The sequence below is a fragment of the Bufo gargarizans genome, chromosome 1 (genome assembly GCF_014858855.1).
Source record: "Bufo gargarizans isolate SCDJY-AF-19 chromosome 1, ASM1485885v1, whole genome shotgun sequence".
Lineage (NCBI taxonomy): Eukaryota > Metazoa > Chordata > Amphibia > Anura > Bufonidae > Bufo > Bufo gargarizans.
In genome coordinates this window covers 406403008-406691365 of record NC_058080.1, presented here as the reverse complement: position 1 = coordinate 406691365, position 288358 = coordinate 406403008, and the positions used below count along the sequence as shown (strand labels likewise).

At 44.5% G+C, this 288358-nt stretch overlaps 1 protein-coding gene across 1 annotated transcript; it reads right to left on the bottom strand.

Moving 5' to 3' along the window:
• Nucleotides 1–50852: 50852 nt before the first annotated feature.
• LOC122932060 (phospholipid phosphatase-related protein type 1) lies at nt 50853–244384 on the bottom strand. Its single transcript, XM_044286248.1, has 8 exons — nt 244215–244384; nt 193288–193388; nt 141518–141706; nt 125510–125642; nt 96758–97008; nt 79468–79644; nt 59378–59509; nt 50853–51243 (listed from the first exon to the last, which is right to left on the bottom strand). Exons 2-8 carry the CDS (start codon nt 193348–193350, stop codon nt 51211–51213), a joined length of 978 nt encoding a protein of 325 aa, XP_044142183.1. The 5' UTR covers nt 193351–193388; nt 244215–244384; the 3' UTR covers nt 50853–51210.
• Between the last annotated feature and the right edge of the window lie 43974 nt (nt 244385–288358).

Below are 288358 nucleotides of genomic sequence, written 5' to 3'. Positions count from 1 at the left end.
TGTCTTATCCATGTTAAGTTTAAGAAAGCGAGAGGCGAAGAAGGATGATATAGAAGATAGACATTGTGGGATTCTAGATAGTAAGGTGGTGATGTCTGGACCAGAGAGGTAGATTTGTGTGTCATCAGCGTAGGAGTGATACTGAAAGCCATAGGACTCTATGAGCTGTCCCAGGCCAAAAGTGTAGATAGAGAAGAGCAGGGGTCCTAGGACAGAGCCTTGCGGGACACCAACAGAGAGGGAATGAGACGAGGAGGTGGTGCGGGAGTGGGAGACGCTGAATGTCCGGTCTGTGAGGTATGATGTGATCCAGGAGAGGTCCAGGTCAGTGATGCCAAGAGATGAGAGCGTTTGCAACAGAAGGGAGTGGTCAACAGTGTCGAAGGCAGAGGACAGGTCAAGGAGAAGGAGGACAGAGTATTGTTTCTTGGTTTTGGCTGTGAGTAGGTCATTGGTGACTTTGGTAAGGGCAGTCTCGGTCGAGTGGTGGAGTCGGAAGCCAGATTGTAGGCGGTCAAAGAGGGAGCAGGAGGAGAGGTGGGAGGACAGTTCTGAATGGACATGTTGTTCAAGTAGCTTTGAGGCATACGGAAGAAGTGATATGGGGCGATAACTGGACAAGGAAGATGGGTCAAGTGAAGGTTTTTTGAGGATGGGTGTAATGGTAGCATGTTTAAAAGCAGAGGGGAAGACACCAGAGTTTAGTGATAGGTTGAAGAGATGAGTTAGGGCTGGGATAAACACTGCAGTGAGGTTAGGGATGAGGTGGGATGGGATCGGGTCAAGTGCACAGGTGGTCAGATGAGATTTGGAGAGTAGAGTGGAGAGTTTACCTTCTGTAATGGTAGAGAAGTGGGTTTTGGGAGAAGAGGACCGAGCAGTTGTGTAGAGGGTCTGTGGGGACTGTGTAGTAAAGCTTTCTCTGATGTGGACTATCTTTTGTTTGAAATATTTGGCAAAGTCCTCAGCTGAGAAGAGAGGAGAGGGTGGGGGCGCTGGGGGACGGAGAAGGGAATTAAAAGTGCTAAAAAGTTGTTTAGGGCTGTGGGACAGGGAAGATATGAGAGATGAGAAGTAAGTCTGTTTTGCATCAGCGAGTGAGGATTTGAATATGAGGAGGGATTGCTTGTATGCGGTGAAATGATCTTTAGAATGGGATTTCTTCCATTGCCGCTCAGCAGCCCTGGAAGCTTGTCTGAGTTTTTTGGTCAGGTTGGTGTGCCAGGGTTGTCTGTTGATTTTCCAGATTTTGTTGTGTGTGAGGGGGGCAACAGTGTCCAGAGCTGTACTTAATGTGGTGTTATATAGGGTGGTAGCAGCTTCTGGGTCTTGGAGGCAACAGATGGTAGAGAGTGGGAGTTACTGGGGTGAAAAAACCCTCTAATATTGTTAAAGGGTATATAAATTATTGGTATTTATGTAAATTTCAATAATTAATATTCATAAATAGGAGGAGCCGTCTATTGATGACTCCGCCTATTTACACCTTTATATGTCAACAATACAATGCTTTGACTATATTTTGCCTTACACTAATCTCTAAGCTAACTGCAAGCGCCTTACTGACACTATACTACGGCGGCGACTACTAAAAACACCATACAATGTATTATGAATAATAAAGAATATTTATTATACAATCCAATCATACAAGTCTTACAATACGTTATATCTATATATATTTATGGATCAATGGATATAAATATATATATATCTATAGACGTACACAACGTAGTAAATATACAGCACCACAAATATACAATCCTAAACTACACTACACGTTCCCAAAATACCACCCATAAGCTAACTATACAATACACACATACAAGTATATTAACAGCCCACCCACCTAGTTCTATACTATCCCTATGGGGTACAACAAGGGTCAACGGTGGTCTTACAGGGGAGTAAGCAAACCACAAACTGTAATAGGGGTGAACAGGGTAAATCAGGGATACCACAATATAGGGGTTTATCCCAGCAAGGGTAACAGGGATGGTAGGCACTGTAAGGGTGTCAAGGCAGGGACTAGGGTGGTAGGCACAGCAGGGCAGGGACTAGGGTAAGGGTATAGGGTAGCAATGGGTACAGGGGGTGAGGGTATACAACAGGGGAAGGTATGAGGGCAGGGTGGATAAGAGGGTGAGGCGATGGTGGTATATGGGGGTGTATAGGGTATAGGAGGGTATCGTTGGTGGTATAGGGGGGTGTATAGGGTATAGGAGGGTAAGGTAGATCGTTGGTGGTATAGGGGGGTGTATAGGGTATAGGAGGGTAAGGTAGATCGTAGTTATGGGGGGTGATACTTATTGTCTCCAGCTTGTTATCCAGTGGGGCTCGTTTCGTCCAGGGATGATCCTCTCTCCTGCTGGGTGGTCGTCCGGACTGCCTCAGCGTAGCGCTGCCGGACTATTTAAGTCCAGCAGCGCTCGCTCCCGAGGCAGCCCGTCCTGTGGCGCGCATGCGCGCCGCCGGCCCGAACACGTGGGCCGGCGCGGCGATATGATGTCACCGCGCCGGCCCGCGCCTCCCAGAGCGCGCTTCCAGGCGGAGGATTCCTTTGATCCTCCACCTGTAGTGCCTCTGCATACCCTGCGGTGCGATATTATCGCGCCGGAGGTATGCAGATAACAGAGGGAGGGATGTTTGTTTTCCTCTCTCTGTTATGTTAACTATCCCCAGCAGCTGGGGATAGTTAAATACCAAAATGCATCGGATCTCTATTGATCCTATGCCTTTTGAGGTCACCAGAGGCTGGACATGATTGTCCAGCCATCTGGTGACCTTCCTCATCCCCTGCAGGGATGCAGGAGGAGGGGGGGGGGGCACATTTTGTCTGATACTATATGTGTATGGATGCTTGGGGCACATCCATACACATATATATACATATATATCAATATAAATATACCTAGTGAGGGGGGGGGGATCACGTGTATATATGTATATTCATCGATGTTTGGGGCACATCCATGAATATACACCTACACACAGGGCACAAACATTACACGGAGATGTATGCCAAAAAGGGGCCTATATACATCTCCGTGCATATCTATAGATCCCACCTGGACGAGCCTATGGACAAGGGCTAATATATATGTATATATGTCAAGGCATATATATTTAAATGTGACACTTCCCTCAACAAATATACTGCACATCTGGGATTAGACAAGCATAATTGAGTGTCACATTTAGGCCACAAATAACGCTGTCATATAGAGTTAAAAAAAAAATATTTGAGTGCAATACCCTACATCAGGGTTTTTATTGGCGGTTAATTATTTTTAACAGACTCAACCACTTTTTACTTTGCTTTGTAAACGCTAACTATGAGGCAAAAATCTAATAAGGGACGCAGTCATGGTCGTGATGGTGGTGTTGGTGGAGCCTCTGGTGCAGGGAGAGGACGTGGCCGTTCTGCCACAGCTACACGTCCTACTGAACCTACTACCTCAGGTCCCAGTAGCCGCCAGAATCTACAGCGATATTTGGTCAGGCCTAATGCCGTTCTAAGGATGGTAAGGCCTGGGTGGCCGACAGTGGATCCAGCACGTTCACATTATCTCCCACCCAATCTTCTGCAGAAAGCGCACAGGTGGTGCCTGAAACCCATGCCCATCAGTCTGTCACATCACCCCCTTGCATATCGGGGAACCTGTCTGAGCCTCAAGTCATGCAGCAGTCTCTTATGCTGTTTGAAGACTCTGCTGGCAGGGTTTCCCAAGGGCATCCACCTAGCCCTTCCCCAGGGGTGGAATACATAGAATGCACTGACGCACACCCACTTATGTTTCCTGATGAGGACATGGGAATACCACCTCAGCACGTCTCTGATGATGACGAAACACAGGTGCCAACTGCTGCGTCTTTCTGCAGTGTGCAGACCGAAAAGGATCAGGGAGGAAGATTGGGCGGAAGACAATGCAGGAGAGGATGAGGTCCTAGACCCCACATGGAATGAAGGTCGTGCCACTGACTTTCAGAGTTCGGAGGAAGAGGCAGTGGTGAGACCGAGCCAACAGCGTAGCAAAAGTGGGAGCAGGGTGCAAAAGCAGAGCAGCCGTCGCCAAAACAGTTCGCCTGCTACTGGCCACCGTCAACAGGGACCGAGCACACCAAAGGCAGCTTCAAGGAGTTCCCTGGCATGGCACTTCTTCACACAATGTGCTGACGACCCGAGTGGTTTGCACGATGTGCCATCAGAGCCTAAAGCGAGGCATTAATGTTCTGAACCTTAGCAAAACCTGCATGACCAGGCATCTACATGCAAGACATGGGCTGCAGTGAAGTAAGCACCTTCAAAACCAAGAAAGGGCTCAGGCCCCTCCTGCTCCCTCTTCTGCTGCTGCCTCTGCCTCTTCCTCCGCCTCTGGAGGAACGTTGGCACCTGCCGCCCAGCAAACAGAGGATGTGCCACCAACAACACCACTTCCATCACCAAGCATCTCCACCATGTCACACGGAAGCGTTCAGCTCTCCGTCTCACAAACCTTTGCGAGAAAGCGTAAATTCCAACCTAGCCACCCTCGATCCCTGGCTCTGAATGCCAGCATTTCTAAACTGCTGGCCTTTGAAATGCTGTCATTTAGGCTGGTGGAGACGGACAGCTTCAAACAGCTCATGTCGCTTGCTGTCCCACAGTACGTCGTTCCCAGCCGCCACTACTTCTCCAGGAGAGCCGTGCCCTCCCTGCACAACCAAGTATCGGATAAAATCAAGTGTGCACTGCGCAACGCCATCTGTGACAAGGTTCACCTAACCACAGATACGTGGACCAGTAAGCACGGCCAGGGACGCTATATCTCCCTAACTGCACACTGGGTAAATGTAGTAGGAGCTGGGCCCCAGGCAGAGAGCTGTTTGGCGCACGTCCTTCCGACGCTAAGGATCACAGGGCATCATTCTTTGCCTCCTGTTGCCTCCTCTTCCTACTCGGCTTCCTCCTCCTCTTCTACCAACTCCTCATCCAGTCAGTGACAGACCTTCACCACCAACTTCAGCACAGCCAGGGGTAAACGTCAGCAGGCCGTTCTGAAACTGATGTGTTTGGGGGACAGGCCCCACACAGTGCAGGAGTTGTGGCGGGGTATAGAACAACAGACCGACGAGTGGTTGCTGCCAGTGGGCCTCAAGCCCGGCCTGGTGGTATTTGATAATGGTCGAAATCTCGTTGCAGCTCTGGGACTAGCCGGTTTGATGCACATCCCTTGCCTGGCGCATGTGCTGAATTTGGTGGTGCAGAAATTCATTCACAACTATCCCATGTCAGAGATGCTGCATAAAGTATGAGCCGTCTGTGCACGCTTCCGGCGTTCTCATCCTGCCCCCGCTCGGCTGTCTGCTCTACAGCGTAACTTCCCGCTCACCGCCTCATATGCAACGTGCCCACCAGGTAAAACTCCACCTTGCTCATGCTGGAGAGACTGTGTGAGCAGCAGCAGGATATAGTGGTGTTTCAGCTGCAGCACGCACGGGTGAATCGCACTGCGGAACAGCACCACTTCACCACCAATGACTGGGCCTCCATGCGAGACCTGTTGCGCAGTTTCGAGTACTCCACCAACATGGCCAGTGGCGATGACGCCATTATCAATGTTACAACACCACTTCTATTCCTCCTTGAGAAAACACTTAGGGCGATGATGGAAGAGGATGTGACCCAGGACGAGGAGGAGGAAGAGGGGTCAGCTCTAACACTTTCAGGCCAGTCTTTTAGAAGTGGCTCAGAAAGAGGATTTTTGCAACAGCAGAGGCGAGGTACAACTTTGGCCAGCCAGGGCCCACTACTGGAGGACGAGGAGGAGGAGGAGGAGGATGGGGACGGGGACGAAGCATGTTCACAGCGGGGTGGCATCCAACGCAGCTCGGGCCCATCACTGATGTGTGGCTGGGGGGATACGGAGGACGCAGACTATACGCCTCCCACAGAGGACAGCTTGTCCTTACCTCTGGGCAGCCTGGCACACATGAGCGACTACATGCTGCAGGAGCTGCAAAACAACAGCAGAGTTGCCCACATTTTAACATGTGCTTACTACTGGGTGGCCACCCTGCTGGATCCCCATTACAAAGACAATGTGCCGTCCTTAATTCCCTCACAGGAGCATGATCGGAAGATGCACGACTACAGGTGCACGCTGGTAGATGCGCTCCTGAGAGCATTCCCAACTGATGTCTGGGGACAAGTAGAAGCACAAGGCGAAGGCAGGGGAGGAGGAAGAGGTCGCCAATGCAGCTGTGTCAGCGCCAGCACCTCAGAAGGCAGGGTTAGCATGGCCGACATGTGGAAAAGCTTTGTCACCTCACCACAACAACCGGCCCTAACTGCTGATATGGACCGTGTTAGCAGGAGGTAGCATTTGAACAACATGGTGGAACAGTACCTGTGCACACCACTACACGTACTGACTGATGGTTCTGCCCCATTCAACTTCTGGTTCTCCAAATTGTCCACATGGCCAGAGCTTGCCCTGTATGCCTTGGAGGTGCTGGCCTGCCCTGCAGCCAGTGTACTCTCTGAACGTATATTTAGCACAGCAGGAGGCGTCATTACAGACAGACGCAGCTGCCTGTCCACAGCCAGCGTGGACAAGCTCACGTTCATTAAAATGAACCAGGCTTGCATCCCACAAGACTTGTCTGTACCTTGTGCAGAATAGCATTTATACCACCATCAAACATACAGTCTTGTACTCAAGTCAAGTGCAATCATTCTTTGTTTTCTTTTTTATTTGTCCCAATATTTTGGGGGCTTAAAAAATAAAAGAAAACATTGTTGGCCACCTCCTCCTCCTCCATTGCAGCCTCCACCTACAACACCACATTCACCGCCTCCTCAACATCCGACTCCATATTCACCTCCTTCTCTGAGTTGCAGGTTAATAATTTGTAATTTTTAGTTATTTTATTTCATTTAAAGTTATTTCCCTACCCACATTTGTTTGCAGAGCAGTTGCCATGCTCTTTAGCACATGTTACTCCCTTTTACATCCCTCTAGCCTTTTCAAGGACTATTTAAGAGCCATTTTAATAAAATAAAAAAGTGCCAATTTTAGTGCCCTAAATTGAAAATAATCTTATTTTTAATTTTCGGGTGACATTTTACCATTTTTGGCGTATACAAACCCCTGCTGTGCCTGGGTGTCAGGGGCCTAAATCTCTCAAAATCCTCTGTTCTATTGATGGGTGACAAGATCCCCCTTTTTCTGTGAATGAACCCCTGCTGTGCCTGGGTGACAGGGGCCTAAATCTCTCAAAATCCTCTGTTCTATTGCTTGGTGACAAGAACCCCCTTTTGCCGTGAATGAACCTCTGCTGTGCCTGGGTGACAGAGGCCTAAATCTCTCAAAATCCTCTGCTCTATTGCTGGGTGACATGAACCCCCTTTTTCCGTGAATAAACCCCTGCTGTGCCTGGGTGACAGGGGCCTAAATCTCTCAAAATCTTCTGTTCTATTGCTGGGTGACAAGATCCCCCTTTTGCCGTGAATAAACCCCTGCTGTGCTTGGGTGTCAGGGGCCTAAATCTCTCAAAATCCTCTGTTGTATTGCTGGGTGACAAGATCCCCCTTTTGCCGTGAATAAACCCCTGCTGTGCCTGGGTGACAGGGGCCTAAATCTCTCAAAATCCTCTGTTCTATTGCTGGGTGACCTGAACCCCCTTTTGCCGTGAATGAACCCCTGCTGTGCCTGTGTGACAGGGGCCTAAATCTCTCAAAATCTCTGTTCTATTGCTGGGTGACATGAACCCCCTTTTGCCGTGAATGAACCCCTGCTCTGCATTGCTGACAGGGAACAAAATTTTGTGAAAACATCTGTTACTGATCGTAAGATGCGCGACTACAAGTGCACGCTGATGATAGCATTCCCACCTGACAGCGGGGGCACAGCGGAAGCACAAGGTGAAGGCAGAGGAGGAGGAAGAGGTCGCCAACGCAGCTGGGGCACCACCAGCATCTTAGAAGGCAGGGTTAGCATGGCCCAAATGTGGAAAAGCTTTGTCAGCCTTGGAGGTGCTGACCTGCCCTGCAGCCAGTGTATAGTGTGAACGTGTGTTTAGCATGGCAGAGAGCATTATCACAGGCCGCAGCCAATGTGGACAAGCTTACGTTTATTAAAATGAACCAGGCATGGATCATACAGGACTTGTCCGTACCTTGTGCAGAATACACATTTATTCCAGCCTCAACCATCCATTCTTGTACTCAAGTGCACTTGTGCTTTGTTTTATTTTGTTATATGTCCCAATATTTTGGGGGATACCCCAATTTAAAAATAAAAAATAACACAAATCAGTGTTCCTCCTTAACCGCCGCTTCCACCTACACCGCCACGTCAACCTACACCGCCACATTCACCCATCCACCGTCTCCTAAACCTCCTACTCCTAGATCCAGATTGTTATTTTTAATTTTTCTGTATTTTATGTTTTTTAAGTCATTTCCCTATCCACATTTGTTTGCAGAACAGTTGTCATGCTCTTAAGAACATTTTGATGCCTTTTGCAGCCCTCTAGCCCTTTCCAGGACTATTTTAGAGCCGTTTTAGTGCCCAAAAGTTTGGGTCCCCATTGACTTCAATGGGGTTCGGGTTCGGGGTCAAGTTCGGGTCCCGAACCCAAACTTTTTTTTAAGATCGGCCGAACCTGCCGAACTCGAACATCCAGGTGTCCGCTCCACTCTAATTATAATTTTTTCCCTATATCTGGGCCTGATAACCACACAAGGTATTAAAGCGCAGATCACACAATTCACGGATTACATCGTTGACAGCAAAAACGTGTCTAGATTATAGAAAAAATAGTGTTTTCTGAATAAAAATTGTTTCCCTATATCTGGGCCTGACAACCACACAAGGTGATGAAGCGCAGATCACACAATTCACGGATCACACTGTTGACAGCAAGACTGTGGATGGATTTTGGGGAAAAAAAAATATTTTCTGTATTATAATTTATGCCCTATATCTGGACCTGACAACCACACAAGGTATTGAAATGCAGATCACACGATTCACGGATTACACCGTTTACAGCAAAAATGTGGATAGATTATGGGGAAAAAAATAGTGTTTTCTGTATTAAAATGTTTTCCCTATATATGAGCCTGACAACCACACAAGGTATTGAAATGCAGATCACACGATTCACGGATTACACCGTTTACAGCAAAAATGTGGATAGATTATGGGGAAAAAAATAGTGTTTTCTGTATTAAAATGTTTTCCCTATATATGAGCCTGACAACCACACAAGGTATTGAAGTGCAGATCACACAATTCACGGATTACAGCGTTTACAGCAAAAATGTGGATAGATTATGGGGAAAAAAAATAGTGTTTTCTGTATTAAAATGTTTTCCCTATATATGAGCCTGACAACCACACAAGGTATTGAAGTGCAGATCACACAATTCACGGATTACAGCGTTGACAGCAAAAATGTGGATAGATTATGGGGGGAAAAAAATGGTGTTTTCTGTATTATAATTTTTTCCCTATATATGAGCCTGACAACCACACAAGGTATTGAAGTGCAGATCACACAATTCACAGATTAGACCGTTGACAGCAAAAATGTGGATAGATTATGGGGAAAAAAAAAATTCACTAACATTTACTAATATAATTCCTATCTCTGCCCCGACACACAGAAGGTATTGATGCACAGATGTCACAAGTCACTGCAGACACCTTCTATATAGCAAAAAAATCGCTATTTCACAAAGTATAAAAAAAATTATCGAGTACTACTTTGCACAATTAAATTGCTGCCACCATACACGATATTCCTTAAAAGGACTTTTGGGTCTTTGAAACGTTATTCACTGGAATATATTGCGATCACAATCTCCCTACATTATCTGTCCCTTCCTAAGCGCAGCTCTCCCTGACTCGCAATGAGCCGAACGTGCAACATAGCACTCAATGGCGTGTTCCGGCCAGCCAATCACTGTAATGCCAGTAGCCAACATGGCTACTGGCATTACGGTGATGGTAGTACTTATCTTCATGTTTATTGGCTGCTTAGCAGCCGCAAAACGTGTGGGGAGGGTACTTGAGCATGGTGCTCGAGCACATGTGGTACTCGGCCAAGTACTGCCATGTGCCGAGCATAGCGATGCTCATCACTATTAGTAAGGCAAAAACAGGAGTGCGTCCAAAACAGAGATTACATGTTTTGGAAATATGTGCATGTCTTCTGTGTTTTGGACCCAATCCTACTTTTAGTTTCTAAATCATGATCAAATCCCAATGAAAAATACTGACTGTGTGGTCAAGGCCTTATGGATTCTCAGAAGTAGGGTAAAATAAACGGTGATGTCAACAAGGCCAAACAAGGACACTAGTGTCCTAGAGAGTGGTGAGGGTGGCACTAGCAAGAGGATTTAACATAGTTGCCCAGTCGCAGAGTGAGGAGGGTGGCAACAGCAAACAAAGTCAACACAGTGGCCCAGTCACTGAGTGGTGAGGGTGGCAACAGTGAGAGGAATCAACATAGTGGTCTAGTCACAGAGTGGTGTGGGTGGCAAGAGAATGAGGAGTCAACATAGTAACCCAGTCACAGAGTGGGGAAGGTGGCAACAGCATGAGGAGTCAACATAGTGGCCCAGTCACAGAGTGGGGAGGTGGGAGGCAACAGCACTGGCAGTAACAGCACAAGATAGTGGCAGTAGGAGAAGATGGCAGCAGAGACATCAGGTGTGTGGCATCAGGCAGGTGGCAGTATCAGAATAGTGGCTAAAGCACGTGGCCAGAAGGAACGGCCCATTTTTCTCAATGTTCTGGTGTGGCAGCACACTGTAGTCAGAACATCATTGCCAGAATGATCTAGTCTGTTGCATCAGGCACCGGTGTATGGAAATCCTGACTGATCCCTGCATGATTCATCTTCAGAAAGGTTAATCTCTATACATTTTGTGTTGAAAGGTGAGTTCTCTTTGGGTTAACTATGCCCCCCAACACACTACACTAAACACCTGCTCTGATGCCACACTACTGGCTGGGTAGGAAAGCTTGTCCAGGGCACACTCAGCCAGTTGCGGCCCAATTCAAGTTTGGCTGCCTAGTAGTCCAGGGGATCTTGGATCTGACAGGGTGTGCTCCAAGAATGCCACTATCTGCTGGTTCAGGTTCTGCTGCAGTGGAGGCTGAGCACAAGGTGGAGGATGAGAAGGCAGAGGAGGACAATGGCACTGGAATCACTGCATGAGAATACGGAGGCGGCATTGCCATCACCTGGCTAAGCTGCTAGTGTGTCTGGGCAGGAACCACATTTACCCAGTGTTGACCATAGTTACAGCTCCACACGTCGGTGCTGCCATGAACTGTACCAAACACTGACAGGCCCATGGACTGGCCCACCTTCTGCTGTATGCACATATGCAGGGCTGGTACATTATTTTTTTTAAAAGTAGTGACTCGGTGACAGTAAACAGAGGGTGGTTATTAATGGTACTTACTCAGATTGGGTCACTGTCACTAGTGGGGTACCACAGGAGTCAGTATTGGGCCTTCTCTTCCATATATTTATTAATGATCTTGTAGAAGGCTTGCACAGTAAAATATCATTTTTTGCAGATGACACTAAACTGCGTAAAGTAAATAACATGGAAGAGGATAGTATACTGCTACAGATGGATCTGGATAGATTGGTCTTGGGCAGACAAGTGACAGATGAGGTTTAACAGTGACAAATGTAAGGTTATGCACATGGGAAGGAATAGTGCAAGTTACCCATACATACTAAATGGTAAAACACTGGGCAACACTGACATGATAAAGGACGTTTAGTGAGCAGCAAATTAAGCTGCAAAAAACAGTGTCAGGCAGCTGCTGCCAATGCCAATAAGATAATGGGTTGCATCAAAAGGGCACACATGGAGTACTGTGTACAGTTCTGGGCTCCTGTGAACAAGATAGACATAGCTGAGCTAGAGAGGGTTCAGAGAAGGGCAACTAAAGTAATAACTAGAATGGGTGGACTACAGTACCCAGAAAGATTATCAAAATTAGGTTTATTCACTAAGACAACTAAGGGAGATCAATACAGAGAGCTGTCCCATCATCTATTTATTCTCTGGACTGTGACTGTGACGAGGGGACATCCTCTGCATCTGAAGGAAAGGAGGTTTGTACACAAACATAGTAGAGGATTCTTTACTGTAAGAGCAGTGAGACTATGGAACTCTCTACTGGAGGAGGTGGTGAATTCACTAAAAGGTTATAGTTACTAGAGATGTATTGTTTATCAGGGAGTTATTCTGATTGCCTGATTTGGGTCGGGAATTTTCCCCTAAAGTGAAGAAAATTATTCTATAATTTCCTGTGGAGGACCTAGATCCCTTTTTGAATATGGACACTACGCTTGCCTTGTTCCAGTCACTTGGCACTGTACTAGTCTCTAGAGCATATTTAAAATTTTTAAACGGGAACACCAATGACTGAACTGAGTTCTTTCAGAACTCTTGAGTGTACTCCATCTGGACCCAGAACTTTGTTCACATTAACCTTATTAAACTTAGCTTGGACCATATCTACAGTTAAGTATATTACTGGAACCCTGGCACTAGAGATGGTCGAATTTCTAAAAAATTTGGTTCGGACGATTCGGGGAATTTTCCGTAAATATTTGATTCGATCTAAATTTTTTCATGCCGAAACAAGTTAAAAAGCTATTTTCTGGCTGCAGAGAGCCAGTATAGTGATGTAGAACACTGTGCCTTGCAGTAACACGCATAGGGAGTCTGCTGTGGTAGTGAAACAATACTGTGAGTCAGTATGACACACAGATGACAGGAGTCGCTCTTAGAATCAATAAACACTTCACTTATTTGCGCAGTTATAGGGCCAAAACTGACCAAATAACTCAAGTGTTAACTGAGCCTTACTGGTCAATGTTAGCGTCAATAAGAAGCACACTCCTTTTACACCGTTGTCAGCTGATTCCACATAGATGTCTACAGAACCTGTTCTATTAAACACTTATACAAGTAGAGCACCCTGACAGAGTGGAAAGGGTGTCAGCAGTAAGTTTATGTTGACGTCACTGATTATTTGGCCCTTCCTCTGATCTGTCAGAACAATAACCCCCCCCCCCAAAAAAAAAAAAATTGATCCCATCTTTTGAGCATCTGCCTTCACTCGGTCAGCATTTGGTCAGTAGGAAGCAGCATGAGGAGACCACCGAGTGGCCCAGTGACATAGTGGTGAGGTGGCATCAGTATGAAGAGACCTCAGAGTGGCCCAGTAACATAGTGTTGAGGTAGCATCAGCATGAGGAGACAAAAGAGTGGTGAAGTGGCGGCAGCAGCATGAGGAGACCATAGAGTATTCATGTGGCAGCAGCATAAAGAGACCACAGAGTGGCCCAGTGACATAGCATTGAGGTTGCAGCAGCATGAGGAGACTAGAAAGTGTCCCAGTGACATAGTGTTGAGGTAGCAGCAGCATGAGGAGACCACAGAGTGTCCCAGTGACAGTGTAGAGGTGGCAGCAGCATGAAGAGACCACAGAGTAGTCATGTGGCAGCAGCATGAGGAGACCACAGAGTGGCCCATTGAATAGTGCTGAGGTAGTTGAGGTAGCAGCAGCATGATGAGACCACAGAGTGGCCTAGTGACATAGTGTTGAGGTGACAGCAGCATGAGGAGACCACAGAGTGGCCAAGTGACATAGTGTTGAGGTAGCAGCAACATGAGGAGACCACAGTGTTGCCCATTGACATAGTGTTGAGGTGGCAGCAGCATGAGGAGACCACAAAGTAGTAATGTGGCAGCAGCATGATGAGACCACAGAGTGGCCTAGTGACATAGTGTTGAGGTGAAAGCAGCATGAGGAGACCACAGAGTGGCCCAGTGACATAGTGTTGAGGTAGCAGCAACATGAGGAGACCACAGTGTTGCCCATTGACATAGTGTTGAGGTAGCAGTAGAAGCGGCAGCATGAGGAGACCACAGAGTGGTCCAGTGACATAGTGCTGAGGTGGCAGCAGCATGAGGAGACAACAGAGTAGTGATGTAGCAGCAGCATGAGGAGACCACAGAGAGGTGAAGTGGCAGCAGCATGAGGAGACCACAGAGTGGCCCATTGAATAGTGTTGAGGTAGTTGAGATAGCAGCAGCATGAGGAGACCACAGAGTGGCCTAGTGACATAGTGTTGAGGTGGTAGCAGCATGAGGAGACCACAGACTGGCCCAGTGACATCGTGTTAAGGTAGCAACAGCATGAGGAGACCAAAGTGTGGCCCATTGACATAGTGTTGAGGTGGCAGCAGCATGAGGAGACCACAGAGTAGTAATGTGGCGGCAGCATGAGGAGACTACAGAGTGGCCCATTGACATAATGTTGAGGTAGCAGTAGAAGCAGCAGCATGAAGAGACCACAAAGTGGTCCAGTGACATAGTGCTGAGGTGGCAGCAGCATGAGGAGATCAGAGTAGTGATGTGGCAGCAGCATTAGGAGACCACAGATAGGTAAAGTGGCAGCAGCATGAGGAAACCACAGAGTAGTGATATGGCAGCAGCATGAGGAGACCACAGAGTGGCTCCTTAACAGTGTTGAGGTAGCAGCAGCATGAGGAGACCACAGAGTGGCCCAGTGACATAGTGTTAAGGGGGCAGCAGCATGAGGAGACCACAGAGTGGCTCAGTAACATGGAAAAGGATTTAGGAAAACTAGAGGAATGGTCAAAAATCTGGCAACTAAAATTTAATGTGGATAAGTGCAAAATAATGCACCTGGGGCGTAAAAACCCAAGAGCAGAATATAAAATCAGTGATACAGTCCTAACCTCAGTATCTGAGGAAAGGGATTTAGGGGTCATTATTTCAGAAGACTTAAAGGTAGGCAGACAATGTCATAGAGCAGCAGGAAATGCTAGCAGAATGCTTCGGTGTATAGGGAGAGGCATTACTAGTAGAAAGAGGGAGGTGCTCATGCCGCTCTACATAGCACTAGTGAGACCTCATTTGGAGTATTGTGCTCAGTACTGGAGACCATATCTCCAGAAGGATATTGATACTTTGGAGAGAGTTCAGAGAAGAGCTACTAAACTGGTTCATGGATTGCAGGATAAAACTTACCAGGAAAGATTAAAGGACCTTTACATGTATAGCTTGGAAGAAAGACGAGACAGAGGGGATATGATAGAAACTTTTAAATACATAAAGGGAATCAACAAGGTAAAAGAGGAGAGAATATTTAAAAGAAGAAAAACGTCTACAAGAGGACATAGTTTTAAATTAGCGGGGCAAAGGTTTAAAAGTAATATCAGGAAGTATTACTTTACTGAGAGAGTAGTGGATGCATGGAATAGCCTTCCTGCATAAGTGGTAGCTGCAAATACAGTGAAGGAGTTTAAGCATGCATGGGATAGGCATAAGGCCATCCTTCATATAAGATATGGCCAGGGGCTATCCATAGTACTTAGTATATTGGGCAGACTAGATGGGCCAAATGGTTCTTATCTGCCGACACATTCTATGTTTCTATGTGTTGAGGTAGCAGCAGCATGAGGACACCACAGAGTGGCCCAGTGACAGAGTGGGGAGGTGGGGGCAATACCAGTACTAGCTGAAGATGGTGGCTGGCAGTAGGAGCACCTGGCAGCAGGTGTGGCATCAGACGGGTAGCAGCATCAAAATAGTAGTTGAAGAAGGTAGCCAGAAGAAACAGGTCTCTTTTGTCAAAGTGTTGGTGTGGCACCATGGATGATTTAGTCTGATGCATCAAGCACTCGTGTTCAAAATCCTGGCTCATCCACGCCTGATTCATCTTGACTAGTGTTGATCGAGCACCATAGTGCTCAGGCCGAACACATGAGGATGCTCGGGTGCTCTACCGAGCACCCGAGTATAATGGAAGTCAATGGGAGGATCCGAACATTAAACCAGGCACCCCCTGGGTGCCTGGCTCATAGTAAAAGTTCAAAAATTGATGGAAACACTTTATCTTAAGAAAATTAATATATATATATATATATATATATATATATATTTTATATATTTATATTTATTTGTGGTCGTGGCTACAGATGAGCAGTGAACGAGGACGAGAGGTTAACTACTTGCAACAATTAAGCAACCTGGTAGAACTGGCCCGAGTTGTGCCCGAAGCCATTTCCGTGGGTAGGCCTATAAGGGGGCCTACCCATAGGGGAACTAAAGAAGAAAGGGAGGGGAAAGAGTGGGGCACGGCAATCGCCCGCAATGGATGGGGGAGGCTCGTGAGAATTTATAAGCCTCTGCCCCCCAGAAAAATTACAGGCTGTGAACAGCCTTAACATTTGTGATCGTGGCTACAGATAGTGAACAAGGACATGAGGTTAACTACTTGAAACAATTAAGCAACCTGGTAGAACTGGCCTGAGTTGTGCCCAAAGCCATGTCCGTGGGTAGGCCTATAAGGGGCAAAAGACACAGTTAGGTTGAGTTCACATTTATTTCACATGATTACAAAACGAGATTACAGAAGGCATCAGAGACTTCCTTATGCGGATTAGGAATATATCTGGTGTAGCAGGATGATTGCTAGCGACCCATCTTGCGGATGATATGGCATGGGACATTGTGTTTGGAGGCAGCCGAGGCAGCACCTATGCGGAAAGAGTGTCCAGATATGGTTCTGGGATCATAGCCCAACCCTTTGGCCAGGATACGAATATGGGAGATGAACTGGGCAGTAGTGAGGTATTTTCCTTTGAACGGTAGTAGCGGTTCGTTCGCGGGGGAGAGAGCCAGCAGGGCCAACAGTTTATTAAGAACCTGGACCGGGCACCACTTATTGAAAGTTTCAAAGTATTTGATTTGAACAGGGGGCCCGGCTTGCGATGTTTTTGTTGATGGCAGATTTAATGCGTAATGATCGTGATTAAGGACTAGCTGGTTTCTGATTAAACCTTTCACTTTGGGTGAAACTACAGTGAATTCTCCTGGGCGTAGAAAACCATAGAAGCCCATATACATGGCAGCCTTAATGACCATGGAGGGAAGAAGGTCAAAAGGACTACCATCTAGTGAGTTTGAAAGTTTCCTGAACAGCTCCCCGGAGACGAGTTGCCTGCTGGGCGTGCTGCTCTGGCTGTTCTTGGGAATGCTTGATTACTGGAGAAGTGAAAACTGACTTACTGCCTGGGTCCCTCAGCATGGAATAATGTTGTACCCCTGCCAGATACAGTTTAATGGAGTTATAGGAGAGCTTGAGATGCTTATGACAATATGCTAAAAAAAAATTAAATACGTAGTCTTATCTGTGTTGATTCTTGAGTGAAGACAGGAAATTTTTTGGTAGATGTTCCAACCGGTCCTGTAATTCCTGGCCGTGTTGGTGGAAAGTGACCTATGCACGAGGAACTTAGCTGTGAAAATTAAATGTCCTAATCCATGCGGAGGGTGTGGTAATCCGGAGGAGATAGACCCATTAATTCTGCTTGTGGCATGATCTGTCCCACTTTAACTCAGACTATGTCCCTGAGTTAAAGTGGGACAATGCGTTGGCTGCGGCATTTTGAATGCCCTGGATATGCCTACATAAAATATGAAAATTGTGGTGTAAGGATAGCCATACTAACTTACGTGCAAAAGACATGATGCAAGATTTGGAGCGCCCTTTACTGAGGATATCCACCACTATTTGATTATCCGTGATGAACGCAACTGGGGAGTCTGCCCATTGATTACCCCAGACCTGAGCCGCTGCCACTATTGGATAGATTTCCAGTAGGGGAGATGACCTGAGGGACTCGGGTAATGAAGACATTTTGGTGGGCCACTGGGTGGCAAACCACTGCCTTTTATATATGGCTGCAAAACCTCTGGATGCTGCGGCATCTGAGAAGACCTAAGAAAACTATGGGGTGACGCAATTTGTCGGTATTGGTGTTCTGCCTTTGCTGAGTGCCAGCCGAAGGCCTGCTAAGAGCCACCAGTTGACCAACGAAAGGACAACAATCAGTAGTGTGGAGATTGACTGGCATGCGCTGCAAAATGCCAGCAGAAAAGTTCAATATCCAAACACGCCCAGTTGGTAAACCGATGGAACTGAGCTAGCGCTGCAGGTACTTTGGCTGAGAAGGAGCGATGGTAATCGTAAAAGGCAAACATTGGCACTTCAATAATTTGTCCCACATTTGTGCTTCAATAATTTGTCCCACATTTGCGCTTTACTAATTTTCCCCACATTTGCGCTTCAATAATTTTTACCACATTTGCGCTTTAACAGCTTTTCCAACATTTTTACTCGATCCCAATTTTTTTTTATCCATTTATCTCCCTTGGTCTCTCTTTCTCACACTCCCTCTCCAGCATGGAACCCTGATTCGTCGATAACCGTGATCAACATGGTAGGCTCAGAAAAGAACATCGAAAGTTGATAGAGAAGATATCCAAAAGGATGGTGGACGTCACGGGGCACCTCTGCATAGGTAACAGGAACATACATTTTAAAAAATCATCTGTTACATTCTCAAGTGACAATTTTCTAATTTTGACGGATAGAAACCCCTGCTCTGCATAGGTGACAGGGAATAAAATTTAAGAAATTCTTCTTTAATTGATACACGCCACATCCTTTCATTCAATGCTTAAACTTTAACTAGTTGTCCCACATTTGCGCTTGAATAACTTTTCCCACATTTGCGCTTCAGTAATTTGTCCTACATTTGTGCCTCAATAACTTTTTCCACATTTGAGCTTCAGTAATTTGTCCCACATTTGCGCCTCAATAACTTTTCCCATATTTCCGCTCCATCCAAAAAAAAAAAATATACATTTATCTGCCTTGGATGTGGTCTCTCTTTCTCACGCTCCCTCTCCGGCGTGGAACCTTGATTTGCCGATAACCATGATCAACATGGTAGGCTCAGAAAAGAACAAATCGAAAGTTGATAGAGAAAATATCCAAATAGTTGGTGGATGTCACTGGGGCACCTCTGCATAGGTGACAGGAACATAAATTTAAAAAAATCGTCTGTTACATTGTCAGGTGACATTTTTCAAATTTTGCTGGATAGAAACCCCTGCTCTGCATAGTTGACACGGAATAAAATGTAAGAAATTCCTAATTAATTGATGCACGCCACAGCCTTTCATTCAATACTTTTCAATACACATTTATGCTTTAATACTTTGTCCCATATTTCCACTGTATCATTTTTTATTTGAAACAATTAATCCTCCCTTGTATGTGGTCTCTCTTTCTCACGCTCCCTCTCCGGCATGGAACCGAAAAGAACATTGAAAGTTGATAGAGAAGATATCCAAATGGTTGGTGGACGTCACAGGGACGTGCGATCAGGCAGAAGTTAGCTAGAGTCAACAAAGAGGCCGCATTGCCTCTCCCTGCTAACGTTTACAAATCAAAAATACCACAGTGACATTCCCTATAATTTTGGAGATGCTGGCCTGCTCTGCTGCCAGTGTATTATCTGAACGTGTGTTTAGCACGGCTGGGGGGGGTTATCACAGGTTTTACTACTTTTTTTTTTGGGGTGTACCCTAATTTAAAAAAATAAAAATAAATTTAAAACCAAAAAGCAGTGTAGGCTTCTTCCTCCTCCTCCACTGCCGCTTCCACATACACCGCCCTCCTCAACCTCCTACTCCATATGGACCTCGTCCTCCTAGATCAAGATTATTATTTTTTATTTTTACATATTTTATGTTATTTAAAGTCATTTCCCTATCCACATTTGTTTGCCGAGCACTTGCTATGCTTTTAAAGGGAGTCTGTCAGCAGATTTACCCCTTTTTAACAGTTGCCATACCGCTGTAGCCGCAAAACAGATGATTAACACAGTACCTTTATATGCTTTGGTGGACTTTCAAATATGCCAAAAACGAACTTTGATGAGGGCTCGCAAGTGCCCAGGGCGGAGTCCACCGTATTGGAGCCCAGGCAGCTCTGCCTCTTCGGCTCTTATCCCCGCCCAGCCTCCTCCTCTGCTCGCCTATCTGTTGTCTCTCCCCCTCAGCGAGATCCCGCGCCGACGCGATGACTTGCTTGGTCGGGGCATGCGCACTGCCATGCCCATTGCTGACACGGCATCGCAGTAGCTTATGCGCATGCCCCGACCAAGCAAGTCATCGCGTCGGCGCGGGATCTCGCTGAGGGGGAGAGACAACAGATAGGCGAGCAGAGGAGGAGGCTGGGCGAGGATAAGAGCCGAAGAGGCAGAGCTGCCTGGGCTCCAACACGGTGGACTCCGCCCTGGGCACTTGCGAGCCCTCATCAAAGTTCATTTTTGGCATATTTAAAAGTCCACCAAAGCATATAAAGGTACTGTGTTAATCATCTGTTTTGCGGCTACAGCGGTATGGCAACTGTTAAAAAGGGGTAAATCTGCTGACAGACTCCCTTTAACCACATTTTGATGCCATTTGCAGCCCTCTAGTCCTTTCCATGACATTTTTACAGCAATTTTAGTGCTCAAAAGTTCGGGTCCCCATTAACTTCAATGGGGTTCGGGGTCAAGTTCGGATTCCGAACTCTAACTTTTTTGTGAAGTTTGGCTGAACCTGTCGAACCCGAACATCCAGGTGTCCGCTCAACTCTACTCATACGTCACCACGCACAGGATTTCGCCTTAGATCTTCAATCAAATGGCAGCTGGCAGCCCGTCACGAGCTAATGGAGGAAGTAAGTATGATTTTTTTTGTTTTTTACACTATTTCAGGTTAGATCGATTTGCTAACACGAAGCACAAGGAAATTCGGCTTCAATGCGAATCAAATTTATCCTAAAATTCGTATCGAATTCCACTTCGTGGGATTCAATTTGCTCATCTCTAATTAAGACATATTCCTTTTCCTATTTCTACACCCCAAAAAAAGAAATATAACAATCACAATTCACCGCAGAATGGCTAATGGGACATATATATATTTCCTTTTTGTACACCACTTACATGGCTATAGTACAATGTTACTTCACCGGTGAATGCCAATTCTGACATATAGTTTCTCCTTTATTTTCCTATTTCTGCTCCCTAAGGCTACATGCACACGACTGTATGTGTTTTGCTATACGTTCCGTATGGCATCCGTTTTTTTTGCAGATCCATTTTTTTTGCGGATTCATTGTAATAATGCCTTTCCTTGTCCGCAAATTAGAAAAAAATAGGACATGCACAATTTTTTTTGCGGGGCAACGGAGCGGACATACTGATGCGGACAGTACACGGTGTGCTGTCTTCAATTTTTGCTGACCCATTGAATTGAATGAGTCAGCATCCTATACACAAAAAAACGGAACGGAAACAAACGTTCGTGTGCATAAGGCCGAAAAAAGACATATAACAATTACAATTAATCGCAGAATGGGTGATGGGATGTACGTATATTCACTTTTTCTACACCACGTAAATGGCTGTAGTACAATGTTACTTTACCACTGAACGGCAATTATGATATACAGTACAGACCAGAAGTTTGGACACACCTTCTCATTCAAAGAGTTTTCTTTATTTTCATGACTATGAAAATTGTAGATTCACACTGAAGGTATCAAAACTATGACTTAACACATGTGGAATTATATACATAACAAAAAAGTGTGAAACAACAGAAAATATGTCATATTCTAGGTTCTTTAAAGTAGCCACCTTTTGGTTTGATTACTGCTTTGCACACTCTTGGCATTCTCTTGATAAGCTTCAAGAGGTAGTCACCTGAAATGGTCTTCCAACAGTCTTGAAGGAGTTCCCAGAGATGCTTAGCACTTGTTGGCCCTTTTGCCCTCACTCTGCGGTCCAGCTCACCCCAAACCATCTCGATTGGGTTCAGGTCCGGTGACTGTGGAGGCCAGGTCATCTGGCGCAGCACCCCATCACTCTCCTTCATGGTCAAATAGCCCTTACACAGCCTGGGGTCATTGTCCTGTTGAAAAATAAATGATGGTCCAACTAAACGCAAACCGGATGGAATAGCATGCCGCTGCAAGATGCTGTGGTAGCCATGCTGGTTCAGTATGCCTTCAATTTTGAATAAATCTCCAACAGTGTCACCAGCAAAGCACCCCCACATTATCACACCTCCTCCTCCATGCTTCACGGTGGGAACCAGGCATGTAGAGTCCATTTGTTCACCTTTTCTGCGTCGCACAAAGACAAGGTGGTTGGAACCAAAGATCTCAAATTTGGACTCATCAGACCAAAGCACAGATTTCCAGTGGTCTAATGTCCATTCCTTGTGTTCTTTAGCTTAAACAAGTCTCTTCTGCTTGTTGCCTGTCCTTAGCAGTGGTTTCTTAGCAGATATTCTACCATGAAGGCCTGATTCACACAGTCTCCTCTTAACAGTTGTTCTAGAGACGTGTCTGCTGCTAGAACTCTGTGTGGTATTGACCTGGTCTCTAATCTGAGCTGCTGTTAACCTGCGATTTCTGAGGCTGGTGACTAGGATGAACTTATCCTCCGCAGCAGAGGTGACTCTTGGTCTTCCTTTCCTGGGGCGGTCCGTATGTGAGCCAGTTTCTTTGTAGTGCTTGATGGTTTTTGTGCCTGCACTAGGGGACACTTTTAAAGTTTTCCCAATTTTTCGGACTGACTGACCTTCATTTCTTAAAGTAATGATGGCCACTCGTTTTTCTTTACTTAGCTGCTTTTTTCTTGCCATAATACAAATTCTAACAGTCTATTCAGTAGGACTATCAGCTGTGTATCCACCTGACTTCTCCACAACGCAACGGATGGTCCCAATCCCATTTATAAGGCAAGAAATCCCACTTATTAAACCTGACAGGGCACTCCTGTGAAGTGAAAACTATTTCAGGTGACTACCTCTTGAAGCTCACCAAGAGAATGCCAAGAGTGTTCAAAGCAGTAATCAAAACAAAAGGTGGCTACTTTGAATATCTACCTAGAATATGACATATTTACAGTTGTTTCACACTTTTTTGTTATGTATATAATTCCACATGTGTTAACTCATAGTTGTGATGCCTTCAGTGTGAATCTACAATTTTCATAGTCATGAAAATAAAGAAAACTCTTTGAATGAGAAGGTGTGTCCAAACTTTTGGTCTGTACTGTATATTTTCTCCTTTTTCTTCCTATTTCTACACCACAAAAAAAGAAACATAACAATCACAATTCACCGCAGGACAGATGATGGGACGTACGTATATTTTCTTTTTCTACACCACGTAAATGGCTGTAATACAATGTAACTTAACTGCTGAATGCCAATTATGACATTTATGTTCAATTTTTTTTTCCTATTTCTACACCACAAATAAAAAATATAACAATCACAATTCACCACAGAAAGGGGGATGGTACGTACATATATTTTCTTTTTCTACACCATGTAAATGGCTGTAGTACAATGTTACTTCATCCCTGAACTGCAATTATGACAATATATGTTCTTCTTTTTTTTTCTATTAATACACCCCCCCCAAAAAAAGTAAAACACTGTAAAATCAACACAGGACGGTTAACCACCTCAGCTCCCCTAGCTTAAACCCCCTTAATGACCAGACCACTTTTTACAATTCTGCACTACACTACTTTCACGGTTTATTGCTCGGTCATACAACTTACCACCCAAATGAATTTTACCTCCTTTTCTTCTCACTAATAGAGATTTCGTTTGGTGGTATTTTATTGCTGCTGACATTTTACTTTTGTTGATATTAATCAAAATTGACCGAAATTTTTGAAAAAAAACCATAATGTTTCACTTTCGATTGTAAAATTTTTAAATTAAAACTACATTTCTATATAAATTTTTCTCTAAATTTATTGTTCTACATGTCTTTGATAAAAAAAATGCAATAAGTGTATATTTATTGGTTTGGGTAAAAGTTATAGTGTTTACAAACTATGGTGCAAAAATGTGGATTTCCACATTTTTAAGCAGCTCTGACTTTCTGAGCACCTGTCATGTTTCCGGAGGTTCTACAATGCCCAGACAGTAGAAACACCTGACAAATGACCCCATTTCGGAAAGTAGACACCCTAAGGTATTCGCTGATGGGCATAGTGAGTTCATGGAAGTTTTTATTTTTTGTCACAAGTTAGCGTAAATTTTTTTTTTTTTTTTTTACAAAGTCTCATATTCCACTAACTTGTGACAATTTTTTTTTTTTACATGAACTAACCATACCCCTCACGGAATACCTAGGGGGGTCTTCTTTCCAAAATGGGGTCATATGTGGGGTATTTATACTGCCCTGGCATTTTAGGGGCCCTAAAGCGTGAGAAGTAGTTTGGAATCCAAATTTGTGAAAATGCCCTGTGAAATCCTGAAAGTACTCATTGGAAATTGGGCCCCTTTGTGCATTTTGCCTGCAAAAAAGTGTCACACATGTGGTATCACCATACTCATAAGAAGTAGGGCAATGTGTTTTGGGGTGTATTTTTACATATACCCATGCTGGGTGAGAGAAATATCTCTCTAAAAGACAACTTTTCCCATTTTTTTATACAAAGTTGTCATCAATCAGAGTTATTTCTCTCACCCAGCATGGGTATATGTAAAAAGACACCCCAAAACACATTGCCCTACTTCTCCCGAGTACGGCGATACCACATGTGTGACACTTTTTTGCAGCCAAGATGCGCAAAGGGGCCCAAATTCCAATGAGTACCTTTTAGGAGGGCATTTTTAGGCATTTGGATTTCAGACTTCTCACGCTTTAGGGCCCCTAAAATGCCAGGGCAGTATAAATACCACACATGTGACCCCATTTTGGAAAGAAGACACACCAAGGTATTCTGTGAGGGGCATGGCGAGTTCCTAGAATGTTTTATTTTTTTGGGCACAAGTTAGCGGAAAATGATTTTGTAAGAGAAAAAAAAAAGAAAAGAAAAATCATTTCCCCCTAACTTATGCCAAAAAAATAACAATTCTAGGAACTCACCATGCCCCTCACGGAATACCTTGGGGTGTCTTCTTTCCAAAATGGGGTCACTTGTGGGGTATTTATACTGCCCTGGCATTTTAGGGGCCCTAAAGCGTGAGAAGAAGTCTGGAATATAAATGTCTAAAAATGTTTAAGCATTTGGATTCCGTGAGGGGTATGGTGAGTTCATGTGAGATTTTATTTTTTGTCACAAGTTAGTGGAATATGAGACTTTGTAAGCAAAAAAAAAAAAAAATCAATTTCCGGTAACTTGTGCCCCACCAAAAAAATTCTTCTATGAACTCGCCATGCCCCTCAAAAGTGATCTTTTTATAGCGCCGCAGTGATTTTACTGTGTTTTTGCAGTGGTCAGAAAAAAAAATTCTGTCACTGCGGTGGGGCGGACTGAACGCAAGTGTGCACACAAGATCAGGCCTGATCTAGCGAACACAGCGTTTTTTGTAGACCCTATGTCCTATTCTTGTCCGCGATTGCTTTTCTATATAGTTCTGGCAATGTGCGGATCCACAAAATGCAGAAAGAACATTGCTGGTGTCCGTGTTTTGCAGATCCGCGGTGTCCATGTTTTGTGGATCCGCAAAACACATACGGACGTCTAAATGGAGCCTTACAGGGGGGTTATCAATGACAGAGGGGTGATCCGGGTGTCTATATGGGGTGATCACCCCCATCATTGATCACCCCCCTGTAAGGCTTCATTCAGACGTTTGTATGTGTTTTGCAGATCAGTGGATCAACGGATCCATGGATCCGCAAAACACATACGGACGTCTGAATGGAGCCTTACAGGGGGGTGATCAGGGAGTCTATATGGGGTGATCACACCCCTGTAAGGCTCCATTCAGACGTCCGTATGTGTTTTGCAGATCCGTGGATCCGTAAAACACATACGGACGTCTGAATGGAGCCTTACAGGGGGGTGATCAATGACAGGGGGGTGATCAGGGAGTCTATATGGGGTGATTAGGGGTGTAATAAGTGACAGGGGTGGGGGGTGTAGTGTAGTGGTGTTTGGTGCTACTTACAGAGCTACCTGTGTTCTCTGGTGGTCGATCCAAGCAAAAGGGACCACCAGAGGACCAGGTAGCAGGTATATCAGACGCTGTTAACAAAACAGCGTCTGATATACCTTTTAAGGGTTAATAAAAGCACATCCACAGCCTGCCAGCGAATGATCGCCGCTGGCAGGCTGTAGATGCACTCGTTTACCTGCCGTTTCCTGTGAATGCACGCTCCTGTGTGCGCGCATTCACAGGAAATCTCGCAAGATGGCGCGCCGGCACGTCGAAGAGGAACAAACCGGCTGCCTCCGGACCGCAATCCTGCGTTAGGCGGTCCGGAGGCGGTTAATAGGACGTACGTATCTATCCTATTAATGCACCCCGTAAATGGCTGTAGTACAACGTAACTACACCACTGAATGGCAAATATGACATATATTTTTATCCCCTAATAATAACTCCTCCCCCCAAAAAAGTTTAACAATGTAAAATCAACAAAGAACGGCTAATAGGACATACCGTACATATCTTTCCTATTAATACACCCGTAAACGGCTGTATAACAGAGCTTGCACCCCAATCACAAGCAAGGTTTTCTGGAATTAGTGGTGTATCATATAGTGCAAACACCCTAAAATCTATTTGGATCCCCAATAAGTGCAGCAAGGTAAAATCATTCCTATTGCACCCTGTTCTCCTTTTATAGCGTAGATGATGCCTCCCTATCCTTTCCTTACACCATGAGGCCTCATGCACACGGCCGTGTTCCTCCTGACAGCATGAGCGCACGGCGTCATTGATTGCTATGATGCCGTGTGCTTCATGCAGCCGCGCTCTCGGCCGCGGAACACGGCCGTGTGCCTGAGGCCTGACTAATCTTTCCCTGGACTTGTAAATAGTTTTTTCACCACAATGAAGTCTTTCATGGCACTGTCCTGAGCGCCTGCTGAGATCTCTCCCTGCACTAAGCTCACTGGAAAATTGCAGAATTCAAAATGTCAAACAAGATATCTGTGGATCACTCCAGCTGAATAATTTGGATCAGGTGCTCTTGGTCTCAGTGACCCACCTAGCCACAAGGAAATAATCAATATGTAAAAGATAGACCAGGCACTCAAAATATGTAGTCAAAAATAGAGATTAATTAAATGTCATTTATTTCAACTCTCTAAAATATCATTAATGAAGATAGCAGTATTAAAAATCACATAAATGGCAGCAATAATTCAGAAAATTACATAATTCATAAAAATAGCAGCATATTTATCTAAATGAAAACAGTAGATGTTAGAACAAGTGATGCAATTTACAGCAGCAATAATCACAATCCAAATTAATAAGCAGCCGCAATGTAATAAAGTGCAATAGCAGAATAGCACCCGCTCCAAAATCCAACCTATGGACGACCACAATCCATGCGTTAGGCAAGGTAAGGTGCAACAGTGCGATTTGGATGGCAAATCATCAAAGTCCAATCCCTATTTAACCGCAATCTGAATGTTGGAATTAAATCAGTACTTAATCCGATTGTTACTTTTCAGTAATTATACTGTCGATTTATTCTTATGCTATTCCGATCATTACTTTTCAGTAGTTATACTGTCGATTGTTCTTAGTTCCAAATAAGCGCATACATAAATGTTGCAAGTCCTTCAAGACAGGAAAGACTAAGTAACATAGTATGATAATATATCGTGGTGGCGTCCCACCTCTTGTTGTTACTATGTCTGTTTTACCTTAGTCTCGTTGATGTTCCCCCTGTTTCTGTCCGGGCTTGGTGGTTTGCAATGAACCGAGGATCAGCTGAATGCGCGCTGGTCTCAGCTGGTCATGCGCTTGTTTGAATCGTCTTGTTATCGGAACTTCTTTTCCAAAGATTGTCAGCAGGTGGCAAAAGTGGGGAAGGGGTCATTTGTAATATCCCTGAAACGCGTATGGGTTGTACCTTGCACCGGCATGCTGGTTAAAGAAGTCCCTCTGGATTCGAAGTAAAGGACCGTCACACCGGAGAACCGACAATCTTTGGAAAAGAAGTTCCGATAACAAGACGATTCAAACAAGCGCATGACCAGCTGAGACCAGCGCGCATTCAGCTGATCCTCGGTTCATTACGAACCACCAAGCCCGGACAGAAACAGGGGGAACATCAACGAGACTAAGGTAAAACAGACATAGTAACAACAAGAGGTGGGACGCCACCACGATATATCATCATACTATGTTACTTAGTCTTCCCTGTCTTGAAGGACTTGCAACATTTATGTATGCGCTTATTTGGAACTAAGAACAATCGACAGTATAACTACTGAAAAGTAATGATCGGAATAGCATAAGAATAAATCGACAGTATAATTACTGAAAAGTAACAATCGGATTAAGTACTGATTTAATTCCAACATTCAGATTGCGGTTATATAGGGATTGGACTTTGATGATTTGCCATCCAAATCGCACTGTTGCACCTTACCTTGCCTAACGCATGGATTGTGGTCGTCCATAGGTTGGATTTTGGAGCGGGTGCTATTCTGCTATTGCACTTTATTACATTGCGGCTGCTTAATAATTTGGATTGTGATTATTGCTGCTGTAAATTGCATCACTTGTTCTAACATCTACCGTTTTCATTTAGATAAATATGCTGCTATTTTTATGAATTATGTAATTTTCTGAATTATTGCTGCCATTTATGTGATTTTTAATACTGCTATCTTCATTAATGATATTTTAGAGAGTTGAAATAAATGACATTTAATTAATCTCTATTTTTGACTACATATTTTGAGTGCCTGGTCTATCTTTTACATATTGAGAATTCAAAATGTCTGAGGGTATTTATAGGGCTGTGTCATCACAGGGTTAGCTGGCTGCTGATTGGCTGCATGCATGGCATTGTGGGTGATCCCTTGTTCCCAGAGTTATTTGCTCCATGTCCTAATACATGCAGCAGGCATTCTCCTTACCACAAATCGTGAGGAAATTCGTGTTCGGTGCGAACTTCAATTTTCTCATCTCTACCTGGCACCGCTGATATCAGCTCCTTTCTCTTCCTTTGTACATACAGAGTTAAAAAAAATATTTTGTAACTCTGTCTTTATCTTATCTTCAGTGACCACCCCCCTTTTCCGTTATTTAGGGGACCCACCTGCTCTGATCCTGTTTTTTTTAGCATTTATACATATATTTAAATAATTTTTGGGATTTGTTGTGATCTCTTTTGCCACCTGCTGTTCATTTTGTATTTTTGCAGATTTTATCTCTTTTTTACAGATTTTATTAAGCCCTTACTTCAAAGCTACAGCTTACAATTCATATTTGTATTTTTAAATGCCTTTTTTTGTCATTTATTGCTCTTTTTACAAATGCTGTAAGTCATGGGGAAGGGGTTAATTTTAGCCGTTTATACTTGTTACCTACAGGAATAAATTTTGTAATGTAATTACTCAATGTGGATTTAAAGCAATCTCATTTGTACTCTGTATTATTATGTGACAGTATCTGCTCCCAGTCTGTGCCCTGAACTGCTGCCCCCAACCTGGGGAAAATGGCCTTCTTAAAATTCAGTGTTTTTGCTCTCCCTGACAGAATTAGCATTTAATAGTTCAGGTGTAATAATAGCACTCGATGACACGTGGTTCGGCTCAGTCTTAGTCAGGGCGAGCTGCAGCAGAAGGGACAGATAGTGTAGGGACAGGAATAGTTTTTTTTTTCAGGCAGAGTTTACTGTTGAAAGGTGTTAGGGTCCATTCACACGTCCGCAATTTCGTTCCACATTTTGCGGAACAGAATTGCGTACCCATTAATTTCTATGGGGCAGAACGATGTGCTGCCCGGATACGGAATTGCGGACCCGAAAAATATAGAACATGTTCTATTCTTGTCCGCAATTGCGACATTACCTGTGCTACATCTGCTGTATAACGTTTGCGCATCCTAAATATCTGTGACATTCAGTTAAATTTATTTGTGCATACAATTACAAAACCTGCGCTACTGTATGTGTGATATACTTGCAAGCATATATACCATTTAATATGCTCAAGGTGAGTAGTAAGGGACTGGGAAGTCGCCATGCTGCTGATGGTGCATGCAGAGGCCGTGGCCCTGGGCGCAGTAAATCTGTGCCTGCTGCCAGAGCACAAGAAATACACTTATTCACAATACCTAGCTTCATGTCCCAGTTTGCAGGGCGGCAGGACACCACTCTCGAAGTCACACCATTGTTACCAGGTGGTCAGTTTGTTTTGCAGCAGATATTGCTTCCAGTCGGTTAAGCACCACCCTGTCTTCCCTGGTCCTCCTTCCTCCCACCATGGAGAGTCTTGGCAAATAAGTGATCCCACACTCGGATATTCCGAGGAGCTCTTTTCAGTGCCATTACTTGATTTGGGCCTCTCGCCAAGCCCGATTGAAGAGGGACATAAAGAGATCTTGTGCACTGATTCCCAAACTCTTGAGCATCCACAGACAGATGAAGATGACGGTGGGGAATGGCAATTAGTGTTTCGCAAGGTGGATGATGATGATGAGGCACAGTTGCCAATAAGACAACCGCAATTAGTGTCTCAAGAGGTTCATGATGAGGATGAGACTTGTCAATAAGTGAGGTTCTTGTAAGGTCAACAAGACAGGAGGATGACCAGAGTGAGGAAGTGGAAGAGGAGGTGATGGACGATGAAATCACTGACCCAACCTGGGAAGATGGCAAGCCGAGCGAGGACAGCAGTACAGAGGGGGGGGGGGATCCGCAGCACCACAACAGGCTGGAAGAGGCAGTGGGGTGGCAAAAGGGAGAAGGTGGGCCACACCAAAGAGGCCCGCAACTGTTCCCTGAAGCACCCCCTTGTGGTAATCGCCCTTGCCAAGGGGTAAGTGTTCTGCAGTCTGGTGCTTTTTTGAGGAAAATGTGGATGATAAAACAATTTTCATTTGCAACCTGTGCATTACCAAAATGAGCAGGGGCGTAAACAGTAGCAACCTCACCATCACCAGCATGATCTGCCACATGGCATCAAAGCACCCTAATAGGTGGGCAGAACACATGGGTCCACTATCAGTGTCTGCGGGTCACACCACTGCCTCCTCTTCCCCTGTGTTATGTGCTGGCCAATCCCCTGTCCAAGACGCAGGCCCCAATGCCTCCCGCCCTGCACCTGGACCTTCACAAGCACCATCAGATAGCACATTCATTTCTGTGTCCCAGCGCAGCATCCAAATGTCCATACCCCAGGACTTTGAACGAAAGCGCAAATACTCAGCCACCCACCCACAGGCCATAGCACTAAATTCACACTTTTCTAAATTGCTTATGGACACTGAAGCTTTCCACAGCCTGATGGCAGCAGAGGTCCCTGCCACTATTTTTCACGGTGTGCCGTCCCCACCTTACACCACATGGACAAGTGCTTTTGGCCAGGGATGCTACATTTTCCTGACGGCACACTGGGTGAACGTTGTGGAGGCCGGGAGCGAGTCGTACCCTGGGATGGCACAGGTGCTACCTACGCCAAGGACTGCGGGACCTACTTCCATCAAGATTTCTGCCACCACCTACATTAGTGGCTGCAACCCCCCTTCTCCTTCTCCACCTCCTCCTCCACTTCCACCTCTGAATTATCATCTTATAGCACCAGTCAGCCATCAGTCAGTAGCTGGAAGCAGTGTAGCAACAGGCCGAGCTGAAACTAATTTGCTTAGGTGACAAACAGCACACCGCCACACTGTGGCAGGGTATAAGGGACCAGACTGAGCTGTGGCTCTTGCGACTCAACCTACAACGCTTTGCATGTGGAAGAGGTGGAAATGGGGGAAGGCAATACACAGGGTGATAGCTAGACCACCCTCACTTCGTCTTCTCAGCGCAAATTGGATTATGATGATGAGGAGCAAGAGACAGTTGCCTCCGCTACAGAAGGTAGTACCCATAGCATGTTTATTCCATCTGTTCAGAGGAGGAAGAGGATGAGGAGATTGAGAGTCTTGTCTGTTGGGACTCTGGCACACATGGCTGACTTTATGTTATGCTGCCTTTCTCGTGACCCTCGCGTTATGCGCATTTTGGCCAACACCTATTACTGGTTGTTCACCCTTCTCGACCCCCGCTACAAAGAAAACTTCTCATCTCTCATTCCTGTGGTGGAGAGGACTAGCAAAATAGTGCAATACCAGAAGGTCCTTGTGGAAAAACTCTGTGGCAGAGTACGTAGTTCCTTGGGCAACTGAGGAGGGGAGACGAGGGGAACACACAGCAGTTCCAACAGAGGCAGGGCAACACTCTCCAAGGCCTGGGAAAGTTTTATGACACCCCGCCAGCACCCTCACCCTGATGCGTGTCTTAGTGTCACAAGAAGAGAAAAGTTTTTGAAGATCGTGAAGCAGTATGTAGCAGCCTCCTTAGTGATCCCTCTGTGCCTTACAACTATTGGGTGTCCAAGCTGGACACGTGGCACGAACTGGCACTTTACACCTTGGAGGTGCTGGCCTGCCCTGCTGCCAGCGTTTTGTCAGAGGGGGTATTTAGTGCTGCTGGGGGCATAATAACTGATAAGCGCATCTGCCTTTTAACTGAAAATGCTGACAGGTTTACTCTTAGGCTACTTTCACACTAGCGCTTGATCGGATCCGTTCTGAACGGATCCGATCATATTAATGCAGACGGAGGCTCCGTTCAGTACGGATCCGTCTGCATTAATAACTTGATGTGCGCAAGATGCCTGAGCGGATCCGTTCAGACCTTCAATGTAAAGTCAATGGGGGACGGATCCGCTTGAAGATTGAGCCATATGGTGTCATCTTCAAGCGGATCCGTTCCCATTGACTTACATTGTAAGTCTGAACGGATCCGCTCGCCTCCGCACGGCCAGGCGGACAGCTGAACGCTGCAAGCAGCGTTCAGCTGTCCGCCTGGCCGTGCGGAGGCGAGCAGAGCGGAGGCTGAATGCCGCCAGACTGATGCAGTCTGAGCGGATCCGCTCCATTCAGACTGCATCAGGGCTGGACGGAGGCGTTCGGGTCCGCTCGTGAGCTCCTTCAAACGGAGCTCACGAGCGGACCGACGAACGCTAGTGTGAAAGTAGCCTTATCAAAATGAACAAGGCCTGGATTGCCCCTGACTTTTCTACTCCATCAGAGGAAAGCGGCTGAACATAAAGGCACTTTAAATGTGTTGTTTAATGTACTCAATACACTTTATTCCCATGCACCTCTTCCACCACAAAAATGGGTATATGGTTCAATCTTCCTTTTCTCATCCTCCACCTCCATCATATCAGCATGCTTATTAGGCTGCCCTCGCTCCTAATGTTTTAGAGGGTCAGCTCAGCAGCAGACCCTCATCCCTAATGTTTTAGAGGGTCACTAGCAGGCCATCGCCAATAATGTTTTAAATGGTCAGATCAGCAGCAGGCCCTCGCCCCTAATGTTTTAGAGGGTGACCGTCAGGCCCTTGCTCCTATTGTTTTTGAGGGTCACCAGCAGGCCATCAATCATACATTTTCCAAGGGTGTGTTTGATGCCCTCTTTTATGTGTAATAAAGGGTGTATTGGAGTGTCGGTTCATTGTAATTTTTGGCAGCCCTTTCACTTAGTGCATAGGCTTTATGAGTGTAGGAGTCCCACTACCTGAACAATTGTACCACAATGTGAATGAGGCCCTCCTTTATGTGTTATACAGGTTGCATCGGAGTGCCTCTTCCTTGTAATTTTTGGCAGCACTTGCACTTTATATACAAGTAAATATACAGGAAAGATTGTTTCCTAACAATTTTTCCTCTAACATCGATTTTATCTTTGGTTTTGTGCATATTATTGTCAGCCTGTAAAAGTGGCGTACTACTCGGACAACATCATAACCAGCAGCGACCTGGGAGTCCAAGATGCATCCAGACATCCTCCCCATGCTGTTTCCGAACCATTTCAGTGGTGTTTCCATAAATTTCTGACCTTTTCTTGTGAACCAGACATCCTCCCCTCTTTAGAGCAGGGGGTGCCTGGTTTAATGCTCTGGTTCTCCCATTGACTTCCATTGTGCTCTGGTTCTCTGTAGAGCACCCGAGCATCCCACAGTGTTCTACTCGAGCACCAGAGCATCCGAGCACATTTGTGCTCGATCAACACTACTTAGCAACCGTCAGTGAAAAACGCATTGCATCCGCACCTATTCACTTCTATGGGGTAGGGCAGTGTGAAAAATGCAGAATATAGAACATACTGTGTTTTTCACGAAACGCAGAACTCAAAAAGAATGCTCATGTACACAGACCCATTGAAATGAATGTGTCAGGATTTAGTGCGCCTGCTATGCGTTCACGTCATGCATTGCACCTGCACTGAAAACTCGCTCATGTGAAAGGGGCCTTAAGGTTTCCTGGGTGCATAAACCGAGAGAAATAAGGTGTTAACCTATGGCACCAAGCGTCACATCAAAGGTAAAAAATACCACGTGCATAATAGTAACTCACTTATGGTATGTAATGAGGGTCAACATCTATCCCCGCTGCTGAATAGTCGACTTCTGAGTGGGTATGACAGTTTACGTCCACCTTTTTAACACCTATAGCTGCTAGCAGCGCTGGAGTACAGAAGATTCCCTTTATTGCTACAAAAGTCAGCTAGTGCCTGCAGAGCAGAGAGTTATACTGCAGGCAGTGCTGGAAGTTACTGTGTAGTCTCTACCCCAGCCAGTATGCGTGCGTATTAATGCAGTGCTGCGGCGCTGGAGAAAAGATTGTATAATGTAGCGGCTCAACGCGTTTCAACAATAATGTATCATCAGGATCCCATAACATTAACAACGTAGCGGAGACTAAATGATGTGACCACACATGTGGTGCGGCATCCGGTGCTAGTATTGCCGTAAGCGTGCTCACCACAGGGCCAGCTAATAAAGCAGAATAACCACCCCTTGGTGGGGCAAGATGCGCGGCCGCTGTCAGTGAGAGCGGGACAAACCCCCTTAGGCTCCGCCCCCTCTAGTCAGCTCTCTAAAAGTATGTGATCTCGCCTAAGTAAGTATACCTCGGTGCACTTGGGACATCCAAGTGGCTTATAAAAGAGAGGAAAAAATTGGAATAGAGGAAAGGAATTAGAAGGTGGGATAAGACAAGGGCACCACTCCCTAAAGCAAACTGCTAAAGGGCTATTGAATTAATAGATGGCACTGGGATATTCCTTATCCATTCAAAGATAACAGAGAGATATCCAAGAAGGATGTGAAATACAGAACACAAAGACACAAAGATATACAAAAAGGATATGAAATACAGAGCACAAAGCATGTATATACAGTATGCTCTGACAGATGGTGCTACCAAGGCACCTTGCAGTCATCATGAGGGAACCATAAGCCATGGATCTCAGATGAAACAAGCATAGCTTATCTGTTCATTTAATCCCACAAGTTGCATAGTGTGAAGCCGAAAAATCCACTGTGCTTCTTTTTTAAGTAAAAATTTATCAAAGTCTCCCCCAACCCCACCCAGGGAAAGGTCGAACTTTTTCGATTTCCTGAAAGCACAACACTGTCGCATCATTGTCATGGCAGGTCTTGACATGTCGTACGTTAAGGGTCTCTCTTTCATTTCTAACATCCCCTAAATGTTCTCCTACCCTGCGTCTAAGTTCACGGACTGTCTTGCCAACGTACTTCACCCCACAAATACAGGCCAAGTCGATCACCCCTGTGGTTCTGCAGTTGATGAAGGAACGTATCACGTAGACTTTATCACTTGACATGCCCATGAAAGAATTACCCGTACCGATTGAATCACACGCTACACAGTTCCCCCACTTAAAAATGCCCGTCAAACCATGCGCTAACCAGGTACGGGGAATAGAGGATTCATAGAGGCTGTGTACCAGACGATAGTGGAGATTACGACCCCATCTAAATGTAATAGACGGAGCGAACCCAACAAGATGTCCATTGGATTGCTTGATAAAGACCAATCGGTCGAAACAACGCTGTAACCTGGCTGTCTGAGTGAATAAATCACCATTCTTTCACCAACTACTGGCGAGTGCTGCAGATTATTGGAGTATCTGGAAGAATTGGGACCCTCAGTCAGGATCCCTATCTGCGTTCACCACCCGGCTTGAAGCTCATATACCAGTCTGTACCCTATTCTTTGGGATTGTGGTGCTGTCAACCCTTGAGATTTTCTATATTGTGGAAACTAATCACTAGCTGTGTAAGACACTAAAACATAAACATAATAACACTTTATTCATTTTACAGGTAAAAAGGAGTGGCAACCTAGTACAGGCCTATACAAAAATACCCCCGACACCCAAAGCCCTGTCAGATAAAGCAGGTTCTCTTAGGTTTCCTGGGTGCATAAACCAAGAGAAATAAGGTGCTAACATATGGCACCAAGCGTCACATTAAAGGAATCTTCTTCCATTTGTAGTTCAGGCAGAACCCTGACCCCAGTCAATATCTTGAAAGTTAAAATCTCCACCAGCCTGTGCAGCCCACCCTATTTGGTTTTACAGTTGGACTTCTATCTCCTCTGTGATGTTAGGGAGTCTATAGATTACACCAAGTATTATTTTTTTCTGTGTTTATCTCCTTTTGCAATTCCACCGATAAGGTTTAAACTTCCTCACCCACAATTGCCTCTTTCAAACTCAACTTCATATCACTCCTCACATACAGGCACACGCCACTGCCTTTTCTATTGGCATGTCTTTCCTAAATAGTCTAAAACCCTGAATATTAACAGCCCAGTCATGAGAACAGTCCAGTCATCTCTCACCCACACCAAGTACATCTCCTGGGACTTGGACCCCCACTGATGTTATAATAATGTCCTACTGTATTCTAACAATCAATCAATATCTTTTCCAGGATAACCCCTTTAATTGCCAATGCCAAATATCATTTGATATGCCCTTAAGCATTGGCGCAACTATTATATAAGGACTAGAGTATAGATTAGAAACATAGAAAACAATACGGTCCATCTCGTATGCCCTCATTTCTTTTATATTTTTTTCCTAAAATACATACAAGTTTATTCCATTCATGTTTAACCCATAAGCAACCAGAGTCATAAATGTACTGGGCTGCAGGCAGTTACTTTAGGACCAGTGCCATACATGTACGGCACTCTGATCGGGCAGAAACTGTGCCCACTTGATCAGCAGCAGGGGCCCAGTTTTTAGTGAAAACACTGACTGAAAATGCTGACCGTGGCATGTATGGGATTACATACAGTACAGACCAAAAGTTTGGACACACCTTCTCATTCAAAGAGTTTTCTTTATTTTCATGACTATGAAAATTGTAGATTCACACTGAAGGCATCAAAACTATGAATTAACAGATGTGAAATTATATACATAACAAAAAAAGTGTGAAACAACTGAAAAAATGTCATATACTAGGTTCCTCAAAGTAGCCACCTTTTGCTTTGATTACTGCTTTGCACACTCTTGGCATTCTCTTGATGAGCTTCAAGAGGTAGTCACCTGAAATGGTTTTCACTTCACAGGTGTACCCTGTTAGGCTTAATAAGTGGAATTCTTGCCTTATAAATGGGGTTGGGACCATCAGTTGCGTTGTGGAGAAGTCAGGTGGATACACAGCTGATAGTCCTACTGAATAGACTGTTAGAATTTGTATTATGGCAAGAAAAAATCTGCTAAGTAAAGAAAAACGAGTGGCCATCATTACTTTAAGAAATGAAGGTCAGTCAGTCCGAAAAATTGGGAAAACTTTGAAAGTGTCCCCAAGTGCAGTCACAAAAACCATCAAGCGCTACAAAGAAACTGGCTCACATGCGGACCGCTCCAGGAAAGGAAGACCAAGAGTCACCTCTGCTGCGGAGGATAAGTTCATCCGAGTCACCAGCCTCAGAAATCGCAGGTTAACAGCAGCTCAGATTAGAGACCAGGTCAATGCCACACAGAGTTCTAGCAGCAGACACATCTCTAGAACAACTGTTAAGAGGAGACTGTGTGAATCAGGCCTTCATGGTAGAATATCTGCTAAGAAACCACTGCTAAGGACAGGCAACAAGCAGAAGAGACTTGTTTGGGCTAAAGAACACAAGGAATGGACATTAGACCAGTGGAAATCTGTGCTTTGGTCTGAGTCCAAATTTGAGATCTTTGGTTCCAACCACAGTGTCTTTGTGCGACGCAGAAAAGGTGAACGGATGGTGTGGGGGGGTGCTTTGCTGGTGACACTGTTGGGGATTTATTCAAAATTGAAGGCATACTGAACCAGCATGGCTACCACAGCATCTTGCAGCGGCATGCTATTCCATCCGGTTTGCGTTTAGTTGGACCATCATTTATTTTTCAACAGGACAATGACCCCAAACACACCTCCAGGCTGTGTAAGGGCTATTTGACCATGAAGGAGAGTCATGGGGTGCCCAATCGAGATGGTTTGGGGTGAGCTGGACTGCCGAGTGAAGGCAAAAGGGCCAACAAGTGCTAAGCATCTCTGTGAACTCCTTTAAGACTGTTGAAAGACCATTTCAGGTGACTACCTCTTGAAGCTCATCAAGAGAATGCCAAGAGTGTGCAAAGCAGTAATCAAAGCAAAAGGTACTTTGAAGAACCTAGAATATGACATATTTTCAGTTTCACACTTTTTTGTTATGTATATAATTCCACATGTGTAAAAAAAAAAAAAAATAGACATATCAGGTATTGCTTTTAGATATATCAGGTATGGCTTTTAGAAAATGGTGATGCAAAAACAAGATTTAAAAAAAAAATATGATTTTGGTGGTAAAATGTAATAGTTCTGACCAGCAGAATAAAAATAACATGTCATTTTTCTCTGTATGCCACAATAAAAAAAATAAAATCAAAAAGCAATAGGAGAGTTGCTGCTATTTCTTTATACTGCTTCACAAAAAGCAAAACAAAATGTGATTCAAAAGTCGTCTGTACCTCAAAATTGAATCGATGATGACAACTCATCCTGCAAAAATATAAGCCCTCACACAGCTCAGTTGAGAGAAAAATAAACACATGGTTGTTAGAAAATGGATGTACTGGTATCCCTGTTGAACCCTGGAGCTTACCCAAACATCGGTTTACTTCCCCATTTATGGCATCTCAGTATCCATTAGAACCCACCTAACAATTTAAAGGGCATGTGTGTCTCAGATACACATGATGGGCACAGCATACTGAGCTCAGAAATGCCATATCTGTAGAAAACTTGCAATTTTCATTTCAGTCTCATCCTCATTTATTTTTGCAAAACACCTGTGGGGTAACATTTTTCACTCCACCACTAAATAAATACCTTTTCTGATATAGGATCACTTCTCACAGATTCCATTTATTATTTTACTCTACAGCCTCAACAGTTGTTAACACAAGATGTGTAAATCCCCACATTGGGCCTCAAATGGGCATGGTGCTCATTTACTCCTGAGCCCAGTTGTATGTCAAGGCAAATGATTGGGGCCACATATATGGTGTGTATAAAACCAGGAAGCATGGTAAAATAATAAGAAGGCTTGATTTTCACAATGGCATACACTGGGCACAAGATATTGGGCACTGAAATAGCATATCTGTGGAAAAATGTCAATTTTTTTATTTTCCACTATCTGTGTGAATTAATTTTGTAAAACACCTATCGGATAAAATTGCTCACTACACTCATTAGTAAACTCTGTGAGGGTATGTGTTTTCTAAAATAGGGTAATTGGGGGTTTCTGTTTTATTTAACCTCAGAGCCTCTGTGGTCAGTGCTGTTTAAATCACCAAACTAGGCCTCCTTCCCTTCTGAGCCCTGTGGTGAACCCATATAGAACTTTATGACCACATTTGTGGTGTTGTCATATTCAAGAGAAAATGGGTAACAAATTTTAGGGTGATTTTCTTTTGTTACTAATTGGAAAAGTGAAAAATTTCCATTGTTATAGCAAAGGTTTTCTAAATTCTATGAAATGCTTGTTGGGTCAAGGTGCCCACTACACCCCTTTAAGCATTCTTTGGGGAGTGTAGTTTCAACAAGGGGGTCACTGTTGGGAGTTTCCACTGTAGGGGTACCTCAGAGTCTCTACAATTTCAGCATTGTGCCTGAAACTTATTCCCAAAAAATCTGTGCTTCAAAAGCCATATGGTGCTACATTCCTTCGAAGTCCTGCCGTGTGCCAAAAAATATTTTTTTGCCATATGCTCTATTCAGGAGAAAATGAGTAAAAAATTGTGGGCTGCATTTTCTCCTGCTACACCTTGTGAAAATGAAAAAAAAAATTGGACCTAAAGCAGTGTTCGCTATACCCCTTGAAAAATTCCATGGGGGTGTTATTTTTTTAAATGATGTAAATTTTTAGGGGTTTCTAGCATAGGGTTTCATCAGGGGGCCATTAACCCTTTCTGGCTTATAGGAAATGAAAAATCTGCAAAAAAAAAGTGAAATTTCACCTCCATTTTCCTTTAATTCCAGTGGAACACCTAAAGGGTTAACAAAGTTTGTAAAATCAATTTTGAATAATTTGAGGGGTGTAGTGGAATGGGTCATTTATGATGGGTGGTTGCTATTATGTAAGCCCCTAAAAGTGACTTTATAACTGAATTGATCTTTTTAAGCCTTCTAACGTCCAAAAAATGACCTTGGTCTTTCCAAGTATTCTCTCATTATAGTTACCGAACAAAGATGGTTCATTGGGTCTCTAATTTATTCTAATTCAATGGACTGATTTTATATAATCAGTTTGAAGGCTAAGAAGTGCTGGAAGAGTACCCTAAGCCACAACTTGTGGATCACCGGACATCATGGTTTGGAAAACCATACTGGGTATACAATTACCATTTATTGAACCCTGTCCTCCTGAATTTTTAAAATAATTTGAGATAAGAGAGATGGAGGAGGAAAGGCATATAGGTTCCTCAATGCGGTCCAAGCAAAGGAGAATGCATACATCAATGCTCCCCGAGATCATGTCCTTAACATAAATTTTGTGATCTGAGCAAAAGTTGCTGATGCAAACACGCCTACTTCTCTGGTGCTGAGTGTCTGAATAATCTTTAAAAACACATGTTGTTTGAGTGCTATGGTTGATAACATTTGTTTGTCCTGGACAAGGCATCTGGTACCTCATTGGAGTGTCTAGGAATGAGTTGTGCCCTCAATTCTAGATTTTAATCTAAAGCCCACCTTCATATCGCTAGAACTTCCCTGCTTCATTGATTTTGTGTCCTCTATCTTGTTCACATGTGCTACTGCCATTCTGTTGTCAATCTAAATGGTGAAGGGGTGATGGGGAAATTATTTTCTGTAACCTCAGCTTCACTTATGTGAATTCTAACAGAAAGTTATGGAGGTTCGGCTCCAAAACCTTCCATTTACCTCTGTCTGCTGTCTGTTGTGAAAAGGCTCCTCATGGTGATATTTGTTGTACTGTATCTTATCTTTTAGGACAAGGAATTGGTAAAGGAAATAAGTAATATATTTATCTTTTTTTTTTTTTTTTACTTTTGGGATTAGGTGAACCTCTGAGACTTTTTGTGTCGCAGTAGATTTCCCAACCAGAGTTGTGTCTGGGAGCACAATAAAGGTAAAGTTTAGAAAGCTGACTGCATCGCTACTAACTTCTCTATTAGGCTGGCTATTGTTTTCAGGGACACACTTTCTCTGAATGGCGCATGTTAGTCAGATGTCATAACGTACAACCATTTTTGAATTTCATAACCCCAATGGTGAAAGTTGTTATATCTATTGAGAATCCAATAATGTTTTAGGGAATAGTATAGATTTTTCTATGTTTACACAAAATCCTGATTCATATTGAAAAGTAAGAGATAATTTAAATGAACAATGTACACTGCTCAAAAAAATAAAGGGAACACTTAAAACACAATGTAACTCCAAGTCAATCACACTTCTGTGAAATCAAACTGTCCACTTAGAAAGCAACACTGAGTGAAAATCAATTTCACATGCTGTTGTGCAAATGAGATAGACAATAGGTGGAAATTATAGGCAATTAGCAAGACACCCCTAATAAAGGAGTGGTTCTGCAGGTGGTGACCACAGACCACTTCTCAGTTCCTATGCTTCCTGGCTGATGTTTTGGTCACTTTTGAATGCTGGCGGTGCTTTCACTCTAGTGGTAGCATGAGACGGAGTCTAGAACCCACACAAGTGGCTCAGGTAATGCAGCTTATCCAGGATGGCACATCAATGCGAGCTGTGGCAAGAAGGTTTGCTGTGTCTGTCAGCGTAGTGTCCAGAGCATGGAGGCGCTACCAGGAGACAGGCCAGTACATCAGGAGACGTGGAGGAGGCCGTAGGAGGGCAACAACCCAGCAGCAGGACCGCTACCTCCGCCTTTGTGCAAGGAGGAACAGGAGGAGCACTGCCAGAGCCCTGCAAAATGACCTCCAGCAGGCCACAAATGAGCATGTGTCTGCTCAAACGGTCAGAAACAGACTCCATGAGGGTGATATGAGGGCCCGACATCCACAGGTGGGGGTTGTGCTTACAGCCCAACACCGTGCAGGACGTTTGGCATTTGCCAGAGAACACCAAGATTGGCAAATTCGCCACTGGCGCCCTGTGCTCTTCACAGATGAAAGCAGGTTCACACTGAGCACATGACAGACGTGACAGAGTCTGGAGACGCCGTGGAGAACGTTCTGCTGCCTGCAACATCCTCCAGCATGACCGGTTTGGCATTGGGTCAGTAATGGTGTGGGGTGGCATTTCTTTGGCGGGCCGCACAGCCCTCCATGTGCTCGCCAGAGGTAGCCTGACTGCCATTAGGTACCGAGATGAGATGCTCAGACCCCTTGTGAGACCATATGCTGGTGCGGTTGGCCCTGGGTTCCTCCTAATCCAAGACAATGCTAGACCTCATGTGGCTGGAGTGTGTCAGCAGTTCCTGCAAGACGAAGGCATTGATGCTATGGACTGGCCCGCCCGTTCCCCAGACCTGAATCCAGTTGAGCACATCTGGGACATCTAGTCTCGCTCTATCCACCAACGTCACGTTGCACCACAGACTGTCCAGGAGTTGGCAGATGCTTTAGTCCAGGTCTGGGAGGAGATCCCTTAGGAGACCGTCCGTCACCTCATCAGGAGCATGCACAGGCGTTGTAGGGAGGTCATACAGGCACGTGGAGGCCACACACACTACTGAGCCTCATTTTGACTTGTTTTAAGGACATTACATCAAAGTTGGATCAGCCTGTAGTGTGTTTTTCCACTTTAATTTTTAGTGTGACTCCAAATCCAGACCTCCAAGGGTTGACTTCCATGGCTTGTGTGATTTTGTTGTCAGCACATTCAACTATGTAAAGAACAAAGTATTTCAGAAGAATATTTAATTAATTCAGATCTAGGATGTGTTATTTTTGTGTTCCCTTTATTTTTTTGAGCAGTGTATAACCTTCTCAAATGAGAGATTAGAACGTTCATTACCCACATAAAAGTGTAAGTGAAGTTTCCTAGTGAGAAGGTGGAGAGGATGAGATTAGTAATAGTGGCATAAACGGTGTGTGTGTGGGGGGGGGGGGCTTAATAATCGCAGGGGTTGTCCTTCTCAGCGCTTCCTGAGGACTTGCGTGAAAATCATTATGCAAACTGCAGTGCAGTGTGGTAGAAGGACGCAATTGGGTTTTGGTGCAACAAATCTACTTTTCTGAAGTTGGTCAACAGTTCATTCACACAAGCACTGTATACGGATGGAGTAGAGTTACCACTTCTGTTTTCTGAGATTTCTAAGTTGTGTTATCTAATCTAAGCAAACACCTTCAATTGCTCTTCAATGGCTTTTGTCTCAAGATAACACGATGAGTTAAGAAATTTGAGTTAAGAGCTGGAGTGCTAACCCTGCTACATGTTTGCAAGTAGCCCCCAAAATGAACTTGAAGACTGTCTCAGCAAGTTGGTGTATCACAAATGACATACAGTATCAGCAAGTTCTGAAATTGCTGAACCTGAAACTGTACTGGATAACATGCGTGAAGGAACTAAAAGAGTCTGTCAAAGCTAAACACATAAATTACTGGACTTGGTTGCTGACTATTATTTCCAACAGACATTTTGGCCCATTACTGTACTTTATGACGAGCGAAGCATGGTTTAATTTATCAGGTCATGTAAATTGCCAGAATACGAGGTACTGGTCTGCTAAAAATCCCCCCAAAACACCACTTCAGAACCAGAAAATTGGCATTTGGCGAACAGAGCCAGGAATACGAATAGTGGACACAGTTTTCTTCTTGAATTCCATAATTTACCTGGACATCTTTGAACAGTTTTACAACAAACTTACATCAGAAGAAAAAATGGCCTGCTTTTTCCAACAAGATGGGGCAACATGCCAAACCTCACCAAACTCACGGGCATGGGCATATGGAGGAGCAAACTGTGAGCAAAGGGTTATGGCCACCATGTTCCACAGAATTGTCAGCATGCAATTTTTACCTATGGGGAAATTTAAAAATGTGGAGAGTGTACGCTAGCAAACCACATACCCTGGATGAACTGAAGGAAAACATCACAAAAACTATCTGCAGCATCACTGTTGAAAAGCTGCAACCAGTATCAGTTAACATAATCTGACGTGCCCAAAGATGCATAGATGTGAACGGGACCACTTTCAGCATCTTTTGTGACTTTTGGGTAATAAATAAAAAACAATCCACTTGCTCGTTCATCTTGTCATACTATCACTGGAGGAGGGCTACTTTTCATGGGCACCCTGTATATAGGCACTTTCAACATTATCCAACTGTTCCAGACAAAAAGCCAATAATATTATTTATTATTCTAGTATGAAAGTATATAGTTTGCTCTGGGGGCTAAATATTTGTTGTCAGCACCTTGTTGAATCAATGCCACGTAGAATTAAGGCAGTTCTGAAGGCAAAAGGGGGTCCAACACCGTATTAGTATGGTGTTCCTAATAATTCTTTAGGTTAGTGTATATAGGGATTCTTTGCTTTAAGAGCAGTAAGTTTATGGAACAGTCTACCACAATATATTTTGATATCTGATTCATTGCACAAGTTCAAGAAAGTCCTTAATGCTTTTCTTGAAAATAATATGACAAGTAATAGGTAATACATTTTTGGAGATAGGATATTGATCCAGGGATCTATTCTGATTGCCAAATGAGGAGTTTAGGAATAGTGATGAGCCGCAGGGGCAATATTCAAATTTGTCATATATTTGCGAATTCAAGAATTTGTTATCTCCAGTCATTATTTTCTTGATTGCAATCTCGAATATTCGAAATTACGAATATATATCACTATATTGTAAATATTAGCAAATTCTCGAAGTGCCAATATTCGCGACAAAAATTTGCAATTCAAATATTCGTGATCAACATTATTTAGGAAGGAATTTTTGCCCTTACACGGATCAGTTGACAACCACCTCACTGGGAATATTGCCTTCTTCTGGATCAATACAGTTTTATTGGTTGGATTAGATGGACCTATGTCTTTTTTTTTTTCCAACCTAATCAATTATGCAAATATGTCATAGGAAAGGATTTCTTAATCCATCTGAGTGGGAAGAGCACATAATTGAGCTTGACAAAAATAACTTTTTCTTCTAATGAATTAAAATAGGTCAAAGTGTTTAAAATTGAACAGTTTATTGCTCAAAAAACGTTTAAAATTTCAACATCAACTTCAACTTACTGGTTTGGACCAGCATAAAATACAGACATTTTAAAACACGAAAGTGATATACCTTGGTAAGTACTGAAAACTGAACAAACTCAGCTGTATGTTACCAAAAAATAAAATATTCCCTATATAAGCATCATGACTGATCACTTTTATTTTTATTTTGCAATTTTTTTTTTCTAGAAATAGAACCATTGTACCAAAGTTACCAAAATTGTGGAAAATTCATGAAAGCTATTTAACAGGAAAACAGTCTTTGTTTCCCATAGACAACCAGTCACAGCTTTAATTTTTCAAGAGGACAATGAGAAATTAAAGCTGCACTGTGATTGGTTGCTATGAACAACAAAGAGAGTTTTCATGAATCTTCCCTATTGTCTTGTACCAGTCATCACACTTTTCTTACTTTTTAAATAATCAAATCCTTGTATATATCAGCCATGCTTGAACAGTGTTACAAGAAATCTTTAAAGTTCATTTGCAGTGAAAAGTTTTAGTGTGATATTTTACAGATATAAAGATTTCAAGAAATATACAAACAGCAAGCTTAATGTATTAAAATGTCAGCAGGAGAGGCTGGACACATCTAAGTAGACAAATAACTTGTCAATGCTTACTATAGAAGCACCAACAATGTGTTCACAGCCATTATGGTTCTAGCAATGGTTTCGTATTAACACCAATGACAGCAGATACCTTATAGCAATTAATTAAGAAAAATATTAAAAGATTTAGGCAAATGTTGAAAATGCGAAATATTTTATATTTAAAAACTCAACACACATAGACTGAGGGGTGAAATTATTCTTCCATTTCTTTCAATCGGAAAATAAAATTTTAATTACCATACATATTTGGCGAAGAAACTCAAATAACAGAACATATCTAGAGTAATACAGTAAGTGCTTAAATTATTACTAACCTTTCAGCAAACTTTCCATAAATAAATATTACAGGCGATCTTTGTAATACAGTATGTGTTATCAGGGCCAAATTTCTCTTTCTCCCTCTAGTAGCTTACTCTTCCTCTACTCTCCCCTCCATAATCTTCTATAGACAGATGTAAATTAATCCTTTAGTGGGCTGACAATCCATAGTGGTCTTTAAAGACTGAATTAGCAAACAATTCACAGTGAAAAGCCTGATAAGTGGAGAAAGAGGCATTTTTTCTAATAAAATATATTGTTTTGTTGTATAAGATATTATTGATATAAGTTTCTTGAAAGATTAGTGACTATTTATTCAAAATCCTTGACAGGTAAAGTTAAATAACTATCCTACTCTCTTGGGCACCTCCATAAAGTGAAATCCAGCCAATAATGAACTTTTAACATGCCACATCAGAAAACACATTGGTGGAGTCTATGGACAGGATTGATTTCCAGAACAAATAGTCTATAATATTCTATATAGTGATTGAACCCTTTGGAACCACACTTATATGCAGGTGATATATGTTGTATTCTTCTTATATGAGTGCAAAGGACAAATATATTAGAATTTTGGATTTTGAGAATGTATTTAAGTTTGAGAGGTTGACAATATCTGAGAATCATTGTCAAGTGTAAGAATTTAGGGTTAGTAGGAATTATACAGTAATAGAAAATGGAATAAAACTTGTTCTTGGAAGAAGTTCACAACAGTGAGCTTTTAAAAGGACAGTGTAGGATCCAAAGAGCTTGTAAGTCAGAGAACAGGATAGAGCTTTTCACAGTATACAAACATGCTTATATTGAATACAATTTGTCAGGAAAGAACTATGGTCCCAAAGTGTAAATATTACAGCGCAAATTTGACGGACTCTTTCTGGATCTGTGTTTTGGAATATGGTATATGAACTCTTAAATGAAACCCAGTTAGACCCTTGATTACATCTATTCCATAACTAAAAAGATTTGGAAGAAGTTGAAGTGAGGCTTAAGTCTCCATATGTAGTTCAAATGTTGATCAAAATATTTGGAGAAATTGGATATCAGAAGCTTCTACCTCAGTGGATGGGCAATTTTCATGAGAAAAATATGTCCAATGAGGAGAGAGATATTCTAGCAAGAGAGCATAAATATAAACCTCTGGCACAACATTCCAGGAAAAGCTCTAAGGATTTGAAAGGGCTTGGATTACAATATTAGGACAGATTTGCTAATCTTGTCAAAGGTTTAAATGCAAATTTCTAATATGATTCAAATGGTAATCTCTATCTTTTACAAACTAATGATAATTGTTGACTTATTTACACACATTAATAGAGGCTGTTTCATCAATAGAAAGAAGTATTTGTATCTGGTAGGTAAAAACACTTGAATGGACATACTGTACATATGTAAATAAATGTCGGCTATATTTTCCTCTAGTTGAGCTTTCATTTAAAAATTTTGAAGTCCTTTCAAATATGTACAGTATTTCTAGTGAATATGTGTTACTTAACTAATTCCTCTCAGATAATAGCAATCCTGCAGTTCTCCTACCTGCAATGAAGAAATCAAGATTAGGTTCTTCATAAATAAAACAATTGTATTACTACTGTATTAATAAAAGTGTTATATGGCCTAAACATATAGGCCCCAAGAATGGCATTTTGTATGCCAGACCAAGGGGTAATGTATTATAAGGATAATATTTGAAGTCATTTTTGGAGTTTCTACTGTTATTTAAGCCATTTCTTTAAACAAATATTGCCACTATTTGTTGCACACCATTTTTAAAATTTGTCACACGAATTACCTAGGGATTTTTCAGTCTAAAGTGATTCAGTTTTTATTCCAGTAGGGGGCTGGAGTACACTTGCAACTTTATTTGAAAGTTTATAAAAAGTCATAAATGATAAATATGGCTAAAATTGGAACTCCGCCCAAAAAACTACTACTGTATACCCCTATGTAAATGGCATGGCACAAACCACAAGAAAAATGTTACAAACGTTTCATAAATTTGAGCTACTCCACCAACAAAACAGCCCAAAATGCAAAGCCTTTCCTACATTACCTTTAGTAATCAGGCTTGCTTGCTGAAAATGCTGGAACTCTATGAAGAGGTTAATAATTTCTGATTCTGAACTATCTACTCCACTTGGAATAGATTTAATCTATAATATACAACAGTTTGCCATTAAAGCTATTTAAAATGTGAGTTGTCAGCATGGAAATCTTAGGACTAATGATGCATGATGAGAATAGCAGTAACATTTGTAACAAATTCCTCTCAGCAACCATGATACTGGCATCTAGGTATGTTTTTTTTCAGACCCCTCAAGCACCAAGGCTACCTCTGCACCACCACCTTCCCCCTTAGCTTCACACCTGAGAAAATTGCTAAACATACACACTGGGGGAGATTTTTTAAAACTGGTGTAAAGGAAACTGGCTTAGTTGCAACAGATAGCAACCAATCAGATTCTACCTTTCATTTTTTCACCTCTTCTTTGTAAAATGAAAGGTGGAATCTGATTGGTTGATTGGTTTACACCAATTTTGATAAATCTTCCCCAATGTGTTTTTTCAAACCTCTATGTAACTCTGAATGTCAATGTACAGTTCTATGTATATGGTTCATCTATGTAGTAAAATGTCAGCATGTACATGGCAATATGCTCATCATAAAGACTCAGCCCCCAATGGTAGATTATAAATTGGATGTTGTGGGAGGATGTCTGGGGCCTGAGGGGACCATTAATGTAAAAAGTGCCCATATGATAATCTGACACCGGCACTGTGGCAAGTAGAAACATAGAATGTGTCGGCAGATAAGAACCATTTGGCCCATCTAGTCTGCCCAATATACTGAAGTATTTAGGTACTGCACTCCCAGTGATGATCCATCAGAGGGGTTATGTCTGGCTCACTTAGGGTGCACAGTGTGACTGTAAAGAGTGGAGTTGCAGATCATTCATGGTGACTGCATTCCAGGGATCATATTGAGAAAATCACAGGGCCTGTGGTCTACTCTAAAGGATTTTCCAGGCTTCTAGTGTTGGTGAATTATCCTCAGGATAGGTTATCAATATCCAGTCAGTGAGGGAACCAACATTGGGCACCTCTACCGATCATATGTGCTCAGCAGCTGCTGGAAATAACACAAGGAACAGGGCAAGGTTGCACAACTCCTTTCAAAGCTTAGTGGCCATAACAGGTTACTGAGGCTCATTTCTTTTTTAAGTAAATGTGAGCTGAGCTGCAGTAACCCTAGAAGACCACTACACCTTGAACAGAGCTGTGCTTATGGCTTCTTTCAAAGTAGAAGTTCCAGTAATGATGGCTACAGGAAGAAGCTTTTTTGTGGAGGTGTCTGACCACCACCAATCGGATATTGAAGCCCTATCCTGAGCATAGATCATCAATATAGGGGGCTTGGAAAAACCCTTTAATGTGTCACTTCTCAAGGATCATATGTAAATTAAATTAAATAGTGTCCCTAGTAAAGTTATTGGATATTTAGGACTTTAAACTACTTTATACAGCGTGTTCAAGTTATACACCTTGTATGATATTAGCAGAGCAAGGTCAATTGCTATCAGTTTGACTGATAATGATATCATTTATATAATGTGTATATGTCAATGTCTATGCACACACATGTCTATGTATGTATTTTTCATTTTTATAAGACGTATAATTACAGACAATAAAAAGTCTGTGGAGTACTAAGGGTAACAAAATGTACCACATACAGGATCCAATTGTGCATATCAATACCATTACCACACATGTTGTATGCATTGAGGTCAATGAACTGTGCTGCAGCAAACACAGCCTACAAAACTGTTAAGGCTCTGTTCACATCTCCAGCCAGCTTACATTGATTTTTGATGGTCAAAACAGTGGCACATGCAACAGTCAGAAACCTGACAAACCTATTAAAGATCAATCAGGGAAAAATTAATGGAGCCTAATGAACCATACCAGATAAGGACATATGTGTCATATCTGTCATGGATCCTGTAAAAACAGCACTATATTACACAAGTGTGAACAGAACCTAAGACTTTCTTGGTGACTACCAAACTTTTTGCATTCAAGCTACTGACCTAAAGATATTTCCTGCAAGATCTAGATGACACTACAGATGTAATCACCTTTACTTTGACTGTCTTAATGTATAAATGCAACAAAAAACTATGGACAATAAGGCCAGTGCAATAAGGACTAATGACTCCTTCAAATTGCTTTGCACTTCCTAATAAATAATGGGAAAATGTGCCTGTATGAATAATTACAAATAACATATCAGTTGGTACTAGTCACTGCTGATAATAAGATTGATTATATAGTATATGGAACAAATGACCAAGATTTCAATCAAAAATTTACGTTCACACCTTCAAGTATAAAATTCTTCTGTTTTTGAAAAAAAAAATGAAAATGTATGATAGCGTTTTCATTTACACAGCAGTTTAATGCTTATAAAATAATACAAAAAGTTGTATACAAACATCCATAACAATGACAATTTTAAAGGATGGTCTTGTTTTAGTGCACCATATACCATAACAGGAGAAAAAATGTGCATATGGCATGAACATGTGATGGCAAATGCTGACACTACAAAATAAAATAATATCAGGGCAAGCTACATCACTTCCTTGAACAAAATTGTACAAAAACATCAGCTTCTAACTACTGTAGATATAACATAATACTGATAGTCACAGTTTAACAATGAGCAACTGTGTTTCTTGATGGTCTCCATCGAATGTAGTATAAAAAACAGTTCCTTTTCTGTCCATTATGTGATTCAGGTGACTTCAGTCATTGATGAAGAGTGATTCTGTTCCAAAGAATAGAGATAAAAAGCATAAAAGAGTTAGGTTTCAGTTCATTGACGTCATGAAATCATGTTTATACGATTTGAGATCAGGATTTCCTTTTATTATAAGAATGCTAAAGAGGTCCTCTCACTTCAGCAAATGGCATTTATCATGTAGATTAAAGTTAATACAAGGCACTTACTAATGTATTTTGATTGTCCATATTGCCTTCTTTGCTGGCTTTATTCATTTTTCAATTGCATTACACCAGGGATTACAGTCACTGCTGCAGCACACATGTGAGGTGGCCGGAACGGGAGCTGCTGTGCATGCACACCTACCGTATATGCACTCCCACGGTCCCGGCAACCAGAGAGACTGGCACTTTTAGCGTGCAAGCTTGACCACCGCTGCTAGATTATAGGGTGGTCATGATAGCATTAGATGCAAGCAATGTATAATACCATGGAAAAATGAATCAAGCCAGCAAAGGAGGCCATATGAAGAATATACTAGCAGGGAAAACAGTCTCACATGCCAATAAAATGACAAGACCATGTATACAACAAGGGGTTCCTGAACCCTGTGTGAGGTAGTGACAGGCCTCATGTATGAACGATGCTATGTATCTCTGAGAATGGTGCAAGAAACTTATTAAGGAGAGGCATATCGAGGTTTGCTGTGGTGCATCTGAGATGTACCACCAAAGTACCCTGTCTTGGTGGAGTAAAATACGTTAGCTTGTGCGTCCACTAGAATAGATAGTGGACGCTCTTGTTAACTAGCATAAAGTGCCTTGCAAAAGTATGTACCTCCATTTACTTTTTTCGTATTTTGGTACATTAAAGCCTTAAGTTCAATGTTTTGTTAATCTGAATTTTATGTGATGGATCAGAACACAATAGTCTAAGTTGGTGAAGTGAAATCAGAAAAATATATAAATAAAACTATTGTTTAGAAATAGAAAACACAAAATTGGCATGTGCATATGCATTCACCCCCTTTGTTTGGAAGCCCAAAAAAAGCTCTGGTGCAACCAATTACCTCCAGAAGTCACATAATTAGTGAAATTAATCCACCTGTGTGCAATCTAAGTGTCACACGATCTGTTATTACATATACACACCTTTTTTGAAAGGCCCCAGAGGCTGCAACACCTAAGCAAGAGGCATCACTAACCAAACACTGCCATGAAGACCAAGGAATTCTCCAACCAAGTAAGGAACAATGTTGTTGAGAAGTACAAGTCAAGGTTAGATTATAAAAAAATATCCAAATATTTGATGATTCACAGGAGCACCATCAAATCTATCATAACCAAACGGAAAGAACATGGCACAACACCAAACCTTCCAAGAGACGGCCGCCCACCAAAACTCACGGACCGAGCAAGGAGGGCATTAATCTGAGAGGCAGCACAGAGACCTAAGGTAACCCTGGAGAAGCTGCAGAGTTCCACAGCAGAAACTGGAGTATCTGTACATAGGATGACAATAACCTATACGCTCCATAGAGTTGGGCTTTATGGCAGAGTGGCCAGAAGAAAGCCATTACTTTCAGCTAAAAACAAAAAGGCACGTTGTGAGTTTGCGAAAAGGCATGTAGGAGACTCCCAAAATGTATGGAGGAAAATGCTCTGGTAGGATGAGACTAAAATTTGACTTTTCGGCCATCAAAGAAAACGCTACGTCTGGCGCAAACCCAACACATTACATCACCCAAAGAACACCATCCCCACAGTGAAACATGGTGGTGGCAGCATCATGCTGTGGGGATGTTTTTCAGCAGCTGGGACTGGGGAACTGGTCAGAGTTGAGGGAAAGATGGATGGTGCTAAATACAGGGATATCCTTGAGCAAAACTTGTACCACTCTGTGTGTGATTTGAAGCTAGGACGGAGGTTCACCTTCCAGCAGGACAATAACCCCAAACACACTGCTAAAGCTACACTTGACTGGTTTAAGTGGAAACATGTAATTGTGTTGGCATGGCCTAGTCAAAGCCCAGATCTCAATCCAATAGAAAATTTGTGGTCAGACTTAAAGGGCTTCTGTCACCCCACTAAAGTGATTTTTTTTTTTTGGGCTGGTGAAATTAGTTATATTGCGATATATCACAATATAATTGTGTCACTTACTTTGATCCAGCAGTTTCTTCAAAAAACGAAGTTTTATCATATGTAAATTCGGTCTCTAACAGCAAGTAGGGCGGCTACTTGCTGCTAGCTGCTGCAGAAATCCGCCCTCTCGTCGTGTTGATTGACAGGGCCAGCCGGGATCTCCTCCTCCGGCCAGCCCTGTCGGCATTTCAAAAATCGCGCGCCTCTGTGGATTCGGCGCAGGCGCTCTGAGATGAGGAGGCTCGTCTCCTCAGCACTCCCTCAGTGCGCCTGCGCCGATGACGTCTTCTATTTCGGTGATGTCATCGGCGCAGGCGCACTGAGGGAGTTCTGAGGAGACGAGCCTCCTCATCTCAGAGCGCCTGCGCCGAATCCACAGAGGCGCGCGATTTTTGAAATGCCGACAGGGCTGGCCGGAGGAGGAGATCCCGGCTGGCCCTGTCAATCAACACGACGAGAGGGCGGATTTCTGCAGCAGCTAGCAGCAAGTAGCCGCCCTACTTGCTGTTAGAGACCGAATTTACATATGATAAAACTTCGTTTTTTGAAGAAACTGCTGGATCAAAGTAAGGGACACAATTATATTGTGATATATCGCAATATAATTAATTTCACCAGCCCAAAAAAAAAAAAAACACTTTAGTGGGGTGACAGAAGCCCTTTAAAGATTGCTGTTCACAAATGCAAACCGCCCAACTTGAAGGAGCTGGAGCAGTTTTGCAAGGAGGAATGGGCAAAAATCCCAGTAGTAAGATGGTGCAAACTCATAGAGACTTATCCAAAGCGACTTGGAGCTGTGATTGCCACAAAAGGTGGCTCTACAAAGTATTGACCAAAAAAAAAAAAAAAAACATCTTCAAATTTGTGGGCATGTTCTGTAAATTAATCAGCTAATCCGGGCCTGGCTTTTACTGGGATTTAGCAAAACGCTGGGTGGCTGCTTACTCCCCACGATCCACTCCGGGTTTTGTACGTGGCTCATGTCCACAATTGTGTTTAAAAGTCAGCAGCAGGAAGCAGGGTGTGTCTGTGGAGTGAGAGGCTACAGATCACACACTGCAATTTACACCACGTGTGAAGGAAACACTGGCCTGTGGACCGATTACCTGAGCCGGCTGTGATCCGGCTGTAACTCAACTGTAAGTTGGCTGGAGTAAGCAATAAACTGTATTGAAGTGACTTTGTTGTGTCCCTGCCTTTCTTCAAAACTGGTCATAGGAGCCCACGGCATTACACCTGGTTTTGATATATTCAATTATTAGTGTGGCACAATGTTGCAAGCGATTAGAAACATTCAATGTGTAATAAACACCACATAGATACATGGGACACAGTATATCACAGAAGTGAGTCCACCCCTCACATTTTTGTAAATATTTTATTATATCTTTTCACGGGACAACACTGAGGATATGACACTTTGAAACAATGCTAATTAGTTAGTGTACAGCTTGTATACCAGTGTAAATTTGGTGTGCCCTCAAAAAACTCAGCAATTAGTGTCTAAACTGCTGAAAACAAAAGTGAATACACTCCTAAGGCTTCGTTCACATCAGCGTTCAGCTTTTCCGTTCTTCTGCCGCTTTTAGGGGCAGGAAAATGGAAAGGACGGATTCGGCACATAACCTAGCCGAACGGAGCCCATGGCCCCATAGAATATAATGGGGTCTGTTAAGTTTCCGCTCAGAAGAAGATTTTGGAGTGGAGACAAAAGTTGTGCATGCAGGACTTTTGTCTCCATTTCAAAAATCTTCTTTTGAGCGGAAACTTAACAGACCCCATTATAGTCTATGGGGCCCGTGGGCTCCGATCGGCTCAGTTATGTGCCGAATCTGTCCTTTCCGTTTTCCTGCCCATAAACGGGGCAGGAGAACGGAAAGGCTGAACGGTGATGTGAATGAAGCTTTAGTGAAAATGTCTAAATTGTGCCCAACGTGTCAATATTTTGCGTGGCCAACCGTTTTTTTTTTTTTTGGTTAATAATAATCCCTACACTGCGAGCTCCCTATACATAAGCTAAATATTCATTTTGGTTCAGTAGATTTAGTTAAAAAGGACGGATCTTCTTATAGACAAATCTTCTTATAGCCTCGGCCAATTTTATAACACTAATGATTCACATGGACTAGGAAAGAAAAATGGCTAATTGCGCAACATTTAGCCATTTTCACTTAAGGGTGCACTCACTTTTGTTGCCAGCAATTTAGACATTAATGGCATAAATTTACACAGTTATTGTTGAGGGAAGTGTTAGATTTACATATATGTATATATATTAGTCCTTTTGCATGGGCCACTCCAGGTGGTGTAGGTGTATACATAGAGATGTATGTATGCCCCCTTGTCAGCATACATCTCTATGTATATAATATATATGTGTAGGTGGGCTTATTGCTGCCCATTCAGATCCCCTGTTTTTTTTTTATATATATATATATATATATATATATATATATATATACATACATACATATATAGATGTGCCCCAAGCATCTATAAATATGTATGTACAGTTAAACTGTGCCCAGAAGCTCCCATGGATGTCCATCCCCTCTGGAATGTGCCTGCTGGGCAGCACCAGAGATGGTGTGCCTAACAGGGACATGGGAACAATGAGTTTCCATGACCCTGTGTGCAGCTTACCTCCGGCGCAGTAATTACAGCGCCAGAGGTATGCATTATCTTCACAGGCGGGAGGATCAAAGGATCCCCCGCCTGGAAGCGCGCTCCAGGATGTGTGGGCTAGCGCGGTGATGTCATATCACTGTGCCAGCCCACGTGGAAAGGGCTGAGCGTGGGAATACGGGAGCGAGGACAGCCAGGTTTAAATACCCTGGCCGTGCGGTGCTGAATAAGAGAGAACCCCTACCCACCTCCCTGAAGCAGAGAGCTGTGCAGCGCTCAGAAGATGAGAAGAGCACAGCCGGCGCTTAGAAGAGACCCCCCTCTGAAAGCCTGCGCTAGAGACAGGATCCCTACCTGCCTCCCGGCAGAGCGCTGTGCTGCGCTCAGGAGTCTACCCCCTGCACCCCCTGCAAAAAGGAGAACGCAGGCAGTGATGTGCTGCACTGCGCTCTCAAGACCAGAGTGAAGACCGCCCCCCCACTAAGAGGAGAGAGCGCAGCCAGCGCTACGAAGGAAGGAGCTGCGCTAACCCCTTACAGCCCTGCACATACCTGAACAGCCCAGACCAGAGGAAGAGGCTGGCAGCGCTCAGAAGAGAGGTGGAGGTGACTGAGTCCAGAGAAGTTGAACCCAAAGCAGCCCAGAGGAGGAGAGCAGAAGGAGGGAGCAGTCAGAGGGACTGAGAAGTTGAGCAGCTGGCTAAGTATCGCTTTCCCTGCCTCTTCCTTAACCCCTGCTGCCCTGTACCCCAGTAGTAACTCCTGCTGTACCTTGCTCTGCTCCCCCAGCCCACAGTCCCCTGCAGCCCCAGCCTCCCCCATTAACCCCTGCTGCTGCACCATTAACCTCTGCTACCAATAAGCTCTTCCTGCCATCCACCAACTCCTAACCCCTGCCTGCTGCTGAATCCTTGCAGCATCAACCCATCAGACCCTGTGTGTAGCCCAAGCATTAACCCCTGATACCCCTGCAGGATATTAACCCCTTCGCTGCTGCTCTCCTGCTGAACACCTCCATCCAGGAACCCTTGAATTGCTAACCCTTTCCTGGGTTACCCATGCCTAGTTAACCCACGGCTACTTTCCTGTCTATATCCCTGGCCTGCAAGTATTAATTATTGCAGTGCCACCATTGCATCAACCCCTTGTACCCCGTAGGGACAGTGAGTAGCCAGGCGGGTGGGTTGCTGATATACGTATGAATGTATGTTTGTCTAATGTATAGATAGTGTGTGTGGGGTGGAATGGGAATTGTGTATTGTGTAGTGTAGTTAGGTCTGTATTGTGTTTAATAATATTGTTTATTTTAGTACTGTTACTATACTGCGGTGTGTACGTCTATATGTATATGTACTTATATCCATTGATCTATAAATATATATAGATATAGCGTATTATTAGACTTGTATAATTGTATTGTGTAATAAATATTCTTTATTGTTCATAATACAGCGTATAGTGTTTTTAGTAGTTGCCACCGTATTATCCAAAATTTCAATAATTAATATTTCCTTTAACAGTTATACAAGGTGTACACTGACTACTTTACATTGTATCAAAGGGTCAGATCTTCAGTCCTGTCCCATGAAAAGATATAATAAAATATTTACTAAAATGTGAGGCGTGGACTAATTTTTGAGAGACACTGTATATATTATATAATGGTCACTTTATCTTTACTTTAATAAGTTGAAATGAAAGCATATGTTTTATTAGCTTAATAGAGAAAGACTGACTTACTCAATGAGGCTGTTGCCCCATTACTATATTTCTATATGTCTACTGGCATTGTTTCACTCCCTGAATTATATGTGCACTTTGGGTCTTAAGGTGCTCACTATATATTGTAATGCATAGCATTTAGAAACTATTTAAACTGAAACATGCTGATTGTAATATTGAATATTCTCCCCCTTTGTTCACTGCATCTATGAAGATCCAGCTAATGAACCTCTCTGAAAATAGTTTTCTGATATGCGGTATCAATTTCATGTCAGAAGATTTTAAAGCAGCATTCTTCTTCTCATGTACGGTATATTCTGTTTCTCCACTAGAGGGACCACTTGCCCCTTTTACGGCAGGATTTAAAACTCTATACATGTCACATTTCAAAAACATGTACTGATGCATCTTTCCCTTCACAATTCATTTTGGAATGTTTTTCACCTTTTCCTGCTACTCATCGTCTTTAAGTGCCGCGGAAAATAATAGTAATGTAAACTGAAAACTGAGAGCCTGAAAATAATTAATGTAACCTCTGTGAAGTATCTTGAAATGTTCCTGGTGATGTATAGACTTTTGAATCAATGTTTGCACAGGACAATCATTTCTATACTTTTACATAGAACAGTGATTGTCTCAAAAGACCTGGTCAACAACTATTCTATGTAAATATTCCAACAAGGCCTGTTAATGATGGAAACATCTTATTTTACATGATGCCCCTGTCTGCACTGTTTGGTAGAGCACTAGAGAAGAAGCTGGCTGAGTGCTGAATCTGTAAAAAGTGTGGGGGAGATTAATCTAGACAGGTGCAAAGTAAAATGGTCTAAGTTGTCCATAGGAACCAATCAGATTTCAGCTTTCATTTCCCAAATGAACTCTGAAAAATGAGAGATGGAATATCATTGGTCGCTATGGGCAACTAAGTCCTTTTCCTTAGCACCATTTTTGATAAAAGGCCTTTTAGAAGCCTATAAAAAGCCAAGTATAAAAGTAGTGTAGCTGTCTACACTACTTGATATATTTACTCTGATGGTCCACTTGCTATACTGGTAAAGGATTTGGTTTCACTACCTGACATTAGAATGTAGTCATCAGTCTCTGGGACCAGAGTGTATGTTTCTAAGTATTTAAGGGGGTTTTCCACATTCTCAGGATAGGCCATCACTAGCTCATCGGTGGGGGTGTTTAATGTAGCGGTTGCCAGAAGTTGACGACAGGTCTACACAGCACCAGCACAGTCAACATTGTAATAGATGGCGCTCACTACTACAGTGTTGCTCCCACTGAAGTCAAGGGAGCTTCGCTATATTAGCAAGCTCCATCCACTAAAATGTTGATGGTGTTGTGAAGCTCTGACGCTAACTTCCTGCAATGGAGCTACATTGAACAGCTAATCAGTGGGGGAGGGCAGGACAACTGCTTTAAAGAGCTGCATTTGAAGGCCATCAGATAGCCAATGGATTATTATTATTTTTAGTTTTGAACCTTAGTGAGCCAACAAGATTATATAAAGGAGGTTAATTTAACAAAGAATTCCACCGACTCCGTTAAATGTAAACATTAAAAGCAAGTTTTTTTTTCATATTCATAAACAGTGATTTCAGTATGCGCAATTGGTTCCACATAATTTGGAAAAGAGATTTCCAAGGTACAGTATAAAGACTTCTAGATACAGTAATGAAATACCTGTGCACTTAAAGTCTCCAGAGGACTCTCAACTCTGGGGAAAGCCATTAGGGGCATTCCTCGTGCATCTTCAGGCTTCGGCTTAGATGGCGTATCATGTGTTCCTTTAAAATTGTGTACAACGCACAGTCCCTGCAACAGCAAAACAAAGTGTGACAGAAAAAAGCTATAATGTTACTATTTGAAGGTATTGTTGTAGCTATTAAAGGGGTTGTCCTATTATAACAACTACTATCTGATAGGCAGAGGTCCAACTGCATGGGCCTCTCCAGATCACTGGAATGGGGGCCTATTTTCTCCTGTTTGGATGGAGTGGCAGTCACATTCAATACTCGTAGAGTTCAATAGAGCAGAAACATGCATGCGTGTCTGCTGCTCCACTTAAATGGGGGAATCGACCGATCAGACAATTATTCTATATCCTTTGGATAGTAGTGATGAGCGGCAGGGGCAATATTCGAATTTGCGATATTTCATGATTATGTGGTAGAATATTCGTCATATATTTGTATTCGAGATTATTTTTGTGATTGCAAAAAATCTGCAATGTAAAAGTCGCGTAAAGCGAATTCGTAAGAACACATGATACCTCCCTGCTTCTTGCTTGTGGGCCAGTGAGTCATTGGCTCATGAGCAACTTAAGCGGGGAGGAATCATGACTTCAGATAGAAAAAAAATGACGAATATTCAATATAGTGCTATATATTCGTTTTTTAGAATATTCATAATTTTTTTTTCATCTGAAGTGAACAGTCATTGGCCCACAAGCAACTTAAGCAGGGAGGAATCATGACTTCAGATGGAAAATAATGACAAATATTCTAAAAACACTAATATACTTTATAGCACTATATTCAATATAGTGCTATGTATTAGTTTTTTTGAATATTCGTCATTGACGAATATTCTAAAAACTAAAATATAACATCATAGAATATAGTGCTATATATTCATTTTTTAGAATATTCGTCATTTTTTTCCATCTGAAGCGAACAGTCATTGGTCCACAAGCAACTTAAGCGGGGAGGAATCATGACTTCAGATGGAAAAAAAATGACGAATATTCAATATAGTGCTATATATTCGTTTTTTAGAATATTCATAATTTTTTTTCATCTGAAGTGAACAGTCATTGGCCCACAAGCAACTTAAGCAGGGAGGAATCATGACTTCAGATGGAAAATAATGACAAATATTCTAAAAACACTAATATACTTTATAGCACTATATTCAATATAGTGCTATGTATTAGTTTTTTAGAATATTCGTCATTGACAAATATTCTAAAAACTAAAATATAACATCATAGAATATAGTGCTATATATTTGTTTTTTAGAATATTCGTCATTTTTTTCCATCTGAAGCGAACAGTCATTGGCCCACAAGCAACTTAAGCGGGGAGGAATCATGACTTCAGATGGATAAAAATGACAAATATTCTAAAAAACTAATATATAGCACTATATTCAATACAATTACAATTACATTGAGTAATGGGTTCATATGAAAAAAAAAACTAATATTGTTCTTTATAAATATATATCACACTATATTCTACATATTCGAGAATTCTAGCAAGCCAACTCAATAAGAAAGTTGCCTATAACCCGCTCTTACTCGATTAACGCGCATATTACATTGCCGATTTTTTGCATAAGATAAAATGTATTAAATAATAAAGAATATTCTAAATTATTACAGACTACAATATTGCAGCTTTCCAACATTGGCCCATAAGCAAGAAGCAGGTAGGAAATGGGTTCAGAAGGAAAAAAAAACAAAAAAACTAATATTCCTTTTTAAAAATACTGTATACATTACTATATCTCTTAGGCCTCATGCACACGACCGTTGTGTGCATCAGTGGCCGTTGTGCCGTTTTCCGTTTTTTTTTCGCGGACCCATTGACTTTCAATGGGTCCGTGGAAAAATCGGAAAATGCACCGTTTTGCAGCCGAGGCCGTGATCCGTGTATCCTGTCCGTCAAAAAAATATGACCTGTCCTATTTTTTTGACGGACAACGGTTCACGGACCCATTCAAGTCAATGGGTCCGTGAAAGAACACGGATGCACACAAGATTGGCATCCGTGTCCGTGATCCGTGGCCGTAGGTTGCTTTCATACAGACGGATCCGAAGATCCGTCTGCATAAAAGCTTTTTCTGATCTAAGTTTTCACTTCGTGAAAACTCATTTCCGACAGTATATTCTAACACAGAAGCGTTCCCATGGTGATGGGGACGCTTCTAGTTAGAATACACTGCAAACTTTGTACAAGACTGCCCCCTGCTGCCTGGCAGCACCCGATCTCTTACAGGGGGATATGATAGCACAATTAACCCCTTCAGGTGCGGCACCTAAAGGGGTTAATTGTACTATCATATTCCCCTGTAAGAGATCAGGGCTGCCAGGCAGCAGGGGGCAGACCCCCCCCCTCCCCAGTTTGAATATCGTTGGTGGCACAGTGTGCGCCCACCATCGCCCCCCCTCCCTCCCTCTATTGTAATAAATCGTTGGTGGCACAGTGTGCCCCCACCATCGCCCCCCCCTCCCTCCCTCTATTGTAATAAATCGTTGGTGGCACAGTGTGCCCCCACCATCACCCCCCCTCCCTCCCTCTATTGTATTAAATCGTTGGTGGCACAGTGTGCCAACCACCATCGCCCCCCCTCCCTCCCTCTATTGTATTAAATCGTTGGTGGCACAGTGTGCCAACCACCATCGCCCCCCCTCCCTCTATAGCAGTAACATTGGTGGCAGTGTGCGGTCTCCCATTCCCCCCCCCCCCCATCATTGGTGGCAGCGGAGTTCCGATCGGAGTCCCAGTTTAATCGCTGGGGCTCCGATCGGTAACCATGGCAACCAGGAAGCTACTGCAGCCCTGGTTGCCATGGTTACTTAGCAATAGTACAACAGTAGAAGATTCATACTTACCTGCTTGCTGCTGCGATGTCTGTGAACGGCCGGGAGCTCCTCCTACTGGTAAGTGACAGTTCTTTAGCAATGCGCCGCACAGACCTTTCACTTACAAGTAGGAGGAGCTCCCGGCCGGACACAGACATCGCAGCAGCAAGCAGGTAAGTATGAATCTTATACTGTTGTACTATTGCTAAGTAACCATGGCAACCAGGGCTGCAGTAGCTTCCTGGTTGCCATGGTTACCGATCGGAGCCCCAGCGATTAAACTGGGACTCCGATCGGAACTCCGCTGCCACCAATGATGGGGGGGGGGAATGGGAGACCGCACACTGCCACCAATGTTACTGCTATAGAGGGGGGGGGCGATGGTGGTTGGCACACTGTGCCACCAACGATTTAATACAATAGAGGGAGGGAGGGGGGGGCGATGGTGGGCGCACACTGTGCCACCAACGATTTATTACAATAGAGGGAGGGAGGGGGGGCGATGGTGGGCGCACACTGTGCCACCAACGATATTCAAACTGGGGAGGGGGGGGCTGCCCCCTGCTGCCTGGCAGCCCTGATCTCTTACAGGGGAATATGATAGTACAATTAACCCCTTTAGGTGCCGCACCTGAAGGGGTTAATTGTGCTATCATATCCCCCTGTAAGAGATCGGGTGCTGCCAGGCAGCAGGGGGCAGTCTTGTACAAAGTTTGTAGTGTATTCTAACCTGAAGCGTTCCCATCACCATGGGAACGCCTCTGTGTTAGAATATACTGTCGGATCTGAGGTTCACGAAGTAGCTCATATCCGACAGTATATTCTAACATAGAGGCGTTCCCATGGTGATGGGGACGCTTCAAGTTAAAATATACCATCGGATTGGAGAAAACTCCAATCCGATGGTATAAAAGAACTCCAGACTTTACATTGAAAGTCAATGGGGACGGATCCGTTTGAAATGGCACCATATTGTGTCAACATCAAACGGATCCGTCCCCATTGACTTGCATTGTAATTCAGGACGGATCCGTTTGGCTCCGCACGGCCAGGCGGACACCAAAACGACTTGTTTTTCATGTCCGTGGATCCTCCAAAAATCAAGGAAGACCCACAGACGAAAAAACGGTCACGGATCACGGACCCACGGACCCCGTTTTTGCGGACCGTGAAAAAAAACTGTCGTGTGCATGAGGCCTTATATAGAGTACCGTATTTTTCGCTTTATAAGGCCTCATGCACACGACAGTTTTTTTTTCACGGTCCGCAAAAACTGGGTCCGTGGGTCCGTGATCCGTGACCGTTTTTTTCGTCCGTGGGTCTTCCTTGATTTTTGGAGGATCCACGGACATGAAAAAAAAGTCATTTTGGTGTCCGCCTGGCCGTGCGGAGCCAAACGGATCCGTCCTGAATTACAATGCAAGTCAATGGGGACGGATCCGTTTGACGTTGACACAATATGGTGCCATTTCAAACGGATCCGTCCCCATTGACTTTCAATGTAAAGTCTGGAGTTCTTTTACGCTGGGTTCACACCTAAGCGTTTCGCAAACGCGCGTTTTTATGCGCGTTTTTTGTAATAGTAAACGCGCGTTTGACGCGCGTTTGGGTGATTGACAGCAGTGTTGTCCAAAGAGTCTATGGCCCAAACGCGCGTCAAACGCGCCAAAAAAAGCTCCTGTACTTGTTTGAGCGTCGGGCGTTTTACAGCGCGATCGTACGCGCTGTAAAACGCCCAGGTGTGAACCATTCCCATAGGGAATCATTGGTTCTTGCCTGTTGTGCGTTTTACAGCGTGTAGGAACGCGCTGTAAAACGCTCAGGTGTGAACCCAGCGTTATACCATCGGATTGGAGTTTTCTCCAATCCGATGGTATATTTTAACTTGAAGCGTCCCCATCACCATGGGAACGCCTCTATGTTAGAATATACTGTCGGATATGAGCTACTTCGTGAACCTCAGATCCGACAGTATATTCTAACACAGAGGCGTTCCCATGGTGATGGGGACGCTTCAGGTTAGAATACACTACAAACTTTGTACAAGACTGCCCCCTGCTGCCTGGCAGCACCCGATCTCTTACAGGGGGATATGATAGCACAATTAACCCCTTCAGGTGCGGCACCTAAAGGGGTTAATTGTACTATCATATTCCCCTGTAAGAGATCAGGGCTGCCAGGCAGCAGGGGGCAGACCCCCCCCTCCCCAGTTTGAATATCGTTGGTGCGCCCACCATCGCCCCCCCTCCCTCCCTCTATTGTAATAAATCGTTGGTGGCACAGTGTGCGCCCACCATCGCCCCCTCCTCCCTCCCTCTATTGTATTAAATCGTTGGTGGCACAGTGTGCCAACCACCATCGGCCCCCCCTCTATAGCAGTAACAACATTGGTGGCAGTGTGCGGCCTCCCATCCCCCCCCCCCCATCATTGGTGGCAGCGGAGTTCCGATCGGAGTCCCAGTTTAATCGCTGGGGCTCCGATCGGTAACCATGGCAACCAGGACGCTACTGCAGTCCTGGTTGCCATGGTTACTTAGCAATAGTACAACAGTAGAAGATTCATACTTACCTGCTGGCTGCTGCGATGTCTGTGAACGGCCGGGAGCTCCTCCTACTGGTAAGTGAAAGGTCTGTGCGGCGCATTGCTAAAGAACTGTCACTTACCAGTAGGAGGAGCTCCCGGCCGTTCACAGACATCGCAGCAGCAAGCAGGTAAGTATGAATCTTATACTGTTGTACTATTGCTAAGTAACCATGGCAACCAGGGCTGCAGTAGCTTCCTGGTTGCCATGGTTACCGATCGGAGCCCCAGCGATTAAACTGGGACTCCGATCGGAACTCCGCTGCCACCAATGATGGGGGGGGGGGATGGGAGGCCGCACACTGCCACCAATGTTGTTACTGCTATAGAGGGAGGGGGGGCCGATGGTGGTTGGCACACTGTGCCACCAACGATTTATTACAATAGAGGGAGGGGGGGCGATGGTGGGCGCACACTGTGCCACCAACGATATTCAAACTGGGGAGGGGGGGGGGTCTGCCCCCTGCTGCCTGGCAGCCCTGATCTCTTACAGGGGAATATGATAGTACAATTAACCCCTTTAGGTGCCGCACCTGAAGGGGTTAATTGTGCTATCATATCCCCCTGTAAGAGATCGGGTGCTGCCAGGCAGCAGGGGGCAGTCTTGTACAAAGTTTGCAGTGTATTCTAACTAGAAGCGTCCCCATCACCATGGGAACGCTTCTGTGTTAGAATATACTGTCGGAAATGAGTTTTCACGAAGTGAAAACTTAGATCAGAAAAAGCTTTTATGCAGACGGATCTTCGGATCCGTCTGTATGAAAGCAACCTACGGCCACGGATCACGGACACGGATGCCAATCTTGTGTGCATCCGTGTTCTTTCACGGACCCATTGACTTGAATGGGTCCGTGAACCGTTGTCCGTCAAAAAAATAGGACAGGTCATATTTTTTTGACGGACAGGATACACGGATCACGGCCTCGGCTGCAAAACGGTGCATTTTCCGATTTTTCCACGGACCCATTGAAAGTCAATGGGTCCGCGAAAAAAAACGGAAAACGGCACAACGGCCACGGATGCACACAACGGTCGTGTGCATGAGGCCTAAGGCCCCATGCACACTGCCGTGTTTCACAGCCGTGTGCGGGCCGTGGAACCGCGGCCTGGATCCCTCCTGAGAGCAGGAGCGCACGGCGTCACTGGTTGCTATGACGCCGTGCGCTCCCTGCTGCCGGCACAGTACAGTAATACACTGGTATAGATCATACCAGTGTATTACTGTATTGCGGCGGCAGCAGGGAGCGCACGGCGTCATAGCAACCAGTGACGCCGTGCGCTCCTGCTCTCAGGAGGGATCCAGGCCGCGGTTCCACGGCCCGCACACGGCTGTGAAACACGGCAGTGTGCATGGGGCCTAAGACGCACCTGATGATAAGACGCACCTAGGTTTTTGAGGAGGAAAATAAGAAAAAAATATTTTGAACCAAAAGGTGTGCTTTTGGTAGCTTTTGAACTAAAGGTGGTCTGTGGATGATGTACTGTTATGGGGATCTGTGGATGACGCACTGTTATGGGGGGATCTGTGGATGACGCACTGTTATGGGGGGATCTGTGGATGACACTGTTATGGGGATCTGTGGATGACACTGTTATGGGGATCTGTGGATGACGCACTGTTATGGGGATCTGTGGATGACGCACTGTTATGGGGGGATCTGTGGATGACGCACTGTTATGGGGGGGATCTGTGGATGACGCACTGTTATGGGGGGATCTGTGGATGACGCACTGTTATGGGGGGATCTGTGGATGACACTGTTATGGGGATCTGTGGATGATGCACTGTTATGGGGGGATCTGTGGATGACGCACTGTTATGGGGGGATCTGTGGATGACACACTGTTATGGGGGGATCTGTGGATGACGCACTGTTATGGGGGGATCTGTGGATGACGCACTGTTATGGGGGATCTGTAGATTACACTGAGGGGGGATCTGTGCATGACACTGAGGGGGGATCTGTGCATGACACTGAGGGGGGATCTGTGCATGACACTGAGGGGGGATCTGTGCATGACACTGAGGGGGGATCTGTGGATAACACTTATGGGGCTCTGTGGATGACACTTATGTCATCCACAGATCCCCCTAAGTGTCATCTACAGATCCCCCATCAGATGCATCAGTGTGGAGGGAGGAGGCGGAGACACTCATGGCGGGGCCCGGTGCAGTGACTCTACTCTAATACACCGGGCCCCGCAACTGTTAAACATTCAATCTGATCTATATCTAATAGTATATGCTCTGTACGGCTCTTAATGTAGTACCGTAAGTATAGCGCAGACCGGCATCTCCATCGGTCATGCGCCACCTGCCGCAGCTCCCTCCTCATGCGCCGTCTTCCCCAGCTCCCTCTGTCATGCGCCGCCTGCCCCAGCTCCCTCCTCATGCGCCGCCTGCCTGCTTATCTCACTTTATGAATGAACAGGCAGGCGGCGCATGACAGAGGGAGCTGGGGCAGGCGGCGCATGACAGAGGGAGCTGGAGCAGACGGCGCATGAGGAAGGAGGTGCGGCAAGCGGCGCATGACCGAGGGAGATGCCGGTCTGCGCTATACTTACGGTACTACAGTAAGAGCCGTACAGAGCATATACTATTAGATATAGATCAGATTGAATGTTTAACAGTTGCGGGGCCCAGTGTATTAGAGTAGAGTCACTGCAACGGGCCCCGCCTCCTCCCTCCACACTGTCACTGATACTTCGCTGGCCGCGCTGTGCAGCATAGCGGCCAGCGAAGTATTCGCTTTATAAGACGCACGGCCATTTTCCCCCCACTTTTGGGGGGAAAAAAGTGCGTCTTATAAAGCGAAAAATACGGTATATAAAAATTAGCTTCTGTCTGTCTGTCTAGACGTCTGCCTGTCTGTCTGCATGTTCTTTATGCGCGACCAAACGACTGGACCGATCTTCACCAAATTTGGCACACAGGTACATCAGGTGTCCGGGAGGTTTTTAGAGCGGGTCTCAGTTTCTCTCAGTTCCTGAGATATTCCCCAAAAATTACCTGCATTAGCTAATAAAAGCCAGCAAGCCTTTCACTTAAATCCGAACTGCCGTTTACTCGGTCACATGTCCCTTATTAGCCAATAGAAGCTCGCAGGTCCTACTCCAGGTTGCCATAACAACTGATCACAGGTTTTAGCAGTTAGCAGTTCCTTAAATATTCAGTCATATGACGTATGATGGCACAACTACACTGCTACAAGCATGGGCGGCAGGGGCCACTATTAAACAGATGGGTGCTGTGGAGTTCACTGTTAAAGAGGCAGCCACTATGAAAGTCACTGTTAGGCCCCTTTCACACGGGCGAGATTTCCACGCGGCTGCAATGCGTGAGGTGAACGCATTGCACCCGCACTGAATCCGGACCCATTCATTTCTATGGGGCAGTGCACATGAGCAGTGATTTTCACTCAGCATGCTCCTCAGGCCGAATGCACACTGCCGTGTTCCGCGACCAAGAGCCGTTCGTGGTATGCCGGGCTGGATTCCTGTTCAGAGCAGGAGCGCACGGCGTCATTGGTTGCTATGACGCCGTGCGCTTCATGCCGCCGCTGCTGTACAGTAATACACTCGTATACAAAATGAATGGGGTTGCGTGAAAAGCGCAAGCATCCTCAAGAAAGTGCGGATGCGGTGCGATTTTCACGCACGGTTGCTAGGAGACGATCGGGATGGGGACCCAATCATTATTATTTTCCATTATAACATGGTTATAAGGGAAAATAATAGCACTCTGAATACAGAATGCATAGTACAATAGGGCTGGAGGGGTTAAAAAAATAATAATAATTTAACTCACCTTAATCCACTTGTTCGCGCAGCCGGCATCTCTTCTGTCTTCATCTGTGAGGAAAAGGACCTTTGATAACGTCACTATGCTCATCACATGATCCATCCTTTTTCTCACAGATGAAGACAGAAGAGATGCCGGCTGCGCGAACAAGTGGATTAAGGTGAGTTAATATATTTTTTTTTTTTTTTTTAACCCCTCCAGCCCTATTGTACTATGCATTCTGTATTAAGAATGCTATTATTTTCCCTTATAACCATGTTAGGGCTCTTTCACACCTGCGTTATTGTCTTCCGGCATAGAGTTCCGTCGTCGGGGCTCTATGCCGGAAGAATCCTGATTATCCTAATGCATTCTGAATGGAGTGAAATCCGTTCAGGATGCATCAGGATGTCTTCAGTTCCGGAACGGAACGTTTTTTGGCCGGAGAAAATACTGCAGCATGCTGCGCTTTTTGCTCAGGCCCAAAAAACTGAAGACTTGCCGCAAGGCCGGATCCGGAATGAATGCCCATTGAAAGGCATTGATCCGGATCCGGCCTTAAGCTAAACGTCGTTTCGGCGCATTGCCGGATACGACGTTTAGCTTTTTTAGAGTGGTTACCATGGCTGCCGGGACGCTAAAGTCCTGGCAGCCATGGTAAAGTGTAGCGGGGAGCGGGGGAGCAGCATACTTACCATCTGTGCGGCTCCCGGGGCGCTCCAGAGTGATGTCAGGGCGCCCCACGCGCATGGATCACGTGATCACATGGCACGTCATCCATGCGCATGGGGCGCTCTGACGTCACTCTGGAGCGCCCCGGGAGCCGCGCGGACTGTAAGTATACCGCTCCCCCGCTCCCCGCTCCTACTATGGCAACCAGGACTTTAATAGTAACACTGAAAGCATTTTGAAGACGGATCCGTCTTCAAATGCTTTCAGTACACTTGCGTTTTTCCGGATCAGCAAGTGGAGTACACACCGGATCCGGACAACGCAAGTGTGAAAGAGGCCTTATAAGGGCAGATAATACATTCTACACAACCTTAAACCCAAACCTGAACTTCTGTGAAGAAGTTCGGGTCTGGGTACCACATTCAGTTTTTTATCACGCGCGTGTAAAACACATTGCACCCGCACAATAAAAACTGAACAACGGAATGCAATCACAGTCAAAACTGTCTGCAATTGCGTACGTACTCGCGCAGGTTTGCCGCGATGCACCGGGACGCATCCGGACATGCTCGTGTGAAAGAGGCCTTAAAGGGGTGGTCAATGTTAAAGGGGTGGGCACTGTGGAGGTCACTATTAAAGAGGTGGTCAAAGTTAAAGGGGTGCGCACTGTGGAGGTCACTGTTAAAGGGGCAGGTACTGTGGAGGTCACAGTTAAAGGGGTGGGATTGTGGAGGTCACAGTTAAAGGGGTGGGATTGTGGAGGTCACTGTTAAAGGGGCGGGCACTTTCGAGGTCACTGTTAAAGAGGTGGCCACTACTAAAGGGACTGGCAATGTGGAGGTCACTGTTAAAGGGGAGGGCACTGTGGAGGTCACTGTTATAGGGACAGTCACTGTTAAAGGGGCGGCCACTATGAAGGTCACTGTTATAAAGGTGGTCAATGTTAAAGGGGCGGGCACTGTGGAGGTCACTGTTAAAGGGGCGGGAACTGTGGAGGTCACTGTTAAAGAGGCAAGCACTGTGGAAGTCATTGTTAAAGGGGTGGGCACTGTTGAAGTCATAGTTAAAGGGGCGGGAACTATAAAGATCACTGTTAAAGGGGCGGTCAGTGTTAAAGGGGCAGGCATTGTGGAGGTTACTGTTTAAGGGTCGGCACTGTGGAGGTCACTGTTAAAGGGGTAATCAATGTTAAAGGGACGGGCACTGTTAAAGGGACAGATACTGTGGAAGTCACTGTTAATGGGGTGGGCACTGTGGAAGTCACTGTAAAGGCGCGGGCACTGTGAAGGTCACTGTTAAAGGGGCAGGCACTGTGCAGGTCATTGTTAAAGATGCGGTCACTGTTAAAGGGGCGGGCACTGTGGAGGTCACTGTTAAAGGGGCAGGCACTTTGGCAGTCAATGTTAAAGGGGCAGCCACTGTGGAGGTCAATGTTAAAGGGGCGCCCACTGTGAAGGTCACTGTTAAAGGGGTGGTCACTGTGGAGATCACTGTTAAAGGGGCGGGCACTGTGGAGGTCATTGTTAAAGGGGCGGTTACTGTAGAGGTCACTGTTATGGAGGAAATTGTTGATATCTTTTTACCACACGGAAACATGAAATTAAATAGGTGAAATATATATATATAAAAATGAGTTTCCGTCTGTCTGTCTGGACGTTCTTTATGCGCGACCAAACGACTGGACCGATCTTCACCAAATTTGGCACACAGGTTTATCAGGTGTCTGGGAAGGTTTTAAACTATTTTTAGGTCTCAGCTCTCTAGGACGTACCATTCCAGAGATATTCCCAAAAAATGAACTGCATTAAGCCAGCAAGCCTTTCATTCAAATCCAAACAGCCATTTACACGGTCACATGTCCCTTATTAGCCAATAGAAGCTTGCAGGTCTTACTCCAGGTTGCCATAACAACTAATTACAACAGGTTTTAGCAGTTTGCAGGTCCTTAAATATTCAGTCATATGACATATGACGGGCGCTGTAGAGGTCACTGTTAAAGGGGCGGAAACTGTGGAGGTGACTGTTAAAGGGGAGGCCACTATGAAGGTCACTGTTGAAGGGGTGGTCAATGATAAAGGGGAGGGCACTGTGGATGTCACTGTTAAAGGGGCGGGTACTGTGAAAGTAACTGTTAAAGGGGCGGGCACTATGAAGGTCACTGTTAAAGGAGCGGCCACTGTGAAGGTCACTGTTAAAGGGGTAGTCAATATTAAAGGGGCGGGCACTATGGAGGTCACTGTTAAAGGGGTGGTCAATGTTAAAGGAGCGGGCACTGTGAAGGTCACTGTTAAAGGGTAAGGTACTGTGGAGATCACTTTTAAAGGGGCGGGTACCATGGAGGTCACCGTTAAAGGGGTAAGCACTATTAAAGGGACAGGCAATGTAACGGTCACTGTTAAAGTAGTGGGCACTGTGGAGGTCAATGTTAAAGGGGTGGTCACTGTTAAAGGGATGGGCATTGTTAAGGTCACTGTTAAAGGAGTGAACACTGTGGAGGTCACTATTAAAGGGGCGTGCACTGTGGAGGTCACTGTTAAAGAGGCGGGTATATGTTAATGAGGTGGGCATAGTGGCAGTCATGATTAAAGGGACAGTCACTTTGAAGGTCACTGTTAACCCCTTAGGGACTGGGCTCATTTTCACCTAAAGGACCAGGCCATTTTTTGCAAATCTGAGCAGTGTCACTTTACGTGGTGATAACTTTAAAACGCTTTGACTTATCTAGGCCATTCTGAGATTTTTTTTCGTCACATATTGTACTTCATGACACTGCTAAAATGGAGTAAAAAAATATTTTTTATTTATAAAAAAAATATGAAATTTACCAAAAATTTAAAAAATTTGCACGTTTCAATTTCTCTACTTCTATATTACATAGTAATACCTACAAAAATAGTTATTACTTTACATTACCCATATGTCTACTTCATGTTTGGATAATTTGGGGAATGACATTTTTTTGGGGGGGGATGTTACAAGGCTTAGAAGTTTAAAAGCAAATCTTGATTTTTTTTTTTTTTTTCGAAAACACACTTTTTAAGGACCAGTTCAGGTCTGAAGTCACTTTGTGAGGCTTACATAATAGAAACCACCCAAAAATGACCCCATTCTAGAAACTACACCCCTCAAGGTATTCAAAACTGATTTTACAAACTTTGTTAACCCTTTAGGTGTTCCACAAGAATTTATGGTAAATAGAGATAAAATTTAAAAAATTTCACTTTTTTGGCAGATTTTCCATTTTAATAATTTTTTTCCAGTTACAAAGCAAGGTTTAACAGCCAAACAAAACTCAATATTTATGGCTCTGATTCTGTAGTTTACAGAAACACCCCATATGTGGTCGTAAACTGCTGTACGGGCACACGGAAGGGTGCAGTAGGAAAGGAATGCCATACTGTTTTTGGAAGGCAGATTTTGCAGGACTGGTTTTTGACACCATGTCCCATTTGAAGTCCCCCTGATGCACCCCTAGAGTAGAAACTCCACCCCTCAAGGTATTCAAAACTGATTTTACAAACTTTGTTAACCCTTTAGGTGTTCCACAAGAATTAATGGAAAATAGAGGTAACATTTCAAAATTTCACTTTTTTGGCAGATTTTTCATTTTTTTTTTTTCAGTTGCAAACCAAGGGTTGACAGCCGAACAAATCTACAATCATTATGGCTCTTATTCTGTAGTTTACAGAAACACCACGGGCACACGGCAGGGCACACGGCAGGGCGCAGAAGGAAAGAAATGCCACACTGTTTTTGCAAGGCAGATTTTGCAGTTTTTTTTTTTACACCGTGTCCTATTTGAAGTCCCCTGATGCACCCCTAGAGTAGAAACTCCACAAAAGTGACCCCATTTTAGAAACTACAGGATAGGAAGGCAGTTTTGTTGGTACTATTTTAGGGTACATATGATTTTTGGTTGCTCTATATTACACTTTTTGTGAGGCAAGGTAACAAGAAATAGCTGTTTTGGCACCGTTTTTATTTTTTGTTATTTACAACATTTATCTGACAGGTTAGATCATGTGGTATTTTTATTGAGCAGGTTGTCACGGAAGCGAAAATACCAAATATGACAACTTTTTTTGGTTGTTTGTTTCAGTTTTACATAACAAAGCAATATATATTTTTTAAATGATTCTTTAGTGTCTCCACATTCTGAAAGCCATAGTTTTATTTATTTTTTGGGTGATTGTCTTGTGTATGGGCTCATTTTTTTTTTCGGGATGAGATGACGGTTTGATTGGCACTATTTTGGGGTGCGTATGACTTTTTGATCGCTTGCTATTACACTTTATGTGATGTAAGGTGACAAAAAATAGCTTTTTTTACACCCTTTTTTTTGTTTTTTTTTACGGTATTCACCACAGGGGTTAGGTCATGTGATATTTTTATAGAGCAGGTAATTAAGGACGCAGTGAAAGCTAATATATATACTTTTTTATGTAAGTTTTCCACAATAATATCATTTTTGAAACAAAAAAAAAATCATGTTTTAGTGTCTCAATATTCTGAGAGCCAAATCTTTTTCATTTTTGGGCGATTATCTTAGGTTGGGTCCATTTTTTTTGCGGGATGAGATGACGGTTTGATTGGCACTATTTTGGGGTGCATATGACTTTTTGATCGCTTGCTATTACACTTTTTGTGATGTAAGGTGACAAAAAATTGCTTTTTTTACACTTTTTTTTTTACGGTGTTAACCTGAGGGGTTAGGTCATGTGATATTTTTATAGAGCATGTTTTTACGGACATGGCAATAACTAATATGTATACTTTTTTCATTTACTTAAGTTTTACACAATACAGCTTTTTTAAAACAAAAGAAAATGATGTTTTAGTCTCCATATTCTGAGCCATAGTTTTTTTTATTTTTGTGTGATTGTCTTAGGTAGGGGGTCATTTTTTGCGGGATGAGGTGACGGTTAGATTGGTACTAGTTTGGTGGGCATACGCCTCTTTGATCGCTTGCTTGTTGTACTCTTAGTAATGTAAGGTGACAAAAAAATTGTTTATTTAGCACAGTTTTTATTTTTTATTTTTTATGGTGTTCATCTGATGGGTTAGGTCATGTAATATGTTTATAGAGCCGGTCGATATGGACGCGGCGAGATCTAATACATTTTTTTCCTTATTTTTTACCAATTTTTTTTAAACTTTATTTGGGGGAAATTACTTTTTCTTTTTTAATTGAAACTTTTAATTTTTGGGTGGGAAAACTTATTTTTTCCAACTTATTTTTTCGCGTTATTTTTTTTATCCACTTTGGGACTTCAACTTTTGGGGGTTTGATCCCCTTTACAATGCATTCCAATACCTCTGTATTGAAATGCATTGGTTGTATGAGTAATAGAGTGTGTATTACTCATACAGCTTCCTGCCTGTGAGATCCAGGGGGCTGGATCTCACAGGCTCTTCACCGGAAGGCAGCGCCGATGCCTAAGAAAGCCATCGCAGTGCCTTCCATGCCATCAGGTCCCCATTACAGCAGCACGGGGACCTGATGGCACTGCCGCCCGCTGGAATTACCCGTAAACGCCGCAAACTGCAGGTCTGAATTGACACAGGACCCAACGCATTGTCCCAGGGGGCCTGCCGATTGATTTCAGCAGACACACAGTTCTGATTCCTGCTCGCCATGCGGCGGTGATCGGAACTACACATAACGTACCGGTACGTCATGTGTCCTTAAGTACCGGGACATCATTACGTACGTCATGTGTCCCCAAGAGGTTAAAGGGGCGGCACTGTGAAGGTCACTGTTAAAAGGGCGGGCACTGTGGAGGTCACTGTTAAAGGGGCAAGCACTGTGGAGGTCAATGTTAAAGGGGCGGGCACGGTGGAGGTCATTGTTAAAGGGGTGGGCACTGTAGAGGTCACTTTTAACCCCTTAAAGACACAGCCTTATTTCACCTTAAGGACCAGGCAATTTTTTGCAAATCTGACTAGTGTCACTTTAAGTGCTGATAACTTTAAAACGCTTTGACTGACCCAGGCTGTTCTGAGATTGTTTTTTCGTCACATATTGTACTTCATTAAAATGCTAAAATTGGGTCAAAAAGTAAATTTTTTTGCATTACAAAAAATACCAAATTTACCCAAAATTTAGAAAAATTAGCAAATTTCAAAGTTTCAGTTTCTCTACTTCTGTAATACATAGTAATACCCCCCAAAATTGTGATGACTTTACATTCCCCATATGTCTACTTCATGTTTGAATTATTTTGGGAATGATATTTTATTTTTTGGGGATGTTACAAGGCTTAGAAGTTTAGAAGCAAATCTTGAAATTTTTCTGAAATTTTCAAAAACCCAATTTTTAGGGACCATTACAGGTATAAAGTAAAGCTTACATAATAGAAACCACCCATTCTATAAACTACACCCCTCAAGGTACTCTCACAAATTTTGTATAGCTTCACGCCATACCTCGCACACTTGGAGGGCACATACTGGTGGAAAATGAGTCTCCCCTTGAACGCAATGAGAGACTCATCAACCGCGACCTTCCTTCCAGGTACATAGGCCTCCATGAATTCGGCCCCAAAGTGATCGATGACCGGCCGTATCTTATACAGACGGTCATGGGCAGGATCACCTCGGGGGGGACATGCTGCATTATCTGAATAATGCAGACATTTCCGGATGGCCTCAAACCAGGAGCGTGTCATGGCCTTACTGTAAAGTGGGGTCTGTTATAGGATGTCCCCAGTACAGCCTGACACTGGCTTTCTTGACCAGGCCCATATGCAGCACAAGGCCCCAAAATGTCCTCATTTCGGCTGCATTGACCGACGTCCAACCACCGGGCCTGGCCAAAAAGGAACCCGGGTGTTGAGCAACGAACTGTTGGACGTACAGGTTCGTCTGCTCCACCATCAGATTTACCAGTGGGTCACTGAAAAAATGACAAAAAAATGTCATATTCAGTGTAGCCCACTGTGGAAATCTGGATTCCTGATTGGCCTAGAAAATCAGGAATCACGGGCTCGTATCACTCTGGGCTAAACCAGACTAGTTCACCGGCAGGTTGCTCCGGTGGACTTAACTGGTGGGCTGGAAAACTAGTACGAGCCCCAGAGCGGCTCGTACTAGGCTGGGCCAAAGGGTCCCTAACATGGCGGTCCCCTTGCTCTGCCTGGCGGCGTCTCCGCCGCCTTGGGGGCTCATTATCATCGCTAGATGATGAGGAGGACGCGAATGACAACAGGAATGTGGGGTCATCCTTGTCCTCACTGGGACTCTCGGAGTCGGAGGCAAGCTGGGTGTATGCCTCTTCGGCCGAGAACGTCCGGCGGGCCATAGGGGAGTGTGTGTCTGCGTGTGTATGTGCGTGTGTGTAAATCTTTATTTGGTGTGCATGTGTGTAGGGGCATGGGTGTTCGCGAACTCACCCTAAAACTAACTGAAAAAAACAATAAAAAACTAAAAAAAGGGCTAAAAATTTGAAAAAAATAAATCAAAACCGCTGATCAACCGTCCGAAGTAGATCAGCAGTGGGGTGTGCGGTTCGCTAAGAGTGCCGGCCACAGTCAGCGTACACAAAAAATATATATAAAAAAAAAGTTGGGGGGGCAAGCGGCAGCACCCCTGGGGGGGTCTAGGGTCACACAGCTGTGCTTAGGGTGATGCAATCAAAGTTTGTCAAACTAACTTTCCCTTTATTTTTTCTGCCTAACCCAAACTTTCCCTATGCTTTCCCTATATACCTGCGGTATAGATGAGGGGTGCTGGGAGATTGGGTGATGCTGGCACCGATGAACGACGACGTGCAGGCAGCTTTTCTCTCCTCCGGCTAAATTTACCTGCGGTTTTCTGCGATCGCCAACATGGGGGGGTCACAGGACCCCCCAGCGCATTTAGCCTAGGTGCCTGCTCAATGATTTGAGCAGGCACCGGGTTCCGATCACTGCCGGCCGGGCGGCCATGATCGGAACCATACATGACGTACCGGTACGTCATGTGTCCTTAAGTACGAGGACATCATGACGTACCGGTATGTCATGTGTCCTGAAGAGGTCAAAGGGGCGAACACTGTGAAGCTCACTGATAAATAGGCAGGCGCTATGCAGGTCACTGTTAAAGGGGAAGGCACCGTGCAGGTCACTGTTAAAGAGGCGGGTCTATGTTATAGGGGCAGGCACTGTGGAAGTCATTGTTAAAGGGGCAGTCACCTTGAAGGTCACTGTTAAAGGGGCGGGCACAGTGGAAGTCACTGTTGAAGGGGCAGGCACTGTGGAGGTCAGTGTTAAAGGGACGGGCACTGTGGAGGTCACTGTTAAAGGGACAGGCACTCTGGAGGTCAATTTTAAAGGGGTGGGCACTGTAGAGGTCACTGTTAAAGGGGCGTGCACTGTGGAGGTCACTTTTAAAGGGGCGAACACTGTAAAGGTCACTGTTAAAGGGGCAGGCACTGTGCAAGTCCCTGTTAAAGGGGCAGGCACTGTGTAGGTGACTGTTAAAAATGTGGTCATTGTTAAAGGGACGGGTACTGTGGAGGTCACTGTTAAAGGGGCATCCACTGTGGAGGTCACTGTTAAAGGGGCGGGCACTGTAGAAGTCACTGATTAAGGAGCGGGTACTGTAGAGGTCACTGTTTTGGGGGATACTGTTGATATCTTTATATGACACATGGAAATATGAAATTAAATAGATTAAATATATCCATGCGAAGTCGGGTCCTTCTGCTCATTCTAAATATTTGCAAATTCTCGAAGTGCCGATATTCGTGATAAAAATTTGTAATTCGCGCTCAACACTAGTGGATAGGGGATAAGTTGTTAGAATAGGTCAAATCCTTTAAGGTAAACTTTTAGCAAATCAATAGAAAACTAGGTCAAGACATAAAAATATGTTTCAGTAATAGATCCATATGTTAACTTGTCTAGTTTTTCATACAAGTCTCATAATGGAAAATTTGAAGGCTCAGTGAATCAAGTTTTTGAACTTTCGTTCACCTGTATCCAAAATTAGAGCAGTTCACATTATACTTTGCATTCAATGGTGCTAATTTCCGGCTGTCTTATGGTACAATATGGCACTATATGTACAATGCCTATTCCCAGATAATACAGTATCCAGTCCCTAATGCCTAACTGTATACTGCTGTGTAATTCCCAGAGGTGCACAACAAATACAATAACACTGTTGGGCTTGGCTCTCTTTCATGCAGCGGATTCCACACACAGGATTTGCTCGTGTGAAATAGCCCTTATTTAAATTCTATCAGTACTATTCTTCGGGGGAAAACAACTATGGCAGAAACCCTGACATCCCTCATTAAAAGTCAAAGGGTAGGGGATCCATTGGGTTCTGTGAGATCTTATTATGATGTAAACATATGAATGGACTGTACAGACAAACTTGTAGGTTTTTATAGCTAGACCTGCGAGCAGGACAAGAAGGCATCCTCTGGGTTTGACCATAGCCATAAAAAGGGATTCTTTCCTGTAAGAGCAGTAGTTACATTTCTTTTTATTTCTTTTTGTTTCTGTATGTTTTATATTGTTTGCTAAAAATGTTTAAAAATATATATATCAGATTAGTTTAAGTAAGTAGAAATCTTGAAGACCAGTTTTAATTGGCCATAGACTTAGGCCGAATGCGGTCTGTGGTAACACGGCCTGGATTCCTGTTCAGAGCAGGAGCGCACAGCGTCATTGGTTGCGATGATGCCGTGCGCTTCGTGCTGCTGTACGCGATACACTATACGAGTGTATTTCTGTAGTGCAGCGGCTGCATGAAGCGCACGGCGTCATAGCAACCAATGACGCTGTGCGCTCCTGCTCTGAACAGGAATCCACACCGTGTTACCAAGGACCGCTCTCGGCCGCGGAACACGGCCGTGTGCATTCAGCCTTAGAGTAATATAAGTCAAGTGCCAAGCCTCAGGCTTCACTATTTCGACAATAGTTTTAACATTCTAGTAAACATTGTTTGTTTTTTTTATGACGATATACAAAGAGATGGCTCAGATATGTAATACATTCACTTATCATAGCAGTCTTAAGATTAATTTCATCTACATATCCTTCCGCTTATGATCTTGTGAGTATCTGAATGATATATATAAAGTAGTATTACATTTACAAACGGCAATTTAGATTTCTACCATGAATAATGCAATAATGAAACCTTGTTCTGATGCTACTCACCAAAAACAAAGCCACAGCAGTTCCCAGAATAAAGCCACCAATGACGTCTACACAGTGGTTTCTGTATTCAGATACACGGTTCAATCCAGTTAGAAAGGCAGAACAAAGAGTCCCAAGGCAGAGAACAGGTTTAGCTAGTCTGCTGCTTTTCGTTTTAATTGTGCTCGTGATGTACATCTGAAACAATAGAGGGAATCCCTTGTCAGTTGAATAGGATTATGGTTTATTTAACTGTGCCATCAAAAAGATTTACAAGGTCTGCATGGCACACACATAGAATTGCATAGTGCTTACCTGAAAAGCATTATTCAGAAAACATAGAAAGAACGTACCAATAAGGTCACAGCTTGATGAAACAATCTATAGTATGGGATGAATTGGTGACCATGGAAATAAGTTAATTGCTGAGACTCATCACTTGGTGTTGGATTATATAATATTGGGTAAAGACGGAGTACATTTCAGGCCAGTTTACTGTTCCTATCACAATAAAGTATGCTTTGACTATAAGACTGTAATGTAAACCTTCTGCAGGATCAGAAGACTTGTCTAATGTGTACGAGGGTTTCCTGACTCACCTTCCAAGGCCAAATGTCAGGAGAATGAAGAATTTGGATTGTTAGATTTCAACAGGCATGATCCTTTGCTCCTTCAGGTGATAAGCCGCTACCAGAAGTGTGTAACTGGGTCTCATTCTGCTATAAACATACAGGTAAAACTCGAAAAATCCAAATATCGTGCAAAAGTTCATTTATTTCAGCAATTCAACTTAAAAGGAGTTGCATTGATGCAGCTTAAAATTAGAATTTTGTGAAAAGGTTCAATATTCTAGGCTCAAAGGGTCACACTCTAGTCAGATAATTTATCCAAACCCCCTTAGCAAAGGGTACCTGAGATCATGACTTTGGGGTTTTATAAGCCATAATCATCCAAGTTATACCAAATAAAGGCTTAAAAATATCTCGCTTTGCATGTAATGAGTCTGTCTCATATATTAGTTTCACCGTTTAAGTTGCATTACTGAAATAAATGAACAATATTCAAATTTTTTGAATTTCACCTGTATACCCTTGGCAAAGTCAAGCATTTGTCAGCATGAGTCTGTAGAAATAGCTGTCAGCCAAACAAGTGTTTGGTCAAAAGATAACTCATATGTATACCCAGCTTAACTACAGTGTGCTAAATATGACAGAGAAGTGGGATATGCAAGGTCAAATTGAAGTTACTGTATCCCAGCTATCCCTCGCAATTTACTGAAATAATCACTGAATCATATCACAATGAAAACTTACCTCTAATTTATATTTTTTGTAGCTACCTAGCTATACATGTTAATATTACAATACTAATGATAAACACTAGGGGGCAATAGTGCTTTGCAGATGTTAGACAGACTTTCTTGAAATCTGAGTTATTTTGTTATTGTTATAAATTAAAGATAAAATAAAAACGCAATATATGATTGAAGTGATAAAGTAAACAATACTGAAATGAACAGAGGTGAACTCTCAATTTCCATGAATGAACCTCAATAAAGTTTTCTTCTGTCATTTTATCTATACTTCTGTTCACAGTTTTCTTTTTATACCTCTAGAGATGGGTGAATTTTAAAAAAAATCGATTTGGCCGGTTCGGCAATTTTTTTTTAAAAAGTGGTTCAATACGAATTTATTCATGGCAAATTGCGTTGAAAAACGGCTATTTTCTGGCTGCAGAGAGCCTGTATAGTGGTGTAGAACACTGTGCCTTGCAGTAACATGCATTGGGAGTCTGCTGTGGTAGTGAAACAATACTGTGAGTCAGTATGACATGCAGATGACAGGCGTCGCTCTTAGGATCACTGCACACCTCACTTATTTGCGCAGTTACGGGGCCAAAACTGACCAAATAACTGAAGTATGAACTCAGCCTTACAGGTCGATGTTAGCGCCAAGAAGAAGCACACTCCTTTTACACCGTCGTCAGCTGATTTCACATAGATGTCTACAGAATCTCTTCTATTAAATGCTTATACAAGTAGAGCCCCCTGACAGAGTAAGGCTACTTTCACACTAGCGCTTGATCGGATCCGTTCTGAACGGATCCGATCATATTAATGCAGACAGAGGCTCCGTTCAGTACGGATCCGTCTGCATTAATAACGTAGAAAATTTTCTAAGTGCGCAAGATGCCTGAGCGGATCCGTTCAGACTTTCAATGTAAAGTCAATGAGGGACGGATCCGCTTGAAGATTGAGCCATATGGTGACCTCTTCAAGCGGATCCGTTCCCATTGACTTACATTGTAAGTCTGGACGGATCCGCACGCCTCCGCACGGCCAGGCGGACAGCTGAACGCTGCAAGCAGCGTTCAGCTGTCCGCCTGGCCGTGCGGAGGCGAGCGGAGCGGAGGCTGAACGCCGCCAGACTGATGCAGTCTGAGCGGATCCTCTCCATTCAGACTGCATCAGGGCTGGACGGAGGCGTTCGGGTCCGCTCGTGAGCTCCTTCAAACGGAGCTCACGAGCGGACCGACGAACACTAGTGTGAAACTAGCCTAAAGCGGGTGTCAGCAGTAAGTTTGTGTTGACGTCACTGATTATATTGCCCTTCCTCTGATCCGTCAGAACAATGACCCCCCAAAAAAACGGATCCTGTCTGCGGATCATCCGACTTAACTCGGTCAGCATTTGGTCAGTAATCCATCAGTATTGCTAAAGCCCCCCAAAAAACAGGAGTGGATCCAAAACAGAGATGACACGTGAATGGAATATTTGCATGTCTTCTGTGTTTTGTACCCACTCCTGCTTTTGGCTACCAAATCATAAGCCAATTCTGATGGGACCATACAGGCCTTATAGCTGTTGCACAGACAGGATCTGTTGTGCGTCTCATTTTTCCTTCCTTCTGACAGATCAGAAGAAGGGTCAAATAAATGATGATGTCAGCCAAGCCGAAAGGCAAAATAGTGGCCCAGTCATGAAGTGGGGAGGGAAGGAACAGCATGAGAAGTAGAGATAGCCTTGCGGATCTCCCGGCGGTCGTTTTGTGGCAAACTTTGCTCGTTCGCGATTCGCCGAACATGCGAACATATGGTGATATTCGCATGTGCATATTTTTTTGCATAGCGCCGAACTTTGACCCATGACACATCCATCAGGTGGGACAGGACAGCCAATTGAGATGTTTCAGCACATGGACACACCCCCAACCCTATAACAGAACCCAATCTGGCAGCCATTTTACATTTTGTGTTTTGCCAGTGTAGGGAGAGGTTGCATTTTGGAGCAGGGACACTTAGGGACACCAAACACTAGCTAATAGGGCCACAAAAGTCCTTTTAAGGACTGGTATAGGTGTGCTATCGATAGGTGTGCTATCGATAGGTGTGATATAGAGGGGTGTGATATATTTATAATATACTCTCTAACATAGAAATTGTATTATAGTGTATTTGTATTGTGCAGCAGATGTGTGCGGTTCTGCTGTGATACCGCAGCTAGATAGAGGGACAAATGCCATTGGAGAAACTAATTGCAATGGGTGTGATATACCTGTTGCCTCCCAAAAAACTGCTTGAGGGCTGCAATCTACCTTCTTCCACAAAATTTTGATTCAGCGGTGCTATATACCTGTTTCCGCTAAATACTGATTAAGGGGTTCTATATACCTGTTTCCGCCAAATACTGATTGTGGAGTGCTGTTGCTATATACCTTCTTCCACCAAATACTGATTAAGGGCTGCGATACGCCTGCTTCCACAAAATACTGATTGAGAGGTGCCATATACCTGTTTCTGCCAAATACTGATCGAGGGGTGCTATACACCTTTTTCCACCAAATACTGATTGAGGGGTGGTATATACTTTCTACCACCAAATACTGATTGAGGGATGCGATACACCTGCTTCCACAAAATACTGATTGAGGGGTGCCATATACCTGTTTCCACCAAATACTGATTGAGGGGTGCTTTATACCTGTTTCTGCCAAATACTGATTGAGGAGTGCTATATACCAGATACCGCCAAAATACTGATTGAGGAATGCTATATACCTTCTTCCACCAAATACTGATTGAGGGCTGCGATACACCTGCTTCCACAAAATACTGATTGAGGGGTGTCATATACCTGTTTCCGCAAAATACTGATTGAGGGGTGCTAGTGCTATATACTTTCTTCCACAAAATACTGATTGAGGGGTGCTATTGCTATATACCTTCATCCAGCAAATACTGATTGAGGACTGCGATAAACCTGCTTCCACAAAATACTGATTGAGGGGTGCCATATACTTTCTTCCAAAAAAATACTGATTGAGGGGTACTATTGCTATATACCTTCTTCCACCAAATACTGTTGAGGGCTGCGATACACATGCTTCCACAAAATACTGATTGAGAGCTGCCATATACCTGTTTTAGCCAAATACTGATTGAGCGGTGCTATATACCTGTTACTGCCAAATTCTGATTGAGGGGTGCTATATACCAATTTACACCAAATACTGATTAAGGGGTGCAATATACTGTACCTTCTTCCACAAATACTGCTCTTCTCTACGGCAAAGGGTCATTTAGAAAATGACAGGCAGAGGAAGAGGCAAACCGTTCCGCAGGGATAGTAGGGGTCAGGTAGGTGCACCAGGCCGGAGCCTAAGTGGGAAGTTGGAGAAGACGCGTGCGATAACTTCAAAGGGCGCACCATAGTTGGTTGAGTGGCTCACTCAGCCTTCCGCTTCTGCACCCTCCTCATCCTCTATATCTGCACCCTCCTAACTCTCTGCTGTGTGCACCGCCAAAGACACCATCACCACCACCATAGCCCCTCCACTTGAGTCAGAGGAATTATTTTCCCATCCATTCCCAGACCTTACCGATGTGCAGCCATTCTTGGCATCGGATGAAAAAGAGGAGGTAGCAACGGCCACCAACCAGCGGTCTGACGACAGTACCCAGATCAGCCCAAGGTCCCCGTTGTTGATGCCTACTCCAAGATCTCTAATGTCAGTGGGGGTGAAGGTGACGATGATGACGTGTCGATGGACTTCACGTGTATGCCCACAAGAGAGGAAGAGAAGGGGAGTTCAGAGGGAAAGCCAGAGCTGCAGATAGGGAGGAGAAGCAGGCAGAACTTGCAGTGCACAGGAGTCAAAAAGCAGACTGTAAATGTATCTGGAGTGAGCCATCCACCATGAACGGTCCCATCTTGCGCTCCCAGTATGCCGGCACATGGCTCCGCAATGTGGGCTTTTTTTAATGTGTCAGCTGCTGATAATAGTGTTGCCATCTGCAGCCTGTGCTGTCAACACATAAGTCTTAAGAAGGCACCTGGCCTCCCATCACCGAGCCCAGTGGGAGCAACACCCTCAGAACCCACAAAGCCACACTTCTGGCACTCCATGTCCTGCCTCTTATCCTTCTCCTTTCTCCTCCCATTTGTCCTCCACTCCACTTTCCACCATGCCGGCGTTGCATTCATCTGGCAAAAGGCAGGCTTCCGTGGCCCAAATTTTCGAGCATAAAAAAATGATGACGCCGGATAATCCTCTTGCCCAATGGCTGACCGCTGGCTTATCGGAACTGCTATCCCACCAACTACTGCCATTTAAATTGGTGGACTCGGATGCCTTTAGAAAATTTGTGGCCATTGGCACACTGCAATGGAAGGTCCCCAAAAGGAAATGTTTCTCCCATAAGGGCATCCCAGAGCTATATGGCCACGTTCAGTGGCAAGTTAATATATCTCTGGCACACAGTGTTGGTGCCTAGATACATCTGACCGCAGACACATGGTCTAGCAAACACGAGCAGGGAAGGTACACAACTTTTACTGCCCACTGGGTGAACCTTCCGACGGCCGTCAAGCATGTAACCCGTGGTACCCCTGTGGATTTGGTGTTACCACCATGGATTGCATGCAAGCATGTCTCTTCTTCTCCTCCTACTCCTACTCCATCCTCCGTCTCCTCCTCGGCTGATTCCTCCTTTTCCACTGCTTCCGCCTCTTCTGCTGCACCCCCAAGCTCCCCAGAACCTATTTGATGTGCCAGGTGAGATGTTGCCATGCTGTGCTGTCGTTGTTGTGCCTGGAAGCCAAGAGCCACACCAGTCCTGCACTGCTTTCAGCTATGCTGTCATAGGCCGATCAGTGGCTAACCCCGCTCAATTTGACAGTTGTTAAAGTGATGTGCGACAACGGTGCAAATCTGCCAGGCGTGCAGAAACAGGGCAAAATGACACACGTGCCGTGCATGGCACACGTCCTGAACTTAGTCGTGCAGCGATTTGTTGCTAAATACCCCGAGGTCCAGGATGTCCAAAATATCTGGTGATTTTAGAAGATCTTACATGGCCATGGCTCACCTTGCTGATGTTCAACAGCGACAACAAATGCCCGTCAGACGTCTGATTTGTGACTGCCTGACGTACTGGAACTCCACCTTGTATATGTTTGATAGGCTGCTCCAGCAGAAACATGCCGTTAACGACTACCTGTACGAACTTTGCAGCAGGACAGGTTCTGGGGAGCTTGGTTTCTTTTGACCGTGCCAGTGGCTGCTCATGCGCAATGTATACAGACTTCTGTGGCCATTTGATGAGATCACCAAACTGGTCAGTCGCAGCCAGGGCACCATCAGTGACATCGTACCTTACACCTTATTTCTGGAGCGTGCATTACGTTGTGTCATTGATCAAGCCACCGAGGAGCAGGAGCTGGAAGATGAGGAAGTTGCAATGCTGAATGAATTCCCAGGGGAGGGGGGGGGCTACTTCATCTGAGACAAGTCAGCAGAAGTCTGAAGAGGAGTCAGAGGAGGATGGTGGCTGAGGGGAGGAGGAGAAGGAGCAAGAAGAGCAGGCTTTAAACTTTTCAGGGAACCCTGATGTTGTCCGTGGATGGGGGGAGTAGACCGAGGAGGACATTCTCCTGGGTGATGAGCAGGAGCCTTTCCGCTCCACCGCCTCCAATTTAGTGCAAATGGGGACCTTCATGCTACAGTGTTTAAAAAAGGGACCCCCATATAAAAAGCATAAAGGGCAAGGACCAGTACTGGGTGGCAACGTACTTAGACCCTCGGTACAAACACAAAATGGTGAACATGTTACCAGCATCACAGAGGGCTGTCAGAATGTTGCATTTCCAGGCCTTGCTGCGAGAGATGCTGCATTCTGCTGTTGTGGGAATGGCAGAGGTATTTCCACCCACAGCGGAACAGGTGTGTGTATCAATTCTACCGCGCCTGCAAGAAGAGGGTGGTTTGAAGATGTATTGGTCACTTAGGATATGAGATTATTCTTGCAAGCAACCCATTGACAGCCGCCATCCGGATCCAGCCTCAGGGAACGCCTAGACCGACAGGTGTCCGACTACATCGGGTTAGCGACCGATGTGGACGCTCTGATAAGCGAGGGACCCCTGGACTACTGGGTGTGCAGGCTTAACCTGTGGCCAGAGCTGGCACAATTTGCCATGGAACTCTTGGCTTGTCCTGTCCGAAAGGACGTTCAGCGAGCGCTGCGGATCGTGACTGATAAGCGCACTAGCTCTCGACAGTGTGGACTACCTCACATTTCTAAAAATGAACGATGCATGGTTCTCGGATAAGTTCAACACCTGTGACGACCATGTTTAATTGAATTTCCTCATGCCAGCCCACACATATCCGCCACCACCCATAACAAAGAATGGTCACTGTCCCTGCCAGTAATTTTTGGGGCCTGTAATCTAACTGGCCAACAGTAAAATTGTTATACGGTGACTGCCTAATGTACCTCCAGCAACATAATCACTTGTTCTTTTCTGGCCGGTGAATACCTAATGTTTGGGGCCTGTACTGCACTGGCCTGCAGTAAAATTGTTATCCAATGACCATCTAATATACCTCCAGCCACATACTCAATTGATCTTTTCTGTACGGTGAATGCCTAATGTTTTGGGTCTGTACTCCAGTAGGCTACAGTAAAATTGTTTTCCATTGACCGCATAATGTACCTCGAGCCACATAATCACTTGTTCTTTTATGTCAGTTGAATGCCTAATTTTTAGGGCCCGTACTCCCGTGGCCTAAAATAAAAATTTTCTAGGCTCCAGCAGGGCACATTTTTGAGAATTTTCCTTTAAGACGCATAAAATTGTCCCTGATCAAAATACATATTGTGGGACTATTTGTGCACTTCTAGTATTTGGTGGCTGCAAATATGACCTGAAGGTTTTCCAGGTTCGCCGGCCATTAAAGTGAATGGGGCCCACCGCGAACTTGCGGATCGTGAACATTCGATCGCGTTTGCGCGATGGCGTTCGCAAACCTTTCTGGCCGATGTTCGTCCATCACTAATAAAAAGTCCACAGAGTGGCCCTATGACATAGTGGTGAGGTGGAAGCACCATAAGGAGACCACAGAGTGGCCCAGTGACAGATTGTGGAGGTGGCAGCAGCATCAGGAGGAGGCAAAAGAGTGGGACAATGACAGTGTGGAGGTGGCAGCAGAATCAGGAGGCCACAATGATAGAGCGTGGAGGTGGCGGCAGCAGCAGCTTCAGAAGGAGGCCACAGGGTGGAACAATGACAGTGTTTAGGTGGCAGTAGCAGCATGAGAAAACACAGAGTGGCACAATGACAGAGTGTGAAGGTGGCGGAAGCAGCATCAGCATCAGGAGGAGGCCACATTGTGGCACAATGACAGTGTGGAGGTAGCAGCAGCATCAGGAGACCACAAAGTGGCACAATTACAAAGTGTGGAGGTGGCAGCAGCAGCATCAGGAGGAGGCCACAGAGTGACACAATGACAGTGTGGAGGTGGCAGCAGCATGAGGAGTTTATTAAGAAAAGAAAACAGCGCTACTCACTTAATATATTCAGAATAAGTCCTAGTGGTGGTGGTGCCAGCGGTGTTGGGTCTAATCCCAACGTGCCCTAAGGTGATCCGAAGAAAAAATTGATAACCGCATCAATTGATAACCGCATTCACTACTCTTCAGTAGTGTATAGTTTATTTACCAACTGTGCGACGTTTCGACTTTTGACATCGAAACGTTGCACAGTTGGTGAATAAACTATACACTACTGAAGACAGAGAGTTCTGCGGTTATTATTTCTTTTAAGCAGCATGAGGAGACCAGAGAGTGGCACAATTAGAGAGTATGGAGGTGGCAGAAGTAGCATCAGGAGGAAGCCACAGGGTGGCACAATGACAGTTTGGAGGTGGCAGCAGCAGCATCAGGAGGCCACAGAGTGGCAAGGTGACATACAGTCATGTGAAAAAATTAGGACACCCTTTGAAAGCATGTGGTTTTTTGTAACATTTTTAATAAAAGGTTATTTCATCTCCGTTTCAACAATACAGAGAGATTAAAGTAATCCAACTAAACAAAGAAAACTGAAGAAAAGTCTTTTCAAGATCTTCTGTAAATGTCATTCTACAAAAATGCCTATTCTAACTGAGGAAAAAGATAGGACACCCTCACATGTATTCCCTCTTAAATTGGCTCAGATCTCACACAGGTATATCACACCAGGTGCACATAATTAGTAGATCGTTACTCTGCATGTTGAATGAGGCTTGCCCTATTTAAACCTCAGACATTTAGTTTGGTGTGCTCCTGACTGTTGAAGTGAGAGTGAGCACCATGGTGAGAGCAAAAGAGCTGTCAGAGGACTTCAGAAAAAGATTGTAGCAGCCTATGAGTCTGGGAAGGGATTTAAAAAGATCTCAAAAGATTTTGAAATCAGCCATTCCACTGTCCGGAAGATAGTCTACAAGTGGAGGGCTTTCAAAACAACTGCCAACATGCCCAGGACTGGTCGCCCCAGCAAGTTCACCCCAAGAGCAGACCGCAAGATGCTAAAAGAGGTCTCCAAAAACCCTAAAGTGTCATCTCGAGAACTACAGCAGGCTCTGGCTACTGTTGATGTAGAAGTACATGCCTCTACAATCAGAAAGAGACTGTACAAGTTTAACTTGCATTGGAGGTGTGCAAGGAGGAAACCTTTGCTTTCCAAGAGAAACATCGAGGCCAGACTGACATTTGCCAGAGATAAAGTTGACAAAGACCAGGACTTCTGGAATAATGTTCTTTGGACAGATGAGTCCAAAATTGAATTATTTGGACACAACAGCAGAGGACATGTTTGGCGTAAACCAAACACAGCATTCCAAGAAAAGAACCTCATACCAACTGTGAAGCATGGAGGTGGAAGTGTCATGGTTTGGGGCTGCTTTGCTGCAGCAGGACCTGGTCAGCTCACCATCATAGAATCCACGATGAATTCTACTGTGTATCAGAAGGTGCTTGAAGAACATGTGAGACCATCAGTTAGAAAATTAAAGCTGAAGCGGAACTGGACCATGCAACATGACAATGACCCAAAACATACTAGTAAATCAACCAAAGATTGGCTGAAAAAGAAGAAATGGAGAGTCCTGGAATGGCCAAGTCAAAGTCCAGATTTGAATCCCATTGAGATGCTGTGGGGTGACTTGAAAAGGGCTGTACGTGCAAGAAACCCCTCAAACATCTCACAGCTGAAAAAGTTCTGCATTGAGGAGTGGGGTAAAATTTCCTCAGACCGATGTCGAAGACTGGTAGATGGCTACAAGAACCGTCTCACTGCAGTTATTTCAGCCAAAGGAGGTAACACTCGCTATTAGGGGCAAGGGTGTCCTATCTTTTTCCTCAGTTAGAATAGGCATTTTTGTAGAATGACATTTACAGAAGATCTTGAAAAGACTTTTCTTCAGTTTTCTTTGTTTAGTCGGATTACTTTAATCTCTCTGTATTGTTGAAACGGAGATGAAATAACCTTTTATTAAAAATGTTACAAAAAACCACATGCTTTCAAAGGGTGTCCTAATTTTTTCACATGACTGTAGTGTGGAGGTAGCAGCAGCATTAGGAGACCAAAGAGTGGCAAGGTGACATAGTGTGGAGGTGGCAGCAGCATTAGGAGGCCACAGAGTGGCAAGGTGACAGTGTGGAGGTGGCAGCACCATCAGGAGACCACAGAGTGACCCGTTGACAGAGTGGGGAGGTGGGTGGCAATACCTGTACCAGCTGAAGATGGTGAAAAAAGGAGCACTTGGCATCAGATGTGTGGCATCAGGCAGGTGGCAGCATCAGAATAGTAGCTGAGGCAGGTAGCCAGAAGAAACCGTTCTCTTTTGTCGAAGTGTTGGTGTGGCACCATGGATAAACGAATATGATGCATCAGGCATTGGTGGGTGGAAATTGTAACGAGCCCCTGCTCGCTATATCACTGCACTCCCTGATGTGACCACAATATCTGCTGGTTCCGCCGTTGATGATCTGGCCTCTAAAGACTGCTCGTGTCGTTTTAATTCTCACAGAACCAACACCAGTCAGGCTGTATGTGAGTTCAAACTGACAAAATTCTTTATTGAATGCATCAGATATATTTATATTGACAGTTGGAACACCTCTTTCAATTGGTAAATTGTAAAACCTCCTCTGATTGGCTATGCAAATGAGGTAAGCAGAGATTAGTTCAAGAGCTTGGCTGGGAGGCAGATGGGTGTGGCCATTGTCACAGAGAGATTCAAACCATGACAGAAATCCTAGCTGATCCACGCCTGATTCATCTTGACAAAGGTCAGTCTTTCCACATTTTGAGTGAACAGGCAAGTTCTTCTTGGGGTAACTATGGCCCTCGCTGCACTAAACACCCGCTCTGATGCCACACTACTGACTGGGTAGGACAGCTTTTTCAGGGCAAATTCTGCCAGTTCCGACCACAAATCCAGTTTGGCTGCCCAGTAGTCCAGCGGATCTTCAATGTGGGGTGGCAGGGTGCTCTCCAAATATACCACCACCTGCTGGTTCAGGTCCTGCTCCAAGTCTAACTGCTGCTGGTTAGTAGTTTCTTCATTTGGCGGGTGAAGAAAGCTGCTCATCAGCGACTCTAGAGTTGCTGCTGATGGAGCTGGAACTGCTCCTACCCCCCACCCTGCCACAGCAGCCATGGCAGAGAAACCTCGGTGCAGAGGTCTTTGCCGGTCAGACCTGCAAGAGGATGGACGATGGCGCAAATAGGCAGCGGCCAACTGACTGCATAGGATGTCTCTATAGTAGTTTAGTTTGTCCTCCCTCTCAGCGGGTGTAAAAAAGGCCCCCATTTTGGACCGGTAGCAAGGGTCCAACAAGGCGGAGAGCCAGAAGTCATCCCTCTGCCGAATGGTGACAATACGGTCACTACGCAAGCAAGTGAGCATGCATCGGAACATTTGCGCAAGTGACTCTGAGGGACTTCCTGCCTCCATCTCAAATGCATACTGCCATGGTGTGTCTGGGTCCTCTGCCTCGTCATCCTCATCGCCCTGTAGTTCCTATGGCTGCTCCTGCTCCTCCTCTCCTGTCACCAGTGTAAAAAAAACAACCCATTTCGCTACACATTGCTTGTGCTTCAATGTCCTCCTCCAGTTCAGCACCCACAGGGCTCATGTGGCCATGAGATCTAGGCGCCATTTCTCCAGTCAGATTTACCAGCATCTGTTCTAGGACATGAAGCAGTGGAATGACATCCTGTAGTCCTGGCGACTGACAAATAACATGGCGTCCTCAAAAGGCCTGAGCAAATGGCAGGTGTCACGAATGAGCTGCCACTTGCTCACATCAAAGTTACACAGAGGACGCCTCCTGTCCGCTTGGATCAAGAAATCGTTTATGGCCTTTCTTTTTTCATCTAGTTGGTCCAACATATGGAGGGTGGAATTTTAACGGGTGGAAACGTCACATATCAGCCTATGTTGGAGTATGCTGTTCTGACGCTGCAGCTCAAGGAGGGTGTGCTTTGCGTTGTACGAGTGACTGAAGTGCATACAAAGTTTCCTGGCAATTTTTAGGATGTCTTGCAGATGGGTGGAAGACTTCAGAAACCGCTTAACAACAGATTTGACACATGTGCCATGCAGAGCGCATGGCTCAGCCCTCTTGGATGCAGCGCCGACACCATGGAGAAAGGCAGGATTCGATTTCTCGATGAAGGACACGGAGCAGTTCTCTCCTTTGTAACTCTGTTCACCCAGGCAAACCAGGTGCAGAACAGCATGACACCGCCGTGCCCTGCACATGTGGTATGCTGGAGGGGCACTGTGAATTGTCCCTGCAGTGGAGGCTGAGGACACGGTGGAAGATGAGGAGGCAGAGGCGGACATTGTCGCAGGACCAACGGCATGAAAACGTGGAAGTGGAAGCAGTCACTTGCCAAGTTGCTGGTGTGGCTGTGCAGGAACCACATTAACCCAGTGGGCCGTAAAGGACATGTATTGTCCCTGACCTTAGTTACAGCTCCACACGTCGGTGCTGCCATGCACTTTGGCAGACACTGATAGGCTCAAGCACTGGCCCACATTCTGTTCTACATATGTGTGCATGGCTGGCAATGCCTTTTTGGCAAAGAAATGATGGCTTCGGACTCTCCACCTCGGCTCGGCAAAAGCCATCAGTTCTCTGAAAGGTGCAAAGTACACTACTTGGAAAGGGAGTGACTGCAGCACCAGCAACTTGGACAGGAGCACATTCATCTTCTGCGCCGTTGGATGAGTGCACGCATACTGTTGTCTCTTGGCAATTGCTTCGTTGATCGATTGCTAATGGAATGACTGACAAGGAGTAGAAGGAGGGGCAGGAGCATCAGGTCCAGCAGATGATGGGATGGATAGACAGCTCCCTTTGGCTGAGGTGGTGGAGCCTTGACTGCCTGCATGGGTGATGTAGCGGTTGCTGCAGCAGGCTGGACAACCACATCTGAGCCACGGTTCTCCCAGGGCACTTTATGGTGATGCTGCATATGTTGACGCAGGGCCACGGTGCCAACATTGGCACCCTGGCCACGCTTCATCTTCTGCCCACAGATTCTACAAATGGCCATGTTCACCTCCTCTGGCGGCTTAACAAAAAACTGCCACACCACCGAGTAGGTGATTTTACCCCCGACACTCCACACTGACTACTACCGCTGCCTCCGTGAACCCCTGCACCACTACTTTCCAGGCAGGTAGGCTCCTGCGAAGGAGGTGGTTACCCCGGGCACGTTTGGTTCCCGACCTCCCACTGCTGCCACCCTGCTGACTCACGGCCATGCTAGCGACTTGCTGGCTTTGACGCTGCCTCACGAGCAAGCTGCCACCCTCTTCTCCCGATGATGATGAAGCCCCTAATTCACCTGGCTTCCAAGTACGATCAGCTACATCATCATCATCGAGTACTGTCTGTACATCACTGATGTCCTCCTCAACGGTCTCTGGGTCAGGAGCCTGACCGCTCGCAACACCAGCTCCCACACCATTCTCCTCATCACTACTTGCCCGCCTAGCAGAGGAAGTGGGGGATGTTTCCTCCACATCTTGGCTGGCCAGTAGCTGCTGACTGTCCTCCAGTAGCTCCTCCTCACTGTATAGTGGAGCTAAGCCCACAGCATATGATATTTGTCTGGCTGAGGAAACAGAAAAGGACAGAGGCAGGTTGAGGACAGGTGAGGACACAGGGCCTGCTCCGGGCCATGCCAACTAAAGGTTGTGTCTGACGAACCCTCCGACTCTTGTCGGGGGGTGTCTGATGTCACTTGGGACGAAATGGATGACCGAGTCCACCCTTCAAGAACCACTGGGTTGCTGGTCAAGACACGACCGCTAGATGACACTGGGAGCTGAGGCCTCTCACTGAGACTCCTGCTACCACGCCCCCTTACTCTGCTGCGACCTGTGCCTGCGCCAGAAACATTTAGGCCTCTACCACTCCCCTGTGACATACTGTTAGATCAAATAAATAAATAAAAAGGAAATTAAAACACCCCAAAAAAGTCTGTAATTTTCTCACTTCATCACACAACGGCTTTAGAACATATAACTTCACCGCTGAACGGCAATTTTTTATTTATTTTTTGCCACTAGAATAAAAAAGGGCTTTATAACATAACTGCACTTCTGTACCACAAATATATATTTTTATCCACTAATACATGCCAAAAAGAGCTTTAATTTTGTCACTTCACCACACAACGGCAAATACTTTTTCTTGTGACACTAATACACGTTAAAAAGGGCTTTAGGACATATAACTGCACCGATTTATGGCAAATATTATATCTTTTTTTTGCCACTATACACTCCAAAAAGGGCTTTAGAACATATCACTGCACCGCTGAATGGCAAATAGGTCCTTACTTTTTTCCAGTTATACACTCCACAAAAGGCTTTAGAACATATAACTGCACCACTGAACGGCAAATAATATATATATTTTTGGCACTAATACATGCTAAAAAGGGCTTTAGAACATATAACTAAACCACTGAACGGCAAATAATATATATATTTTTGGCACTAATACATGCTAAAAAGGGCTTTAGAACATATAACTAAACCACTGAACGGCAAATAATATATATATTTTTGGCACTAATACATGCTAAAAAGGGCTTTAGAACATATAACTAAACCACTGAACGGCAAATAATATATATATTTTTGGCACTAATACATGCTAAAAAGGGCTTTAGAACATATAACTGCACTGCTGAACGTCAAATATATATTTTTTTGCCACTAATACATTCCAAAAAGGGCTGTAATTTTCTCACTTCACCACACAACGGCTCATAAGCCCCTTTTCTCCATTAATACAAGCCAAAAAATGCTTTAGAACATATAACTGCACCGCACAAGGGCAAATAAGACGTAGACATATTTCCTTGTAATAAACCCTGTTAATGGCTGTATCAACAACACTTGCACCCCAATAACAAGAACGGTTTGCTGGAATTACAGAGGTGTGTAATGGAAATTTGGATCCGCAATCAGTGCAATAAGGTGTAATAGGATTGTTCCTATTACCCAGGCTGTAACCTCCCCTACTCAACCCTGTTCTGCTTCAATACTGTGGAATGATTCCTCCCTATCCTTTCCCTGAACTTCTATACAGCAAAATAAAAGTTTTAACGTCTTTCCTAGCACTGTCCCTAGTGCCAGCTGACGTCTCTTCCTGAAGTGGAAAATGGCTAAATCCAAGATGGCTGAGGCTATTTATAGGGCTGTGTCATCACAGGGTTAGCTGGCTGCTGATTGGCTGCATGAATGGCATTGTGGGTGATCCCTCGTTCCTAGAGTTCCTTGCTCCATGTCCTAACACGTGCAACAGCCATTTTAGGAAAAAGTGTGATTCGTTACCACAAAGCGTGAGAAAATTTGGATTCGGTGCGAATTAAATTTTTCCTGAAATTCGGATCGAATTCCACTTTGTCAACTTCGATTCGCTCATCTTTACATACCTCATCTATAAAAATACAGTATTAAAATATTTTAAAATTCCCTCCCTGATGCCGGATACGTCCATATGCTATGGAGCTGTCCGCTTATTAAGATTTTCTGGCAAAAGATATTTCAACATAATGGGGTCAACAACTGTAAATAGCCCCTCTGTAACTATTGAAACTGCTATACTCTGACTTTTCCCCCCGGAGTTTAAACATAAAGCACTAAAAAGTGAACAGATTTGGTGGTTGAACGGACTCCTATTGGCCAAGGTATCAATTCTTAAGAACTAGATGTCAGATAGGACCCCTACAATACAAGTATGGGAAAGACTAATGCAAAGAGTTAAAGAATTTGAGCTCATCAAATATAAAGGAGAGAAACGACGGATATAGTTGTAAGTTATACTATTGGAGTGGAATTCATCGTCAAATAATCCCAAAGTTAAATTCAATAGTCAATATTCCAATTATTTTGGCAGGCACCCGCGTACACTTGCATAAATTGCATAAAAGGCAAATATGGATTCATCCTTTAGTACATTGCCTAGATGAGGGCAAGATGCGCCCGTTTCCTCCGTGACAGCCGTGGCCCGGCTCGGGGGGGGGGAGATACGGGACGGGGGAAGGGGTGGGAACAGAGTTGTGTATGGGAGACAATAAATTAGTATTATTTTTATACGGCAACAGGTCTTAATAAATTACTGCGCCATATTTATATATCTTGTTTTGTAATTGGATTTATATCGGGAGATATGAAAGATATATATGTTTTGTTTCTTCTTTCCCATATATTTGTATATTGTTTATTATTGGAAAAAAATATAAAAATAAAAGTAAAAAAATATATATATATTTTAAAATAATTAGTACCTTTACTACAGAAGAAAAAATGTAGAAGAAAAATGATTTATTAGAAATTTGGGGCACATTAAGCTCATTACAATAGACATTATTACAAAAAGCCTTCTGATTCATAAAGGGACGGCATTTTCAGCACAATTGCAAAAATAGGTACAGAATTTAGTATGATATTTCACTTACTGTTGCATATAATGCAGAGTAAATACTTAAAGCAGCATGCTTGGATGGGAATGACCTCCTGGCCTTCTCAGTCACTTCAGGATCACCAGTGCAGATATTTCCATTGCTGATAAACTGGTGATGGGCCAGACAGTCTGTTCCAGTGTAATTTGGTTTACACACAGTTAAGAAATAGGGAGTGAGGTTGCCTGTCACTACTTGGCCTGCATTTACAAAAATGTCTGTTGCAAACAGACCAAATGCAAACACACCTGCAAAAAAAAAAAAAGAAATGTCATTAGTACAATTTGGCTTTATGTGGTTATTTAGGATTGCATCATTGTAGCTGTGTATCAATTTATTAAATTTATATAATTAAACATGTTAACCCCCCTACCACCAACACACACATTATTCAATCAAGCAGAACAGGACAATATTGTTTTAAAGGCTTAAGGTTGTGTGGTACAGAGCTGGACCGCTTCCGAGGGTTGAATCTCAGGCCAAACCATGACACGTCAACAGCCACATCATGTGGTCTTTAAAAAAAAGACCTTAGTCAACTCTAGCTATCATCTAGCTGAATTACAGGAGGATAAAGTGAGAACTGCATTTATAGTATTTGCAACTCTCACTATAGCTTGGGTGGAGAAAGATAATTAGGACTGGAGAGGACTGGGAGGAGGACACTTAAAGAGGACCTTTCATTACAATAAAAATTCTAAACTAAGTATGCTGACATGGAGAGCGGCGCCCAGGGATCTCCCTGCACTTACTATTATCCCTGGGCGCCGCTCTGTTCTCCCAGGTATAGGCTGCGGTATCTTCAGATTTTTGGCTCAACTGGGATGAGCCTGCTCTTGTTCTCCTGGGTGTCTCCTTCTCCCAGGCTGTAGCGCTGGCCAATCGCAGCACTCGGCTCATAGGAGAAAAAAACCTCTCAGGCTATGAGCTGAGCGCTGAGATTGGACGGCGCTCCAGCCTGGGAGAAGGAGACGCCCAGGAGAACAAGAGCAGGTTGTAATGGGACCGCAAAAGATGTGGACAGAACACCCGTGTGCACGTACATTCCAGAGCCCCGGAACAAAATAGAACATGTCCTATTCTTGTCCATATTACGCGGACCGCAAAAACAATGGCTGTGTGCATGACCTTTTAATGTGACTGTCAGGGGGTTAAGAATGGAAAGAATGGAAATAAATCATTCAGTTATCTTATTGATATATACTTTTGTAAGAAAAGATTCTGTAAAACTTGTAACTTAGTGCATGAAATCCCTGTACTTTCTAAATGTAGAGCTGTAGTGGCTGCTCATCTGCAACTGACAGCCATCTCTGTAAATATACTCCTACAGGGAAGGATTTCAATCACTGAGACCACCTACTGGATTTCTAAGTAGGGACGTAGCTATAGGGGAAACGGGAAGCAGCTGCTTTGGGGCCGAACTCAGAAAGGAGGAGGACTAAAATATTTAATTGTCAGGGCCCCCTCGACAGTATTCTATAATGACATTATATATAGAGACAGTGTAGGGGCTGCTGCTGGGACCGATGAGAATACCCCTTTAAGGGATGATAAACACAATGGATTGATGGATTTTATAAGGCTCTGTGTTCTTCTGTACAGTGTCAGACTAAAGTGATTAGGACCCACCAGTAATATTCATCCTTGAAGCCCACTGTACGGCTACATGCAAATATTATCTGACCCCCATTTGCAAATACTAAAAACTGAACCAGTTGTAACCTGCTGCCTAGGTTGTGTGTCAGACACCCTGTCAGTATCCTGCTGACTGGCTCTTGTCTTAGCCCTTTTTATCTATATGAGTCGGGAACACATACACACAAAGCGGCAGGCAGTAGAAGAACACTGCAAGATGATTGATGATGGGACCCTTGCAGCGGTTCCTAGGAAAAGAGGATAATGGCTAGCCTACCTTTATACCTAGATGTCTTCTCCGTCACCTATGCATCCAAAATGATAAACTGGGTAGTTTGTTAATTACGCCACCAAGTTTTTTAAATGTGAACCTGTCTGTATGTATAGTAGTCAATGTGCTCTGCAATGTGCCACTTATGCAGGGGATGGGGGATTATGGGCCCACCGTGGCTTGGGGCCATTTATGAATAGCATAAACTATATATTTTCTCTAGACAAAATTCAAAAATAAAGTATGCCACTTTATCAGGGTATATGCAAAGAGACTGGAATAACACTTAAATGTAAAATTAATGAAATGCGTTAAGTCAACATTGACTTAGAAGCAGAAGTATTTGCTTATCTTCTGCAATGTGCTAGAGTTGGTGGTTCTGCAGCACAGCCCAGGATGCCCAAGGGGAATTCTACAAGCTCAGCTCCATGGCAGTTTGCCAGTCATCAATACCATAGATGTTCACAGACAGATCAAACTCAAGGATGTCTCAAAGTTAATTATTTAACCGTTAATTGATAAACTTGGAACATCCAGGGTGCATTCAGGGTTCATATACAATGTAAAAAATGTATTAGAAAAAATGGATTCTCAGGATATTGCTAGTAGTTCTGTTCCACATTACATGTGTATCTTACATATTAAAAGAGAGCTGTAAGTTGAATGTTTGTAAAAAATTGAATTGAAAAATGAATTGGTTGAATATTTTCTGTCCCTTATTACTCTCACTCCTTATTAATAAAAGACACAGATTCCATCAGCAATCCCAGTATAGATACAGCACTATACCACTTAGAAAACCGAGCACGTCTCCCACCAAGGCAAAAGGTTCCACCGAGTAAAATCTGTAGAAACAGAGTGACTGTCCCCACTTCTATCAATTCACACCTACCGTGGCATGGGTGTAACTATAGCCATTGCACTTGCTATGGGGCCCTGAGGTTTCTCTGAACAAGAAAGTAATTGCTATCCAAAACTACTTCAGAAAGAGAAAGAGAAAGGAAAGAACAGAGAAGGTCCAGGATCTTCATAGCCCAGCACTGGATTCAGTCAGCAAGGTATTTGCTGTTTAAGGTTGACAGAGACTTTAGTGCAGTGAGGGGGACATTTCTCAAACACCCTTCACACTTGTACACCAAATAGCCAGTTGTATCTTAATCCTGTACCCTTCAGCTGGGGATTACAACTACCATTGCAAGAATAATATTGCCAGTAGTGATGAGAGTAGCAAGCTTCGGATGCTACTTCCAAGGCCGCTTTGTTCAAAACTTCGGATTAGTAGTGTACGGAGATCCATCTACGTACAGTACTAAAATGTATACATGTCATGCACCTATACAGAATGTTAACAGCAAGGGCACCCCGACTACCATTAGGCAGGAGCTCCAACATCAGGATGATGCCCAAGGGAAGAAAGGATGTGCTCTCCTATCACTGCCCTGGCCCTAGGAAGCATCGGTGTGAGGATTGCCACTGATTAAGTATCGTGGCCAAAGCTATTATACATGCAGAACTTATCAATAAAAGGTTTACTAGAAGGGCTGTTCAGAAGCAGGCTCAGATCAAAAAGCACCCTTGTGCAAGAAAAGTATTTAGGCGCTTTTATGTAATGGCAAGTTTGTTGAGAGTGGGTAGCTTATCATAAAGCTCCATTCTAGGAAGTTGTAATCCACCATTAACAGTTACGAAAATAATTAACAGACCTTTATATGTAATGAAATAGACATTAGGAAGTATTGGTGTTCTTGATAATATGGTGGTGGCCCACTTTTCTACATGGGCCCTTATGCAGCTGCACAGGTTACAAATATGTTATGTCCACTGTGACAGAGTGTCTGGAGAAGTAGTGGATGGGGTCTATGTGTGCCCAAGATTTCTCACTTCTGTCATTTAAAAGCAACCAGGGAAATGTTCAGGAGAGGTCTCTGCAACTCAGGTTTGCATAAAACCTGTTCTTAGGGCCTGTGTTGCTGGAGTGGGGAGAGAAGGGTGGGCCCCACTCCATCCGGACAGTCTTTGGGCTCCTCAGGTGTGCTGGCCTGATATAAGGCTGAGAATGCAGACACAGCTCTCTCAGCCTGGGAACAGGTTACCTGCATGGAGCCTGTGAGAGCACTTCAAGAGGTATGGACTTTGCTATTTTGTGTAGGTGCTTGGTATTAGGCCGGCACTTGGTCAGGGAGGGTTCATGCTGTATAGTTAGAGCCGGACAGGCTTAGGATTTTTGTTTGTTATGTTTTATGTTCTGTACCTCAACCTGACAATAAAACTGGCTGAGGTCAGTTAGACGAAATTCCTGCTGTGTGGACTGCAACTTCTTCGATGTGCCTGCTAAACTGTGCCTGTCTACCCAGGAGACGACAGCCCCGCTACCTAATCCCTTACATGTGGTGGAGGATGCGGGCACACCAAATTCTGGCATAATAAAAAAAAAAAAAACAAAACTGAACATTTAAAGGGACAGAGTCCATTTTTGTGCGGTGCACCAAAGACTGTTTTCTGCCTCTTGGAAAATGAAGGATGTGGTTAAAGCTATGTTGCAAGCTGTTGCATCTCAACAGGAGGCTACCCGAGTGCAGCAGGAGGCTACCCGAGTACAGCAAAAGGCGCTTGAGGAAACCAGCCGCAGGCTGACGGCACAACTGGAGGCTGCACAAGAGGCGCAAAGAAAAGATCGGGAGACCTTAGCAGTTGTGGTGCAGCAACTGACCAGTGTCGCTGGACGGGTCCCAGGGATGGCAGAGGCCCCTCATGCTGCCATAAGGGCTAGTCACTTTCTGCAAAAGATGACAACCGCAGATGACGTGGAGGCCTACCTTACCACCTTCGAAAGGACTGCCGAGCGAATAGGTTGGCCAAAGGCACAGTGGGACTGTTGGCCCCCTTCCTTTCAGGAGAACCCCAAAAGGCATATTTTGACCTGGAGAATCAGGATGCTATGGACTATGTTATGCTAAAAAAGGAGATCCTTACACGCCTTGGGGTTACTCTTTCGGTCCGTGCTCAGCGTGTGCACAACTGGGACTACAGTATGGATAAACCTCCACGTTCCCAAATGCACGACCTCATACACCTGACCAAGAAGTGGTTGCAGCCGGAGTTCCTGACAGGCCCTCAGATGGTGGAACGGGTTGTGATGGACGGTACTTAAGGGCCCTCCCCGTTACCTTGCGCAAGTGGGTGAGCCACGGTGACCCCAAGAATGCTGACCAGATGGCGGAGATGGTGGAGAGGTACACGTCCGCAGAGGAGCTACTGAGTCTGCCGCAGCGCCCCCCAGCCCTGCAGCGGAGATCTCCGGGACTACCTGGTAAGACTGTTCTAAGGGAAAAGGGGGCTGGCAGAAGCGATGTATCTGTGGGTGCAAGTGGAGAGACTGGAGGCCCAGGCTCTAGAAGCTGGCAAGCCATGCCAGGGAGGTCTGTGGCCTATAAGAGACTTAATAGGGACTTAATAAAATGTTTCAGATGTCAAATGCCAGGTCATGTTGTTGCCAATTGCCCAATGTATGGTGAACCAATGCAATGTGATGCCTCATATATAAACCGCTGTTTATCACTGTATGCCCAGCCTGCGTGTGTAGCATTACTAAATACTGCGGGGGAGAAACAAATGTGCGTTATTACGGTGGAAGGTAAAGATGTGAGTGCCTTGTTGGACTCAGGCAGTCTGGTCACCCTTGTAAAAACGGATTTGGTAAACCCCAGGAAATAGCAAACGAAAACCATGGCGGTAACCTGCATACATGGAGACACCCGTAATTATCACACTGCTGTGGTAGATGTAAATACCCGATTCGGGGCAGAAAAATTTATGGTTGGTTTAGTGCCTAAGTTAATGCATGATGTCATCATGGGGCGGGATTTTCCACATTTCTGGCAGCTATAGGAACATAAACTTTCAAATGCCTGTCAGGAAGGAGATGACCTACCACCGGGTACCAAAAGGTGTGGCTATTTAAAAGAGACTTCTGTTGATGGTGAATCGTTTCCCTTGTCTGTCATGGTAGGGGAGCCTGAGGTCTCTGACCATAGTGATAGGTTAGAAGAGGGTCAGAGCAGTCCAGAGAGGGAAGACTCACTTAATGACAATTTGCCAGACCTGGCAGTACGGAAAGAGCAATTTGGTGCTGAGCAATTAAAAGATCCCACCCTTACTAGAGCCAGGGAAAATGTGAAGTCTATTGATGGTAAACTGGTGGAACCGGACGGCAGACTTTGTTTCCCGCATATGGCTGTGAAACATGACTTGTTGTACCAGGTGGTAAAAAGGGGAGAGGATCTGGTGGAACAACTGGTGGTTCCTAAAGTGTACCGACGCACGGTACTAGATATTGCTCATGGTCACCTTATGGGGGGGCATTTGGGAGCTGAAAAGACTACAGACAGAGTCCTTCAAAAGTTCTTTTGGCCTGGGGTCCATAAAGATGTTAAAGACTATTATGACACCTGCCCCGAGTGCCAAATTTCGGCTCCTAGGCCACACTATCGTAGTCCCCTGGTACCTCTACCAATCATTGAGATACCATTTGAGAGAATAGCCATGGATCTGGTGGGGCCCCTTGTAAGATCTGCTCGAGGCCACCAACATATTCTCGTAATCATGGACTACGCTACTCGTTACCCGGAAGCTATACCCTTACGTAATACGTCATCGAAGGCCATAGCTAAAGAGTTGGTGCAGGTGTTCAGTCGCGTGGGACTACCAAAAGAGATCCTATCAGATCAGGGTACCCCCTTTATGTCACGCATCATGAAGGAGTTATGTAAACTGTTCAAAGTTAAACAGCTGCGTACCTCTATCTACCATTCACAGACTGATGGACTGGTAGAGAGATTTAATAAAACTCTAAAAGCCATGCTTAAAAAAGTGGTAGACAAAGATGGGAAAAACTGGGATTTCCTTCTCCCTTATCTCATGTTTGCCATCCATATGTTGCCTCAGTCCTCTACAGGCTACTCCCCATTTGAGTTGCTATATGGTCGCCACCCTAGGGGTCTGCTAGATATAGCAAAAGAAACTTGGGAAGAAGAAGCTACCCCCTATAGAAGTGTCCTAGAACATGTGGTACAAATGCAAGATCGTATATCTGCGGTGATGCCTATTGTACAAGAACATATGGCCCACGCTCAGGGGGCACAACGAAGGGTGTATAACCGCAGTGCCAGAGTACGTACCTTTGCACCAGGTGACTGGGTTCTGGTACTGATCCCAACAGTAGAGAGTAAGTTCCTGGCTAAGTGGCAAGGCCCCTTTGAGGTGATAGAGAAAGTAAATGAGGTAAACTATAAAATCCGTCAACCAGGTAAGAGGAAGCCTGAGCAAATATACCACGTTAATCTTATAAAACCGTGGAAAGATCGACTATCACTTGCAGCTGACACCTCCTTCCCACCAGAGCAGCGGTGCTCTGGGAAGCCCCTGTTGCCAGAGGTAACAGTTCCTGACTCCCTGGCCAAGACACAAAAGGTAGAAGTGCAGGGTTTCCTCTTTAAGAATAGGGATTTTTTCTCAGAGATCCCAGGTCGCACCTCTGTCATAAAACATGACATCATTACAGAACCGGGGAAAAGGGTTAAGCTGCGGCCCTACAGAATACCAGAGGCCAGGAGAGGGCTTATCTCTGAAGAGGTGAGGAAAATGTTGGAACTTGGGGTAATTGAAGAGTCCCATAGCCAGTGGTCCAGTCCTATAGTTCTGATCCCCAAACCAGATGGCAGCTGGAGGTTTTGAAATGACTTCCGAAAGTTGAACACCATATCTAAGTTTGATGCTTACCCAATGCCCCGTGTTGATGAGCTCATTGACAGGCTCGGAAATGCCAGGTATATAACCACTCTAGACCTAACCAAGGGATACTGGCAAATTCCCCTGACAAATGAGGCCAAAGAGAAAACTGCCTTTGCCACTCCTGATGGGTTGTTTCATTATGTGGTCTTGCCCTTTGGTTTGCATAGAGCCCCTGCAACCTTCCAGAGGGCGATGGATAAGATTTTAAGACCCCACAGACGGTACGCAGCCGCATATCTGGATGACATCATCATCCAAAGTCCAGACTGGGAATCCCATCTATCTAGGGTGCAGGCGGTTATCAATTCCCTGTGTGAGGCAGGCTTCACAGCCAATCCCAAAAAATGTGCCATTGGTCTTGAAGATGCTAAGTATCTAGGTTACATCATAGGCCGAGGCCTAGTAAAGCCCCAGGTAAACAAAATCGAAGCCATACAAAGGTGGCCTCAACCGGTAAACAAGAAGCAAGTCTGTGCCTTCTTGGGGATTACAGGCTATTACCGGCGATTTATACCTAATTTTGCTTCCCTTGCAGCCCCATTAACGGACCTGACAAAAGGGAAAGACTCTGTCATGGTCAAGTGGTCACACGAGGCTGAAAAATCATTTCAGACTTTAAAAACCCTTCTGTGCGCTCAGCCGGTGCTGATAACCCCAGATTTTAAGAAAGGGTTTGTCCTACAGACTGATGCGTCTGAGGTGGGACTGGGGGCAGTACTGTCACAGGTAAGGGATGGAGAGGAACACCCTGTACTGTATCTGAGCAGGAAACTTAATGACCATGAGCAAAAATATGCAATTGTGGAAAAAGAGTGCCTCGCTATTAAATGGGCCCTGGAAGCACTCCGCTACTATTTGCTTGGCCGTCACTTTGAATTGGTCACGGATCATGCTCCCTTAAAATGGATGTGTGAGAATAAGGAAAAAAATAGGAGGGTAACAAGATGGTTCTTAGCCCTGCAAGAGTACCAGTTTACCGTAAAGCATAGGCCAGGGACCCAAATGGGAAATGCAGATGCCTTGTCCCGTGTACATTGTCTGATGTCTGGTCTGAAACAGGGGGGGAGGATATGTGACAGAGTGTCTGGAGAAGTAGTGGACGGGGTCTATGTGTGCCCAAGATTTCTCACTTCTGTCATTTAAAAGCAACCAGGGAAATGTTCAGGAGAGGTCTCTGCAACTCAGGTTTGCATAAAACCTGTTCTTAGGGCCTGTGTTGCTGGAGTGGGGAGAGAAGGGTGGGCCCCACTCCATCCGGACAGTCCGGGTTTTGGGCTGTCAGGTAATTACTCCTCAGGTGTGCTGGCCTGATATAAGGCTGAGAATGCAGACACAGCTCTCTCAGCCTGGGAACAGGTTACCTGCATGGAGCCTGTGAGAGCACTACAAGAGGTACGGACTTTGCTATTTTGTGTAGGTGCTTGGTATTAGGCCGGCACTGGGTCAGGGAGGGTTCATGCTGTATAGTTAGAGCCGGACAGGCTTAGGATTTTTGTTTGTTATGTTTTATGTTCTGTACCTCAACCTGACAATAAAACTGGCTGAGGTCAGTTAGACGAAGTTCCTGCTGTGTGGACTGCAACTTCTTCGGTGTGCCTGCTAAACTGTGCCTGTCTACCCAGGAGACGACAGCCCCGCTACCTAATCCCTTACACCACTCATTATCTGGTTATTGGTTCCAAGTAGGCTTGAGCAAATCGACCTCTAAGTTGATTTAAATGCTTTGATGTTAATGCTGTTTCTGTATAGCATTAAAATGTATTGGCTTCATGGAGCCAAAGTTCTTCTCGCCTGAATTCTGAAGTGCGCTTTGGTACTGAGGTACTAGTCACTACCAAAGCTTACATCTGATTGCTATTTTAAATGGTCTTTAAATACGCAGAAGCTGGCCCCGGAAGCTGTATGAGTAATACACACAGTAACACTCATACACCCAATGCATTCCAATACAGAGGTATTGGAATGCATTGTAAAGGAATATACCCCCCAAAGTTCAAGTCCCAAAGTGGGACAAAATATAAATGAAAAAAAAGTTGGAAAAAAAAAGTTCCCCCCCCCAAAGAATTTAAAGTTTTTAGTAAAAATAAACAAAAACATCATTTTCCCCAAATAAAGTTAAAAAAAGTTGGTAAAAAATAGGGGGGAAAAAAAAAGTATACATATTAGGTATCGCCAGTTTACGACCACATGTGGAGTGTTTCTGTAAACCTCTGAATCAGAGTAATAATTGTTGAGGTTTTTTTTAGCTGTTAACTCTCGATGTATTAAAGGAAAAAATTGATTAAAATGGAAAATCTGCCAAAAGTGAAATTTTGAAATTTCTTCTCCATTTTTCTTTAATTCTTGTGGAACACCTAAAGGGTTAACAAAGTTTGTAAAATCAATTTTGAGTAACTTTAGGGGTGTTGTTTCTACAATGGGGTCATATGTAGGGGGTTTCTATTATGTAAGCCCCACAAAGTGACTTCGGACCTGAACTGGTCCCTAAAAAGTGGGTTTAAGAACAATTTTTACATTTAAAGAATTGCTTCTAAAAGTCTAAGCATTTTAACGTCCCCAAAAATAAAATGGCATTTGCTAAATGATGCAAAAATAAAGTAGACATATGGTGAATGTTAAGTAATAAATATTTTATGAGTTATCACTTTCTGTTTTAAAAGCAGAGACATTGAAATTTATAAACAAAGGTGAAATATATTGACTCAAAAGTACAATGTTTCACAAGAAAAAAATCTCAGAATGGCTTGGATAAATAAAACTGTTCCAAAGTTATTACCAAATTATGCGGAAAAAGGCCTGGGTAGGAAGGTGAAAATGGGCCCGGGGTAGAATGGGTTAAGGAATATTGTTGTGTGTGGCAGCAGCAATATATATTTTGAGCACAACCTGTGCTAAATATCTAAAACTTTTTAAAGGGATTGTCCGTTTAAAGGGATTCTGTCACCTCTTTTTACCCTATAGAGTTGTGTACATGCACGGCTAGATCGCCGCTAGCATGTCCGCAGTATACCTGTCCCATAGCTCTGTGTGGTTTTATTGAGTATAAAAAATTATTTGATATATATGTAAATCAGCCTGGTATGGAGCCCAAGGGGCTGTACTAACTGTTCTGGAGCCCAGCCACGCCCCACTGTGAAGGAGCCTAGCACAGCCTGTATCCACGAATATCCTCCTTGCAGTAAGTCAGATCAGTATAATCTCGCGATGCGCAAGCTAGCGCATACCCAGTGCCGGCACAGTGTTCCTTCACTGTGCTGGCATCAGCCTCAGGGAAGGAACTGCGCATGGCGATATCACGACGATCTGACTTTCTGAGCAAGGAGGAGATTTGTGGATACAGGAGGTGCTGGGCTCCTTCACAGGGGGGCGTGGCTTGGCTTCAGAATGGTTAGTACAGTCCCTTGGGGTCCTTACCAGGATGATTTACATATATATATAAAATAATTTTTTACATTAAATAAAACCACACAAAGCTATGAGACAGGTATATTGCGGACATGCTAGCGGTGATCTAGCCGTGCATGTCCGCAACTCTATAGGGTAAAAAGAGGTGACAGATTATGAGACAAAGTTGCCAATAAGTCAACGGCAATTAGCGTCTCAAGAGGTTGATGATGCGGATGAGACACAGTTGTTAGGTCAGCTAGTCAGGAGGATGACCAGAGTAAGGAAGTAGAAGAGGAGGCGCTGGACGATGAAGTCACTGACCCAACCTGGGAAGGTGACAAGCTGAGTGAGGACAGCAGTACATAGGGGGAGGGATCCACAGCGCCGCAACAGCCTCGAAGAGGCAGTGGGGTGGCAAAAAGGAGAAGGCGGGCCACACCAAAAAGGCTCGCAACTGTTCTCCGGAGTACCACCTTGCAGAAATCTCCCTTGCCAAGGGGTATGTGTTTCGCAGTCTGGCGCTTTTTTGAGGAAAGTGCGGACGACAAAAGAATTGTAATTTGCAACCTTTGCCATACAAAAATGAGCAGGGTCGTGAACACTAGCAACCTCACCACCACCGGCATGGTCCGCCACATGGCATCAAAGCACCGTAATAGGTGGGCCGAACGCCTGGGTCCACAATCTGTGTCTGCGGGTCACACCACTGCCTCCTCTTCCCCTGTGTTACGTGCTGGTTAATCTCCTGTCGAAGGCGCAGGCAAGGGTGCCTCCTGCCCTGCAACTGGACCTTCGCAAGCACCATCAGCGACAACATCCACTTCAGTGTCCCAGCGCAGAGTACAAATTTCCTTACCCAGGAAATTTGAACGCAAGCGCAAATTCCCAGCCATCCATCCACAGGCCATAGCACTAAATGCGCAACTTTCCAATTACTGGCCCTGGAAATGTTGCCATTTAGGTTTATGGACATTGAGGCCTTCCACAGCCTGATGTAGGTGGCCGTTACGCAGTCCCCAGCCACCACTATTTTTCATGGTGTCCCGTGCCCGCCTTACACCAGCATGTGTCCCGTAACATCACCCGTGCCCTGACCAACGCAGTTACTGGAAAGGTCCACTTAACCACTTAAACACATGGACAAGTGCTTTCGGCCAGGGACGCTACATTTCCCTGATGGCACACTGGGTGAACGTTGTGGAGGCCAGGAGCGAGTCGTACCCTGGGATGGCACAGGTGCTAGCGACGCCAAGGATTCCATCAGGGTTTCCACCACCACCTACATTAGTGGCTCTAAACCCCACTTCTCCGCTCCTTTCTCCACTTCCACCTCAGAATTATCCTCTTGGAACACCAGTTAACCATCAAGTGGTAGCTGGAAGCAGTGTAGCACTTCAATGGGGAAGTGTCAACAGGCCGTTCTTAAGCTGATCTGCTTAGGTGACAAACAGTACACCGCAGGGGATAAGAGAGCTGTGCCAGGGGATAAGAGACCAGACTGAGCTGTGGCTCTCGCCACTCAACCTAAAACCAGGCATGGTTGTGTATAATAATGTCTGTAACTGGTGGCGGCTTTGGCGCTCGGCAAGTTCACACACATCTCATGCCTAGCCCATGTCTTAAACTTAGTGGTTCAGCGGTTTCTCAAAACCTACCCCAATTTGCATGAGCTACTGGTGAAGGTGCGCCGCATGTGTGCACATTTCCTCAAGTCATTGACAGCTTCAGACGGTATGTAAACGCTGCAGCAGTGCTTGAAATTGCCAGCTCACTGGCTGTTGTGCGACGTGAGCAAGCACTGGAACTCAACGTTCCACATGTTGGCCAGGCTTTGTGAGCAGCAGAGGGCAGTAGTGGAATACCAGATGCAACATGGTCATCGGCTTTCTGTCACAGTGGGGATTGGGGGAAACCCCCCACCGTACAATGTAAAAGGGGTAAGTGTAGGGGTAGCAGCTAGACCAGGCTGCCAAGAAAAGGGAGCTGGTCACCTCCTATAGCATCCCTAAATCTTGCCCTGTTCTACTAACTGTATGAGCTGACCCTTAAGGTAGGAGGGCCCATACTCTGGAAACTTCAGAACCCTGAATATCCCTGAGGTTAGGAGACAGGAACAAGAGACAACCAGGTTCATCGAAGACACGGATGAACCAGAGTCTCCACAGGCCTAGTTGCAGGAAAAAGTGGACAACAGAGTTGGCAGGTAAGAACACCAGAAACACACTTACCTGCTACAGCCAACACGACTGGAACCCATGCATAAGTACAGGTGCCCACACACTAAATAGAACACCATACAAACAACACCACACACCGGAATCCAGCACACCTGATACTGCCTGGGCCCCATACAGCAAGGTGCAATGCAGCCCCAGGCAGCACTGAATCCAAACTTATGGTTCACCCCTCAGGGAAACCAGCCCCCTTCCGGAGGTATCAACATACCGGGTGACGAATAGCATACATGCAGGGACCAACACCAACAACAGCTCAGATATGTAACAACCAACAATACGCTTCAAAAACCCAGAACATAAACCCACACCACACATACAAGTGAGGGTAAAGGTACATGGAGGGTACATAAGGGAGGACAATTTATGTTCCATAAGGTGGCCCTCAAAGACTGGGCAGAAACAACCAGGCAAGGAGCAAAGCTCCAACACCAAGCAAGGCTGTAGTTCAAACTGCACCCAGCCAGCATGCCACAGGTATATATCAAGCCCGCGGCACACCCAGGAAACACCTTAATCCCCACTAGCAAGAAGATTAACCCCTTGCTCACAAAACAGCAGGGAGGCAAACCTTAAAGGGAAAGTGCACATGCAAACTGCCAACAACACGTTGCCACCGGCAACCAGTCAGCATGGCAACCGTGTCACGTTCAAACACCAATATGACCGTGACACTTTCCAGTCAGCTTCTGCTCTTCACAAGCGAGGAGTGGGCATGGATGTCTGACCTCTGTGAGGTTTTAAGAAAATTTGAGGAATCATTATCCGCATCACCATCCCACCTCTGTGTCTACTCAAATGCTCACTGCTCACAATTAAGGCCGACGCTTTGCATGTGCAAGAGGCAGAAATGGGGGAAGACAATACACAGGGTGATAGCCAGACCACCCTTACTTCGTCTTCTCAGCGCAAATTGGATAATGAGGAGTAGGAGTAGCAGGAGACGGTTGCCTCCGCTACAGAGGGTAGTACCCATGGAAGTTTAATTTCATCTGTTCAGCGTGGATGGGCAGAAGAGAAGGAAGAGGATGAGGAGATTGAGAGTCATCCTCCTGATGATGACAGCGAAGTCTTGCCTGTTGGGACTCTTGCACACATGGCTGACTTTATGTTAGGCTGCCTTTCCCGTGACCCATGCATTTTGCGCATTTTGGACAACACCGATTACTGGTTGTTCACCCTTCTCGACCCCCGCTACAAAGAGAACTACTCATCTCTCATTCTTGTGGTGGAGAGGACGAGCAAAATGGTGCAATACCAGAAGGTCCTTGTGTAAAAATTGCTCCAAAGATTTCCAGCTGACAACGCTGGCAGCAGAGTATGTAGTTCCTTGGGGAACCGAGGAGGGGAGATGAAGGGAACACACAGCAGTTCCAACAGAGGCAGGGCAACACTCTCCAAAGCCAGGGACAATTTTGGAAGATGGTGAAAAAGTAAGTAGCAGACCGTTTCAGGGTCCTTAGTGATCCCTCTGTGCCTTACAACTATTGGGTGTGCAAGCTGGAAACGTGGCACGAACTGGTGCTCTATGCCTTGGAGGTGCTGGTCTGCCCTGCCGCCAGCATCTTGTCAAAGCGGGTATTTAGTGCTGCTGGGGCCATAATAACTGATAAGCGCATCTGCCTGTCAACTGAAAATGACCTGGATTGCCCCTGACTTCTCTACTCCACTAGAGGAAAGCGGCTGAACATAAAGGCACTCTAAATGTGGCTTTTATGGTGTATTGAATACACTGTATTCCCATGCACCCCTTCCACCACAAAAAAGGGTATATGGTTCAATCTTCCTTTTCTCATCCTCCTCCTCCTCTTCCATCATATGAACATGCTTATTAGTCTGTCCTCACTCCTAATCTTGTAGAGGGTCAGCTCACCTGCAGGCCCTCGCATGTAATGTTTTAGAGGGTCAGCTCACCAGCAGACCTTCACCTACAATCTTTTAGAGGGTCAGCTCACCTGCAGGCCCTCGCATATAATATTTTTGAGGGTCAGCTCACCAGCAGGCGCTCAACCATAATGTTTTACAGGGTCAGCTCACCAGCAGACCCTCACCTATAATCTTTTAGAGGGTCAGATCACCAGCAGGCCCTCGCATAAAATATTTTAGATCAGCAGCAGGCACTCGTCCATTATGTTTTAGAGGGTCACCTCAGCAGCAGACCCACACCCCTAATGTTTTAGATGGTCAGATCAGCAGCAGGCCCTCGCCCCTAATGTTTTAGAGGGTCACAAGTAGTCCCTTGCTCCTAATGTTTTTGAGGGTCACCAGCAGGCCATCAATCATAATTTTTCAAGGGTGTGTGATACCCTCCTTTATGTGTAATAAAGGGTGTATTGGAATGCTGGTTTCTTGTAATTTTTGGCAGCCCTTTCACTTAGTCCATAGGCTTTATAAGTGTAGGAGTCCCACTACCTGAACAATTGTACCACAATGTGAATGAGGCCCTCCTTTATGTGATATACAGGTTGTATCCGAGTGCCTCTTTTTTGGCAGCACTTGCACGTTATATACAACTAAATATACAGGAAATAATGTTTCCTAACCATGATGCTCCTAGTTCTTCCCGAGGACTCCAAGCACTCCACTTGACACCGTAAGCACTGCAGACCCCACGAACCGTCGAAGCTTGGTTGAGGTCTCACCATCTCCTACCCACCCTGGACCTACGACAAGGCTCCAGTGGGTGAACCTCTCCTAAATCCAGAGAGCAGGAACAGCTCTTACAAGAGCTAATAGTATAGCCAGGGGAGTATAGCAAATCTTCAGCATATAGCAATCCCCAGTGTCGATTAGTTACCCAAACACCAGCCTCAACATGATGAAGGGTACAATAGGAACTCTTTATTGAACACACAAGCATTGACTTATACACATTTTCCAACAAGGTTACCACCCACAGGGTTTTGTAAAAACAACCAATAAACACGTACAATACACTCCCACACAAAATCATCCCCTCTGCCTGTGATACAATTACCCCACACAATGGGTTGATGTAATTGTATAGCAGGCAGGAGAATACACAGTGTCTTCTGTCCCAGAGACAACAGAGGGTAATTCAATTATCTCTCAGGACAAAGAGAAATCGCCAATACACACATGGGGACAATAGGACAGACATCACTACTCAAATATACAATGTCCCACCCTTTACAGTACACATAGACATTTAACATAACCCAAAATGGCTCGAATTAGACCAGGGGTTCAAACGTTAGTTAAAGTCCTTTGTGAACAAAGGAAGCATGGCTGATGAGAGGGCCCATAATCCTGGAGCAAGAGGTTGCAACCAGGCCTCTCCACCACCCAGTGGCGAGGTTGGTTTCGCCACAAAGTTAATGTTGATTACAGACATTTAACTCCTCACATGACAATTTTTACATGTGACCATGGCATCTGAGACAGCTTTCCCCAGGAACGCTGTGCTCCTGGGGCCCAAATGGCTTCTCCACACTGAGATCAGTGAAGCCATTCCTTGATGGTGATAGGCCAGAGCCTGTACAAGGCTACCAGGCCTATCACAGGTACAGTCCTGATCAAAAGTTTAAGACCACTTGAAAAATGGCAAAAAAAAATCATATTTTACATTGTCGGAGCTTAACAAGGTTCCAAGTAGAGCTTCAATATGCAACAAGAAGAAATGAGAGTGAGACAAAACATTTTCTGAGCATTCAATTAATTGAAAATAACGATTAAACTGAAACAGGCTGTTTTTCAGTTGATCCAAATTTTAGGACCACATGCCTTTTAAAAGGCCAAATCTGTGCAAAGATGTGGATTCATTGTCATTCTCTGTCAGGTAGTCACACGTTGTGATGGCAAAGTAAAAAAAAACTCTCCCTTTTTGAACGTGGTCGGGTTGTTGAACTGCATAAGCAGGGTCTCTCACAGCGCGCCATCGCTGCTGAGGTGGGACACAGTAAGACAGTCATTTGGGATTTCTTAAATGATCCTGAAGGTTATGGAACAAAAAAGTCAAGTGGAAGACCTGAGCACTGAGCCGGAGGATCCAATTGGCTGTCCGTCAAGACACTGGACGATCCTCGACCAAAATTAAGACCCTTACTGGTGCTGACTGCAGCCCCATAACCATCAGACGGCATCTGAGACTGAAGGGTTTCAAAAACAAAAAACGTCTTCAAAGACCTCGTCTCCTCAAACACCACAGAACTGCTCGTTTTGACTTTGCAAGAGAGCACCAAACATGAGACATTCAAAAGTGGAAGAAAGTTTTATTCTCTGATGTGAAAAAATTTAACCTTGATAGTCCTGATGGTTTCCTACGTTACTGGCATGACAAGCAGATCCCACCTGAGATGTGTTCTACACGCCACAGTGGAGGGGGCGCCATAATAGTCTGGGGTGCTTTTTCCTTCAGTGGAACAATGGAGCTTCAGGAATTGCAGCGGCGTCAAACGGCTGCTGGCTATGTCTAGATGTTGCAGACGCTACAGTACACAATGCTCACAGGACATGGGACTTCTTCCAGGAGAATAACATCACTCTTTTGGCCCATCCTGCGTGTTCCCCTGATCTAAATCCAATTGAGAACCTTTGGAAGTTTACAAAAATGGACAACAGTTCCAGACAGTAGATGGCCTTCGTGCGGCCATCTTCACCACTTGGAGAAATGGTCCCACTAACCTCATGGAAACTCTTGCATCAAGCATGCCAAAACGAATTTTGGAAGTGATAAACAATAACGGAGGAGCTACTCATTACTGAGTTCATGTTTGGAAGTTGGATTTCTGTTTTGGGGGGGGGGGGGGTAGTTTTTTTTTGGGAGGTGTGGTCCTAAACTTTTGATCAGCTGAAAAACAGCCTGTTTCAGTTTATTCGTTGTTTTCATTAAATTGAATGCTCAAAAAATGTTTTGTCTCACTCCCATTTCTTCTAGTTGCATATTGAAGATCTACTTGGAACCTTGTTAAGATCCATGCTAAATATGATTTTTTGCCATTTTTCAAGTGGTCTTAAACTTTTGATCAGGACTGTATATTCTAATTTAGGTGGCAGTACTTTAATGGGTTATATAGAATGCCCCATACACTGATATATTAAATCACATTGGTGTATAGGAAAATCAATCTAATCATTGCAAGTTCAGGTTCCCTGGGATTTAAAAAAAGTTTTTAAAATACAAAAAGAAAAAAATTTGAATTAACCCCTCCCCCTTTCCCCATAATAAACAATAAAAAATAATGTTCATATGCACTGCTGCATCCCAAAATACTGTACGGTCATACGCATTCCAAAATGGATCAATAAGATTATTATAGATGAAAATAAAAAAATAAAAAAAGTTATGCAGGTTAGAATATAGCAATGCCAATTTCCTAAGTTTTACTTTTTTTAAATATTAAAACACAAGAAAAACTATATAAATTTGGTTACTCTGTAATTACACTGACCCGAAGAATTAAGGTACAATAACAAGTCAGTTTTACCAAATAGGGAACACCGTAAAAACAAAACCCATAAAACTATGGCGCAACTGCTTTTTCTTTCTAATTCCACTCCATTTTGAATTTTTTTCCAGCTTCCGACTACATTGTATGCAATAATAAATAGTGAAATTAGAAAGTACAACTTGTCCTGCAGAAAACAAGCCCCCATATGTCTATGTGAATGGAAACGTGAAAGATACGGCTCTGGGAAGGCAGGGGGTAAAAAATGGAAAAGCTAAAACGGAAAATCTCCATGTTTTCAAAGGATTAATAAAAAATATCGCTTTGATATAACTGGGTTAGATTGTAAGAATCCCAGTCGTAAGACCCCAAATTATCATACATTATGGGCATATCATAAGGATGTACCAAAGAGTCTACTGTTAGTGACTGTAACAGGCTAAGGAGATGTGAGCTCCCATTGAAAATGGGCCATTGAGCACTGCCTTGATATTTGAATGGACAGTCAGCATCTAGTATATACTGTACAAAAGAGTGCATATCATGTATCTATAACATAAAACTAAATAATTATGAAATTTTTGCAGTACAGAAAATGTCAGATTATATAAAGATGCCACTCTTGTCCATAGGCTGTATCAGGTATATCAAGAAATGGGACCATGTAGCAATACCAGGCACAGACAATAAACAAGAGTGTCTCTATTTTTGGAATAAGAGCAAACTCTTTTTCTAATCTCAATACTCTTTTTCTAATTCCATGCAACACTTTTTATTTCTCATTAATTATACAGTATTATGCTAAGATATGAACTGTACAGAGATTGTAACCTCTTTATGCAGTCCCTGTCTCCATTGGGGCTTAAAATTTAAAATATGTCTGAATAAATAAACACAGAAATCAATTTTAGAGACAGAAATGGAGGTGTAGAAATAGAAGTGTTAATAGTTTAAATTTTAAATTTGTTCTGTAGCAGGACTACCCCAAACATTGAGCCAATGTCATTAAGAACTATCTTTAGGATAAAGAAGAATTGAGTCCAGGAAGTAATTATATGGACCCCAGAGAGGACTGATCTCAACATCATCAAGTCTGTCTGGGATTACATGAAGAGACAGAAGGATTTGAGCAAACCTACATCCCCCTACTTCCCTTGAAGAACATCCCTGCAAAGTTCCTTCAAGAACCGTGCAAATGTATCTAGAAGAACTGATGCTGGTTTAAGGCAAAGGGTGGTGACAGCAAATATTTTTTTGATTTAGATTTCTTTTTTATTAATTTCCTTAGAATTTTATTGATAAAAAAAATAAACTATTAGTACTTCTATTTTTTAAACATTCTTACTTTGAAGCATTTTCACACCCACACCTGCCTAAAACTTTTACACTTTACTGTATATGGGCCCCTTCCTCTTCAATGTGTCATTGATGATCCCCCCCCACAATCCACCAGTAACTGTAAGCTGTGTAATATAATAGATCCAGTAGGTTGCCAGTGGGCCACTTACCTACAGGGCCATTGTGTAGCTAACCAGGTAGTACATATGGCATGTCTGCCTGCTAGAGTCATTTTATAGAAAGCCAATAAGTCAGGATATAAGGTTTGAGTTACTTTTTAGCTGCTAGGCTGCTAATTATATTATGTGAGGTTATCCTATATGTCTATATTGCAGATTTACTGTAACATCTAGCAATGCTAGCACATTTCCAAAGGAAAATTCATTCATTCATCACACCATTTCATATACTTATAGTAAAGGGGCATTGTTCATGTGCAGGAAAATGAAATATAATGACACATAATTGGATATTAAATCAGATGCTCCTGGTTCAGTATTTTTTTTTCAATCACTCTAATGGTTGAGCTGTTTGGTTAATTGCATTCTTAAGACTTGAATATCATTGCATTAGTATGGCTAATCTCTGCTGAGGAGGTAATATACACTGCATTTATTATCAGGGATTTACTATGTCCAGCACTTTTCAGTGAATGAAGAGGGATTTCAAGGGCATTTCAATCAGTCCTTAGAGCAAACATCAAGGAAACACTGGCCTAGAACAGCACTCTGTGTATCAGTGGGGTAAGCTCCTCTACATAAGAGCATAATATAATGCATGACCCCTTAAAGGGGTCAGCTCTGAACCCAGACTTACCCACATTTTTACCCAGAAAGCCCCCCTAATATGAGCATCGGAACATTTTATGCTCCGATGCTCTCCTTTGCCCTGGGCTGAATCACGCAGGGCAAAGGCTTTTTCTGGTGATATGGTGATTTACTGGGCTCTCCAAAGGGACTGCTAGGTGGAGACATCTGCCCAGCAGTAAGCCTGGTCACGTCACCAGCAATAATGGGCTGACTTTAGTGTTGCCCTAGCCTGTAAAATGGCTAGGGCAGCGCTAAAGCCCGCCTACCAGAGCCGGTGACGTCACCAAATACACTGCTGGACGGAAGCCTCCTCCTAGCAGTGTGAAAACATAAACATCATAGTTAATCTGTTAGAGTACTTTCACACTAGAGTTTTTGTTTTCCAGTATTGAGTTTCGTCACAGGAGCTCAATACCGGACAAAAACTGATCAATTTTATCCTAATGCATTCTGAATGTAGAGCATTCCGTTCAGGATGCATCAGTTCAGTCCCTCTTACGTTTTTTGGACAGAGAAAATACCGCAGCATGCTGCAGTTTTCTCTCTGGCCAAAAATACTGAACACTTGCGGGAATGCCGGATTAATTTGCATTGAAGTGTATTAGTGCCGGATTCAGCATTAAGTGTTACGGCAAAACGGATCCGGATTTCCTGTCTGCGCATGCGCAGACCTTTAAAAATGCTAAGAAAATTTATACCGTATCAGTTTTTCTGGATGACACCAAAGAGACGGATTCAGTATTTCAATGCATTTGTCAGACGGATCCAGAAATGCCATCAGTTTGCGTCCGGATCCGGCAGGCAGTTCAGGCGACGGAACTGCCTGCCGGTATTATCTGCTGCAAGTGTGAAAGTACCCTTACTTTACTGATAGACTTACTATGCCTAAAGGTACCTTTACAGAAGATATAGACGATTACACAGTGGGTTTGTTTAAACACGGCACTCAAATTATCACCTTGTGTAAATACAACTTTCTGCTTTACAAATTATGGAATATGTGATTGAAATTATTATTTTGTGAACAATAATTTGCACATGTAAAGGGTCATTGCTGAAATGCTTGCAACTTCAAGAAGTGACTCGTTCATCACTCAATCGTACCAATCATCTACTCGTGTAAAGATACCTTCAGTATTAAAGGGCGGTCTAACTTAAGTTTAACTTCTAAACCTTCACACTGAGAAGTGGCATGAAAATAGGCAGAGTGGCCTGGGTAGACCTGATTTATCGAGATTCATGCTGAATGAATTGTGAACTAATCAAATTTCTTATCGAAGTTTGGTAAATCAGCCGAATCAAAATTTACAAAACTTCTCTCACCCTAAAAATTAGGCATTCACCTGACATAAAATAAATTGTAATTAAGTGACTTGAGGTACATTATGCGGTCACTAAATAACAATTTTAATGTAGCCCACTGGAGTACAGGCCCCAAACATTAGGCATTCACCGTACAGAAAAGATCAAGTGATTATATGGCTGAAGGTATGTTAGACGGTCATTGGATATTAATTTTACTGCAGGCCAGTACAAATACATCTCAAATACATATGTTTAAAAGAACTAAAAATATAAAATTGGATTAAAAACATGGCTAACAAAATCCCCACTCTTGAATAAACCCCAAATAAGAATAGGTGAAATTCGATAACACGTGGTCCTTACAGGTGTTGAATTCCTCCGAGGGCCGAACAATTAGGCATTGATCGTACAGAAAAGATCAAGTGATTATGTGGCTGGAGGTATATTAGACGGTCATAGGATATCAATTTTACTGCGGGCCAGTGCAGTACAGGCCCCAAACATTAGGCATTCATTGGACAGAAAAGATAAAGTGATTATGTGGCTATAGGTATATTAGACGGTCATTAAATAACAATTTTACTGCAGGCCAGTGGAGTACAGGGCCCAAACATTAGGCATTCACCTGACAGAAAAGAACAAGTGATTATGTGCCTGGAGGTACATTAGGCGGTCACCGTATAACAATTTAAATGTTGGCCAGTTAGATTACAAGCCCCAAAAATTATGCATTCATCGCACAGAAAAGATCAAGTGATTATCTTGATGGAGGTATATTAGACGATTAATGGATATCAATTTTACTGCATGACAGTGGAGTATTGGCCCCAAACATTAGGCATTCACTTGACAGAAAAGATCAAGTGATTATTTGGCTGGAGGTATACTGGACGGTCATTGGATACCAGTGGAGTACAGGTCCCAAACATTAGGCATTCACCTGACAGAAAAGGCCTTTTATGCCGCTGTATTTACATAAGACAGGGACCATTGTTTGTTCTGAGTGGTGGCGGATATGTGTGGGCTGGCATGAGGAAATTCTATTAAACGTGGTCATCACAGGTGTTGAATTCCTCCGAGATCCATGCCTCATAAATTTTTTAGAAATGTGAGGTAGTGCACACTGTCATGAGCTAGGCGAGTGTGCTTATCTGTCACAATCCCCCCTGCTGCACTGAAAGTCCTTTCGGGCAGGACACTCGATGAGGGGCAAGCTAAGAGTTCCATGGAAAATTGTGCCAGCTCTGGCCACAGGTCGAGCCTGCACACCCAGTAATCCAGGGGCTCCTCGCTTCTCAGAGCTTCCACATCGGCCGTTAACCCGATGTAGTCGGACACCTGTCGGTCTAGGCGTTCCCTGAGGCTGGATCCGTAGGGCAGCTGTCGATGGGCTGGCTGCAAGAATGATCTCATATCCAAAGTGACCAACAAATCTTCAAACCGCTCTCTTCTTGCATGCATGGTAGGATTGGTACGCTCAACTGTTTCTCTTGGGTAGAAATTCCTCTACCAGCACCCGCGACAGCAGAATACAGCATCTCTCGCAGCAAGGCCTGGAAATGCTGCATTCTGACAGCCCTCTGTGATGCTGGTAACATGTCTGCCATTTTGTGTTTGTACCGGGGGTCTAAGTAAGTTGCCACCCAGTACTGGTCCCTACCCTTTATTCTTTTTATACATGGGTCCCTCTTCAAACACTGGAGCATGAAGGACCCCATTTGCACTAAATTGGAAACGGTCGAGTGCCCTCGTTCCTGCTCATCGCCCAGGAGAATGTTGTCCTCGGTCTGCTCCCCCCATCCATGGACAACACCAGGGATCCCAGAAAAGTGCAAAGTCTGCTCTTCTTGCTCCTCCTCCTCCTCCCCCAAATCACCATCCTCCTCTGACTACTCTTCAGACTCCTGCTGACTTTTCTCAGATGGAGTAGCCCCCCCTGGGAATTAGTTCAGCATTGCGACTTCCTCTTTTTCCAGCTCCTGCTCCTTGACGGCTTGATCAATGACACAACACAATGTATGCTCCAGAAAAAGGGCATAAAGCACGATGTCACTGATGGCTCTCTGGCTGCGACTGACCAGTTTGGTGATCTCATCAAAATGGCCGCAGAAGTCTGCATGCATCGCGCATGAGCAGCCACTGGAGAGGTGAAAAGAAACCAAGCTCCCCAGAATCTGTCCTGGTGAAGAGTTTGTACAAGTAGTCGTTAACGGCACATTGCTGCTGGAGCAGCCTATCAAGCATATACAAGGTGGAGTTCCAGCGCGTCGGGCTGTCACAAATCATACGTCTGACAGCGATCTCAGCAGAACCACACACAACTGCTGCAAAATACAAATGCACTATAATATACTTTCTATGTTAGAAGGTATATTATAGGTACATCACACCCCTCAATCATTTTTTTTTTGGGAGGCAATTAGTTATTCCAATAGCGTTTGTTCCTCTATCTAGCTGCAGTATCGCAGCAGAACCGCACCCAACTGCTGCACAATACAAATGCACTATATTATAATTTCTATGTTAGAAAGTATGTCACACCTATCGATAGCACACCTATACCAGTCCTTAAAAGGACTTTTGTGGCCCTATTAGCTAGCGTTTGGTTTCCCTAACAGTCTGTCACTGCTCCACACAGCAAACTCTCCCTACACTGGCAAAACACTGAATGTAAAATGACTGCCAGATCGGGTTTATTTATAGGGTAGGGGGATGTCCATGTGCTGAAACGTCTCCTATCCAACCTGGTGGATGTGTCATGGGTCAAAGTTTGGCACTATGCAAAAGAAGTATGGCGCGTGCAAATATTATTGCCATATGTTCACATGTTAGGCGAATCATGAACAAGCAAAGTTCGCCACGAAACGACTGCGGCTGAACAGCAAGGCCATCTGTAATCTCTAATAATGATTATGATAAAATACATAATGCTGTAATAATTGTAATATAATACATTATGCCAGTATAATAATAGTAATACAATACACAGGAATGTAATAATGATATAATACATAATACTGTAAAAATTTGGATATAATACATGAATACCTAATAAGATTTATACAAAAGGACCAATTGTACCCAGTTAGTAGTCTCAGAGTGTAGGAAAATAACTTTTTGGCACACACTATGACACATTATGGACCACATTTATAAACAGTGGGATCACATTAGCTAAACTACTTTATTAATGTATGTTGTGAGACATTTTTGACCGCAGGTTCCCATCTTCAGTAAATCTGTCACAACATATGGTACATTACTCTGAATAACTGGCAATCATAAAGACATTTTTTAAAGCTGGGGCCTATGTGGAGTAGAGAAGTGACTTTTTATTGATTTGCACAACATTTTTATGTTGTTCTTTTAAAAAAGTTCAATTTCATGTCCAAATTCTATCATATCAGCAAGCCAGTTAGGCCTCATGCACACGACCGTTGTGTGCATCCGTGGCCGTTGTGCCGTTTTTTTTTCACGGACCCATTGACTTTCAATGGGTCCGTGGAAAAATCGGAAAATGCACCGTTTTGCAGCCGAGACCGTGATCCGTGTATCCTGTCCATCCCAAAAATATGACCTGTCCTATTTTTTTGACGGACAACGGTTCACGGACCCATTCAAGTCAATGGGTCCGTGAAAGAACACGGATGCACACAAGATTGGCATCCGTGTCCGTGATCCGTGGCCGTAGGTTACTTTCATACAGACGGATCTTCGGATCTGTCTGCATAAAAGCTTTTTCAGAGCCGACAGTATATTCTAACACAGAGGCGTTCCCATAGTGATGGGGACGCTTCTAGTTAGAATATACAACGAACTGTGTACATGACTGCCCCCTGCTGCCTGGCAGCACCCGATCTCTTACAGGGGGCCGTGAGCTGTACAATTAACCCCTCAGGTGCTGCACCTGAAGGGGTTAATTGTGCGCATCATAGCCCCTGTAAGAGATCCGGGGCTGCCAGGCAGCAGGGGGCAGACCCCCCTCCCTCCCCAGTTTAAATTTCATTGGTGGCCCAGTGTTTTAATACATTGGTGTGCGCCCCCCCCCCCCCCCGCCCCCCCTTCCTCCCTCTATTCTTTTAATACATTGGTGGCAGTGTGCGCCCCCCCCCCCTTCCTCCCTCTATTCTTTTAATACATTGGTGGCAGTGTGCGGCCTCCCCTCTCCCCCCCCCCCGATCATTGGTGGCAGCAGAGTCCCGATCGGAGTCCCAGTTTAATCGCTGGGGCTCCGATCGGTAACCATGGCAACCGGGACGCTACTGCAGTCCCGGTTGCCATGGTTACTTAGCAATTTGTTGAAGCATCATACTTACCTGCGAGCTGCGATGTCTGTGTCCGGCCGGGAGCTCCTCCTACTGGTAAGTGACAGATCATTAGGCAATGCACAGCACAGACCTGTTGCCATGGTTACCGATCAGAGCCCCAGCGATTAAACTGGGACTCCGATCGGAACTCCGCTGTCACCAATGATCGGGGGGGGGGGAAGAGGGGAGGCCGCACACTGCCACCAATGTATTAAAAGAATAGAGGGAGGAAGGGGGGGCGGGGGCGCACACTGCCACCAATGTATTAAAAGAATAGAGGGAGGAAGGGGGGGGCGGGGGGGATGGCGCACACTGCCACCAATGTATTAAAACAATAGAGGGAGGAAGGGGGGGCGGGGGGGCGCACACTGCCACCAACGAGTTAACTACAGGGGAGGGAGGAGGGGGGCCACTGGCTACCAATGAGTTAACTACAGGGGAGGGAGGGGGGGCCACTGGCTACCAATTAGTGGCAGCGGAGAGTTCCGATTGGAGTCCCAGTTTAATCGTTGGGGCTCCGATCGGTAACCATGGCAACCAGGATGCTACTGCAGTCCTGGTTGCCATGGTTACTTAGCAATATTAGAAGCATCATACTTACCTGCTGTGCTGTCTGTGACTGGCCGGGAGATCCTCCTACTGGTAAGTGACAGATCATTAAGCAATGCGCTGCACAGACCTGTCACTTACCAGTAGGAGGAGCTCCCGGCCGGTCACAGACAGCGCAGCAGGTAAGTATGATGCTTCTAATATTGCTAAGCAACCATGGCAACCAGGACTGCAGTAGTGTTCTGATTGCCATGGTTACCGATCGGAGCCCCAGCGATTAAACTGGGACTCCGATCGGAACTCTCCGCTGCCACCAATGATGGGGAGGAGGGGGGGCCGGGGGGGGGCCCGCACACTGGACATCAATGAGTTAATACAATAGAGGGAGGGAAGGGGGCCGGGGGGGCCGCACACTGGCCACCAATGAGTTAATACAATAGAGGGAGGGAGGGGGGGCCGGGGGGGCATCACACTGGCCACCAATGAGTTAATACATCAGAGGGAGGGGGGGCCAGGGTTGGCCGCACACTGTCCACCAATGAGTTAATACAATAGAGGGAGGGAGGGGGGGCCGGGGGAGGCCGCATACTGGCAACCAATGAGTTAATACAATAGAGGGAGGGAGGGGGGCCGGAGGGGGCCGCACACTGGCCACCAATGAGTTAAAACATCAGAGGGAGGGAGGGGGGCCTGGGGGGGGCGCACACTGGCCATCAATGAGTAAATACAATAGAGGGAGGGAGGGGGACTGCCCCCTGCTGCCTGGCAGCACCTGATCTCTTACAGGGGGCTATGATACGCACAATTACCCCTGAGGTACGGCACCTGAGGGGTTAATTGTGCTGATCACAGCCCCCTGTAAGAGATCGGGTGCTGCCAGGCAGCAGGGGGCAGTCATGTACACAGTTCGTAGTATATTCTAACTTGAAGCGTCCCCATCACCATGGGAACGCCTCTGTGTTAGAATATACTGTCGGATCTGAGTTTTCACAATGTAACTCAAATCCGATGGTATATTCTAACAGAGGCGTTCCCATGGTGATAGGGACGCTTCAAGTTAAAATATACCATCGGATTGGAGAAAACTCCGATCCAATGGTATAATAGGGACTCTTGACTTTACATTGAAAGTCAATGGAGGACAGATCGGTTTGCAATTGCACCATATTGTGTCAACGTCAAACGGATCCGTCCCCATTGACTTGCATTGTAAGTCAGGATGGATCCGTTTGGGTCCGCACGGCCAGGCGGACACCAAAACGATTTTTTCTTAATGTCCGTGGATCCTCCAAAAATCAAGGAATACCCACGGAAGAAAAAACGGACACGGATCACGGACCTACGGACCCCGTTTTTGCGGACCTTAAAAAAAACGGTCGTGTGCATGAGGCCTCACACTTTTAACTCTCTTTTTACAAACTTTCATGTATGGTGCAAATGGATCTGTGTTCTGGTGCTAATGGCTATAAATACATCAAAGAGCAGAATTGACATTTGGAGTAAAATGCACAAGTAAAGGCACAAATACATTAATACTTGCCAGCACGTCTTTAACTTTAAAAACAGGCAGTGTACGAGTGAGCATTGTGGAAGTCGGACTAAGCTATTTTGTCACCCTAAATTTTAGTCCTTATTGGCTATCCTTCAAATGCCCTAATTTACAGGGAGTCTTTCATGAAAAGGACAAAACAATTATACCATATACATACACCTTACCTATAAATCGTATGATTCGTCGGATAAGGGGATTCAAGTAACAGCATTCTCCAGTCAGAATCATCTTTTCTTGAATAATCAAGTTTTCTCTAGTTGACCTTATAAAGTAAGTTGCGATCTCACCAATAAATATCTAAAAAGATAGAATTATAAATATGTGGAGATACAAAGTTATTTTATACAGCATTTAAACGCAGAGCATTGTAAGCATTGTATCAAGAAAGAAATGTGTGTGTGTATATATATATATATATTTATATATATATATATATATATATATATACAGTGGGATGCGAAAGTTTGGGCAACCTTGTTAATCGTCATGATTTTCCTGTATAAATCGTTGGTTGTTACGATAAAAAATGTCAGTTAAATATATCATATAGGAGACACACACAGTGATATTTGAGAAGTGAAATGAAGTTTATTGGATTTACAGAAAGTGTGCTATAATTGTTTAAACAAAATTAGGCAGGTGCATAAATTTGGGCACCACAAAAAAGAAATGAAATCAATATTTAGTAGATCCTCCTTTTGCAGAAATTACAGCCTCTAAACGCTTCCTGTAGGTTCCAATGAGAGTCTGGATTCTGGTTGAAGGTATTTTGGACCATTCCTCTTATACAAAACATCTTTAGGTCATTCAGGTTTGATGGCTTCCGAGCATGGACAGCTCTCTTTAAGTCACACCACAGATTTTCAATTATATTCAGGTCTGGGGACTGAGATGGCCATTCCAGAACGTTGTACTTGTTCCTCTGCATAAATGCCTTAGTGGATTTTGAGCAGTGTTTAGGGTCGTTGTCTTGTTGAAAGATCCAGCCCGGCGCAGCTTCAGCTTTGTCACTGATTCCTGGACATTGGTCTCCAGAATCTGCTGATACTGAGTGGAATCCATGCGTCCCTCAACTTTGACAAGATTCCCAGTCCCTGCACTGGCCACACAGCCCCACAGCATGATGGAACCACCACCATATTTTACTGTAGGTAGCAGGTGTTTTTCTTGGAATGCTGTGTTCTTTTTCCTCCATGCATAACGCCCCTTGTTATGGCCAAATAACTCAATTTTAGTTTCATCAGTCCACAGCACCTTATTCCAAAATGAAGCTGGCTTGTCCAAATGTGCTTTAGCCCACCTCAAGCGGCACTTTTTGTGCTGTGGGCGGAGAAAAGGCTTCCTCTGCATCACTCTCGCATACAGCATCTCCTTGTGTAAAGTGCGCCGAATGGTTGAACGATGCACAGTGACTCCATCTGCAGCAAGATGATGTTGTAGGTCTTTGGTGCTGGTCTGTGGGTTGACTCTGACTGTTCTCACCATTCGTCGCTTCTGTCTATCCGAGATTTTTCTTGGTCTGCCACTTCGAGCCTTAACTTGAACTGAGCCTGTGGTCTTCCATTTCCTCAATATGTTCCTAACTGTGGAAACAGACAGCTGAAATCTCTGAGACAGGCTTTCTGTATCCTTCCCCTAAACCATGATGGTGAACAATCTTTGACTTCAGGTCATTGAGAGTTGTTTTGAGACCCCCATGTTGCTCCTCTTCAGAGAAAATTAAAAGCGGAGATAAACTTACAATCGACCCCCTTAAATACTCTTTCTCATAATTGGATTCACCTGTGTATGTAGGTCAGGGGTCAATGAGCTTACCAAGCCAATTTGAGTTCCAATAATTAGTTCTAAAGGTTTTGGAATCAATAAAATGACAACGGTGCCCAAATTTATGCACCTGCCTAATTTTGTTTAAACAATTATAGCACACTTTCTGTAAATCCAATAAACTTCATTTCACTTCTCAAATATCACTGTGTGTGTCTCCTATATGATATATTTAACTGACATTTTTTATAGTAACAACCAACGATTTATACAGGAAAATCATGACGATTCACAAGGTTGCCCAAACTTTCGCATCCCACTGTATATATGGTATATATACTAGCAGAAGGACTCAGCTTCGCTCGGGTATATTTCATCTATTTTATTTAATGTTTCTGTGTGTCGTTAAAAGATATCGACAGTATGCCCTATAACAGTGACCTCTACAGTACCCCACCCCCTTAACAGTGACCTCCACAGCCCCTCACCCCTTAATACTGACCCCCCCCCACAGTTTCCCACCTCCTTAAAATGGAACCTCCACAGCAACCCATCCCCTTAACTTTGACCTTTACAGCAGCCCGCCCCTTTAACAGTGAGTTTCACAGCACCCCACTCCCTTGACATTGACGTTCTCAGGGGCCCGAACCCTTAACAGTGACCTATACAGCCCTCCACCCCTTAACACTGACCTCCATAGGGGACCGTCCCATTATCTGTGACCTCCACTGTTCACTGCCACCTTAACAGAGACCTCCAAAGCACCTGTCCCCTTAACAGTGACCTCCACAGTACCCCGATCCCTTAACAGTGACCTCACAGTACCCTGCTAACTTAACAATAACCTCCACGGCAGCTTCCCCTTTAATAGTGGCCCCTGCCCCCTTAACAGTGACCTCCACAGTGCCCGCACCTTTAACAGTGACCTCCACAGCAGCCTGCCCCCTTAACAGTAACATCCACAGTGAATGGCCATTTAACAGTGACTTCCACAGTGCCCACCCCTTTAAAAGTGACCTCCACAGCAGCTACCCCTTTATTAGTGGCCCCTGCCCCTTAACAGTGACCTACACAGCGCCCTGTCCCTTTAAGGCTAGGGTTACACAACAATATTTGTCGTGCGACATTTTGTCATACCAATGTCGTACAACAATTTTTATAATGATAGGCTATAGTGTCGCACTGATGGATGGATGGATGCATGTAGCGGTGTAGTTGTGCCCTAAGTGTCATGTGACTTATTGTTGTCGTGTAGCCCTAGCCTAAAGCTGACCTATAGTGATGGACGAACATCGGCCAGGACGTTTCGCAAACGCAAATGTTTGTGAACCGCACGTTCGCGGCGGGCCCCATTCACTTTAGGCCTCATGCACACGACCGTTGTGTGCATCCGTGGCCGTTGTGCCGTTTTCAGTTTTTTTTCGCGGACCCATTGACTTTCAATCGGTCCGTGGAAAAATTGGAAAATGCACCGTTTTGCAGCAGAGACCGTGATCCGTGTTTCCTGTCCGTCAAAAAAATAGGACCTGTCCTATTTTTTTGACGGACAACGGTTCACGGACCCATTCAAGTCAATGGGTCCGTGAAAGAACACGGATGCACACAAGATTGGCATCCGTGTCCGTGATCCGTGGCCGTAGGTTACTTTCATACAGACGGATCCGAAGATCCGTCTGCATAAAAGCTTTTTCAGAGGTGAGTTTTCACTTCGTGAAAACTCAGATCCGACAGTATATTCTAACACATGGTGATGGGGACGCTTCAGGTTAGAATATACTGAAAAACTGTGTACATGACTGCCCCCTGCTGCCTGGCCAGTAGGAGGAGCTCCCAGCCGGTCACAGACATCGCAGCTCGCAGGTAAGTATGAAGCTTCTACAAATTGATAAGCAACCATGGCAACCGGGACTGCAGTAGCGTCCTGGCTGCCATGGTTACCGATCGGAGCCCCAGCGATAACACTGAGACTCCGATTAGTACTCTCCACTGCCACCAATGATAGGGGGGGGCAAATTTAATTAGAAGGGGGAGGGAGGGGAGAGGGCCCACTGGCCACCAACGAGTTATCTACAGCGGAGGGAGGGGGGGGCCCACTGGACACCAACGAGTTAACTACAGGGGAGGGAGGGGGGGCCCACTGGACACCAATGAGTTAACTACAGGGGAGGGAGGGGGGGCCCACTGGACACCAATGAGTTAACTACAGGGGAGGGAGGGGGCCCACTGGACACCAATGAGTTAACTACAGGGGAGGGAGGGGGGCCCACTGGACACCAATGAGTTAACTACAGGGGAGGGAGGGGGGCCCACTGGACACCAATGAGTTAACTACAGGGGAGGGAGGGGGGACGGCCGCACTGGCCACCAATGAATTAACTACAGGGGAGGGAGGGGGGGGGGGGGCGGCCGCACTGGCCACCAATGAGTTAAAAACTGGGGGGGGTCTGCCCCCTGCTGCCTGGCAGCACCTGCCAGGCAGCAGGGGGCAGTCATGTACACAGTTTTTCAGTATATTCTAACCTGAAGCGTCCCCATCACCATGGGAACGCCTCTGTATTAGAATATACTGTCGGATCTGAGTTTCACGATGTAGCTCATATCCGACAGTATATTCTAACATAGAGGCGTTCCCATGGTGATGGGGATGCTTCAAGTTAAAATATACCATCGGATTGGAGAAAACTCCAATCCGATGGTATAAAAGAACTCCAGACGGATCCGTTTGAAATGGCACCATATTGTGTCAACATCAAACGGATCCGTCCCCATTGACTTGCATTGTAATTCAGGACGGATCCGTTTGGCTCCGCACGGCCAGGCGGACACCAAAACGACTTTTTTTTCATGTCCGTGGATCCTCCAAAAAGCAAGGAAGACCCACGGACGAAAAAATGGTCATGGATCACGGACCTACGGACCCTGTTTTTGCAGACCGTGAAAAAATACTGTTGTGTGCATGAGGCCTAAGTCTGAGAACCAGTTTTTTATCCGATTGTCAGTGGCTAAATTGGGATATAAATTTAGTACTCCATGGAAGTGTGGTACTCTCTAAATCAACCGTCATTGCAGAGGCCCAGATGATCGGGGCACGTGTCACACTGAGTAGTGGTGTCCTTCCGTATCCCCCTCCTGTGACACACTCTGCTCTTTTTTGGGGTCTGTCCCTTCTTTCCAGTATGGGGGACCACACCTGGAAAGTGTTGGCCAGGGACGATCCGGGCGCCTACAGTTCCCGAGGTACTCCAGCCTGCTCTTTCCCGGCCAGAAAAGATCAGGGCCTTGAGGACTGCCTCATAGAACTTAAGGAATTTCCCTGTGTTGCCAGTGCTCTGGGACAGCACAAAAGAGTTGTACATGGCAACCTGCACCAAGTAGACCGCAACTTTTTCGTACCATGCCCAGGTTTTGCGCATGTCATTATATGGCTTGAGGACTTGATCAGAGAGATCAACTCCTCCCATATACCGATTGTAGTCGACGATACAATTGGGGTTGAGGACCATTGCCGCGGTACCTCGCACAGGGACAGGAATGATGCTGTTACCGTCCATTGTGGACAGTACAAGGACATCCCTCTTGTCCTTATATCTGACCAGCAACAGGTTTCCACTGGTAAGGGCATGGGTCACACCCCTGGGGATAGGTACCTGGAGGGGGTGGGTAGGGAGGCCGCTTGATTTTTCCGCACGGTCGCACAAGCGGACATGGATCTGGTGGCGAGGGACTGGAACAAGGGGATATTAATATAAAAGCTATCCACGTACAGGTGGTAACCCTTATCTAGCAGTGGATGCATAAGGTCCCACACAAGTTTCCCGCTAACACCCAGAGTGGGAGGACATTCTGGGGGTTCAATACGGGAATCTCGCCCCTCGTACACACAAAACTTGTAAGTGTACCCTGAGGTACTCTCACAAAGTTTGTACAGCTTCACGCCATACCTCGCCCACCTAGAGGGAACATACTGGCGGAAAAGGAAGCTCCACTTCAAAGAAATGAGAGACTCTTCAACCGCGACCTCCCTTCCAGGTACAAAGGCCTGTACAAATTTGGCCCCAAAGTGATCGATGACCGGCCTGATTTTGTACAGGCGGTCATAGGCAGGATCACCTATCTCCAGTAATGCCTGACACTAGTTTTCTTGACTAGGCCCATGTGCAGCACGAGGCCCCAAAACGTCCTCATCTCGGCTGCACTGACCGGAGTCCAGCCACTGGGCCTAGCCAAAAAGGAGCCCGGGTGTTGAGCAACAAACTGTTAGTTGTACAGGTTTGTTTGCTCCACCATTAGATTTACAAAGTGGTCACTGAAAAAAAGACTAAAGTAGTTGTATTCAGTGAAGCCCACTGTAGAAATCTGGATTCCTGGTTGACCTTCAAAATCAGGAATCACAGGCTCAAAACACTCTGGGGTACACCAGACAAGTTCACTGGCAGGGGGCTCCAGTGGATTTAACTAGGTGCCGGAAAACTAGTACGAGCCCCAGAGCTGCCCGTACTAGGGTGGGCCACAGGGTCCCTAGAATGGCGGTCCCCTTGCTCCGCCTGGCGGCATCTCCGACGCATTGGGTGCTCATCATCACCGTCCAAAGTTGATCAGCCGTGGGGTGTGCGATGTGCTAACAGTGGCCGGACGCTAAGAGTGCCGGCCACAGTCAGCGTACACACAAAAAAAAAAAAAAACTGCTTGCGCCCCAAAAAAGTTGTGGGTGGGGGAGGGGGGGCAAGCTGCAGCACCCCTGGGGGGTCTAGGGTCACGCAGCTGTGCTGTGCACCCCAGACACCTGATCTAGGGTGATGCAATCAGAAACTTTTTTTTAAATTATTTTTCCCCTAACTTTCTCTGAATATCCCTGCCTAACCTAAACCTTCCCTAAATACCTGGTGGTGCTGGGGCACAGATAAGGGTGCTGGATGATGCTCTGGATCTCTCAACAGATGGGGGTGCTGGCTGGAGAAACATACAGTGCTCCTCTCTCCTCAGGCTCCCGGACTGAAAAGGAGGAGAAAAGGAGCGCTGATGTAATTTGAAATGCCCGCCCCTGCAGCCGACCAATGAGAGCGATCCTGAGAGGTGAAGTCACCATCACCTCTCAGGATCTAAGGATGGTGATTGGTGGTGTATTATCACACCACGATCACCATCCTGTTCCGGGTTACCCGAATAACCCGGAAACGCAGCAAACCGCAGGTCTGAATTGACCTGCGGTTTGCTGCGATTGCCGACACGGGGGGGGGGGGGTCACAGGACACCCCGGCGCATTGACCCACGGTGCCTGCTGATTGATTCCTTAAGTACCAGGACATCAGGGCGTACCTCTTCGCCCCGTGTCCTTAAGAGGTTAAAGGGAAACACAAAAAAATGTGCCATGCTGGAGCCTAGAAATTTTTTATTTTAGGCCATGGGAGTACGGGCCCCAAACATTAGGCATTCACCTGACAGAAAAGAACAAGTGATTATGTGTCTGGAGGTATTTTAGGTGATCAGTGGATAACAATTTTACTGCAGGCCAGTGGAGTACAGGCCCTAAATATTAGGCATTCACTGGACAGAAAAGAACAAGTGATTATGTGGCTGTAGGTACATTAGGCGGCCACTGAATAACAATTTTACTGTAGGCCAGTGGAGTACAGAGACAAAAAATTAGGCATTCACTTGACAGAAAAGAAAAAGTAATTATGTGGCTGGAGGTATATTAGGTGGTAACTGGATAACAATTTTACTATGGGCCAGTACAGGCCCCAAACATTAGGCATTCACAAGACAAAAAAGAACAAGTAATTATGTGGCTGGGAGTATATTAGGCGATCAGTGGATATAATTGGAAGTGGTGGAGTGCCTTGGCTCCTGCTCATTGTCCAGGAGAATGTCGTCCTCGGTCTCCTCCCCCAGCCACGGAAAACACCAGGAATCCCCGAAAAGCCTGCTCTTCTTGCTCCTCATCCCAGGCACCATCCACCTCTGACTCCTCTTCAGACTCCTGCTGACTTGTCTCAGATGGAGTAGCCCCCCCCCCCCCCCCCCCCCCCCCCGGGAAATCATTCAGCATTGCGACTTCCTCATCTTTCAGCTCCTGCTCCTCGATGGCTTGATTAATGACACAACGCAATGCACACTTTGTCTCACCAAAAACAAGCCCTCATACTGCTATGTCACTGGAACAATAAAAAAAGTAATGGCTCAGGGAAGGCATGGAGTAAAAATGAAACAGGAAAATCTCTGTCATAGACAGGATTAGAAATATTCCATGTATTGTGGCTGCAACATGGACGATGTTTGGGTGAATAATCCCTAAGGGAAATTGGCTTTTTTCAGAAAAACACCACAATTTTTGTGGTAATGTTTTAATGCAGTTTCTTTTTAGCCAAAACCAAAAGTGAATTTAAAAGAAAAGAAGGAAGGACAAACTTCTACAAAAATAAATCCTGCAGTGCTCTTAAAAAAATACAAAGCCAACCTAATGAAAAGTAGTAATGTAGATACTTATGCAAAATGTAAAACACTCCTCCCAAAATGTTTGAAGAGTTCCCTCTTTGCTTCTTAACTAGGGATAAGTGAACCTGTGGAAGTTCGGGTTTGCCGGGTTCGGCCGAACTTCAGGTCAAAGTTCTGGTTCGGGACCCGAACTTGACCCCGAACCCAGACCCCATTAAAGTCAATGGGGACCCGAACTTCACTTTATTATTTTCCGATATAGCATGGTTATAAAGGAAAATAATAGCATTCTTAAGACAGAATGCTAAATAAAATGGCCATTGAGGGGTTAAAAATAATAAAAAATACTCTCCTCATCCACATGGCGCGATCAAGTGGATGAGGTGAGTTTTTGTTGTTGTTATTTTTAACCCCTCAATGGCCATTTTATTTAGCATTCTGTCTTAAGAATGCTATTATTTTCCATTATAACCATGCCATAATGGAAAATAATAAAATCACCCGAACACCGAACCCGAACTTCAGTGAAAAAGTCTGGGTACCCGAAATCACAAAGTTCGGTATGAACCCAAACTTTCATGTAGAGAAAGTTAATATAAGGCACTTACTAATGTATTGTTATTATCCATATTGCTTCCTTTACTGGCTTCATTTAATTTTTCCATTACATTATACACTCCTACAGCACTCCTACAGTCCCACTTTTTCCTAGTGTGTCAATGTGGCCATCACTGCTGAATTACACAGTGGTCATAACCATGGAAATGGGAAGTGTATAATGTGATGGAAAAATTAATGAAGCCAGCAAAGCAGACAATATGGACATCCACAATATATTAGAAAGTATATTAACTTTATCTACACAATACATGCCTCTTGCTGAAGTAAGACAACTCCTTTAAAAATCATCCACTGTACTTTTTAACCTTTTGATTGTTGTAGCCTATACCACTGCATGATCAATGGGAAATCCCCCTATGACCAGGTCACGGGGTTTCCTAGTGACCTGATTGCAGGGCCGTCTTTGCCGCAGGGCAAAAGGGGCAGCTGCCCCGGGCCCAGTTGCTCCTGGGGGCCCATGAGAGCTCCGTTTCCCGACTCCCATTCACTAGTGGGCATCGCAAGGTTAAAACATTCGGGGCCTGGGCCCCGGATGTTTTGTCCCAGGCCCCGAATGTCCTGCCTGCCAGCTAGATACAACTGTATTGCCGTACACAGAACGGCAATACAATTGAATCTAATACACTGTGAAGAGGCGAAGGACCTTTGGTGACATCACAGGTCATGTGATCAGCAAAACAGGCTGTGATAGGATGACCTGGATGATGTCACCATCATGTGACCAGTGCAGGATTCGACTGGAGTGAAGAGGAGTACTAGGAGCCTAATGCTGATGTCTGTATATCAGGACTGGAGAGGTAAGTGAAGGGAGAGGCAGAGCAATGCTGGGAGTTGTAGTTATTTAACTGGGATGTATGTTAAGGCTGAAGGGAGGGATGTTATTGACATGGGACTGTATGTGGAAAGTGGATGGGGGGGGGGGGGGTGATGTTTATGTACATGGGACTTAATGTTTTGGCTACGTTCACACTTGCGTTTGGGGATCCGCTTGTGAGATCCATTTCAAGGCTCTCACAAGCAGCCCCAAATGCATCAGTTTAACCCCAATGCATTCTGAATGGATGCGGATCCATTCAGAATGCATTCGTTCAGCTCCGTACGGCCCTCCGTTCCATTTTGGAGGCGGACCCCAAAATGCTGCAAGCAGCATTTTTGTGTCCGTATGGCCTTGCGGAGCCAAACGGATCCGTCCTGACTTACAATGTAAGTAAATGGGGACGGATCCCTTTGCATTGACACAAAATGGTGCAATTGTAAGCGGATCTGTCCCCCATTGACTTTCAATGTAAGTCAGGACGGATCCGTATTGGGACTTAGGCTACTTTCACACTAGCGTTCGGGGCTCCGTTTGTGAGTTCGGTTTGAAGGCTCTCACAAGTGGCCCCGAACGGATCCGTCCAGCCCTAATGCATTCTGAGTGGATGCAGATCCGCTCAGAATGCATCAGTCTTGCACCGTTCAGCCTCCGCTCCGCTCAGCAGGCGGACACCTGAATGATGCTTGCAGCGTTCAGGTGTCCACCTGGCCGTGTGGAGGCAAACGGATCCGTCCTGACTTACAATGCAAGTCAATGGGGACGGATCCGTTTGAAGTTGACACAATATGGCTCAATTTTCAAACGGATCCGTCCCCCATTGACTTTCAATGTATTCAATGTAAAGTCTGGACGGATCCGTCTGAGCAACTTTCACACTTAGAATTTTTTCTAAACTATAATGCAGACGGATCCGTTCTGAACGGATCCCATCGTCTGCATTATAGGAGCGGATCCATCTGTGCAGACACCAGACGGATCCGCTCTGAACACAAGTGTGAAAGTAGCCTTAGAAATTCAAATCTAATACAAACGGACCGGTCCTGAACGGATGCATTCGTTTGTATTATCGGTGCAGATCCGTCCTGTACAAGTACAGGACAGATCCGCACGAACGCAAGTGTGAAAGTAGCCTTAGGGGGTGATGTTTACATTGGATTGTGCGTTGGAGGCGGCTGGGGAGGAGGTGGTGTTATTTACATGGGACTGTATGGTGGAGTATAACTTCAGGGGGCACTGCAGATCCAGGGGACATTATTGGCGGTCTTATTACTACTGGGGGCTCTATAGGAGGGACTTATAGATCCGCCTTATTTCTACTAACTGCACTATGGGGGCCTTATTACTACTGAGGGGTCTGTAGGGAGCTTTATTACCACTGGGGGAACAATAGGGGGCCTTGTTTCTACTAGGGACTCTGTTAGGGTATTAATAATATGGGAAGGCTCTTCTAATAATGGGGGCATTGTTGAGGAGCATTATCACGGTTGGGGCAGTGTTACTAATGAGGGCATTCTAGAAGGGAATTACTATTGGTGGGACTATGAGGAGCACTATTACTATGGGGGCAGTAATGTTTCTTCAGGATAGTATTTGGGGGTATTGGGGGGGGGGGGGGCATAACTAAAGGCTCATGGGCTCCGGTGCAAGAGTTCAGCTTGGACCCCCCTTCTCTCAGTGCTTTGTGTGTCTTCTTATGCGGCACAAGTGTCCTTGGGCCCCTTCATGCTCCTGGGCCCAGTAGCGACTGCTACCTCTGCACCCCCTATAGCTACACTCCTGGGGGAAGGGGGGGGGGGGGGGGGGGGCACAGAAAGCAGCAGGATAACACTGTGGGGACTCCAGTTGGGGGATAATGATAGAATGTGAGGAAGCTAAGATGTCTGTGTGTCACACTCTGCAGAGACGAGGCGGCTGAGAGAAGTTGTCCAGACCGAGTGGAGAAGATGATAAAAGAGAAGATGATGACAGAGAGGAGACATCACCTGGAGGCCCTGGACGTGACAGGTAAGTGCTGCTGTATAGCAAGTACAGCAAAGTGCAGGCGGGTGGGGAGGGCGGGATCCAGGGGGCCCAAGTAAATTCTTGCCCAGGGTCCAACCAATATTAAAGACGGCCCTGCCTGATTGGATACTGGGGAGCCATCTGCAGTTAGTCCTGAGGACCTACAAATGACCCCAGAGCTGTCTCTCAGAACGGCCATGCAAACATACAGAAACGGAATGCACACATTGAAGTGAATGGTTCTGCATACTGGCCGAAAAAAATGACAAATACGTTCATGTGCATGAGCCCCTATCCTACTGCTAGGGCACACTTACAGGAATATGCTAATATATTATAAGTTATAATATAGTAATCCTATGATGAGATTTATAAAAAATAATAATCAAAACAAAGATGCCATTCTTTTATATAAAATACATTTTATCATACACATCTAAGGTTACTTTCACACTAGCGTTCGGGGCTCCGCTTGTGAGTTCCGTTTGAAGGCTCTCACAAGCGGCACCGAACGGATCCGTCCAGCCCTAATGCATTCTGAGTGGATGCGGATCCGCTCAGAATGCATCAGTCTGGCAGCGTTTGGCCTCCGCTCAGCAGGCGGACACCTGAACGCTGCTTGCAGCGTTCGGTTGTCCGCCTAGCCGTGCGGAGGCAAACGGATCCGTCCAAACTTACAATGGAAGTCAATGGGGGCTGATCCGTTCAAAGGTGACACAATATGGTGCATTTTTCAAACGGATCCGTCCCCCATTGACTTTCAATGTAAAGTCTGGACGGATCCGTTTGCATTATCATGAACAAAAAAAAAAAAACAAAAAAAAAAAATTTTTTTTGTTTTTTTTTTGGTTCATGGTAATGCAAACGGATCCGTTCTGAACGGATCTAAGCGTTTGCATTATAGGTGCGGATCCGTCTGTGCAGATACCAGACGGATCCGCACCTAAACGCAGGTGTGAAAGTAGCCTAATATATAAAGCTGAGTTTATGTATGTGTGCGTGTCTGTATATATGTATGTATGTCTGCTAAAGGAATCCGCACCGTCACATTCACAATCATGAAATTTGGCACACAGGTACATTGGTTGTCCGGGAAGGTTTTAGACTGGGTCTCAGCTCTCTAGGGTGTACCGCTCCTGAGATATTCCCAGAAAATGCAAATATGGCACATCACATGACCTACATTAGCCAATAGAAGCCTGCAGGTCTTTCTCGTCATATCCCAACTGCCATACACATAGTCACATGTCCCTTATCAGCCAATAGAAGCTCCCAGGTCCTTAGTCTCTACATACACACAGTTTTTCACCAGGTTTCCATAACAACCGAGTCATTTTTCTTCACTGCTGCAGGTCAGAGGTCAGGGGCAGGGAGCTGTGGGGGACACTGTTAAGGAAGTGAAGTGCTGTAGAGGTCCAGTTCAGAGGGCAGGTAGGGTGGCCATTCAGGCCACCCTCAAAAGACAGACTTAAAACCCTGCCCCCAGGTCCTGCTAAGTCATACCCCCATTCAGGTTAGGCCACGCCCCTACCACTTTGCAGCCGACGGGGATTGAAAAAAAGAAGGTAAAAATCGACTTCTGCCAGCTTTAGGGGTGGGAGGGATGGTGACTTTCTCCCTGCAGCTAAGGCTCAGACAGCACAATGCTGCTGTTTGAGAGTGAGCTGTTCAAAAGGACATTCCTGCGTCCATCTAGGCCATGTGCCGGACAGAGAACAGGGAGTCTGAAAGTCGGACTGTCCGGCCTAAAACCATACCTCTGGCCACCCTAGGGGACGGGCCATTATGGAGGTCAGTGTTAAGGAGCAGATTGCTGTAGAGGCCACTGTGAAGGGGGTGGGGTGTTGTGGAAATCACTGTTAAGGAGATGGAGTCCTGTGGAGGTCACTAATAAAGGGGTGTCCGCTGTGGAGGTCACTGTTAACTGGGCGGTATGCTGCGGAGGTTGCTGTTAAAGGGGCGGGCACTGTGGAGGTCTCTGTTAAGGAGGCAGGGAACAGTGGAGGTCACAGTTAAGGGGACGGTCTGCTATGGAGGTCAGTGTTAAAGGGCAGGGTGCTGTAGAGGTTACTGTTAAGGAGGTGGGGTGTTGTGGAAGCCACATTTTAAGGGAACAGAGCTCTGTGGAGGTCACTGTTAAAGGAGTGGGATACAGTGGAGGTCACTGTTAAGGGAGTCGGGTACTGTGGCAGTTACTGTTAAAAGGGCAGTCTCTGTGGAGGTCTCTGTTAAGAGGGGCAGGAATGGTGGAGGTCAGTTAAGGGGACGGTGCTGTAGAGGTCACTGTTAAGGGGGTTGGCCCCTGTGGAGGTCACTGTCAAGGGAGTGGGGTGCTATGGAACTTACTGTTAAAGGGTCAGGATGCTGTAAAGGTCAAAGTTAAGGGGGAGGGCAGCTGTGGGGGGCCCATTTTAAGGAGAAGGGGCACTGTTGGGGGGGTCAGTGTTAAGGGGTGGGGGGCTGTGGATGTTACTGTTATAGTGGATACTGTCGATATCTTTTAATGACACACACAAACATTAAATCAAATAGATTAAACATACCCATGAGAAGCCGGGTACTTCAGCTACTCTAATATAAAAATAAAAACTACACATATCCACACAACCATAATACCCTGAAGCAGCAGAATTTATTAGGTTATTTAGTATGAAACATGAAACAAGATTAACAACAAAAAAAACTACCTTTCATCAGCAAAAATATAGTAATTTACACTGTAATAGACATATACAATGCATTTGGAAAGTCTTCAGACCCTTTAACTTTTTTTCACTGTTGATGTTTCCCCCCTCAATCTGAACTTAATACCGCATAATAGCAAAGTGAAAACCAAATATATATATTTTTTTAATTTATTAAAAAGTAAAAATGTTGTATGACACTTGAAATTTAGCTCTGTGGGCCTCCCGTTTTTTTGAATCATCATTCAGATGTTTTTATACCTTGATTAGAGCCCACCTGTGTTAGATTCGGTTGATTAGACATCATTTGGAAAGATACAGTACACTCCTGTCTATATAAGGTTGCACAGCTGACAATGCATATCAGAGTAAAACCAAACCATGAGGAAGATAGTACTGCCTGTAGAAGTTTCAGAGAGGATTGTGTGGAGGCGGAGTGTAAAAAATTACTGCTGCTCTGAAGGATCCCAAAAGCACAGTGGCCCCATAATTCTTAAATGGATAACAACCAGGACTCTTCTTAGAGCTGGCCACTTCTTCAAACTAAGTAATCAGGGAAGAAGGTCCTTTTTAAGAGAGGTGACCAAGAACCTAATGTTCACTCTAGCTGAGCTTCAAGGATCCTATGAGTAGATGAGAGAAACTTCCAGAAGGTCAACCATCGCTGCAGCACTTCTCCAGTCTGGGATTAATGGCAGATTGACCAGAAAGAAGCCTCACCTCAGTAAAAGACACATGAAAGTCCACCTGGAGTTTGCAAAAAAGCAACTAAAGGACTCCCAGACATTGAGAAACAAGATTCTCTAGTCTGTTGAAATGAGATTGATTTTCATTTTTTTTTTTTTACTTCAGTTTGTATAAGCATCAAGTCTGGAGGAAACCAAACACTGCTCATTACCTGCACAATACCATCTCTAGAGTGAAGCATAGTGGTAGCAGCATCATGCTGCGGGGAAGTTTATTAAAAGCTGGGACAGGGAGACTTGGCAAGTTTAAGGGAAAGCTGAATTGCCGAAGGTTCACCTTCCAACAAGACAATGACCCTAAGCACACAGCCAAGATAACACAAGATTTGCTTGGGGGCAACTCTCAAACATCTCTTGAAAGACCTGAAAATGGCTGTCTACTGATGGTCCTCATCCAACCTGACAGACTTGAAAGGATCTGCGAGAAGAGTGGTGAAAAATCCCCAAATCCAGGTGTGTAAACCTTGTGGCATCATATCCAAGAAGACGGGAGGCTGTAATTGCTGCCAAAAGGTGCTTTAACTAAGTACTGAGTAAAGGGTCTGAATACTTGTGTCAATGTACAAAATGTACAGTAATATTTTAGTTTTTCCCTTTTCAATAAGTTAGCAATGACTCCTAACATTTTGTTTTCACTTTCACAGTATGTGGAATTGAGTGCATAATTATGGGAAAAACAATTTTTTATTTTATTTTAGAACAAGGCATCAAACATAGGCCTAATAACAAAATGTAAAAACGGGCCTGAAGACTTTATGAAAGCATTGTGCACTGTAATTTATATGTACCTGAGAACAATGCCCAAAAATAATAAACTTTCTCCAGCCTAAAACAAGACCTCAGACAGCCGCATAAATGTAAAAAAAATGATGGCCACTGAAATGCACATGCAAAAATATAAACATTTTCCAGGTCATTAAGGCCTTTCTAAGCCTGCTATTTAAAGGGGCTAATTACTAATACCTCTGAATTGTTTTAGGAAACTTGTAAAGATGTTTCAAAATTTAGAGTTATCTTGTTTGAAATGTTACATTTTTACAGCAACTGGGTGACTAAAAATGGCATTTAAATAATTAAGAACGCTTAGCAATCTGAATTACTTACAATAGCTGTTGGTGTCGCTGCCAGCACACAGTACAGCACCAGAGGGGAAATGAAACTTTCATCCTCGGTCCCTGGGTATGGTTTCATTAGATTTCCATCCTGACAGAAGAAGCCTTGAATGTGCACTTGGAAAGTATCTGTGCACTCAAAGTAGTACGCAAGTAGAACAGTGCCAGCCATAATGACGAGCTGAAAGTAAAGCATATTAGGTTAAAATCCAGAAACCAAAAAGTCCTTAATGTGAGAATAAGCACCACCAAACAAGATTGTCCCCATCACTGGAGTGATCTTCTCATAACTAGAGCTGTTACATTGCAGTGTTGATGTATGGCATACAGTGTCTGATACATAAGCCTCTTGGCAAACCCACTTGAACCAAATGAATTGGTCTGAACGTCTGATCGAAGTCTGGCCTCTGCATGTTAACAGAAGGATATGTGCCTTGAGCAGCCGATTTATCAAAGGGCATAGTCATGTCTTTAATGAGGCAGATCAATGCAGCTAAGGGCAGCATCCACGTCACATTCTGTTGAAGCACTGTAACACCAAATACTAGGAAAAGATGTAAGAACCTGTATATAGAAAACTGGCATTTCAGATCTGATGTCACAGCTACAACTCACCTCTTTAAAAGAGGAATTTCATGTATCGTATAATAAATGAATACATTAAATACCACATCATTCTACATGGCTGATGAAAAACTGAATTAAAATAGATTATATTTTTGTTCTCATCATTAATAGGCAAATCGTGGACAGGCTCTAAGCACATTTGCATTGCGTTTTCTATTTATAATGGAAACTTTACTGCAGTGCCATATCCGTGGTATGATGGATATCACTGGTGACCTATGGACCCCATCGACTAATAAGGGGGTCCACTAGGTTTCATTTTTTTGTATTTCTATTCTTCTTGTCAAATCGTACAGCGGATGTGATGTAGCAAACTAAAGATAACAGCTTCAAAAAACAAAAGCTCAATGAGTTACTAAGTAGAAGCATCATTAATTTAATAAAGTCAATTTGCAAAAAGACAGGTTCACTTCAATTATGAATGTACATGAAATGTCCTCAAAATACCTCCAAAAGAGTTGTCCCACAAAAAATATTCTATATTTTTAAAACCAGCACCTGGATCTGAATAATTTTTAACTGCATATTATTAAAAAGCAGCATAGCCAGTTATTTAATAAAATCAATTGGCATACCGCCACCTACTGTTTAGTTCCTTAATTGTCTGTTCATCTCTCTGAGGCAGACACAATTGCTCAGTTCCATGCTTTAATTGCCACCAGCCATATCTTCAGTTAGAAGATGTGACAGTTACAGGGAGAGAGCTGCAGCAGAAAGGTCAAGCCCCCTAAGCTGTGGTAGGGAGAGAGTTGTACAGAAAGGACATACCCCTGAATTGCCAGCTTAAAATAAATCTAGCGATTTTTTCAAAAGTTTGATTCGCTGATTTGCCGAATCAAAAAAATTTTTTTTGCTTTGTGACAAATTACTTCATCACAAAGCACATTTTTTTGTAAGTAGTGAGTGCTATGACAGGGAGCTGCGATAGCGCCACCCCGCGTTATTGTACCCCTCAGATATGTTCATAAATGATTGCGACATCTAAGTGTAAAAACTGTGTGAAATTAACATCATTTTTTTATTTTTATCAGACTTACTGCAACCCCAGAATTGCAAAGAAATCCAACACTGCTGATTTGTTTTGTGATTCTGGGGTATTGATAGATATTAAATCTGTAAAATGCTAAACTATGCTCCAGTCACTATATAATTGACATTACTAATCATATTATTTTAATAAGTTAGCTCAACACTTTTATATACTATTTTATTGGATTTTATATGTACATACATGTAATATACAATATTTTCTGTGGCAAATTTATATGCACGTTCCAGTTTCATAATGAATGTTGTACGCATTTTTTTGTATATGATTTACACATTATTGATTAATTGCACACTTTTGGTTTAAATATTTCCTACCTCATGTATAACATAAAGGTTAAAAAAGTCCTTTGTCAGGAAAAAGGGTGAATAAGTCATTTTGCTTTCACGATACAGTGGTCCCTCAAGTTACAATATTAATAGGTTCCTGGCGACCACTCTATGGAAAACTAATAATTCATTCCAAAGCCCCAAAATATTGCCCCAAAATAAAAGAGTCTGAGAATTTAAAGGGAATGTGTCATCAGAAAATTATGTATTGTTTAAATCAACTTTTTAGGTGCATATTTAAAAAAAAGTTTGATAAAAATACTAAAGTCCTACAGTTTTTGCAATAACCACTAAGCCTAATAATAGACACCACTTCTTGGTAACTTGCAAAACTTTGGTGAATAACTTTGGCCATCAATTTTTAAACTTTAAAAACATTTTAAAACATGAATCTGATGTCGTTTCAGTGCCGACTGGTACCTCGGTAACAAAGACAACTTCGGACGCCTGTTCTAAAATGGTTTTGAAGTTTAAAAATCAAATCCTGAAGTCCCACAAGACTTTTATGATAACTTACTTCGCCTTGAAGGAGCCCATTTATTTGAATGCTGTATGGAGACAAATCTCTGTACAGCATTCAAACAAAGTTTTGACTGAAGCGACTTCGGATCTACGATCTGAAGCTCACATCGCTCAACACTAATTATCATCACAGATGGGATTGCAATAACAGGTCACACCTCTATATATATATATATATAGCTATCACAAAATCCACCATTCACAATAGGTGATATCACAGCTTATCTACTCCCTCCTGACCTCTGTACAGATCACCCAGAATGCCTACAAAACTCCCTCATAGAGTTAAGGAGGTCCCCTCCTGTCCATTGTGTATATGGCCCATGGTGGGTGCTGTAAAGCATGCAGTATCTCTAAATGCTGTTAACAACTGCTCAGGCAAAATGGCTGCTGCCACACTCGTGTTCAGGAAACAGAATAAAAAATCGACAACCATAACATAAAAGCAGATTAGAAAATAAGGATATGTTTCCCTATCTGGTTCAAACCAGAACAAAAGAATTATATGTAACACTTTCCATTAAAAAAATAAGACAGATAAAGTGAGTCCTTACATAAAGTGTTACATAGAGATTATGTAAGCTGTAAAACACTTTGATGATGAGGTCTTGAACTTCTTCAGGATCTTGCAGAGCACACAGAGTACATGAAAAATAAAATGGTGATACCCTCACCTGACATCCAATGGAGACCTTCATCCTGATAAGAGGGCATTACAAGACATGTAGTACCGTACTTTACTGTAAAGAGATGCTACCTGGTGTTTTACAATAGAAAAAGCCATGTCAATTGGTTGGCTTCAAGTCTGAGGCATTGTATGTGGAGTCTACTGTCAACTTATGATGGCGCAGGAAAGACCATTGTAAGTTTTTGTAAGCTGTTACTGTGAAGCAGGTAAGCAAGTTGAAGATGAAATGATTTCCAAAAGGCATAAAGTTAAAGATGACACAAACAATTTTCTTATTTTCATCTTTTACATTTTAAAAATAACAAAAAAGAAAAAAAAAGGTACCGAAGCAAAACTGTGGGCACCCTGCAATGGTTAGTACCTGGCAGCACCCCTTTGGCAAGTATCTTGTAAATGCTTTTTGTAGCCAGCCAAGAGTCTTTTTTTCAGTTGATATTAAGTTTGCTTCCTGAATTTGCTGGAATTTCATTGAATCCATTCTTCCCTCTACCAGTGAAATGTTCCCTGTGCCATTGGCTGTAACACGACCTCAATCATGATTGATCCACCCAATGCTTAATGGTTGGCAAGGTGTGCTTTTCATGAAATTCTGTGCCCCCTTTCCTTCAAAAATACCTTTGCTTATTGTGGCCAAATATTTGACCTCACAGGATGCAGGAGAGGTTTTCTTCTGATTACTTTTTCATGTGTGAACAGTGGAACAATGTACCACAACTCCAGATTCTGCTAAATCTTCCTGAAGGTCTTTTCCAGTAAAGTGGGGGTTCTGATTTGCCTTTCTATAAATCCTACAAGCAGCTGTCAAGGAAATTTGTCTTGGTCTTCCAGACCTTTTCTTGACCGCCACTGTTGCTGTTAACTGACATTTCTTAATTACATTTCGAATTGAGGTAATGGAAACCTGAAACTACCTCAAAAGGTGCAAGCTGAAGGTTTTACTCATGGCCCTCAAGTCCCTAGATCTGAACATCATTGAAAATCTGTGGATAGATCTCAAAAGAGCATTGCTTGTAAGACAGCCCAGGAATCTCACAGAACTGTAAGATTTTTTTGCAAGGAAGTATGTAACAGATGAAAATCCTTCCAGCAAGAATTGAAACTACAAAAACATTTAAAAGCTGTGATGCTCAAACTTTTGCTCTAGGCCCTTTGCATGTTTTTTGTTATCCGGAAAATGTAAAAGATGAAAATAAAAAAATGTTTTTGCCTAAAAAGGAAATGTGTCATCTTTAACTTTATGGCCTTTGGTGATCTTTTCATCTTCAACTTGCTTAACTGTTTACAGTAAGAGTAATTTAGACCAAGGGTGCCCAAACTTTTGCATGCCACTGTATGTATTTTTTTTTTTTTTTAGCATTGACCTAAGTGTGCAGTGAATACTTCTACAGTAGATGTCAGCAGAGAGTCATAAAATCAGATGAAACAATATACATAATAAAGATTTTTGGGGGATAAATGAAATAACTGAAATAGTATTAACAATACAGATATATACATTTGGCCTACAATACTAATTACCTTTAAAAAAAAATAACAATTAGCAATATTATCTGTCTGTAAACTGCAATTCAGCTGTGGGTCTCTGAAGTTCCAATATTTGCAATGACTAGCACAAGCTTTAGGCTGCAATTAAGATAATTGTTTGGCACGCACACCTTCTATATTGTGTGTTCTGAGCAGTGATGCGACAGTGCCCCATTCTTGTGGAGGATCACCAATCAAGATATTTTTATGTTTTTCTTCAAGTTCTCTGAATAGACTCACTCTCTACTAATGTTAACCTAGGAGGAATTTGATCCGAGTAAATACAAATCATTCTGACACAGATTCTTCCCCTTAAGATATGGCATTTAACAACATTTAACTGACACTGTTTTGTATTCCACAAGAAGTACAGTAAGATGTACAGATAGCAAAAAAATATAAAAATTAAAAACTAAAGCACAAAATGAAATCAGTAAAATTTAGTGAGCACATAAGAAAAATAACTTTGCATTACAGTCTTTACACATATAAATTCTCTAATGGTGTTTTTCATGCCAGAATATATTCATGTATTTTTTAAGGGCACCATTATTATTTTGCTGTGTTTTTTTGTGGTGTTTTTATTTTATATGGCTGTGTGAACTGCTTTTTTCTGGCTTTAAAAGAGATGATGTTAAAGAGATGTAAAAACGCCTGAGCTCCAACATGCTGCATTTTTGAAAAGCACCAGAAAGACACCTAACTAACAAAATGATTTGTGTGGTATTTCCCATACATATTCAGCTAATGTCTGGACCTGGCATTTATACTACAAACAAAAAATGCAAAAAAAAGGCAGCTACAAAAAAAATGAAAAAGTGCTGAAAAACACCACTAAAAAAATCTTGGGGATAATTTACCTTGAGGGAAATATTTGAAGTCAGTTTTCCCTGAGTCTGCATTGGTGTACTTGGTGTGCCAAATATATCAAACAGGCACAGCACACGTTATTTGTTAGATTTGGCCCATCTTTAAACCTAAGAACCGCTTCACATATATCAGTTGTGTCTAGCCAATTGTTTAATACTGGGAGCTAGACACAACTGATATAGGTACACAGCACTTCAGTTCTAGCATCTCTACATTGATAATGCTAGACAGTAAAACAGAGCAAGAAGCATTTTTCTGTCCGGCACTAATTTGAAATCTGGCATTTCAACTGATGTATGATAACGATGGGATCAGTTATGGCTTCAGGTCCCCTCCGGTTTCACATCGTACGGGAAGTGAACCAAATCAAATATGTGAAGAGGCCCTAACCATTTTAACTAGAAATTCTATCCCAGTGTTCTGCACCATGCCCTACTGAAGTGGCTTTGGGACTTTTTTGTAACTTTAAAAAAATAATAATACAGTCATAAACCTGGAGTGAAACTTCCCCATCTACTTTTAAAAGTGGTGTAAAATGCAAAAAGCCACATAAAAAATGTCGCTCAACTAACCCCAAAATGTTGCAAAAGCACTATTTCACTACTTTTTTAAAACATAATTCTGGAGTGCAGGGCTTGATTAATTCTCCCCATATGTGAAAACACCTAAGGTTTCTTTTTACACAAGACCAAACAATCCTAAGGCATGTCTTTAAGGCTTTGAAAGAGATACAAAGACATGGAGGGAACATAGCTTAAAACATTGTGCACACTAACAGCAAGTGTTCCATTTATAGTGGAGTCTCGAAAGCTACTATACTTGTAACTGGGCCTACTAGTACTAGGGAATAGTTGGACACGAGGATTATAATATTTACACATTTATTGCGATTGGAACAATAATTTGACAAAGGGCTATAGATATCAAGATTAGGGACCAGCGCCCTGTGGGAGATACCCTGACCTATAACTGTTGGTACAAGCCAATCTTCTGCAACCTTTTGTGCCTCCACCGATGACCACAGGAGCCATCACCTACCATCTGGAATACCAGAGTGCCTGAAACAATTAATGGTGATTTTGTTGATTTAGAAGATTATTTAATGTGAAATTTCTAGGATCTAAAAGTAAGAGGAACATAAAAAGAAGAAAAGCAAAAATCCAATGGGTTGCTTTAGGTTAACGACTTAATGTTATGGTTCAAATCCTAAGTTTTAGATGTTAAATCCTTCAAGCTGAGAATAGGTTTAGAAGAGAGGTTAACTGGGCAGTTTAGTCTTTGGACAAGAGAATTGTATGCATATCATATGACTTATAAAGCATGCTTATCCAAAAACAATCATATGTGTTTCATATGCATTGGGAAGTTAGGACAACTGTCTAATACAGGTTAGTGTGGGCACCTACTTTGCATGTAAGTCCCTGTTTTCTATAGCAGTGGCCCTGGTAGCTGAACATGTGCATGGTCTCATTAAAATACTTTATTTTTTGTGTTTTTGCAACATTTTCCCCCATAAACTGTTGTGGCCAGATGTTAGCTTAAATTCAACAGAGAAATATAATAAGCACTACGAACAGTGCATTTTCTTGGTGTTTTGCCTCAAATTTGTCAATTTTGATATGTTATTTGGGAAGATGTCTTTTTTTCAAAATGCAACATGTGACCTTGCCTATTTTTGCAGCATTTCTGGCACAGACTGCAGCACAAAGTTTTTTTGCGCCATGATCTGCGACTTTTTTTTTTCCTGCTCATGCCAGATCTAAAAACGGGGACATGGCGTGAGCAGGGAAGGGGACGGGCCAATAGGCCCGTCTCATATATCATTTTCTACACCTATTTTAGGCATAGAAAATAGTCTAAATTTAAGCCAGCAAGGAAGCTGTCATAGATTTAGACCAGCAGTGGATGTGCATAAGTTATTAGAGGTCGGCGCCTCTTCATAACTTCGGCAGCTCCACCTAGAGCACATAGGGTTATTAAGACCGGTATCTAAAATTCAGGTCTCACTAATTGAACCTTAAATCTTTACCTGCTAAAGACACCAGGGTTTTTATATAGAAAAACCTACCAGTATAAAATTAAATAAGCCCTTTAGGGTATACTAAAAAGTAATTAAGATCTTACTTCTATGCTTAGCTATGATCTCATTACAGTGCCTGCAGCCTGAGGCTGCACTACTGAGTGATTCTAGTGACAATAGATCACTCTCTGAATACTGCCAGTCTTTTTGTCATAGAGTCTGTAGGGGGAATTTATCATGAGGAGAATATTTAAAGTCTGCTTGAGTCTGGCGTACCTATTGCCACATTTATCAAATGTCTCATGTTTGATAAATGTATCTTATCCTTAAACCTAACACTTTAGTCTACAAAAGACCCTCCAGTTTTCCTAGTCCATTCTCCTACTGGAATGAGATTTCATCTCTTTAAAAAAGTATAATTTATAAATCTAAAGTGAAATGCATTAACATAGCTAACCTACTTTCCCACCCACATTTAAAAAAAGTCACAAAATGTTTGCGCAAGTTAGCCCAAAAAGTCTCAAAAGCCCTACTTTGTGATATTTGAAAGACAGAATTGTAGAGTAAAGGCATGATAAATCTGGGCCTTTGTGTTTATCAAAGTCACTTTTCTCCTGACTCCAGTGCTGTGTGTGTATATGTGAAAACATTGATATATTTGGTGATCTGGAGATATACGCGGGGCCAGATTTATCATTTCTCTGACAGCTCACTCCACTTTCACATATGGCTAAAGTCAGTTTTAGCCAAGTCAGATTTATGATGGGCCCTTTAAGACTGTAATAAATGTGGTTTGACGGTAGCAGTTTATCCGTCAGAAAGCAGCTTTGCAAAAGTCGCACATCTTTACGAAAAAGTCGCACGTGTTAATGAAAAAGTCACATGGTCTATTAAAAAGTCTCATAAGATAAGCATGGTCCTCACTGGAGTGAAATTGCGACTTTTTTGCAACTTTTTTAATAGTCCCAATAGTAAAGCTGTCTATAGATTCATATACATAAGAAAACACGCCCACTTTCAGAAAACTGGCGAGCATAGTGCAGAGCAGAAAAAAGTCGCAAATTTGTGCGCAGTTTTAGCGTTTGCGCATTTTTTGGGGACTTTTTCACTCCATTATTCTGACCTAAGCTAATGATAAATCTGGCCCACGGTCTTTACCACAATATTGCCCTTAAAGGGAGTCTGTCAACAGGAAATTCACAGTTAAACCAGGTACAATACATAGCTCAGCTAAATGTAGTGATACCTTCCACTAAGCGATCAGTTGCTTCCTTCTGGATAAAAAGTACTCTTAATCCATATACAAATGAGCAGTTAAGTGCACCAAGGGCTGGTCCAAGCCACTTTGTGCATACTTGCCCTTACTGTTTCCTCTGACAGCCCCTCCCTCTTCTTGATTGACAGAGCCAGGTGAGATGACTATGTAGGAACCTGGCCCTGTCAATCAAGAAGGAGAGGGAGTGTCTGCTAGAGGAATTAGGAGGAGCAGGGATTGACAGTTGGCTTGGGCCCACCCTTAGTGAACATAACTGCTCGTATGGATAAAAACAACTTTTTTCCAGAAAGAAGCAACAGATTACTCAGTGAAAGGTATCATTACATCCAGCTGAGCTAGTCCTACAAAACATCATACCTAGTTTAAAGGGGTTATCCCATGATTGATGTAAAAAATAAAAATCTCACATCATACAGTACATGACAATCTCTTTCTAACAAAGCTAGAACAAGCCCTGTACCTCACATGGATCCAGAGATCTCCCCATCCATTGCTCTGCTGGATTTATATCAAGCTGGTAGATTTTGTGCTGGTGTAGCTCGGGGGGGGGGGGGGGGGGGGGGGGGTTGTTATTATTCTGTAGCTCTCTCCCTATCACAGCTCAGGAGGCAGTTAAAGGATGAAACTGAGCATGTGCGGCTTCTCAGTGAGCAGGACAAAGAAATAATAAAAAGAACAAACAGCAGGTGGCGCTATACAGATACATTTTATTAAATAATTCAGTGGCTATGCTGAATTTTTAATTACTGTATATGTAATTACAAAAGTATTCAGATCCAGGTGCTGGTTTTAAAACTGTAGAACTTTTTTTAATTCGACAACCCCTTTAACAATAAGTTTCCTAGTGACAGACTCCCTTTAAAGAAAGGTAAAGGTTAGTCCTATGGGACTGTGGTGTGAGTGATATATGGTGTGAGGGTACTTACTTACTACATACTTCTTTCTTAACATTACATGAAACTTGTAGACACTTAAGTATTACATTAAGTTAAATACTTTTCTTGTTAACAGGACACAAAAGTTTGATCATTCAATTAAACTTGAATGTAACTACATAGTGCAGTAAGAAGGCTTTTAATGGAATTAAAAAAGGAGAATGGCAGCCAAGTCTTTTGGCAAAAAGCTCGCAGTCATACATTTGTGTGTCGTTCTGCACCATTCACTTCCAGGAAAACTTTTGAGAATTTCATAAACCTTTGACCACAGCTTTCATCAAACATGTCCAGCATAGAAAAGTGCATAAAGAAGCAGAAATAAAAGTAGTGGTCGCCAGCACAAAGCGAATATATTTACACAGCTGGATCCAAATTCTCCCTTTTTTGCCAGCAAACTAGCAAATTTAAATTGAATGTCATTAATAAAAAACTGCAGGCAAGTATTTCCTAATTTCAAAATGTACTATGCTTTTGCCCGTCATTATTTTACTGCAAATTACAGTACATGTCATATAAACATTGCAATGGAAAAATACAGAGCAAGGTCGAATCTTTGGTATGTGCATATTGACTTCTTGAGTATTAACATTGAAGCTAAGTTGTCGCTGCGGTAATCTAAGGGTGCGGCCACACGGTCATGTTTCTGCATACAATTTTGTAAACCAAAATCAGGAGTGAATTAAAAAAAGAGGCAAAGTTGTATCTGTCCTTTATACTTTCTCTCCTTTTATAGTCTACACCTGATTTTGACTTCTAAAACTGCATTTAGAAACTTGCTGTGTGGCCCTACCTTAAGTATGTGGCATAATTAGTAAAATACTTGTATACTTGTATTAGGCATATTTCAGGCGCAGATGGCGGCACAATGATTAGCTGAGCCGCTATCTGTGACTTCATCCCGCTCACCCCAGGTCTAAAATTGTGGCTGTTGTGTGGGCGGGAAAGGGGACAGGCCTGTCTCATTCACCATTTTCTAAGCTTTTTTTAGGTGTTGAAAATGGTCTACATGTAAGACAGCAAGGAAGCGGTCTTATATTTAGAACTGGCGCTGGATGCGCCGATGTTATGGAGAGGCTGGCACTTCTTTATAACTTTGGCAGATACCCTGCCACCATACGGCTTTTAAGTCTTAATAAAATCGCCCCTTTGTGTTAAGCTTGACTTCTTGCCAAGCATGTTGAAAAAAGTGTAGAAAACCTGCATGCCCTACTTTTAGACAGATTTTTGGTACAGACACATTAGTAAATCTAGGCTACAGATTTCCCACAGGTCCTGGCCTCCATCTTTTTGATGGAGTGCTCCAAATAAATAGTGGTAACCTCCGTTGCTTGTCAGCGCAGAAGCTTCAGGACGTGATGACGTGAGGACGTCACGTCGCGCCCCCCCGCCTCCTCTCCACCGCCTGGATGCCCGGCTGAAGCGCTGCTGCTGACGGCGTCCTCCATCCCCGCTTGCCGCCCCCTGGGTCGGGGCCTCCTCCGGGTCGGTGCACGTGTGGGTCAGGACGATCTAAGCTGAGGTGAATTTGCCTCCGCTCACTCCCACCTGGGCCGCGCTGACGAACTGCGGATGCGGGTGTTTCCCGGCTGTCTGTGCTACTGACACCTGCTGGGTGAGTGTGCCGTGACCATGGGTGCACTGGATGGAGTGGTGGTGGCGATCCAGCATGTGGTCTCTCTTCGGGGCTTCTTTTGAGGAGTGCTTCTGCCTGAGCATGTCTCTGTGAATGGTGCAGTGAAAAAGGGGAAAAGTTACCACTATTACATCCCTGCTGCAGAAGGTTCATATGCTGCCGAGACACCAGGGGTGAAAAATGGCACTTGAGATGCTCTGAAGTGCCGGAAGATTTGGACCCCCCCGCATGGTATTGATGTGATGTTTCTAACGCCTGTTTGCAGTTGGTGAAGCTCCGGACTCCCCCGCTACGGCCCCAATTTGATGTTTTCAACGCCCGTCTGCAGTTGCTGATCCTCAAGAGGAGCGTCTCTGTCCACTGTCTGGGTAATGTCAGCTTGGGGGTGAAGATTGGTGAGAGCGATCTTTTACTTTTCTACTTTATCGGCAATACGAACTAACGGCCTAATACAATTGAGCATTTGATATTGGAGTATCTACTAGCTAACCCACTAACTTACTAACTGTCTCTACGCTAATATGCTATCCTAGTGAATACGAATGACTAGATGCAGAAGACGTGGTCATATATAGTAACGAATTAAATGCGTGAACAGATATCCCATTTGAAGATAGATTGGGATGTCGCTGGCTGCGTGCTCTATGTGACGATCTAGGCCATACGATATATGGTTACGATGCCAGAGGTCCCAGGAGTAAGGGCTAAGTTAGGAGAGAGCTGAATTATTTTTTTTTTGTTTTGCTGTATTTGGATATTTTGGTATTTGAGTGGGAGGGGGTGGAAGTTTGGCATTGTTTATGTATTTTATTGTGGTGTTTTTTCTGTGTAGTGTTGGTACTGCGCCTTCCCGGGTGCTACTTACGGGGGAGGTCGCAGTAATGCCTCCAAAGGGAGTAAATAGAAAATCTATAGGTACCTCCTCGCCGGGAAGAGGGAAGGGTAGTAACACAGTAACTGGTTTGGAAAAATATCTCAAATCTCCACCAAAAAAGAGCTTGTCACGGGCAAATAAGGAAAGCCAGAAGGAAGTGGGGGACCCACCGGTATTTGTGGACCAGGGGGGGAGAGACAGGAGGTTGAGTAGTGGAGAAGGGATGGAGGAGAGAATAAACATAGTAGATGGGAAGCTGTTAGAAATTTTGGAAGCGGTGCAAAAATCGAATCATAGCCTAGAGGAGCTGACCCTCAAGATTGCGTCAGTACAGGTGGATCTCTCCTTTATAAAAGAGGATATGAATAGAGTTAGGGATAAGGTTAAAGAGCTGCAAATATCCGCGGGAAGTATGAAAAAGGATCTAGAAGGAGTAAAAAAAAGAGTGGAGAGGATGGATGGGGAAAAGAAGTCCCTCTTAGAATTACTACAATGGAAGACTTATCTAGGAGATCAAACATCAGGTTAGTGGGATTCCCTGAGGGGGTGGAGGGAGAGGACCCAACAGGGTTCACCCAGCAGTGGCTACAGGAAACTTTTAAAGATGAGGGTTTATCTCAATGGTTTGTAATAGAAAGAGCACACCGGGGAGACCCCCTCCAAAAGGGAGCCCACCTAGGGCAATTTTGGCAAGAATACAAAGCAGTAGGGATAGAGATGTAATAATGAAAAACAAAAGAAAGATGCAACAAATGGAGTTTAATGGAAACAACATCGAGATATATCCAGATTACTCCAGAGTAACACAGTTAAAAAGGCGTGAGTTCAAAGAAGTTAAGAAGAGATTAGCGGCAGCCCAGATACAATATGCCCTGATATACCCTACTAAACTTCGCGTTATATATCGCGATCAGGTTAGTTTTTTTGGGACCCCGGAGGAGGCAGTGGAGTGGTTGGACGCCAAAGGTATAGGAACATGAAAGAAAAGGAATAAGCAGGGCGTCAGATGGGTTGTGGGGAGGAAGGGTGAGGGCAGGAAGGGGCTGATTGTAAGAGGTGGGAGAAATGTTCTATTTCTACCGACCAGGTGGGGGGGGGATGGGATAAGGGGGGGGAAAGGGAGAGGGAAAGGGAGGGGAGGAGGATGGGTAAGGGGAGGGAATGGTTGTCCTGTGGGGTTTGGGGATGAGGAAAAACAAAAATCTAGTGGGAGGCACTCATGAGTAGGATAATTACATGGAACGTACGTGGACTGGGAGATAAAGTTAAAAGAGTTATGGTGTTTGATGCTGTTACTAGACACCTCCCGGCCATCGTGGGATTAACAGAGACACATAATACAAAGGATAAGATAAACTTACTCATGAGGAAATGGGCAAAGTATCAATATCATTCCTGTTTTTCTACCTATTCATGTGGCGTCAGTGTATATGTCCATCATAGAGTGGATTACCTCCCACTGGATCAGAAGATTGATGATAGGGGAAGATATGTATTTCTCCACTGTCAATGGAATGGTATAGTCTGTGTATTAGCTTTCGTGTATATACCACCACCTTTCTCCCTTTATGTTATTCATCGTCTAGTGGAGTTTGCAGATTCAAGAGGGAAGTGTCCCATACTAGTAATGGGAGATTTCAACAGTGTAATGAATAGTAAGCTAGATAGATACTCAGTGACATCAAACGACAAATATGATATAAGTCAGCCAACACTTCTCAAAAGAATAACCCAGGAACTATCATTGATAGATGTGTGGAGATATCTGTACGATGACAAGCGAACATACTCATGTTTTAGTCATGGGAGTAAGACAATGTCAAGAATAGATATGGCATTAGTTAGCCCAGAACTGATAGGCCAGATCTCTAAAATGAAGTATGAGGTTAACAGCATCTCAGACCACTCCCCGGTGAGCCTGACATTTAAAACTAACGTTAGGCCAAAAAGAAGAGAGTTTCGGCTGAATCCGCATTGGCTAAACCTGATAAATAAAGATGAGGGTATAATTGCTGATATAGAGGAGTACTGGCAAATTAATTTAGGGTCCACACAAATAGGGTATGTATGGGATGCATTTAAAGCATTCCTACGGGGTATCCTCGTGGGAAGAATCAAGGGCCTAAAAATGGAATTTGCCAAAAAGGAGAAAGAGCTGGGGGATAAAATAAAAAAAATAGAAGAAGAGCTCTTGGAAAATAAATCCCTCGAAATGGCGGCTCAGTTACAAGAGGCCAAAATATCATTAAAAAATTATCTGGTAGATAAGGCACAACAAAGAGTTTTTTTTGAAGGGGCCCGGTATTTCATGGAATCGGGGAAGCCGGGGAGATTGCTGGCCACACTTGTACATAATCAAAAAGGGGAGAATATAATTAAGTGTGTTGAGAGGAGAGATGGGGGGATAACATCCGACCCGGGAGGGATAGAGCAGGAATTCGTCAAATACTATAGGGACCTTTACTCCTCGGAGGGAAGGGGGGGTTGTGAGGATATAGAACTCTTCTTGAAGGATGTGCGGCTCCCCAGACTCTCGGAGGAGGATAGGGAACTATTGAATGGATCTATAGAACTGGACGAACTTCGGGATACTTTGAAATCTATAAAGGGGAATACCAGTCCTGGGCTGGATGGTCTTCCCTTTGAGATTTATAGAAGGTACGGAGATGTCACTCTTCCAGTTCTCCTGCAGGTTTTAAACGACGCAATGGACAGGGGTGAACTTCCAGCCTCCTTTTCGGAGGCTGTAATAACCCTGATAGGGAAAAAGGGGAAGGATGAGAGAAGGGTGGACTCCTATCGCCCCATCTCTCTTCTCAACACTGATTTCAAAATATGTGCTAAGTTGCTGGCAAATCGATTAAAAAGAGTTATAGGGAAAATAATACACCCAGATCAATCGGGTTTTGTGCCAAAACGTCAGGTTCAAACGAACATCCGTCGGGCATTGTTAAACATTCAGATGGGTGGCGAGGGTGCCCACTCCATCCTGTCATTGGACGCTGAGAAGGCGTTTGACAGGGTGGAGTGGGCATACCTCTGGAAAATAATGCATGAGATGAACTTAGGGGAAAAATTTATTAGATGGGTACAATTGTTGTACCACCATTCGAAGGTGAGGATAAAAATAAATGGGGAGATATCGGAGCCAATAGGGTTACAGAGGGGAACTAGACAGGGGTGCCCACTCTCCCCATTATTGTTTGCTATATTTGTGGAACCGTTGGCATGTAAGGTGCGAGCCGACGATAAAATCAGAGGGTTTGGGGGAAGGGGGGCATCAGAGAAAATATGTTTATACGCGGATGATATTTTGTTTTTCCTGGACGGGGGGGCACAAATGTTGTCATATCTGATGGAGACAGTGAATCAGTTCGGACAAATTTCTGGTTTTAGGGTAAACTGGATGAAGTCGGTGCTGCTCCCAGTCGGCCACGAAATTAAGCGAAGGGATATAAATGTGAAGATACTAAAACCCACAGAAGCATTTGAATACCTTGGTATAAAAATTAGCTCCCGGGTTCAGGAGTATATAGAACTCAATATTTCCCCTCTGATTAAACGGGTAAAAAATAAAATAAGCACGTGGCAAAAACTATTGATGCGGCAGGCGGATCGAATCGCCATTATTAAGATGGTCCTGTTACCACAGATCCTTTATGTTATATCACCATGCCCGGTGTGGATAGGGGATCGCCTCTTTAAGGCACTGGAAGGAATGATAAACGACCTTATATGGGGGAAAAAAAAGGGTTAGGTTGAAACAAAAATACTTATGGCTGGATGAAGAAGATGGGGGTCTGTCGGTTCCCTGTTTCAGAGGTTATTATTATGCATCTCAGCTTCAATGGTTAATGACAGAGGATGACAGAATACGTTACTTCTTGATGGGTGAATTTGAAGGGCTCCAATACAATGTGATTAGTCTTCTGGAAACTGGGAGAATTAAATTGAAGGGTAGGAATTGTCCAATCAGTAAAATGATGCACTTAGTATGGGTTAAAGTTAAAAAGTTATTGGGAATAAATTTTTCACTAGAGTTTACCCCCATATGGGGGAATCTAAATTTAAGTGAGTTTCAGGGGTTGGATGATTATATTTTTTGGAAAAAAAATGGTATTAAGTATATCACAGATTGCGGTGGAAGGAAAGATTAGGGCATTAGAGGAAATGGAGCTTGGTATAGAACTGGATACTCTCACACGGTTTAGATATTTTCGATTAAAACATGCATTCGAGTCAACTAAAAATAAAGAGTATTTAGTTACGGAACACTCGGAATTTGCCGATTTCTGTAATTACAGTATCGGCAAGAAATTATCAATTTCACAGATATATAAAAAAATTAAAAGGGGATTAGGGGGGGTGACGAAATTTAATAGCGAAATTAAATGGGCACTGGAGGTGGATTCTAACACTTTAGATTGGAGATATATCTACAGAAGTATAAAAGGAAGCACATTATCGAGTAATTTTCGGTTGATACAGTTTTTTATCCTTCACCGAACCTATATTACCCCGTGGGTGTTGAATAGAATCTATAAAACAGAGGACTCCAGGTGTTGGAAATGTAAGGCAAATAACGCAGACTTTATACACCTGATCTGGTATTGTTCCCCCATGCAGGTTTTCTGGACTCAGGTCTTTCAGGAGCTTACCAGAACAACTGGGGGCTCCGTGCCACTAGAGATTTCGACCGCAGTGCTTGGATATATTAGGAAAAGTGGTTTGGAAAGAAAAATTAAAATGAAATGGACCAAAAACTTAATGTTGGCCCGGGTCGTAGTGGCTAGAGGGTGGGGAGCGGATAGACCCCCAAATATTGAAGAATGGAAAAACCTATGTGAAAGGGTGCAGAGATATGAATATGCCTGTAAAACAAATCGATAGGGAATGGAAACGGAATAGGTAATAAACCCCGGAAGATGGGTTAGGAAAGATGGATTAGATGGAAACCCCACAGGACAAACATAGGATAACCATAGGACAACCATAGGACAACCAAGGGAGAGCGGGGAGGGATAGGGGTGGGTGAGGAAGGGGATGGTAAATATTTTCGGATATGAGAAAAGAAACAGAATAAAAACTGGGATAGTTGACCGATATGATTAATGAAGAAACAGATTTTAAATGCTTGTAAACTTCTTATATTTGGTTAATATGTATGTTATCTGTTCTTTCTTATGAGATATATGGAAAACTATTTGTATGCTGAAAAACAAAAATAAAATTTAAAAAAAAAAAAAAAAAAAAAAACCTCCGTTGCTTGTAACATTTTACTACTCTACTCACCCGTTTCCAAGTTGTTCTGGATTTCCAAACTAAATGACTACTAATGGAGATCATTACAGTGCGCCATCTTTTTTTTAGCAACTTTTTGTCCTATTGGGAACAGCTGGCCCTGCAGGTCTAGCATTATGTTTGAATTAGGATAAACAGTGCTAAAGGTTTTATAACGTCAGATAGCATTGCAGTACACCAAATTGTGCAAGGAAAAAAGGAAAATAAGTTGGGGTAATAATAATAATTGTATGTTGCACAAACAACCAGAGCACTTCTAATAAATTTGGCTACATTTACAACTTCTCTAACTTGCAGCTTGTGAAGCAAATAATGAAATATTTATTTCACAAAATATTAGATTATCATTTCCATATATTTATTGCTTTAGAAGTAAAAAAAAGGGCTGTGTTCATGCTCTTATTAAATTCTGGCATCAGTTATCACAATAATAATGATAGTGGTTTGGAAGTAGCTAACCATCTTCTTGTTATATGAAGCCACACATCAACCAGAGTATAATTCTATGATCTCATTTAAAAATGGAAGTAATGAATAGAAATGTTTATCTGTCATGGATAGAGCTGGGGTCCTGGGTTTAAATCCAAACAAAGGAATCATCTACATGAAGTCTGTATGTTTGCATGGTTTTCTTCCCGGACCTCAAAAACATACCTATACTGTAGGTTATTTTTTAATTCAGATTGTGTGGTCCATGAAGAACAGGTAAAGGTTTGAATGATGGCAATCAGGATATATTGGAGCTATATAAAATAGTAGGATCTGGTGACAAAATGGTGTTTGGTAGCAGTATAGCTTCATTGTGTTAACTGAGTTTTCCAGGTTTGCATCAGCATTTTTAAAGTAATCATTTATGAAGATCACTATAATTATGTAATGTGTTCATTTTACTTTTATTTCTCCTATCTTCTTTGCTGGACTGTGACCATGCCCATGCAGTTCTTTCTTATTCCTGTAATATGTCCATGGATGTGTCAAACCAGCAGTAGGGGCAGTGATAGGGGAATGTACATACATACCAAAAGTTTGGACACACCTTCTCATTCAAAGAGTTTTCTTTATTTTCATGACTATAAAAATTGTAGATTCACACTGAAGGCATCAAAACTATGAATTAACACGTGGAATTATATACATAATGAAAAAGTGTGAAACAACTGAAAATATGTCATATTCTAAGTTCTTCAAAGTAGCCACCTTTTGCATTGATTACTGCTTTGCACACTCTTGGCATTCACTCGATTGGGTTCAGGTCCGGTAACTATGGAGACCAGGTCATCTGGCGCAGCACCCCATCACTCTCCTTCATGGTCAAATAGCCCTTACACAGCTTGGAGGTGTGTTTGGGGTCATTGTCCTGTTGAAAATAAATGATGGTCCAACTAAACGCAAACCGGATGGAATAGCATGCCGCTGCAAGATGCTGTGGTAGACATGCTGGTTCAGTATGCCTTCAATTTTGGATAAATCCCCAACAGTGTCACCAGCAAAGCACCCCCAAACCATCACACCTCGTCCTCCATGCTTCACGGTGGGAACCAGGCATGTAGAGTCCATCCGTTCACCTTTTCTGTGTCGCACAAAGACACGATGGTTGGAACCAAAGATCTCAAATTTGGACTCATCAGACCAAAGCACAAATTTCCACTGGTCTAATGTCCATTACTTGTGTTCTTTAGCCCAAACAAGTCTCTTCTGCTTGTTGCCTGTCCTTAGCAGTGGTTTCCTAGCAGATATTCTACCATGAAGGCCTGATTCACACAGTCTCCTCTTAACAGTTGTTCTAGAGATGTGTCAGCTGCTAGAACTCTGTGTGGCATTGACCTGGTCTCTGATCTGAGCTGCTGTTAACCTGCGATTTCTGAGGCTGGTGATTTGGATGAACTTATCCTCTGCAGCAGAGGTGACTCTTGTTCCTCATTTCCTGGGGCAGTTTCTTTGTAGCGCTTGATGGTTTTTGTGACTGCACTTGAGGACACTTTCAAAGTTTTCCCAATTTTTCGGACTAACTGAACTTCATTTCTTAAAGTAATGATGGCCACTCGTTTTTCTTTACTTAGCTGTTTTTTTCTTGCCATAATACAAATTCTAACAGTCGATTCAGTAGGACTATCAGCTATGTATCCACCTGACTTCTCCACAATGCAACTGATGGTCCCAACCCCATTTATAAGGCAAGAAATCCCACTTACTAAACCTGACAGGGCACTCCTGTGAAGTGAAAACCATTTCAGGTGACTACCTCTTGAAGCTCATCAAGAGAATGCCAAGAGTGTGCAAAGCAGTAATCAAAGCAAAAGGTGGCTACTTTGAAGAACCTAGAATATGACATATTTTCAGTTGTTTCACACCTTTTTGTTATGTATATAATTCCACATGTGTTAATTCATAGTTTTGATGCCTTCAGTGTGAATCTACAATTTCCATAGTCATGAAAATAAAGAAAACTCTTTGAATGAGAAGGTGCGTCCAAACTTTTGGTCTGTACTGTATATGTAACTAGCTGGGTGGCAGGGGCTATACGCTAGGTGAACATTGTTAGGGAAGGTGCTGGAGATGTTGCAGAGAAAGAAGAAGTGCATCATGGGTTTAGTTGGATACAGGAAGAGGAAGTGCTATGTACAGGATGGAAACAAGCAGAGAGACTTGCATTCACCCCTTCCTCCATTGTAGACATCCCCCCTTTGGCATTTCTCTTTTATAATGATCACACTATTACGTAATTCATGGGTTCGGTGGTTGATTGAAAAACGTCAGTTCCGGTTTGTAGGGTGTATTTACTCAGATTATATTGTCCAAAAATAGGAATAAAAAATAGCTAATTTCATACTAGGCAATTGCCTAGTTGTATATCATTGCATAAAGTATATAATTGCATATACATCTAGGCAATTGCTAAAGTACGAAATTTGCAATTTTTTATTCCTATTTTTGGACAATATAGATGAACCAACAATAGACATTTATGTCCTATACCAATCTAAGTAAATGCATACACCCTACAAACCGGAACTGACGTTTTTCAATCAACCACCGAACCCATGAATTACGTAATAGTGTGATCATTATAAAAGAGAAATGCCAAAGGGGGATGTCTACCACTGAGAAAGGGGTGAATGCAAGTTCCCCGAAACGCATCTGGTGCCACATCCCCTGCTATTTGTGACCAGATATATTTACCAACTATCGACTGCAACCGATCAGGACAAAGTGGGATTTAATATCTTCGAGAGTTACCTACGCGATCTGACGGCTAACACATAGAGGGACTGATCAATCACTGGCCCACGTGTTGAACAACAGCCTGCCAGTGTGGTTTCCATTAAGAAGAAACTCCTGATACCAAAGTGCTACAACATCGCCGGCACAACGCAGGGAGCGAAATGATCCCAAGGGACGGTAAAGTTCGTCACGATAGAAACTGGAATAAAGGTAAATAAGCAATCGCTTGCAAGCTGTTAAGTAGCGGGAGGTCACTACCCACCCTGTTTAAGCGGGACGCCACTTCATTCAGGAAAGTTTCACAATGATATTAACTAAAATTAATGTTTAAGGACGGATTGGTTTTGGTGGAATTAAAGGATAACTGTCACATTTAGAGCCTAATTTCAATTTTCATATATGTAGTTACTAATAACATGATATTCCAGAATCAGTTACTAATAGACTGACTTACCCCATATTTAATAAGATTCAGCCCTTAGCAACCAGTCTGCATAAAACTGCAATCTCACTATTCAGTTAAGATGGCTGCCACTGCCCTCACCCTGAGGCTAATCCCGCCTGCCCTCACTAGCCAGTAACAATAGCCCCCAAAAGTGTCAGTAACCAGAGCCCTCCCCATAAAGGGTTAATCTCCTGCAGCACAAAGGGGTCCTCTTACCACATGTTGCTTTCATTTATACACTGAGCAGATGGCAGATCTCCCTTCCCTGGTCTGCGCTGCTTCCACTCTGCATTCTCCAGCTCTGCTGAGTGAGGGAGCGTCTGCCAAGCGCAGGGACAGGGAGAAGTGCACACAGCCCAGGCACTGTTATCAGCTGCTGGGGAGGACCTGGCTTTAATCATTTACTTACAGTCCCTGGCTGTCAGTAATCTGACCTTGCACGCAGCCTGCTTCTGCGTCCTCCGTCCTTCAACACATAGACGGATCCTGCCTAGCAACCCTATTTTAAGCACAGGTAAAAGTAGGCAGTACAGGGAACAAAACTGTGGAGTTAAGGGGTAATTGAATACACAGTGAAAAGTTGAAATAGGGCCATCAAGGAGATATTAATCATCACAATCCAATACTCCAAAAAAAAAAAAAAAAATGACAGTTATACTTTAAGTAAAGAACTTTGAAGTTATCTCACCGACTATTAGTAGTGGACACCATTGACTTTCGATCATTTTGCAGGTCGATTCACTTGCAGCTCAAACTTTTGCAACTTACCCCGATTATCGAGTCATTACTATTGAGATTGTCCATATTTGATTACAATATTACTATACACACATCAATTGTATTTGCTGCTAGTTTATACTGCTTGTGTTCACTGTTTTATTCTGCTGGTATTTTTCACTGCCAACCAAGCAGATGTTTTAGGAGTGGTGTATTCGTACACAACTATTGCTGCTATTATTTTACTATTGATTATTGTATTACTGATGATATTGATTATATTTTAGCAACAATTAAACATATTTCCTGTATCTTTGCATGGTCCTTGATTTCTGAGAGCGCCCTATCCATTTATATACACAATAAATAATGTTAGCCATCACATTGCAGTAGGGGTTTTCAACCTAGAGATCGGCATCATTAATGGCATCAAATTGGAATTGACATACTGTATAAAGTTGATTTTCCTGCCACTGTGAACGTTTTTCTTTTGTTCTCACAGTCTGCCAATTTTGGCATTACATTCATGAACCAGGAAGCCGAAAATGATCAGTGGCCCATGGAGGCCTGTGCTGCAAAGCAATAAGCAATACATTGTGAATATTAAATTAAAATGTTAAGAACCATTAATAAAATGTATGATTATCATCAGGATACAATGCAGGATCTGCATGGGCTGTAAGGCCTTCTTGAATAGCTCTTAAATTGGCTGTATAGTTCATACTTGTACAAAAAAAATATCTAAAATATGCAGATGGAAACCTTTGTCTGGAAGCATTATCATCTGCTGTCTAAAGTCCTAGACTGAAATATTAAAAAAGTTATATGCTTGAAATTGTCACAATATTTATTAGTATTTTTAAGTAAATTTGCATGGACCATGGATGTAGAACTGTGTCTACAGACTTGATTTCCCCTGCCTGCCAGAGCAACAAATCAGTAATTAAATGTGATTCAGTGAGAGGTAAGAGTTGAGGCTAATATAATCTAAAGACAAGAGGCATTTTGAAGATGAAAGGCAGATCGTCTTGAATTTGTTTTGCTTGAATAATTTGGAGACTGGTCCCATAAACGAAAAGATAAGCATCAGCGGCATCACATGGATATTTAAAAGTAATACACCAGGCAATGGATGTAATAGATTGCGACACATCGATGTAATTGGATTCTTAAATCAGAGACTGGGTCATTCTAAATTACAATGTTAGAAAATATTCCAATGTACTGGAGGATCTTTGTTATTTGTTTAGCTGGAACAACTATGGACCATTTCACTAGGGACCCTCAGGCTATGTCTACACATTTGTCGCTATGCTGCAGAAAACTGCTCAAAAATCATTGCTATAAGAATGCGCTGAAATGTTGTTGTTTTTTAAAAAAAACTCTTGAAAATTGATATAGATGAGTAAATTGATTCAATTTTAAATTGCTGAATGATTGGATTTTATAGTGATTCGGAAAGTAAAAAACACAGAACATAACAGCACTCTCAAGGCACTAAATGCTAAATCTACATATAAATTAATACCGCCTTCGATATGATAAATAAATATGAGTTTCTTAGCAAATGCTGGCACACAGAAGTAACAATTGTAGCAACACAGTAAGTATATGTGTGGGTTCCTCCTGAATGTAGATACCCACTGGTATAGAGATATGTATTATATAGAGTAGATTCACACCTGGATTAAGGTCACCTTGAGGTGGTGGTGGGGGGCACAGATATTTTATATATTTTTATTTTATTTTAATTTTTACATTTAGTGACTAAGAGTGATGTTATGTTTGTTATGTTTTGTGCTTGGTTCTGACCCTGGTGTCGCCAGCAATCACTTGAATGGTGGCCCGTGATTCCCAGTTTGAATGGAACAGAGGACACGCATATGCATTTCTGCTCTGTTCAACTCTGTAACAATGTTGGACATAGTCCCATATAATTGAATGGAGTGATAGCACACATGCGTGTCCACCTTTCCATTCAAATGGAGGGACCACCGATCCTGTTCTAGTGATTGATGGGGTACACCACTGGTCAGACCTCCCCCCACTGACCAGGCTCTTAAGCCCTATACTGTGGGAATACATTGTTATAATGGGACAACCCCTTTAATATATGGATTACTCTGTGGAAAAAAGTCTTACTCTGTCCAGCCCTGGCCTGAGCATTCAAGGGCTCTTTGTAACTTATTTGTAAGTTTACACATATATGTCATGGTCTTACCTCCTTGCTGTTCCCTTCGTTTGACATGTGCTGGCGGCCATCTTGGTTTCTGGGTTTTCTTGTAGCCTCCCACCCTGCGGCTCCTCCTTCCCACTGGGAGGAGCTGGATGCCTAGCTCATATATATAGGAGGTCTGTGGCTTCAGTTCCTTGCTTGGTCCTCCTGTGTTCACATGCTTCCAAGACTGCTGCTGCTTCTGGTTCCTGATCCTGGCCTCGTCTGACTACCCCGTTGGTTCCTGATTCCGGCTTCGTCTGACTACCCCGTTGGTTCCTGATTCCGGCTTCGTCTGACTACCCCGTTGGTTCCTGTTCCTGGCTTCGTCTGACTACCCTTCTGGTTCCTGACCTCTGTCTCCGCAAGACCCTGCTTCGGTTTAGCCATCCGTTCGGACTTTGCTACGGCTTGCTCTTCAATAAAACCTTCTTATTTTCCACTTATCTCTTGTTGTACGTCTGGTTCATGGTTCCATGACATTAGGACCAAGCCATGAATTCTGACGGTACAGGGCCACCCTCGCTACCTACGCTGGTTGCCAGACTTGATCAGCAGGATCACCTGTTGGGTCGGTTCGCTGTGGCGTTGCAAACCCTGCTTGAACGCACGGCTCATTTAGCTTCCGTTGCCGATGGGTCGGTTGTCGCTCCTGGGCCCGCTCCTACTGCCGCTCCGGTTGTTGCGCCAGAGTCTACCCTGACACCTGTTGCTGCGCCTGTGGTGTTTCAGGGTATGACCGGTTCTGCCCCCCTTCCACAGCGCTTTGGGGGAGAGCCAACTCAGTGCCGAGGTTTCCTTAACCAGGTGGGCATTTACTTCGAGTTGCTGCCACATGCCTTTCCTACTGAGAGATCAAGGGTGGGCTTCTTGATCTCGCTGCTCTCGGACAAGGCCTTGGCCTGGGCCAGCCCTTTATGGGAGAACAACAATCCGGTGGTTGCCGAGTTTTCCGGTTTTGTTGCTTCTCTTCGGAAGGTATTCGATGTGCCGGCTCGTGCTGCCTCTGCTGCGAAGCTCCTTATGTCCATCAGACAGGGTTCACGATCCGTAGCTGAATACGCCATTGAGTTTCGTACCCTGGCAGCAGAGGTGGGCTGGAATAATGAGGCTCTGGTCGCTGCTTTCTCTCATGGTCTCTCGGATGCCTTGAAGGATGAGGTTGCAGCTAAGGACCTACCAGTGGAGCTCGAGTCTCTTATTTCTTTCCTGATTTTGATTGACACCAGACTCAGGGAGAGACCTTCCTTTAAGGAGAGCCTGCGGAGGTCTCCTAACAGATTGGCGCCTACGTTTGCTGTCCCACCCGTGCCTCCCTCTCCTCCCACGCCTCCTGGGGATGACTTGTCTGGGGGTGAACCCATGCAGCGGGGGTTTGCTCGCCTGTCTGAGGGGGAGAGGGTACTCCGGAGACGCGAGGGCCGATGCATGTACTGTGGTCTCGGTGGGCATTTTCGGTTGGCATGTCCGAACCGTCCGGGAGAACGCTCGCACCTGAGGTCCTGTCGGGGGCAGATCTTGGGTGGAGTCTCCTCGTCCCCGGTTTCCCGTGTTGACAAACCACTGATCACTGTTGTCCTCTCCTGGGTCGGGGGCTCGGTGACGACCCAGGCGTTGGTGGACTCTGGTGCTGGTGGTTTGTTCATTGATAGAGTGTTCGTTGCCGCCAATTCCATTCCTCTGCAGCCTCGAGGTTCCCCACTGGCTCTTGAGGCGATAGACGGCAGACCCCTTCTGCCGCCACACGTGACTCATGAGACCCTTCCAGTGGGGATGGCCATTGGTGCCGTTCACAGAGAGTCGGTCTGTCTCCAGGTTATTTCGTCTCCACACTACTCGGTGGTCTTGGGGTACCCCTGGCTCCAGAAGCATAATCCGACTTTCGATTGGAGATCGGTCGAGATCCTCTCGTGGTCACCGCAGTGTGGGGCTAGTTGCATCCATGGGCCTGTCAAGTTGCTGTGTACTTCCTCGGACTCTCTGTTGCCTCCTGAATACGAAGAGTACCGGGATGTATTCGATAAGGTGCGCGCGGTTGCCCTACCTCCGCACCGCCCATACGATTGTGCCATAGAGTTACAATCCGGTGCCGTTCCTCCTCGTGGCAAAGTCTATCCACTGTCGGTAGCGGAGAATGAGGCCATGGAGGAGTACGTGAGGGAGGCGCTTTCACGCGGACACATTCGCAAATCCTCGTCCCCGGCAGGGGCTGGATTTTTCTTTGTGAAAAAGAAGGGCGGCGAGTTGAGGCCTTGCATCGATTACAGGGGTCTCAATCGCATCACGATCAAGAACGCTTACCCGATACCCTTGATTTCCGAGCTGTTCGATCGCCTCAAAGGGGCCACGGTCTTTACCAAACTCGACCTGAGGGCGGCATATAACCTGGTAAGGATCAAGGCGGGCGATGAGTGGAAGACCGCGTTTAACACCAGGACCGGTCATTATGAATCCTTGGTTATGCCCTTTGGGTTGTGCAATGCGCCCGCAGTCTTCCAGGAATTCATCAACGATGTTTTCCGTGACCTGTTGCAGCAGTGTGTGGTGGTCTATTTGGATGACATCTTGGTATATTCTGCATCCATGGAGGCCCACATTCTGGATGTCAGACGAGTGTTGCAACGCTTACGAGAGAACAAGCTGTTCGGTAAGCTTGAGAAATGCGAATTTCACCGATCCCAGGTAACCTTCTTAGGTTACATCATTTCCGCTGAGGGGTTCTCCATGGATCCTGAGAAGGTTTCGGCTGTCTTACAGTGGCCCCAGCCCAGTGGGCTTCGTGCCCTGCAGCGCTTTTTGGGCTTCGCCAATTATTATCGGAAGTTCATCAGGGACTTTTCCATGCTAGCCAAGCCTCTCACGGATCTGACCAGGAAGGGCAGTAATCCTCAGGTCTGGCCGCTCGAGGCCATCCGAGCTTTTGAGGCTCTAAAGTCCGCCTTTGTGTCGGCTCCGATTCTGTCGCATCCCAACCCTGGGTTGCCTTTTGTCCTCGAGGTGGACGCGTCTGAGACGGGAGTAGGCGCCCTCCTGTCTCAGCGTAGAACACCAGAGGGTCCTCTGCTTCCTTGTGGGTTTTACTCCCGGAAACTGTCTTCCGCGGAGTGCAACTATCAGATTGGTGACAGGGAGTTATTGGCCATCGTGCAGGCCCTTAAAGAATGGAGGCACTTGCTCGAGGGCTCGGTGGTTCCGGTTCTCATCCTGACGGACCACAAGAATCTGACCTACCTCTCTGAGGCCAAGAGATTGACACCACGTCAGGCCAGATGGGCTCTGTTCTTGTCACGCTTTAATTACGTGGTCTCCTACCTACCCGGCTCCAAGAACATCAGAGCGGATGCCTTATCACGGCAGTACTCCGAGCTGTCCGGGGAGGAGTCGATTCCGACTACGGTCATACCCCCGAATCAGATCCTGGCCGCTATTCGCACCAGCCTGACTTCTCCTCTGGGTGAGCAGATTTTGGCGGCTCAATCTGGTGCTCCCTCTGGGAGACCCAACGGCAGATGTTTTGTGCCTGAGGAGTTGCGCACTCGGTTGTTGCGAACCTACCATAACTCCAAGGCCGCGGGGCACCCTGGAAAGAATCAGCTGTCCTGGGCGGTTTCACGTCTGTTCTGGTGGCCTTCTCTACGTTCCGACATCGCCGCATATGTAGCGGCATGCTCTGTTTGTGCCCAGAGTAAGTCCCCTCGGCACCTTCCGTTGGGCCTTTTGCAACCCATAGCCACCGGGGAGCGTCCATGGTCACACCTGGGGATGGATTTCATTGTGGACCTCCCTGCATCCCGAGGCCATACGGTCATTCTCATGATTGTGGATCGGTTTTCCAAAATGTGCCACTGTGTTCCTCTCAAGAAGTTACCCTCTGCACAAGAGTTGGCCTCGATTTTTGCCAGGGAGGTCTTCCGGTTGCACGGTTTGCCCAAGGAGATTGTGTCGGATCGGGGGAGTCAGTTTGTGTCCAGGTTCTGGCGCGCCTTTTGCTCCCAGTTGGGGATTCATCTCTCTTTCTCCTCGGCCTACCACCCTCAGTCCAATGGGGCCGCAGAACGATCCAATCAGGCCTTGGAGCAATTCCTTCGTTGCTATGTCTCCGATCACCAAGACAATTGGGTTGACCTCCTGCCTTGGGCTGAGTTTGCCAGGAACACGGCGGTGAACTCTTCCTCTGGGACGTCTCCCTTCATGGCCAATTATGGGTTCCAACCTGCCGTGTTACCGGAGGTATTCTCTCCCCAGGATATTCCAGCTGTGGAGGATCACCTTTCCGTCCTACGTGCTTCTTGGGTACAGATCCAGAGGTCCCTTGAGGTCTCTGCGCAGCGCCAGAAACTCCAGGCTGATCGCAGACGAGCGCCCGCTCCTTCCTACCAGGTCGGAGACCGCGTATGGTTGTCCACCCGCAACCTCAACCTTCGAGTGCCCACTCCCAAGCTGGCGCCTCGCTTTGTTGGTCCCTTCCGAGTGCTTCGCAGGGTAAACCCGGTAGCCTATGCCCTTGCGCTTCCTCCTGGCATGCGGATCTCCAATGTGTTTCATGTCTCCCTGTTGAAGCCACTGGTGTGTAATCGTTTCACTTCCTCGATTCCTCGGCCTCGTCCGGTCCAAGTGGGCAATCGTGAGGAGTATGAGGTGAGCAATATCCTGGACTCACGCCTGGTCCGCGGCCGGGTGCAGTTTTTGGTCCATTGGCGTGGTTATGGTCCAGAGGAGCGTTCCTGGGTTCCCTCCGCAGATGTCCATGCTCCTGTCTTGCTCCGAGCCTTCCACGCACGCTTCCCTCAGAAACCGTTCCTTACTCCGCGGAGGAGGGGCCCTTGAGGGGGAGGTACTGTCATGGTCTTACCTCCTTGCTGTTCCCTTCGTTTGACATGTGCTGGCGGCCATCTTGGTTTCTGGGTTTTCTTGTAGCCTCCCACCCTGCGGCTCCTCCTTCCCACTGGGAGGAGCTGGATGCCTAGCTCATATATATAGGAGGTCTGTGGCTTCAGTTCCTTGCTTGGTCCTCCTGTGTTCACATGCTTCCAAGACTGCTGCTGCTTCTGGTTCCTGATCCTGGCCTCGTCTGACTACCCCGTTGGTTCCTGATTCCGGCTTCGTCTGACTACCCCGTTGGTTCCTGATTCCGGCTTCGTCTGACTACCCCGTTGGTTCCTGTTCCTGGCTTCGTCTGACTACCCTTCTGGTTCCTGACCTCTGTCTCCGCAAGACCCTGCTTCGGTTTAGCCATCCGTTCGGACTTTGCTACGGCTTGCTCTTCAATAAAACCTTCTTATTTTCCACTTATCTCTTGTTGTACGTCTGGTTCATGGTTCCATGACAATATATGGGAGCTAGATAAACTAAAGTTAACTATCATGAATGTTAACAACTGTACAAATTATATTTTCTAATGGCATTTGTACCTAATTTAAAGTGTTGACATACAGGAGACACTCCAGACAAAGCAGGGAATATCTATTTGGTGAATCCCTGTGTCAAGGACCACATGCCTACTGGGTAAATGCACGTGAAACTACTGTGGTCTGGCATGATAGTTACAAATACAGAGTGAAATGGGGAATGACTCCTGACAAGCTTCTCTTCTGGCAACACAATGACATGAGATGAAGCAAAAAGCCACCCAAGACAGATTGGTTCCTCGGTAACAGTTTTAAAATGAGTTGCTAGGAAAGATGTTGCTAGCAACCTGTTTGTTTCAATCCCCTCAGCTATTTGATTTAAAGCGGTTATCCCATGATTAATGTAAAAAATTGCATCATGTAGTGCAAAACATTCTTTTTCTAACAAAGCTAGAACCAGCCCGGTACCTCACATGGATCCAGAGATCTCTCCATTCATTGCATTATCATGTTCATCAAATTTTCTTAATAAATTAAAAACCCTTTAAAGACTGTGGTTGTAAATGATAAAATAGCAGGTGATAGTAAAGCTAAGTGCTTTTTATAATAAAACATCTAGTTGTTGTTCTTTTGAAACGACAACTACAAAGGATAAAGCCAAATTAGGGGAGGGGGTATTATATTGTATTGTATTTTTATTTTTTTATTTTTAGTGTACATATCTTATATTTTATTGTATCTGTCTTGGTTTATTTGTGTTTTTATGAGTTGTACTTGTAGTTTTAATCTATTTCTGTATGTGTTTAGTAGCTGCCTGAAACTGCATCTCATTCCCCTCTAGGATTATTAAAATTGTATTGTATTTGTATGAATTTCTTAGGAATAGCCATTTTTTCTGTATAGTATATGTGCACTCATTATTTTGTCATAAAATATAGTCTAAACATGTTGAAGTGTATATTTGTGATCCTGTGCTGGGTATGCAATTTTCCTCTGCCTGGAAGTCATATAATAACTGAAAGCTACAGTTACAGTATGTCCTTCCATAGCTTTCCTCTTGGCTCAAGATCAAAGCCAAGAACAGGCATTTTAGTACATTGAGCAGATAAAACTACTAACCCCCCCCTTCCCTATGCATCACATAAACAACAGGTAAACCAATTGTGAAGTGGTTTTATAATGTGCATAATATGAATAATTTCATATTTACTTTATTGTGGTTATTTATATGGGTTGTACGAGTAAAACAATACCTGTAAATGGTCTAAAATAACAAAATAATCCATATTTACAATTTTTTTTCCTCTCCTCCTTCCTACGCTGCACCCCAATCCTCAACACTTTTCCTGGCTGCAGCTATGACATTCTGTGCACACAGGGTCACTGCTGCAGCCCATCAGTGGTCTCAGAAGTGATGTCCTGTGTACTGCTTAGGCTAGTGATTGGCTGCATGGTGACCCTGTGTGCACACAATATCACTGCTGCAGGCAGAAAGATGTTGTCAGTGGCAAAGAGGACTGGAAGAGGCAGGAGAGAAAAGGGATAAGTATTTATCATTTTAGACCATTTTTAGGGTCTGCCTGAATTTTTATTTAACACAGATAACTTCTTTAATAATAGATTCATTTTTAATGGCCCAGCACTCCCCCAAATTAGTACTTATCTCCATGAGCCCAGACCAGTAGTGTATCTTGGTTTTGTGCTGCCCTAGGCGAGACTAAACTCGGGCACCCCCCTAATATAAATTTGACCCACCCCTTCCTGTCAAGGTCAAACCCCTTTCTCTCTAAACCCCACCCCTTCCTATGTGCCATCCACAGATCCCCCTCCCCTAAACAGTGCCATCCACAGATCCCCCTCCTCTAAACAGTGCCATCCACAGATCCCCCTCCCCTAAACAGTGCCATCCACAGATCCCCTCCCCTAAACAGTGCCATCCACAGATCCCCCTCCCCAAACAGTGCCATCCACAGATCCCCCTCCCTGACGCTCACAGGAGTACATTTATAGACTAATCTTTAACTTTAATCATTGCTGATCTCTTTACTGGATACCTTACTCTGTCTTAGCTCCGGTAACAGCAGGACGTGCGGGCAGGCGGCGCTCACTCACTGACATCACGCGCCTGCGCCGCCTAGTGGGAGGAGCAGGCGCGTGATGTCAGTGAGCGAGCGCTGCCCGCCCGCACTGCCTGCTGTTACCGGAGCTAAGACAGAGTAAGGTATCCAGTAAAGAGATCAGCAATGATTAAAGTTAAAGTTACTAATTAGTTTATAAATGTACTCCTGTGAGCGGCGTGGCCCTGTATATTCTAACCCCCAGGCAAGCGTCCCTGTCACCATGGGAACGCCTGGGGGTTAGAATATACCATCGGATTCGAGTTTTCACAATCTCACTGAGATCGTGAAAACTTAGATCCGATGGTATATTCTAACGCCCAGGCAAGCGTCCCTGTCACCATGGGAACGCCTGGGGGTTAGAATATACCATCGGATTCGAGTTTTCACAATCTCACTGAGATCGTGAAAACTTAGATCCGATGGTATATTCTAACGCCCAGGCAAGCGTCCCCGTCACCATGGGAACGCCTGGGGGTTAGAATATACCAGTCCATCGGATCTTCTGAGTATACCGGCATATAAGACGGATGGGACAAGGGGCAAACAAGGCATTTTGCCGCCCCATTTGCAAGTGCTGCCCTAGGCAAATGCCTTGTTTGCCTCTTGATAGATACGCCACTGGTCCAGACATCTGCAGTGACAGACGCTTTAAACAGCCACTTACCCGCCTTAGCTCATCTCCCAACTACAGCTTCCCTCTTTCTGTGCTAAAAAACAACCCCAGGCTTCACTGACCATTTGGGTTATCTGGCTATGAATCAAGTCTTAAATCTGATATATCAGCATGTGTAATGGGGGTACTAAAATTGTGTATTGTTATGTTTAATGTATTTTACTGTTTGCTGGAATTGATGGCAAAGGTTGGCAGAAACAGGGTTAACCACTCTGTTCCTTCCCTCTTGGTAGGAGTGGGTTGGTCAGACTCCCTGCCAAGAGGGGGAGACCTGAGTAACCTCAAAGAGAAGAGGAAGCAACCTCCTGTAACAAATTCTCCAGAGAGAACTACTCCAATTGTCCTCAAGTAAAGCCTTGAGGTTCCAGACAGCAGCATAAACTGCTACCTTCAGCACTGAAACCACTGCTGTGAAGTGTGCGATTACAGTCAAGCCAAACAACCACAAGGCCAGAATCACCTACGTAAGTGTGGAATTGCCACCAACCAATCTGCCATCATATCCGAGCTGATGCCAGAGAGGATTTGCACTTCAAGTGTGCTGCTAATGGATGTATTTAAAGTTCTATGTTGCATTTAGTAAAAGAGACTTTGATACATTTAACACTGTAGCTGTACTACTTCAGTACTATAGTTACACTGCACCGATCCCCAGGGAGCAACGGCCTAGTGTACTGTGACACAACACTTCAATAGGGCCACGACCACTCCTATCCTCTACACCAGATCCTCAGGGAGGTCGTTGCACATGTGTTAAGGCCGATTTATTGGCCTGTATTTGTGGGAGGGGCTATGCCACGCTATTTAGGCTCTGTTCCCCCTCCCCTACATCCTACGTCTGCTCAACACAGATCGTGGCCATATCCGTGTGCGTCTGGTCAGTTGCCTTACTGCTCCTTATTCGCACCGTGCGCTGTGCCCACCGTTTCTACATCCAAACTCATTCGCCCGCCTTCCCAGGTAAGTTGCCGCCTCAGTCAGCGGCCCGTTGCTTAAAGTCCGGTCGGCAGCGCCGGCTCCCCAGGTAAGGGGGAGTCACGCTGCACCGGAGCGAACTGCCTGGATGCATCGGCTCCCACGCGGCAGTATAGGCAGGGTGCAGGGGTCAGCGTGGTCCCGAAATCGTTCGCAAATGTCTGGCACGGGCCGCCGTGCCATTAGTGAGGCAGGTTATTTGGTTATATTTGCTGTACTTACCTCTGTGTTTCTCCTGCTGCTGCCGGCTGCTTGCTTCGCTTCACTCAGCGTCCCAGGCTCCTTCCTGTCTGGCTCCACTCGCCCCCGGTGGCCGCATCTGAGAATGCAGGATGGGGAGCTCACTACACAGGGTGTAGCAGGTTTTCAGTATGAGCACCCTCTGGTGGTCACTCCTGCTACTGCAGTTGAGAAAGAGAGAAAAAAAAAAAAAAAAAAAGAGAAAACACATTTACTTACCTATGCCATTGTTTTACTTAGGCAGGAAAAAAAAAAAAAAAGGGAAGAAGGTTGTATTAACACGATGGGGTATGTATATATATGCGTGTGTTGTAAAAAAGAAAAAAAAGGGGAAAGAAATGCCCTGCACATTTTTCAGGTCATGTTTCAGTCGCATCAAGTACGCATTCACTACGTCAGTACATTTTCAAACCTCCGTAGTTTACGCATCATACGCATATTTGTTCGTCAATCTCGTCCACATCTCAAGTCGTGTATAGCCGTTCCTTGTCTGTTTTATGTTTTCTCCATTTCTCTCCAGGAACGTTACTTCTTTTCAGGTCTACCATCGTTTCTCAGTGACCCAGTATCATATCCAACAGGTAGTATAGGGAACGTTGCAGTACTAGTTCACCTTCTCATTTTGTCATCTAAAAAATCTCACGGTTTTATTTAGATACTCTCCTCATTCCCGCTATTTGCTTCTTCCGTGCTGTGGGTAAGTCAGCTCAGTTGTCGGTGGCGGTAATCATTGGTCACGAGGTGACGTCGTCCACGATGGCATGCGCACGCACACCACATCGTTCGGTGGTAGGGTTGTCACTGGTGTCCAGTCCCGGGTCCCGTGCCTGTGCCTCATTCTCACGTACTGTATCTACAGGATCATGTCTCATGCCTCTGACATCATGGAGGCCTCGGTCAACGAAAATACCGCCAGGTTGTCCGAAGCAGGTAGCATCCCGTCACTACGGAGCTGGACCGTGCCAAGGTTGATGGCAGAGCTGTCCAAGAGGGGTATCCCGTTTACAGCATCGGCCAGAAAAGCAGAATTATACCGCCTACTCATGTCTTCTGCGAGTCCTCAACGTCAGGAGGAAGTCTCGATGGCCACAGTCCAGACCTCGCTCGCTCAGATTCACCTCATGCTAAATAATCTTACGTCATCTGTCACGGACATCCAATCCAGACTGGACACAGTCGAGTCCCGGGGTGCCGTTCTCACTCCTCCGGGTCCAGAGCTGGCCATCCCGTCCACATCCGCTGCGGGGTGTTCCGGTACGACAGTCTCTGTTCCTAATATCACCCCCGCTCATTTCATACCAGCCAACATCAGGAAAGATATTCTGGAAGGCAGGGACGTCAACCTGGCTTCCCTGTTGATTGCTACTCGGGATTTCTCTGACAGCAAAGTCATTGCGTGCGGCGATGTCTCAGTAGTACTCAGGGGCCGCGATCTCAGGCTAAACAGGAAGCTTACCATCCCGGAGTTCCTTTTAGCTTTCAGCCTGTATAGAGACGTAATTTGTTCCGTACGGCCTGATCGCAGGGAAGAGCTAGATCTTTATTTGTTTAGAGTGACCGAATTGGGGTACAAATATGGTGGTAGCTCATTTTACGATTATCACTGCTCCTTTTCAGCTAAAGCCGCGGCGGCCCTCAGTCAATTTCAGTTTCTCACAAACTGGGCTAATATCGACACTGAGATATTTTGCAGACACTTTGCTGGTCTTAGGGCTCCTGCTTGTTCTCTGTGTCAATCCATCTACCACACAGCAGAATGGTGCCACAAAGCCGCCTCTAGTGCCGATATTAGCCCTCCCGCACAGCCGTCTAGGCACCCTGATCCCCTGCATGCCCCTGGTTTAGTCGACAAGTTGGGAAGGCCCATTCAATATCTCGGCAGATCACAGATCTGCAATAATTTTAACTTTTCCTCCTGCAATTATAGCCAGTGTAGGCTGTTACATGTGTGTGTGAATTGTTTTAGAGCCCATCCCAAGTTAGTCTGTACATTAAAAGCGGATAAGTCGTACCTCAGTGTCCGTAACGTTGATTGTCTGCTGCACTTCCTACGCAACCACCACGACCCTAGCTTCGTTCAGTTCCTCATTTCAGGGTTTAGATCAGGTTTCCAAACTGGCCTAGTCGTCTTGCCTGAATCGTCTTATGAGTGCAGGAATTTATTGTCAGCCCCCTAAAAAGGTGGAAGGTCCGTCCCTAGTTATTACTTTCTTAGGTATCGTTCTGGACACAGTAAACATGGTCGCTAAATTACCGGAAAACAAACTGGACAGGGTTAGGTTCACCCTCCACAATTGCACACAGACCAGGACCGTTAAGAAAAAAATAAAAATAAATAAATAAATAAATAAAATAAAATAAAAAAATAAAAATAAATTGTAATTACAGTCTCTTTTAGGCATGTTAAATTTTGCCGTGCGAGTCATACCCCAAGGTAGGCCGTTCGTGTCACGACTGCTAGCTCTCCTTCCTTCAGCTCCCTCCCAAGACAGCCTCGTATGCCTTGACGACCAAATAGTCGCCGACTTAGCCATGTGGGATTGTTTTCTTATAACTGGAATGGTATTTCTTTCCTTATCCCAGTGGTGTCCAATAGTTCCCCTATAGTCTTTTCTTATGCAGCTCCCAGTTCTGGATTCGCAGCCATTTTTGGCACACATTGGCTAGCGGACGTATGGCCTGACGAAGTCAAGATACTGCCAGGGTTTCTTCAGTCTTCAGCTTCCTGTGAGATTTACCCCTTAGTCGCAGCTGCTCATGTGTGGGGTCGCGAGTGGACCGGTCACACAGTGTTGTTCATTTCCGACAATGCAGCAGTTGTGGATATCCTAAATAACGGTTTATCTAAATCCCCGCAGGTGTTGCCATTCCTCAGACGGCCAGTGCTTCTTTCATTTCAATACCAGTTTCGTTACACATGCTCACATATATCAGGACAGAAAAATGTCGCAGCTGAGGTGCTGTCTAGAGCTAGTTTTGGCCTTTTCTCACAGGTATTTCCCGACGCAGACGCCAGCGGAGCCACAGTCCCTCCGTTCCCTTCACTGGTTTGGACATAAACTCTCACTTAGCTACAGCTCGTTCTCTACTGGCCAAGTCCCTGTCACCCAACACGGCCAGGGCTTATCAAACAGGATGGAGGGCATTTCTTAAATTTCAAGACAAATTTCCCCAAGGCGTCCTCGATTTTTCCAACTACATCCTGGCCTTCATTGGTTATTGTCACTCTGAGTTGAATTTGTCGTACTCCACAGTCAAGTCTTACTTAGCCGGTGTACAGCATTTCCGAGCCTCTAGTCAACCGCAAGCTCCCTCAGTGTTCTCCATTCACGTAGTCAAGGCTACACTCAGGGGACTTGAGAAATGTAATCCTAACACGCGGCCGGGCCGCCAGGCCATCACCGGGCAAATATTTTGTCAGCTGTCCGACATGTTAGACCATAGCCCTTTCGGAGCCCAGCAAAGTCTAGTGATAAAAGCAGCCATATACCTGGCTTTCTACGGCTTCCTGAGACCAGGAGAGTTTACCTCAGCCCGTAGCAGCCGCAGGTATCTGACTGTCGGACAACTGAAGACTGACACAGATAATTTCATTCTCTCGCTCATGTGCACCAAAACTTCACAGACAGGCCCTCCTACCCAGGTCACATACTACCCAACCACTCACCGCTGGTGCCCCGTTCAAGTATTTCATCAGTTGTTAAGTAGTATTGACAGTTCGTCACCTCAGAGGCCACTGTTGCCTTTCAACGCCGCACACCTCACAAGCTCCCAATTTGTTTCACATGTTCGCTCCCTGCTGGCCAACCTAGGCTTAGACCCGGCATCTGTCTCCGGCCACTCCTTCCGGATTGGCGCCACTTCTGCAGCTTCCAAGAACAGAGTTCCTGCTCACGTCATCAGGAAATTAGGGCGCTGGCACTCCTCCTGTTATTCACGATACATACCTCACCCGAACATTGAAATGTCTCACGCCTGTCAGAATCTCGTACTATAAATGCGGTTCGTAAATAAAGTTTCTAGTGGCTTGCTCTTTTGGCCTCCTTCAGTCATCCCTACGACGTTGCGGTTACGGCACAAATCAAACCGTTTAGTTAACTACTGGTTAGGGTCCCAGTTCAGGGGTAGCCCCGACCACAAATAGTACATTGAATTTGTGGCACCAGCATCAGAAAACCTGTAAATTGCTTTTCTTTGAACGCAGAAAAGAAGGCAATGTTGGTGTCTGTAGGGAGGTGGATAGTAGAGACATCAGTCTCACTCCTGCTCCATGTGATCGGCAGCAGAATGCAGAGGGCCCGTTAGAGCTTAGCCTGCACAGCCGGCACACATCCCCGGCACTACACTACAAGCTGCATTGAATTTGCTGAGATAAAGGCATCAGCAAGGAGGAAGAAAACACTGCCTAATGAGTGTTTCCCTTATTACAGTGATGAAAGCGCTCATTGGTCAATGTCATTACTCAGTGACACTGACCAATAAACGTTTCCGTCAGTGTAAGAAGGGAAATGTTCATTGGCCAGTATGCTGCAACCTGGCTGACTAATTGCAGCTTGTGGTACAGTGATGGAACTGTGCATAGGCAGTGCAGGCTAAGCTCTGACAGAGGACCATAAAAGTTATTGTATGAAAGTTAACCCCCCCCTTCGGGTTATAAGTTGGCACCTTACGTGGTTACCTACCTCTATATATAGATTAAAAAAAATTGAGGATGGCTCACAGATCAAAAATTCCAACGTTAGACAGTGCTTTTGTGGTGGAAATGCTGTGTTGTCTATGGTATATTAGGTATTCCTTTAGAAGAGGAATCTTTCTTTTCTAATGGTTGCCATCCTCAGTCTACCCTGTGTCTCTTCTCGAGATATCTTGCGATGTTTACCTGTTGCAGAGAGCCAATGAGTAACTGGAAAAGGGGATGAGAGTGGTAGTAGGTCAGGCTGCCACCGTCAATCACGGTGGCTATCCTTTCACCGTTGCTCCCTAGGGCCATGCAGTGATAGGAGGGGCACCCTTCCCCGATTCTGGAGCTCCTGTTTGATGGTAGCTGGGATGCCCTTGATGTCAGGTATTTGGATGGCTGAAAGGAAGGGTGTGTAGAGTGCAATTGTAGGCATGTGGTGTAGGAGTCAGAAAACCAGGCCAGAAGTACAGTATAAGAATAAATGTCTCTCTTTACTGCATGCAAAATGGAAGTTGTGGTACCTCCAACTATAGCAAAATACAGTTCCAACTGTACACAGTACAATTCTCTCCCAGATAACGGTGAATTAATTTAGGCAAGGATGGGAGTTATTGCCCTCTTTGTACAATATTTTCCTAAAGTCTCTCTTAGTAGAATCTATGGCTGGCAATGATGGTTGTAATGTCCACTGTGGGATAAAGGGTCTTCAAGGCACACCTGGGCGGGATGTGTCCAAGTGTGAATTGTTTCTTACAGTGTCTCCCACAGCAGTCAAATCTGAATAAGTGTAGTCACAGATTACCTTGCTGACTCCTATCCTTGGCCATGCAGATTCGAAGTTTTCCTGTTTCTCTTTCTTTCTGTTGATCTTGCAGTAATTCAAGCAGAGATCTGTTAGTCTCTGGAACTTTCTGGGCCTAAGAAGAAAGAGCCCAAGGCACAGCTTCCTTCCTTTCTAAACTCTCACAATACACTGACTAACTGAGCTGGGGGTTGATCCTGGATCCCCTACCCAACCTCCTGCAAAGAGCTGACCAGGATTATTAACCCTAGGCTGTGCTATACATGACTATACTGGTTGCTATTAGTGATGAGCGAAGCGAGCTTCAGATTCTAGATTGCTCGCTAGTTGCAATACATGGCATAACAATACATATAACATTACATAACATAAAATAACAAACTATTTGCAACCACCTGCCCTGGGGCACTGCCGCTCACATAATCAACTGAGTAGCAAAAAGCTTACATATTCTAGTAATTACGATGATTTAAAAAATTGTTTGAAAACACATAAAAGAAATACCAGATAACTAATGTGTGTTGGTGACTAAAATTCATTCTTTTCCCTATTATTATTTGCCTGTATTATGTCAAAAGTATATTGATTGACTCATAGTTATTAACAGTAAAAATACAGACCAGAATACGCAGAATGTGCGGAGCACACAAGACCAGCTTTTTTCTGTTTAGAAGCAGCTAGAAGACTGCATAGAATACATCACATGCAGACCTCTACAATTCTGAAATAGCAGGAGCCTAATTCTTGTATTACCTGCTGGGAGTAGTCTATCAAACTATGTGTGAGTTCAGAACCATTATGTTAGCAGACAAATGCTGCATACTTATCAATGAAATGTACCATTATCAAACCCTAGCAGCACAAACAATCTGCTTGTTCTAGAAAAGAGTCTCAGCGAGTAGTGGAAATATAACCACAATTATTTCAGTGATATACAGGTAAAAAGGGGCTTGTCTGCATTTCAATATGTGATACACTGGAGGAGATTTATCAAACTGGTGTAAAGTAGAACTGGCTTAGTTGCCCATAGCAACCAATCAGATTCCATCTATTATTTTCCAAAGGATTTGTTAAAAATGAAAGGTGGAATCTGATTGGTTGCTATTATGGGCAACTGAGCCAATTCTACTTTGCCCCAGTATGTAATACTTGTGTTGCGGAGCGCACCATGTGTAAAATATGGTTTAGATATTGCCGTTGTTGTAGAAAAGACCTATAGGCAAATTAATGGGGCTTTATTTTAATGTTTTCAATTTGTCTAATCACATAAAATGATCTCAGTGTAAGGTCCTCAGGTGGATGGGGACAAACTGAGGAACACTGGAACAGCTTTACTAAAAGTGATTTTGCAATACAGCAACAAACTACTTGTGAAACTGGTATATTTATAGTCAATAGGGACACTGTCTCATTAAGAAACTAAGCTGATAGCAGGGAGGGTGTGATTACAGTCTCTGTGGAATTGGTTTAACTTTATACAGTCTCTCAGGGGCCGCATTGTTCCTGCTAGTGGGCGAGGGACCCTACTGGTATCTGGATCTCTATCTCTCCAAGGCGGGACCATTCTCTTTGCTGCAGTGTAGAATCTGGCTGGGCACTTCTGAGACCTTGCTTGTCTGCACATGTGCTCCTCACATCCATAACTCCCTTGTACTGGTTTGTGTTGCACTCGTCCTTCAGTGCCACACAATGATCTGCCTGCTGTAGCCTCTCTGTACCTGGTTGGGCTGCACTGCTTTACTTGGGTGGCTACATCACCCCACCCCAGAGCTCTGGTAATGGACCTTGCTTTGGATCTCCTGCAGTCCAATCCTCTCCTTCCCCAGGCACTGGCTGAACTGCTCTTCCTATGTAGCAGACTGTGTCTTCCCCTGTTATCTCTAGCTGGGAACTGGCTCCCTCTGCTGGACTGGAATGATGACAAAAATTCTCTATGTCCCAGCACTGCAACAGCTCCTCCTGCCACTACATCAGAAAACATATAAAAATGTATCTTGTTTGTTGGATGTAATCAAAACCTATTATACGAGTCTTCAAATTTCCTGTCATTGAGAATTTTCAGGGTCTAGAGCCAGAAATAATTAATGAAACAATGCTCAGTTAGAATAGCCAATCAATTCCTCTTTAGCTACGCAGGGAGCCAGGGCAACGCGGGTGCCAGGGAGCAGGTAAGTATAATGTATACGAGGGGCCTGGGCATCGGGGGGATATTTTAGACTTTGTCTCACTTCAACAAATGGCATTTATCATGTAGACCAAGGTAATACAAGGCAATTACTAATGTAATGTTATTATCTATATTGCCTCCTTTGCTGGCTTCATTCATTTTTCCATCACATTATATACTGCTCATATCCAGGGATGTATTGTAAGGGTATTTTTTAAGTACTGATTGGTTCTGTCCCTTTAATTCTGTTCCCTTTTATTTTTACCAGTCTGTGTAATGATGTGTCTTGTAATGTAGTACCCATCCCCCATTGTGCTGATAAGACCACATTCCTGATCTTAGTGACATGCCTGGAGGAAGGGTTTAAAGTTTATAATCTGTAATAAACATTCATTCAGGGCACTCAAATGAAGACTTCTTTTTTAGTTAGGATGTGAATATTAATTTGCTCTATTTCTCTATAAAACGCTGGTCTTAATAAATTACCCCCTAAATTCCTAATTTGGATTATTGTCACGGACGGTGTACAGGAAACAAGGCAAAGCAACATGTATAAATGACTCGCTGGATCCAAAAGCTAAGGAACCAAGGGAGACCCCTGCAGAAGACCTGGCACTTTCCCTGGCTGCTCAGCCTATGCAAAGATCCTAATGGTGGAGGTTTGCATATCCACGAACCTTGACTATAAAGCCCTGAGCACCCTACAATAGTGAGGGGACACGACCACCGGCTCCCTACACAAGATACGGAGGGAGTCAGGGTCACCTGGGATCCAGCAAACAGAAAATAACAGATAAAGGTACAACACTTAGCTTTGTAGCAAACAGGAGAACAAAGTCAGCATGCACACACACTCCAGGAAGAAGTATAAGCCGCCCAGAAATGCATTCTGGGGAGGAATTTAAAGGGAAGCAATTAGTCCAACACATGACAGCTGAGAGAGGCTAACGAGAGGAGGAACTGAATACCACAACACAGAAACTCAAGGAGGAGGTTCTGAAAGGCCTCTGTCAGAGCTTCTCAGCTGTCTGGTTGTGACAATTATTTGGATCTAGATTTTAAATAAATAGAGGCATATACTGGTGGATAGTTTTAGTTCTTAGTGCTGAAAGGGCCCTGCGACCATCAACTATTGAGACCAATATATGTGCGCGCATACTAACACACCACATCCTGGATTAATATTTTAATTTGGTGTTTTATTGATTGGACATTGCCAAATATACTATTTAGAATCAGTGCCATATTTGAAACATCTGTTCCTCTTTATCTGAAATACAAGTCATTTAAAGTGAGGGAAGTGGGTGGGGCATTTTATTTTTTTCTTTTAAAAATGTCTTCCTTTAAATCATAAAGTGGAGAGTCATGCTTTGCATTCAGATACTTTTTATAGCAGCCTCGGCAGCCAGCATTAGTAAAAGATGAATCTGGCAAAATAATGCTTGCCTGTCAGCAGAAAGAGGCAGGATTGTAGGTTTAAGCTAGTAATTATCTAAAGCCTACATCCACTTGAAGGCTTTAAAGGACCAAACATAAATTAAATTTCTGCATTATTTGAATACATCTGCCTGATGGTTAGTGTTGTTAATATTGGGTAGCTATTAGATTTTAACACATAATTGCTGCACTGTCTTAACCACCAAGCCCACCAAATTAGGTGCGACTGACCAGCCATGTAATGTCTGTGAGTGTGTCCCAGCTTCCCTCCAATGCTAGATGTTGAGGGCAAGAAGAATCTGGCCATTGGATTTCAACATGTCAGATCCTTTTGAGATAAGCCACTGTCTGAAGTGTCTGATCACATTTCCTCTCCTCTCTATACTGAGACCACATGCACAGCTGGTGAAGCCAACTATGCATGTGTATGGAGAGGGGTCAGGAGTAGGGATGAGCGAACCCGAACTGTATAGTTCGGGTTCGTACCGAATTTTGGGGTGTCCGTGACACGGACCCGAACCCGGAAATTTTCGTAAAAGTCCGGGTTCGGGTTCGGGTTCGGTGTTCGTCGCTTTCTTGGCGCTTTTTGAAAGGCTGGAAAGCAGCCAATCAACAAGCGTCATACTACTTGCCCCAAGAGGCCGTCACAGCCATGCCTACTATTGGCATGGCTGTGATTGGCCAGAGCATCTTGTGACCCAGCCTCTATTTAAGCTGGAGTCACATAGCGCCGCCCGTCACTCTGCTCTGATCAGGATAGGGAGAGGTTGCAGCCGCGACGTTAGGGCGAGATTAGGCAGTGATTAACTCCTCCAAAAGACTTCCTTCAGAGATCGATCTGCAGCTGTGGATGATTGAACTGCTGCTATTGAATTGCTCACTGTTTTTAGGCTGCCCAGAGCGTTTTTCAGTCACTTTTTTCTGGGGTGATCGGCGGCCATTTTGTGTCTTGTGGTGTGCCAGCACAAGCTGCCACCAAGTGCATTTAACCCTCAATGGTGTGGTTGTTTTTTGGCTAAATCCTACATCAGGGTCAAGCTGTCACACCAAGTGCATTTAACCAGCAATAGTGTGGTTATTTTTTGGCCATATACTACATCAGGGGCAAGCTGAGCCTGTCACCAAGTGCATTTAACCCTCAATGGTGTGGTTGCTTTTTGGCTAAATCCTACATCAGGGTCAAGCTGTCACACCAAGTGCATTTAACCAGCTATAGTGTGGTTATTTTTTGGCCATATACTACATCAGGGGCAAGCTGAGCCTGTCACCAAGTGCATTTAACCCTCAATGGTGTGGTTGTTTTTTGGCTAAATCCTACATCAGGGTCAAGCTGTCACACCAAGTGCATTTAACCAGCAATAGTCTGGTTATTTTTTGGCCATATACTACATCAGGGGCAAGCTGTCACCAAGTGCATTTAACCCTCAATAGTGTGGTTGGTCAAGCTGTCACACCAAGTGCATTTAACCAGCAATAGTGTGGTTATTTTTTGGCCATATCCCAGTCTAATTCTGTCAGTAAACCTATACCTGTCACCCAGCGCCTAAATACTAGGCCTCAAATTTATATCCAGCTAAATCTGTCGTTACTGCTGTACTGCTGTGGCTGGTCAAGTTATTTAGTGTCCGTCAAAGCACATTTTTTGTTCTGGGTTGAAATACAATTCCCAATTTAGCAATTTCCTAAATTAGTGGTTTCTGCTGTATCAGAGCTATTTTAAATCTATCCCTAAAAGGGTATATAAGATTCAAGGTGCACATAGGGTCATTCTGAAAACCTTCACACACACACGCTACTGTGCATTTCCAAGTCTAATTCTGTCAGTAAACCTATACCTGTCACCCAGCGCCTAAATACTAGGCCTCAAATTTATATCCAGCTAAATCTGTCGTTACTGCTGTACTGCTATGGCTGGTCAAGTTATTTAGTGTCCGTCAAAGCACGTTTTTTGTTCTCGGTTGAAATACAATTCCCAATTTAGCAATTTCCTAAATTAGTGGTTTCTGCTGTATCAGAGCTATTTTAAATCTATCCCTAAAAAGGTATATAAGATTCAAGGTGCACATAGGGTCATTCTGAATAACTTCACACACACACGCTACTGTGCATTTCCAAGTCTAATTCTGTCAGTAAACGTATACCTGTCACCCAGTGCCTAAATAATAGGCCTCAAATTTATATCCAGCTAAATCTGTGGTTACTGCTGTGACTGTATTAGTGTAATACGGTACCTAAATAGATAGCCAGATAGTGTTAGGTGTCTGTAAAAAAAAGGCCTGAATTTGAATTCAATACATTGGGCCAAATAATATTTTTCTTATTGTGGTGAACGGTAACAATGAGGAAAACATCTAGTAAGGGACGCGGACGCGGACACGGTCGTGGTGGTGTTAGTGGACCCTTTGGTGCTGGGAGAGGACGTGGCCGTTCTGCCACAGCCACACGTCTTAGTGTACCAACTACCTCAGGTCCTAGTAGCCGCCATAATTTACAGCGATATTTGGTGGGGCCCAATGCCGTTCTAAGGAGGGTAAGGCCGGAGCAGGTACAGGCATTAGTCAATTGGGTGGCCGACAGTGGATCCAGCACGTTCACATTATCTTCCACCCAGTCTTCTGCAGAAAGCGCACAGATGGCGCCTAAAAACCAAGCCCATCAGTCTGTCACATCACCCCCATGCATACCAGGGAAACTGTCTGAGCCGCAAGTTATGCAGCAGTCTCCTATGCTGTTTGAAGACTCTGCTGGCAGGGTTTCCCAAGGGCATCCACCTAGCCCTTCCCCAGCGGTGGAAGACATAGAATGCACTGACGCACAACCACTTATGTTTCCTGATGATGAGGACATGGGAATACCACCTCAGCATGTCTCTGATGATGACGAAACACAGGTGCCAACTGCTGCGTCTTTCTGCAGTGTGCAGACTGAACAGGAGGTCAGGGATCAAGACTGGGTGGAAGACGATGCAGGGGACGATGAGGTCCTAGACCCCACATGGAATGAAGGTCGTGCCACTGACTTTCACAGTTCGGAGGAAGGGGCAGTGGTGAGACCGAGCCAACAGCGTAGCAAAAGAGGGAGCAGTGGGCAAAAGCAGAACACCCGCCGCCAAGAGACTCCGCCTGCTACTCACCGCCGCCATCTGGGACCGAGCACCCCAAAGGCAGCTTCAAGGAGTTCCCTGGCATGGCACTTCTTCAAACAATGTGCTGACGACAAGACCCGAGTGGTTTTCACGCTGTGCCATCAGAGCCTGAAGCGAGGCATTAACGTTCTGAATCTTAGCACAACCTGCATGACCAGGCACCTGCATGCAAAGCATGAACTGCAGTGGAGTAAACACCTTAAAAACAAGGAAGTCACTCAGGCTCCCCCTGCTACCTCTTCTGCTGCTGCCGCCTCAGCCTCTTCTGCTGCTGCCGCCTCGGCCTCTTCTGCTGCTGCCGCCTCGGCCTCTTCCTCCGCCTCTGGAGGAACGTTGGCACCTGCCACCCAGCAAACACCACCACCTCCGTCACCAAGCATCTCAACCATGTCACACAGCAGCGTTCAGCTCTCCATCTCACAAACATTTGAGAGAAAGCATAAATTCCCACCTAGCCACCCTCGATCCCTGGCCGAGAATGCCAGCATTTCTAAACTACTGGCCTATGAAATGCTGTCATTTAGGCTGGTGGACACAGACAGCTTCAAACAGCTCATGTCGCTTGCTGTCCCACAGTATATTGTTCCTAGCCGGCACTACTTCTCCAAGAGAGCCGTGCCTTCCCTGCACAACCAAGTATCCGATAAAATCAAGTGTGCACTGCGCAACGCCATCTGTGGCAAGGTCCACCTAACCACAGATACGTGGACCAGTAAGCATGGCCAGGGACGCTATATATCCCTAACTGCACACTGGGTAAATGTAGTGGCAGCTGGGCCCCAGGCGGAGAGCTGTTTGGCGCACGTCCTTCTGCCGCCAAGGATCGCAGGGCAAGATTCTTTGCCTCCTGTTGCCACCTCCTCCTACTCAGCTTCCTCCTCCTCTTCTTCCACCTGCTCATCCAGTCAGCCACACACCTTCACCACCAACTTCAGCACAGCCAGGGGTAAACGTCAGCAGGCCATTCTGAAACTTATATGTTTGGGGGACAGGCCCCACACCGCACAGGAGTTGTGGCGGGGTATAGAACAACAGACCGACGAGTGGTTTCTGCCGGTGAGCCTCAAGCCCGGCCTGGTGGTGTGCGATAATGGGCGAAATCTCGTTGCAGCTCTGGGACTAGCCGGTTTGACGCACATCCCTTGCTTGGCACATGTGCTGAATTTGGTGGTGCAGAAGTTCATTCACAACTACCCCGCCAAGTCAGAGCTGCTGCATAAAGTGCGGGCCGTCTGTTCGCGCTTCCGGCATTCACATCCTGCCGCTGCTCGCCTGTCTGCGCTACAGCGTAACTTCCGCCTTCCCGCTCACTGCCTCATATGTGACGTGCCCACCAGGTGGAACTCCACCTTGCACATGCTGGACAGACTGTGCGAGCAGCAGCAGGCCATAGTGGAGTTTCAGCTGCAGCACGCACAGGTCAGTTGCACTACGGAACAGCATCACTTCACCACCAATGACTGGGCCTCCATGCGAGACCTGTGTGCCCTGTTGCGCTGTTTCGAGTACTCCACCAACATGGCCAGTGGCGATGACGCCGTTATCAGCATTACAATACCACTTCTATGAGAAAACACTTAGGGCAATGATGGAAGAGGAGGTGGCCCAGGAGGAGGAGGAGGAGGAGGAAGAGGGGTCATTTTTAGCACTTTCAGGCCAGTCTCTTCGAAGTGACTCAGAGGGAGGTTTTTTGCAACAGCAGAGGCCAGGCACAAATGTGGCCAGCCAGGGCCCACTACTGGAGGACGAGGAGGACGAGGATGAGGAGGAGGTGGAGGAGGATGAGGATGAAGCATGGTCACAGCGGGGTGGCACCCAACGCAGCTCGGGCCCATCACTGGTGCGTGGCTGGGGGGAAAGGCAGGACGATGACGATACGCCTCCCACAGAGGACAGCTTGTCCTTACCCCTGGGCAGCCTGGCACACATGAGCGACTACATGCTGCAGTGCCTGCGCAACGACAGCAGAGTTGCCCACATTTTAACGTGTGCGGACTACTGGGTTGCCACCCTGCTGGATCCACACTACAAAGATAATGTGCCCACCTTACTTCCTGCACTGGAGCGTGATAGGAAGATGCGCGAGTACAAGCGCACGTTGGTAGACGCGCTACTGAGAGCATTCCCAAATGTCACAGGGGAACAAGTGGAAGCCCAAGGCTAAGGCAGAGGAGGAGCAAGAGGTCGCCAATGCAGCTGTGTCACGGCCAGCTCCTCTGAGGGCAGGGTTAGCATGGCAGAGATGTGGAAAAGTTTTGTCAACACGCCACAGCTAACTGCACCACCACCTGATACGCAACGTGTTAGCAGGAGGCAACATTACACTAACATGGTGGAACAGTACGTGTGCACACCCCTCCACGTACTGACTGATGGTTCGGCCCCATTCAACTTCTGGGTCTCTAAATTGTCCACGTGGCCAGAGCTAGCCTTTTATGCCTTGGAGGTGCTGGCCTGCCCGGCGGCCAGCGTTTTGTCTGAACGTGTATTCAGCACGGCAGGGGGCGTCATTACAGACAAACGCAGCCGCCTGTCTACAGCCAATGTGGACAAGCTGACGTTCATAAAAATGAACCAGGCATGGATCCCACAGGACCTGTCCATCCCTTGTGCAGATTAGACATTAACTACCTCCCCTTAACCATATATTATTGTACTCCAGGGCACTTCCTCATTCAATCCTATTTTTATTTTCATTTTACCATTATATTGCGAGGCTACCCAAAGTTGAATGAACCTCTCCTCTGTCTGGTTGCCGGGGCCTAAATATATGCCAATGGACTGTTGGTGGCTGACGTGAAGCCTGATTCTCTGCTATGACATGCAGACTAATTCTCTGCTGACATGAAGACAGATTCTCTGTTACGGGACCTCTCTCCTCTGCCTGGGTGCTGGGCCTAAATATATGCCAATGGACTGTTCCAATTTTGGGTGACGTGAAGCCTGATTCTCTGCTATGACATGCAGACTGATTCTCTGCTGGCATGAAGCCAGATTCTCTGTTACGGGGCCTCTCTCCTCTGCCTGGGTGCTGGGCCTAAATATATGCCAATGGACTGTTGCAGTGGTGGCTGACGTGAAGCCTGATTCTCTGCTATGACATGCAGACTGATTCTCTGCTGACATGAAGCCAGATTCTCTGTTACGGGACCTCTCTCCTCTGGCTGGGTGCCTGGGCCTAAATATATGACAATGGACTGTTGCAGTGGTGGCTGACGTGAAGCCTGATTCTCTGCTATGACATGCATACTGATTCTCTGCTGACATGAAGCCAGATTCTCTGTTACGGGACCTTTCTCCTCTGCCTGGGTGCTGGGCTTAAATATATGACAATGGACTGTTACAGCGGTGGCTGACGTGAAGCCTGATTCTCTGCTATGACATGCAGACTGATTCTCTGCTGACATGAAGCCAGATTCTCTGTTACGGGACCTCTCTCCTCTGCCTGTGTGCTGGGCCTAAATATATGACAATGGACTGTTACAGTGGTGGCTGACGTGAAGCCTGATTCTCTGCTATGACATGCAGACTGATTCTCTGCTGACATGAAGCCATTTTCTCTTACGGGACCTTTCTCCTCTGCCTGGGTGCTGGGCCTAAATATATGACAATGGACTGTTGCAGTGGTGGCTGACGTGAAGCCTGATTCTCTGCTATGGGACCTCTCTCCAATTGATATTGGTTAATTTATATTTATTTTATTTTTATTCATTTCCCTATCCACATTTGTTTGCAGTTGTTTGCAGGGGATTTACCTACACGTTGCTTCCTTTTGCAGCCTTCTAGCTCTTTCCTGGGCTGTTTTACAGCCTTTTTAGTGCCGAAAAGTTTGGGTCCCCATTGACTTCAATGGGGTTCGGGACGAAGTTCGGATCGGGTTCGGATCCCGAACCCGAACATTTCCGGGAAGTTCGGCCGAACTTCTCGAACCCGAACATCCAGGTGTCCGCTCAACTCTAGTCAGGAGGAATTGCTGATGGCTGAATAAGCGCTTGGCTGACAGTTATCATAAGCGTATGGTTGGCTTTAAAGGGAACCTGTCATCAACTTTATGCTGCCCATACTAACGGCAGAATAAAGTAGACACAGGTGAGTTGATTTCAGTGGTCTGTCATTTATAAGTTACAAGTAAGTGGTTGCCGAGAACCAACATCCCAATCATTGCAGACTGGGCCTGGAAAAGACTTAAAGCTACCTGAGAAGAGTCATGGTTATTCATAAATTCCTGCCCTCCCTACCCACCTGCTGATGATTGACAGGCTTCTACCTAGTTTTCTCCCTTTCTCTCCAGGAGAGAACTGCCAATCAGCAGAAGATGGGTGAGAGTGCATGAGATTAGAAATAACCATGACTCTTCTCAGGTAGATTTGACTCTTTTCCAGGCCTGGGCTGCAATGATTATGATGCTGGTTCTCAGCAACCACTGACTTTTAGCTCATGAGTGACACACCACTGAAATCAGCATTTTTATCACTAAATTATGCTGCCCTCAGTGAGGTCAGCATAAAGTTGATGACAGGTTCCCTTTAAAGAGGACAGCTAATATTTCAGTACCATGGACAGGTACAGCAATTTTACTCTATAAGGACAAGGAATTTATACCGCAAGCTACATGTAGACATTTCAAAGCATTATCTGAATTATCCCAGATCTCCTAAGATCAACCTAAGATGCATCATTTTGTGTAAATTATTTCTTAAATTCAGAAAAGTATGAATAGTTATTACAATGCGAAATGTCATAACAATAAAACAAGTGTAAGTTAAGATGCATAATATTGTTGTTTTTTTTTTTATCTAAATGGCGCCAACCAATAGTTAGAATAAAGTTAGATAAAAGTTTCCAGTGATGCACCAAATTTATCAACCAGATTAAGCTGCTGGGATACATCATATTAGTCAACTCTACGGGAACGTCCGGGATGCTCTCCTGAAAAGCAGCCCTCTATGAGCTCTAACTGCATGTGGCACTGGTGTCCATACAGTACATGCTTCAAAGGGGTATAACATGTAATAAAAGGGGTGGGATCTTCTGGGAAGAAGTGGGGCATATGGAAAATGGGTGTACCCGTTCAAAAACTTTTGGCAATGTGCTTTGCTTTGCAAGTATGGTATACATTTGGTGCATGTCTGTGAGACTGTCTAGTTTTATGCCATCTACAGGATTAGTAAATAGGTAAATTAATAACTATAAAGGGCATTGTTTGCATTTAATACTAAAGCATGGTGCTGCGTAATATAAAGACATCACAAAATACAGTTGTGTACTATCAAATCTGCTTGTACATGGAGTGATCTCCACCTCATCAGTCATCGGACTATGGTGTATATCTGCCATCCTTGTAGACTAGTGCCATGAACCCTGAATGACATTGCTGTTATCATTCCTGGCACCAAGATAAAGTGACGCTCACCGACAGGTCAGCATCTGCTCATTCATGTTCCATGTAATCTCATGAACGCCCAGAGAGTGAAGAAATCTGCTGTCACCGCTAATGTCGTTTTTTATATTGCACTGGCTTCAGGACCTTATTTAGACCATGGATGTGTCTGTACGTTTTTTTTAACTATTTGTCTGTTGGCCTTTAATAACTCCTATTGATTTTCAGTCTATCGATCTGCAAGAGGCTTCTGAATGCTGATAGTTGCTGCATATATTAATAAACCCCTGAAAATATATTATTGACACAAGGAAGGATCTCCCCTCCTCGGAGTACAGATTGCCAGACTGCACTGTATTGTGATCAATGGAATAAAATGTCCTCCAGCTGCGCTGCTCTATAGGATTTTCCAGCGACACATGCAATTCAATAACAATAAAACCTGGTAGATATCAACTGGGTACGAAGCTATACGGTGGCTTGTTTACTGATCTGCAGCTGTAACCATGGCAACCCTGCCGCATTCCAAGACGGCACCCAGCGCTTACCTCCACGAAGATGAAGCATGGTATAATCGAATAACTGCGATGGGTATTGTTCTCCAAAGCCATCGCCTTTCAGTTGGAAAGGTTTATGATGCCTAAAATGCCTGGAAACAAAGAGAAAAAGAAAGAAAGCTGTAAAGACGTTTACCTGATTGTCTTTGGATCAATTACCATGGCATTTAATAGAGTGAGCAGTATTTTATAGGGTCTTTGTGGAAAAACATCTCAACATAGCACAAATATAGGCAATAAACTTACTAAAATATTCATATTCTACGGTATATAGTCGGATGACGGATGCTGAATATTTCCTCAATATCAAGGGTTGCTTTCAAGATAAATGGACTATGGCAAACAGTTTCTCCATATGTGGGTTGCTCTTCAGTAGATCCTTACTCACAGGTTACCACCTTGTGCACACAGATCCCAAATACAGTGGACATTTTGATGAAGAGTTGCATCGGATTGAATGTCTGGTCATAGGGGAGATTTAGTATTTAAATACGCTACTTTTGCGGCATAAAAAAATGCAAACTGCACGTTTGTCCCTTTTTCAATGACACTTGTGTAAAAATCTTTTGATGTAGAAGAACACTCAAATCTAAGCCTGGGGCTGGTGCATGGAGTGCTGGATGCTGCACCTTATTATGACCAGTCATATGCCTCATCATAAATAGTGATGAGTGGCATAGGCAATATTCATTTTTGAGATATTTCACTAATTGTTCGCATAATATTAGCAATAAATTAGCGAATTCTAGAATTCGTGATCTCCAGTCATTATTTTTGTGATTGCGCAATTCGGCACTAATTATGCACATATTTTTTAAACAATACATGCAACTTTTATCAGGTCTGAGTAGATATTACTGATTGGTGCACTAAGCATTGTTGTGACATCACAGCACTATGTCTGTAGCATGTATGTATGGACAGCAGAGAAACAGTAATTCCTATCACACTACCTAATACCCTGCACTGGAACCTATCAGCTACACTATATCAGGATATAACCTACACTGACTATCTCCCACTAACTATCTGTATTATATATATATATATATAATAATATAAGGGGTAGGCAACTTTCCTATTGGTTGCTAGGGATGTTGCTAAGCTCTGACAAAGACATTACAGCCTTCTCATTGGCCCACAAGCAAGAAGCAGTGAGGGTACTGATGAAAAAAATCTAGAATATTCGCGATTGCCCCTTAATGTATCCTCTGTTGATATGTTATGTTTATCTTTGTATACATGGAAAATGTATCAATAAAAACTATCTGATTAAAAAAAAAAGAATATTTGCGATTATGAATATATAGCACTATATTCTACATCTTTGCGAATTCTCGAAGTGCCGGTATTCGCGATAAACATTTGCGATTAGAATATTTGCAATCAACACTAATCATAAATTAGGCACAGTATCCAGCAGTGCACCTGGTTATCGTAGCCTGACATATGCCACCAGGCCATGATAAATCTGCCCAATAGTCTTCACTAGGAGATCATCTCTTTTGCCTTTATCTATTTATGGATTATGCTCCAAAATACAGCATTTAGTCCCGAGCGAAGAGCGATATATTGCACAATTTGGTTCAGTATTGAGTACTAAATTGTAAACCATCACAAAAAATGTGTAAGAGGTCTCAGTCAGAATTAAAGGGTTTTCCAGAAGTTTAATATTGATGACCTATTGTTAGGATAGGTCATCAATATCAGATATCAATATCCAGGGGCAGACTGGGAACTTAAAGTGGCCCTGGAAAGAAAACCTAAAAGTAGCTCCATGTTGTAGGCAGGTCCAAATTGAAAGAAGACAGGATAACAAAAGTAGACAAGAACAGAATAGTCAGGGCCGGCAATACCGTAGTGCATCACAAAATACTGCCTCAGCAGAACCAAATATCACAGTGCAGCATAAAATGCAACCCCAGCAGAGTCAAAAACTACAGTGCAGTACAAAATACTGCCCCAGCAGAAGCAAATACCACAGTGCAGCACAAAATACTGCCTCCGCTGATCCAAATACTACAGTGCAGTACATAATACTGCCCCAGCAGAAGCAAATACCACAGTGCAGCACAGAATACTGCCTCCGCTGATCCAAATACTACAGTGCAGCATAACTATAGGCAATGTGATTAAAAATAACCATTTCTCACCTGTTAAATCCCCTGCTGTGCCCCCTACAACACTAACTTTTTATGTTCTGCAGGCAGTCTCCTCATTTGGCACATCCCCCTCGAATACCAGGGTAGTCATGGAGGGGCTCAGGAGCACAATTAAGAATGTAGCTAAGGAACAGGTAGAGGAGAGGGAGACACAGCACAGACCAGACACTACAGCTTCTGGGCCCTGACTTGCTGTGTCATGCTGTGAGTCCTCCTCCTCTTCTATGACCCAACAGTTCTAGGCAGCTTAGAAGAAGAGGACTGTGGGGGATGCATTACATACATTGTAAGTAATGCTGTCCTCCACTCTTTTGACTATATTTTGTTCCAGGCTGGGTCCCCTGACATTGTGGGCCCCATAGCAGCCACTATGTCTGCTATAGTGGTAGTTACACCCCTGACCAGGATCCTTCTGAAAGACAAAACACGGTTGCACCCAACTGGGTCTGTGACTGGCTGCAGCAGTCACATGTCAACATGAAGCCACCACTGCAGCCGGGTAAACAGAGCCTGGCCAGGAGAACTGGAGCTGAGGCACGGGATCTGTAAGGGACAAACCCTTTAATACCAGTAGACCGGAAATACAAATGCATAAGTTCAATGTTGATAAATAAGAAAGATACACAAATCCTCTTCAGTGGTCTTTGTTTTAGGGAAATTTCCATTGCAAATCAGATCAGGATTTTATTACATGGAATTTGCACCCGTGTTTTTTTTAATGTTTTTTTTATTTTTTTATCAGTTTTGGACAATAGTCAGAAAATACAATCAAAGAAGAAAACATCCAGCTCTTTTGGTGGATAAATATATTCAATCCTTTATTGGTGTGTATGTACACACATTGACAGGACACAAGAAAAATTGCTTAAATGTTTCGACCCGGTATTAATCATAGTTTATTATGATTAAGACCTCTTTAGGTCAAAACGTGTAAGCGTCTGCGAGACTTATCAAGCGGTTTTCCTGGCTCCAGCAAGGAGGACACAACTTACAGGGTGAGCACACCAAATATGGTTATTTTTGTCTAATAGACTCATCAATGTTAGCTTATTCTGTCTTTATCTTACTTTATTTTGTAGCAGGCTGTATAATTTAATTTAGTAACACTGGAGCCTCAAGTATACTGATCCCAAATTAGCTTTGTAGAGTCGTCATCAGGATTTTAAACAATGTGGAAGACAAATAGTGTAAAAAGAATGAACCATTTTAATAAATAGCTGAAGTCAGCATTTTTTAGTTGACATTGACAAACTATAGACCTCCATGATAGTGGTTTATATTTCACTATAGAAACATAGAAGTTACAGATGGTCATAGAATACACTCCTCTGGCTTTGGCTCACCACTACTGGAAGATAGAGATCATGGTCATTGCTGAGATACCCCCATTTACCAGGAGAACAAAAGGGTAAAGGCATGCATCAGGCAGGTCCTGCGGTGAATAGTACTGAGAAAAACTCCACCTCATTTTGCTAATCGGTGAGGATCTCAACAATTAGTGGCGTCGCTAGAGGGGGGCGAGGGGGGGCAATTGCCCCCCCTATGTTGTCCCTGGCCCCCCCGGGTGCCCCCCCGCTGATTCCCCAGAGTGAATACTAATGAGCGCCTCCATTATGGAAGCGCTCATTAGTACCGAAGGACCAGGAAGTGGTAAACGCTCTGTACTCACCACTTCCTGGTCCTCGGCTGTCGGCTGTGCAGGGCTGCGCACAGCGTAAGGTCGCTCTGTGATCTCACGCTGTGCGCGCCAGTTTAGAGCACAGTCGACTGAGGAGAAAATGGCAGGCGGCGTCCGTCCAGGAGCAGGAGAGGTAAGTGTTTTTATTTTTTATTTTATAAAAAATGTGGCTGCTGGGGGCATTATGGGGGCTAATTGGAGGCATATGGGGGCTAATAGGAGGCATATGAGGGCTAATTGGAGCCATATGGGGCATTTGGAGGCATATTTGGGGGCTAATTGGAGGCATATGGGGGCTAATAGGAGGCATATGGGGGCATTTGGAGGCATATGGGGGCTAATTGGAGGCATATTTGGGGGCTAATTGGAGGCATATTTGGGGGCTAATTGGAGGCATATTTGGGGGCTAATTGGGGGCATATGGGGGCATTTGGAGGCATATGGGGGCTAATTGGAGGCATATTTGGGGGCTAATTGGAGGCATATTTGGGGCTAATTGGAGGCATATTTGGGGCTAATAGGAGGCATATGGGGCTAATAGGAGGCATATGGGGCTGATAGGAGGCATATGGGGGCTAATAGGAGGCATATGGGGGCTAATAGGAGGCATATGGGGGCTAATAGGAGGCATATGGGGGCATTTGGAGGCATATGGGGGCTAATTGGAGGCATATTTGGGGGCTAATTGGAGGCATATGGGGGCATTTGGAGGCATATGGGGGCTAATTGGAGGCATATTTGGGGGCTAATTGGAGGCATATTTGGGGGCTAATTGGAGGCATATTTGGGGCTAATAGGAGGCATATGGGGCTAATAGGAGGCATATGGGGCTAATAGGAGGCATATGGGGCTGATAGGAGGCATATGGGGGCATATGGGGGCTAATAGGAGGCATATGAGGGCTAATAGGAGGCATATGAGGGCTAATAGGAGGCATATGGGGGCTAATTGGAGGCATATGGGGGCTAATTGGAGGCATATGGGGCTAATTGGAGGCATATGGGGCTAATAGGAGGCATATGGGGGCTAATTGGAGGCATATGGGGGCTAATAGGAGGCATATGGGGGCTAATAGGAGGCATATGGGGGCTAATTGGAGGCATATGGGGGCTAATTGGAGGCATATGGGGGCTAATTGGAGGCATATGGGGGCTAATAGGAGGCATATGGGGGCTAATAGGAGGCATATGGGGGCTAATAGGAGGCATATGGGGGCTAATAGGAGGCATATGGGGGCTAATAGGAGGCATATGGGGGGCTAATTGGAGGCATATGGGGGCTAATTGGAGGCATGTGGGGGCATATGGGGCTAATAGGAGGCATATGGGGCTAATTGGAGGCATATGGGGGCTAATTGGAGGCATATGGGGGCTAATTGGAGGCATATGGGGGCTAATAGGAGGCATATGGGGGCTAATAGGAGGCATATGGGGGATAATAGGAGGCATATGGGGCTAATAAGAGGCATAATGGGGGCTAATGAGGCATAAGGGCTGATATGGGGGCTAATGAGGCATAAGGGCTGATATGGGGGCTGATATGAGAGGCATAATGAGGGCTAATGAGAGGCATAATGTGTCATCCACAGATGCCCCCATAACAGTGTGTCTTCCACAGATCCACCATAACAGTGCGCCTGCGCACTGACGAGAGACAGAAAGAAGGGGGAAGAATCCGTGGAAGCAAGCAGGGGACAGCACAGCAGACGACTGAGTAGCTTCTTTTGTAAGTAAATTGCTTTATTATAACTGTATCCCTGCAGACCGCAACTCTCTCGTATTTTGTAATCTTATTGATATATACTTATTTTGTTTGTGCCCCCCCATTTTTGACTGTGGTATCTTTGTGCCCCCCCTATATATTGTTTCTAGAGTCGCCACTGTCAACAATTATATCTTAAGGATAGGCCATCAACATTAAATTCTGGAACACCTCATTCATTTTTGTGAAGATTTATATCTACTGTAGCTTTAGTAAAAACAATCTTGGTGTAAAACTTGCTTTACCTGGTTGTCATATGGGTGCAGTTTACTATAGTTACTACAATCTACTGAAATGAACTGAAATCACCCCCAGGTTCCATAGTGATCTAAATCCAACTCTGAAGAGCCATGGGGGATGGGGTGTAGCAGCTGTAATACTGATGGTTACATATGTTCTTCAAAGCAAGTTGGAATTCTTGGAACCTTTCTGTAGGTGCTTATTATAGTTAGCACTTGAATAGAATCAGTTTTCTAATCTTTCACCATGGAAACTGTGGCAGAATGCAGCAGTAATATGGACTGTATTAATGTGCCGCTATTTGGTTCATTCCAGTCATTTTGTAAAACAAATTACTGTAATCTATGACGTGAAATACTGTAACTTACAGTACTGCTTACATGATTGCTTAGTTACATTCTCTAGCATGAGTGGGTTCTTCTAACAATTAGAAGTGTCAAAATGGGGGGGCAGATGTACACCAGCTCCCTGGCAGAATGTTATCTCTATGAAGCCCACAACACCTTTTCCAGTACTCAATGTATGAATGTATTATCATAAAGAGGCCCAACCTGACATTGCTTTTAATCAACCCGAGATTCTTTTATACATATTTGTAGCAAAAGTTGCTCTGATAATTAAAATGCAAGATAAGTTATCACCATAATCTTCATTAGAAATCACTGATTTAAAGAGAACTATCATTATGAATTGCACTACAAGCTACAGGCAGCATTGTTATGGCAGTGGGTGTGGAACCACTGTGCCAACCAAAAAATCTGATTTAGAAATAAACCTAAGAGTGTTCTCCCCCAGTTCCCTGTTTTTCACTCTTAAACACCCATAAAAGGATCTGGACTTTGCTGCATACAACGCACTAGACCACTCTTTTAGTAGTCTCCATGTTGTTGGCTGCCTAACCAAGGAGGTGAAGAGGACACGGTGCATAGCACCAAAGGAACAGGCAAAACTCATAGTCAGTAACTGGTCAGGGTAGACAGAGTTTGAGTAAATTCATGAAGCAGTCTACAGGTCAGGGCAGACAGCAAACGGTCTATGTAGTAAATGGGCTTAGATCAGTAACATGGCCTAGTCATAGCTCAGTCCATTTCAAAAGAATGGGGCTAAGCGTGATACCAAGCACACCCACTATTCAATGTATGGTGCTGTGCTTTGTAAGCTGCAAGAAAGCTGCAGTGCTCACAGGAGCACTGATGCCTTCTCAAACAGCTGATCGGCAGGGGTCCCGGGTGTCAAACCCCCACCGATTAGATACTGATGACCTATCCAGAGGAGCCTGTCTGCCATATAGGCAGATGTTAATTAGTGTAAGTATAAAGCTGTAGCCTGCTCTCCCTGCATTCATTGGAAGCCGTCTGACACCAGAAGAGGTATAGAGTGGGCTTGGTATGCATGTTGGTACCTTTATTTCCTGAATTTAATGGAGACCATTATGGCACAAAAAATTGTAAAAGGCGTGGACATAGCATGTATGTGCAACCTGCATTCCCTGTAATTTATGGTGGCTAGTATTGCACTATAACAGGTAGTATTTAGTGTTAGGTTTCCATCTTATAGAGATCGCCTTGACGCTGGCAGACGGGCCCAAAATGCAAAATGTATTTGCCAAGAATCTTAAATTTACTAAATAAACGTAGCATTAGCACCAGAATATTTTCTATAACTATGGTATTATTGTACTTTATTTGTATTTGCAGAGTGCTGTTGCATTGTGTGTTTTTTTTTTCTTTGTCTATCCAGAGGATAGGTCATCAGTTAGGAGTCGGAAAAACCCCTTTAAAGTTGCATAGCAATTGAAGAGGTTGTCCAGTGTTTATGGTTATGAATTGTAAAATATGTGAACCTACTAAAATACTCTAATTGTGCATGCATTTCAGACCCCTCTCCAGGCTGCCTTTGGGATGTACTTGAAGGGGGCTGTTTGGCTGAAATCAATAGCTAAAATAGGCACCCTTCTCCATCGCAGCTCATGCAGAAACAGAGAAAGCACTAGCTTAGCTACTTGATTTGAATGAAGGAGGTGCCACGGTAAAATAGAAGGATCTGACCACATTTGGTAGAGTATATTAGTTATAACAATATTAACAATAAACAGCATATTTGTTTTCCTTTTTTTGGCCACTGCACATCTCCTTAAACTTGATGCTCAAAAGAACACTGGAGAACATTAGAGGACATAAATTTGATCAAATTGTACTGCCGGGCTGAAAAAGGCAGCTATGGATTCATCTAGAACCTGTAAGGATTTATGAGGTGAGCAAGGAACTGTTCTGTCTGCATTAAAAGACACAATACCAACCAACACATTCACTTAGCATAACCCGTGAAGCACATCTTTTTATGTTTCTTGCTGGAAGGCACTTCACTCATAGTGAATTTCTCTAGTGCAGACTAAAGGATGGTGCTTCAAGAGCAAAAAAATTATGTCTTATGTGTACTATATCTACTGTATAATCTTATACATTGCTGCTTTTTTATAAGCTAGATTTAAACACAAAAAGGGTCTGATCTTTTTCCAGAAACAGTGCTACTCCTTGTCACAGGCCTCCATCATGCCATAACAGCGCTTGGCGACCCTCTAGAGTTTAACTGTAGGAAGGTCCATGTCTCATTGCGGGATTAAGAGAAAGAACTTTCAATAGATTCCACTGCTTGGTTTAGGACTACCCCAAATCTTTTACTAATCAAGTGGGTCCACTGTTCAGATGTTCTCCAGTAGACTACTGTTACACTTTTGTCCATGAATGTGTCTGGTATTGCATCTTATAGTCTTCAAGTGAACAGGTATGAGATTTAATACCAGGCACATTCCATGGGCGAGGGTTGTGCTCCATCTGGAAAAAGTAGATTTTTTTCTAATCCTGGACAACCTATTTAAAGTGAAAGACACACTGACCCAGATTTACTATCAGACAGACAGGTTAAGTGTAGACAGGAAATCTTTAAGTACGCTAGATTATCACAGTATCTCAGGCTGCAGATAGACTATCTGTCTAAAAGTTTAAGCCAACTTTCACACAGTCAGAGTTGTAAATATAAAATAAAATAAAATGGCTGCCTCTCCAAATCAATCCTGTATATACTTTAATAAAATTTGTTATACACAATGCACATATACCTCATTAAACACAATAATAAAAGGGGTTCTCCAGGCTTTTAATATTGATGACCTATCCTCAAAATAGGTCGTTAGTATCAGATCAGCTGCGGTCCGACACCTGGCACCCCCACCGATCAGCTGTATGAAGGGAAGGCGTGTGCAGTACGCGTGTGCCCTCTCCCTTTTCTCTTCCTGCTCGCAATAGACATAGCAGTAACGAGCGGGAAGAAAGAAGGGAGACAGCAAGTGCACAGTGCGCCCATACTGCTGATCGTCGGGGGTGTCGGGTGTCTGACCCCCGCCGATCTGATAATGATGACCAATCCTGAGGATATGTCATCAATATTAAAATCCCAGAGAACCCCCTTTAATATCCGTAAAATAGTAGATATTCATAAAATAACAGTTCACTTTTAATGTATGGAAATCTATTATTTAATGAATATTAATTATTGCACTTGATGAGGTATATGTGCATTGTATGTAACATGTTTTACTAAAGTATATACAGGATTGATTTGGAGAGCCAGCCATTTGATTTGATTTTATATTTGAAGCTATAGTTGCTAAGTGTGGGTAGTCAGTGGGCTGACCACCAATAAACCCTACCATTTTACTTTGAATTAGTGAGCCTCCACGATATAAGATATAACATGGTCAGTGTTTGATCAGTGGTTGTGAGCCAAAACAAGAGATACGGTAGAATGGAAAGATGTGCACCTGTTCTGTGTTTGTGACCTGCCCGGTTTAGTGAGTAGCACTAGGCTTGGACTAGCCCATAGGATGAAACCCTAGTCTCCCAGCACAAATAGCACATGGCACAGTAGACTGCACTATATATAGATAGTCAGCATACAACACCTCAACCAGCCCTCGACCCTCCAGTCTAACACTGAGTAGCACCCAGGGTTTGATTAAGGAACGCAAACACAGGCAATTTATCAGAGATCTGAGTGAGTTTAAGGAAAACCGAGCATATATACAGAATCAAGAACCTGTAGTAGGTTCTGAGGTTTCCACGTCTGATATTGACTCCTCGGACACAGACTCATACCCCAGAACATACAGGGGACCACCTTATGGTGGTCAATTTGGGCCTAGGCGACGGGGAGGAAGAAAATGGTCAAGGGAAGGGAACAGAGGAAGAAAAGGACCGACACGGTGGACTGGTTACCCAAATGCCTCCTCTTCTTCACCCCCTTCCTGTGCCTCCAACAGTGCCCTGCCTCTGCAACAGCCCTCTTTTTTAGAAAAGAGTCAGATCCCATACCAGCTCCTGGATCGTGGCAGGACAGACAAGGGGCAATGAATGACCTTCAGATTATAAACTTGTCCTCTAGATATCTTAGCCCGGAAGAGATGGGGGACCTTAAGAGGGGACTTTCGTTCGTACCTACTACGAACTTTAGTCTCTTCACCTGGACCAAGGACCTCCACCTCTTCTGTAGGAGACTCAAGTGGCATAAATTTTGTGGAGGGGGATTTTTTGGCTTTACAAACCCTTACCGAATTGAGTGAGGAGAAGAGTCGTGACCCAGGTAGGGGCCCCTTTACCACATTAAAGCCTAAGAGCAAAAGGATGCCACCTCCCACCAACTACGAACATGTGGACATCTTTCTCCAGATGGTCCTCACCGACCTTGACCGGATGGGCAAGATTGACCCTAAGACCTTTAATCTTTCCCCTGTGGAAATGCAGGCGCTGAGGTCTCTTGAGAAAGATGATTCCATTGTCATCAAACCATCCGATAAGGGCGGTAACCTGGTGGTTCGTGATCATGATCTCTACTTGCGTATGTGCCTTGATCTCTTGAAGGACAGGGATGGATATAGGATTTTATCTAGCAATCCGACCCCGTCCTTCCTTGAGGACTTGAGTCTGTTGTTATTGACGGGTCTCAATAAGAAGGTCATTAGTCCATCTGAATTTGAGGGCCGCCCAATCGTGTCGGGGGTTAATTCCCTGATACAAAACTGTGGTGTCTACCTTGATCAGGTGTTGAGGCAGTTAGTTGTGTCCCTACCGGCATAAACGAGGGACACAATGGACTTCCTCAACAAGATTTAGACACTTAATCTCGACCCAGATTGCCTTTTGGCGAGCTTTGATGTAGAATCGCTCTACAGCTCTATCCCACATCAGTATGGACTTTTAGCCATCGAGTACTTTCTACGGACAAGGGGTACACACTGCGGGCCACATTACGATTTTACCTTACAGCTATTGGAATTCACACTGACCCATAATTTATTTCTGTTTAATGCACGTTTCTAACACCAGCTCAGGGGACGGCAATGGGCAGCCCCTGTGCCCCAACTTATGCCAACCTCCTCCTGGGCTGGTGGGAAGATACTCATGTATTCCCTGATCATGTCTTCTGGTGGGTGGACAACATCTTATTCTGGACACGCTACATTGACGACATCTTTGTAGTGTGGAAAGGTGGATCAGTGGATTTCAAAAGATTTGTCTCTGACCTCAATAAAAATGAAATCGGCCTCCGGTTCACTTTTGAACTGGACCGTCAGACCATCACCTTTCTGGATGTTCGGGTTACTAAGATAGGGGATAAACTATCGACGAAAATTCATAGGAAAGCCAAGGCCACAAACTCCTTGCTTCACTGGAGTAGTCACCACCTGGCCCCCCTCAAACGGGGCATACCTAGAGGTCAATATCTCCAAGTCAGGAGAAATTGTTCAGAGGGTGAGTCCTTCTTCAGTGAGGCAAAAGAGTTACAGGAGAGGTTCAGGGCCAGGGGTTATCCGCAGACGGTGCTGAGAGAGGCTTTTAAACATGCACAAGGCAGGAACCCGGTTGATCTGTTGGTTCCTAGGCAGAGAACATCTGACAGCTCTCAACCACTGCGGATAATCTCCACATTCGATGTAGCTAACCATGAGGTTATGGGTGTGTTGAGGAAATACTGGCCTATTCTACGGATGGACTCTTATCTGTCTGATATTGTCGCTGAGCACCCCGCCGTCTCTTATCGGCTTAGCAGGAGAATTAAGGACCGCCTCGTACATAGTAATTTTACACCTCCAGCCAGGAGTGGCACTTGGCTTGATCGTAAGCCTATAGGTGTATTCAGATGTGGCGCCTGTAAGGCGTGTGACTTTATATCGACGGCTAAAGTCATCACGTGCTCAGTGACAAATCAGACTTTTCAGATCAGGGATTTCATCAATTGTAGGAGTAAAGGTGCGATCTATATATGCCAGTGCACATGTCCAATGGACTATATTGGTAAAACGGTGAGAGAGGTGAGAAAGAGGATCCTTGAACAAGTCAATGAAATAATGGGGGTGACCCGAGATGTTTAAAATTCTCGGTTCTGGAATTGGTGCCTCCATCTCCCCGTGGGGGTGACTGGGACAGGAAGATCCTTCAGAAGGAAAGTGAATGGATACATCGATTCTGGTCCCAGTCCCCCCTTGGGATCAATGAAAGATTGACTTTCTCCTGCTTCCTCTGACCACAAGTGTCGTTACTCCCTTCCTACCACCACTGAGAGAGCAACCTGTGCCGTGTGCTGGGTGTCCTTGTCCGTTTTGGCTTGGCCAATTGTAAAACTGAGTTTACCGTTACTGGCCAGATGCAGGAAGCATCTTAAATAATAGAGTATCGGTAACAATGAACATAATCAAGTTCATTGCCTTTGCAGACACCCCCTATAATCACTAGTGGGTGCCCATTGATAAGTTATGGATGACGGTTCCCTATAATTACTAATTCCCCCTGTGTATACCCCTTGTCAACCTGGCCGTCAGCGCTGAGGACGATGCCCCTCTATCCCTCTGTATGTGCTGTACTGGGATCTCCCGATATTCTGGCCCTGAATATACTCAGGTAACTCTGAGCGTTCAGGTCATTGCCATGGAGATGCCTTTGTGTACGGTCCATTGGCGACGCAAGCTGGGGGTCAGGTGATCGGATATTCGTAGGCGGCACTCTGTGCTCCACTAGCCGGAGGCAGGTGGTTTGGTTTGCGCTCCTAGAGGTGTAGGTCGGAGCGCCTCAACCACCTACTTCATTCGTCTGTAACGGAGCTTCTGAACCGCGTGACCGGAAGCATGTCAGAGGCACCATGCGTTCCAACCATCGGAAGCTGGTGAGGTGGGATGCGTTCCATGGGTCAGTCCGCGTGACTGGAAGTACGTTGCAGGCATTATGCGCTCCAGTCAACGGAAGCTGGTGATATGGGATGTGTTCCAAGGGTCAGTCTGCGCTTTACATGTGGATCTCTCATTGATATTGACCCGGTGCAAAATCGGAAGTGATGTCTTGCACTGATCGACACGGTAATTGGCAGAGGGGTATTTTAATGGGGGAGTGGGACCATTATGGTATCGGACCTCTGGAGGAGCTGGTATGTTCTACCCCACAGCCTGACAACTAACTGTAATTAGGGACACAGTTCCCCTGCTCTGTCTGCTATTATGACTAGACTCGCTGGCGATATTGAACGTGCCCTTCTTGCAATTTAGGATATCTACTGTGGTTGTTGCCACCTGCTACTCAGCTGGATACTCCCTATCTCTGTGGAGACTGTAAGTTTTATGTGTGATCTGGGTGGCTAGAGGTGGAGGTCACTATCTGGTATGTTCACTATTGTTACTCTGTGTCTCTCCCCCACAGATGCATCTTTGAAAATGTGATTTTATGGAGCAACCACCTCCCTCCGCTATGGTCGCTGTATAGTCCAACTAACTGTGCCCTTCTTCTGTTATCAAGTGATGGTCCCTTCATAATTAAGATGAGTACATAATGGACACCGACAGTCCTCACCCAAATGACTAATATATCACTTTATAGCATGGGTATCCGTTATCCTTGATATCAGTTACTTGATCTTACCTACCCCCTGATGATCCCACACAGTGGGGGAAACGCATTGGGGTTCTTTTTGTGCTTTATGTTTGGGGTGTTTCATATACCTCGGTGTACTTTGCACCTTTGATTGTAACCATGCATCAGTAGGGTTGTATACAAAGTCCATCTACTTACCCTATGTCTATAGGGGAGTGTATGTGTTTAGTGTTTTGTGTGTATTTTGTCTTCTACCGATAGGCACCCATCCAACCCTTCATTACTATCCTGGTAGTAGGGTTGAATTAGGAATTTGTTAGTCCAGGTTCGAGGACAGGGAGTCCTCACCATTAGGGGCCGTCCCTGGGCTGAGCATGAGACTAGGGTGAGACTATAGGGATAGCTTCCCCACCAGTCAGTATTTTGCCTTCGGTAGATCCATCTTAGTAATATTTGTTCCGTATGTCATACTTTTAAGTAAAATAATTAAAGTGTATCATTTTAGAGGGTTATTACTACTGCTAGAATTAGGTGTTTTTCTATTGACCATGTGCTGGATTCCATCTTTACTCGCTTAGCTGTAACACTGAGTAGCACCCAAATAATAGAACTTCTCTAATGCATGGTACTGTTGTCTTAGCCTTAGTATACATGTAAAAGGTATTGCTGGCTGCTCAGATTACTGGCTTTTAATACAGAACTATAAACCCTGCCCCCTCCCACTCCGCAGCTGACGGGGATTAAAAAAATTAAGGTAAAATCAACCGCAGGTCAGCTGCAGGTGTGGGAGGAAGGGTAACATTCAGACAACATTTTGTGTATAGAGCTGAGGACATAGGTTGCTAGATGGCCGCTAGCACATCTGCAATACCCAGTCCCCATAGCTCTGTGTGCTTTTATTGAGTTAAAAAAACCATTTGCTACATATGCAAATTAACATAAAAGAGTCATATCTTACTTGTGTGACCAGAGAAGAGTCATATTTTCAAGCTCTGACTCATCTCAGGTTAATTTGCATATGTATCAAATCGGTTTTTATACACTATAAAAGCACACAGAGCTATGGGGACTGGATATTGTGGATGTGCTAGCGGCCATCTAGCAACCCATGTCCTCAGCTCTATACCCAAAATCCCGGTGACAGGTTCCCTTTAAGGAAATCCTCCTGAAGTATTCCACCAACAGACACTGCAGAGACAGGCACTGATTGTGAGCGCCGATTTACTGATCTATACAACATGGCGTCTAAAGTACTGTAGGTAAAATGCATTTCGGTGTGTAATGCTAATCGGGAATTGGAAACAGGACACCTGTCAGGATAGATGTGAGTTGTGAGAAGATGTCATCACCCCTGGCCCTGTAAATCATAATGGAGAGGGCATGGCAGTTGCAGAGAGACCAGAGCCTTTATGTCACACCGGTGACAGGTTTGAGAAGGTCTGAAAGATTATCTGCTCATTAGTGATCTGACAGCATCTTTTGGATTTACTTTGTCTGTGTGTTGCTTGTATGTCCACACCTCCTGTTCAGGTGTGGATCATGTGACCTTTACCTCCCCCTATTTAGTTTGGCTTCACCCATCACTCCTTGCTCTGGATAGCTTCATTTGGTGTTGGAAGAGCTGGAGTGTGGTTCTAGTTGAAGTCCTGATTATCCATCATCCATCATCCTTAGAAGTTAAGTGTTCCGCTTGTTGTGTTTTGTATTCCCCCCCCCCCCACCCCTCTGTTGTTTACTAGGCCTCAGTGAGACGCTGGTTCCTTCACCAGGGAAGGAGCGTGTTGTCTCTGCCCTGTCATTAAGTCTAGGGCATCTAAGGGCCACCCGGGTTTTCTAGGTTCCTATGTATGGGCATCTCTACCATCGAGAGGTGCCCATAAGGATAGGAGTTAGGGCCAGGAGCAGGGTTTCATAGGTGGTGACCCATTTTCTTCCCTAGCGGCGAGGCCTAGTGTCTTTTCCCTTCCGTCTTGTTATCTTTTGGTGTTCTCCGCTACTACATCCGTGACATTATCCAGAGCCCATACAGCCATTTTTTGTTCTGATCTGTGCAGCTATGGATGCTATGACTGCACTGGTCGAACAGATGCAGAATCTTACTTTGGAGGTAGCAGACCTCCGTGCAATGGTTTTGCAGATTCAGAGCCCACAGGCTGCTGGTTCCGGTGGTGGGTTCCAGGCCTGCCCTGAACCGAAGGTAGCTCTCCCGGACAGGTTTTCCGGGGGTAGTGACAATTTTTTTCCGGTTCAGGGAGTCATGTAAATTATATTTTAGGCTTCGTCCATACTCTTCTGGTGATGAGTGTCAATGTGTGGGTATGATTATTTCATTACTTAAAGAGAACGCCCAATCTTGGGCTTTTTCTCTGCCGACAGGATCACCGTCCCTTCCAGTCAGTAGATTAATTCTTTAGAGCCTTGGGTCTTATCTATGATGACCAGGATCGGATCTCTCAGGCCGAGACATAGTTACGGGGTTTGCGGCAGGGAGAACGTTCTGCGGAGACCTTTTGCTATAAATTTAGGAGATTGGCTACAGATACAGAGTGGAATGATTCTGCTCTCCATAGCCAATTCTGCCAGGGTCTTTCTGAGAGACTGCAGGACGCATTGGCTTTTCATGAAAATCCTGAGTCATTGGAAGCAGCTATGTCCCTTGCTGTACGTCTTGATAGACGCCTGAGGGAGAGAACTAGGGGTCCTCACCTTCAGTTCGTACTGTCCAATAAGGGTACTACTTCCTTTGACACTTATGGTAGAGAGACTCGGGTGGTTGTGCCTTGTGATGAGCCTATGCAGTTAGGAGGAGCTACTCCTAGAACTATTGGCAAAAGCTTGGGTCATGTGAAAGGAGTCTGCTTTTGTTGTGGCAAGAAGGGACATTTTGTGAATATTTGTCCGTAGTTGCGGCATCAAGGTGTAAACCAAAGGGAAAAAAAAAGTTTAGTCCCCAAACTATTATTGGTAGTGTGGGTGGGCAGCAAGAAAACCTACTTTTGTCTTTTACTGGTAGTACCCGTTTTCTCCTGTCAGCCGAGGTGGCGCTAGAGTCCATAACTGTGAAAATTGAAGCATTTATCGACAGTGGGGCAGGAGTTAACTTGATTGATGGACAGTTTGTACGCATTCACGGGTTGACTACTAATGCATTAGAGAAGAGTATTTCTGTCTTTGCAATTGACTCAGCACCTCTCGCCCAAAAATGCCTGTTGCAGGTAGTGAATGACATTCATTTAAGAGTGGGTGATTTGCATCAGGAATCTATCTCCTGTTATGTGTTGGAGGGTCTGCCTGCTCCGTTGGTGTTGGGCTTACCATGGTTAAGCAAACATAACCCTAACATTGATTGGCGTGCGAGACAGATTCTCGAGTGGAGTGATTTTTGCATGGACAACTGTCTTAATGCATCGTTCTCTATGGTTACCACTAAAACTGTACCCTCGTTCATTTCTGAATTTTCTGATGTGTTTTCTGAGTGGTAATCAGGAGTTGCCTCCGCAACGGGAGTATGACTGTCCCGTCAATCTTATTCCCGGAGCTCAATTGCCCAAATCTCGGTTGTATAATCTTTCGGAACCCGAAAAAAAAGGCTATGCGAGAGTATATCACCGAGAGTTTGGCAAAGGGACATATTAGACCATCCAGGTCGCCTGTGGCTGCTGGATTTTAATTTGTAAAGAAAAAGGATGGTACCCTGAGACCATGTCTGGACTTCCGTGAGCTCAATCGTATTACCGTCCGTGATCCTTACCCCCTTCCTTTGATTCCGGATTTGTTTAGTCAGATTGTTGGTACCTGTGCACGTGCTAAGGTGACACATACTCGGCCTTCTGGATCTCTGCTTCAAATGCCCATCCCGTCCAGACTTTGGACCCATTTGTCCATGGATTTTATCACGGATTTACCGAATTCTTCAGGAAAGACCGTGATTCTGGTGGTTGTCGATCGTTTTAGTAAAATGGCACACTTTATTGCATTACCTAGTCTACCCAATGCTAAAACTCTTGCGCAGGTGTTTGTCGACAACATCGTGAAACTCCATGGGATTCCCTCTGATGTGGTGTCCGATAGAGGGACTCAGTTTGTTTCCAGATTCTGGACAGCGTTCTGTACTCGTCTGGGTGTACAATTGTCCTTCTCTTCGGCTTTTCATCCTCAGACGAACGGACAGACGAAGCGCACTAATCAGAATCTGGAGACTTACTTGAGATGTTTTGTTTCAGAGAATCAGGAAGAGTGGTATTCATTTTTGTCATTAGCTAAGTTTGCTATAAATAACCATAGACAGGAATCTACTGTCGCCGTTTTTTGGGGCATATGGGTTCCATCCACAGTTTGGTACATTTTCTGGTGCTCATAATTCCGTCATTCCTGAGGAGGAACGATTTTCCTCTTCTTTGTCTTCTATTTGGCGGAAAATCCAAAATAACCTGGAAAAGATGGGCAACATGTATAAGCGTGGGGCTGACAGGAGACATATGAGTGGTCTGGACCTGAGAGTGGGTGATTCTGTGTGGCTGTCTACAAGAAACATTAAACTTAAGGTACCTTCTTGGAAGTTGGGACCAAGATTTATTAGTCTATATAAGATCACTGCCATTGTTAACCCTGTAGCCTTTCCTTTTTGAACTTCCTCAGACATTAAAAAACCATAACGTATTTCATAAATCGTTGTTATGTGTTGAGCCTGTTGAGTTGTCCTCCTTGCCTCCCGCTCCTGTCATGGTGGACGGCAATTTGGAATTTCAGATCAGCAGGATTGTGGACTCCCGAGTTCTCCGGAGATCCCTCCAGTATCTCGTTCATTGGAGAGGGTACGGACCAGCGGAGAGGATGTGGGTTCCAGCGACCGATGTTAATGCTAGTCGTCTGGTGAGAGCATTCCACAGAGCTCATCCTGATAAGGTTGGTCCTGGGTGCCCGGAGGTCACCTGTAGAAGGGGGGGTACTGTCACACTGGTGACAGGTTTGAGAAGGTCTGAAAGATTATCTGCTCATTAGTGATCTGACAGCATCTTTTGGTTTCACTTTGTCTGTGTGTTGCTTGTATGTCCACACCTCCTGTTCAGGTGTGGATCATATGACCTTTACCTCCCCCTATTTAGTTTGACTTCACCCATCACTCCTTGCTCTGGATAGCTTTATTTGGTGTTGGAAGAGCTGGAGTGTGGTTCTAGTTGAAGTCCTGATTATCCATCATCCATCATCCTTAGAAGTTAAGTGTTCCGCTTGTTGTGTTTTGTATTCCCCCCCCCCCCCTCTGTTGTTTACTAGGCCTCAGTGAGACGCTGGTTCCTTCACAAGGGAAGGAGCGGGTTGTCTCTGCCCTCTCATTACGTTTAGGGCATCTGAGGGCCACCAGGGTTTTCTAGGTTACTGTGTATGGGCATCTCTACCATCGAGAGGTGCCCATACGGATAGGAGTTAGGGCCAGGAGCAGGGTTTCATAGGTGGTGACCCTTTTCCTTCCCTAGCGGTGAGGCCTAGTGTCTTTTCCCTTCCGTCTTGTTGTCTTTTGGTGTTCTCCCCTACTACATCCGTGACACTTTAGGTGTAACAGCAACGCCCCCGTTGCTCCTAGAGGCTCATTTCAATGTATTCAAACATCATTTTTCTCAGCAATGTGGGCACATATAAACATAAGACCAACATTGATGCCTTCAGCTGCCAAGCACACCTCCAGCAGGTCAGTTAGTTTCATAGGTAGAAATCTTCTGACAGATGCTCTATATGGCGCACCACTTCTCAGACTAAATGATTTATACTGTGCATTTGGTAGCCCTAGACACTTCTGCTGCCCTTGGACCTTGGATTCTGCTGGCAATGCTGTGCTGGCCATTTCAAGAGCAGGGCTGAAGTACGAAGTGTCATGAGCTACTGATGCACAGTGTACATCAGGTAGTCAGAGAAGCAGCACATTGATTTTGGATGGCAAAAAAGAGCCCAAGAATTAGTGAGCCTGCAACTAAAAGATGAAAAGGAAGTCACCGGGTAAGGCTTCTTTCGCACGGGCGTTGCAGGAAAATGTGCGGGTGCGTTGCAGGAACATGCGCGATTTTTCAGCGTGAGTGCAAAACATTGCAATGCGTTTTGCACGCGCGTGAGAAAAATCGCCATGTTTGGACCCAAACCCGAACTTTTTCACAGAGGTTCGGGCTTGGGATCGGTGTTCTGTAGATTGTATTATTTTCCCTTACAACATGGTTATAAGGGTAAATAATAGCATTCTGAATACAGAATGCATAGTAAAATAGCGCTGGAGGGGTTAAAAAAATAAATAAATAATTTAACTCACCTTAATCCACTTGATCGCGCAGCCCGGCATCTCTTCTGTCTGTCTTCTGTGCTGTGTGCAGGAACAGGACCTGTGGTGGCGTCACTCCGGTCATCACATGATCCATTACATGATCCATCACCATGGTAAAAGATTAAGGTGAGTAACATTTTTTATTTTTTTTTCCCCTCCAGCGCTATTGTACTATGCATTCTGTATTCAGAATGCTATTATTTTCCCTTATAACCATGTTATAAGGGAAAATAATAATGATCGGGTCTCCATCCCGATCGTCTCCTAGCAACCGTGCGTAAAAATATCACACCGCATCCGCACTTGTTTGCGGATGCTTGCGATTTTCACGCAGCCCCATTCACTTCTACGGGGCCTGCATTGTGTGGAAACCGCACAATATAGAGCATGCTGCGATTTTCACACAACGCTCAAGTGATGCATGAAAATCACCGCTCGTGTGCACAACTCCATAGAAATGAATGGGTCCAGATTCAGTGCGGGTGCAATGCGTTCACATCATGCATTTCACCCGCGTGGAATACTCGCCTGTGTGAAAGGGGCCTAAGTGTTCAGTTTATTCCCCAGATAACCCTTTGCCTCTGCAGTTTTGCCTTAATAACCAAGCCCCATTTTTTCAAATCTTACATGTGTCACTTTATGTGGTAATAACTTTGGAAAGCTTTTACTGACACTGAGATTGTTTTCTCATGACACATTGTACTTCATGTTAATGGTAAGTTTGAGTCTATATGTAGTCACTTTATAGAAAAATTATTTACAGAAAATTTGGAAAAAAATTAAAATTTGAATTCCACTGCTGTTAAGATGGAATGTGATACCTCACAAAATAACATTCACCATATGTCTACTTTATTTCGGCATCATTTAGTAAATGTCTATTTTTTTTAGGATGTTTAGCTTAGAAATGTGGAAGCAATTTTTAAAAATTTCAAGAAAAATTTCAAAATATACTTTTTTAAAGACTAATTCAGTTATGAAGTCACTTTGTGGGGCTGACTATTAGAAACCACCCATAAATAACCCCATTTTACCTACCTACACCCCTCAAAATATTCAAAACTGATTTATGAAACTTTGATAACCCCTTGGGAATTAAAGCAAAATGGAAGTGAAATTTAAAAATGTCATTTTTTGGGGCAGACTTCCATTTTAATAAATTTTTTCCCATAGGCAAGGGTTAACAGCAAAACAAACATCAATATGTATTACCTTGATTCTGCAGTTTACAGATACACCCCATATTTGGTCATAAATCTCTTCATGTGCACACAGTAAGGAGGAGGAGCACAATATTGTTTTTGGAGGGTAGATTTTTCTGAAATGGTTTTTGGGCACCATATTGCATTTGAAGAGACCCTGAGATAACCCTACAATCAAACTTCCCTAAAAGTGACCCTATTTTGGAAACTATGCCCCTCAAGGAATTTATTGAGGGGTGCAGTGAGTACTACGACTCAACAAGCCTTTCAAAGAATTTAAATACACTTGGCTGTGAAAATGAAAAATTAAATTTTTTACAATAAAATGTTGCTTTCGCTCCAAATTTTTCATTTTCACCAGGGGTAACCACCATTTTTTTTGGGAGATGAGGTGCCAAAAACAGCTATTCTGTCAGTTTGTTTTTTCAGCGTTAACCATGTGGGATAAATAATGTTATAATTTTATAGATCCTGTCGTTATGGATGCAGCAATACAAATTATGTGTAGTTTATTGCATTTTTTTCATCTTTTTTATCCAATTATAAATGAGGAGATATGGGCAAAAAGCTGTCTATTTTTTAATAACAATTTTTTTTTTCAAGTTTTTATTTTTTTTATTTTACCAAGTCCCCCTTGGTACTTGTATATCCAATGGGTCTGATTGCTGTACAGTGCTTTGCAATAGTCATTTATTGCAAGGCGCTGTACTGTCAGGTTTACAGTGACATTCAGCCTGATCAGACCCTGGCTTTAGCAGGGCCTGGCAGGCTTAGATACATGGCAAGCCTGGAGGCTTTTGTGAGGCCTCCAGCTGCCAAGGCAACCATCAGGATGCTGTCATAGCAGCGTGGCAGAACGATGGGGGAGAGAGGGAGCTTGGTTCCTATGTTAACCCCATGGATGTCGCAGTGGCTACTCACAGTGGCATCTAAGGGGCTAAATGACCGGTATTGGTGCAAGCACCATTCTTTGCTGTTGCATCGGAGTGTATATTACAGCTGACACCCGCTGCTGATGGTGGAGCTCAGTTACTCTATCTCGATCATTGGGAGTGGCATGGCAAAGTGGGGGACAGAGAGTGGCAGCCATTACTTTTATTCAGGATCTGATCTCCACTGTCACAAATGCTGGCGATCAAAGCCTGAAAACAGCAGTTTTAACTGTTCTAGGCTCTGATTGGTTAGTCTAGACAGATCACCTGCAAGGGACCACTCTGGTCCCTTACTGGCTTCTCCAGTGTCTCTGCTGTCTGTAACCTTATAGTGTACAGGTAACAGTTCAGACATAGCTATAGATCTGATTGCAGAAACTTACATGCAATCTGGAAATACAGCTACGTCCATTTACGTCAAAAGGTTAGTGCTTTTTTTTTTTTTTATTAACCGGAGGGTGACTTAAATTTTTCCCATATCCCTATGCCTACCCCTGTTCTTGTAGCTTCTAATATTAAATGCCTCTGCTCATTGAGCTGTGGTTTCTGTCTCTGGTGCCTTGAGGCACTGTAGATGGTATTTCTGCTGCAGAAAATGTGAGTTTAGAGGGTACTTCTACAGTTAGCAAGAGATCAGCTGGTTACAGATTGGTGTGAGTGCCGATGCTTGTTAAAGGGAGTCTTGTAGCTCAGTTGAATGCAATAATACCTTTAAAGGGATTCTGTCACCTCCCCTCAGCCAAAAAACGATTTAAAAGCAGCCATGCAGCACAGCTTACCTGGATTAAGCTGTGCTCTTTTATCTTGAAATCCGTCCAGCAGTTAGTGCAAAAAACGACTTTGATCGATATGTAAATGTGTCCTGAAGGTGCCCAGAGGGGCGTTTTTCTTCTTCTTAGAGAGCCCAGTACCGCCCCTCTTTCAGTGCCCAGCCCGCCTTCCTTGTACTTTCTAACCGCCGCCCCCAGCCTGCCACAGCCTCCCCTCCCTCTCCTCCCCCTCCCTCACGCCGAACGAAGTCTCGCACAGGCGCAGTACCCACTGAGGGCTGCGCCTGTGCGATCATCAGGAGACTGAGGGCGGCAGCTTCATCTTCGTCACTGGGCATGCGCCGAGCCCAGTGACGTCCGATGTTAGCTCTTTCCCTCAGTCAGCCTGGTAGGAAGCGCAGAGGATTGCCGATCGGCTGCTGCACCCTGCGCTTTCTCCAGTCTGCCTGCCACAGTGAAGACGGCCAGCGATTTCTTTCCCCACCCTTCCTTCAGGAAAGAAATAAGTATTTGTTGGGGTGAATTAGGTATTATATTAAGTAAAGGCAGGCAGACTGGAGAAAGCGCAGGGTGCAGCAGCCGATCGGCAATCCTCTGCGCTTCCTACCAGGCTGACTGAGGGAAAGAGCGAACATCGGACGTCACTGGGCTCGGCGCATGCCCAGTGACGAAGATGAAGCTGCCGCCCTCAGTCTCCTGATGATCGCACAGGCGCAGCCCTCAGTGGGTACTGCGCCTGTGCGAGAGTTCGTTCGGCGTGAGGGAGGGGGAGGAGAGGCTGTGGCAGGCTGGGGGCGGCGGTTAGACAGTGCAAGGAAGGCGGGCTGGGCACTGTAAGAGGGGCGGTACTGGGCTCACTAAGAAGAAAAAAACGCCCCTCTGGGCACCTTCAGGACACATTTACATATCGATCAAAGTCGTTTTTTGCACTAACTGCTGGACGGATTTCAAGATAAAAGAGCACAGCTTAATCCAGGTAAGCTGTGCTGCATGGCTGCTTTTAAATCGTTTTTTGGCTGAGGGGAGGTGACAGAATCCCTTTAACTTAGCAGTCCATTGCTTTATTCTGGAGAAAAAGTACCTGTAGTCCATATACAAATGAACAATTGAGGGTTTATCCCATGATAAATGTAAACCTCCATTTATTTCTTCAATTGCTCCTGTAGATTAATTTCAAGTTGGCATCCCTGGGGGAGTGTTCTTTTTGAGGGGAATGTCCTTTCTGCTGCAGCTCTCCCTGTAACTGTCCAAGCTTCTAACAGAAGATATGACTGGTTACAGTTGAAGGATGAAACTGGACATTTGTGTCCACCTCAGTGAGGTCCACAGATAAATAAGGAAAATAAACAGCAGGTGGGACTATACATAATACATACTATTTGATAATAAATAAGGCTAATCTAGCTCAAGAGCTGGGTTGGGAAACATGCTTACAGATTTATTTTTTAAGGAAAGAGCATTATCCTTGTGGAGACCATTTCATGGTACTTTATAGGTTATCATTTTATTTTATTTTTTATAGTTAAACCTTCTTTGAATTACCAAAAAGGCCCAATATTTATATTGCTTGTCATTTATTGCTGGCAGTTCTTCTTAAAAACACTCATATATGAATGACTATTGATAACAGGCCAGAAGCAAAGCCATCATATATCTGCAATTTACTTTAAAGGAGTTGTCCAGTCAGCTAAAAAGATAGAGTAATATGTTTGTCTGCTGTAATGATGTTGGTTCTGAAATCTGGAGCCAAAACAGGATAGGCAACTAAAATAGTTATCTACAATAACCAGTAGTGGAGAATATGTAATACTGTGCGGAACTGTAGTTCAAAGAGCTATGCCTCAAAGAGTTGTAACTAGCAGAGTGGACAACAGCAGTTAGAGGTTAGCGGTGTTCAAATATATGCAGGTTTCGGAACTTAGAAGCAGCATTGGGCTTAGGTTTTTTGGGCCCACCAGAGGAAACAAATCTGAGGGTCCACCTTCTTTTAAGTAATTTTTGTCATCAATGCACACAATGTACTTATAAACAAGGTTTAAAAGGATATTCTCTAATGTCCCCTTCATCTCTAAACTTCTGGAGCTCCTGGTCTACTCTCGCCTCATTTGCTATCTCTCTCCTTGATCCATTATAATCTGGTTTTCGCACCCTACTGTCACGGCGGACGAGCACTCAGACACAGATAAACCGACAACCAGGCTCTAGGTGAGAAGCAGGGGAAGGGTCACCTCCTAGCTAATCCCTGACTTCTCTCCCTGCACTGCTCAGCCCACATTCAGACCTTGGTGGTAGGAATGATGTGGCCACGTGCCTGGGCTAAAACACCCTAGATTCCCTGAGATAGTGAGAAGGGGAAATAGGAGCAGCCTGCTCGCACAGAACCTGGATGGGAGAGATGACACGAACACAACCTAGACAGCAAACAACAAAAACTGAAACCACACTTATCTTTTCTGAGCTGGAACAGACAACCTTCCTTCCTTGGTTCCAAGGCCAGACTGATTTCTATAACCCGCCCAGAGCACTGGAATTGAGAGCCATTTAAACTAATGACCCCACCCAGTGCACCTGATGGGAGACGGATCCAGCACGACTCCAAAACGCAACACTAAACATGTGCTGCTATTCTGGCCGACCTCCGCACATAGTCAGAGCAGGGCATGACACCTACATTCTAAAGAAACTGCCCTTACCAAAGTGACCAAAGACCTCCTGACAGCTAAATGCAATGCTGACTACTCTCTATTAGTTCTCCTTGATCTCTCTGAAGCATTTGCCACTGTACACCACCATCTCCTCCTCACCATGCTCCAATATATTGGCATTATGGCCACTCCTTCAGTTTGTCATTTGATGGCTCTACTTCTCCTCCTCTACTTCTTGTTGTGGTTCCTTGGGGTTCAGTCCTAGTCCCTATGCTCTTTTCTCTCTACACAGCCCCTATTAGACAGACATCCAACTTTAAACTTCTTTACGTGACATCACCCCTGCTGTACTACAGAACAACAGTGACTGGCTGTCTGCTGTCTCTAACAACATGCCCTCTATCTGAAATTGAATCTTTCAAAAACGGAACTACTTGTGCTTTCTATTAACCTACCTAAACCTCATATCTCCATTTCAGTGTGTGACACCACCATCACTCCTCGCTAGTACGCCCACTGTCTCGGTGTTATGTTTGACACTGTTCTCTCCTTCAACCCCTATATTTAATATCTTACCCGCTGAAATCGTCTGCACCTGATAAAAAATCTCTAGAATCCGCCACTTTCTCACTATGGAAACAACAAACTCTCTCATTGTTGCCCTGATCCATTCCCGCCGCGATTACGGTAACTCATTACTAATTGGTCTCCCCTTCAGCAAACTCTCCCTTCTCCAATCTATCCTCTGAACGCAGCAGCCAGGGTCACCGATCTGTCTAGCAGCTACTCTAATACTTTTGCCCTGTGCCAGTCATTGCACTGGTTACCCATACAGTACAAGATTCAAATTAAGCTGCTCATTCTCACCCACAAAGCTCTCCACAGTGCTGCACCCCCCTACATCTCTTCCCTCATCTCTGTATACCACCCTACCTGTGCTCTTCATTCAGATAATGATTTATGATTAACATATACCATAATCTGAACCTCTCAATTCTATCTCCAAGTCTCCTGAGCTGCACCAGTTCCCTGGAATGCCCTACACCAAGAAATTAGGGTGCCAAGTGATCCTGTCGCATGTGCAGGCACCACCGATCATGGCTTCTGGGCAGCAGATCGTGTAGTCTAAACAGTTATCTGCTGATCAGAAACCAGGATTCTGTATGAGGACAAGGGATTGAAATGGCAATCCCCTGTCTTCATACAGTGAAGGAGATCACTGCTTGTAATGTTCGGCCTCCTTCACTGAATAAGCTGCATCACCCCGTGTAAACCCTACTTTAGTCATCAGTATGTAGAGTTGAGTAGACAGGGCCAGAGATGATCAGTGGTCAGATGTATGCGGTGTTAGGTATACAGGAGAGTATTTTAGTAGTGAAGCTAAGAACCGTAAGATTGCAGACAAGCAAGAATAATCAGGCACAGGAAGTGTCGATGGGTTGAGTTAGGGCAGCTATGGGTTAATATCAGGCAGCAATTAGTGTGATCGGCCACGAGAAAGTTCAATCATTAGCTAATCACTGGATGCAGAAAACCCATGACTGTGCAAAGTAGGAACAAACAAGACTCTCGGTGGCATAGTGATTGAGGCTGCAAAGTGTGATTGGAAAGTCCAGAGTAAATGCAGTTAATGACACCACACTACACAAGAAATGTACCAATTGTACTCTATTTTGATAATAATTCATATAACCGGGACAGTGCTGCGAGACATCCCGATCTTGTGATCTCCCTTCTGGCTTGCTCCGCTCTGGAACATGCTGATCATGTGGACAATCTGTCTCAGTGTTCCTCAACTCCAGTCCTCTGGGCCCACCTGTCGGTCATGTTTCCAAGATTTTTTTAGTTATTGAGCAGGTGATACAGTTAGTGTCAATGATTCAGACTTACCACAGGTATTCATACTGTGGGATATTCTGAAATTATGACCAGCAGGTGGGCCCTGAGGACTGGAGTTGAGGAAGATTGGTATAACTACAGGCAGGTAAAGAGGAAGTTATGGAGGTGGAGATGACATGATCGATGGATGGATGGAAACACTCCACTTTTCCGTTGTGAAAAAGGAAATACAGCCGCAATTAAAAAATAAAGTGTAACTGTTAAATTTCTTGAACAAAATGGAGAAATTTATTTAGCTGACCAGACAACCGCTAATCTAATTTCTTTGTATGAACACTAATATATTCAGATATGTAGTGCCATTTATTATCCATGCCCTGTAACAAAGCAGATAGCGCTTACGGTGCAAATATTGCCTGCGTTCAGAAATGTATAGAATAAAAAAATACAACTTCTCCCTTACTCTCAGCATCTTATTTTGTAACTTAAGCTCTTGTCCTTGACTTAACTCAAATCTCTCAGTTTCCATGAAGAAATCTTACCGGCTAACACAAAAGATATATTTCTGTTTCTGTACAGTAGAGCCCCGCTGTGCCGCTGGTTTCACAAATGGCGGCCACAACATGGAGAAGAAATTGCTTGCCAGCATGATGTGCTAAACAGTTCTTTGCCACTTTAACCCTTCTACGCACAAAACATAATGGCAGTATACAAATCTTGTATTTGCAAAAGCAATTCACATGGGTGTTAAGGCACATCAGACATTTCAAGGACACTGCCTTCTGCCTCTCTGTGATTCATCATCAGGCATGAATAGCTTAATTAGGTCTGAAAATCTTTTAAGTATTGAATTTATATTGTTCAAGGACACTCCCAAAGCTACTGTTCATCATCAAATAGACATATTCCAGAAGTCTAATGGCTTGATACTCTTTTCCTACAACCTTCATGTAACACTACTGCCAGTAAAGTTATAAGTACATGGAATATATAGAGAGATGGATAATTAGATAGATAGATAGATAGATAGATACTATACAGTTTAGTAGACTCAGGGTGTCTGAAGGGTTAATCTGTTTGTGCATTTTATACATTACCATTACTAAATTGTATTATATTAATTCTAAAGATTTTCTTTTTACTTTCCTGTTTATTTAATTTATTGCCTGGTATTCTGGTACAATGCCAATCTGAAAAACAGAAATAGCCATATGTGGACCAGTGGGAGATGAACTGGAGAATAATAGAGGGTTGGAACAGAAGCCAATGCTAACAGGTTTAGAAAATCTATAAAGAAGACTTTATGAGGACAGCAGAGAGCAGACTGGATGGCCCTTTATTTACCTGTTATGGTACGGCCACATGGTCAGGTACCCTGTAGGAGTACAGCCACACGGTAAGGTCCCTTATAGGAGTACAGCAATGCGGTTAGGTCCCCTATAGGAGTACAGCCACATGATCAGGTCCCCTGTAAGTGTACAGCCACGTGGTCAGGATCCCTGTAAGTGTATGGCCACATGGTCAGTTTCCTGTAGGGGTACAACCACACGGTCAGGTTCCCTGTAAAGGTGTGGCCACACGGTCAGGTTCCGTGTAAGGGTATAGCCACACGGTCAGTTTCCGTGTAAGGGGATGGCCACACGGTCAGGTTCCCTGTAAGGGTACGGCCACAGGTCGGGCTCCCTGTGGAGGGTACAGCCACAAGTGAGGCTCCCTGTAAGGGTACGGCCATATAGTCACGTTCCCTGTAGGGGAACAGCCACACAGTCAGGTCCCCTATAGGAGTACAGCCATGCGGTCAGGTCCCCTATAAAACATCACAGTTACCTGGATATTCAGCTACTGTAGATGCAGAGTTAGGTAGGGGATTTAATGCAGGGTAAGTAGGTTTTTATACTGGTATTGTTTTGGGGTACAAATTATATTTTGATGACTTTTTATAATTTTTTTCCAGGGAGATAGGTGACTAATAATGTTTATTTTTATATGTAAAATTGAGTAGGGGGTAAATTAATGAAAAGTTTTAATACTTTGGGTTTTTTAAATATTTTTTAAAGCATTTTTTTTTACTTTTTTTATTCATCATGTGATTATTTGATCACTTATACCAAAGACTGTAATATACATAGTACTGCAGTCTATAGTGCTTGTAGCTTCCTTAACAGAAATTGCATTGGTTGGCCTGGGAGCTTTCATAAGGCCCAGGCTCGCGTGACATGATTTTGTTGCTGGGGTGAGGTACGATTGAATGGTCAGAGGGAGCCTTCTCTTTCTGACTTCCCGCTCAGGTGTTGCAGTCGCTATTGACCATGGCATCTTTTTTGCCCAGTTGCCAATGCCGAAACTATACTGTGGACAGATGGCTCCATCCACTGTGCAGTTTCTGGCACTGGCATACTGCAGCTTCCCACTCACTTGAATGCGAGCTAAGCTGAAGTACCCCAGCATGGCCGCTTCACCATATACAGAACGTTCTGCTTCTGACTTCACACTTCATACAGCTGATTATTGGTGTTTGGGCCTCCATTGATCTGATATTGATGCTCTATCCTGAGGAGAGGCCATCAATATCTAAGTACTAGAAAACACCTTTAAATGTATTTTGTGAAAAAGTATTTTCTGATTTATCATAAAGTGATGTCAGTAGATCAGTACTTCTCAAACTGGAAGGTAGGCCTTACTGGGGAGGCACCCAGTAATTATTGATGAATAGCTTGCTTAGGCCTCATTGACAGAAGTGATTATCTGCTGAACAATAAACTTTGCTTTTGTTACTCTTGCTCAACAGTCCAAGCTCCATTCCAAGACTTGTAACCTCCCACATCATGGGCTTCACCCTTCTGACCTGCTCAATTATCTAACCAGCTTCTTTCCTCTTATTTGATTTCTGGCTTGTCCCCACATGCCTGGTTACAACGCCTGGCCTGCCCTAATTAGACCCAATGGCCCATACCGCTACTGTGTTTGAACACACTACAAGTAAGTTCTATTGCTACTTTCTATCATCATTCCGGAGGAAATTCCATGTCTAGTCACTGATAATTCTATGCCTAGAGGGCCAACAATTAGTGAAAACTCCAAAGGCGAAATCTCCTTGAGGTGCCTAAGGGTAAGGAACAGAGAGATCCCATTCCCTATTGAGTAAGATTGATAAGTATTAAAGGATAAAACAGATATTTGTACGATGTGGTAGAACTGGTATTTAATTGTATTACTCAGTATTTCGAAGAACGAACAGTCAATTTGACAAATTCTATGTCAATGAGAAGTAGCAAACATGAGAATGGAGATACTGTAAGATTCGCAACCAACAGTAAGAAACAGAAATATTCTAATATCTTTTAATACTGGCATATTGCTAAATATTAATTCCTTGAAGACCACTTCATTTATAACCCTAAGAACCCAAATAATTGTTTCTCAGAATGACTCAATTGTGTCACATCACATTGACTCGATTGTGTCACATCACTATCCTGTGACATGATTACATGGAACTCCTTTACCCCAACATGCCAGAGGTCAGCAGTGTCTCTGCTGGCCAGATACAGTAGCAGTGTTTGCACGATCAGGAGCTGTAATAAAATGGCGCAGGTCCTCCGAGGACTCCAGCCTACACCATATTATTACGGCAGGGCTAAAATGTTCATTGGCCTGTACTGTGCCTTTTTGGGCAGCATTTAAAGGGACACAACCATCAACATTTGTATTACATATTAACAGCCTGTATGCTAATATCCTATATTTTTATTTTTTTACTGAAACAGGTGGATGGTTTTCTGAATTTAATTTTCGAACTCACTCCATGTATTCTGCTTTCTGTCCTGGCTCTTAGCTTCCTCCTTTGTCTCGACTTATAGCACAGCAAACAACCTTACATGACTTCCTCAGTCAGACCTTTCACTCCAACTAGAGGGGGAAGGGGGATGAGAGATTCAATTGGAGCGTCACACATTACACTGATACAGTAGGTGCAGTACTCTTCTGTGACATCTTTATCTAGGCCTATCAGGAGAACAATAGTCATACTGTTATCATACTGTTAAGGGCCCTTTAAACAATTAAAACAATCATCGCTAACCATCACTACTAGTAACACTTGTTAGTGATAATCTGGCGGTGTAAATGCACCGCCGATTAATTGTATATTTTGTGCAGCACAAAAGAACATTGTTTCCCAGTGGCAGATTGTGCTGTGTAAACACGTTCTGTTGCTGGGAAACAATGAGTCCTTATAGGGAACAGCAATGGCATTAGTGATCACTCTGCCCCCATACTCTGGAGGAGATCGGTGCACCAGTCTCTCCCGCTAGCGATCAGCTGATTGTCGGGAAGGAACACTTCCTTCCCGATAATCTGCTAGATTGTCATGCCATGTAAAGGGACCAAAATTCTAATGGTACTATTCTTCTATTGTACTAACCGATAACATTTTTCCCTCATAACAGTAGTAAAATAACAATGGGATTCCTGTCTATACAGCAGTTTTATCTACCTGTGTTGACTCATTTTCAGTTTTCTCTTATCCCCCAAGCTTAAATCCTACTTCCTGGTTTGTCATGTGTCTGCTGTCCCATCATGCCTTGGGGCAGTGAGATGTGACATCAGCAGATCACGTGAAAATAACCACCCCTTGACACTTCCTATATCCTACAATACAAGGCTCCAATGCAGGACGTAACGTACAGCAACTCAATGGCAAAACCGATTTGCCACAGGGTGCAATGGTAGGCTAATAACTTCTTTAGAAAAAGGCAGTTTTGATAAATGGTGGTATTTGCGGGAAGTGATAAAACAGTGATATGTGTGGTGTGGGTTACATTCATATTAGTGGCACAACCCCATAAATTTTCAATGGTTTAGTAAGGCGAAAATGAAAAATAGCCAAATATTCTAAGAAAAATTGTTTCTATGAATTTTGCATTTAAAAAAAATACCCCTGAGGGAACTGTTGCTTTAAATTAGCACATATATTAGCAAATCTTTTTGTAAATGAGAGTGCGTTAGGCTGGGCCTACACTGCGACATATGTCGCTCGACAGCAAGTCTCAGACAAGACTGTTTTAGAGCAGTGAGTCAAACAAAAAGAAAATCACTGAAAAGTCGCAACTAAGTCGCAGTCGCACATGGAGTATATTGTAGTCTATGATAGCAAACTCTTGTGCAACGAAAACTCCACTGACAATTATCAGATACAATGTCATGTGATTTTCACGTCACTGTGTAGAGCCAACCTAAAACGATACATGGAGGTCAGAAACAAACAGCTCAGTCAAACAATCCTGCTCCGTTGAGAGCGACATAGCAAACAGATTTTCCACCTCTGTCAGATTCAACTTATCCATGTATGATATACTATTCATCTGAATAGGCGGCCATACTCATCTCACACAGTGACAACAGCTAGTTGGACCTGCTGTGATCAGCAGATCTATGGGGCAGCCTCATTCTGAGAAAGGGACGTCCAACTATTTAAAGCTTATTAACCTTCATGAGCACAAGTTATAGAAAGGAGCCTCCAGATAATATAACAAAAACCTATTATGAAGACCCTACAAGTAGTGTATGAAATAGTGTCTAAAGTAGTATCTTAGAACAGTTGCAATTGTGTTTTTATTGCTGTTAAATGTATTTCCCTTGTGATTTAGAGCGTTGGCTTTGGAGCCATTTTTATGTATGTACACGCATTGCCTTGCTATTTAGAGAGCATTAACTGCCATGCAAGTCAGCTTTGCTTAGCTTAACATTTAAGGAAGACTTGTCTATGCCTCCCGCTGAGAAGAACATCTCAATTTTGTGGAAACAAAGCTCTAAATGTGTTCTCCTCCTCCTCCTTAGGGAAGCTGCAGTCTGTTAGGTAGATTATGTTTTGTAAGAAATTAAATTATTCTATTACAATTAAGAAATTGTTTCTAAACATTTGAAAGGTAAACTAGCAGCGAGATATTCTGATACAGATACACAGATTTGCTCCTGACAGCAAACAGCCAAAAATGACATAGGGGACAGAAGATGTGACGAATAAAGACAACTGCAGGGTTTTCCAAAGGGGATTCCACTCTGAATGAATATCAAGTAAGATATTTCATGTATGCAGGTAGCATATATTTCTGAGAATATCAGATTAGACTCTAAATCATTTCAGAACATCTAAGAAGAGGCATGCCTATTTTTACAAGAAACAAATTTACAATCATTCCCGATGGCTGCATAAAGTGCATCTAGACTTCTGGGCACTGATTTATCAAGACCAACCTGTGCTACAACGGTCTTGATAGGGCCTGTGTCGCTGAAGGAGGTATTTAATTTATGTTGAGGCACAGACCTCATCTTAAATTAGATGCCTCCTCTAGCAATCCATGTGCCAAACTGGGATGTACTCCATTATTCTAGTCATTATTTATACTTGTTTCTGGCGCAAAAAATGATAAATGTACTGGTGCCTATGGTCCCACCCACATTGCCCTCACCACACCGCTTTTTGGAAACTGGTAAGGGCAGCGTAAAGACACCAGTTGAAACTAAATGTAGTTGCAATAATGTTTAAAAAGTCATAAAACCAGGTTTTGCTACCTAACTTTTGCTTTAACGCCAAAAACACAGTGTAGTGGAATCATAAATTTCCCCTTTGATGTCTAAATATTTTGGGTCCATTTCAATCACTTGGCAAGCTGTTTTTGGTGATGCTATATTTAAATTCCCATCTCACTATATTTAAAAAAAATCGTAAAATCTTGCACTTTTTGCACTGGCCACTAAGCCTAATAATAGGCATCATTTCTTGGTCTGTACAGATCATTTTTCACCAGTCATTATCATAACAGGTAGGATTAGAATAACGGATATTACATATATATATATATATATATATATATATATAAAAGATCTACCATTCACAACAGGTGATTTTCACTATTCATCAACTCCTTTGTGCTATGACCTCTGCACAGCATGCCTGAAAACTCTTTCATAGTCAGTGACATCTCCTCCTGTCCACTGTTTCTATGGCCCATGGTGCACTAGACATGAGCAAATTCCTTAAAATTAATTTTGGGTCCTATTTGCTGAGTTAAAAAAATAAAAAAAACATGTATTTGGGTCCAAAATGATTCTACATAAATCAGAGAGTAAAAGGTAGACTTAAACATCTACACATAATGCCCATTTGGCAAAATGAAGTACAAATCAGTCTTCCTTCCAAAATAAAAACTGCTTTTTTATTTTTATTAAAGTTGAGCGAAATAATTTGCTTAGCTTCCTGAGATCTCTTAGTTGGGATCCAGGGGGATATTAGCGGTGAGCACACATGGGAGTAGTTCATTAGTAGTTCATAGCAGTAGTTTATATTATGTTTCTCTGGGTTTTTGGGCAAAATATATGCAAACTAGCACATCTTACATCTGCTGGCATTAGATAGGCTCAGCTTTCTTCTCCTTTTGGAAGGAAAATAAAGTTGAATATGTTTTTCAGAAACCCAAATAAATGCAAATTAGTTTTCCTTCAAAAATAAAAGTTACGTTTTTCTGATGCGAGCAGATATAGGATGTGTTAATTTGCATATATTTTGCCCAGGAACCTATAGGAGCATTGCCTGGACTAAAATACTCTTCAAGTGTACTCAGCAATAAGAAAAAAAGGAGACACTAACCAAGGCCTCCTAGGCAGCTAAACTAATTATTTCTCGACTCTTAAAAAAGGGTGTTTGCTGGTATGTCTTTTCTTTTTGGAAACAAGACTTGTTTGCTTGTTTCACCTCCCAACAAATCTTAAGAAATGTGGTGCAAATTCTTAATTGATTTGCTCATCTATATTTTGCACCAATTCTGTATTTTTATCCAAACCTCAGAATCACTGATGAAACACCAGAAGCAGCCATATTGGAAATAACATATAAAATGTCCCATGAGCTGGCAAAGTCTATTTTTAACAAAGCCAGATGGACCTATTAAATATGACAGCTGATAGCAAAAATAAATTAGCATAATTCTTAGATCATATTATTTAAACAATTTAAAAGAAATCTGTTTCTCCCCCCATATTTCATACAATTGCTTGGAGGTATGGTACAGCATAAGTCCGTGCAATCTGCTAAAATAGGATGGAAATTTTCTTTATAGCAGAGAAGATGCAGTCAGGCGAGAAGAACCAAGATAGTGTCATCATTCAAACACTGATACTCATTGTCTTACTCTGCTAAGCAACTTTTATGTCTTTATAATAAAGATCAAAAGAGCGGATGGATATAAAATGGACTTTTATTCTACTGCCAGAATGTAATTGAAACTAATTCTAAAGGTCAATGCCAAATGCAAGTTAATGAACCCCCACAGAGAATATGTCATTTTTTCAAATTATTTTTCAATTTATATTGCTACCACTGAATGGTAAGTCCCACCTTACCCCGTCTTGATACTCCTAGATAGATAATAGATAGTGTAGGAAGGCGCAAGAATCCATCATTGACGGAAGGTACGTGTCACTGAGGTTCCTGGCCTCGGTGAGATAAGAACCGGTAATTTTGTGTGTCAGCGGCAGCTAGTGCTCGCTGACACTGTTTTACTTAGTGTAGCTGTAAAGCCAATCCGGGCCGGTTCTTATTGGGAGCAGTCACAGCTGGGTGTAAATTACCATGAAATTTCATAGTGGATCTGTAAAGCACTGAGGTGTTTGGTAATTCCAACCAGTTGGTAGCGTGCTGGAAAGCAGCACGTCGAAAATCAGGCAACCAAAAGCCTGTGGTGGACGGCTGTGGATTGCCCTGGACAAATCAGTCCGCCAGTTGACACGTTTGTGCTGTGGACTTTATGTGGTGTGAATTAACACCAGGACTCTGCACAGTGTTATTTTTGCTTTGTTGCTTTTTTGTGTGCATAAACACTAAACTTTTGATTTATTACCGTGTTTTTGCCTCTGTACTGCGTCCGCTTACCCTGCCTACCAGAGCAAATCCCTACAATTGGTGGCTTGGAGCAGGCAAGCGCAGTGAGGCTGGCGTGAATGTCAAAATATTTTTGGTTTGCATTTTTGGGCATGGTTGTATGTCAGTTATCAAATTCAAATATGTTTCACAAGACAAAATGGAAGCTGTTGTGAAGGCCCTCATGGAGGCTAATTTGCAGCAGCGAGAGACCAACCTTCACCAGCACGAGGCTAACAAGCAGCAGCAAGAGACCAACCAGTTTCTGCTACAACACGTGATGGCTTTGCAGTCAGCAGGAGCAACCCCAAGCGTCCACGATGCCTGGAAAGCAGTCCGTGCAGCGATCCTTAAGACGACACTCACAGATGACATCAAAATCTACCTGGCGATGTATGAGAAAGTGGCCACCAGGGAAACGCTGCCCCCGGACCAGTGGGCTGAGGTCGTCACTCCTTTCCTGACATCAGAGTCTCAGCGGGTGTTTTTTGACTTGCCGGATGATCAAGCGGCCGACTACACAAAGGTAAAGGGTGAGATTTTGGCAAGACTGGGGGTGAATGTGCTGGTCCGGGCCCAGCAGGTGCATCAGTGGGGGTTCAACCCGGCTGAGCCCGTGAGACCCCAGTATTATAAAATGCACAACCTTTGAGCCCCACTGCTATGCTGGACCGGTTGTTAGCAGATATGTTCTGGAGGGCTCTGCCACCCCCTCTCGAGCAATGGATTGGCCAGGTCTCTCCAGGTAATGCACTTGAGATGGTCGATTTAGTGGAGCGCTATGAGGCGAGCCGGAACTTGCAAAGGGTTTCCTTTGGTAGGGGGGCAGTCAAATCCCGTAACTCTCCACCCTGGCCCCGGCGACTGGTGCCCCCCAAACCCGCCCGGGATGTAACCCCTGTGGACCCCGCTCCAATAATCTGCTGGCGGTGTTGGGAGCCTGGCTATATTCGAGCTGACTGTCCACATCAGGGGGAACCCATGGACATGAAACTGTGTGCAGTGGGTGCTCCGGAGTCTCTGAACCACCTGTGCCAGGTTGAGGTTGGAGACACTCCAGCGGAGGGCTTCCCTGGTACGTTCTGCTGAGTACACCGGCTGTAAGGTCGGAGTCATGTGTATACATGGGGACTTAAAAGACTACCCTACTGCTATAGTGTCTCTGTTCATGGTTTACGAGGTGGCTGTCGCAACCAGCCTACACTATGAACTCATAATAGGGATAGACTTTCTGGGCTTCCCGGCACTGTGGCCTGTTCCGAGAGTAACTGATACCCATGAGATAGGTGTAACCCTAGCAGAGTGGCCCGGCTCAGGGAGGAGACCAGAACCAACAATATTTATTTGAGACATAAATTCTAAATCTACAATAAAAATCTTTTGGGAATATTTTTCTCAATATAAGTGACTATTAGGGAGTTACTAGGGCTTCGATATAGAAGGTCAGTAATGAATGAAATACTCCAATTTGGAGACTTGCATGCTGTCATTTTAAAACAAATATTTTATTGGCATTTTAATGGTTTCATTTTTTAAAGTGTATTGAAGTAATGTGGCTTTAAACAAACAATTCTGTATGTGTCCTCAGGCTCCTGGGGCATTTATAATTAACCTGTTTTCCTTTTACATGACGTACTAAACACAAACTGTTTTTCCAGTATCCAGGCAAGTGCTGTACACATCCTAAAACAGCAACTCGCATACAAGATGGCAAGCCCTGGCTGACTCAAGAACTGCAAATTATGTTGCATTCAGCCTGGATCACAACTCCATTTGGTCAGTGTTATCTTGTCAAGCATTCTAGAGGTTGTGCCGAAATATCAACTTATCCCTTATCCTCTGGATAGGGGATAAACATCTGATCACAAGAACATTATACTTGGCTTTCTCCAGCAGTCCTATAGAGAATGAATAGAGTGGCAGCAGAGATGTGTGACCTGTTGCTCCATTCATATGAGGCAACAGACCTCCATTTTTATGAATATTGATTCTTATTCCTTATCCTGGTTTTTCTTCTAAAGCAGAAAAGGATTGGGTATGTTAAAATCCACATGCCAGGTCTTTCTTTTTCACAACATCTGATGTCAAGGAACAGTCTGGAAACATCCATATATAGTACATTAGTGGAATATCTGATCCTGTGCAAATCAGCAGGTTCATCCAACAGTTATCTAATAGATATGTTTACCTTCAGTTGCTAAAGCGGTATTCCCATCTGGGACATTTATGCCATATTAGATTAGAATATGCTATAAATGTCTGATAGGTACTGGTCTCACCTCTGAGACTTGATCCTATCTTAGGAATATGGCCCCACCATGATTGGACAGCACACCACTAGTGTTGATCACGAATATTCGAATTTCAAATTTTTATCGCAAATATAGGTAATTCGAAAATTCGCAAAATATTTAGAATATAGTGATATATTCGTAATTTCGAATATTCGAGATTTTTTATAGCAAATTTTCATAAAGCAAATTTTCGTAATGCTAATTTTTATCGCAAATTTTTCAATTGCCGAGTAAAAACATGATTCATCCCTGCTTCTTGCTTGGGGGCCAATGAGTCATAGCACTATATCGAATATATTCGCATAGCAAAAATTTGCATATTACGCGATCATTACCTTGTCGATTTTTCGAGTAAAAAAATCATGGAATATAACGAATATTCGAATTTGCGAATATTCCCGAATATTCTACAAAATATTGCAAATTCAATTATGACTACTGCCGCTCATCACTACACACCACGCAAGCGGTACGCTCAGCTATTTTTGGAGGTCCCATAGCAGTGAATGGAGAGCAAGCGAGTCAGCCCATGGCTATCTTTGGACGTACCATAGTGATGAATGGAAGAGTGGCTTGTAGACTTTTACTAAAGAATATCTAACAGACTAATAAATAGGACTGTTCTTTATCTTGCCATTTATTAGCTGTGTAAGAAACAGAATCGGTAGATCATAGCATTGAAAATGAAAATACGCAAATCACGTTGTAAATCAAAGTATTGCCAAATCTAAAATAGTGTATTATCTGTTTTAAAATAAGATTATGAATTGGGAGCCAGTCAAAACGATTTTCTCATATCTGATAGATACACGTTAGAAGATGGAATGTGGGAAGTTTGTGATCTCAAATCACTTTGAGTGTGGTATTACGTTTAAAGTACCCTTCTCTTAGGGTCCATTCACACGTCCGCATGAATGGGTCCGCATCCGTTCTGCAATTTTGTGGAACGGGTGCAGACCCATTCATTTCAATGGGGCCGCAAAAGATGCAGACAGCACACCATGTGCTGTCAGCATCCGTACTTCCATTCCGCGGCCCCGCAAAAAAGATAAAGCATGTGCTATTCTTGTGCACAGCCATGTGCGGACATGTGAATGGACCCTTAGAATGTCAAACAGTGACAACAGAGGGGTAACTTGAAATCCTGGGCCCCGACACATTGTCTGTAGGAAGGTCCTCCACCTACCTGTGACACACTGATGTCTTCTCATGTAGCAGTGGGTCATTTGGGCCTCCTAAGGCTGGATGTGGCTGCTGCTTTTGCACTGCTTATGCCTACACCCATTCTGTAGACCTGAGTCATTCTAGAAATTACAACACTTCATGGCAGTGGTATTCCCTAACGTCAGTGGTCTCTTTCAGCAGTGAAATGCACCTGCTACACTGAGGAAATTGCTCAAGAATATATACAGGAACATTACAGAGTCAAAGGTGGTGTCCTGACCTCCACATTTACCACATTTCAATCCAACAGGCATCTGTGGGATGTACTGAATAAACAAGCCTCCAATCCATGGAGGTACCATCACCTGTTAAGGTTCAAAGGATCTGCTGCTAATGTCTTGGTGCCAAACAGCACAGGGACCTTATAAGGTTTTCTGGAGTCCAAGTCTTAATTTGTCAAAACTGTTTCGACAGCATGAGGGAGACATGTGGAGGACCACAATCAGTCTGACAAATGCTGCAGTATAAATAATAAGTGCATTACAACTGTATAGAGCTGCTAAATGGTTATATTTTAATCTATAGGTATGAAATATAAGATACTAAATCTGGATTGCACATGCACAGAACAGCTATCTGTGCTGTAAACACATGTATGCCAAGCCCCTCTTACTGCTGCCTATCAGGGGCTCACTAAGCACTTAGATCTGGGACTTGTCTCCAGTTCATTGCCCCTAAAATTTTTAAACATGATGAATGATTAAAGTGTTTTGGTGCTTCATGTATCTTACTTTAAATGGGTGTTTCTGACTTTCCAAGCCCTGCCTGGAAGCCCTTTCATGAAATCAACCCCTCATATCCTTCTGATACTTCTGGTCTTGCCACTCTTCCTCCTTGACACAGCCATTGGCTAACTACTATCTTTTTGAGTCGTGGGTAAAAATTCTGCCTGCTTTATTAGTTATAATTTTCCAGTGAATGGCTCCTTGTAACTATGGCACCCCTTGCTTATTTATTATATGCCCCACTCCTCATTACTTATGGTGTACAGTTCCATACAAGAATCATGTAATCTTGCTATGCAGCCACTTGTTGGTTTAACATGGTCATTTTATATATGCATTTTATAGTTTGTGATTTCTAATTAGAGGCATAATTTGCTCACTGGATCATACTTTTATCTGCATTTTGTATGCTGGTACTGAGGGTGAATTATTTTGATATAACCTGAAAGTATAATTTTGGATATGATGGTAGCATTTGGCCCACATATACTACTAGGTGGATATTTTGACCCTTTAATGACTGCTAGTACATCATTTTATGGCAGTTATTACTGCGTTTTATTGTAGGCCACTGTGTTTTCACAGTGGCCTAGAATAAGCACTAAGAGGAAAGCGGGGGCTCTGCGCTCACATGAAGGCTGGGCTCCTGCTCTAATTTGCAACTTTTTTTAAAAACTGTTGCATCTCCCCTTTTTTGCCATCCTCACCACTTTCCAAAATGGGGGAGTGGCAAGGGCATTGAAGAGGGCGGGGTCACACGCAGTGACAAATTTACACCAGTTTTCTGGCATAAATGAAGACAGAAATCCACAGCAGCTCTGAGATGTTGTAGACTTCTGGTTAAGTGCACGGACTGCCTCGTCATAAATTAGGTGTATCCTCTGGCAGCGCAGAAAGCGCCATTCTTGATAAATCTCCCCTATAGAGCTATACTATGTTAGTAAATGTCATAACTTTTTTGTTTTTGTTTTAATGAGTTTAGGGTACTTTCACACTAGCGTTTTTCTTTTCCGGCGCTGAGTTCCGTCCTAGGGGCTCAAATCCGGAAAAGAACTGATCAGTTTTATCCTAATGCATTCTGAATGGAGAGTAATCCGTTCAGGATGCATCAGGATTTCTTCAGTTCAGTCTTTTTGACTGATCAGGCTTTTCAGAAAACCGTAGCATGTTGTATTTTTACCTCCGGCCAAAAATCCTGAACACTTTTTTTCCATTGACTTGCATTAATGCCAGATCCGGCGCCGTGTGTTCAGTCAAACCTGATCCGGCTTTTGCATGTTAAACCCGAAAAATATTTTAAAAAAAATTAAAGTCCATAAATGGCGGATCAGTTTTTTCCAATGCATTTTTTCATTGTGATCAAAATGTAAGGATTCAAATGTAATCCGTTTTCACACGTTTTTCCGGATCCAGCGGGCAGTTCCGGTGTCGGAATTGAACACCAGATTTAAACAACGCTAGTGTGAAAGTAGCCTAAGATGGAAATTTGGAGAGTAAACATAATAATAATAAACTACCTAAATTATATTTGATCTGATTCACTAACAGCTAAGTCTTTCCTGCACTGGTTTAGATTGCAGTGAATCAGAGCAAATATACTTTAGTCTGATTTAATTGGAATGTGTCATCTATATTTTTTATGGTAGTGGAGTTTCCTGCAAAGGGGTTTGTGTATTTGTGCTCTGCGCATCCTAAAAGGTGTGTATAGGGAAGTCTTGAAAGTGTGGATTTAAAGAGGTTCACCGGGAATCATTTAAAATGGGCACCAGCAACTTGTCCTAGAATGTGAGGACTGGTTGCGACCACTTGCAGAGCTGCCTAGGGGGTAAGGGGGCACCGCCTCACTACATGCTACACTGCTCTTCAATATATGGTAATGGTATGATCCTGTCAATGATATGCCATCATGGCTGAGCAGCCTGGAATTTTGGAATTTTTTCCAGCTTCTGACTACATTGTATGGAATATAAAATGGAGCCAAAAGAAAGTACAACTTGTCCAGCAGAAAATAAAATCTCATACGGCTATGTCAACAAAAAAATAAAAAAGTTATGGCCCTATGTTATAATGGAAAATAATAAAATCTACAGAACACCGAACCCAAACCTGAACTTCAGTGAAGAAGTCCGGGTTTGGGTCTGGGTACCAACATTCAGTTTTTATAACGCGCGTGTAAAGTGCATTAAAACACTTTGCACTCGCACTGAAAAAACTTAACAACGCAGACAAATTGCGTGCAAGCTCACATGGGTTTCCCTGGACCCGCCGGCATCGCATCCGTACTAAATCCGGCACGCTCGTCTGCAAGGGGCCTAAGTCATTTTATGATGACAGTCCCCTTAAAAAAAAGGCTCTTTGTAGGCAGCCTCTGATGCCATTCTGAGCTTGTGGCAGATCTGTTCTGGATTGTCTCTTAATGGTTAGTAATAAGACACAGTATGGATGTGTTGTAACTCTCTTTTGCCAGGGGAAAGACAAAATGGCATTGCAGAAGGTGTATATGCTGTGCCCTACAATCAACAAAAGTTATCAGATACAAGTGTTCCTCAACTTACAATATTAATTATTTCCAAGATGAGCCTCGTAAGTTGAAAGCGTTGTTAGTTGAGACCATAATTATATGGTAAACTAATCATCCGAAAAAAAGAAAAAATGAAGATCAAAAGTGTAGCTATCTTATACATATAAAATAAGGTCTTACACATAGCAGTTGGGAATAGCTGCTGGAAGCTGTAAAGCATTTGTACAGTACACACAGTCCCAGATTTACTAATGTGTCTGTGCCTAAAATGTGTCTAAAAGTGGCACAAATTGGTGCAATTTTGGATCAATTTTGGTGAAACTAGGCTTCCTCCACATGCCTGTACAGCATGGTTTTAAAGGGGCAGAGCTTTGATAGAAAGGAACGTAGCCAGTGGGCATGGCGTTACATTCTTCCTAAACGTAAGCCAGCGAATACTAGGTATAGGATCAGAGAAAAGTTTCTATCTCTGCTGTAGATTTATCATCCATCCTGAGCCCTTGTGATAAACCTAGTGCTGGTCTAGCCAGCTGGTCTAAGTTTTTGACATTCAAAGGATAAGTAAATCTGGGCCACAGTGTACTAGAAATATAAAATGGTGCCATCCTCTCCTGGTGTTCGCATGAGCAGCTCATCCTGGCATAGTTAAAGTTTTGTACAAAACACGTAGTGCCGCACTGAACTGTAGAGAGGAACTATTAGAAAGCCTTCTGCCATCTATTCATCCACAAATACTCGTCAAGCTAGGCTTTCTTTAATGAGGGACAAATATTCTTTTTGTCATCCTAGCTCTGTCTCTAGTCAAGACAACATGTTTGGTGCACCCAAGTACCTCACCACCACTCCAATTTGCTAGTCCTTTTCCCTAATTGCATTCCAGTTTGATGCCTGGAAATTCAATTGGCTACATAAGTTAGTAATACTGTAATTACTATTGCTTGAGTGAGCAATGAAAAGTACCACTATGTTGAGGAGATAGTGCTTGGTAAGGAATTCAAAGGGGTTTTCCAGACCCCCAAAAAACTTTCATCCTTTTCAGTTCAAGTAACAAAGCAGATAATTACTCATGCCCAGAACCAATTTACATTTGACTTCTCAAACGTTGAGCGACGGTGGAACTATTATATGTTTAATGAACACCTAACCCAAGGGGGTTTTCAGTAGTTTGGTATTGATGACCTATCTTCAGGACAGGCCACCGATATGAGATCGGTGGGGGTCTAACACACGGCAACCCCACTGATCAGCTGTGAAATTGCAGCAAAATCTGCAACAGAAATTCTGATGCTGAAATTTCACCCTGTGTGTCCATCCTAGTATGAAAAAACATTTTCAAAGTAGCATCCTAATGGTAGTGACTTTTATCTCAGTAATTACTACCCAGTAGTATGCCTCTGTGCAGTATATCTCTATAAATAAGTCTGTACTCGACCTGTAGGTTGAACCACTGACCAAGGTCTTGTTACCCACTCATAATAGCATTCATTTCCCACCTTTATAGATAGATGCTCATTTTCTGTGTAGGTTGAGCTGTGTTAAACATGTCTTACTGAAGTCTTAGTCTGAAGGAGTAAATTAACACCCTCGCTTTGCATGTTGCCATGGTTTTATTCTGATCTGAAACAAAGTTCTGTCTCAGTAAAGTACTGTACAATTTATTTTGCCAGGAAGCTAACACGTTCTTCTTGAAGAGATTACATTAGATTTTCAAAAGTATGGCCAAGAGTAGACAATGTGATAAAATAAAAAATACATTAAAATAATACTCCCCTGTTCAAGCCCCTACTGTATTGGTGGTCCCCACTGGTCCTGTTGCTATAACCACTACAACAGGGATCAGCAACCTACGGCACTCCAGCTGTTGTGAAACTACAATTCCCAGAATCCTCCTTTAATTTCCATGGGATTTACAAGAACAGCCAAGTAAGTGTGCACGCTGGGAGTTGTAGTTTCACAGCAGCTGGAGTGCTGAGGGTTGCTGACCGCTGGACTACAAAATTACCAATAAGAGCCTCACATAATCATACAAACAATAAAGGGCCTAGCAAAAAGAGCTACCTAACCTACACAAACTATGCCAATAGCCCCCCAAAAAAGAAACACCTAGAAGATAATATACAAATATTTACTGAAATCAACATCTTATAAATATTAATAAGGATAGCACAGCAAAAAAACACTAGGGCAAGGTGGAAAATGACCAGTATTACTGCTAAGGACCTAGAACCACCAGTGAGTGTGGAAACGAACCATAGATATTTATTGGCATATGCCCTATCATTTAATTGTCAAAATAAAAATAAAAATAATGAAAATACATATCAGGGCATGAACACAACATTACAATGGCCAATGTATAATGTAGGAGTCAGAAAACCAGGCCAGACTTAGAAGAATAAACATCTCTTTTTGCTACATCCAAGAACAATCTGATGCAAATTTGGTGCAGATTGGTCCAGTGATTTGGCTGTGAGTAAAGAACAGACAACAGACAGAAATTCATTTTTATGTGCATTAAGATGAAGATACGCATGGGTGTAACTACCAAGGTAGCATGCACAGCAACCGCTATGGGGACCAACAACTAAGGAGGCCAATCTCCACTGAAACATAAGTTCAAGTTTGTGGTAAAATGTACACTCATTGACAGAATAATAGAACATGTCCAGTACCAGATAAAATTGCTGCAAAACTTGTCATGCAGTTATGTCTCAGCCAGATATTTAAATGATTACAATTGTGGTCTGGACACTGGGTCTTTCCACAAACTAGTGTAAAAGTGCTTTCCCCACTGCCCTATAAGTAGGCTCTTAGAGCCTACTTTTAGGTAGTGTACCTCTTGGTAAGAGATTATTGTCTGCTAGACATGCCTCCATGATGCACTCAAAGTAATTTTGCCCATTTGACAGACTTTCAGAGGGGGCGCATCATTGGAATGAGAGAAGCAGGACTGTTGTTTCAACGAATGGCCCACCAATTAAGGTCATTCAGACCTGGCTGTTAGTAGGGCTTGGTAAAAGTGGTTACTTGAGGGCATGCCAACACAGGCTCTGGATGGCCCACATGGACCACCAGTAAAATAGATTATTTAATCCACTGATAAACACTAGAGTCTCCCACAGTTTCATTGTCCACTATCCAGACACCGGTGGCACCTTCATTACACACTTCTGCCTGTGTCATTTCTAGCAACAGCTGAAGAAAATTTCATGTCATGGTTCCCATTATGTGTCCTGCCATTGACATTGTCAACATTTGCAGTGGTGTTGTGAATGGGAAACCTGAACTGTTACAGACTAGAACTGTATCAGCTCTACACTGGAGATCCAGGTCGAATATGGAGACCTTGTGGTGCGCGCTTCAATCCTGCTTTTGATGGGGAGCGACACATTGCCCCAATTGCTGGTGTGATAATCTGGGGAGCCACCGCAGTTAATCATCCCTAGTAGTTATACAAGGGTCACTAACAGCTCAGTGATAAGCACAGGACATCCCGTGTCCACCTGTGTTGCCTCCTATGCAGGGCCGGCCTTTGGGGTGTGCGGGCTGTGCGGCCGCACAGGGCGCCATAGCAACAGGGGCGCCGGGCGGCCGACAGCCCGCAATGTAATATGGGCAGGCGAGGCGGCACTTATGTTTTCCCACGGGGGGCCCCCCCCCCCTCCTATATTCAGCAGGGGGCGCCCGGCGCCCGTTGCGGTTTAAAAAAAAAAAAGTTGCTTATATAAGTTGGGGGCGGCTGGCGTCGCCCCTCACTCTGCGCCGCCTGAGTGGCTGAGGCTGAGCGCTTGCCGCTCTAAAGAATCCTGCGCCTGTTAATGTAGCGTGGCCGAGCTCTGTTAGGTCCGCGGTACAGGAGCTTTTGTTTCCTGTACCCGGCCGGACTGACAGGAAGTGCTCACTTAGTGTGCACTTCCTGTCAGTCCGGCCGGGTACAGGAAACAAATGCTCCTGTACCGCGGACCTAACAGAGCTCGGCCACGCTACACTAGAGGTGGAGGTGGGACGTGGGAGTAGAAAGAGAGTGACAAGGGGGGAGGGGGGAGGAACGAAAGAGAGTGACATGGGGGGGGGGGGAAATAATGAGAGTGGGGGGGGGGAAATAATGAGAGTGGGGGGGGGGGAAATAATGAGAGTGGGGGGGGGGAAATAATGAGAGTGGGGGGGGGGAAATAATGAGAGTGGGGGGGGGAAATAATGAGAGTGGGGGGGGGGAAATAATGAGAGTGGGGGGGGGGGAAATAATGAGAGTGGGGGGGGGAAATAATGAGAGTGGGGGGGGGAAATAATGAGAGTGGGGGGGGGAAATAATGAGAGTGGGGGGGAAATAATGAGAGTGATGGGGGGGGAAATAATGAGAGTGATGGGGGGGAAATAATGAGAGTGATGGGGGGGAAATAATGAGCGTGACAAGGGAGGGCGGGTGGAATAATGAGAGTGACAAGGGAGAGGGGGGATAATGAGAGTGACAAGGGAAGGGGGGGGGGAAAGAGTGACAAGAGAGGGAGGGGGGGGGGAGAGAGTGACAATGGAGTCCCCAGAGCCAGACTGCAGCCAGAGTCCAGATCATCTAATTGTCCTGGCGGTAAGTAGACAATGCAATATGTTTATTATTTAATTGTTTAGTTATTAATACTACATTGGAAACGAATTTTCTCAGCTGGACACCGGCCGACACTGCGCATGCGCTGGGAGCCTCACCAGCGGTTAGGGTAGGGAAAAAGCACTGGCCCGTACGTAATTTTTCCCTTCCCTAACCGCTGGTGAGGCTCCCGATGCATGCGCAGTGTCGGCCGGTGTTCAGCTGAGAACATCCATCCGATCCCTGCGCCTGCACATTGGCCCATAGTTTTTCCCTACCCTAACCGCCGGCGAGGCTCCTGGCGCATGCGCACTCTGCTGTGAAATTTCCCTAACCTGTCGTTGTGCGCCTGCGCGGCGCTGCACACCTCCTCACGTCATGTCCGGTGCGACCGGAAGTGACGAGGGTAGGGAAATCTCACGAACTAGGGAAGTATAACATTACACCGGCCTTTGGGGTGTGAGGGCTGGTAACTACTTGGTTGGATAGTCAGCCAGCCTATGCCATGATGCCAGCAACAAGCAGTGTTTTTTTTTTTTTTTTTGGGGGGGGGGGGGGGGCGCCACAAGGTTATCTCGCACAGGGCGCCTGAACACCTAAGGCCGGCCCTGCTCCTATGGCAGGGCCTTCAACTGACATCTTTCTGGAGGATAATGCTCAGCCACACACAGCAAGGGTTTCCCAGGAATGTTTCCACCAGATTGCAACAATTCAACAGTCTGCCCAGTCGCCAGATTTATCGCAATTGAGCAATTAAGGGATCAGCTGGGATGACATATTTGGCGACCTATGAATGTGCAGGATCTACAGGCTCAGCTGCAATGTCTGGGGGCAAATGTGCCACAGGATACCATTCGGAACCTGTATGCCTCCATGCCCAACCGTATCTGATCTTGTATCCAGGCTAGAGGTGGCCCAACAGGGTACTTGGGCGTACTTTCAATAGTACAGTTTTTCCAATAAACATATCCTTTCCCTTCTAATATTGTAATCACTTACATTTATCATCATTGCATTCACATATAGAAAGTTTCATTCCAATCCAACAACTTCTTCTTGGTGTGTTATATATATATATTTTTAAATCGGTGTATATAAGGGGCCATAAAAAATTTAATACAACCCCATTCTTCATTTTACTATGGAGACTCATGGTTACTTCGGCTATTTACATTTTCGCCTCTTTTCACCATTACTTTTTGCAGTTTTTTTGTGCTGTGACATCACTACATTAATCCTGTACTGTGCATTATACTTACATGTGACATCACTGTTTGCACAATTTCAGTGTTGTGACATCACTGAGTAGATGATCTCTGCACTGTGACTTTACTGTGTGTATTATACCAATGTTGTGACACCAATGTGTGCACTATCCCTATACTAATAATTGCCTTGTTATTACATCACGGTGTACATTATCCCTGTAATGTGACATCACTATGTGCATTATCCCTGCACTATAAATGTGTGCCTTAGCCCTCTGCATTAAGCGGACCAATCATAAGCTTTTCCGAAAACAATGCTGAAAGTGGTCATGGTGGAATGGGGCCCCTTTATAAATTATTTTATGGGGCCCCATGGTTACTTGTTACATCCCTTGGTAATTTGGGCTATCGAAACCATGCCCATGCTGTGCAGATATTTTATTTCTTGATATTCTGGTATTTATAACATATTTGAGGTCATAAGGAGGTTCATTAACACAGTTGAGTGATAATAATGTAATTATATTAATAAGAGAATATTTTCTACACGCTCCAGTACATTCCCTTATGTAGGAACACGCTGGCTGTGTACCTCAGGTGACTGTCCTATATCAGCTGGGATTTATTTCGGAGAACAACTTCTGCACCTTACTCCTTTAGTAATTTTCTTTAATGTAATTGCTGGTAATTACAATTGCTCCCTGTGCAGAAATTACCACAGTAACTGGAATGCTTGCTTTTAATTTCCACAAATAACACATACACCACTAGACGAATCAATAAGAAGATCACATTTCTGCTCAAACAAATTCTACAAGTTCAGTATGCCCCAGTAGAAAGGAGGAAACCAATAAAATAGTGGACGGTTGGTTTATAGGTAGTAGCACCTCTCTCCTAAGAAGAGCACCAACCATACAGTGCTTACACTCCTCAGTAGTTAGTGAGCAGCTTGGACCAACCCCCCCTCTCCATTCATAGCAAACCTTTCCATTGTATGTGTCCCAGAATGTCAACGTGCTAAATAAATACCCAGCAGATGCTATGTACAGGGTTTTTATTGTGTTTGCTGTCTGTTTTTAACTTACTATTATTTGGATTTTAGGTGCTTCAAATATATGGTAAATTCAGTTACAAATGTATTATTATTATGATCATTCTATATTATTATTACTATTATTTATGTGTATATATATATATAGTTTATTAATATAATATATACAGTAAATAAATGCTTGATACTGGAAAATTCGATAACGCATGTATTCAATCACATGTTCACAAAAAATTCCATCCATCCCCTTGTCATTGAAAACACAATTTCCCTGTGCAGATTGCATTCCATCTCCTGGGAATGTGGCCACCAATGATTATTTGAAAGCAACACCAGCCCCCCTGGTTTATTTCAGAAGCTCCCAGGCACCTCGTGGTAGTATTAAATAATAAGTCATCATGTCCATGAGTGACCTCGGCATCACCCTCTTTTTTTCTACAATTTTCCACATCAACAATTAAAATAAAAAGATCCCCCCCCCCCCTCCTCCTACAAGCTCTTCGTGTCCCTAATCCTTGGTTTTTAAATTCTGCACTCATTTACCAGGATTTTCCTTACTAGTTTTCAACCTGGCCCCACATTTAATCTGTATCCTGTCTTTTCCAAATCCCAAAGAGCTGAAAGGAAGCATTACCTGCAAATGTGGCACCTATGAACGCCAACCTGAATTAGCTGATGTTTGACATTACATAAATCTTTGCTGGTATCCATGGCTGCAGCATCCTGCATAATGTGCCATCGCAATAAAAGAAATGCATGCTAAGATGATTGTATTATTACAGAACGCCTTGCTATTTCGAGCAGTGCAGATATCATGTCAGGTGCACTGCACATCTCTCATCCATACGCTAGCATTTGGCATAGGATTTTGTCTTCTTGTTATCTAGGGTAAGCATCCCCCATGCAAGCATTGTTTGCTTGTCACAACATCTCATTGTGCTCCTTACCTTTTTGTGCCCTTTCAGCCTGTCCGTCCAGCTAAGAGTCCCAATATACAGTCCAACTTGCACAAGACAAAATCCCAAATTTTGGCATTGTGATGCCAGCCTTGAGCTATAATATCCCTGTTTATTATCTGGTGATGGTGGCGCTGATCCTGAAGCCTTGTAATCCTGGATGTTTGCATCAATCGTGCATTTCTCTGTCCATCTCTGGATCTGTGTTTTTCAAATACTGTAGCTCCTGGGTTTTCAGGCTTCCCCTATTTGTATTAATGGAAGGAATTAGAAAGCTACTTGCTCAGGAGAGGAGGAGGAGGAGGGGGGAGTGACATACACAAAGAGCATGCGCTAGGCAGGTCATTAGTGGCTTTCTTTGAGGCACGCAAACACATCCAGTGGGTAAAGGAAGAAATAGCTGTAAAATATCATATAGATCTTCTCAGCTCTGGTCCTCTCGAAATCACTGACCTCACAGCTACCATACCATACAGATTTAGGATTTCACAAAATATACAAATAAGCCTGTGTAGTGTATGACATGATAACTGCAGATGCAGCAGTTTGCACCTTCTACAGAGAAGACCTAGGCAGGTTGGTGATGTTACAGGATTCAAGCAAGCTGTAGGAATGGAGGTGTAAATAGAGGTGGGTACCGTTACCCAAGGGTCAAATCAAAATGGGTCCTAGGAAAGAGGTAAAATCAGGGCTAGGGGTTTTATGAGATTTGAAAAATATGAAAGAATTTGTCCATGTTTTTTTTCAGGTTTTATAGCTCATCGCTAGAGATAAGCGAAGTTCTAAAAAATTTGATTCAGCTGCTTTGCAGAATTTCAAAAATAAATTTGATTTATTACGAATTACTTTGTAACAAAAAGAATTCCATTGTATGTAGCGGATGATGGGGAACAGCAATCGCACCCCCCCTTTCCCGTCACTGAACCCCTCAGATGCCGAGTTCAAAGTTGATCACGGCATCTGACATTAAAATTGAGGCCTTCAGGGATTAATCAGGGTTATAAAAATACATAATCACCTCATCTACTTGTTTGTGAAGAGGCCATCACGGGCATCTTGATTGAAGAAACCGAGCAGACCTGGTGATGTTACATGTCGCGCCATGTGAAATTTTGGGTGGTTTCTTCAATTAAGATGTCCACAACGGCTCTCTACAAGCAAATGGATGAGGCGAGTATTCATTTTTATTTTATTTTTTACCTCCATTTCAGGAAAAATAGATTCGTCACCACGAAGCGAAAGGAAATTCGGCTTCATGACGAATCAAATTTTTCCTGAAATTTAGGTCAAATTCAAATTCGTTTCACTTTGATTCGCTCAGCACTATTCATCGCCATTCAAGTGAGAGGTGAATAAACTGCAATTACAGGCACTTGCCATGGCCTCTAGGAGAAAACTATCATGTTTTGCTAATCTCATAAATCTCCTTTAAGTGTGACCCACCCCCATTCCTATCAATAGTAAATGGAGTTGGCACTTAGAAGCAATGGTTTGGCGGTGTGAAACCAACTTCATGCTTCTCAGGCATCATAGCAATGGGCTTTCATAATACTGTGGCAAGTAAATCATTCTGGGAACGGACCATCACCATTTGATACTGAAAATGTACTTTACACAGGATACCATAGTGTACCGCATATCCTGTAACATTACTTGACTTCTAGGAATATGCCACAGGCTCGACAGAAAAATCAATCTATTTATGACTGCATGTACACAAGTAAAATAAGATTTCTGTCTGATGGCTAAATTCAGGTATACAAAAGAACTAAGACAAAACAACATGCATCTAGTAAAGAACAGGTACTCACATTGCCCTAATAAGGCTACTATCACACTAGCGGCAGCCTTCTCTGGCAGGCTGTTCCAGCGGGTGAACAGCCTGCCGGATCCGTGCTGCCGCTAGTGCACGCGTCCTGCCGGAGGTCTGCTCCAGCCCAATTGACTATAATGGGGAGGGCTGGAGTTACGGTGGAAGCACGGCAAACATGCCGAGAGGGGACCGGAATAAAACTACGAAATGTCATAGTTTTAATCCGGCCACCTCTCGGCATGTTTGCCGTGCTGCCGCCGTAACTCCGGCCTGCCTCCATTATTGTCAATGGGGCCGGAGCGGACCTCCAGCAGCATGCGTGCAATAGCGGCAGCACAGATCCGGCAGGCTGTTCACCCGCCGGAACAGCATGCCGGTGAAGGCTGCCGCTAAGTAGTCTTACAGTGCCTTTATACCATTGGCAGTATGGTATGCTCATCATAGAGCAAGTTACAGAGTCTGCAGATCCAGCTCCAGCATGCATTCAAGATAAAGACTCTAGTCCTAACACCAAACAGCACTGACCTTCACTGTCGCTAAAGCTATCCCTACTGAAAATAATCTGTAATACTTACCTTAACACAGCAGCAGGCAACATGGGCGGACTGGCCATAGACTCTCAAGGAAAATTTTCTGGTGGGTCAATGCCTAAGGGGCCACCCGAGCCCTCCTCATGGCTGCCAGCTGTATACCTAATGATCTGATGCTCACAATAGTAATTAATGCATCAGGACATTGATACAGTTGAATACTGCAGTGGGGTAGGGGTAGTATTTTGTGCTGCTCTGTGGTATTTGGTTCTGCTGGGGTTACATTTTTTGCTGCACTACAGTATTGCGGGCCCTGATTTCTTCCGTTCTTTCTGCCTATGTTGCTCTGTCTTTTGTCAATTTGGCCCTGCCTACAACACGGGGCCTCTTTTAGTTTTTTTCCAGGGCCTTTTTAAGCTTCCAGTCCATCCCAGGCAGGAGACCTCTAGAGACAAGAAACCAAGACTGAGCAGATCTGAACTAGAATCAAGGCAAGACTGATTCAAACAGGGAGAAAACTAAACACAAATTATGTGACTACAAACTATGTAACAACACAAACAAGTACTACCAGCAACCCAATGTAAAAGCCAGGAATATTTAAAGGGGTTATCAAAGACTCTATAAATGCCCCCCATATGCTGGGCCCCCGCATTGAATATACTTGCCCTAATCCCCGCACAACCGCTGCAGCTTCTACCCGTGCACGGATGAAAACATCTGGTGTCAAGGGGGAGCAGCCAATGGCAGGCGGGTATGGGGACGAGCCTTCCAAGCATCACCAACGATGCTAAGGAGGTTTGTCCACGTCCACACCTGCCATTGGCTGCTCCCCACACACGGGGAGAAGCAGCAGCAGGGGTGCGGGAACCAGGAGCGGCGCACGGAATGCAGTGTGAGGGGGACATTCTTATAGTCTTGGGTAACCCATTTAAAGAAAGGTTAACAAATTCCTCTATCACAAGCCTGGCTACACTAAGGGTGCCTTCACACGCTATGGATTTTGTTGCAGAAATGTCTGTGACTAAAAATCTGTTCCATTCTTCTGAATGTGATGTCAAGTACATGGGTTTCTGCAAGTCCCAAATTTCTGCAATAAAATCCTCAATGTGAGAGTGCATCCTTATATCCTATGGTTCCATTCACAAACCATGGATCCACAAAACAGGGACACCGGCCGTGTGCACCCCGGGTCCACGATCTGCAAGATGGGACAAAGAACACATACAATTTTGCGGCACAGCCACATTAATCTGAAAGCACACAGATTATTGCCATTTACATCAGTCCTGGCTCCTCAGTGATGCTCAAAATGTAATCAGTCATGGCCATATATAATAAGGTCAATTAAATTAAATTAACTGATTTCATTTTTCTCTACAAAAATAAAACATAACATGGAAAATGATTCTTAATTTTCTTTGCATTTATCTACAATGACCACCAGCTTCTCGGACCTTGTTAGTACAGTGGCTGGTCCATCCAAGAGCAGGAGGAAAGGTCTCAGACTACTCACTATTGCACACTGTGTTTGGTAGTCTGCAACATTCCTCCTGCTCTTGAATTGACCAGCACTGCTGACGTCAGTGCCTCAGACCACTGAACACTGTCTGAAACGTTGAAGACAGGAGTGGACTGCAAATTTAAAGTGGCCCAGGAAAAAAAAGCTAAAAGTGGCACCATGTTGTAGGAGGGCCAACACTGACAAAAGGTGGGTTCAAAATGAGCAGGCAGATCAAGTCAAGTAAGTGGAACCAGCAACACCATAGAGGGGCTGTATGTTGGGCTACATTTTGGTATTTGATTTTACCGCAAAACCAAATATCAATATGCAGCACAAAGTATTGCCCCAGCAGAACCAAATACCACTATACAGAACAATACACTGTCCCAGCAGCATAAAATACTTCCACTAAAGGTACTTCTCTGTGGTGGCAAGTGCCAGTTACCATGCTCTGGCTTCCTCCTCCAGTTGTGTCTAAATAGGAGGGAGCTGAGGAGGTGAGATCCAGGTGATAGGAGCAAACCAACAGAATACTGATTGGGTCATACGGAGAATTAAATACTACCTACCTCTTACATCCAGTGACATTTTCTTTCCTCATCTTCTCTATTTGGTCAGGACCGCCATGATGACTTCTATGTATGAGAAGTCATTCAAATGTTCATGTATAAGCCATCAATTTAATTAACAATAAACAATATTTTTGCCATTCATCTTTACTTTTCTCATGTACAATGATTATTTTGTGGAAACAGGATTTAAAATAACTTGAATATGCACATCATTATTCCTTATTATACACAAAAAATATAAAAAATACAGTATATAGTTATTTTCATAAATGTAAAAAGGAACCTACTGAAAATCGCTAAGTAATGTAGACTTTTGTAACATTAGGACAATATTGGCACAGTCCAGTCTGCTGCCATGGTGTTCCCTGACATAATTCTCCAGTATTGTGTCAAATATTAACACAGAGACAGAATGCGAGATCTCGGGAATAAAGGAGCCACTAATACTTTCTTAGCCTCTTAGTAACCATTAGAGAAAAGCTTATTTTTATTTATTTTAGTTCATATATCTTTGCCACTGGATATCACTTTCACCATATGGCACCAGTTTTAATCATGTAACATAGTGAATGTTCCCAGCCTTTGACATAAATAGTGTTGAGCGAACATCTGTTTTCAAGTTCGGCGTACAAGGTTATCTAAGAATTCCGTTATGGATTCCGCCACTACGGACCATAACCTAGTGGAATTCATAACGGAATTCTTAGACAACCTGAACCTTGTACACTAAACTTGAAAACATAAGTTCGCTCATTCCTAGGCAAAAATAAAAAAGCAACCCCGCGACCCCTTCTGAGTATACTATACACTACGTGCAGAATTATTAGGCAAATGAGTATTTTGACCACATCATCCTCTTTATGCATGTTGTCTTACTCCAAGCTGTATAGGCTCGAAAGCCTACTACCAATTAAGCATATTAGGTGATGTGCATCTCTGTAATGAGAAGGGGTGTGGTCTAATGACATCAACACCCTATATCAGGTGTGCATAATTATTAGGCAACTTCCTTTCCTTTGGCAAAATGGGTCAAAAGAAGGACTTGACAGGCTCAGAAAAGTCAAAAATAGTGAGATATCTTGCAGAGGGATGCAGCACTCTTAAAATTGCAAAGCTTCTGAAGCGTGATCATCGAACAAACAAGCGTTTTTCATTCAAAATAGTCAACAGGGTCGCAAGAAGCGTGTGGAAAAACCAAGGCGCAAAATAACTGCCCATGAACTGAGAAAAGTCAAGCGTGCAGCTGCCAAGATGCCACGTGCCACCAGTTTGGCCATATTTCAGAGCTGCAACATCACTGGAGTGCCCAAAAGCACAAGGTGTGCAATACTCAGACATGGCGAAGGTAATAAAGGCTGAAAGACGACCACCACTGAACAAGACACACAAGCTGAAACGTCAAGACTGGGCCAAGAAATATCTCAAGACTGATTTTTCTAAGGTTTTATGGACTGATGAAATGAGAGTGAGTCTTGATGGCCCAGATGGCTGGATTGGTAAAGGGCAGAGAGCTCCAGTCCGACTCAGACGCCAGCAAGGTGGAGGTGGAGTACTGGCTTGGGCTGGTATCATCAAAGATGAGCTTGTGGGGCCTTTTTGGGTTGAGGATGGAGTCAAGCTCAACTCCCAGTCCTACTGCCAGTTTCTGGAAGACACCTTCTTCAAGCAGTGGTACAGGAAGAAGTCTGCAAGGTAAGAAAAACATGATTTTCATGCAGGACAATGCTCCATCACACGCGTCCAAGTACTCCACAACGTGGCTGGCAAGAAAGGGTATAAAAGAAGAAAATCTAATGACATGGCCTCCTTGTTCACCTGATCTGAACCCCATTGAGAACCTGTGGTCCATCATCAAATGTGAGATTTACAAGGAGGGAAAACAGTACACCTCTCTGAACAGTGTCTGGGAGGCTGTGGTTGCTGCTGCACGCAATGTTGATGGTGAACAGATCAAAACACTGACAGAATCCATGGATGGCAGGCTTTTGAGTGTCCTTGCAAAGAAAGGTGGCTATATTGGTCACTGATTTGTTTTTGTTTTGTTTTTGAATGTCAGAAATGTATATTTGTGAATGTTGAGATGTTATATTGGTTTCACTGGTAAAAATAAATAATTGAAATGGGTATATATTTGTTTTTTGTTAAGTTGCCTAATAATTATGTACAGTAATAGTCACCTGCACACACAGATATCCCCCTAAAATAGCTATAACTAAAAACAAACTAAAAACTACTTCCAAAAATATTCAGCTTTGATATTAATGAGTTTTTTGGGTTCATTGAGAACATGGTTGTTGTTCAATAATAAAATTAATCCTCAAAAATACAACTTGCCTAATAATTCTGCACTCCCTGTAATAAGAAAAACTTGGGAGTCAGGCTGTTTGTCATGAACCCCTAACCAAGGGGCGCCTAGCAGAGGATGCCTCTGTAATAAAACATCCAATACAGTATGTCACATTTTTTTCTGTAATATTCTATATATACAGTATATACTTTTATGGATGTTGTATTAGAGGTGTGTGGTCTAATAGTCCTATTGATTTCAGTAAGAATCCTATTATACAAATTCCCAGGGCAAGTCCACATGGGCATATTTTCTGCTGTGATTTTACTATTTGCAGTGCATAGGGTGCAATGTATAGCAAAATGTGCATGTAAGAGTAAAATCTGCAGTAAAAAGCCAAACAAAGAATTGACATACTGCAGATTAAAAATCCGCAGCGCAGGCCAAATTCTGTACTGATTTTTTTTCACAGTGCTTGGATGAGATTTATTTACATCTAGCCATTATGTAGCTACTGTAATACACTACAGAGCTTTCACTTGTTAATCCGGATGGAAAATGTGCAAGGTATCCACCAAGTGTGAACATAAAGTAAGATATAGGATTTGTGACGTATCACTGTATCTCACCGCCTTGTAATTCCTTAATTCCAATTAGTTGAAGAATCCCCCATTCGCCAAATAAGAAATCGCTGGTAGCGCTGAATTATTCCACATATGAGCCAAAGCTAGATACTGGAACAAGACTTTACTGGAAGCACACCACATTCAAAAATACAATTTCTTTTATCCCCTGCTCCCATGCAAGGGAGACACCCACAACAAATATACATTAACCAATAACACAAAGGTTACAACCCACATAACATCCTCCCGTCTGCCTATGATATAATTATGGTACAATGGTTAACATAATTATCCCAGGCAGGACAATACACAATGTCCTCTGTCCTGGAGACAACCGAGGTGTAATTCCATTATCTCTCAGGACAAAGGGAAATCGCCAATACACACGGGGAGACAATAGGACAGACCTCACTTACTTAAATATACGTATATAAGTCCCACCCAGTATAATATATGTCCCACCCTTTACAATACACATAGACATGTAACATATCCCAACCTGGCACGAATTAGACCAGGGTTCAAAAGTTTGTAAAAGTCTCCTTTAAGCAGGGAGAGGAAAACATGCGGACAACCATCGAAGGGCATCCTTACAAAGGCCCCCTTTTTCTCCCTGCTCCGGCAGACACGGTTAGACCTTTCCTGGTCTAGTAGGGGCTGGCGGTGCTTCAGGCTCACTCAGATAGTAAGTCAGTTTGCCTTGACAGCCCGTCCGCGTTGCCGTTTTGCTTGCCAGGGCGGTAATGGATGGTGAAATCATAGGGTTGGAGGGCCAGGCTCCACCGTAATAAACGAGCATTATCTCCAGAGACCCGGTTGAGCCAGACCAAGGGGTTGTGGTCAGTCATGAGAGTAAAGGCACAGCCATACAGATGGGGGGTGAGTTTTTTGAGGGCCCAGACCAGCGCCAGGCACTCTTTTTCAATGGCCGCATAACTGACTTCTCTTTGCAACAATTTCCGACTCAGGTAGATCACCGGGTGCTCCGCTCCATCCTCACTGACCTGGCTTAATACTGCCTTCAGTCCAAACCTTGAGGCATCTGTGTGAACCATAAACCTTTTGTTAGGATCTGGGGCAGCCAACACAGGAGCATTAATTAGAGCATTTTTCAAAGCTTGGAAAACCACCTCACACTCCGGGGAACACAGGACTTGTCAGGGTAATTTATTTTTTGTGAGGTCAGTCAGGGGTTTGGCTAGGGTGCTGTAGTCGGGAACGAAACATCGGTAGTAGCCGGCTGTCCCCAGGAAGGCCATGACCTGTTAGCCAATTAGCAACGGCCTTGATTTTAGCCGGTTCCGGTCGTTGCTTACCGCAACCTACTCGATGGCCCAAGTATTGTACCTCCGCCATACCGAAGTGACACTTGTCTGGCTTCAAGGTTAAACCGGCCCCCCTAATCCTATCCAATACTTCCCCTACATGTTCTAAGTGTGCCTCCCAGGTATCGCTATGGATGGCGATATCATCCAGGTAGGCACATGCATAATCCTGGAGACCCTCTAATAGGCGATCCACCATCCGCTGGAATGTTCATGTTCTTCATCCCGAACGGCATAACCCGGAATTGGTATAAGCCGAACGGGGTGATGAAAGCGGATTTGGGGATCGCATCCTCCGCGAGAGGAATCTGCCAGTACCCTTTACATAGATCGATCAGGGTCAGATTCCTCCTCGTGGATATGCGGTCCAGTAATTCGTCCATCCGAGGCATGGGATAAGTGTCTGTGACCGTCTTGTCATTGAGTCGCCTGTAGTCTACACAGAAGCGGGTTGTACCATCCCGCTTCGGTACTAGAACTACAGGGGAGGCCCAAGGACTTTCTGAGTGCTCTATTACCCCTAGCCGGAGCATTTCTTCTATTTCTTTCCGCATACCATCTCTGACAGCTTCAGGGATGCGGTAAGGGGGTTGCCTTAGTGGCGTCTGCCCTGGAGTTTCCACTTTGTGGACAGTCAGTGGGGTGTACCTAGGTTCTTGGGAGAATGTGGCCCTTTTGGACTCGAGTAAGCGGACTGCCTGAGTTTTCTCCTGGGGTGCTAGTTGTTCCCCTAACCGGACTAACTCTATCGTTCTTGTTTCTCGGGTACCCCCTAACATGTCGGGTAATGGTAGTGCCTTTGTGTCCTCGCCGGCAGGGCGAACAGTAAGTGCGGCAGGAATCGCTCCCAGTCCCTATAGGCTCCTATGAACGCTTTCAACATCTGTTTCAACATTCCGTTGAAACGCTCACAGAGCCCATTGGTCTGGGGGTGGTACGGGGAGCTGGTTATCGAGTTAACCCCACACAACTTCCATAGTTGTTGGGTGACCTCGGCAGTGAACTGTGTGCCCTGGTCTGATAGAATCTCTTTGGGAAATCCCACTCGAGAGAATATCTTGACCAGGTCATCCGCCACTGTCTCGGCCTGAATATTTGGGAGGGCTATGGCCTCCGGATAACGGGTGGCGTAGTCTACTACGGTAAGTATATAGCGCTTACCGGAGTGACTAGGCTTCGCTAGGGGTCCTACAATGTCCACTGCAACTCTCGCAAAGGGCTCCTCTATTATAGGAAGGGAAATCAATTTAGCCTTCGGGTGATCCCCTCTCTTACCTACCCGTTGGCATACTTCACAGGTTTGACAGTATGCCCGGACGTCGTCGGATACCCCAGGCCAAAAAAAGTTCTAGGTTATCCGGTGTAACGTCTTGCGTCTTCCTAAATGCCCAGCTAACGGGACATCATGCGCTACTCGCAATAGCTCTTGCCGGTATTTGCTCGGTATTACCAGCTGGCGCTTTTGCTGGGGCCCGGGTGCATTGACCCGAGTCTCAGTAAAACGATACAAGCGACCTTCCTCCCATACTAGCTGCTCCTTTTCTACCCCCTGTGCCCTCCCTTAGCTTTTTCCCTGTAATGGCTGAGGGTGGGATCCCCCCCCACTTCCTTCCCAAAATCTTCTGGAGTATCCCAGGGAAGGGGGGCTACAGTCAGGGGTATAGTCAGTTGGCTTACCTGGGTCTCGGTTGGTTGTGGGTGGCTCTCGGTAGCAAGACTTTGGGCTCGGGTTGTCACGGCTTGTACTTCTTGCGGAGAAGTGGCTGCAAAAGCGGAAGTCAAAGGGCCAATATCATTGCCCAACACTACCTCCGCGGGCAACTCTTTCATTACCCCAACCTGTACGTTGCCTGCTCCGGCACCCCAGTTCAGATGTACCTGAGCGGTAGGAATCCGGTACACTGCTCCCCCTGCCACTCGCACAGCAATCGATTTCCCTTGTTTCTCTTTGTTGTCAATAAGGTGCCTTTGTACCAGGGTTATGGTAGTGCCACTGTCTCGTAGTCCGCGGGCAGTTTTACCATTAATTATCACCAGCTGACAATGATGTTTGCGGTTGTCAGTGATGGTGGATTGAACACTAAGGGCTTCATACAAGTTACCCAGGGGTTCTTCCCGGCTTAATTATTTGGCATCCCACACAGAGGGTACTTGGTAATCCATGCAGTGAACGGCCGCCTGGGGTTGAGGAAAACCGGGTCGGGTCCAGCTGGTTCTGGGGGGCTCCAATGGACAGTTTTTCCGCATATGCCCCACTTGGCGACACCAATGACAAGTGATGTCGTTGTTGGGTGGCCGGGAATAGCGAGGTGTAGCTGTCACCGGCCTGCTGGGCTGTTGGTACCTGGGGGCCGCTGAAGCTGTGGGTACTGTGGGACGTGGAGGTTGGGTTCTTGGAGTAGGTGCTGTAGTTTTCCGAGTATCTGCATACTCGTCTGCCAATTTGGCAGCCTCTGGTAGGGAAAGGGGCTTGCGGTCTCTTACCCACTCTTTCACCTCTGTTTGGATGTGGTCGTAGAACTGCTCCAGTAGTACCAACTGCAGGACGTCATCCAGGGTTGTAGCTTTGCAGCTGGTGATCTAATGGGTAGCTGATTGTTGCAAGCGACAGGCCCATTCTGCGTAAGAGTCCTTTTCCAGCTTCCGTAAATCCCTGAATTTTCGCCGGTATGCCTCTGGAGTTATTGCATACCGGGCGAGGAGTGCTTCCTTAACCCGGGCATAGCTGTGAACGTCCTCCCAGGGTACCGCTCGGAAGGCATCTGCTGCTTTGCCAGATAGCTTCCCTGCGAGTATGGAAACCCAGTCTTCTGCTGGTACTCGATGTAGGATACACTGGCGCTCAAAGTCTGCCAGGTACCCATCAATTTCACAGTCCTTTTCGTCAAATGCTTTAAATGCACTGAAGGGAACCTTTCTGGAGTCCCCAGTGCTGCTGGTTCCGCTTGGGGAACTTACGACTGCTTGCTGTGTCTCTGCCAGTTTTAACTGTAGCTCCAGCTGTGCTTTCTGCGTATTTTCTTCCGCTATGATTTTCATCACCTGCATGATGATCTCTGGCGTTGGGTTCGGTCCAAACCATGCCAGTCTCTCTCGCATCTCCCAGTTCATGTGAGATTTAGTTTCCCGAACCGTCGGTATATCCATCTCCCGAATGGCCGGTATTTAGGTTTCCTGACCGATCGTTACTGCCTCAGCCAAGATGCCTCGGTCTAGCTCCATCAATTCGGCTATAATGACCCGCTTAGCCTTGCCGCCTGCACTTTTTCCATGAACTTCCAATAGTTCCTTTAATGTGCTGTGCTTGAGCTGTGTGTACCAGCTTTCCATTCGCTGTACCCTCGCTTCCTTTGGATTCTTTGTTTAGGGAAAAAAAGGAAAATCCTGCTGCTGCCAACCAGTTGTGACGGTATCACTGTATCTCACCGCCTTTTAATTCCTTAATTCCAATTAGTTGAAGAATACCCCATTCGCCAAATAAGAAATCGCTGGTAGCGCTGAATAATTCCACATATAAGCCAAAGCTGGATACTGGAACAAGACTTTACTGGAAGCACACCACATTCAAAAATACAATTTCTTTTATCCCCTGCTCCCATGCAAGGGAGACACCCACAACAAATATACATTAACCCATAACACAAAGGTTACAACCCACATAACATCCTCCCGTCTGCCTATGATATAATTATGGTACAATGGTTAACATAATTATCCCAGGCAGGATAATACACAATGTCCTCTGTCCTGGAGACAACCGAGGTGTAATTCCATTAAGTCTCAGGACAAAGGGAAATCGCCAATACACACGGGGAGACAATAGGACAGACCTCACTTACTTAAATATACAATGTCTGTCACGTACCGGCAGGACAGGTAGTGGATCCTCTGGACCAGAGAGGCGATGGCGCGGGTTGTACTAAAGGACCGGTTCTAAACAGTTACTGGTCTTCACCAGAGCCCGCCGCAAAACGGGATGGATTTGCTGCGGCGGTAACTACCAGGTCGTGTCCCCTAGTAACAACTCGACCTCTCTGGCAGCTGATAAGGCGTGGTACACAGGGAGAAGGCAAGAGCGTAGTCGGACGTAGCAGAGGTCAGGGCAGGCGGCAAGGTTCAAAGGCGAGTAGACGGTAGCAACGGGTTCGGCAACAGGCAAGGCAAACTAACACAGTAGGAACGCTTTCTCTGAGGCACAAGGCACAAAGATCCGGCAGAAAGCTGTGGGAGGAGAAGGTATAAATGGGCAGTGCACAGGTGCAGCCTAATTAAGTCAGCACTGCCTCTCACAAACCTTAACCCTTAATAACCCCTTTGGACCAGGCACCAATCACTGGTGCACTGGCCCTTTGAATCTAAGAGTCCTGGCGCGCAGCGCGCCCTAGAGAGCGAGGACGCACACGCCGAGACGCTGGAGTGCTGCCTGGGGGCATACGCTGTGAGCGCTCCGAGGCCAGCAGGGGACCCGGAGCGCTCAGCGTAACAGTACCCCCCCCTTTGGTCTCCCTCCCTTTTTGGTACCGAAGAACTTGCGGATGAGACTGCGGTCCAGGATGTTCTCCTCCGGCTCCCATGACCTCTCCTCAGGACCGCAGCCCTCCCAGTCGACCCAAAAAAATCTTTTCCCCCGGGAGATCTTGGTCGCCAAGATCTCCTTGACAGAGAATATATCGGAGGTACCGGCGACAGGGGTGGGAGAAACAAGCTTGGGAGAAAAACGGTTAAAGACAGCAGGTTTAAGAAGGGAGACATGGAAGGAGTTATGGATTCGGAGGGAGGGAGGAAGATGGAGCTGATAAGAAACTTGATTGATACGACTCTTGATTTTATAGGGTCCCAAGAAACGAGGGCCCAACTTGTAACTTGGGACCCTAAATCGGATGTACCTAGAGGAGAGCCACACCTTGTCACCCGGGCGAAATTCCGGAGGAGATCTGCGTCTCTTGTCAGCTTGAACCTTCATACGGGCGGAAGCCTTGAGGAGAGCAGCGTGGGTTTCTCGCCAGATGGAGGAAAAATCCTGTACAAGACTGTCAACGGCAGGTACAGAAGAAGGAGTGGGAGACTGCGGCAGAGGTGGAAGAGGATGACGGCCAAAAACTACAAAGAAAGGAGACTTGTTAGAGGCAGAGGATTGTTTGTAGTTGTAGGAGAACTCCGCCCAGGGAAGTAGATCAGCCCAGTCGTCATGGCGTGAGGATACAAAGTGACGCAGATAGTCACCCAAAATTTGGTTCACCCGTTCTACTTGGCCGTTAGACTGAGGATGGTACGAAGAAGAAAAGTCCAATTTGATCCCGAGCTGAGCACATAGAGCCCTCCAGAATTTGGAGACGAATTGTACCCCACGATCCGAGACAATATGTTTGGGAAGGCCATGGAGACGGAAGATGTGTTGGAAAAATTGTTTGGCCAACATGGGTGCAGAGGGTAGACCGGGCAGGGGTACAAAGTGAGCCATCTTGGAGAAGCGATCCACCACGACCCAAATAACGGACTTGCCATGGGAGGAGGGAAGATCTGTAATAAAGTCCATGGCGATGTGAGACCAGGGAACTTCAGGAACAGGTAGAGGCAAGAGGAGACCCGCTGGTTTCTGGCGAGGCGATTTATCCCGGGCGCAAATCATACAGGCCTGGACGAAGTCCGAGACATCTTTCTCCAGAGAAGACCACCAGTACCTTTGGGAGATTAGTTGGAGAGACTTTAGCACCCCTGGATGACCGGCAAAAGGGGAGGCGTGGCCCCACTTGAGAATTCGCAGCCGCTGACGTGGAGGTACGTAGGATTTGCCAGGAGGAAGAAGGCGCAGGTCCACGGGAGCGACTGTAATAAGGCGTTCTGGAGGGATAATATATCGAGGTGTTAACTCGTCGCCCACCACATCAGAGGAGCGAGACAGAGCATCTGCCCTAATGTTCTTACAAGCCGGACGGAAATGGATCTCAAAATTAAAGCGGGCGAAGAACAGAGACCAACGAGCCTGACGGGGATTTAATCTCTGAGCAGACTGGAGATAAGCCAGGTTCTTGTGGTCCGTGAAGATGTACACAGGATGTGTGGCGCCCTCGAGTAAATGTCTCCATTCCTCCAGTGCCAATTTAATAGCCAGCAGTTCCCTGTCCCCAATGGAGTAATTTCTCTCTGCGGAAGAGAATGTTTTTGAAAAGAAGCCACAAGTTGAAGTCTTGCCCCGGGAAGACTTCTGGGTGAGGACAGCTCCGGCTCCCACCGAGGAGGCATCCACTTCAAGAGAGAAAGGCTTGGTGGAATCTGGTCTAGAGAGAACGGGTGCAGAGGCAAAGGCGGATTTCAGGGACTGGAAGGCTTCCTCGGCTTGGGAAGGCCAGGATTTGGGGTTAGCTCCTTTTCTTGTGAGGGCCACGATAGGAGCTACCAGAGTGGAATAGTGAGGGATGAATTGCCTGTAGTAATTCGCAAAGCCCAGAAATCTTTGTATGGCTCGGAGACCAGAGGGGCGTGGCCAATCCAGAACCGCCGAGAGCTTGGCTGGGTCCATTTGAAGTCCTTGGGCTGAGATAATGTATCCCAGGAAAGGCAGGGAGGTCCGTTCAAAAAGACATTTTTCAAGTTTAGCGTACAGGCGATTTCTCCTAAGACGAGTAAGAACTTGTTGCACATGGACCCGGTGTTGATCCAAATTGGAGGAAAAGATGAGGATATCATCCAGGTATACGACCACGCAGGTGTAAAGTAAGTCCCTGAAAATATCATTGACGAATTCCTGGAAGACAGCAGGTGCGTTGCAGAGGCCGAAGGGCATCACCAAATACTCAAAATGGCCGTCCCTTGTGTTAAAGGCGGTCTTCCATTCGTCTCCCTCACGGATACGGATCAGATTATAGGCCCCTCGAAGGTCCAATTTAGTGAAGATCTTAGCCCCTCGGAGACGATCAAATAGCTCAGAGATTAGAGGCAGAGGGTAACGGTTCTTGATGGTAATTTTATTAAGACCTCTGTAGTCAATGCAGGGGCGGAGGGAGCCGTCTTTTTTTGTCACGAAGAAAAAAACGGCCCCAGCAGGAGAAGAAGATTTTCTTATGAATCCTCTCTGTAGGTTCTCACGTATATAGTCGGACATGGCAAGAGTCTCAGGAGGTGAGAGAGGATAAATTCTGCCCCGAGGTGGAGTAGAACCGGGTATCAGGTCGATCGGGCAATCATAGGATCGGTGAGGAGGAAGGACCTCAGCTTGTTTCTTGCAGAAGACATCCGCGAAGGAATGGTATGGCTTGGGCAGCCCAGAAGGCGGAGAAACTTGCGGGTTCTGTTTGACCAGAGCAGGCTTGAGACAGCGGTCCGAACAGGAGGAACCCCAACGCAGGATCTCACCGGTGGACCAATTCAGGACAGGACTATGACGTTGAAGCCACGGCAGACCCAGGAGGAGTTCGGAGGAACAGAAGGGAAGGACAAAGAACTCTAAAGTCTCGGTATGAAATACTCCGATGTCCATCTGCAGAGGCTGGGTACGGAACTGCACGGTGGCAGAGAGTCTCTCACCGTTAACAGTAGAGATGAAAAACGGCTTGGGTAGACGGATTACTGGAATACGGTACTTGTCAACCAAGGAGGCGTGAATGAAGTTGCCAGCTGAACTGGAATCCAAGAAGGCGGCTGCAGGAGAAAGAGGACTTGGAAGAGATGATCAACTGCACGGGTATGATGAGACGTGGAGAGGAAGAATCCACACCTAGCAACGCCTCTCCCACGTTTACTAGGTGCGAGCGTTTCCCGAACGCGGTGGACGGAGAGGACAATCTCTAAGGAAGTGCTCGGTACTGGCACAGTACAGACACAGGTTCTCGTTTCTGCGGCGGCTTCGTTCTTGCGGAGTCAGGCGTGACCGATCCACCTGCATGGCTTCCACGGCGGAAAACCCAGTAGCGGGTTGAGGTGGACGCAGAAAAACGGGAGCCAGACGAGGAAAGCGTCTAGGACGAGCTTTTTCCTTTTCAAGGAGGAGTTCCTCTTGTCTTTCGGCGAAACGTTTGTCTATCCTAGTGGCCAGCAAGATGAGGTCACTAAGAGTGGAAGGAAGCTCACGTGCAGCCAGAACAGTCCTTTACTTCACTGTTAAGTCCCTTCTTGAAGGTGGCGCAAAGGGCTTCATTGTTCCAGTTCAGCTCAGAGGCCAGGGTGCGGAACTGAATGGCATAGTCACCCACGGAAGAACCTCCTTGGGTCAAATTTAGTAAGGCAGTCTCTGCAGAGGTAACCCGGGCAGGCTCCTCAAAAACATTCCGGAACTCTAGGCAGAAGCTCTGGACGGAAGCGGTGGCAGGATCTGCCCGGTCCCATAGTGGTGTAGCCCAGGCCAGGGCCTTCCCGGACAGTAAACTGAGAATAAAGGCTACCTTGGCTCGCTCAGAAGGAAACTGGTCGGACAGAAGCTCGAGGTGGAGAGAGCACTGCGACAAGAACCCACGGCACTGCTTAGGATCTCCGTCATATTTGTCTGGTAGGGACAAACGGATTCTGGAACCGGTGGCAACTGCAGGCGGAGGTGATGCAGCAGGAGCAGACGGAGGAGTTGGCTGTTGCTGAGAAGGCAGGAGCTGCTGCAACATAGCGGTCAACTGGGCCAGCTGTTGACCCTGCTGGGCCACAATGGTGGTGAGGTCCGCTAGGCTTGGCAGAGGAACATCAGCAGGATCCATGGCCGGATCTTACTGTCACGTACCGGCAGGACAGGTAGTGGATCCTCTGGACCAGAGAGGCGATGGCAAGGGTTGTACTAAAGGACCGGTTCTAAGCAGTTACTGGTCTTCACCAGAGCCCGCCGCAAAGCGGGATGGATTTGCTGCGGCGGTAACTACCAGGTCGTATCCCCTAGTAACAACTCGACCTCTCTGGCAGCTGATAAGGCGTGGTACACAGGGAGAAGGCAAGAGCGTAGTCGGACGTAGCAGAGGTCAGGGCAGGCGGCAAGGTTCAAAGGCGAGTAGACGGTAGCAACAAGTTCGGCAACAGGCAAGGCAAACTAACACAGTAAGGAACGCTTTCTCTGAGGCACAAGGCACAAAGATCCGGCAGAAAGCTGTGGGAGGAGAAGGTATAAATGGGCAGTGCACAGGTGCAGCCTAATTAAGTCAGCACTGCCTCTCACAAACCTTAACCCTTAATAACCCCTTTGGACCAGGCACCAATCACTGGTGCACTGGCCCTTTGAATCTAAGAGTCCCGGCGCGCACGCGCCCTAGAGAGCAAGGACGCACACGCCGAGACGCTGGAGTGCTGCCTGGGGGCATACGCTGTGAGCGCTCCGAGCCCAGCAGGGGACCCGGAGCGCTCAGCGTAACAATGTCCCACCCTTTACAATACACATAGACATGTAACATATCCCAACCTGGCACGAATTAGACCAGGGTTCAAAAGTTAGTAAAAGTCTCCTTTAAGCAGGGAGAGGAAAACATGCGGACAACCATCGAAGGGCATCCTTCACAATGGTCCCCCTTTTTCTCCCTGCTCCGGCAGACACGGTTAGACCTTTCCTGGTCTAGTAGGGGCTGGCCGTGCTTCAGGCTCAGTCAGATAGTAAGTCAGTTTGCCTTGACAGGATTCTCTCAGTCAGCTGTGGCTCTTTAATTCTTGCGATTGAGGGGTAGAAGTCTACAAGTCTCTACACACGGACTCCAATCAGAACTGCTCTGATGCGTTTCATGACTTTTGAACATGTACATACTTAAAGGGGTTGGCTACTTTCTGGTTAATGTAAATCAATGTGTTTTTAACATGATTATATGACACTTAGGGCTCATGCACACAAACTTATTTTCTTTCTGTCCGTTCAGTTTTTTGGGGGGGGACTGTATGCGGATTAATTCATTTCAATGGGTCTGCAAAAAAACGGAAGGTACTCCGTGTGCATTCCGTTTCCGTATATCCGTTCTGCAAAAAAAGTAGAGCATGTCCTATTATTGTCCACATTACGGACAAGGATAGGGCTGTTCTATCAGGGGCCAGCAAAATACGTTCTACACATGGACGTTATCTGTATTTTTTGCTGATCTGTTTTTTGTGGACCGCAAAATACATACAGTCGTGTGCATTAGCCCTTACTAATATAGGCTTGGTTGATATTCAGAGCCATTTTCTATATTTTCTATAAGGTATGCCTACCTATTTGCTGTCCACACAGAGGTCCTGTCCATAAAATTTCTGCAGGTGGAGGGTCATGTGACCATGCAAATCACCTTCATGTTATGCCTCCTCCATCAAAATACACTGCCCCGGCTATCTGCACTTGCACTGTTGGGAGTTTGAATGGAGGAGACACCACGTGGAGGTGATCTGCCTGGTCACTTGACCCTGCATCAGCGGCCATCTTATGGACAGGACCTCTGTGTGCACAGCACAAAAATTCTTGGCAAACAAGGAGGCATACCTTATGAAATATAGAAAATGGCACAGAGTTTGTACAAAGGCTACATTAGTAAGTGCCATATAGTCATCTTACCTACATATTGATAGCAAGTAGCAAGAAAATGGCCAACGCCTTTAAATAGATGACATAAAATGTAACAGTTGTGTGGTCTTTTAAACACCTCTTCATAATATACTGTAAAATGATCTCTACCGGAGGAGCCAAATGGTATGAGCCTTATGAATTTTTTATGTAAAAAAGCATTAAGGTAGAGAAAACAGTCCAGCCTACTTTACTTTAACACAACAATATCACAAGTAGTCCAATATTATTGGTTCTCAGTAGAAGGAAATGTCTTTCTCATATAACAAAATGAATTGTCATGTTTTCTATTGTGTGCCTGTAAGACAGCAGTTACATGAATAACTTATCAAGCCATAAAACACCAGAATCTACCGAAGAGCAAGCTATTTGAGTCCATGGTAATGGTTTACACAACTGTCTAAATATCAAATCAATAGTGGAATGAATAGAAGACTAATTTATAATTGATTTGGGAGATATCTTATTCTAGAAAATGGAAGCTGCGGGTTAATATGAAGCACAATGGTTATTCAAGAAGAAATGTTTGACTGAGCTGCTCAAATTATATGATTTTTTAATTTTTTATTTAAAAATGAAAGAGGCATCATGGTTCAAAAATGTATCATCTCACTACATATTAAATCTTAAAAACCACAGGCGAATCTAAATTCCACTCGGTCACAAGGGGAATAAATAAAACAAGAGGGATGGGGGCGCACAATAGGATAGTACGTTCAACACAAAGTAAATTGATTGAAGAATAAAGGTGCTCACCTTTTAGGGTTGTGCTAAAGATAGGCACAACTCTATTGTAGACATAAAGATATAGACCCTTTAGATCCAGGAATGCAGCCGCAGAAGGAATTTCTTTGGGATCGGATGCCCAATCCCCCACAGGATGCTTGTAGGAGAGAATGTTCTGGTCAGGCGCAAAATCACTGGTAAAGCAGGTCTTTGTAGATGAATCTTCTTTATTTCATAAATACCATATGTACATAGAACAGCGCGTTTCGGGGCTCAGAATGTCCCCTTCATCAGGTTATTAGGTCATAGTCGATGACCTAATAACCTGATGAAGGAGACATTCTGAGCCCCGAAACGCGTTGTCCTATGTACATATGGTATTTATAAAATAAAGAAGATTCATCTACAAAGACCTGCTTTACCAGTGATTTTGCGCCTGACCAGAACTTCCTTTCCTACATATTAAATGACAGACGGTAAGGGTACAGTAAAGTTCCAGTCCCTAGTGCCATCATTATTGACACAAGATATTATCATTATTGCTGCGTATCTGTCATATAACAGCAATATCAAAGATGACCATTGACTCATCAAAAGACCACGCATGAGGGAAGTGTGCTAAACAAAATACTCCAGAATTCTGGTATAAATTGTGCCAAAAAGTGTCATGCATGGGTGTCACACAAGTGTCATGCAATGATGTTTTTTCCATTAGATTGCAGGTCAAGCTAATATCCTGCATCAATGAGCTATCATGGTTCTCAAACATGACAGTCAAATGCAGATTTAGCTCTCCTACTCACAGAAAAGCAAGAATTCTTCTCCATCGGTGGCCATAGGAGAAACAAGCGATCATGGAAAAAAGATTAACAGATGGCATCAACAGCTAGAGTTCCATTAATCCAGGTAATGCTAGTAATGGTATTTGTATGTAATATTATGTGTCTTAGAAATATCAGGAATAGTTGTCATACCCAGGAATAAAAAAAAAACTGCCCCAGAAAAATATCAGAACATGCAAAAACTAAGATATATATTTTTTTTGCCCAAAGCGTGTGGCTTTCAGATTAAAAATGAACTACACAGTCTTTTCTTTGAAGGGGTTGTCTCACTTTAGCAAACAGCATTTATCATGTAGAAAAAGTTAATATAAGCCACTAACTAATGTCTCCTTTACTGGCTGGATTCATCTTTCCATCACATTATACACTGCTCATTTCCATGGTTACAGACCACCTGCAATCCATCAGCAGAGGTTGTGCTTGTACACTATAGGAAAAAGTCTGGCCTATGAGCACTTTTGTGGACCCGACCACCAGAGATGCTGGAACCTTTACCTTTAGTGTGCAAGCAAGACCATCGCTCCTGGATTGCAGGGTGGCTGTAATCTCTGGATACGAGCAGTGTATAGAGTTGAGCGAACACCTGGATGTTCGGGTTCGAGAAGTTCGGCCGAACTTCCCGGAAATGTTCGGGTTCGGCATCCGAACCCGACCCGAACTTCGTCCCGAACCCCATTGAAGTCAATGGGGACCCGAACTTTTCGGCACTAAAAAGGCTGTAAAACAGCCCAGGAAAGAGCTAGAAGGCTGCAAAAGGCAGCAACATGTAGGTAAATCCCCTGCAAACAAATGTGGATAGGGAAATGAATAAAAATAAAAATAAAATAAATAAAAATTAACCAATATCAATTGGAGAGAGGTCCCATAGCAGAGAATCTGGCTTCACATCACCCACCACTGTAACAGTCCATTGTCAGATATTTAGGCCCAGGCACCCAGGCAGAGGAGAGAGGTCCCATAACAAAGAATCTGGCTTCATGTCAGCAGAGAATCAGTCTGCATGTCATAGCAGAGAATCAGGCTTCACGTCAGCCACCACTGTAACAGTCCATTGTCATATATTTAGGCCCAGGCACCCAGGCAGAGGAGAGAGGTCCCGTAACAGAGAATCTGGCTTCATGTCAGCAGAGAATCAGTCTGCATGTCATAGCAGAGAATCAGGCTTCACGTCAGCCACCACTGTAACAGTCCATTGTCATATATTTAGGCCCAGGCACCCAGGCAGAGGAGAGAGGTCCCGTAACAGAGAATCTGGCTTCATGTCAGCAGAGAATCAGTCTGAATGTCATAGCAGAGAATCAGGCTTCACGTCAGCCACCACTGTAACAGTCCATTGTCATATATTTAGGCCCAGGCACCCAGGCAGAGGAGAGAGGTCCCGTAACAGAGAATCTGGCTTCATGTCAGCAGAGAATCAGTCTGCATGTCATAGCAGAGAATCAGGCTTCACGTCAGCCACCACTGTAACAGTCCATTGTCAGATATTTAGGACCACGCACCCAGACAGAGGAGAGGTTCATTCAACTTTGGGTTGCCCCGCAATATAATGGTAAAATGAAAATAAAAATAGGATTGAATGAGGAAGTGCCCTGGAGTACAATAATATATGGTTAAGGGGAGGTAGTTAATGTCTAATCTGCACAAGGGATGGACAGGTCCTGTGGGATCCATGCCTGGTTCATTTTTATGAACGTCAGCTTGTCCACATTGGCTGTAGACAGACGGCTGCGTTTGTCTGTAATGACGCCCCCTGCCGTGCTGAATACACGTTCAGACAAAACGCTGGCCGCCGGGCAGGCCAGCACCTCCAAGGCATAAAAGGCTAGCTCTGGCCACGTGGACAATTTAGAGACCCAGAAGTTGAATGGGGCCGAACCATCAGTCAGTACGTGGAGGGGTGTGCACACGTACTGTTCCACCATGTTAGTAAAATGTTGCCTCCTGCTAACACGTTGCGTATCAGGTGGTGGTGCAGTTAGCTGTGGCGTGTTAATAAAAAAAATATCCACATCTCTGCCATGCTAACCCTGCCCTCAAAGGAGCTGGCCGTGACACAGCTGCCTTGGAGACCTCTTGCTCCTCCTCTGCCTTGGCCTTGGGCTTTCACTTGTTCCCCTGTGACATTTGGGAATGCTCTCAGTAGCGCGTCTACCAACGTGCGCTTGTACTCGCGCATCTTCCTATCACGCTCCAGTGCAGGAAGTAAGGTGGGCACATTGTCTTTGTACCGTGGATCCAGCAGGGTGGCAACCCAGTAGTCCGCACACGTTAAAATGTGGGCAACTCTGCTGGCGTTGCGCAGGCACTGCAGCATGTAGTCGCTCATGTGTGCCAGGCTGCCCAGGGGTAAGGACAAGCTGTCCTCTGTGGGAGGCGTATCGTCATCGTCCTGCCTTTCCCCCCAGCCACGCACCAGTGATGGACCCGAGCTGCGTTGGGTGCCACCCCGCTGTGACCATGCTTCATCCTCATCCTCCTCCACCTCCTCCTCATCCTCGTCCTCCTCGTCCTCCAGTAGTGGGCCCTGGCTGGCCACATTTGTACCTGGCCTCTGCTGTTGCAAAAAACCTCCCTCTGAGTCACTTCTAAGATACTGGCCTGAAAGTGCTAAAAATGACCCCTCCTCCTCCTCCTCCTCCTCCTCCTGGGCCACCTCCTCTTCCATCATCGCCCTAAGTGTTTTCTCAAGGAGACATAGAAGTGGTATTGTAACGCTGATAACGGCGTCATCACCACTGGCCATGTTGGTGGAGTACTCGAAACAGCGCAACAGGGCACACAGGTCTCGCATGGAGGCCCAGTCATTGGTGGTGAAGTGGTGCTGTTCCGCAGTGCGATTGACCCGTGCGTGCTGCAGCTGAAACTCCACTATGGCCTGCTGCTGCTCGCACAGTCTGTCCAGCATGTGCAAGGTGGAGTTCCATCTGGTGGGCACGTCGCATATGAGGCGGTGAGCGGGAAGGCCGAAGTTACGCTGTAGCGCAGACAGGCGAGCAGCGGCAGGATGTGAACGCCGGAAGCGCGAACAGACGGCCCGCACTTTATGCAGCAGCTCTGACATGTCGGGGTAGTTGTGAATGAACTTCTGCACCACCAAATTCAGCACATGCGCCAAGCAAGGGATGTGCGTCAAACCGGCTAGTCCCAGAGCTGCAACGAGATTTCGCCCATTATCGCACACCACCAGGCCGGGCTTGAGGCTCACCGGCAGCAACCACTCGTCGGTCTGTTGTTCTATACCCCGCCACAACTCCTGTGCGGTGTGGGGCCTGTCCCCCAAACATATGAGTTTCAGAATGGCCTGCTGACGTTTACCCCGGGCTGTGCTGAAGTTGGTGGTGAAGGTGTGTGGCTGACTGGATGAGCAGGTGGAAGAAGAGGAGGAGGAAGCTGAGTAGGAGGAGTTGGCGACAGGAGGCAAAGAATGTTGCCCTGCGATCCTTGGCGGTGGAAGGACGTGCGCCAAACAGCTCTCCGTCTGGGGCCCAGCCGCCACTACATTTACCCAGTGTGCAGTTAGGGAGATATAGCGTCCCTGGCCGTGCTTACTGGTCCACGTATCTGTGGTTAGGTGGACCTTGCCACAGATGGCGTTGCGCAGTGCACACTTGATTTTATCGGATACTTGGTTGTGCAGGGAAGGCACGGCTCTCTTGGAGAAGTAGTGCCGGCTGGGAACAACATACTGTGGGACAGCAAGCGACATGAGCTGTTTGAAGCTGTCTGTGTCCACCAGCCTAAATGACAGCATTTCATAGGCCAGTAGTTTAGAAATGCTGGCATTCAGGGCCAGGGATCGAGGGTGGCTAGGTGGGAATTTACGCTTTCTCTCAAATGTTTGTAAGATGGAGAGCTAAACGCTGCCGTGTGACATGGTTGAGATGCTTGGTGACGGAGGTGGTGGTGTTGGTGGTACATCCCCTGTTTGCTGGGCGGCAGGTGCCAACGTTCCTCCAGAGGCGGAGGAAGAGGCCGAGGCGGCAGCAGCAGAAGAGGCCGAGGCGGCAGCAGCAGAAGAGGCCGAGGCGGCAGCAGCAGAAGAAGTAGCAGGGGGAGCCTGAGTGACTTCCTTGTTTTTAAGGTGTTTACTCCACTGCAGTTCATGCTTTGCATGCAGGTGCCTGGTCATGCAGGTTGTGCTAAGGTTCAGAACGTTAATGCCTCGCTTCAGGCTCTGATGGCACAGCGTGCAAACCACTCGGGTCTTGTCGTCAGCACATTGTTTGAAGAAGTGCCATGCCAGGGAACTCCTTGAAGCTGCCTTTGGGGTGCTCGGTCCCAGATGGCGGCGGTCAGTAGCAGGCGGAGTCTCTTGGCGGCGGGTGTTCTGCTTTTGCCCACTGCTCCCTCTTTTGCTACGCTGTTGGCTCGGTCTCACCACTGCCTCTTCCTCCGAACTGTGAAAGTCAGTGGCACGACCTTCATTCCATGTGGGGTCTAGGACCTCATCGTCCCCTGCATCGTCTTCCACCTAGTCTTGATCCCTGACCTCCTGTTCAGTCTGCACACTGCAGAAAGACGCAGCAGTTGGCACCTGTGTTTCGTCATCATCAGAGACATGCTGAGGTGGTATTCCCATGTCCTCATCATCAGGAAACATAAGTGGTTGTGCGTCAGTGCATTCTATGTCTTCCACCGCTGGGGAAGGGCTGGGTGGATGCCCTTGGGAAACCCTGCCAGCGGAGTCTTCAAACAGCATAAGAGACTGCTGCATAACTTGAGGCTCAGACAGTTTCCCTGGTATGCATGGGGGTGATGTGACAGACTAATAGGCTTGGTTTTCAGGCGCCATCTGTGCGCTTTCTGCAGAAGACTGGGTGGGAGATAATGTGAACGTGCTAGATCCACTGTCGGCCACCCAATTGAGTAATGCCTGTACCTGCTCAGGCCTTACCATCCTTAGAACGGCATTGGGCCCCACCAAATATCGCTGTAAATTATGGCGGCTACTGGGACCTGAGGTAGTTGGTACACTAGGACGTGTGGCTGTGGCAGAACGGCCACGTCCTCTCCCAGCACCAGAGGGTCCACTAACACCACCACGACCATGTCCGCGTCCGCGTCCCTTACTAGATGTTTTCCTCATTGTTACCGTTCACCACAATAAGAAAAATATTATTTGGCCCAATGTATTGAATTCAAATTCAGGCCTTTTTTTACAGACACCTAACACTATCTGGCTATCTATTTAGGTACCGTATTACACTAATACAGGCACAGCAGTAACGACAGATTTAGCTGAATATAAATTTGAGGCCTAGTATTTAGGCGCTGGGTGACAGGTATAGGTTTACTGACAGAATTAGACTTGGAAATGCACAGTAGCGTGTGTGTGAAGTTATTAAGAATGACCCTATGTGCACCTTGAATCTTATATACCCTTTTAGGGATAGATTTAAAGTAGGTCTGATACAGCAGAAACCACTAAATTAGGAAATTGCTAAATTGGGAATTGTATTTCAACCTAGAACAAAAACTGTGCTTTGACGGACACTAAATAACTTGACCAGTTACAGCAGTAACAACAGATTTAGCTGGATATAAATTTGAGGCCTATTATTTAGGCGCTGGGTGACAGGTATAGGTTTACTGACAGAATTAGACTTGGAAATGCACAGTAGCGTGTGTGTGAAGTTATTCAGAATGACCCTATGTGCACCTTGAATATTATATACCCTTTTAGGGATAGATTTCAAGTAGCTCTGATACAGCAGAAACCACTAAATTAGGAAATTGCTAAATTGGGAATTGTATTTCAACCCAGAACAAAAACTGTGCTTTGACGGACACTAAATAACTTGACCAGCCACAGCAGTAACGACAGATTTAGCTGGATATAAATTTGAGGCCAAGTATTTAGGCGCTGGGTGACAGGTATAGGTTTACTGACAGAATTAGACTTGGAAATGCACAGTAGCGTGTGTGTGAAGTTATTCAGAATGACCCTATGTGCACCTTGAATCTTATATACCCTTTTAGGGATAGATTTAAAGTAGCTCTGATACAGCAGAAACCACTAAATTAGGAAATTGCTAAATTGGGAATTGTATTTCAACCCAGAACAAAAACTGTGCTTTGACGGACACTAAATAACTTGACCAGCCACAACAGTAATGACAGATTTAGCTGGATATAAATTTGAGGCCTAGTATTTAGGCGCTGGGTGACAGGTATAGGTTTACTGACAGAATTAGACTTGGAAATGCACAGTAGCGTGTGTGTGAAGTTATTCAGAATGACCCTATGTGCACCTTGAATCTTATATACCCTTTTAGGGATAGATTTAAAGTAGCTCTGATACAGCAGAAACCACTAAATTAGGAAATTGCTAAATTGGGAATTGTATTTCAACCCAGAACAAAAACTGTGCTTTGACGGACACTAAATAACTTTCCCAGCCACAGCAATAACCACAGATTTAGCTGACTATAAATTTGAGGCCTATTATTTAGGCGCTGGGTGACAGGTATACGTTTACTGACAGAATTAGACTGGGATATGGCCAAAAAAAATAACCACACTATTGATGGTTAAATGCACTTGGTGTGACAGCTTGACCAACCTCACTATTGAGGGTTAAATGCACTTGATGACAGCTTGCCCCTGATGTAGTATATGGCCAAAAAATAACCAGACTATTGATGGTTAAATGCACTTGGTGTGACAGCTTGACCCTGATGTAGGATTTAGCCAAAAAACAACCACACCATTAAGGGTTAAATGCACTTGGTGACAGCTTGCCCCTGATGTAGTATATGGCCAAAAAATAACCACACTATTGCTGGTTAAATGCACTTGGTGTGACAGCTTGACCCTGATGTAGGATTTAGCCAAAAAACAACCACACCATTGAGGGTTAAATGCACTTGGTGACAGCTTGCCCCTGATGTAGTATATGGCCAAAAAATAACCAGACTTTTGATGGTTAAATGCACTTAGTGTGACAGCTTGACCCTGATGTAGGATTTAGCCAAAAAACAACCACACCATTGAGGGTTAAATGCACTTGGTGACAGCTTGCCCCTGATGTAGTATATGGCCAAAAAATAACCAGACTATTGATGGTCAAATGCACTTGGTGTGACAGCTTGACCCTGATGTAGGATTTAGCCAAAAAACAACCACACCATTGAGGGTTAAATGCACTTGGTGACAGCTTGCCCCTCATGTAGTATATGGCCAAAAAATAACCACACTATTGCTGGTTAAATGCACTTGGTGTGACAGCTTGACCCTGATGTAGGATTTAGCCAAAAAACAACCACACCATTGAGGGTTAAATGCACTTGGTGACAGCTTGCCCCTGATGTAGTATATGGCCAAAAAATAACCACACTATTGCTGGTTAAATGCACCTGGTGTGGCAGCTCGACCCTGATGTAGGATTTAGCCAAAAAACAACCACACCATTGAGGGTTAAATGCACTTGGTGACAGCTTGCCCCTGATGTAGTATATGGCCAAAAAATAACCAGACTATTGATGGTTAAATGCACTTGGTGTGACAGCTTGACCCTGATGTAGGATTGAGCCAAAAAACAACCACACTATTGAGGGTTAAATGCACTTGGTGGCAGCTTGTGGTGGCGCACCACAAGACACAAAGTGGCCGCCGATCACCCCAGAAAAAAGTGACTGAAAAACGCTCTGGGCAGCCTAAAAACAGTGAGCAATTCAATAGCAGCAGTTCAATCATCCACAGCTGCAGATCGATCTCTGAATGAAGTCTTTTGGAGGAGTTAATCTGCCTAATCTCGCCCTAACGTCGCGGCTGCAACCTCTCCCTACACTGATCAGAGCAGAGTGGCGTGCGGCGCTATGTGACTCCAGCTTAAATAGAGGCTGGGTCACATGCTGCACTGGCCAATCACAGCCATGCCAATAGTAGGCATGGCTGTGACGGCCTCTTGGGGCAAGTAGTATGACGCTTGTTGATTGGCTGCTTTGCAGCCTTTCAAAAAGCGCCAAGAAAGCGACTAACACCGAACCCGAACCCGGACTTTTACGAAAATGTCCGGGTTCGGGTCCGTGTCACGGACACCCCAAAATTCAGTACGAACCCGAACTATACAGTTCGGTTCGCTCATCCCTAGCAGTGTATAATGTGATGGAAAAATGAATCCAGCCAGCAAAGGAGGCAATATGGATAATAGCAATACATTAGTAAGTATCGGACTGTGTTGTATTACGATTGTATTATCCGACACCTTCTCTACATGATACATGCCATTTGCTGAAGTGAGACAACCCCTTTACGTCTCTATACTACTGCAATTACACATCTTCTGGACTCTAGTTTACAATGGGACTTTTTTTTTAAATCAGATGTATTGCCCTAGTGTGGTCTAAAAGAATTGGGCGTTTTGGAAAATGTACAACAGCAGCTCTGTGTGGTAGCTGTGGTAGCATATCTCATGTAAAGTATGGCCACACGGTCAGGTTTCTGTATGAAGAAAATCAGTCCATCGTGATGGGCAGATATGAGAAAATGAATGGACATCGAATAGTGATTAAATTGTTATAAAAGGTGTAGCTTATCTAACACTGACTTTGCAGTACCTCAGTACAGCAGGGGGATCCGCAACTGGTTATGTGCATTACAGAACCATTATAAACAGTGCAACCACTTGCAGACACCGCCTGTTGTACTGAGGTACTGCAACTTCACATGTTGGAAGGAATATCAGTGAAGCAAGACTGCAGAGTCACTTAACACACCTGTGACTAGCCACTGCTGCAGCACCGCCCTACTACTATGCGATCCTATCAGTGCTAGAGACATCAGTACGGGAGCTTCTGCAGACACACGCTCGTGTGAAAGCGGCCTTTCTCTGCACTTTGATTGACAGGGTCAGGTGAGATGACATTTTCGTTGTCCAGTCCTGTCAATCAAAGTGCAGAGGGCGCAGCAGTTTTAGGTCCCTTTCACACAAGTAAGTTTTCTGCGCGGGTGCGATGTGTTTTTCACTGATGGTTGCTTAGGCCCCTTTCACACGGGCGAGTATTCCACGCGGATGCGATGCGTGATGTGAACGCATTGCACCCGCACTGAATCTGGACCCATTCATTTCTATGGGGCTGTGCACACGAGCAGTGATTTTCACACATCACTTGTGCATTGCGCGAAAATCGCAGCATGTTCTATATTCATAGAAATGAACGGAGTTGCGTGAAAATCGCAAGCATCCGCAAGCAAGTGCGGATGCAGTGCGATTTTTATGCACGGTTGCTAGGTGACGATCGGGATGGAGACCCGATCATTTTTATTTTCCCTTATAACATGGTTATAAGGGAAAATAATAGCATTCTGAATACAGAATGCATAGTAAAATAGTGCTGGAGGGGTTAAAAATAAATAAATAATAATTTAACTCACCTTAATCTACTTGATCGCGCAGCCGACATCTCTTCTGTCTGTCTTGTGTGCTGTGTGGAGTAACAGGACCTGTGGTGACGTCACTCCGGTCATCACATGGTCCATCACATGATCCATCACCATGGTAAAAGATCATGTGATGGATCATGTGATGACCGGAGTTACGTCACCACAGGTCCTGTTGCTGCACAGAGCTAAGATGAAGACAGAATGAGATGCCGGCTGCGCGATCAAGTGGATTAAGGTGAGTTAAATGTTTTTGGGTTTTTTTAACCCCTCCAGCGCTATTTTACTTAGCATTCTGTATTCAGAATGCTATTATTTTCCCTTATAACCATGTTATAAGGGAAAATAATACAATCTACAGAACACCGATCCCAAGCCCGAACTTCTGTGAAGAAGTTCGGGTTTGGGTACCAAACATGCGCGATTTTTCTCATGCGAGTGCAAAACGCATTACAATGTTTTGCACTCGCGCGGAAAAATCGCACGTGTTCCCGCAACGCACCCGCACATTTTCCCGCAACGCCCGTTTGAAACCAGCCTAAGAGATGTTGTTTGTAAACATTCCGTTTTTTATCACGTGTGTGAAAAACGCATCAAAACGCATTGCACCCGCGCGGAAAAAACTGAACAACTAAACGCAAACTGACTGAACTTGCTTGCAAAATAGTGCGAGTTTCACTGAACGCACTCTGAACGCATCCGGCCCCAATCCGCAACGCCCGTGTGAAACCAGCCTTAAAGAGAGTAGAGCCTCTAGGTGTAACAGCAACACCCCTGGTGCTACTAGAGGCTCATTTGCATATACTAAAACTTTATTTTTCTCAGCAATGCGGGCACATATGCTCATGATACCAACACAGATGTCTTCAGCTGCCAAGTGCACATACAACAGATCAGACAGTTCCATAGGTGCAAATCTGCTGACAGGTGCCCTTTAATATTGAATATTAACTAATTTATCAGAAAAGGTATTAAGTAATTCTAATTTTATTGTTAGAGAAACTGCCAAAGTACTAAAGTATGATCTTAATCTAATAGAAGGAACATTTCTAACAATCATGTTACTGAGAAAGTATCTTCTTTAGTAACTGATAAGCTCATATTAAAACTGCACACAATGGAGAGTAAACTCCTGCCTAATGTGCGTACTCTTTTCTACTACTTCTTTCATTATTTATCAACTTAATTTTTCATAAGAAAAGACCTTTGGGCTAATATTAATTACTTGACTTTATAAGAGATTAAAATAGAATCATCAAGGAATATGGTGAGGATGTAATCACTAAACTAGTCACGTACGTTATTAATCTACTTTATATAATGTAAAATACATTCATAAATAATTCTAAAATTAAAATAAATATTGGAAGTTCATTCCTCCTCATCACAAAAGAGCACAGGAGTGAATGAGACCAAATTGTCAATTAGTCTAAAGAATATTGAGCTTATTCTCCATAAACTCTTTTTACTGAGGTTGCAACGTCTAAGGCTTCGTTCACATCACCGTTCAGCCTTTCCGTTCACCTGCTCCGTTTAGGAGGAGAACGGAAAGGACGGAGAAGGCACATAACTGAGCCAAACGGAGCCCTTAGGACCCCATAGACTATAATAGAGCCCGTTATGTTTCCGCTCAGAAAATGATTTTGAAGCAGAGATAAAAGTCCTGCATGCACAACTTTTGTCTCTGCTCCAGAATCATCTTCTAAATGGAAACATAATGGACCCCATTATAGTCTATGGGGTCCTTAGGCTCTGTTCGGCTCAGTTATGTGCCTTCTCTGTCCTTTCCGTTCTCCTGCTCCTAAACAGAGCAGGAGAACGGAAAGACTGAACGGTGATGTGAACAAATGTGTTCTGAAGATGAACTATAACTGGACCTCTGTGGAATTGATACTCAGTAAATGTAAACTGTAGGCATACATATGGACATTTTTAAGGGATTGTCCATTCTTTTACAAATGATGGCCTATCCTCAGGATAAGCTATAACTTTCTGATCGGGTCCAACACCCCGCACCCCCAACAATCAAGTGTTCTGTGGTAGCTCTAGTGCCCGAAGTCTGCATTGAAACTACACAGTCTTCCGCGGTGTACCCATTGTGAAGTGTGACAGGTTCCCTTTAATGTCAACATTTTTGATGGTTGAGTATAACAAAGAGGTCAATGTCAGATTTCTGGAGATTTGGGGCAGTAAAGGGTGTTAATGCAAGCATACCTAGTTGTCTAGGGCAGTAAAGGGGTTTAGGCCAGCATTTCTGGTGGTATAGGGCAGTTAAGAAGATAAGACTATGACTGGCTTCAGCTGTGACGTGTCCCCAAATGATGCAGGTGACCAAGTTGATGCCCCAGCCTGAAGATAATAATCTGGAAAATGGAAGATGAATGAACGGGATCCAGCACATAGAACCAGACCGGTGGGGAGAATTAAGTATGAATCTTTCAATAGGCATTGCAGGCTAGAGCAGAAACATGTTGATGTCAGTCTCCTGAATTGTCTATGGTAGTAAGGGGTTAATTACAATATTTAAAGTGGTCTAGGGCATTAAGGCTACATGCACAAGACAGTGAAAAAAACAGTCATTAAAAACTGACACACTGTCAGTTTTTCATGGCCATTTTTCAAGCATTTGTGCATCCATTTTCTCGCCATCTGTCCATTTTTAATGGCCATTTTCTGTCAGTTTTTCATGGCCGTTAAAAATTAATGAATTTCCAATAAAATTCCAACCCCTGCAGTGCCCTCAGTATACATTGTGGTCCATAATGTCCTCCACAGTGGCCTCAGCAGTAATAATGTCCCCATAGTAGCCCCAGCTGTAATAATGCTTCCCTCCCCCACTGTACCCGATGGCCGCTATTCACTGGCTGTTAAAAAAAAAACGGCCATGTGAATAGCCCCATAGACTGCAATGGCTCTGAAAACGGCCGTGTGATGGCCTTCAAAAAAACATTGTGTGCATGTAGCCTTACTCAACACTCCAGGCTCCATCTCTGTCCAAAGCCACCACCTCCACTGCCAGGGTATCCAGACATCAGTGGCACAATCTAAGTTTGAGATTGGCAAGGCCAGGTGAGATGTCTAGCCCTGTCAATCAAGGCAGATAGGGAAGTCTCTTGACCAGTGGGGCTAGCCTCTTACTACTCCAGAAGGATGATTTTTAATGAATTTGATTAGTTAGAATCGATTTACTTCCCTGCACTGATTAGAGATTTCAAGGATTGGATGGATAAATTTCTTCTTTTTTACACCATAATTGTTCTAAATAACTGTTCTTTGGAACTGTAGTTTTCTACTAAAGGGGTCATCACTTCAGCAAATGGCATGTATCATGTAGAGGAAGTTAATACAAGGCACTTACTAATGTATTATTATCCATATTGTCTCCTTTGCTGGTTGGATTCATTTTTCCATCATATTATACACTTACTATCTGTGGATGACACTGCAAGGTTATGATATGACCACTCTGCAATCCAGCATTGGTGACCATGCTTGTACATTACCCTGGGTTCACACCTGAGCGTTTTACAGCGCGTTCAAACGCGCTGTAAAACGCTTAAGACATGAAAACCAATGCTTCCCTATGGGAAGGGTTCACACCTGGGCGTTTTACAGCGCGTACGAACGCGCTGTAAAACGCCCGACGCTCAAACAAGTACTTGAGCTTCTTTGGGGCGTTTTGACGCGCGTTTGTGGCCATAGGACACTGCAGTCAATGACACAAACGCGCGTCAAACGCGCGTTTACTATTACAAAAAACGCGCATAAAAACGCGCGACAAAAACGCGCGTAAAACGCGCGTTTGAGGAACGCTTAGGTGTGAACCCAGGGTTATAGGAAAAAGCACCAGCCTCTTTGGTGACAGGGACCTGGGGAGTGTGCATAGACATGCATGTGCACTATCTCGCGTCCCAGTTGCGGTGTAGTTTTGGCCGTAAACCCTGGAAATGATCAGTGCATAAGGCGATGGAAAAATAAATGAAGCCAGCAAAGGAACCAATATGGACAATCACAATACATTAGTAAGTGCCTTGTATTAACTTTCTCTACATGATAAATGTCATTTGTTGACTTGACACAGCCCCTTTAACTAATCATAGGTAACTCATTGTGCATCATAAAAATAACACAGTGGATGTACTCTGTATTCCTGTGTTAAAAAAAATACAATAGTGTAGGCTGTGTGAAATAACATTTTTTATCTGTTTTATCTGACAAACCCAGCTCTGACGGAGGGTTTGTTCTGCAACTGGTGGAGTAAAGGAAATGCCTCTTTTCCATATAATGTTTTTATATTTTTACATTTATCAGATTTCCTGTAGAGAGTGAATTGAATTATATTCAGTATGTAGAAAGCAGTATTAAAGGGAACCTGTCACCCAAAAATCGTCTATCAAGCTGTTTACAGTACCTTATAGTGCTGTGTCCTCGTTTCTCGATGCACTTTTTCTTCGTTTGGCCGCATGTCTGCTCATTCCGAAATCGTAGTTATATTCAGCTGCTGCCCCGTGCTGCAAGTCAGGCTTGAAGTCACGGGGGCAGCGGCCTCGGCGTCTTCCATGGCCCTCTCCCCGCCCCCTGCCTCTGTGACTGACACCCGAACATCCGAATCCGGGACCGCGCTCAACGGCCGCATGCGCAGTAAAGGGCGGCAGGAGCGCGGTCCCGGCTGCCGCGCGTACTACGCGCCGTCTTACTTTCGCCGCACTGCGCATGCGCCCGACATCCTGTATCAAACGCGCCCGCGCCCAGATGCCGGGCGCGGGCGCGTTTGATACAGGATGTCGGGCGCATGCGCAGTGCGGCGAAAGTAAGACGGCGCGTAGTACGCGCGGCAGCCGGGACCGCGCTCCTGCCGCCCTTTACTGCGCATGCGGCCGTTGAGCGCGGTCCCGGATTCGGATGTTCGGGTGTCAGTCACAGAGGCAGGGGGCGGGGAGAGGGCCATGGAAGACGCCGAGGCCGCTGCCCCCGTGACTTCAAGCCTGACTTGCAGCACGGGGCAGCAGCTGAATATAACTACGATTTCGGAATGAGCAGACATGCGGCCAAACGAAGAAAAAGTGCATCGAGAAACGAGGACACAGCACTATAAGGTACTGTAACCAGCTTGATAGACGATTTTTGGGTGACAGGTTCCCTTTAAGCCTTATGAACATGAAAGAGCTGCATGACAATGCCGTTATGGCACTACACAAAGGTTGTCAGGGTCCCTTGTATGGGTTTGTACAACCTCCATGCACTGCCATACAGACTTCATCAGGTGCCAATTGTACAGAGCTATTCTTCCCTAGAAGCAGTTAGGTTATCTTCGGCAGTCACTGAACAGTGAATGGAGTGGCAGTGCACATGCATGACCACTGCTCCATTCAAATACACTTGGGACACCGATTTTCGAGAGAGTGTTAATGATCTATACTATACAAAGGTTAAGAAATTATGTCGATGTGTGTAATGACTAAGGTGTGTGTTATGACTAAGGACATGTAATTTGTCCGAAATGCGTCAATATTGTACCGGGGTGCCATCTCCAAATATGTGTGTATTGCGGTGAGTATTCAATAAAGATTCATTTGGATTTTGAATCAGTGCCGGATCCACTCTTTGGTTGTTTTAAAATTCGGGAATCAGACTAGAGCTGTGAACGATTTCCATCCTGGGAGGCAGATGAGCTGGAGCCTATTGTTATAGTTACAGGTTAAGAAAGGACAGAGTCGTAGCTCCTGGGCTACAATCCAAGACATGTAGCATCTATCACATATTAAGATTATATTACTGATGTTTTTTTATATGGCAGAAGGCTCTTCGCTCCAGTCCAGACACCAGGACCCAGGTGAAACTGCCACCTTTGCATCACCTATAGCCACATCTCTGTAGAGCAGGTTTCATGGCATCTACTAGAGTAAATAGGGGATCATGGAGATCACAGTAGGTTTATGAACTTGAGTAAGAATAATGGGGAATGTACCTGGAATCCAGAACCGGACAGTCTTAGCACCTCCATAGTCAGAGTGCCTCCATAGTAGTGAGAGTCTCAATTCATACTCATAGTGTCAGATACCGGGCCCCCATAACAATGACATGAAAGTGACAGCTGCAGTGGCTTCAATACACTAACAGCCACTTTTGCTCCAAAACAATGGCAGTCAAAATGACTATATCACAATCAGCCACAGACAGGGGCGTCGTTAGGTCAAAACATTCGGGGCTGGAGCCCCGGATGTTTTGTCCAGTACCCCGAATGCAGGGTCGGTGCGTGGCACCGCCTCCTAGCTAATTTATTCACTTCACTTGCCTCTGTGTAATCTCGCACAAGAGCACTGGCAGAGGCATCGTTGAGAGAAGTGCACATGCGCCGTCTTCCAGCGCACCTCGTTCGACGATGCCTCTGCCAGTGCCCTTTTGTGAGATTACACAGAGTCAAGTGAAGTGAATAAATTTGCTAGGAGGCGGCGCTGGGCGGGGACGGGATCTGTGGATGACACTTAGGGGGATCTGTGGATGACACTTAGGGGGATCTGTGGATGATACTTATGGGGATCTGTGGATGACATTTATGGGGGATCTGTGGATGGCACTGATGGGGATCTGTGGATGACACTGATGGGGATCTGTGGATGACACTGATGGGGATCTGTGGATGACACTTATGGGGGATCTGTGGATGACACTTATGGGGGATCTGTGGATGACACTTATGAGGGATCTGTGGATGACACTTATGAGGGATCTGTGGATGACACTTATGGGGATCTGTGGATGACACTTATGGGGATCTGTGGATGATACTTATGGGGATCTGTGGATGACACTGATGGGGATCTGTGGATGACACTGATGGGGATCTGTGGATGACACTTATGGGGGATCTGTGGGTGGCTCTTATGGGGGATCTGTGGATGACACTTATGGGGGATCTGTGGATGACACTTATGGGGGATCTGTGGATGACACTTATGGGGGATCTGTGGATGACACTTATGGGGGATCTGTGGATGACACTTATGGGGATCTGTGAATGACACTTATGGGGGATCTGTGAATGACATTTATGGGAATGTGTGGATGACACTGATGGGGATCTGTGAATGACACTGATGGGGGATTTTGGATGACACTAATGGGGATCTGTGGATGACACTGTTATGGATGATCTGTCGGGTTGCCCAGACGTCTAGGCCCTTCACTGTAGTTATTAACCCCATTCAGCAGTCCCCCATTCAGCAGTCCCCCTGGTGGTGATAAGGGCATGGCTTCATGAGGTGAGGGCATGGCATCACGTGGGCTCTTGCCCCGGATCTCTTCAGACTCTAGCAATGCCCCTGGCCACAGAGCCATTGTAACAGTACCAGTCAAATAACCTAAATAACCTATATTGCTTCTACAAATCCCCACAAAACTGGGACGTGTGAATGTATCATAGAACATCTAAAACTTACAGACCTCAATGAGCTGCGTCTAAAGCATCTCATATAACTAGCCAATACCCTCCTATGCACTGGAACCCTAAAACAGTGCTACAGTATCTATAGATGAGTTTCTGGTTGAGTTGATATGACCAAGTTTGCATATTTTTTTCCCATGGAGCATGGCATAAAAACTAGTGATGAGTGGCAGGGGCAATATTCGAATTTGCGATATTTCGCGAATATAATTGCAAATTCGAGATTATTTTCTTGATCACGAAAAATTGTCAATGTAATATTCACATAATGCGCGTGAAATACAGGAGTTTGTCACTATAGCTAAATTTCTACCTCCCGGAAGGCCCCTGGGTCCTGCCGCTGTATTTCATTGAGCGTCTCCTGTAGGGCATTGGAGTACTGCATCAGGGTTTCACCCTCTCGCTGTGGTCAGTTGAAGAAGTGGCTCCACAGCTGCACTACTTTAGCACGCCCCCCCCAGTGCTCCTTCCAGCAGGGAAAATATTTTCTCTAGGGTGTCCCTCTCGGATTTGGGCCTTACCATCACTGTCTGTCTAATGTCACCCTCTAGAGCTCCCAACGCAACCTTTGCCTGCAGCTCGGGGTCAGGTTACACATTCTAACTGCACTTCACACCGTTTCAATCCAATCCTGCAACGTCATGTTTTGGCTGTCATACTTTGGCAGATGATGCAGCAGCGCCCCTACGGGGATGTATCCTACTGGGGTGGGCATAGCGTTGGGGGCAAGCTGGCCTTGCGCTGGCACACCCTGAGCTGGGTCCTGATCCGGTGCCACTGCAGCCGGGGGAAGGTCTCCCGCCGTGTTCCCGTCCATAACGGTCGCTGTATCCTGCCGACTACGCCAAGTTGTAAGACCGTGAATTGGGGAGGGACCCCCAGGATACAGAGAAGTCACAGACGAAGAAAGCGACAACAAACAGCTTTCTGTAAAGACAAAAACTTTACTAAAATAGTAATATAAACACAACAATGTGAAGGTGCACCAAAGATCTTATACCCCGGGCCCACAATCACTGTCCCTGTTGGGGGTTGGACAGACCTATCGCGATGGCGTGCACAGAAGAGCCTGCAAGTTGATGCTCTGCCGCAAAAGAGAACAAACCTAGCCGATGGCGCACACAGCAGAGCCTGCAAGTCAGTACTGTGCTCCAGAACAATTCTGTAAAGTCCTAACTAACTAAATAACTAATTACAGGCCTAGACTTAGTCTCTGATGCTTCAGGAGCCACTAATATACTGCGATGAGTAAACAGATTTACTGACCTGCGTCCGTTCTGGGTCAGAGAATGCCTCTTAACCGAGATGGCCTCCATTCCCTTATCGCACACGCGGTCTTGCTTGGTAGATAGACTTCTGTCCAAACACTATAGCAGTCCTCCTGAAACGATCCCTCTTCCTAAGGGCCGGATCTAGGTGAGGGACAACGACTTGTCCCCCTCCACTGCGCCCCCAATCACTCCAGGACACTCAGCAACCAAGATGAAACTGGACTAAGTGTCACACAAAAAATCCTTCCAGCATGTTTTCTCTCTCTCTCACACTTCCTGGTTCTTCTTCCAGCAGCAGCAGCATGAGTCATCCTCTACTTTGCATATTTAAATCCAAAAGTCACTTAGCTGTAACAGAGAACCAGCGGGCTCCTGTGGCCGAAATGCAAAATGACAATCTCAAAGTTTAACTATACACCAGCATTATACAGGAAGAGTTGCTCCACAATCTCACAATGTCACAACAATACTAAGTTCAACAATCAGTATTATGCCGTCATACCTGATTAAAGGTGAAGTTGTATTTATTGCGCTAAAATATTCAAATCAATAGTGGCGATTTGCGTGATCTCAAATACTTTGAAAAACTCTATCTGCATATAAAGCTATTGTTATGACATGCATGGGATTTTAATCTAAAACAGTGCTGTAATGTACAATTACTTACCGTGATCAGGAGTTCTTCCTCACTATCTCGAAAGTTGCTGCCAACCATTTTCATCACTTATGTAGCTAATATTGCGTGCGTACGTGTGTACGTGCGGATAATAGCGCAATCGAAAAGAATATCATGAAATCATGAATATTTGGCAAATATTTGCCTAAATGTTTGTGATATATAGAGAATTCGAATATTGACCATGCCGCTCATCACTAACACCTACCCCTTGGCAAGGGAGTCTTCCTTGGAACAGTTGTGGGACTGTTTGGTGTGGCCCGCCTTCTCCCTTTTGCCACCTTAAAAGGACTTTTGGGTCTCTGAAAAGTTTTGGTGGTAAAAATATTCTTACCGTAAATCACTCTCTACACTGTCTGTCCCTTCCTCAGCACAGCTCTCACTGACTAAGGGCTGATTCAGATGGCCGTATGCTGTCCGCAGTTCAGCTTGTCCGCAAAAAAACGGATTGCATTCCGTTTTTTGCTGATCCATAGACTTCAGTAGGGCCATGTCCTGATTTTCACTGACAAGTATAGGACATGTTTCATTTTTTTGCTGATCCGTGCAATGGAAGAAAAGGGCCCCATAGAAGTGAATGGGACAGCATCTAATCCGCAAGAAAACGGATCCGCATTTTTGCGGACAGTATACAGCCATCTGAATGAGCCCTTACAATGAGCCGAACATGCGTCATTGGGTGCTATGTAGCACCCGATGAGGCGTTCCAGCCAGCCAATCACTGTAATGGCAGCAGCCAACATGGCTACGGCATTACAGTGAGGGCAGTACTTACCTGCACGTTTATTGGCTGCAAATGTGACATCAGCGCAGGTCCTGCGGAATGAAGGATCTTCTATCTTCATTCCGCAGGACCATGCGCCGAAATTGTGTTCGCACTGGCGCGGGTTTCCCGCAATGCACACGCGACGCATCCGGAGCAAATCCGGGACGCCCTTGTGAAAGAGGCTTTTGACAAATTGCCCACTTTCTGTTATAAGATAATTTAGAATTGTTGCCTATAGGATCTGCTCTGTTAGATAAGATCTGGTTTGTTTGGGTGATGACATTTAAACTGACACAATTCAGTGCACAGAAAAATAGGTCATATGAGTCACTCTGGCATTTATGTAATATGCATTCAGGGGACACACTATTGTTCTAGTAGATAATGAGTTTCAGGGTTGGTCTGGTAATTTGTTGGTCTGAATAGTGATAGAAATGTTATAATCACCTACAGCAGCAATCCCTGCTGGACTGGTTATACACAGAGAGAACTTTCAGTGATGGAAAATCTAGACTTCATCAAACTTAGAATAGAAATGTTGAGAAACAATAAAAACCACCATTGTAATAGATGCAGGCACTCTTTATATATAATAATTATTTCTTAAGGAGGCCAATATCAAATATGGTGAATTTTAACAACCTAAATCTAAAGGTCTTAAAATGTGATTCCTTACTAAATAAAAAGCTGATTGTCCCTTCCCTTCATGCATATTCCCTCCTACACTGTTGTTGAACTTGATGGACATAAGTCTCTTTTCAATCTCACGATGTAGTTATGTCATAAAATATACATTTGATTGGTCTATCCGGTAATTTGCATCCTGCTAATTTCTACAGTATAATATTATACCTTTAGATTACTTTGGTCTGGAAGAAAACAAGACAGCCAAAATCCAAAAAAGAAAAATTCTCACCTGACCCACAGTGACATTATGGGAGTTTTCCACCTTTCCCCATTTCAGAAGTGTGGCCCTTTGACACCTCTGGTTCTCCTACCTTTCCAAGAACTAGGGGCCTCCAACCTCTATTTAACAAGTTAAGATAAGCAATGGCTACTGCATACCAACAGATTCCATATGGACAGGTAAGCGTGTAGTCAGAATAACCCCATTCCCACACCCTTCTAACTGACTTTAATATTTATGGAAATTACCTAGGTCATTTACCAGAGGGCTGGCAGTATAGCTTGGAGCACCGGTACTACTACATGCCTGTCCTCCGTACATTCTCCTCTCCTCTTTGATTAATGGGGCTAATAGCCCTGTCTAATGGTACCTGCACTGTGGCTCACTAATATCATTGGTGGTCCAGTATTAATGTTATATCCGATCATTGGTGTCGGTGTATTTCAGCAAAATCATGCATTCCACTAGGACAGCAGAGGAACCGCAGCAGCTGGGAGGATGGAGCGTCTAGTAAGTATTCTCTCCTCCACGCACAGTGCTCTCTCTTCTGCAAAGGCTCAGCTGCCAGCAATGATTTCAGGCATGCAAGTATACTGTAAGCCACAGCCTAGTGGAATGCATGATATTGCTAAAACATACTGACACCAATGACTGGATATAACATATTAATGCTGGGCCACCAAGTATTATTTATCACAACACAGACACAAGAACTAGTAATAATCAAGCATGCTCGGCCGAACGTGCGGGTGAGTACTGCCCTCACTGTAATGCCGTAGCCATGTTGGCTGCTGGCATTACAGTGATTGGCTGGCCGGAACGCGTCATTGGGTCCTATATAGCACCCGATGACGCATGTTTGGCTCATTCTTAGTCAGGGAGAGCTGTGCTGAGGAAGGGACAGACAGTGTAGGGAGTGATTTAAGAATATTATTACCACCGCTCCTTATCTTACTGATAAGAACGTGGCTTAAATATATGTTTTTGACCTCTTCGTAATTTAGAGACATGCGTTATTAGTAGTGATGATCGAGCATGCTTGGCCGAGCACCTGTTCAGCTCGAGTATCTCGATGCTCGGCACATGGCGGTATTCGGCCGAATACCGCATGTGCTCGAGCGCAATGCTCGAGTCTCCACCCCGCACATTTATTGGCTGCTATGCAGCTAATAAACGTGCAGGTAAGTACTGCCCTCACTGTAATGCCGTAGCCATGTTGGCTGCTGGCATTACAGTGATTGGCTGGACGGAACGTGTATATTGCTATACCTATATTGCACCCGATGACGCATGTTCGGCTCATTCTAAGGGCTCATTCAGACGGCCGTATGCTGTCCGCAAAAATGCGATCCGTTTTTTTTCAGATTAGATGCTGTCCCATTCACTTCTATGGGGCCATTTTCTTCCATTGCATGGCTCAGCAAAAAAATGAAACATGTCCTATACTTGTCAGTGAAAATCAGCACATGGCCCTACTGAAGTCTATGGATCAGCAAAAAATCTGAATGCAATCAGTTTTTTTGCGGACAAGCTAAACTGTCAGCAAAAAAACTGATCCGGACGTCTGAATGAGCCCTTAGTCAGGGAGAGCTGTGCTGAGGAAGGGACAGACAGTGTAGGGGCTCCGAGTGATTTCAGAATATTTTTACCACCAAAACTTTTCAGAGACCCAAAAGTCCTTTTAAGGACTATTGTGTTTAGCAGCAACAATCTATTTTTTTTTTTTGCGCAATCTGCACTAAACTGCTAAAACTTTACAGACCCAAAAGTCCTTCTAAGGACTATTGTGTGTGGCAAGCAATATCTATTTTTAGAGCATCCTGCGCTTAATAGCGTATAATAGCTAGGCCGCTGCAGAGAGCAACATTAGCTGTGCCACATCTCCAGTGTAAAGTGTGCGCATCCCCCAAAAATCTGTGACATCTAGTATACGTTTGCCGTAGACGGTGTCCGCTGCGGACAGTGATATTAGCTGCGCCACATCTCCAGTGTAAAGTGTGCGCATCCTCAAACAATCGTTGACATCCAGTGTACTTTTTCCGTAGACGGTGTCTACTGCGGACAGTGACATTAGCTGCGCCAAATCTGCTGTGTAAAGTGTGCGCATCCCAAAAATATCTGACATATAGTGTACTTTTTTCCGTAGACAGTGTCCGCTGTGGACAGTGACATTAGCTGCGCCACATCTCTTGTGTAATGTGTGAGCATCCCAAAAAATATCTGTGACATCCAGTGTACTTTTTCAATAGACGGTGTCCGCTTCTGACAGTGACATAACCAGTGGCATACCTGCAGTTAAAGTGTGCGCTGAAAAAATGTATCTGTGACATACAGTGTACTTTTTCAGTAGACGTCTGCTGCGGACAGGGCATTACCAGCGCTACATCTGCACTGTAACGTGTGCGCTGAAAAAAATGTATCTCTGACATACAGTGTACTTTTTCTGTAGACAGTGTCCGCTTCTGACAGTGACATTGCCAGTGGCACATCTCCAGTGTAACGTATGCGGTTAAAAAATGTATCTGTGACATACAGTGTACTTTTTCCGTAGACGGTGTCTGCTGCGGAAAGTGACATTACAAGGGCCACACTTGCAGTGTAACGTGTGTGCTTAAAAAATGTATCTGTGTTATACAGTGTACTTTTTTGCATAGACGCTGCGGACAGTGACATTACCGGTGGTACCTCTCCTGTATAACGTTTCCTCATCCCAAATACCTGTGACATTCCCTGTAACTTTTCATTAGCCGCTAGTGATATCATTGACATTATCTGCAGGCTATCTCCTGTGTAACGTTTCCACATCCCAAATACCTTTTTAAATTTGTTTGCGCATACCCTTCCAAATCCAACACCACTGTACGTGTGATATGAAGAAGGCGAGCAGTAAGTAACAGGGCAGTGGCTGGGATGCTGATGGTGCACGCAGAGGCCGTGGCCCTGGGCACGGTGAAACAAGAAAAACAATCATCCACG

What these genes read in the sequence shown, in the direction of transcription:
- LOC122932060 (XM_044286248.1), bottom strand. Translation starts at nt 193,350, where the DNA reads ATGGCTTTGGAGAACAATACCCATCGCAGTTATTCGATTATACCATGC. An exon ending in CTGCTGTGGCTTTGTTTTTG is followed by an intron (nt 59,510 to 79,467) that starts GTGAGTAGCATC and finishes TTGCTGTTGCAG; the next exon opens with GGACTGTGCGTTGTACACAA. An exon ending in TGGAGACTTTAAGTGCACAG is followed by an intron (nt 51,244 to 59,377) that starts GTATTTCATTAC and finishes TCTTTGGAACAG; the next exon opens with AATCACTCTTCATCAATGAC.